Here is a 273,025-nt window from a genome sequence, read left to right as displayed (position 1 = left end):
CATACCTTGATCTCCAATATATTTCAGAAGTAGGAGTTTGGTATTAATCTTCTTTTAATATCATATTTATGATCTTGGTTGATAATTTTGATATAAATATTTTTTTATTACCAAAAGCTATAAAAATATTTAACTTTTTTACAGATGTCGCCTCTCGAAACAACGAGCTTTAACTGTCTGTGTAATAGCAGAAACAATTGAACGCCAAAGAAGATAGTTTTTAAAGCCAAACCCAACCAACATGCATGTTCCCATTTTACCCACTATTGGGTAAACCTTTTTTAGAGTGCAAATAGTTCACAGACTGATATCCATTGGGGCCGTGTGGAACATAAAATACAATTGACATAGTAAACATTTTAAAACCAGTGTTTAACGAAAAATATATATGAAAAGAATATGTTAACCTAAACAAAAGCATCAATGAATTATTACAAAGGAATCATTGAAAGGTGAAGAGGGGGGGGGGGGGGAGAAGAAATAAGGAAGAAGAAGAAGGGAAAAGTGAGAAGGAGAAGAAAAGACAACGGAGAAGATAACAGAAAAAGAAAAGAATAATAATGAGTAAACATAAATTGTCTGTTGATGTTTGATAAAAAACAATTAAACAGAATAATAGTCATTGTGATCCATATCACACAGATAAACTCCTAAGACCTGTTTTGAAATTGTGTTTCGTTTGTGCCGCTTGAATATTTGTGGGCAATGAGTTTCACATACTGGCGCCTCTGTACATCGTAGTAGTAGTAGTATTCATTTCCGTATTAAAAGCACAATTATATACAATACAATACAATGGATAGCCCACATTCAGCGTGGCTGGCACAGTCACGCTGGTCTTTCGTGGGGTCCAAAATACTTAACATTAACATATAAGTTAGACACAGTATAACCAGAACAGATGTACAGAAGATAAACAAAAATACAAATATCAACAAGAAACATATTAATATAAAACACCGCAAAAAAATGAATGGATGCAAACCTAACAGGGAATGGAGGAGGGGGTACCGAAGTCCATGTGCTACAGATCAGCAATTTTAGATTTGAAAATATTAATACTAGGGGATGATTTAATGTGAGGAGGAAGGGAATTATAAGCCATGGCGCTTTTATAGTTGTTGTTGGTTTTGGTAATTTAAATTTGGTTCCGAAACGGGGGGGATACGTGTGTGATACTAACTCAAATTCATTTCTTAAATATTTTGGAGATGAGAAAGGGAATGATCGCTTCTTCTTTTGTCCAACAATTGCCAATTAAGTGTATTATGCATTTCCAAAATAGATATATGAGATTCGGGTTTATTCTGGAGTATAATACGACCTGCTCTGTTTTGTAGTTTTTGAAGGCGGTCGTGTATCTCCTAAATGATGCATCGTAAACAACATCACCATAAACAAAGTAGGGGAGGATCAATGAACTATATATTAATTTTAGAATCGATTCACTTAGGGATCGCTGCAATCTTTCCAGAAAGCCGACTAATTGACCCAGTTTTTGCATTATATTATCTATAAGCAAATTAAAATTCAAATAATCATCAACTATGATGCCTAGGTATTTGACATGATGAACTTGTTCTAATAGGGTATTATTTAAGGAAACATGAAGGAAATTCTGTTTGGAAATCATATTCTTGCTTCCAATGAGCATACAGACCGTTTTTTGACAGTTAACACTTGTTCTGGCTCATCCATTGGTACATATTTTCTAAATCTGAGTTCAGGGCCTCGTTGATTTTATCAATGGAGGGGTGTGAAAAATACAAAGCGGTATCATCCGCATACAATTGGATATGACATGCATTAATACATTTCACTAAATCATTGACATATAATATAAAGAGCAGTGGCCCGAGGAGTGATCACTGGGGCACACCGCAGTTAATAACTGATTCATTGGAGAGTTCCAAATTAATAAGAGTCCTACACACCCGGTTTGACATGTAACTTCGAAACCATAAGGATGGTGTGCCAGAAATACCTAAGTTATTCATTTTTTTCATAAGAATATCACAATCCACGGTGTCGAATGCTTTTTTTAAATCGACGAAGACGAACCCAATGTAATGTTCCAGATCGACTGAGTGAAACCAGTCATCGGTTACCTTTAGGAGAGTGGTAATGGTTGAGTGCCGTGGCCAAAAACCGGATTGGGCAGGTGTCAAAATATAATTCTTTCGCAAAAAAATATAAAACTTGACGTTGGACAACCCTTTCCAGTATTTTGGATACGCAGGGCAAAATTGAGATGGGCCTATAATTCGAAGGAGAATTTTAATCGCCACCTTTGTGAATTGGGATATTCTTGGCTTTTTCCATTGTTGCGGAAATATACCACTTGACAAAGATAAATTAATCAACTTAGCAATACTCAATGATATATCCATAGTGCATGCCTTCAAAACAAAGACATATATCTTATCAACACCGACAGACTTAGTGTTTTTAAGATTTTTTATGATTTTCAAAACATCATGTTCGTTCACCTGAGTAAATGCAAAAGTCTCATTTGTATGATTATCATTTTCTGTATGGGGATTCATATCGGGTATTTCACTGCAGTCAGACGGCAGGTCCCAAGAAAGTGGCTTCTTTCATCCAAGCGATATTCATGACTTGAGATGTTTTGCATATTTAATGAGCTTGATGCGGACCAAAACACCTCTTTTCATTCGGTCATTGCTGCTCTAATTGTGCATCGAATTTCATGATGAATTTGGTATCATTGTAAAGAAGAAGAATCATTCTTTCAGGTCATGTGTCTGACTTTATTCAGAAATTTTGTAATATAGGTTAAAATTTTGATCTTAAATATGCTACAAAATAGTTATTTTCACCTGACAAAAGCTGCTATTTTCACACTTTATTTTTGTTTGAGCCCAAATGATTTTTAAATCATGATAAAGCTGAATATGTATGCTTTAAAATGATACAGGTTTCAAAAATAAGAATTGGTTTAATCGGGTCAAGATCACACTTTTTATTTGCCAAGTACATAAAGCAGCCTGAAAACAAGAATACTGCACTCTGATTGGTCAAAGAGACCACACACTGGCAAATTCCAACGGTTCTGTGCCTGGGTTCATGGGAAGGTCACACTTCCCATGTGGTAATCTCCTCAAATACCCCGCTTCTGTTGTTCTGTGAACCTTATCCAGCCGATCAGAACTCTGGATTTCATGCAAGAACACAATTTCAGAAATCTCGTCTTGTACCTTGGTGGGAAAAGTGTGATCTTGACCCGATTAAAATGTGCCGCATATCAAGAGTGGCATTGTGAGAAAGTACAGAAGTTCAGCTTTATGATGATATAGATATCATTGAGGCTCAAAATAAAAAGTTTTGCACAACTTGCAAAAGAAAACAGAGGAAAGAAAATCAGTTGTGAGGCACATTTTGAGGCCAAAAATTTACTTATTTAACAAAATATTGTATACAAAATGAATGACCAATATGAAAGAGTAACATTTACTCTATCAGATAGTGCAATAATATTTCATTTAACTTGAGGTTAAAACAGGTAAATCCTTAGAGAAAGAAAATCTCATGAATCACGAGATTTTTCAAGGAGGAGGATTCAGCCACCAGATGATTTGGATGAATCTGGCCTTTTTGCCCATTAGCATAGTGACCCGCAATCTGACTGACTGGCTATTTGTCTCCCTACATTTGCAAAGTAAGTGTTGAATAGGTTCGCAGTTTTCAGTATTGCAATCCGAGTTAGACGAAACTCCTGGTATTTCACGTTTTTTATTCGGAATAATGGACTTTAAGGTTTTCCAAGTCTGTTTTAGGTTTACCTTAAAATTTGTAAATTTATCAGAGTAATACAGTTTCTTTGATTTCCTTACTTCATTTGTTACCTTATTTCGTAATATTCTGTACTTGCACATCTTTCAATTTGCAAGCCTTTCTTTTAAGTTTGTCCCGTTTTTTCATGAGTTTACAAATATTTGCATTCATCCAAGGGGAACCCTTTGTACTTATTTTTTTTAAATGATTTGGCATGTGTTTGTCAACAACTTGTAAAACCACATTTTGCCATAATTCGACAGCATCATCAACTGAATTACATTGATCTATACTTTCCCAATTCTGATTTCGAATATCATTTCTAAAGTCATCACTATTGAGCTTGCTGCAAATTCTGAAAGTGATGAATTTGGGCTGAGCACAAATCTTAGAGTTCAAGGTCAGGAAGCTAATCGAAAGGTCACTCATTCCGTTATGAATTACACCATGATTCACTACGTGTTGGGTGTTGTTAATAGATGATCAATCAGTAACATTTGTGATTCTTGTTGCTTCTTTGGTATTGACTTGAACCAGATAATTATTTTCATCAACATATTTCTTGGTCATGCTTGATAAGGGTTTAACTAGGATATCACAGTTCACGTCACCTGTTATAACTATGTCACAATTCATTGTGTCAATTACGCTATGAAATCTTTCATACAAATTAAAGATTCCAATATCTGAAGATTGTGGTCTATACCAAGTTGATACGATGAGAGGTTTTGAAAAACTTGAGATAAACCTTAATAACAAGTGCTTCAAAATCATTAAGGATTTAATGAATTATTTTATCAAAATGTAATGATTTGTGGAGATAAATGGCTACTCCACTACCCTGTCGAACTTTGTCTTTACGAATCAAATTATAATCGTCAATCATAATTTCTCTATCATAGATAGATTCATCTATTTTTGTTTCATTAACTGCGAATACCTGAACCTTGTTAATCTTAAAAAAATGTTCTCACTTCTTCAATGTGTCTCAGTAGGCTGTTAACATTTAAATGGGCGATCTTAAGGCCATTACCACGTAATTCTTGGTAGTATAAACCATGTATACAAGAAATGCTTCGGTTGGTAGTATTTGTACTGACATTAATGACTCTAGGATAGTGATATTTTCCGATTCATGAGAAGGGCATGTCTTTAAAAATATAAATGTTGCATTGCCAACCGAAAAAGTTCTCTGACTTGTCAATGTAGATCTCTTCAGGAATACCAGCACAAATGATATGTAGCCATTGGTTGCATTTAGTACACTTCAGTGCCTTCTGATTGTTCTTAACCGGTTTCATACAACAGGCACATGGGTATTTGTAGATACTGAACTCCATTTAGGGGACGTACCCTATGATACAGTCACATATAAGACGAATAGATGACTATGGGGGGTATACAAAAACAGTTCGAAAATTCAAGAAAATTTAAAGTCAGTGAGGTAACGGGGAAAAAATACAGCCGACGGACGACCGTGTCTGTAATAATATAAGAATAAGAATATGCTTGACTGGTCAAATATTACATAATTTTCTTTGCTCCTGAACTCTCTCTCTCCCTCTCTTTCTCTCCCTCTCTCACATTTTTCTTCCCTCTCTCTCCACCTCTTTGCCTCTCTCTCTGTTTGCCTCTGCCCCCTTTCTCTCTCTATCTCTTTCTTCCTATCTTACCGTGTCCTTTTACTTTCTCATTCTGAATCTTATTTTGATGTGTATATATGTCTTCTTTACTTATGTTTTCTTTATGTTATGAATTATATGTTTTTTTGGATTAATGCAGAGCCCTGTGGAAGACCAGCGATTTTTAATGAACGTTTTAATTGTATATATTGTGTAATTTTACATATTTGTTTGTATAAAGCTGAACAGGCTACTCTGGATAAAGATTTGAAATAAATAAATTAATTAATTAATAATATCATTTTGCAATGCACGCTGGATGAATAAACCGTGTGAACAATAAAGGAGTCCTGGCTTTCAGTTCAAGTGCTAATCCTGCTTAAAAATAAATAGAGAGCCGCGACAAAAAGGTTGCAATCTCTTTTGTTGTTCACGTATAGACGGGTCAATATATGGTTTGACCCGGCACAAATTGCAACAAATGATTTTTCAACGGTATTTTGTACTATTTGACGTAAGGAATAACATACTAAAAATCTACCAAAATCCGCATCCGGGAAAGTGGTTATTTTCAAGATGGCGTCCAAGATGGCCGCCATTCAATAAAAATTGATATAATTCACGCATTATACACCCTAGAATCCTATTTTGGTTCATATTCCATGGTCCAATGGGTAAAATAATGTATTTATACAAGTTAGAGTAAATACTAGCACTCCAGAGTCCCAGGACAATCCAAGGTGGCGCCCAAAATGGTTGCCGTAGGCATGGTAAGCTACAAAATCCACAATTCATCTATTACTTAAGTGGCTTTAATTTGGTTTCCATTCGATTGTTTTAATGATAAAGTAGTACGTCGGGACAAGTTACAAGGACAGCCAGTGGTCTGGTATGTCAAAAAATCCAAGGTGGCTTCCAAAAATTGAGTTTAAAATGGCTGTTAATCCTTAAAATGGACATAGCTCATATCACATCCACCTGAGAGATATGATTTTGGTGTCTAGACTATGGTTTCAATAGTCAAATAATACATTGGGACAAGTTAAAAGGACAGTTAGTGGTCCGGTATGTTAAAAATCCAAGATGGCTTCCAAATATTGAGTTAAAAATGCTGTTGCTACTTTAAAAAAAAAAACATAGTTTGTTCATTATCCGGGAATAGGATTATTTTGTGCCAATACCATGGTTAAATGGGTCAAATAATAAATTGGGATAAGTTACAAGGACGATTGGTGGTCAAGTATGTCCAAAAGTCCACGGTGGCTTAAAGATAGTATGAATTAGCCGCGATGGTATTTAAACATGGACATAGTTCATGTTTTATTCGTCAAGGGGTTATGTTTTTGTTACCTATATCATGGTTTCAAAGGGCAGAAAATTAGTTACAAGGACAGTCAGTGGTCCAGTATGTCGAAAATCTAAGAAAGCTTCCAAAATCGGAGTCTAAAATGACTGCTGTTACTTTAAAAATGGACATAGTTCATTTAAAATCCACCTAGGAGATATGATTTCCGTGTCCACACTATGGTTTCATGGTTAAAATAATATGTTTGGACTGGTAACATTCATATGCAGTTGTCCAATTTGCCTAAAGCGCAAGAGGGTTTTTAAAAAATAATGTCCTACATCCACTTCTAAGTAACAATTGTCATTTAAGACCCCCATTTTTAAAGCCATCTTTGATTTTTGGACATACCTGACACCTGACTGTCCTTTCAACTTAATCCAATGTATTGCTTGACCCTGCAAACTCTAGTATAGACAGCAAAATCATACCTCCAAGGTTTATTTATAATAAACTATGCATACTTTTAAGTAGAAACAATCAATTTACACCCCATTTTTTAGTTAATCTTGGATTTTTTTAACATACAGACAACTGACTAGTCTTGTAACTTACCCTCGTGTATTACTTGACCTTATCAAACCATGCTTTTAACACCAAACTCATATTCCCCAGACAGATATTAAACAAACTATGTCTTTTTATAAGTAACATCAGACATTTTTTACTCAATTTTTGGAAGCCATCTTGTAATTTTGGACATACTAGATCATTGACTGCCATTTTCTTGTCCTAATATATAATTTGACCCTTGAAACCATAGTTTAGACACCGAAATCATATCTCACAGGCGGATTTAAAATGAGCTATGCCACTTTTAAGTATCAACAGCCATTTTAGAATCAATATTTGGAAGCCAACTTGGATTTTTTGACCGACCAGGCCACTGACTGTCCTTGTAACTTGCTCTAACGTATTAATTGATCATTGAAACTAGTGGTTTAGACACCAAAATCACATTTCCAGGCCGATATGAAATGAGCTTTGTCCGATTTTTGTAAGACAAATTTTTGGAAGCCATCTTCAATTTTTGGACATACCAGACCACTGACTTTCCTTGTAACTTGTCTCAATGCATTATTTGACCCATTTAACCATGATATAGACACAAAAATCATATTTCTGGACATTGAGCAAACTATGTCAGTTTTTTTAAGTAGCAACTGCAATTTTCGACTCCATTTTTGGTAGCCATTTTGGATTTTTTAACATACTGGACCACTGACTGTCCTTGTATCTTGTTCCAATGTCTTATTTGACCATTGAAATCATGGTTTAGACACCAAAATCATTATGCCCCAGGCGGATATGAAATGAACTTTGTCCATTAATTATCAATAGCCATTTTAAACTCCATTTTTGAAAGCCATCTTGGATTTTTGGACACACCAGAGCACTGGCTGTCCTTGTAACTTGTTTCAATGTACTATTTCACCCTTAAAACCATTGAATAAAAACAAATTTAGATGAACTGTGGATTTTCAGCCTACGGCAGCCATTTTGGGCGCCATCTTGGATTTGCCTGTTACACTGGAGGGCTTATAATTCATTCTAGCCTAAATAAATTTGTGTACCCCCAGTCCATGGAATATGAACAGAAATAGGATTCAAGGGTGGATAATGTGTCAGTTGTATCCATTTCCAGTGAATGGCGGCCATCTTGGACGCCATCTTGAAAATAACCACTTTCCCGGATGCGAATTTTGGTAGATTTTTAGTATGTTATTCCTGAGGTCAAATAGTACAAAATACCGTTGAAAAATAATTTGTTGCAATTTGTTCCGGGTAGGGCTACTTTTTGGTCGTATATTGACCCGTCTAGTAGTGCTAGCTTGCTTCATCAGCGAAAGGTCGAGTTTCCCTCTTCATCGATGCATGCACCAGTGGTTGAGCTGTCAGTGGAAGGATTACGTCTTGACAGGGAGTGGCTCCAATATTCATTGGCGTACTAATATAAGGGCCAAATGAAATGCTTTCCTCGAACACAAGAGGGGCGTGGTTCCAGATTAGAGCAGTTATGTAAGTATCAGCTTAGGTTAATACACGAAACTTGGTCTTTCTTATAAGATTAATTAAGAATGAGGAATTCAATGGACAAGATTGGGTCTTTCTTATAAGAAATATCAAATCAATGGTGAAGAATTCAAGGTTTTCTCAATTTCTGCAAGTCGCTTTCCTTTGTAATGGTGACTCGCTTTTTTGTGTGCTTGGATATGGCAAGTATGCGGCCATCTTGGGTCCATATCGCCTCCGTACAATCATTGTAATGGATTTTCACCTTCCAGAACAGATCAGTTCGTTTCCTTGTGAGACTCTCATGAATATAGATTGCCTCATCCTGCAGATTACGCAATTTTCTCCTATTGTTGTAGATTTTGTCTCGTAAATGATAGTTTGTGAACTTCACAATTATTCCTCTCTCTCTCTCTCTCTCTGTTTTCTTTACTCTGACCCAATATATGGCTTCTATCTATTTCACTTGATTCTAACAAAACATTAAGCTTATCTACACAGAGTTTGACGATGGTTTTATCAGTGTTTTTGTTCTCTTTCTCCTTTAATCCATTGAAAATCAGACAATTTCTGCGCGAGTACTGTTCAGACTCATCATGTTGGTCTAACAACGATTGTATCTTTGATTCCAAGGTATTGTGTCTCTTGCCTCCATTTCAAATTCAATGTACTCACGTAGACTATCTGTAACTTTATCAGTGATCAAGGGTGTAATCTCATTAATCAAAGTTGTTTTAAGGCTGCGTTTATGCGACCTCAAGCCAGAATCATGATTTGAATCATGATTCAAAACACAAACATGAATCACATTATCACAGAATCAGCGTTTAGACGACCTTCATTCCTATGGTGGCCCTGAAGGGACATCGCATATAGACCAAATCGCGAATATTCACGACGAAATTGGCGACAAAATTCAAGACGTCGCCAATTTCGTCGTGAATTTCGTCGTCAATTTATTCACGACGTCGCCAATTTCGTCGCGAATTATTCACGACGAAATTGGCGACGTCGTGGATTTCGTCGCCAATTTCGTCGTGAATTTGTTTTGCTTGCCTGGGCGGTATGCGGGTTGAAACCAATTCGTCTGCTGCTAATTCCTCCACTCACAACAGGGTTTACATTAATTTAGTCTAATGCAATTCTGTCCATTAACTTTTCGCTTAACAACCATATGGTCCAATAACCATTTGGTCCAGTCATCACTTCGTCTAATCACTAGTTCGTCTATGACCATTTTGTCTCATAACTAGTTGGTCTAATATCAATTTTATTTTCCTTAATTTCGCCCAATTAACACTTAGATCAATTAGATCAAATGGCATATGGAATAAATGGCAATGGACCAACTTGGTTATAAGACGAAATGGCAGTTAGACAGTGTGGATAGTGGACAAACTGATGGGAAACCAAAATGATAGTAGACGAGTTGGCATTAGACCAATTGAAAGTAAACCATTGAAACGACAGAACGATGTCCACTGCTATCCATATGCATAGGCGGATCCAGTGGGGAGGGTGGCCGAGGGCCCCCTCCTATTGGCGGAGCAAAAAAAAAGGAAAAAAGGGAAGAAAGGAATAAAAAAGGAGGGAAAAGAGAGGAGAAAATAACAGAATAATAGGAGGAAGACCACAAGGAAAAAAAATAAGTTGAGGGGAAGACATGGAAATAAAAATAATCTTTCATGTCACTATATAAATTTGTCGCTCGCGCTTCGCGCTCGCATTGCCTGTTAGGTATTTCAGGGGCGGATCCAGCCTTCGCCAATAGGGTGGGGGGGGGCCGGAATTATTTTTCACCAATATTTTCCCCGATCGGCCGCTCGACGATGATTTTTGGTTTCTGTGAAGGGGTAGTCTTCTCAGTTAGCTTTATTCTTATAAATCAACGTAAATATATAATATCATAATCCTTATTTATATAATGTGAGCGCGAAGCGCGAGCTAAATATTTTTTGAAAGCTTATGTATTTTTCCTAAAATTTGAACATTTTGGGCAATGTTTGTTTTCCTAAAAAAGATGTGTACGCAAATAAATAAAACTACGAACGCGAAGCGCGAGCAGAAATGAACTGGTAGAAAAGGTACCTGTTAAAGACTGCATGCAGTTAGTCATGAAGACGCTAAATATTTTTAAAATCAAATAATGCGAGCGCGATGCACGAGCTGAATTTTTTTGACATTTTTACCTAAATAATGAAAATTCTAAGGACTTTTTGTAATTTGAAAAGAATAGGTATATAATAAACAATTGATGCGAGCGCGAAGTGCGAGCTGATTTTTTTTTACATTTCTACATAAAGAATGGAAAATTTTAATCAATTTTTGTAATCGTGAACAGGATAGCTATATAACTAAACAATTGATGCGAGCGTGAAGCATGAGTGGAAAAAAAATCGAGATTTAGACCTAATAACATTCTATTCATGTTTTGTAAATATTGAAAAAAATTGAGTAATTCCTTCATTAATGATGCGAGTACAAAGCACGAGCAGAACATTGTTTATATTGTGATCCGAAACTTAATAATGATTTAAATAGAGAACAAGTTGAATATCTGAAAAAACATGCGCGCGCGTGTTTCATATTTAGACCTAGAATCTAGGCATTCTGAATACATCTTTTATCATGAAAATCAAAGCGAGCGCGAAGCGCGAACTTAAACTATTTGATATTCCGATCTGAAAAAAGAGTCTATTTCAGCTCTATATTTCAAGCACTTTGTAAAAAAATTGTAAGGTGGATATGGATCGCACAGAGCTGATTTTTTCATTATAATTACTTTGAGTCTTGACATAGGACTAGATCAGAGTAGTTGTTATTTGCATAATATAAAATAGTGTCATCTGCATACAAACTTATTTTGCAATTTCTAAGAACTAAAGGCAAAACATTAATATGTAAAATGAAAAGAAGTGACCCTAAAACGGACCTTTGAGGGATTCCAGATTTAATGGGTAATAAATCAGATGATATACCATGTACTGTCGTTTTCTGGCATCTTCCATATAAGTAACTTGTAAACCATTAAATTGAGTGATCCCCAATTCCATATTGTTTTAATTTATGGATAAGCAATTCAAAATCAACCGTGTTGAATTTTTTTAAGTCTAGCATGACAGAGCATACTATTTTGCCTTCATCAAAGCTTTTTAGCCATTCATCTGTTGTATTGGGTAATGCCGTTGCTGTAGAATGTAATGGCCGAAAGCCAGATTGGTAGTCATTAATCAAATTGTTCCTGTTCAAGTAATCATACAATTGATCAAACACTATACGTTCTAGTAGCTTAGATAAAATCGGTAATATCGAAATTGGTCTGAACTTAGAGGGTTCATTTGTACCGCCTCTATGTATTAAGGCACTAACTCTTGCTTTTTTTCCACTCCGTAGGTACACATGCAGTAGTAATATTTTATATGTGCCAAGTAATTTATTATATGTGCCAGGGGTTCAGTTATACATGATATCGCTATCTTTATAAGTTTCATTGGTATCATATCACATCCCATCGCCTTGCCACTAGACATTTTCAATAATTGTTTCTCTATTTCGCTCATAGTTACTGGGACAAGTTGAAATATATGGACTAACGAGTGCGGGTGAAATTGCATTGCATTATTATTTTCATTTGCAGAACCTGTGCTGTCGATTGTATCGGCAAGTCTAGGGCTTACCTTTACGAAAAAAATTATTCAATGTCTGTGATGTTTTTAGATTCATGAATTTCTTTCTCATGTACCATTAAGCATTGAATTTTTGTATTTTTATTCTTACGTGGTATCAATATGTTAAGATTTTTCCGTGAGTTCTTCACATTCCCTGTTGAATCGTTAATTTTCTTTTGGAATGTTTTACGTTTGTTTTGCTTTATGTTGTAAGTGACATAATTTTTACTCTTTCTATAAACTTTCCAATTTGCGCGCGTACGCTTTCGAGTCGCTTTATCTTTTAATTTGTCTCGTTTACGAATTAGATCAATAATTTCAGCATTTATCTAAGGTTTTCGGTGTTTTTTTATACGGCTTTTCCAAAGAGGGGCATGAAAATTACACAATGAAGAAAATATTGTTTGGAATTGATGAAGAGAATGATTAACATCACTACATGTATATACACTTTGCCAATCGATGGCTTGTAGATCAGAGGAGAAAATATTTTCATCGAGATTCTTATAAGTTCTATAGGTTTTATACACATGCCTTGGAGATGGTTTCTGGATTTAACCCAATTCAATATAAACAAGTGAGTGGTCGCTCATTCCTATATGAAGGACGCCACTTTCGACAACTTCCATACTGTAATAAATGAAATCAATGAGCGTGGACAGCAATAGGCAGGTCCCCAAAAAGTGACTTCTTTCATCCAAGTGATATTCATCAGTTCATGCCAAGAGAAGTTTTGCGTACTTAATTAGCTTGATGCGGATCAAAACACCTCTTTTCACTCGGTCATTGCTGCTCTAATTTTAGTGTAGTAGGTTTCACGGTACACCATGTATCTTTCTTAGGCAGATGTTGGTCCTGAAAAGGACCACCCAATCTCGACGTTTCGACAAGTGTGTTCTTGTCGTCCTCAGGAGAATGAGCAAAGTTTGTAAAAGCAGGCCTTAGATACTCGATTTTGATAGTGGACCTGAGGCATATGGCATACCAAAAAATGACGTCATCTCGTACCAGTCCACTATGTGGACGTACATTTCTTAAAGTGCTCAATGCTGAGTTGGAGGCCGCTGTCTTGAGGAACAGTGTTATGTTCCTCAATCTCCAACGCTTCTCTGACTCTCCGTTGATGCCAGTAGGGGACACGGGTGACCAGTCTACTCTCATCCCAAAGAATCCGGTGATTATGCGTATGGGCATGATCGATGATTGCAGATTTGTCCCTCTCGTCTCTCTAATTTTACATCAAATTTTATGATTTTGGTATCATTGTACAGGAGGAGAATCATTCTTCCAGGTCACGTGTTTGAATTTATTCAAGGATTTTGTAATGTTGGTGAAACTTTTGATCTAAACTGTGCTAAAAAAATCATTTAGAGTTGGGAATGCACCATCATTGGTTTGTGACGAATTACGCAGGAATCGAATGATATTTTCCGTGAATGTGATTTCTTTTTAATAATATTTTATTTTCTTCCTCTTTCAAATCAATACGTTTACAATCACACGTCATATAAATAAAGATTCTTTGCATGTATACAATAAATAAACAATCAAACAAATAATTATATCCATATCAATGAGATTACAAATATTTTTAGAATGATTACAAATGAAGTTAAACTGCCAAATATACCAAAAATATGGGTGGAGGAGCCCTCTTGCCCAAGTCAGGCGGCTTTCCATGCCTGCTCAGCAGGGCTGAAGGAAAGCGTATGCTCATACCTTGGTCATATTTGTTCTACGGCGCGCCGTAGAGCAAATATGACCGAGGTATTTCTCCTCAATACTCGCCATGAATAGAAAGATTTGTACTCACTGCCGTCACTCTTGAAAAAGACGGTTCCTATTCATTGGTTTGGGGCCTTTTATAGACAACTAGTCCTGTGTGGAATTTTGATTGCTTTGAATTCCATTGTGTGAATTTCACTGCTTAATACCTGGGAAATGCTATCTTCTGAAGACTTATATGAATAGAATGCATTTTTTTCGTGTATACAGTGTGTCCCAGAAAAAACGAAACCGAAATTAAGCGACGATTTATCAGAACTTAATCACAAATAAAATAGACGAATGGCCTACCAATGTAAAGCTTAAAATCTCATCTTTCATCTGATATTACCTAGATTATTCCTCGTTCACGCATGAGTGAGCAGACAATTTGAAGAAAGGATACCAAAACTAATTTGGCGGGTGTATCTGAATTTCAAAAAGAAAATCACATGTCTAAAAAGTTCAATATCTGCTCTTTTATTTGATACCTTCATCACAAAAAATGGTCAAGAAGTAAAAAAGTTATGTTCCCTCGAAACAATACTTGTACTTCCAAAATTTCATTAAATAAACGTGTTTTCACCGGTTTCCCGCAGAAGCTATCGCGCATGATTAACAAAAGACTTCATGCATGGCTGTTCGTCAACAAAACGGAGTGTCGAGTGAGTTTGAACGCTAGCTTGTAAAACCTCTTCATTTTATGAAATGATTTAAATCAAGCCTTATTTCAAATAACCAGAACATTGTTATTTCCTGACCATTTTCTGTAATTGAGGTATCAAATTAAAGAGCAGATATTGAACTTTCTAAAAATGTGGTTTTCTTTTTGAAACCCAGATACAGCCCTCCAAATGACTTTTTGGTATCCCCTCTTCAAATTGATTTTGCTCACTAATGCGTGAATGAGAAATAATCTAAGTAATTTCAGATGAAAGGGGAGATTCTAAGCTTTACAATGGTAGGTCATTTGTCTATTTTATTTGTAGTTAAGTTATGATACATCATCGATAAATCTCGGTTTCGTTTTTTCTGGGACGCACTGTATAATTTTGTTTATGTGTCCACTTTGAGTTAAAACATGTGTAATTAAAAATTGTGTTTTCCTTTACAGTGAGTCTATAAAAAATTATACACTTTTGAAATGGCTGCCAAATAAGATTCAAATCAAATCATCTATTTCCACAATAATATAAAAACATTACAAATATGTACAAAATAGGAAACAAACAAAATTGAAAAAGGAAAGTGAACCGAGTTGTTCAAAAATAATGCAAAGAAATGTACATTACTGTGAGGGAGCAAAAGAAGACAAAATAAGTCATAAAATCAGGCACCCAACATAAAATAAACAGATAAGTGCTTTCAAACAATATATAGCATGTGAATATGGCTCTCATTCATAACTTTCAAAATAATATGAAAAATCAACACATTCATAAATTCAATCAAATAGCGTTACGTATTGGAAAATAATTTAGAATGATAACCTAAAGATATATTACTTTGGGGAGAAAGACTTATGTGTATGAAAAGCTAATAAACTAAACTTTTAGGTTAAACACAACAAAGTGGAACATTTTTCGTGCTTGAGGGAGCACTTCCTAATTAAAGAAAGGGCATGAAAATTGGGCTGGGAAGGAATTAGCCTTCCAATTTCTTTCAGATTTTGACACGCAAGTCCTTTGAAACTTGCAGAGTCAAGGGTGATGTGATGAATTACTGATTAATCGTGATCATATTTTAGTTGTTTGAGTGAATTTGATGACTTAATACATTGAAATTAAATGAATAAGGAATAAGTGAACATTAATTGCAATTTTTAGAGTAGCATTTTAACTTTATCATATGGATCTCAGCAGTGTTTTCATGTGAGTCAGGAGAATAGGGGTGAGATAGGACTTAGGGTGAAGTACATGTAGGTTGCTGCAATAAGGGTCAACCGAACATTTACCCCCCCCCCCCTGTTGAGATCGAGACTGATTGCCATTACATGTACACATGACGTCCAGAGCAGACTGTCAATTTCATAATTCTGAAAATTAGGGTATCAAATTTGATCTAACAATCATTTAATCAACAAATTATCAGTAAATCAATGCATTCAGTTTTTTTCAAAAATTATTTCATAAATCATCATAATCAGTCAATTTCTGAACAATCATTCAATTAAAAAAAAGTGGCCCATCAACCAAAGGTCACTTGACAGTTAAGTTTTGAGTGACATCCAGAAAGTGAGACAGAGACAGGAGGGGGTGGATGGGGGAGAAGAACTTCCTTTCACCCAAGTCTTTCCCCCGGTCTTACCCTCTCTCACCCTCTTGCGTGCAAAATTTACCACCACATTTATTACTTTGACTCTCACAAACACACTGATGAGATCCACATGACAAAGTTAAAATGTTACACTAAACTTACAATTCCTGTTCACTCATTCATTTAATTTCGATTTAGTGACTCATGAAATGTCTTCAAGAAACCAAAACCGATCTCAACTGATCAATAACTGAGCATAACACCATTAACTTTGCAAGTTCCCAAGGACCTAAAAAACACCCTGGAATGCTATATCCTGCCCAGCCTATTCTCTTAGGAGGGAAAATGGGGGGGGGGTAGTAAAGAGCAGGGCCCTGGGAACGATATTTTGATTGGGGTTGCCATGCCAATTTGACAAGCCCCCTCCCCCCCCCCCCAAGAAAAAAAAAAAAAAAAAGGGTTTCTGTAAAAAGAAAAAAAACGTTGGTCATTTCTGGGGGGTTACATTGCTCCATTTCGTCATACCGTCCAGAATTCATCTTCTGCACCCCCGCTTCCCAGGGCCATGGTAAAGAAGGAGGGAGGGAGGGGGTGGCTGAATGTTCCGCTGACCTTTATCCCATTAGCTTACTTACCTTTTAAGTCCTACCTTACCCCCTCTTCCCCTGTGCTGAATCACATGAACACACTGTTAAGATCCACATGATTAAGTGAAAATGCTGCTCTAAAAATTGCAATTCATGTTCACTCATGCATTTAATTTCAATGTAATGATTCATCAAATACACTCAAACAACCAAAATTGATAACAATTAATCATTAATTTATCACATCACCCTCAACTCTGCAAGTTTTAAAGGACTTGAGTGTTAAAAACTGAAAGAAATTGGAAGGCTAATTCCTGCCCAGCCCAATTTTCATACCCTTTGTTTAAGTGGGTAGTGCTCACTCAAGCATGACTAGTTTTTCTATTTTTTAAGTTTCATTTGAAAGTTTAGTTAATTGGCTTTCCATATTTATATTTATTCCCCCAAAGTGGTAAATTTCTTTATTTGGCAACCATTTTAAAAGTGTACGGCTTTTTTTTTAGACGCACTGTATATACACCCAGCCGGTGTTAAATTAACACCGGTATTTTTTGCAGTGTAATTTGAGGGAAGGATGTATATTATCAACATTCTCAAAATATGTACCATAAAGTCAATAACATCTCACTTCTGTACATATTATGAATGCATTCAAACAAACACACGCTCGGCCTCACATTTACAGATGCATGTCGATGATAATATTAATAACAATTATATCAAAGAAAATAATAATGTTAACGAGTATAGTGGAAAATAAATAAATTAAATACAACAGCATTATTCAAGCTTACACCTAAAATGATAAGTAGGGAAATGGACGTGGTTAACATGGTTATGTTACAGGATATAAGAATTTGTCATCTTTCATTAAAAGCGCCATATCCTTGTTGTAAGGTGCGTAAAAGTCGTCCAAAAGTTTTTTGGTTTCTGGAAGAATCTGTTTCCTCCTTCTGTTCACGTTCCTCTTAGGAGCGTAGATGATTTCATTTTCTTCCTTTTCGCTCAGTTGTCCTGTCAAAAATAACAATTACATAAAACATAACAAAATCTGTAAGATGTATGAAACAGCATTCTATGCCAACGAAACCCCTGAAAAAATCTTTTTCTTGCATATTTCTGCACGATAATTGCTGGGATAATGTCATTTGGAGTTATTTCGTTATTTCAATCACTTGTGCAGAAGGGGATAAAGATAGAATAATTAAAGTGTTACTAAAATTGGCAAAGTAGGTTAGGGTGAAAAACACACATGTTGTAATGTCGATTTTGTTGATTTTCGATTCTACAGGGTACAAAAAATACATTTTTCGATGTATCCTTGCGGTAGGCCTACATTGATTTTTAACGGTATTTAAATAATTTAAATGCCCATTTCTAATGGCTTAGACTTACCTAAGTCGAGAAATTCAATTATTTTTCTATACGTAGAAAGAGGGTGTGCCTCCAGATCCTCCAATCGAATGACGAGTACTCCATCACGTGAAAAAGCTTCCATCCAATCACGAGCGAACACCGAGTAGAGTCCACCCTTTAGTCCAGGAAATAAGCTATAGGGCTAACAGGAGGACGGGGAAATATATATATTAAATAATAATCATATTAAATAATATTAAATGATAATCATAGTCAGTTTTTGTTTTTCCTTATGCCAATTTTATCGCCTGAAGATTCAAGATTTCATAGCTTCATTTCAACTCAACATCAGTTCAGGCCATTACACAATTGAACATGCGAAAACCTCAAATTAAAACAATTATTGTCAAAAAAATGTGATCAATGAAAACAATGGTGGCTATCATTAAATTACACTGAAGGTTTTATTATAATGATGATTTTGAAGCGTTTTGCATGGTTGGAATTTTGTAGATAAACGAATAAATCTTTATTTGGTTTCAATTCCGATAACAACATCAACAGTAAATCATTGCAATACAAGTAAATAGCAAAGAACAAAGGTAAATGCACTACATTATTATGGAACATAGCAAGATTCATGAGATAAGATGAAAAAGAAACGTGATGACCTACTAAGAAGCTTAGCTTCTAGGCCATTGGCCGCCAGATTGTTATAAACTTACATAATCAATCATTTAAAACATATGAGAACAAGCAAACAAAAATATTAAACAAATTGGAGTGAATGACCTAAGTATATAATCATATTTACAAAAGATACACACAAAAATGCCAACAAATTCTATTTGACCTAAAGTATAAGAATCTGAAATTCAAAAAGAAGAAAGAAAAGAGGTTAAAGAGAAAAAAATGTGAAGAGTAGTAGAGCTCTAATTTTGCATAATTATGGGAAAAATACAATTTATATAGTTAGACAAGATATACCAGCAGGCATTCGTTTATCGATCTAAGTATTTCTTCAGTATATCTGTCTTCAACTTGTTTCGAAAACACTAAGGCTTACTGATTGCTGCAACGAAGTAGGAAGGGAGTTCCATAATTTTGGCCCTGTATAAACACATTGATTTAGCAGAAGACTAGTTTTGACCAATGGCAAGTGAAGAAAAGAAACTTGTCTTGTATAGTAAGAATGGATTTGGTCATTTATAACACATAACGAAGCAAGGGCAAGTAGAAGTTCTCTTTTTATTTATCTATTTAATTGATACAAAATGCAACCGAGGATGAGATCAAATATGCCATGTAAATTAAGAAACTTGTTTTCATAAAACAAGATATTAGTATGAGATCGTGAACCCACTCCTCGTTAGATTACTCCTACATTAAGTAGAGCGTTGTCTCTGGTTTGCAACATTAACATTATGCTAGCATTTTTTCCGCATTGTATACATGGGATAATTGTGATAAGTCCTTGGAACTTCATTTATTAGTACGTTTTCCATGTCCGTCTGTTCTGATTATCATCGAAGTAGTGCATGTCGAAAAGCCTCAGTAAATGTATGTTCGTTTTAAAGGGAAGGTTCACCCTGAAGTAATGTCTGTTGTATAATTAGCAGAGAAAATGATAAAAGAATTGAGAAAGGTTTCAGGGAAATCCGTTAACGATTGAGAAAGTTATTAGAATTTAACATTTTGGTATTGTGACGTCATAATTGAGCAGCTGCCCCATTATGTTATGTAAATATAATGACTTATTTTTGTTGTCTTTTCATGATTGGATGTTAAAAGATTTGTCTATTGATATTCAAAAGGTACAGTAAAACACATTTTCAATCCGAGGAAATGACAATTCATTGATATTTAACAATTCGCTATGTAGGAATGCTGCTCGCATAAGACTTCATAGATCAATTAATCAAAATTATAATAACTTTTTAATTATTTGATGGATTTTTCCCAAACCTTCGACAGTATTTTTTTATTATTTTTTCCTCCCATTTTTACAATAAAATGTTTTCTGGGTGAACTCCCCTTTAATGCTTTTTTACGCCTTTTTCGGTAGGCCTACCAAACACTTAATTTATTTAGTCATTGGGTCAGATGCCTAAAAAGTAGCAAGTGCTGGCAAGCAATCGCTTCAAACTCAAGTAATAGCTAGCCAAGCAATAGATCATGATCCAGCGATTGGTTTATTCCATATGCACCCTTTGCTAGTGCTTGAACCCTTTTCTTGCCTTCAGAAAGCAATTGATAGCGGTTTAACACAAAGGTGTGGAAGTGCAAATTACCACTTCTTTCCTATAACATCTTTTCCTCAGACGTGGTGTCTCACTAATTCGTTTCTTTTGTATAAATGTATGTCTGTGGCATTTGGTTTGCACTTATTAGGAAGAAAACAAAAAAATACCTAAAAACAGGAAAAAGGTACCTGTTTAGGACTGTTTGTAGTAACTCAGGAGGATACATATCTCACTACACAAATAATGCGAGTGCCGAGAGCGAGCAGATATTTCCTTATATTCTGACCTGAAAGCTTGATATTCTAAGCATTTTGGTACCAAATGATTAAGATGGGTATCTAAAACAACAACATATGCGAGCGCGAAGCGTGCGAGCTGAAAATTTTGATATTTCGATGACAGTTTAATGGACGTTTTTAATAAAGAACAAAATATATGTCCAACAAAAGATTATTGCAAATCGAAGCAGGAGTTCTATTAAGGTTTAGAACTGAAAACGGGACATTCTATTCATCTATTTAATCATGAAAAGTATGTATTTTTGCTATTAAAAAGAATGATGCGAGCGCGAAGCGCGAGGTGAAATTTTTTGTATTCCAATCTGAAACGGGGACATTTTGAGCACGATTTTAAATAAAGAATGAGTTGTGTATTTCAATCTCGTTTGGAGATTTCTGTGAAACATTACAATCTTGTTTCACTTTTGCACATCCGGAATTATTGGGGGGCAAAGCGATATGTTTGCCCCCCCCCCCAATATTTTCATTGGTGGGGCGATCGCCCTCCCCTGACAACCCCCCCCCCCCCCCCCGGATCGACGCCTCTGACACCTTGGGGTTCTCTCTCAAGTGCATAAACATGATTTGAAAAAAGCTCAAGCTACTCTGACGGAGCTGGAAAAAACCTAAGGAAGTGCTTAAACGCACAAGCGAAATGCTTGCTTTATGCATTTGCTTTTTAGCAATAGCTTAACGGTCAAGGAAATGCTAGCAGTCAGTTAGCGATTGCTTGAACTTTCTAGCGAAAGCATTAGCTCGCTCATTTTTATGCATACGGAATCAAGCAAAAGCTATTTTTTATGCATCTGGCCCACTATTTGAATATCTTAATTCAATGTTAAATTAAAGGTCGTTAGGTTTAAATCCTGGAAATGCACAGCCCCAGGCTAAGGAAATTAAACCTGAATTATATCATGTATATTCGGCTATTTCCTGTTTACTTTTGGGAATTGAAAATTTAGCATGAAAAGGGGTCTTCGAGAACGAACGTCTGAAATGAGAGGCTTAGGAACGGAGAAGAACGAGTTGTTCAATGTTAAAGGGTGAAAATTATATCCTTTGGAACAGCTGGCAAGGCGTGAAATGGAATCGCACATCCCCGTACTGTCATACGTGAGTGTCCCTCCGACCCCCCCCCCCCCATGGATTTGGAAGCAAATCACTGACTTGACTGAGGTAGAGTTGAAGGGACAGCGCACCGACTAATCGTGAATGCAGTCCGGAACGTTGTCAAAGGCCTATCTATACGGTCAAAGATCGGGGAAAGGACAACATAAATAAAGTTTTTGAAATAGAGTAAATTTCTATTCAGTAAATTATTCATAAAAATATCAACGGTAATCGCAAAACATCTCTAAATATCAAATAAAAAATTACACACTTACACAACCTGACGCATATGCACAGTAGCGAATATTATGTTTCTGAAGACAGTCTCTTAAACATCCAATTTGTTTGACCGTGAGATCGTGGAAACCTTTCGAATTTCCACTTCTGTAGCTATACCAATAATATGAGATTGCCCTGAAATTTAATGGCAGAAAAAATAATGAGAACTAAACATTACGCGTCATAAATGTGACTCATTCCATTCAAATTAACTATTTAAACACGTGTTCACACATTATGTATCTTTAAAGAAAGAATGGGAAATGATCGCCTGCTGAATTATATAACAATTTTTTTTTAAAGCACATTTTACCGTTAATTTTTGTTTCAAATGCTTTCAGGTTCAGGATTTATTTCATCCGGTCTGCCCTAATTGGATGACATTTCAGACCATTTTTTTGCATTCAAAGTTTTCCCACAAATGTGATTTTCTTTTTACAGTGAAATTTGTGATTGATCAATGAGAATAATATTGTTACGCTTTGGGAAAAAAAAATTTTTCCTGGTTTTCCTGATTCTTTGGTATGTTATCCTTTTCATTAATATAAAGAATTGGGAAGATGACACCAAGTATTCCATTAAATTGTGGAATAAAATCCTTCTTTATTTTGAGTAAAACCATGGACCTATTAGGTCCATGGTAAAAACCAAATTAAGGCGAAGATCACAATATGGGCCACTAAACAAATATAAAAAAAACTTACCTTACTGTTGGATCTCTAACCATAAGGATGATTTTTGCATTAGGTTGTACTGCTCGGAGAAGTTGTGCAGTTGTATACACGGGCTCCGAAGCGTTTGGGAAAATCTTAGTCCAATCCATCCCAATGGTGTAGCTAGTAGATATCGAGGCATCACCTAAAAATATATAGGAAAGGAAGAAAATGAAAAACAAAAAATAACAAAGAAATTTTTTTTTACATGAAAAAAAAAATTTAATAGAAAAGATTACAATCAGAACACGTGATAGATATTCGACTTTCTAAATTGCATATATAGATTTAAAAAAGCTCCTGATCGATTGCGGTTAGGGCGCTATTGAATACTAAATTGTCTTTGAATCCTAATTATAACATTTTATCAATAAAGCTTGGATGATTTAAATCCATGCAATTTAGAATGTACACCAGAAGGTGAAACGGGTGATGATTACTTATCGCAACAAAATGTGACGTTCATATTTCTTTCTCTCTCTAGAAAGGAAGAAGTGCATTGCCATGGTTTTTTTAACACTCATCGGGAACACTTCCAAATTCTGACCAATGGTGGCGCCACAGGCTTCCTATGATTGGGCCTTTATATACGCCGTCTTGTCCCCCAACCGTAAGCAAATATACTGAATTTACACGGACATTACTTACCACTTACCAAAAACTTTATGATAGTAAGGAATTCCCTTTGCTGCTGTGACATTATTGCTTATTATTTTGGGAACTCCTAAAGATTTGTATAGATTAAGATACCATTCCAAAGAGCTGTCATCCTCCCCTCCTGTGAGCTTTCGTATGGCCAATACTGCAATAGAAATGAAATAACTGATATAATATTAGCTAGAATAGCGTTCATGATTGGGTATGTTGAGTGAAACCATTTTTGCTGCATACCATCGAATTTAAAGGTATACAGGCTACTATGTCCAGAAATGGGGGCTCTATTGTTCAAGTTGTATAATCGTGTTTTTTTTTTCATATCCAACTAAAAATGAAATTTCGAAACAAATCTGTTTTTTCAATTTCCTTTGCATGAATTGAGATGTGAAACATAGAAAAATGAATAGATTAATATCTTACCAAACTTGTTGAATCTGCTCTAGAGTGTGGAGCCCACCAAATAAAAAAAATACAATAATGTAAACATAAATTGTGTTTTGCAAATATTATTATTCACATCAATTAACGCTCTCAAGGGATAACCAATGACGTGTGCGTATGGAAGTCACGTGTTAATGTTTTAATTCTACGCAACTTGAAGTTCCGACCATGCGTTTTTGAAATGCTTTTGATCAAAGATAAATCTCGCAGCCATTTTGTTTTTACAAGGAGTACTGGCTACACTTGTAATGTTTATGTGATCCAAGGAATCTTTTCAGATATTGGAGCACACAGTTGGAGCGCATACATCAAGGTTTTTTACCTCTGATATTTTACACCAACTTCTCTCTGAATTTGAATTGTTTTTCTACAATGTTGTAACTTGTGTTGGAATACATCCCTCCAGGAGACATTTGATAATCAACATGGTATCATATGATATGGATTTATAGTGATATTTATATCTAAAGGATTTGAGTTCTTGTCATCATTTTCTCTGAGGTCCCATATACTACTTTCGATGTTAGCTTTACTTCAAGTTGATTTTAAACAGATATCACAGTTCAGTAAACTCTAGTAGTGCAACATTCAATGACCTGGGCCTTAACTCCATTGTGCTGTTTTCAATAGCAAGACTTTCCAATCTACTCAAGATAAGCTTCCGATTGTCCAGCATGTCAACCTCTCCTGTGACCACCAGATCACGTTCAAAGGAAAACTCAACTCTCACAGAAGAAGTCATTAAGGACCTCCTACAGAACAAAGGCTTTATAGCATTGGTTCATGACTCAATTAACAAGAAGATTAGAGTCCTAGAAGAAACTATTGAAAAGCAGGAATCAGAGATAATGGACTTTATACAGATCAGCAAAGCTACCAAAGAAAAGGAAATAGAAGGCCTAAAGAAAAGAGTAAATGAGCAGACAGACAAGATGAAAGGGATCAGCCAGAGCATCAACGCACAAGAACAATATTGCACGTCGGAACTGTCTTCGATTTTTTGGATGTCCTGAGAGAAAAGGTGAAAGTACAGACAATATAGTGATGAAGATTGTCAAGGATACCCTCAAGGTCGACCTCAAGCTTGAAGACATAGAAAGAAGCCACCGAGTTGGTCCACCAGAGCAAGCTCCAGAAGCCGGAACGGCACTTAAATCACCACGCGGAATCATAGTGAAATTCAAGTCCTATCGAAAACGCCAAGAAGTGATAGCAAACAGAAGAAAATTGAAAGGACAGAAAAGAGCGATAGTTGAAGATCTTACAACTACAAATCAAAAACTCCTGACCTCCACGAGAAGTCATCCCAATGTTGAAGCTGCCTGGAGCAACGATGGTAGAATAATCGTTCTACTGAAAGGAAATGAACATAGGAAAAAGGTCATAAGAAATGAAGATGATCTGAGAAAACTATGAGAACAATAATCATAATGGAAAGTGTAAGCAAAACAAACAACTAAATCTCCTGGGAGGAACTTTCTCTTTATTTATTAAGTCAAAGTGAACTTTTACCATTTTCATTTTGTATAACATTTTGTGATATATATTCCTCATTTGGAATTAATTGATTTAAACTGTTATCGTTATTGTTATTTGTATGTAACCTTTTTTAATCTTTGTAATTGATTGATCAAACATTTTAATACTTATTTATGCTGTTCAATCATATTTTTGTATTATATTGTTTTATATGTCAAACTCAAAGTTTACATTTCTGTGATTTTATTGTGATGAAAGGACTTATAAACCAACTTTCATCATCTCTTTTTTATTACTTATACATGAGTTGTTACAATATTGCATTATGCAAAGCTGCAATCCTCTTCTTTATATATTTCTTAAGTATTGTATTCAGAGTCTATGATAACAGCAAAGTAAACACACTTTTATATATATGAGTGATCCTCTTGTTGATCTTGATCCAGAACTTAATGTAAACTGTTTATCAAATGCATATACTTCTAGTTATTATGCACCGTCAGAGTTCAATGTACATTTTCAAAATAATAATGATTTCAGTCTGATACATTTCAATGCGCGTAGTCTTCATAAAAACTTTGATAGCATTTCAGATTTCTTGTCTTCTCTAGAAAATAGATTTTCGGTAATAGCTATATCAGAAACATGGATATCCGGCACACCTTTAATTCCATTTCACTAAGATGGTTATGATTTTGTAAACTTTGATAGAGTAACAGGCAGAGGTGGTGGCGTTTGTTTTTTCATTAAAACTGATATAACTTTCTCTGTTAGAAATGATATTTTTCTGTCTGCAGATACAGAAACATGTAAATACTTATTTATTGATTTATTTAGACATGAAAAGGATAATTTGACAATAAGTGTTTTTTATAGAAAGCCAAGTACATCAGATGTCACATCATTCATTGATTTTTACTCTCAAACTCTTAGCATACTTGGTAATGATAAGAGAGAGATCGTCGTCATGCTCCACAACACCAGTTGTATGAGCCGATCACCAGTCCTCCTCAATCACGCCGGTACGCGGATGTCACAGCATCGATGCCTAAGCTCGCTGATCGTCAATGTTTACAAAGTGAGACACGCCCACTTCAATCGACCAATGAGCGAGATGGACACGCAACACACCCCCGCCGAGCCCATCCTAGTGATAGTGACAATGCACTATTCAACGAACCATGGCATGCGCACTCGACGTACAAAGGCTGCTTCAACTGCGGCGAACTGAATCACAAACAACGCAATTGCCACTTCGAATCTAAAATCCGTTGTCACAATTGCAAACAACTTGGACATAAATCAAAATTCTGTAATTATGACAGGAATTACTAAGAATTTGGCAAGGAAGACTTAGCCGGGAATCCCGTGCAACTCTCTTCAAACTCTGTTAATTCTCACAGACTGCATGAAATAATACAAGGATGTAAACCTCGCACAGACGTTTCAGAGAAATGTAGAATTATAAACTTATGCGATGGCCAGATTCCTGCCCTACAAAAAGGACTTAAATTCATATTCTTGAATATCCGTAGCCTAGTCAGTAAAATAGACCCATTATCGCATTTGCTTGCCAATAATAAAATTGATATTCTTTGTTTGAATGAAACATTTTGTGACGAAAGCATAAGTGACAATGAGCTACATATGGAAGGTTTAATAATTGAAAGAAATGATAGAACACGTTCCAGAGGAGGTGTAGCTATTTACATATCACGTAATTTGCAATATGTTAGGCGTAAAGATTTTGAAAATCCAGACCTTGAACTGATATGTATTCAATTACGACTGCCTTTTCAAAAAGATTTTCTGTGTTTATCGACCTCCATCAGGTGATGCCTCATTTTTTGAGAAATTCACAGAGTTAATGGAATTTGTTCATTGTTCATGTAAGATGATTGATGAAATTTTTGATTAAAGATTGCTAAAATTGTACCAGTTTATAAAAAGAAGATCCACATATTTGCAAAAACTACAGACCTATTTCAATATTACCATGCTTCTCAAAATTATTTAAAAAATGTATATATAATCGTTTGTACTCATTCCTTATACTTAATAATATACTAACTGATAACCAATATGGATTTAGAAGGAATCATTCCACATGTCATGCTATAATAGACCTTCAGGATAAAGTGGTATCGGCATTGAACATTAATAAGTTTGGGGTAGGAATATTCATTGACCTTTCCAAGGCATTTGATATAGTAAATCACAATATTTTGTTAACCAAATTACAATATTATGGTGTACGTGGGCTTCCATTGTTCTGGTTTAAAAATTACTTACATAATCGTTATCAATTTACACACTTAAACAATAAATCATCTACTTATAGCTTAGTTAAACATGGAGTCCCCCAAGGTTCGATATTAGGTCCCTTGCTTTTTCTCATTTACGCTAATGATATTGTAATGTCATCTAGTAAATTTGATTTCATAATGTATGCAGACGATACTACACTTTTTATACTCAACCAGACTTTAAATATATAAATGAAAACATTAATTCTGAATTACTACATGTATCCCGATGGTTTAAAGCCAACAAACTGGTGGTAAACATTGATAAATCATCGTTTATATACTTTCATAACAAATTATCTAATGCAAGCAATATATGTAATGATCTTACTCTAAGTATTGATTCAATCCAATTATCTAAGTCTAAAGTTGTTTGTTTTTTAGGGGCTCATGTTGATGAAAATTTGAATTGGGATTCACATATAAACTATTTAACTACTAAAGTATCGAAATGTACTGGAATTATGTATAAATTAAGAAGTTTTCTTCCTAATCCTGCATTACTCTCTATTTACAATTCGTTAATATTATCACACATTCTTTATTGTATTGCTGTTTGGGGTAATTGCAGTAAATCCAAATTAGATAAACTATTTAAATTACAAAAGAGTGCAGTTCGTATATGCATCGACAGTCATTACCTTTCACCCTCAACTCCTTTATTCCGTAAACTTAATACTTTGAATGTTTTCCATCTTTATCAATATCAAGTTGCAATATTGGGATTTTTCTACTTTAAAAAACTATTACCAAATAAGATCAGTAAAATGCTTTGTATCAATAATGTTGTACATTGTCACACTACACGTATAAGTAATTTGTTTCATTTATGGAAAGTAGGAAAGTCCTATGTACAAAAAGCTATACGTTTCAGCTTCCCAACAATCTGGAATTCTATTCCGAAATTTGTTCGCACATGCAAGTCTCTTTCCCTCTTTAAAAGAAAATTAAAACAATACTTTTATTCAAAATATTTCTAATTTTGCAGCTATGTTACAATATTATAGACGATTTGCCATAATTTTTTTGCTTATGTTATACCGTATGTCCTTTTTTTTAATCCATTTACTTTTGTAACCTAAGTTCTCATATATGCTTTGATTATTGTATATACTAAGTAGCCTCCAAATTAGCATTTATTATTTTTAGGAGACTTTAATTCACAAGGCCACTATTGGCTTTATTTTAAGTCCTCCTTTTCGTTTCTCATATTATTACTGTACATAGGCCTAATTATACACGAATATTATTGTATTTATCTTAAGTATTTTTTTTTGCGTGTTTACATTTTTTTAAATACTGATGTATTTATTCGAAGTGTATTTTTCTATATATATATCTGTACTCATTGCCTTTTTTAGAAATGAATAAATGAACTGAACTGAACTGAACTGTTAAAGGAATCTCGGAGGGGCCCTAACAAACGCCCACAACCAGTTTATACTGCCAATTCGTTTTATAAAACAAATAATGCATGTTTGAATTCGTAATGCTAATGGCTTTAAATGCGTCTGGGTATAAAGCATAAGGGCATTTTCACGGTAACTGACATTACACGGCACAATGTTTTCACACCTTTCATTGTGTGTATCTCTTAAACAACAAATGATGGGAGTTTGCTTTTGATAGAGTTAATAAAGTGAACCTTGCTGTATACTCTGATACTAAGTTTTCCTATGTAACCACATTTTTTTACGCATCAGCAAGCAAAAATGTGTCGGTAACTGACATTACGCAAAAGGACATGCAATTTCAGGGTGTTCATTAAAATTGAAATATCTCATGTCCCTGAGTAGATAGAGTAATAATTTGAATATGTAATTATACCTCCGTTACTAGGCTAAGATGTGTCAAAATATTAAAAAATTTGTTTTTGTCTTTTGGGGACTATGATAATTTTTCCACAACCATGCTGGTAACTGACATTACGGTAACTGACATTACACTTAATTTGCCATAGAGATAACACATGGAAGTCAAATGTGTGGAATCATTGCATTGTATCTTCTGTGCAGGGATTCACATGAAAGTGAGCTTGATGTGGAAGTATACCCGAGTTTTTAGGAACATTTCAATGAAAAACTTTTTTTTTTCTTAATTCCTTTCTTTGATTTGAACATTTTTATTATACTTGTCGGTAACTGACAATACACATTAACATTTACCAGTGCTATATGATTTTCAAAGGCAAATTTTCTTGGTACTTATATGTAAGGCTTTTTTAAATCATAAAAGTTTCATAATACTTCACATTTTTAATTATCAAAAGATAAGAAATGTATGTTTTACTTACTCGGGGGGGGGGGTGGGGTCATAGCAGCTACATGTTTTCCTATAGTAATTTAATATTGCATTGACTGTACACATCGATTTTTCTGACTATACACCCATAATATATTCATCAGTTTTATATTGACTTTTTAAACCCTTTCCTTCTCCAACCTCCCCCTCCCCTCAAAAAAGGCAAAATGAATAAGGGTCTCCTCCCCTAGGCTACATGTACTCCTCCCCCGAATCTCATGCAGCCATGTAGTTTTATTGATTTCTATTCTGGTCAGTGCAAGCAATGCTTGTTCATATCTGTCGGATTTCAATTCTCTTCATAATTTGTTTAATCATTTTCTTTGCAAATATCTTTTATAAGCTGTCAACAAAAATAAACTCCAGCTTCTAAACTGAAACTGAACTATTTGTAAATTAGAAAAAAACACCACAGTTTCAGTAGATCCATGCAACATTGATCAGAACTGTCAAATTTCACTTTTCATCTATACTTGTAAACGAAAAACAAAATTGTATCACACATCCACACTACTAACAGGTATAAAAACCAGGAATTTACTTTTAGCGAGGCAATGCTCAAAAGAATCCTAGAAACTAAAAAAGGGACCCTGGAAATCCCCTTCATCACAATGTTAAGCTTTAAAAATGTTGCAGATTTAGGAAATAGGTTGGGAAAAGTACCCCCTACCCCCCCCCCCCCCGAAAACCAAACAAAAAATTGTCTGATACAAACAATTAGGTACTTGGTAAGTGCATGTACAAAACAATTTCATAGTAATTTTTTTTGCACGATGGGAATGCAACTGCCTTCATAATTTCATATAGTATTCCTTGTGAACTGGTATACCTTTTAAAAGTCAATAGCAAGCTCCTTCTGGTGTGACTTGACTTAAATAACAAGTATACAATATTTCTTTACCATAAAATTGACCACATATTTGCATTTCAATATTGGTAACCAACGTTTTATCATGGTAACTGACATTACATCTCGGTAACTGACCTTACATTTTCCACTTGGTAACTGACATTACATATATTTAATGGTACCCTATGGCTTCATTGTAAATTGATAATCTTTAATTTTGGTGTAGAAGGGAGGGGTGTTACCTAGAGAGGAAATCTACCAAGTTTCATATAATATATCCTCTTTTCCAGGAAATGAGAAAAAAAAGTTCATGTTTTCGGTAACTGACATTACATACCATATCACATACTTCATCAATGTTTTTTTATCAGATGAATGAATTACTGGTGTTTCTTTCTGTGGGATTTTAAAAAGTGTTATAATAGCAAGCTAAATCACAGGCGAAAACATCATGATCAAACCTGTTCTTTAAAAATCTGTCAAAACAAAATATTTATCAATATACTATTTTCAACACTAATTTGAATCCATACTTTTGCAGCCATTTTGAAATAAAAAATGGCTGCCAGAGTCGGAAAAAAAATATTGTCTCAGAAACTTCAGGTCTTGTTTTATTAAAAAACATAAAGCATTTTTTACATGAATATCAACTTGATTTTTATGCCTCTGTGTCCATCTGTGGTGAAAATGCCCATAAGCACTAGGCATAACTGACTCGTTTGAACTGAAATACATCGCCACGAGATCACTCATTTTATTTAACCGCGGATTTGAAATTCATTAAATAACTTAAACAAGCGATAAAAAAGTGCATGTACAGTTCACTGTACATTAGCAAACGTTATGATAATACTAATAGGAGTACGATCATTAAGATTTTATCATGCTATTAGAATTCAAAAGGAACATTCTACCCACCCTCTTTCCCATGAATTGGTGTTCCAGTGTAACCAAGGCGACGGGGTCCCCACCAATGTGGTTCTTTTGGGACATTAATAACATCAGGATGAGACAAGATCTTCGTCCAGATATCTGTCGTACCGCACTTACTTGTCCCTATCACGTAGAAGTAGGGAAGACAGTTGAGTTCCGTCTCGTTCCGTAACCAACATGGATTTTTGAAGTTTCCAAGGAAGTGCAGGGGAACTTTCTCAAATATCTGTTTTGATATCACATTGATAAGTGCATTAGAATTATAACTGTTTCATATTTTCCCCAATACAATAGCATATGTAAAATATTTATAGCACAAACAGTATTTTGGACAAAGGAGAGGATAAGATTAATATAAAAAAAAGAGTGTCACCCACCCGTATAAAAACCAAATGGACCATTCTTTCAAATCGGTGGTCTAGACTGTTTCAGACAGTATACAGCTAGTGTAAGAAGTGAAAGCGCGCTTTGGATTGGCTAGAAATCGAGTTATGTTTGATTTTTTGTTAATTGCATTTGATTGAGAAGTTTTCTGCAACGGGCCAAAGGCCTCCTAGGACAAGAACACAGTTCTGTATACGCAATGATCTCATTAACAATATCAAGACTAGATATATTGAATAACGTTTGAATTGTCTTGGGAGTTTTGTTACATGGGTTGAAGTCCAAAGATATGCATTTGGCTGACTTTACTTATATTTCACTAATCGTACTCAGACTGTCTTTATTATAATACAGCAAAAAGTCTGAGATAAGATTCACACACGCCGAAAATAATGTGCCCCAATGGTCTGTTAAAGGACCTTTAGTATTAACCACGTATATACGCCTCCTTAATGTAATTTATATTGTACTTTATGTCAAATTATTGTAAAAGTTTACACATCAGACAGGGACCTGGGAACGATTTTTTCAGTGGGTGTGCTGAAATCTCTCCTCAAAGGTGGGGGGGGCGATTGAGTTTTCAATTGTTCTTTTATACACACACACATCTAAAGGCACTACACACACACACCCTCACACACACACACACACACATATATATATATATATATATCTATATATATATATATACATATGTATATATATATATATATATATATAAGAATATAGATATATAATTAGATCATTCTAGCAAGAAGCGCGAGCAATTTCTTTAGAAAATGTCATGTATTTTGACCTGAAAATTTAACATTTTGAGCAATGTTTGTGGTCCTGAACAAGATGCGTATGTAACAAATAATAACTTATTTGTTATATACGCTCTGGCCTGATTGAAAGGGACGTATTATAAGGACTGTTTGCAGTTACCCATGAAGACAATACATATATCAACAATCAAATAATGCGAGCGCGAAGCGCGAGCTGAAAAATTTGACATTCCGACCTAAATACTGGACATTTTAAGCACTTTTTGTAATAATGAACAGGATATATATTAATATATCTATACAATTGATGCGAGCGGAAACAAAATTGAGATTTCAGACCAAAAAACGAGACATTCTAAGCACTTTTCTAATCATAAAGAGGATAGGTATATAACTATACAATTGATGCGAGCGCAAAGCGCGAGCGGAAATAAAAATGAGATTTCAGGCTTAAAAACGGGACATCTTAAGCTATTTTCTAATCATGAACAGGATAGGTATATACCTATACAATTGATGCGAGCACAAAGCGCAAGCGGAAACAAAATTGAGATTTCAGACCTAAAAACGAGACATTTTATTCATGTTCTGTAAATCAAGAAAATGATGGGTAATTGGATAAGTTCCTATATTGATATTGTGAGCGAAGCGCTAGCAGAATTTTTTTGATAATCTGATCTGAAACTTTATAATTAAAGGACATTTAAAGGGGTACTCCATACTAAATGTAATATGGTTTGACCAGATAAAGAAAAATCAGACGAACAAAATAATAAAGATGTAATCAAAATCAGACAAGGAATATCAAAGCTTTTGCATTTTAAAGACTAGCATTATTCCGGTGAAAGAGTTTTAGGCATGTCTTCATTAATATTCAATGAGCAAATTGATGATGTCATATCCCCACTTGTTCTTTTGTATTTTATTATATATAATCAGGATTATTCAATATTTTCCCTTCAAGAACCAAAACAGTTGAATTGACGACTGATTTAGTTAATTAGATATTCTTTGCTGCAACTTATTTCATTATAAGGGAGACATATCATTCACACTGGTATGATAAAAAAATTATAAGAGAAAGGTTAGTGGGGGTGTGACATCATCAACCCACCGATTAAATATTCATGACGACATGCATATCACCATTTTCACAAAATGTTGCTAAGCTCCAAAATTAAATAACTTATCTATTTGTTATCAGATTTTGATAAAATTTGTTTTGATAAAATGTATTTGATATAAATATTTTCAGCCCGGAGTACCCCCAAAAAACAAGCTGCGTATCTGAATAAAAAAGCGTGCGCGTGTTTAGATTTAGACCTAGTATCTGGGCATTCTAAATACATTTTTATTATTATAAAAATAAATATTGCGCTCGCCAAGCGCGAGCAGAAAATATTTGGTTCTCCGATCTGACAAACGGTGAATTTAAATACTATTTCAAGTACTGTGTCGGAAAATACTGAAGTAGAGGGGGTTCTACAAAACATTCATTTTCATGACATTTCTGTCGTTTATCATACCTACCAGATTTCCAGGTGCTGCCTATGGAAAATAACACACGCAGCACCCCAAAAATTTTGGGGGTGCTTCACCCCCAGCACCCCTGCTTCCCAGGGCCATGGGGCAGGGTGAAATAGACTGTGAATTTGATTTCTATTGTTTGACTTGTAATTGTTTATACAAAACACGGGCAGTCGGGCGCGCACACACTTGATTCGACATAAAATCTTCAAGTCCAACCACAACCATATATATGTCCCTCCCTGATATCGAGTAGTGTGTATGGTTATCACGTATCGCGCGCGACCACGTCTGTATCGGAGTGCCGGAGCTTGATTGAGTCGCGTTAGGAGGGAAGGGACAGTAGTAAATGATTTGTGATTGTCGGATGTGATCATTATGTACATTATAACATATTTAAAAAAATACAGGGGGAACCTGATTTCGTGGGGGTGCTGCCTATGGAAAATAATACTCGCAGCACCCCAAGGAAAATTTCAGCACCCCCAACACCCTCTGCTTCCCAGGTCCATGACATCAGACATGTCAGAAATCTTCAATTTAATAATAGTCTTTGTCAGAAATTCAATAAATTGTCAGTTTTCGTCACAAATGAAAGAAAAAGTGGATTGTTCAGTTAATAGATTTGGCATGCATAAAGTTTTAATTGCTATGAGACGTTGAAGAAAAGGGGCTATGAGGATCAGCTTACCTCAGGAGCCCACTTGAAAAGTTCTCTAGTGGCACCAGGCATTGTAGACCATTTACAGAAAAGTCCTTGACATTCTCCCTCATCCGAGAAGAGATAAAGAGATGAATGGTTTAAATGTTCAGCCTTTCTATATCGAATAGTGTAATTCACCTGCCGTCTTCGGGTCGTTGAATTGATGTAACTCGATTTAGGAAGCGGTATGATTGCTATCCTAGAAATCGTGTTAAAGAATGTAGCCGCCAAATATGCCCAAGTATCTAGTATAATCAATCCGCATATGATTGCAACTATAACGCATTTCAGTATCTGGAAATTAAAAGCACGTGATGGTGATAATGATAAAAGTATTAAATGATCTTAATAATAGAGTACGCACATATTAATATGATCACTGTACAGATATAATATGGCTCAGTATTATTTAAAAAAAATCGAAAACATGACATCAATAATAAATGCGATTTCATATGTATGTATATATATTACTATCATTATAATTATACATAATTTCTGACATTTGCATATATATATATATATATATATATTGTGTGAAAGAAATGGATGAAGAGAACAATGGTAGGCGTAGCTTAAATCAAGGTTCCCCAGAGCTATCTACCCTTTGGAAAAATTGGTGATGCCGAAAAAATGTCTCTGCCGGGAATCGAACCCGGGCCCCCAGCTTTGAACGCCGGTGCCTTAACCACTAGGCCACAGAGACGGGTTAGTGGCTAGGGCGACCCCGATCCGATTGACCGTCAGATAGACAGATTTTCGACACTATACAAATTATAGTTTCCTTTGTCGGGTGAAGGTGGGTTTTGAACAATGACAAGCCGCCATGCCTCAGCTGGATCAAAGCTATTGCTTTGATACAGTACACGTATGGGAGAAAGTATAGACAAGACTAATATGGGGAAAATTTGAGTTCAAGAAGCATTTTGGGGTAAAAGTTGGGAACCGGTCTATTTTTGAATGTGCTGAATCTGATAAGACCGGTTCCCAAGCCAATTTTTCATGTTTTTACCACCTAATTTGCATAAACAAAATGGCTGCCAAATTGACTATTTATAATCTTATTTCTACAATATTCTTTTATAATATTCACTTTCACCGATGTGGATACTGCAAAATCCTGCATACATAACATGTACCATTCAGAAAAAATTGTTATTTCTGTTGCGGCTAATTAATTATGCAAATTTATGCATATTTTGCAAAAATGTGCTATAATTTGATAATTACTCCTAAAAAAATATTATTCTGGGTACAAATATAATTTGTATCATTATGATAAATGTTTGGCCCTTAAATGTAATATTTAAGTCAATTTTTATATGTATTTCATTATTCTTTGATATTTTCTATGTTCTTGTATTTGTAACCATTGTATTTGTATATGTTTGATATGACCTTTAAAAAAAATAATATCAATGGCAGACAAATAGTAAGCTTCAATCATTAAATCATTTTATAAACTTCTTTTGCCACAACTGTTAATTGTACTCAGGAACAAATACACACACATGCTCCCACATCCACACATGTATATAGAAAGTAATATATTTGCAAGGTATATTATACATGCCCAATATAAAACACATTGATGCTGATCCTATAATCATGACAATTACCAAATTCAATTCACCCGTAAGAAAAGAAGGGTTTAGAAGTTAGAAAATCTGTAATCATGTTGGAATTAAATTTCTTGAAATATTTATGTTAAAATGTCTTATATATACTGTATGATTAGATAACAGACCCAATAATCAATTAAACATATGATTAATGCAATGTAGTTTATCAATCGGATATAAGTATCAGTACATTGTTAACATCCTTGTAGCAAAATTATATCTTTGATTCGGCTCCATCAGAACAGAAATCATGACAGTTAACAAAAGAACAATTTGTAATAAAGGCAAAGGGTCTGTACTACCGGATCACTTACTCATGTTTTTGGTCATTACTGATTTATTTTTTCTCCTGAGTCAACCATCAAAATAATAACTGAATACCACAGCTTCTATCCAATCCTTGCCATTGAAGATTCTTTGCCGAACGATACTGAATACAGAAGAGGAAATTATAAAAATGGGGGGCTAATAGATTAGCTCCATGGTAAAAAACATGGGCAAAACAAGAAGGTTTACTGCCCAATACAGAACAAATTTTCACACTGCGTCCTATGGTTGAAAAGTGCTAGGGATGCCTGAGGAAGGTATACCAGCATGGAGACAGTTTGCAGAAGTCCAGTCTAGAGGTTATCTGGTCATGGATGATATTTTCCGTACCACCTCATGTAAGACACTGTCTGATCTCAGCAATTATGTGAAGCTGGTAATATGCAGATTGGCAGACATGTGATGTGTGTTCTTCATGCTCATTGTTCTATCAAAAGACTACGCCAAGATATCTAGCCTTGCATACTGGAGATATATAGCTTCCTCACCTATTAAGACTGGAGTTGTAGTCATAATAATTACGCATATGGAGATGACAGAACAAGATACTTCGCTTTTAATCGTTAAGCTCCAGGAAGTTGACCATCATCCAACATCGAATACTCAATGGCAGCACCAACAACATCAGCTGTACGAACCTCTGTATCTTTAACTTTTGGATCAAAAGTGAGGTATACAGCTGGATGTCATCAGCATAGAAGTGTATACTAAGACCATGTTGCCACATTAAAGAGCCAAGAGGAGTGATGTACAGTTTGAAGAACACGGGACCAAGGACAGACTCCAAAGGAACTCCAAAGCAAAGGGTAGTCACAGGAGACTGCATGCCAGTGATGAATACAGCTTGTCCTCTGTTGGAAAGGTAAAGGGAAAGCCATTGGAGTGCAGAATCATCCATTCCAAAACAGACTGTCAGTCTCCCAAGAAGAATGACATGTTCAGTGGTATCAAAACCGGTTGACAAGTCGAACATAACTTAGGCAACTGCTTTCTTCATAGAAAGAGATCTCCTGGCTCTACAATCGAAGAAATTCTCGACCTAGACTTTGATGGTAATATCTCAGACTCGCATACAGCCTATCAGAGCTGGGTAAGCTTTTGGATGCTGTTGGGTTTAATACCGATCACAAGAAGTAGATTAATAATAACCGACATGAACACCAAACATGTCAGGAACCCATCATCCTCTGAAAGATATCTTCGCTATCAATTAGAAATAGTCTATCTTATGAAGATATGAAGATGTGTGAATATGAGAAGTTCGATAAATGGCCAAGGGGACATTACACAGTTCACTGCGGTATTGAAAGGTGCACTCCGAGCATTTTAACACCTGAAACAAGATCTGGTCAGACAGCAGATTCTCTCTCAAGACAAAAGTTTAGGCTTTCTCTATGGATCTGTGACATGAGAATCTGAATATCTCAAGAACACAAACACGATGGCTTCGATCCGAACTGCCTCCGCAGAATACTTGTACTAAATTGATTTGATTTCAACAATTAGAGATCACTTTTATAATATGAGGCTGCCCTATCAATCAAGCCATCCAATGGAACACCAGCTCGATGATATAACTGACATTGATCATTCAACACCCCGAAGGTAAAAGTGTATATCAAGCTGGGGGAAGCTGGATGCCTCTAAGTTGGATGAAGCAGCAATCCTTGATAGGACAGGTGCAGTACTGCATTGGAAAATATATATTATGGAGATGCACATGTAATCAGTTAATGAAGTCCAATTATCAAAATTTGTTATTAAAAGGACATGCAGTGACTTATTCGTTGTGGAACTTTAGAACACCACAGTCTGGCTTTTAAAACATGGAAAACGGTCTAATTGATAGGCAAAATGAAACATTAGATGGTTTATTGATATGTGGGTTCAGTTTGGCGAATTTTTTTTTCAAAATTGGGACAATTTGACAATCATAATGGAGAACACACAAGACATCTCATTTTCAGCAGACTGTTTTCTCTTCATTTTGCTAAAGAAAAACGCCCAAAATATATACATATTATATACATGTATGTGTGATCAGATTCTGTTGGTCGGGGAACATAACTACTTCAAAGGATATTAAATGCAGCTGACATTACATTATACATGTACAACAAAGACGGGTCAGTGGCTAGGGCGACCCCGGGGATCGGGGTCGCCCTATAGCCACTAACCCGTCTCTGTGGTCTAGTGGTTAAGGCACCGGCGTTCAAAGCTGGGGGCCCGGGTTCGATTCCCGGCAGAGACATTTTTTTCGGCATCACCAATTTTTCCAAAGGGTAGATAGCTCTGGGGAACCTTGATTTAAGCTACGCCTACCATTGTTCTCTTCATCCATTTCTTTCACACAATATTTAAATAAAAGAGTTGCCCAAGCTGTTGTACATGTATAACTTCACACATTTATATATATATATATATATATATATATATATATATATATATATATATATACATATATATATATATATACAGTGCGTCCAGAAAAAACGAAACCGAGATTAAGCGATGATTTATCATAACTTAATCACAAATACAATAGACAAATGACCAACCAATATCTGCTCTTTAATTTGATACCTCAATAACAGAAAATGGTCAAGAAATAACAAAGTTCTGGTTATTTGAAAAAAGGCTTGAATTTCAATAATTTCATAAAATTAAAAGGTTCTACAGGCTAGCGTTCAAACTCACTGGACACCCCGTTTTGTTGACGATCAGCCATGCATGTCTTTTGTTAACCATGTGATAGCGTCTGTGGGAAACCGGTGAAAACACGTTTATTTAAAGGAGAACTATATTGATTATGAATGTGGTCTTATTATATGTCAATGGAAAGGTAATGATGTGGGGATTATCAGTGGGTCATTCAAAAATAACGAAAATAATACATAAGGTGAAAATCGCCGATTAAAAAACGCTCAAAATGCCTCTCCGAAATATCCCTCGCATCGGTCTCTGAATTGACTTGCATTTGATGACGTCACTTTCTGTACGAGATGCGTGATTTGGCTCTCCCACGTGAAGCTCCACTTGCATGCAAAACCTGTTGCGAGGGTACGTTTTCTCCACACTGTCACTGAATACTTCGATCACGAAATGAAAGAAAACCCATAATTTTATCTAGATTTTGATTTTCAAATTGATGATTTTGAAGATGAAGAGAATGATGATGAAATGAACAACAAAGTGGCGTAGTTGGAGGTAAATTAGGGGAATTACGCCGATGATGATGAGTCGGACAATTCAACTTGCAACACGATCACATGCCGATTCGCTACCTAACTCATGCAGCTGCTAAGTGCTAGCTACACCGCGCGGGCCAAATTGAATTCATGAAAATGAATTACCACACTGTCCAGACAGAGTCTCTTACCTCTGTGACTATGAAGAAGAAAAATAATGATAAAACTGTACTTACAAACAAGTGAATGTAATTCGAACCTGAAGGCAACTCAACGAATAGCAGCAGACGATATGCACCGACAATAAACTTCATGTGGCTGGGATAGATTGTCACTCGTTCTGTTAGATGTAATTTTTATCTCATTAATTTGACAAAATTACGAAACTCGGGGAATTATTTATCTATATAAGAATATAGTAACATCTCGTATTATTTTTTAAATTACGATAAAACCTTTTAAAAGCTCGTATATGTGATCGTAATCAAAATCACAAACATGCCGTATTGCTCGCTCGCCTTGGCTGAGAGAGTAGATCTATGCACGTGTTGCACAGCTCTCAATCAAGCTACGCATGTTGGGGATCTTTTACATCTAATTTTAATTTACCTCAACGTTTTCCTTCAAAAAACGTTTTATCGTAATTTAAAAATTATACGAGATGTTACTATATTTTTATATAGATAAATAATTCCCTGAGTTTCGTAATTTTGTCAAATTAATGAGATAAAAATTACATCTAACAGAACGAGTGACAATCTATCCCAGCCACATGAAGTTTATCAACGGTGCATATCGTCTGCTGCTATTCGTTGAGTTGATTTGCCTTCAGGTTCGGATTACATTCACTTATTTGTAAGTACAGTTTTATCATTATTTTCCTTCTTCATAGTCACAGAAGTAAGAGACTCTGTCTGGACAGTGTGGTAAGTCATTTTCGTGAATTCAATTTGGCACGCGCGGTGTAGCTAGCACTTAGCAGCTGCATGAGTTGGTAGCGAATCGGCATGTGATCGTGTTGCAAGTTGAATTGTCCGACTCCTCATCATCGATTCCCCCAATTTACCCCCAACTACGTCACTTTGTTGTTCACTTCATCATCATTCTCTTCATCTTCAAAATCATCAATTTGAAAATCAAAATCTAGATAAAATTCTGGGTTTTCTTTCATTTCGTGATCGAAGTATTCAGTGACAATGTGGAGAAAACGTACCCTCGCAAGAGGTTTTGCATGCAAGTGGAGCTTCACGTGGGAGAGCCAATCACACCTCTCGTACAGAAAGTGACGTCATAAAAATCCCCAATTTCGCGGACGTAATTCTGCGTGTTTGAAGCATTCAGAGAGAGAACTTTAAACTATCAATTAACTGAGTTCCACCGGTCTCCATGATAAATGATGTACACCATCGTGTTCTCCTTATTTTCTCCTTTGATTTGATATATGATTCTCCATTTTTACGATTTTCAATATATTTCTCCTTTAATGAAAATATGGAAATACAAGCATTGTTTCAAGGGAACATAACTTTTTTCCTTCTTGACCATTTTTTGTGATTAAGGTATCAAATAAAAGAGCAGATATTGAACTTTTTAGGCATGTGATTTTCTTTTTGAAATTCAGATACCCCGCCAAATGAGTTTTTGGTATCCTTTCTTCAAATTGTTTTTGCTCACTCATGCGTGAATGGGGAATAATCAATAAAGTAATATGAGATGAAAGAGGAGATTCTAAGCTTTACAATGGTAGGTCATTTGTCTATTGTATTTGTGATTAAGTTATGATAAATCTCGGTTTCGTTCTTTTTTCGGACGCACTGTACAGTGCGTCTCAAAAAAAAACTATACACTTTTGAAATGGCTGCCAAACAAAAAATATGTCACTTTGGGGAAAAATACCTATATATATGGAAAGCCAATAAAGTAAAATTTCAAATGACACCAAAAAGTTGGAAAACTATTCATGCTTGAGTGAGCACTACCCACTTAAACAAAGGGTATGAAAATTAGGGTGGGCAGGAATTAGCCTTCCAATTTCTTTCAGTTTTTGAGAGGCGAGTCCCTTGGAACTTGCAAAGTTGAGGGTGTTGTGATAAATTAATGATCAATTTAAATTGTTAGAGCAAATTTCATGAATTACTTAATTGAAATTTCATGCATGAGTGAGTGTCAGTTGTAATCTTCAGTGCAGCATTTTAATATTTTATCATGTGGATCTCAGCATTGTGTTCATTGAAGTAAGGAGAATAGGGGAGAGATAGGACTTAAGTGGGTGAAGTAAGCTGATGGGAAAAATATTAACAGAATGTTAAACCTCCCTTAGATCGAGACTGAATGCTATTAAATGTACGCATAAAGTCCAGAGCGGACTGTCAATTTGATACAATATGAGAATTCGGTCATCAACTTTTACCATTCGATCAACAATTTGTTAGTTAATCAACTCAATCAATGGGATCAATTAAACATTCAGCTTTTTCAATGAATTATAAATCAATTATTCAGCTTTTTCAATGAATTCATAAATCATCATAATTAGTAAATTTCTTAGAATCATTCAATGGAAAATAAAAGACCCATCAACTATCAGTCACTTGGCATTTAAGTTTTGAATACCATGATCCAGGAGAAAGAAAGAGGGGGTGAAGGGGAGGGACTTTGTAAGAGAACACAAAGAAGAAGAATGCTCTTTTAACTGTTTAACCCAGTCTTACCCTATCTGACCCCTTGCATGCAACAGGTACCATCACATTACTCTTATTCTCATAAGCACATTGCTAAGATCCACATAATAAACTTAAAATGCTACACTAAAATTACAATTCCTGTTTACTCATGCACTGCATTTCAATTTAGTAACTCATGAAATTAGCCTAAGAAACCAAAACTGATCTCAATTCATCAATAATTTAGCATGCCACCTTTAACTTTGCAAGTTCCAAAGGACTCACCTCTAAACAAAACTGGAAGGCTAATTCCTGCTCACCCTAGCAAAGGCTAGTCTCTCAGGATGGGAGGAAGAGGTAGAGAGAGGGAGAGAGAGGGGGGTGGCTAAGTGTTCTGTTGGCCTTTGTCCCATCAACCTACTTCCCTCACCTAATTCCTATCTCATCCCTATTCTGACTTTCATAAACACATTGCTGAGATCCACGTGAAACAGGTCAAAATGATGCACTAAAAGATGTAATTCATGTTCACTCATGCTTTAAATTTAAATTTGATAATTCTTGAAATTAGCTCTAAGAACCTAAATTAATAATGATTTGATCATTAATTTATCACAACACCCTCAACTTTGCAAGTTCCAGGGGACTCGCCTCTCAACAACTGAAAGAAATTGAAAGGCTAATTCCTGCCCACCCCAATTTTCATACCCTTTGTTTAAGTGGGTAGTGCTCACTCAAGCATGAATAGTTGTCCAACTTTTTGGTGTCATTTGAAAGTTTACTTTATTTGCTTTCCCTATATATATATATTTTTCCCCAAAGTGACATATTTTTTGTTTGGCAGCCATTTCAAAAGTGTATAGTTTTTTTTGAGACGCACTGTATATATATATATATATATATATATATATACATGATATATATATATATATATATATATATATATATATATATATAAATATATATAAATATATATGTATATATATACATATAGTACCAAATTAAAGGGTTATTATCAGGCTTCAAACGGATTTTATTTTGAAGATGAAAAGTCGTTTCAGAAAGTACTCATGCAAAAGACCCCTCTCTCTCTCTCAACCTGTCAATTTAAGTCAAATGAAGATTTTTGTGTTTTTAGGGTTGTCTCTGTGCGTTTCATAATATTTTATTGGTTTTTAGTGATAAATCTTTCAATATAAATTGATCAGTAAACAGCAAATATCACTTCTGAAGCAAACTGAGGTATACTAGTGGTGAAATAATTGAGCATTTTCATATTTTCAAAACCTACCGGTCAAGGATTAATATCTCGTTTGTTTCATTTTTCTTCTTATGATCTTTAATAATTCAATCATACCATTCAAAATGTTTCTGAAGTTAAAAAGAATAATGATTATAATACAAAAGATTTAAACGGTATCTTTTCAATTTGATTTAATGCCTATAGCGCTAAGAAAAGAGCAAAATATAAAAGTAAAGAGAAGTTAAGCTTATCTTTTCGATGAATACAAAATAATAAAAGAAAAAAACAATTGTGATAATTGAAACCTAGATGAGACCAGACATAGAGTACAGGCATAGTACCTTGTAGACAGAAATGCTATTTCCGTATCTGCAATATCCATGACATCTGACTTTCTTGAAAAGTTCCAAGTATACACCTTCCTGAAATCTTTGATTCCTCAAAGAAGCAACATCTGGCTTTTATGATGGCATGGTAAACACGTGGCATTCGCTTTAGTAATATCTTGAGGAAGTCTGGCGAGATATTCTTCCAGTCCTCTTGGAAGATTTCCCGAAGATGCTCGGGTGAAGTTGGAAGATGCTCAGCTGAAGTTGGCTGCTTTGTCTTTACGATTCTGTCAAGTTCATCCCAAACCATCACGATAGGATTCAGATCGGGTGATTTCCAGACTTCCTCAAGAAACTTCTCAACAGAATGCCACGTCTTTGCCATGCCATCATAAAAGCCAGAGGTTGCTTCTTTGAGGAATCAAAGATTTAAGGAAGGTGTATCCTTGGAACTTGTCAAGAAAGTCAGATATTGCAGATACAGAAATATCCCTTTTTGTTTACAAGGTACTGTGCATGTACTTTATGTTTGGTCTCGTCGATTTCAATTATCACAATTGTTTTCTGTGTTTTCTGTTTTATTTTTATTATTCACCAAAAAGATATGCCTAACTTCAGGAATATTTTGAATGGTATGATTGAATAATAAAAGATAAAAATGTAAGAAGAAAAATGTAAAGATAGACATTAGACCTTTGACCGGTATGTTTTGAAAATATGAAAATGCTCAATTATTTCACCATTAGGGTATCTTAGTTTGCTTCAGAAGTGATGATTGTTGTTTACTTATCAATTTATATTGAAAGATTCTTCACTAAAAACCAATAAAATATCATGAAACGCCAGAGTCAACCCTAAAAACACTAAATAACAAAAATCCCCATTTGACTTAAATTGGCAGTTTAAGGGAGAGCGGTATTTTGACACGCCTGAGTGCTTTCTGAAACGATTTTACATCTTCAAAGTAAAACCAGTATGAAGCCTAATGATTACCCTTTATTTTTATACTAAATTTGTCACTGTGTTTGAAGAGCATAAGTGAATAAATTGTAAATGATTGTAAAAAATCAGTTCTGATTACAGATGTACCCAAACTTTTGACTGGTACTGTATATATACAGTGCGTATCAAAAAAGAGTTTACACTTTGGAAAAGTCCTGTAAAATTATACATTTGTAATATCCTGAAGGTTTTTCCACATTTTAACATTGGTACAGATCCATTTAAGCAAATGACGATATAACTGGCGAAAAATATTTCCGCTTGAGTAAGCACCACTTACTTTTGAAAAGTTATTGAAAAATGATTTGCGCAGAACTTTGAAATAGCTATGCGAATAAAAGTAGACCTTAATCATGAAGAACACATGTAATTTAGCTTGTAAAATTGATTTGAAGATATCTTTTACCTTTTTAACTTGTTTCCTTGCCCAAAACACTTCGAAGAATGCATTGCGCCCCACCCCACTCCCCCACACACCAAGGCCATTGTGACGATATTTGCTTTACACTGAGCTGTGATTTACATGAAATGGCTTAGGCTTGATTTTCATTTTGTTAATCATTGTCAAGCTTGGGAAAAGTGTGGAGAAACAATATTGAATGAAAAATGAAATGTAAACCCACTTTAAATGATAAAACCTTAGTGAAAAATGCTGGAGATGTCTGATATAAACTTTTTTTCAGATTCGATTATGTCCTCAGATCCAGCTGGCACAAAAAATGGTAAAGGTTGTGCTTTCTAAGTGTTGAAATTTCAATTTGGGTGGCAAAATTGTTACAAAATGTTTGAATGTATCCGTTTTATTCAATTGACTAAAAGTGCAAGGGAAATGTATGAGAAATGTATCGCAGGGTAAGTTTGATTTCGCCCTTTCCCCTTGACACAGCGTGAAAACGAGCATTTCTGCGCAAACAGATTTCTGCGAGCTTTACAAAAATGGACAGTGCTAACTCACGTGTAACATTCTGTCAAAAAAAATTATTTCATTGGTTAGATGAGACCCGAACCCAAAATAATATGTGAAAAAATTACCCACATGTTGTATATTTTTTAATTTCCAGGGCTTTTTCAAAGTGTAAACTTTTTTTTGATACGCACTGTATATACCGCCGTCATTTTTGTTTTCTTTTTCAAAAATATCACGATCTCCTAAAGTACTGTTACGCTCTGATACGAATTGGTTGCCGCTTTGAGGGATGAATTATTTCCAGACTTGTTACGGTTCCTCACGCTTTGATCAGGCTTTATTGTACGCATGAAATCATGCTTTGATAAGCTTTATATACGCTTTATTACGCTTTGATGCGATTATGACGCGTTAAATCAGGTTCTGCCTTTCTGCAAGCTTTCTTCACAGAATTGTGTTTGTATTTATAGAATTCAACAGGTCTAGGATATTTTAAAACAAATGGTGTATGCTTTTATTCTGGCGAAGATGAGGATCGAGCAAGAGAAGCCAACGATAAACACGTACTCTTCGTTAATTATTCATGCAATTTGGGCTAGCTATGAAATATCCATTTGGGATTGACGCTCCGTCGACTTTCTGTCATGCTCGCGTTTATTCAGACTACACTCATTATCCACCCTCGATAACCATTTCAAGGTCAATAATGCAACAATTAAATCAGACGAAATGGCATTAGACCATTTGGAAATAAACCAGCAGCGATGGAGCGAGTAAATTGAAAATATACGTCTGTACTATGGGCGCTGTGCTCCTTTGATAATATTTCAAGTCAATATGCACGATCGAGGGGAGATTGGGATAGAAAGGAAGAAAGAACATGAAGAATGCCATGAAATAATTAAATTGATAGACAAAGGAAGAAAAAACGAAATAATTAACTGAAGGAAAATGAATAACTTGCATCGGGTTGTCGAGTTTTTTTTAAGTCTGACAACGATGACTTCAAAACTTTATTATTTTGCTTTTTTTGTTTGTTTCTTACTTAACAAAAAGCCATGCACAATATGAATAACTTTTTCAACGTCCCTCATTATAAAAGGGAGATTATTATCGGGATATTGTCAATCTGTTTTTATGAGAGAAAAGCAAAAAGTCGTGTCGCGATATATTGTAGCACAATATATATTATTTTTCACTTCAGTGATAGTCGAAATTTCGAATTATGGCTCAAAACAAGACAGGAGATGGATGTGCAGCGATATAGAATAAAGCTTTATCGTATATACTTTTGCATATGGCACGGAACAAATTTAATGCCTACCCCTTTGAGCAGATACTTGCCTAAATTGCTCGATGAAAAGCATATATGGGGACTCGGGGAGTAGCGGTAGTGTTAACCCACTCCACCAGAAGATCGGAAATTTTGTGTCAATGCATTAAAAAAACATACATTTCACACTTTACACCAACGTATACTTTGAAATTTCTGGCCAAAAATGCACGATTTCCATAGCCAGGGAGGGGAAAAACGGCGTAGAAAAAAAAGGAAACAAAGAGAGAGGGGTATTTTGATACTTTAATCGCGCAAAGTGCGTAAGCTAAATTTTGTATAAAGAGAGAGAATGCCTCGTTTAGGTTCTTATTAGTTTGACCAAAAAAAATAAGAAGGAAAAACAAAAAAGCTAAACCTTTCTAATCTTTTATTCCTTCACTTTTTCCTTCTCTCCTCCCCTTTTTTTTTCTTTTTTGGGACTTTTGGGGGGACGACCGCCTCCACCGCTCCCTGGCTACGCGCCTGCAATTGCATTAACGGTGCAAATTTCAAGTTTTTTTTCTTACGCAAAGATAAAATGCACCAATGAATAACAATGTTTTCCCATAACTCAGCATAGTTTTTAAGACTCTCGTGATGAGAAAGAATAAATAGCAAGCAATCCTCTCTTCCACATAAACCTACATTAACAATCACCCTGTGTAATCGAGAAAAGCGACTATTACAAATGTATTTCTTGTAAAGTAGTATGCAAATTTAGTGTACCGACTATTAATGTTTCTTGTTCTGATTTCGTCTTCTTTATTGTACGTTTTATTTCCCTCTCAAGATGAGGAGGAACACTTATCGACTCCTGGACATTCTCTAATTGTCCATAATTGCGTCAATTTTTTTTTAAAGATCAAGTCCACCCGAGAAAATTTTGGATTTGAATAAATAGAGAAAAATCAAACTAGCACAATGATGAAAATTTCATCAAAATCGGATAAAATAGTCTGATAACTGCAAGGGAAAAAGCGTTGACAAAACCCTGCCTATTTACATAATTTAGGAGTGGAGAGAGATACATGTAAGGTTCCCACGCACCCCAATGATATATAATTCTAACCAATTTTTTTGTATTGCCCGAAGTGTCTAGTTAATGAATTTTGATGTCCCCTTTGCCAAATCGTGTCCCATGGGATTCAAAGTTGGCAATTTCGGCGGCCATCTTGGATTTTTCATGAAAATCAATTATATCATATGTTTTGCACAGACAATGGAAACAAATCTTAAAGGTGAAGTCCACCCCTGAAACCTGTTAATTGTAATTATTAGAGGAATAATCAAACTGGCATAACTCTGAAATTTTCATCAAAATCGGATATAAAATAAGAAAATTATGGCATTTTCAACTTTCGCTCATTTTTCACAAAGCAGTGATAAATGAGTCAGTCGATGATGTCCATCTCTATTTCTTTTATTTTTATTGTTTGAATAATAGAATATTTCATATTTTACAGATTTTACAATAAGGATCAATTTGACTGAACAATATAGTATTAAAGAACACAAATTCCACATGTTCAGGGAGGAATTAATCGTTGTTTCGCTTGACATGTGAAAATTACAATATTTCATATAAAATACAAAAAAGTGAGTGGATAACGTCATCAGTCTCCTCATTTGCATTACGACGAGGGTGTACATATTAGACGGGTCAATATACGACCAAAAATACCCTTACCCGGAACAAATTGCAAAAAATGATTTTTCAACTGTTTTTTGTACTATTTGACCTCAGGAACAACATATTGAAAATCTACCAGAATCCGCATCCGGGAAAGTGGTTATTTTCAAGATGGCGTCCAAGATGGCCGCCATTCACTGAAAATGAATAGAACTGGAACATTATCGACCCTAGATCATATTTCATGGTCTAAGGGGTACAAATATTGTTGATACAAGCTAGATTGAATTATAAGCCCTCCAGTGTACCTGGAAAATCCAATATGGCGCCCAAAATGGCTGCCGTAGACTGAAAATCCACAATTCATCTAAGTGGCTTTAATTTTGGTATTTATTCAATGGTTTTAAGGGTGAAGTAGTACAATGGAACAACTTACGAGGGCAGCCAGTTGTGTGTCCAAAAATCCAAGATGGTGTCAAAAAATCAAAGATGGCTTCCAAAAATCGAGTTTAGAATGGCTGTTGACAATTAAAATGGACATAGTTCATTTCATATCCACCCGGGACATAATGATTTTAGTGTCTAGACCATGATTTCAATGGTCAATAAGACATTGGGACAAGTTACAAGGACAGTCAGTGGTCCAGTATGTTCAAAAATCCAAGATGGCTTCAAAAAATGGAGTCTAAAATTGCTGTTCCTTCTTTTAAAAAAAACCGACATAGTTTGCTCAATATCCAGAAATATGATTTTTGTGTCAGTCTATGCAATGGTTAAATTGGTCAAATAATATATTGGGACAAGTTACAAGGAAAGCCAGTGGTCTGGTATGTGCAAAAATCCGCGATGGATTCCAAAAATTCATTCTGAAATGGCTGCTAATACTTACAGCAGACATAGCTCATTTTATATCGGCCCGGGAGATGTGATTTTGGTGTCTAAACCATTTGTTTAAAGGATTAATATAATGGGACCATTTAAAAAGGCAGTCAGTGGCCTGGTTTGTCAAAAAATCTAAGTTGGCCTCCAAAAATTGATTCTAAATTGACTGCTGTTACTTAAAGCGGACATAGCTTATTCATTTCGGCCTGGGGGATGCGATTTTGGTGTCTAAACCAATGGTTTAAGGGTCAGAATAATACATTAGGACAAGTTTTAAGGACAGTCAGTGGTCTGGTATGACCAAAAATCCAATATGGCTTCTAAAAATTGACTCTAAAATGGATGCAGATACTTAAAAGTGGCATAGCTCATTTTAAATCCGCTTGTGAGATATGATTTAGGTGTCTAGACTATGGTTTCAAGGGTCAAATTATAATCTAGGACAAGTTACAATGACGGTCAGTGGTCTAGTATGTTGAAAATTACAAGATGGCTTCCAAAAATGGGAAAAAAGGTATGATGTTACTTATAAAAGGACATAGTTTGTTCAATATCTGTCGAGGGAATATGAGTTGGTGTCGAAACCATGGTTTAAAGGGTCAGGTAATACACTAGGGCAAATAAAAAGAAACCAGTCAAATGTCTCTCTGTTAAAAAATCTAAGATGACTTTTAAAAAAATGGGGTGTAAAATTACTCTTGTTATCTAAAAGTATACATAGTTTAATAGAAATACACCTTTGAGGTATGATTTTGCTGTCAACACTAGAGTTTAAAGGGTTAAGTAATACATTTGGTTAAGTTGAAAGGACAGTCAGGTGTCACGTATTTCCAAAAATCGAAGATGGCTTTAAAAATTGGGGTCTTAAATGACTGTTATTACTTTAAAGTGGATATAGAACATTACAAATACACTATTTTGGTGTCTACACGAGGGTCTCAAGGGTTAAAAATACTTTGGGGCTGGTTACCACGAAATGCAGTTATCCATTTTGCCTTGAAATTCAAGTTGACTTCAAAAAATGGGTTCTAAAGTGACTGCTGTTACTTAAAAATGGACATAGTTCATACAATATCCACCTGTGAGAAATAATCTTGGTGCCTACACTTAAATACATGGGGATAATTAATCATATTGTTTCATGAGTTGGTAACAGCACCCATTTTGATGAAATTTTAGAATCCATCATGGATTTTTTGACAAAATGGAACACTTACCATGATTGTTACTTGTCCGAATGTATTATTTGACCTTTCCTACCACAATTTAGACACCAACGTTATTTTCTTACAGATACATGTAGATATTGTACAACTTTGACCACTATTGAGTGATATGAGTAGTTGTAGATGCCTTTTGTGAAAACCTTCTTGGATTTTCAAGGCAAACTGGACAACTGCATATCAATGTAACCAGTCTAAACGTATTATTTTAACCATGAAACCATCGTGTGGACACCGAAATCATATCTCATTGGTGGATTTTAAATGAACTATGTCAATTATTAAAGTAAAAGCAGTGATTTTAGACTCCGATTTGAAAGCCATCTTGGATTTTCAACATACTGGACCATTGGCTGTCATTGTACCTATTTTTCTGACTTTTAAAACCATGGTATAGTCATCAAAATATTATGTCCTTGACGGATATTACATGAACTATGTCCATTTGTAAATACCAGCGCGGCTAATTTATACTATTTTTTAAAGCCACCGTGGACTTTTGGATATACTTGACCACCCATCGTCCTTGCAACTTATTCCAATGTATTATTTGACCCATTTAACCATGGTATAGGCACAAAATCATATTCTCGGTTGTTGAACAAACTATGTTTTTTTTCAAAGTGGCAACAGCATTTTTTTTACTCCATTTTTGGAAGCCATCTTGCATTTTTTAACATACTGGACCACTGACTGTTCTTATAACTTGCCCCAGTGTATTATTTGACCATTGAAACCATGGTCTAGACACCAAAATCATATCTCTCAGGTGGATGTGATAAGAGCTTTACCATTAACAGCCATTTTAAACTCAATTTTTGGAAACCATCTTGGATTTTTGGACACATCAGACCACTGATTGTCCTTGTAACTTGCCCCGATGTACTACTTGACCCTTAAAACCATTGAATAGAAACAAAATGAAAGACACTAAAGTAAGTTACAGATCAATTGTGGATTTTTAGGCTTTAAAAGCCATTTCAGACGCGGTCTTGGATTTCCAGGTACCCTGAGTTCCGAAACACAAAGGTTAGCGATTGATCGTACGCTAGATTTTCACGATTGATTGTACAGTATAGTCAATGGAATCAATAGTAGAAAAATGTTCTACGATTAATACTAAGTTTTGTGTTACGGGCCCCAGGTCTGCTTATGTTCACTCTAGCCCGTATCCCTTTAGACCATTAAATATGCACCGATGTTGGATGTCTCGGGAGGACAATGAGTGAGTTATGTCCATTTTCTGTGAACGGCGGCCATTTTGAACGCCAGCTTAGATTACAGAAAACACTCAAGGAAGATTTATGAGGACTTTAAGTATGTTATTCCAGACATATTCCTGGACCTATCCTGAAAAAAAAATCAGCTTGTTACCTAAAATTTCTCTAAAAACCTAATGATCTTGGCCAATAGTTTTTCCACTGTATTTACGTAAGATTAGGAGAGGCTTCTGGGGCTTGAGAATTTTTTTGACATTGGCCATTTAATAGAAGGTAAATGGCCTGCCATGGACAGCATTTGAATGGCGACTGAATAGCCACCAGAGGAAACTGATTCATCCTCTCAGGGACGAAATTTAATACATTAATGCTAATACCTCATCACATTTTCTCTACTGCGATCGCACGGCGAATCGAAACAAAAAAATTCTACTAGCTACACCGAATTGGTTTGAATAACAATGAAAAACATGGCTGTTTTCGACTCACCGAATGGCTACCCGAAAGCCCAAATGTGACTGAGACATTAATTATATCATTTTTTTAGTCAACATAATACTTTATGTGTTGTAAATATTTGCAAACCCGGATACGGTATGTACTTGTGTTAGAAATATTCATAAAATCCCAATCAGATGGATTTCATATTTTATTTCAAATATCAGTCTTTAATGATATCAAATAATATGTGATAAGATCAAAATATAGGAGAATGAAATGGATTAATCAGGCTATAGGCCTACCTGTTTTCCCTTGCTCCGAAACATGTTTACGTCTCTCTAGATGAACCTGAAACCTACTTCTACTGTTCTGCTCTTTCCACAGCTGTGAACATTGCTGATTCAGCATCTACTGAATAGAAACAAACTACAGAGACCCATTTGTGTTCAGAGCTATTAATTATATAGTCTGATTGTTACTCCTGATTAGTTGTTCGTCCTTTCACTCCTTTTATTTACTCTCTCTGAAGACCAACACACCGATTGCCATTTGATCAAAATCCGTAATCAACCCCACTTTGAATTCATAATCAATAATTTTGGTAACCATGGTGATGGAGACAACGATCGCGAGAGAGAATTCAGGAATCGTAGTTTCGTTCATGCCGCCGCTGTCCTTCTTCATGAGCCAATTATAACATGTATAATGTACATTGACTAGCGTATTGATTGGGGACTTGATGATTTTCTTGCCGGTGTCGTATAGGGTTTATTTAGTCAAAAACTACAATTACTACAGTAAGTGGCTACGATTCTAGCAACTCGCCTGTGTATCGAAATCTGGCAATCCTTTCACGTATTAATATTTAATTGGTAAAATACTTAACCTCTTTATTAGTCACTGCAAACAATCCATAGCAATTCGTCTGTGTGGCGAAATATTGCAATCATTACTTGCATTATTTAATTGGTAATTAACATCTTTAAGTGTCACTGAGAAGATGATAGTCCGGGGGCTGGGCGAGTTTATTCAGCTGATTGGGTGCAAAAGGTTTGATGGTCCCAACATGTTGGCATGATATAAGTGGTCAAGAAAGTGTGTTGCTGCCGGGTCATATCCTGTACGGAAGGCCCAGAGGACCCCATTTTTGTCGGCCATCTTGGATTTTTCATGAAAATCAATTATTTTCATATTTTTGCACAAACAATGGAAAAATATTAAATGAATACGCATTTCGCAATGTTTTAGACAGTAGAAGTCGATTGCAATTGTTTTTTGGACAGTTCGGTTAATATTCTTTGAAAAAAATAAGAATTAATGCCAAAATTCCCATGTTTTTAGGCAAAAATTTGCATGTGCATTGATATCTTTCTGTTTTGTCATTAATATCAACAATTAATGAAAAATATCAGCATTCGACACAAAAGAGAAAATATTAACGAGAATATTGATATGCTTCATGACAGTATTAATGTCTTAACTTGGTTAGATGTAGGGAAAATACTTCCAAATGTATTCCCCGATATTGCGGTAAAATGACACCAAAAAAGCAACCTCCGTCACTAGTCACACAAGTGATACCGACTTCTATGTGCTCGCTAGCTTGCCTTTCAAAAGAGTACAATAGACTCAATCGGTCTTGTCTCGCCTTTGTTGGTGTGACTAGCACGCATAAATTCATGGCATGAGCGTCGCGATAGAAAAGTGTATATTACATATATGGGTATGAGGGCAAAAGGCGTTTTTTTTAAATACATATTTAAGCAACTTTTATGTTAATGAAACCTCTTGGAAAAGTTAGAGGAGGGATTGCTCTGCAAGTCGCAAGCAATTACATTCGGACACCTTAAAACATAGTCCCGCAAGAGCCTGTCGAAGGTACCCCACCCTTATCCGAAGCTTTTTTTTTTTTATTTAAATGATGTTTTATTGGTCACTTCAAGGTACATTCATTCAATACAGTTGAACAAATAGAAATGATACATTATAAGAAATTACATAACAGTTACATAACATAAGTGGATAACCACTGTATCATGTCATGCCACCTGCGTTCGTGGACACTCCTTTTGTTATTTCGAATAGCTACAATCAGAAACTGTTGGTTTACATGATTTACATCTACTAAAATAAATAGATTTCTTTGCAATAACTAAAACATGATTAAAAAGAAGACATTTTCTTGATAAAATACCGAGTATTACACTTTTTTCCGTTAATAATGAAAAATCAAACAAAGTGAGTTCTTTTCCTAGCTGATTCCAAAACAACTGTGTAAATGGACAATTCCAAAATAAATGTTCGATCGTTTCAATTTCTGCATTACAGAAAGAACATAAAGGTGAAGTAATGACTTTCATTTTATACAACTTATAGTTCAAGTTTAAAATATCGTTCAATACTTTGAACTGAAATTCTCTGTAATTTACATCAATAGTATTCAATAGAATAGATGTACGAGCCAATACCAATTCTTTATCTGAAACATCATACCTGTTTTGAAGTCTAAACGTACTTACTGGACGCTCATATCTTTCTGCTACTAATAGATTATAAAAATGTTTACTTTTTATTTTGTTTAGCTGTACCAATTCAACAGGAAGAATAATATTTGATATAGCTGCATTCTTAAATGAGTCCGTATATGATACTTTAGAAAGATTTGTCTTTACAAATGCAGAATACACTCCTTGTAATCTAAAGTAGTCGTTGGCATCTAAATCAAATAACCTTTTCATTTCATCCAATCGTCTTAAAATACATCCTTCAGTAAGGATGTCATTAAAAAACACAATTCTTTTTAAAAACAATTTTCGAAAGAAGATCATATCTCGAGTAACTTTCACTTGTTTATTGTTCCAGATGATCTGGAACTTCGTATTATCCTCTCTGTTTCTTACGTTAAGAGAATCCCAACATTGTAAAATATTTTTATAAAACTGTGGAATATCCATGTTCAACATTTTGAGACCATAGTTACAGTTGAATACAAACAATCCTACGTTCTTTTTAAGGTAATATTGAAGAATTTGAAACCATCCTTGTTTATCCGCATGTTTCATTCTTTCTATCCAAAATAGCTGCTGGGCTTTAACAGCCGAATACACATCTACCATCTTAATTCCTCCGTTTGATAGATCCTGGATCATTACGTTTCTTCTAATTTTGTCGGGTCCATTCCAAATAAAACTGAAAAACACCCTCTCTAACTTTTTAAGAAACCAATCAGGTAAAAGAGTGGATGAAAATAAATAAATGAATTTGGATATTCCAAATGATTTAATTATTTGAATTTTACCAAATAAAGTTAGGCTTCTCATTTTCCACATGTTTAAAGTAACTTGTATTGATGATACTATTTCTTCTGCTTTTTTAACTTACGCAGTATCTGATCCAGTACCCACAAAAGTACCAAGCACATTTATAGTATCTACAAAATTGAAATTATGTCGAAAAACTGCATTCGACACATTTCCAATCTTTAATATTTCTGTCTTATTTAAATTAATTGTTAGACTTGAACACTTCTCAAACTGTTGCATAATATCAAATAATGAGTTCAGAGAGTTTACATCTGAACAAAATGAGCAAAAATCGTCTGCGTATAAAGACAGTTTTAATTCACTGGTACCAACTTATATACCTCGTACATCGATTGAATTTCTAATACGTATAGCAAGTGTTTCTAGAGATATTATAAATAAATAGGGGGAGAGGGGATCCCCCTGTCTTACTCCTCTCGTAATTTGAAAGTATCCAGTAGATTTACCATTATTCAGAACACAACCTTCTAAATTTTTATACAGAGTTTTAACCCACTTGATAAACGATGCGCCGAAACCAAACGAATTTAAACATTCAAATAAATAGTCGTGGTCCAGCGAGTCAAACGCTTTCTTAAAATCTACTGAAGCAATGAATCCTGCTTTCTGTTCCGCCCTAAGGAAATGATATACGTCATGTACGTTTCGGATAGCTTCCCCTATTGCTCTTCCGCGTAGGAATGCAAATTGATCTTTGTCAATTATTTCATCTAAAACATTGATTATCCTATTGGCTAATGCTTTTGAACATATTTTTGCGTCTACATTTATCAACGATATAGGTCTGTAACTCTCTAGTAGACGTTTGTCTTTATTTGGTTTACAAATTAAAGATATGACACTTTGCTTTTGACTTGCTGACAATTCATTTTCTTGAAAAGAAAAATTCAAAGAAACAAGTAAGGGATCCTTGACAATGTCCCAAAAAGTAATATAAAATTCCTTGGAGAATCCATCATTCCCTGGGGACTTTCCACATTTCATTTCCGTCAATACTTTCTTACACTCATGTTCAGTGAGGGGTCCTTCACATGATTTGGAGGAAGATTCAGAGAGTTTGTGTCCTCTTATTTTAAAAAAAAAATTTGCATTATCATCTGTTATGTTAACGTTTTGTTTTGTATACAACTGCCTGTAAAAGTGTTTAATATTTTGTAAAATTTCTTTTTCGTCTTCAATAATATAATCTTCTTTTAAAAGTTTTCGGATAGTGGAATTAACTTTACGTTGTTTTTCTAGTGTAAGAAAATATTTATTACTTTTTTCCCTGTATTCGATCCAATTTGCCTTGGAGCGAATAATAATACCTTGTGTAATTTTATCATAATACTTTTCTAATTCCTGTTTAGCTTGTTGATAATTAATAACTTGTTCAGGAGTCAAATATAACTTCGATTCCAAAATTTGTACCTTTTTTCCAATTGTATTCTTTCTTCTTTTAACTCTATAACTTTATTTTTACTATACTTTTGTGTATATCTTCGAATTTGATATTTAATATAATCCCACCTAACTCTGGGATCCGAAAATTCCTTAGCTTCTTCCAACCATACTTGGAACTCCGTACGGATACTTGTACAGTATTCTTCATCTTGACATAAAGATGTATTGAATTTCCAATAACCTTTTCCTGGAATTAACTCAGTGAACTTTAGCTCTAATAAAAGAGCTGAATGATCAGTTGCTACCGATGGTACATAAGCTATCTTAGATACATTATCTTGAAGATCAAAAGGAACAAACCAATGATCTAATCTACTCTGAGAAGAGCAATCTAATTTTATCCAAGAGTAATGTTTTTCATCTGGGTTTATTAAACGCCATATATCACACAAGTTGAAATCATTTAGTAACGATACCAGACTATCTCTACTTACATGACTCACATGTGAGTAGGATATACTTTTTGACTGATTCATCCTATCTAGTTTGGGATTCATAACCACGTTAAAATCCCCTCCTGTTAATAATGTATATTGGGGTTCAGCATTATTTTCCCAAATGTTTTTAATTCTGACCAAAATCTTACTTGCTCCTGATAGTTGTTTGGAGCATAAATATTCGTTAATAAAAACATCTTACCATTTATTTCTACTATCGTCATGATATATCTACCATCTTTGTCGATTATTTGTTTCTTAATTGTATACTCGAATCCTTCCCTGAAATATATCAGTACTCCACGGCTATTATTCGTTCCGTGACTAAAAAAGAGATCGCCTTTTACTTGCTGTTTCCAAAAAACTTCTATATTAGCTGTGCTATGTGTCTCTTGTAAATATATTATATCAACATTCTTATCCTGCAAAAACTTGAAAACCTTTTTCCTTTTAGTATACTCTCTAATTCCACGTACATTTAAACTCAGTAGTCGAATGTTCTTAGTCATGGATGCGGGTTTAATTCATCAACTTCCAGTCCAGATATTCCTGAATCTTTACTTTTTCTTTTTCTGCTTGTTCTTTACTTTCTGTTTCCTTTTTCTGCTTTCTCTGCTTTCATTAGCGATAGAAGATGCTGCGATTTCCGGGGATTCCGGCATAACTTCTAATTCGCTCTCTTCTCCGGATGTTTCTTCTCCTTCAGAATTAACGGCTTTCTCGAAGAACCCTGTGATTTTAGATTGCGATTTCATGCTATCGTGCTCGACATTGGGAAGGTTGGTGCGACGATCCTCTGTTACGACTCGCTTTCCTGATACGCTTTTCGATTGCTCTGCGGCCTTCACTTTGCGTCGTACAGCTGGTTCATCCTGAATGCTTGGTTGCTTAGCTACCTCGTCTTCAGCTATGGTGGGGTTGGTGGTGGGGCATGTGTTTTGCATATGCCCTGATTGTCGACAAACTCGGCATACTTTTTCATTGGTACAATGCGATTTATGGTGGCCTTCCTGGAGGCAATTTGAGCAAACAGGACCCTGTGACGTATTCTCCTGCCCAAAGTGAAAAACTCTCGCTCTAAACGAATGGAATTTCATGAATCTTGGGAGATGTTGATTTGGGAGATCTACTTACACTGCTCTATCCCCTGTTAGGCACTGTGTTAGCTTTCCATCCACTCTCAACCTCTGATATTGAACAGGGCCATGTATTTTGCATTTTCTATTTTCGAACTCTCCAAGAATAACACTTTCGTGTACTGATAATGGGATATCCTTGATAAGTACCCGAGTTGCAGTCTCATTATCGTAAGCCAAGAATGGGTTTCTATCATGCACTACCGATTCTCGAACTTCAAGTCCTTGGGTTATAAGTTTGATCCTATTAGCTTGATTATCAACATAAAGTCTCCATAGCCCTCCGATTTTTTGGATACCTGCTATGTCCTTTCCTGGTATAGCTGCACACAAAGATTTGAACATGTCTTCAGTTTCAAGGCGCCCCGCCCATTTTATATCGTCATGCTTTATGAACACGGGCTTACCTCGATTGGTGTCTTGTGGCGCCGCGGCTCTGGCGTAATCATCGCGCTTTCCGTAATCCATCTTTCCCACAGGTTGATGACGATATGAAGTCCCTTTTTGTCGAGTTTCACATTCACTAATATCCAAAACAATAGTGTCGACGTCTTCAATAATCTTCAGCTGATAAGTCCACTGCACAGTTTATTCCTTATATGATTAAAAAAGGCAGAAGTTTGTCTATCTTTCTAGAGCTACTCATAAGCAAAATGTGACCATGAAGTGACCCGGAAGTCTCATCCGAAGCTTGACTATTAAAATATCTTGCCTTTTGGAGCCCTCAATGTGGCAAAATGATGCTTCGGTTAGGTAAAAAAAATTACTTTTATTTTCTTGAAATCACTTGCAGACGAAAGAGTAGACTTTTCTCTATCAGCTACATTTAAAGATGTGAGGGCACAACAAAGCCTACTCTCTCAGGGGGCTGCCCCAAGTCACCCACCCCCTTTTTCGTATTTTGCCCATTTCTAGGAAAATTCGTTATTTTGGAGCCACATTGATGAAAAAAGTGTTTCTACTATGTAGTGAAACCACTTTTATCGTTTTAAACCACTTGGAGAAAAAATGAGTAGACTTTCTTCTATCTGCTACATATAAAGAATTACTGAAAAATCGAAGCCACCCCTGTCAGTGGGATGCCGAAAACTGATTGATTGATTGATTGATTTTATTTGTCAGGTAACTATTAACAAGTACAAGAAAATATGAACAGAAGTGTATACCTTGACAGGATTGCCCATGAAAGCCGAGATGGCTTATTTCCAATGGGGTCCTTACATCAGTAATTGAAGACAATGTACATCTATGAAAAAAACACCTATAGAAATCTACAAACTACATCAATTAAGTCTAGACCACTAAAATAACACGATGAATTGTAAAACTTAATATATAAAAAGACAAAAACAAATAAGTTTGTCATGAAAAACATTTACGCAATCAACAAAATATGATTAAAATAATTGTAAAACAGGTTGAGTTAACGATCATTATTTCTAAGTTACATATGAAAATTATACTAATAATCAGTTTTTAAGTAGCGCTAAATGCATCGTAACTAATACAAGATTCATGAATCGTAAAAGCTAAGATTTGAAAAGGTACGAATAAGTTAGACATCAAACTTTCACGCAAACAACAAAAGATGATAAACAATGTAAAACAAGTTGATTAAATAAATCATAACTAAATAGATTATATATAAGACTACACGATACACATGAAATTAGAAAGAATTTTTAACATTACAGAGTGGGGACATTTTTTAAGTGTTGTTTCAATACTCTTTTAAATTGTGTAAAAGTCTTGACCGATTTAACATGATTAGGGAGGGAATTCCAAAAATGTATACCTTTATAATAAAATGTGTTGCCAATTTGACCTTTTATCATAGGTACCACAAAGTTAAACAGGCTATTTCTTGTTTCGTGCCCGTGAATATTAGATGACCGGGTAAAAATTTTTAATATGTAAAGATATTCGTTTGAATAGAAAATTTTATGAACATGGTGAAGTATAAGTTGTTGCGACCTCAAGTCTATGCGAAGAAGGCCAGCTTTTTCGATTTCATTCTTCCCAACATGTGTTTTTGGGTGTAAGCAAGTAATAAATCTAACAATCTTATTTTGAATAATTATAAACTTTTTTTGATCAACCTTTCCAAGACTGCAGTGCCATGCTGCATTAGCATAATCAAATAAACACTGTATTAATGAAAAGCTTAAAATGCGTCTGGATTTCGTATTCATGCAATTTTGGTACCGGTATAGAAATTTCAAGCGAGCATTAGCTTTTTTGACAATAGAGTCAACCATAGATGTACATGAGAGATCACTTTTTAATATCAGGCCTAAATACTTCACGGAATTCTGTCTCTTAATTAATTGATTGTTATAGTATATATTGAAATCATCTGTATGCTTAGACTTACCCCGCGAACAAAACAAAATACTTTCAGTCTTACCAACATGTAAGCTAAGCTTATTATCTGTCATCCATTTAACACAATTTGATAATTCTAAGCTAAGTTTTTCACCGATCAGCTTAGGACTTGTATCAGAATAGAGTAAAACACTGTCGTCTGCATATAAAAGTAATTTACTTCCATCAACACAAATATACATATCATTGATATAGCACATACAAAGAATGGGACCTAATATGCTCCCCTGTGGAACTCCACACTTTATAGGCATAGAATATGAAAGTACATTTTGCATGGATACCACTTGACGGCGATTGGTCAAGTAAGACCTAAACCCATTCAAGCATGCTGAATTCAAACCCATCACTTCTAATTTCTTTAAGAGTATTTCATGATTAACCGTATCGAATGCTTTTTGTAAGTCAAGAAGAACCATCCCAACATAACGGCCTTCGGAAATTTCATTCCTAACAAAATCCAACAAGTGAATTAAACATGTTTCAGTAGAATAACCATTCCTAAAACCAGACTGAAATTCATAAATGATTTTGTATTCTTTAAAGTATTTCTCAATTTGAGAATACACGCATTTCTCCAAATTTTCGACACTATGCTTAACACACTAATAGGTCTATAATTCCCAACATGAGTTTTGTCTTTCTTTTTGTGTAGTGGTGTGACTTTAGCGATTTTCATTTCATCGGGGAAGGTACAAGTTGAAATAGATAGGTTAATAATGTAAGTTAAAGGTATAAAGACGTTTTTTTGCACCATCCTTTAAAAATCTAGCAGGAACCAAGTCAAGTCCGGTACTTTTTGATATTTTCAACTTGGATAATTCATCATATACAAACTTTTCTGTGACAGGAGAAAAATTAAAACAGCCTCTTTGTATACCTTTATTGTCGTATAGTTTTTTTTAATTAGGACTGTCGGCCCCAAACTCACTTCTGTCCGTAATGGGGAGCTCACAAGCTAATTTATCGGCCACTTTTGTGAAATTATTGTTAAATTCGTTGGCTATCTTCAGATTATCATGACATAATTCCCCTTTAATATTAAGAACACTTTTCTGAATATTTTTTGTTTGTTTTTTAAACCTAACTCTATGAGATTCTTCCATAATTTCCTGAATCATGTTTATTGTCTTCAATTTGATTTTGGAAAAATTCGTCTTTAGCTTTCCTCACTTTCCTTTGTACCACATTTCGCAATAGTTTAAATTTCCTTTCGAGTTCTAAATTACCAATATCCTTTTCCATTTTCCTGAAAGCTATATTTCGTTGTCTTATCAAACCAATAATTTCACTGTTCATCCATCTTTCTGTTCTTTGCTTAATTCTTACTTGTTTTAAAGGTGCACACTTATCAACTACTGACATGAAAATACTTTTGAAGTGTGACCAAGCAATATTTACTTCATTACATTCAAATATAACAGACCAATTGATTTGAGATAAAACGAAATTAAAATCATTTTCATAATAGTTTTTCATACATCGAATGCTTATAGTTTTGTTTGTTTTTTAAACCTAACTCTTTGAGATTCTTCCATAATTTCCTGAATCATGTTTATTGTCTTCAATTTGTGGAGCGTTGTGGCCCAGTGGATTAGTCTTCGGACTTTGAAACAGAGGGTCGTGGGTTCAAATCCCAGCCATGGCGTAATTTCCTTCAGCAAGAAACTGATCCACAATGTGCTGCACTCAACCCAGGTGAGGTAAATGGGTACCGGTAGGAAGTAATTCCTTAAAAAGCTGTGTGCGCTATGAACGCCTAGCTTAGCCGGGTAATATAGGAGCGCCTTGAGCACCTAACAAGGTGGATATGTGCGCAATATAAATACCCTATATTATTAGTTCTCTGCTGCCCGAATACAGGCCTGATAAGTTTCCTTGAACAATACGTTAAAAAGTGATCACTTAAGCCAATTTTAAAAACACCACTTTGACAAATATTTTCTTCTTTACTACAAATTACATGGTCTATTAATGAAGAAGTGGTAGGTGTAGTTCGGGTGGGTTTTGTTATCAGTTGGCTCAAACCATATAAATTCAAAATATTCTTGTATCTTTTGGTCAGTGCTGATTGTTGTAATAGACAAATATTCATGTCCCCTAAAAGTATAACCTCATCATTTTTTGTTAATATGTCCAATATATCAGGGAGAGAATCTATATTAAAAGTGATTGTCTCTCGGGGGTCTGTAGACTACACCTAAAGTAATAGGCTTTGTATGTGGTAATAGAATGTCGATCCACAATGATTCAGTACCATCAGGTGTAAGATCTTCTCTTAGATTAAATGCAATATCATTTTTAATATAAAGGCAGACCCCACCACCATGGTCGCCTGCACGATCTCGTCTTAATATAGAATAACCATCGATATAAATTTCTTCATCATTTATGGACGAATTCAACCATGTTTCAGTAATTGCAATTACTGAAATTCTACTTTCATAGAGAAGGACGCGTAGTTCAGGAATTTTATATAAAATGGATCTGATATTTAAATGAACGAAATGCAACACTTTTGCTTTAAATATATCATTAAATGATTTGTATAAAACAGCCTTATCAATTCCAGTAGGTGTGTTAAATTCAGGGATAGGAGGTGCATTAATTGTTGAGGTGGGTTGAACATCAATCAAGGATTGTGTAAAAATGGAGTCACAAAATGGCGGCAATGAACAGGTTAAACATATCCAATTCTCATTTGGGTTTTGATACAGCCTAGTATATTCCTTTAAAGAGATCTCGAGACATTTAGTGTGATACCACTTTTGACAAGTGGCACACAACAGTCCATTTTGGTTATTTTTAACGGGTTTCTTGCAATGACCACAAGGGAATTTATAGTTCGGACCGGGATTTGTTTCAATGTCGCCAGACAATAAAAGACGAAAAAAGACTTGATTATGTGCCTGATATATTGTTGTTTGAAAGGTGGCCACGGAATTATGGTAATATAAAATCCGGGAGCGAAAGTATTTTACGCGCTTAAACGATTTGATAGTAACATATTCAAAACCAGATGAGACATGGACAGAACATAAACATGAAATTAACAAATAATAGAAAACAAAATTCATGACATATATGTGAACCACGCACACAAACACACACACACACCCTCACAACCATCCCACTCACAAACTCACACAAACGAGTTTTACATAGTCTAGGCCTACATCTTATTCATTGACTCGGCCAAAGTATATAATGTCCTGTCCATGAAGCACTTGTATACTACGCTTGCATCTACCATGTCCAAAAGTGAGAATGACTGTAGCTGGTATAAATATCCGTATTTTGCAAATTTATGGAAAAATCTGCAAATTTGGAGCCCCCACTGAGGCTAAAGGGTGTTTCTGCTAAAAAGCAATCCACTTTCATTGTCTTAAACCACTTGGAGACACAAGAATAGCATTTATTCTATCAGTTGCATATAAAGAAGTGCTGGTATAGCAAAGCCTACCCCCGTCAGGGGCTCCATAAATCACCCACCCCTTTTCCGTATTTTATCTTTTTATTAGAAAACCTGCGAATTTGGAGCCCTCATTGAGGCAAAAAGATGTTTCTTCTATGTTGAAAATAACTTCATTGTCTTAAAACCACTTGGATAGGAAAAAGTAGTATTTTTCTATCTGCTACATATAACGAAGTGCTGGCACATGGAAGCCTACCCCCTTAGGGGCCCCTGAAGTCACCCGCCCCCTTCCCGTATTCATGCCAATTTATGGGGAAAATCTGCCAATTTGGAGAAACTGAAGAGGGTAGGCCTCGATGTGCAAGCATCTTTTTATACGTAGCTGATATTAAAAAAAACCTTCTTTTTAATTTCCAGGTGGTTTAAAAAATAAAAGTGACTTTACTATTATATCAGAAACGCCCTTTGTCTCAACGGTGACACCAAAATGACGAATTTTCTAATAATTAGACAAAGTGGACAAACAGGATGGGGTGACTTAATATTCGGCCGCCCCTGAAGAGGGTAGGCGTCGATGTGCCAGCACTTCTTTATATAAAAAGCCTACTCTTCCATCCCCAAGCCAAGAGGAGTTAAAAGAAATAAAAATGGTTTTACTTCATAGCAGAAATACCTTTTGGCATCAATGGGGCTAAACACTGCGAATTTTCCAATAAAGAGGGAAAATAGGGATAAAGATAAAAATGGGGTGACTTCAGCAGCCCCTGAATTGAGTAGCTTCGACGCGCCAGCACGTTTTTTGCATGTAGCTGATAGAAGAAAGCCTATTCTTTCATCTTTAAGTTGCTTCAAAAAAATTAAGTGGCTTCATCATATAGCAGGAATGCTAATTTGCCTGAACGAGGGGGTCAAAAACTGCGAATTATTCAATAAAGTGGGAAAATAGGCAAAAGGGTGGGGGGATTCGGCAGCCTCTGTTAGGGAAATGCTTCTGTGTGTGAGCACGTCTTCAAATGAAGCTGATGGAGAAAATCTTACCTTTTTGTCTCCCACGAGTCACAAAACAGTAAAAGTGACTTTCTGCAAAGCAGAACCGTCGTTTCTCTCAATGGGGCTCCAAAATGGCAAATTTTTCTAGAAATGGGCAAAATATGAAATAGGGGTTGGGTGAATTCAGCTGCCCCCTGAAGGGATAGGCTTCGATCTGACAGCACTTCGTTATAATGTAGCAGATATAAAAAATATTCATTTTTTGCATCCAAGTGGTTTTAAGACAAGGAAAGTGTTTGGCTATTTAGGAGAAACATCTTTGTGCCCCAATATGGGATCCAAATTCGCAGATTTTCTAATGAAAAGGTAAAATACGGAAAGGGGTTTGGTAGTTTCGGGAGCCCTTGACGGGGGTAGGCTTTGCTTTGCCTAAATGATACTATCTTGTCTCCAAGTGGATTAAGGCAATGAAAATGGATTGCTTTTTAGCAGAAACACTTTTTAGCCTCAGTGGGGATCCAAACTGACAGATTTTCCTATAAATTGTTAAAATGCGAAATAGGGGTTGGGTGACTTCAGCCGCCCCCTGAGGGGGTAAGCTTCGATGTGGCAGCATTTCGTTATATGTAGCAGATATAATTTTTTTTTCTTATCCAAGTGGTTTTAAGGCAATGAAAGTGATTTGCTATATAGAAGAAACATCTTTTTGCCTCAGTGTGGGCTCCAAATTCGCAGATTTTCTAATAAAAATGTAAAATACAGAACAGGGGTGGGTAATTTCAGGAGCCATGACGGGGGTAGGCTTTGCTGTATCAGCACCTCTTTATATGCAACTGATAGAGGAAAGGCAATTCTTTCATCTCCATGTGGTTTTAAGACAATGAAAATTGATTGCTTTTTAGCAGAAACACCCTTTAGCCTCAGTGGGGGCTCCAAATTTGCAAATTTTTCCATAAATTTGCAAAATACGGAAAAAGGGGATGGTGTTTTCGTATTTTAAGACGATTGGATGAAATGAAAAGGTTATTTGATTTAGATGCCAACGACTACTTTAGATTATAAGGAGTGTATTCTGCATTTGTAAAGACAAATCTTTCTAAAGTATCTTATACGGACTCATTTAAGAATGCAGCTATATCAAATATTATTCTTCCTGTTGAATTGGTACAGCTAAACAAAATAAAAAGTAAACATTTTTATGATATATTAGTAGCAGAAAGATATTGAGCGTCCAGTAAGTACGTTTAGACTTCAAAACAGGTATGATGTTTCAGATAAAGAATTGGTATTGGCTCGTACATCTATTCTATTGAATACTATTGATGTAAATTACAGAGAATTTCAGTTCAAAGTATTGAACGATATTTTAAACTTGAACTATAAGTTGTATAAAATGAAAGTCATTACTTCACCTTTATGTTCTTTCTGTAATGCAGAAATTGAAACGATCGAACATTTATTTTGGAATTGTCCATTTACACAGTTGTTTTGGAATCAGCTAGGAAAATAACTCACTATGTTTGATTTTTCATTATTAACGGAAAAAAGTGTAATACTCGGTATTTTATCAAGAAAATTTCTTCTTTTTAATCATGTTTTAGTTATTGCAAAGAAATCAATTTATTTTAGTAGATGTAAATCATGTAAACCAACAGTTCCTGATTGTGTTGATTTGTTAACTAGATCGTATAAAATGGAAACAAATATAGCTATTCGAAATAACAAAAGGAGTGTCCACGAACGCAGGTGGCATGACATGATACAGTGGTTATCCACTTATGTTATGTAACTGTTATGTAATTTCTTATAATGTATCATTTGTATTTGTTCAACTGTATTGAATGAATGTACCTTGAAGTGACCAATAAAACATCATTTAAATACACAAAAAAAGTATCTGATCGTGATGTTCGTATCAGATCTGTACTTAACTGCGTACTCAAGCGGGACAATCTCATCGGCATGTAATCGATCATATTTTTACGATCGAGATACCAGATCGTGGCACCTGAACGTGACCAATTATGACCCTATCCCATCCAAGCGCACTAAATCTATCCATTAGTATTACCTCGTATCTCAACGTGAAATTTCAGATAGGTTTTTAAAAAAATCTGCAATCAGCTATGAAAGGACCATCGCGGCGTTCATAGCGCGAATCGTGACAGTGGGAACTATACGTATTAGCTAGCTTCTTCACAAGTATTTTAACATGAAGGCCCGTATTCTGATAGCAGATTTAACTTAAACTCAGGTTTCAAGTTGTGGTTTAAGTATGGATAGCCAATTGTTACATAAATCACTAACAGTAGAGATATCATACTTCAGCTCATTTTGCTCTCAAATCATTCATAATTGTCTAGGAAGTATATATAAATGATTGTCTTCACCATCGATTAATCAGGAAAGAGCACAGTAAACATAAGAAAAATACAACTTAATAAAAATGTTGATACTTTTGGCTTGCCATACTTAAACCACAACTTTTAACCTAAGTTTAGGTTAAACCTGCTAACAGAATACGGGCCCCATTGTCGAAGGCCTTTTTCAGGACGATGAATACTGACCCCGTATAAAGATCCTCGTCATTGCCTTGAGCCAGTCATCTGTGACTTTCAAAAGAGAAGTCAGTGTTGAGTGTTTCTTTCTAAATCCGGACTATTCCACAGAGTATTTCATTTTCTTTCATGTACAATTTAAGTTGGTTGGATTCAAGTCTTTCGACAATTTTATAAAAAGAAGATAAAACAATTTTTCACCTGATATTTACACAGGTATAACTTTAGCTATCTTGTATTTATGTGGGAACGTACTATCTAGTATTGAATTATCGATCAAATAAGTGATGGAAGTATGACTGGTGCAGACATTTTTAGTATTTGAGCAGTAATACCATTTTTAACAGAAGGTTTATTTTTTTAATAATTTGATATCTTTTGAAATGTCCTCTCCTGTTACTGCTGTAAAATAAAATAAATGAATCCAAGTTACATTGTTCCGGCACTATTCCAGAAGAAATGGGAATCTTGGATGCTGAATCAGCCCCGATATTTGCAAAATAGTCATTAAAATTCTCACTTTGCTCAAATATCTGTTCTTTGCCAGCCTTAAACACAGAATATTTTTTTTCAGAAGTTGATAATGATTTTCCAGCATTAACTTTAAGTTTTTGTTCTGTGGTCATTATATTTTTTTCTTTTTTTTTCCTAATTTGGTAAGTTATTTTATTCCTCATCTTTCTATATTCTATGTTTAACTCCATCTTTACTTTCTAGGCCTTTTTCTTCAATTTCTCTCTATCTCGAATCGATTTACATGATTTAAATATATCTGAGTTCATCAGGGCAATTTTTACTCCGAATTCTCCTACTTCTGATGGGCATACAATAGTCAACAACTCACATTAACAGTTCTTCCATTTGATACATGCCTTATTTATATTATCATAATAAAGTATCTCATGCCAAGGCTTGTTATTTAATCTTTCCATATACGCTTCCAGATCAATACCAGATAGTTTTCTGAAGTTTATCATTCGAGAAGCGTCTTCATCATGTTCATGTTTTGATCTCCATATCATGTAACTCATTGAGTGGTCACTGATACCAATGTGAATTACACCATATGTATTTATGTATATTTTCAATTGAATTAGTAATCATATGACACTGTATGATCTATGAGAGCCATTGAATTGCATGTGACCCTTGTGTAGTCGGTTCTATTAATTTGTTCGATAGAATATAAATTTTGAATTCCATGTAAACGTTTAGTGTCAGTCGATAATGGAGACTTAAGATGTCACAATTTGTATCACCCATTATGACAATACACTTGTTAAAACGGTCAAGATATTATAAATATATTTCATATTGCTGGAATATATCAAGATGACAGTTTGGGGGTCGATACCAGGTACTAAAAATAATTGGGTTTGAAAACCTTGGACGTATGATTAACGAAATTATTTTAATGAGTACTCTTCTTTATAGTTAATTTCTTCATGCACACAACTGAGGGCAAACACAATTATGATGAACACAAATAGATATTCCGGAACTCTTGAATGAATTTTACATTGTTTAGCTGGTTTAGTCTTATTCGATTTATCAAGATTTATATAATGTTGAGCCGCCACTCTATCTGTTAATATTAAGTTAATATATTTGGAAGTATGTGACATATTCATTCAAACAAAAATGTGAATACAGTCGCATTTCGAGCGAAAGGTATTAATTCGATTAAGGTGGATTTTCATCATGTCATCATATTTATAAATATCATAAGTTTGCAGACGTACTTGTTTTGAGCAAGTAAAAAATTGTGAACTTGAGAAACGGTTATATATGAAAAAGAAAAAAAAACAAGTAATTCTATTTTTTTTTGTCAGGATCCCGACTACAATTTATTGCTATGTTAAATCACAAAATACATGTACATCCACTGAAATGTTTCATATCAACTTCATTACATTAGGTTAGGAAGTAGACGTTCACGTAATGTACACGATGGAGTAATAAACTGGAATTATTATTGCCGACAATATTGGAAGGATTTTTCCGAAACTTAAAGTGGAAGTCCAAACCAACAATATTTTTGTTTCCGAACACATAGATAAATCAAACTAGCTTAATGATGAAACTTTCATCAATATTAGATGCAAAATAGGAGAGCTAAGATATTTCTAAGTTTTTTCTTCCTGGTGGGTGTTTCATTAAGCTGTTCGTAAGATACGAATGACTTTACGCACGACTGGTGATCCTTTCTTGTGCTATGTGATATCCCTATATGATAGATTTATGACCTAAGAACAAGTTCCAGTCGTGCGTAAAGTTGTGGGTAACTTTAGAAACAGCTTTATGAAACACCCCTGGTCAAAATGTGTATATGGAAACCGATGACGTCACCAACTTACTATTTCCTTTATATTTTGTATACAACATAATTATATTCTAAAAGGTTTTTTTTTTAATGTAAACAAACGAAGGTTGTTTCTTCCCTGAACATGAATGTGGATTGTCTGTGTTGTAACCAATCATGATTTGATATCCAAATATGCAATGTACATGTTGTACAATTCATGCAATGAAATTCAATAGAAAGTGAGTGACATGGTCTACCGTCTCATTTTTGTTTTTCAAAGCTTTTTATATCCGATTTTTTTAATGACATTTTCAGCATTACGCTTGTTAGATTTTTCTCTTTTTATTTCAAATAAATTTCTGTTAGGGTAGACTTCTATTGGGTAACTTCCATTTTAAGAGATGATTTGAATACTGTCGGCCGATTGTCTATTGAAATTATTGGTCCTGGCCCGTTGGTATATTTTCCCATGAATCAAATGTTTGTTAATTATTCTATGCGAATACATCTTCATTTGATCCCTTTCCATCTGATTGACAACGTAAGTATCTGCACGCTTTTAATCGTTTAAATTCCTCTTCTAAATTGACTGTAACATGTCTGCCTTTGGTTGCACTTTCGATAGTTAAATCACTCAGTCTAAACGATCTAGAATTGTCTTTATTAACTCGTCTAGAAGATCCTGACATTGGGTCAATTTTGACTAGGATTGGGTTGATATTCTGGTTTGTTAAGCTGCTTGATGGTGGTGATGTTGATAAGCTGAAGGGCTTCCGCCATTTAGGGATATTGGGAACACCTTTACCGTTGTTCGCACGATTTAGAAGGGGACTTCCGTACGGTGAGTTGGGGGCGCTATTGTTGCTCGGTTGGTAGATTTCTCGACTCTCCCGCTGAGGACTGGTATGAGCAGATTTGCTACGATTTATGGGCAGGCAAACTGGATTGTCTTTGTTCTGTTGGGTTCGTGACAAGGGCGATAAGCCACGAGATCCATTCTTCCACATTGATGGTTCAAGATCCAAGGATGTCTTTTGTCCTCTTTTGCTTTCATCTTTTCTTGATAACCTTTCTTTAATACCTCCTTCGTGCTTCATACTCTGTCTAGCTCTTCGTCGTACACTTGGTGAAGTATTACATATCATATAAGAATCAGAACGAACTGAAATATTATCATCACAGGCCTCGACCTCTAATTGTTCACTTTTTGCCTTAAAACGGTTCCGTTTCTTCGGTTCCAAAGTGACGAGTGTACCAGCATTGCTTAGTGATGTCCAGCTCTTTGTGTTATCATCATCAGATGTACCCGCCCCACTATCATCATCCCAGCAGTTTGATCGAGTTTTCCTATGACTATGGTCATTTTCTGAGCATTTCAGAAGCTGGATAACGGGCAGAGTGAGTTTATTTTCGGTGAAGTTACTGTCCTCTTCCATCCGATGTAAGTCGTTAAGACTTTTCTGAAACTCATTTGAGCATGGTGCTAGTGTGTTGATACCACTGAATGACACCCGAGCACGAGGGGGCAAGCTTGATGATCGTGATGAATCTCCAGTCATTAAATCATCATGAGAAAACATACGATGATGTCTGGTGACAGTGGTTATTGGCAATGGACTAGGGGGTCGCATTGTCGATTTGTTATTTCAAATGACAGCTAGCTAGGTGAAGATCTCTTCCACTGTCCGGTTGTTTTGATTCCCGATCAGATTATCGTTTTGGTTTCCTTATCCTAAACCATTAGAACTTGAGGTGATTGGTTTCCTGGAATTAGAAAAAAAAAATGGCAGATAGTAATAAAGGTGGCTTTCTCATTATTGAATGCATTTCAAAAACTTAAACCACTGTCATTTAAACAATATGGCAAATTGGAGACTTGTAAACATATCTGAAACATGGTGATGCTTGACATTACCATAGAAAAAGTATGATAACGGTAATGGTTTATTAAAAAAAAATAAGTAGCAGCCAAAGGCTGAATTACAGAATCTTTTACAAATAATAATATATACATGATACTGTTATAGGTTCAATAATTACACAATGCTTAACAAATCAAAATAGTTATACGATCCCTATAAACAAACTTGCCTAGATGAATGAGTGCGTACGTTTAATGCATTATTTGAAGAAGAAAGGTATAGACACATAAAAAAAGGACAATTCATTTAAAACACACACGCCATGTCCATCAACTTAAACTACGAAACGGGCATTAGAGCAGGAACGATTTGGTTTAGCAGAAGTGACAATGGAGGGGGAGTAGAGAAAAAAAAACAGGAAAATAAGGTATGGAAAAGAGAGAGAGCAAAGGAGTGGAGGAAAGTTGAGTTGAAAGTTGGGAAGATAGGAAGTAAACTCGAGGAGGTAGAAATGGGAAGTTTTAAGGCTGCAAAGTTTAGGTAAGAATTAAAGAAATGCAAATGTAGAATAATTGAGTAAACATCATAAAAGATTATCCATGTCCAAAAACATTATGTTTACACAGGTACATATTTGAATCTGGTTATTGCACATTAAAAAGCGTGAAAAGGTAGTGGTAGAATCTGCAACAATCGGGAAAGACAGATGAGGGAGCGGAGAGTGAGACAGGTCAGGCGGACAGAGAGGGGCTTGGTTGTGGTTCAAAATAAGGGGAAAGGATACAGAGATGAGGATAACAATTAAAACACAACCAGTTTGAAGAAGAAAAAAAAGTGACTTAAAAATTAAGAATTATCAAACGGATCAGTAAGATATTAAAGTTGGTGGAGTACAGCAAGACTGCATAATATGTCGACTTAACCCAAGACATCTTTTGTGTGCATAAGTAACGAAAACTGTTTACATTAATTTTTGAACAATGATAAATTATGAGTTTGAAATAACTTAGATCATGAAAACATGAACAAGTATTTTGTAATGAGATATTACAATGAAGTAAACTACACGTAGTTCATTTCGATAATTTACAAAATACGCTATACCTATTTTATACAAAATGGTAACTCTTTTTAACCAACCAATAAGTACCGTAATTGGGACTATAAACTGGGTTGATGTTTCAAGTAATGTTACATGCTAATAATACAAGTTATACAACAGCAGAAAATCATTGATATTAAATAGCTACCTACATGTACGATTTACTTCAACACTGTAGATGTGGAGTGGTAAGTCATTATTGGCAATATCGATTAAGTATGGGATGGGACTGTTGCAAAACCTTTGGTCATATACTGTTCTCTTGTGTTAGAGATTCGTAATGTTCTGGTGTTCTTAAGAGGGGTATAAGGGAAGATACCCTCTCATTTCAGATCAGTCTTTTAGCAAAAGTCAAACACAGTTCCTTTCTTCTGTCTGCCAAACATTTGGAAATTTGAAAGATTATTGTTTTAGTCTGAATTCTTTGGTAGAGTTAATTAGATACATACTAGAAGAGGAGAAATTTTGAACCCTTAATATGCAACCCCGTTAGCTTTTAGGGTGCAGAGTGTACCTTTCAGGAGAGGTACAAATTACTTCTGGTTGGACCCAAAACAATCATTCACCATAAAAGGTACAAAGTTGCACCATTCAGACGCAAACTGACATTCCTAGGTGCAGACAAGAAGGGTACATAACATTGTTTCCATCTTTTCACTTATAAAATGTGCTTTCTATTAACGTGTTTACGCGCTGCATCTGTTTGCGGTACAGAACCGAGAGCCGAGGTAGAATCGGCTCTCGTGTTATCTTGCATCGCGTTTACACGCTGTCACAACTCGCGGTGCAGAATCGGCTCGCGTGGCAAAAACACAAAACACATCAGTGGATTCTATCTGCGCATATTTTACGCCATGCGCATTGACGTCACAATAAGTGAACAGCTGAGCAATCAACTAATTGCCGGTGCAGAATCTGCTTCGTGTTTACACGTAGAAAAATTGAAGCTGATTATGCATCGGCTCTCGGTTCTGCACCGCGAGCCGATGCAGCATGTAAACACGGTGCATTAACGGTGTAAATTCCAAGTGTTTTCTTAGTTTAACGCAAAAATATGCCATAAATAATATAAGTCATCATCGTTTGTAAGACTCTCGTGATAAGAACAAAAGGAAAGTATTTATGATCCAAGTCCTTTGGAAGCGCATAGAGACATTATTCATAATCGTGATATGCGCTATACAAGAACTGTTTATTATTATTATTATTATTATTATTATGATGTCTTCCATATAAACCTAGACCAGCAAATGCCCATTGTAATCGAAAAAAATGGCTGGTGCTAATTGATGACCATTCCCTCTTTTCACCTAATAATTGGTATCCCTTTCAAAGTAAAGAAAGGTGAAATTATAATTGAACAACTTTCTTAAAAACTTTCCTTATGAAAGTGGTCAACAATTATAACTTGAAATGTTTATGTTTGCATTTTTTTCTTCCAAGCAGGTGCTTTCTATCGTTCGTCATATTATGTGGCTTAGGCAAATTTTTAGGAGTTTGAGATGCTAGAGACCCCTACCCTTAAAATCATTAAGATGTTTAGCTACTATTCAAAACTTTTCAACATATTGATTTTGATCTAATTCCCATGAATAAAAATGAAAATTAACATTTAGTTATCCTTTCATGTTATGATGATAGATGTTATCTTCTAAGAATTGGGGAAAATCTAACATTGCCTCGCAATTATATCTACTGCCAGTGGCGTAACTACGGGGGGGCATGGGGGGGCACGTGCCCCCCCAATCGGCTGGCCAAAAAAAAAAAAAAAAAAAAAAAAAAAACGGGGAAAAGGAGAAAAAGAGGGAGAAAGGGAAAGAAACGTAGTGGGAAATAAGAAATTATTGTTCATTATAATGTTATATTATGATTATGTTTTGTTATATTACTTTAAAAAATTCATAACTTTATGAAACATAATTTGCTCAGGGCCTATGTCTTCATTGTTTCTGGCGCTCGCATCGTCTGTTTAACGAGATATATAATCCCGTTGTACTAAAACCTCCCGTTTTCAAGTCAATATACACCAAATATATTTCCTCGCACTTCGAATTATTATTGTTTTATGTAGTTACATATGCTTCTTTTTCATGACTACTTAAAGTGGTTGCCCCATTTTAAGGGCTTAATATAAAACACTTCCTGTCCGTGCTTACGATCGCATTACTGGATAGCTGAGATATGTCTGCTCTTCATGAATTCCTAAAATCAGTCCTTACAATGTAACTTTTTTTAATCTGAAAATCAAACATTTTCAGCTTGCGCTTCGCGCTCGCATCATTTGGTTAGCGAAATACGCATGGTCTTCGTGAATTCCTACAAACAAGCCTTAGAAATCCCCTCTTCAGTTCTGAATTAAGTAAATTTCCAACTCGCGCTTCGCGCTCGCAATATTTGATTAGTGAGATGCGTATAATAATCATGATTACAATGACTACAAAAAGTGCTTCATGTGTTTAGATGTAATTCTAGTAACATCAGCATGCACTTGGCACTCGCATTAGATGACTATGGTGAGAGATGTGTACTCTTAATGGATTCCTTAAAAAAATAGCCCTTAAAATAGCCCTGTTCAGGGTCAAAATATACAAAAATTTCAGCTCGCGCTTCGCGCTCGCATCATTTGGTTAGTGAAATATGTATGGTCTTCGTGAATTCCAACAAACAAATCTTAGAATGCTTCTCTTAAGGTCTGAATTTCCTAAATTTTCAGCTCGCGCTCGCAATATTTGATTAGTGAGATGCGTATGATAATCATGATTACAACGACTACAAAAAGTGCCTCATGTGTTTAGATGTAATTCTAACAAAATCAGCATACGCAAGCTTGGCACTCGCATTAGATGATTATGGTGAGACATGTATATACTGTTTGTTTAGCAAGACAGGTATGTATCATGATTACAAAAATTTGCTTATAATGTCCCTTTTTATTTCTGAATATCAAAAAATTTCAGCTCGCGCTTCGCGCTCGCATTATATGATGAGTGAGATACATATCCGCTTTAATGGCACTGTCCTTAAAATGTCACTATTACTTATAGGTCAGTATACCTGGCAACTAAGCGCGCTTCGCGTGCTCATTAAGTGACTCAAATTTTTGTTGGTGCCCCCCAATGCCGTGACCCACGGTACGCCACTGTCTACTGCATAATTCATGAAAAAGATCTCAGCTTGAATCCGATGACTGGGGAAAGTAAAGATATAAGCTTGAATCCGATGACTGGCGTCCGATTATTAAGCCTGTACAAAAGCGTAAAATATTTATTTCTATCAACACAATAATCTACAACACCAATAGCAAAGGGGTATAGACAGATTACATAATCTTAGACAAGTGTCTCTTTCCATTCACTTTCTTTAAAATGTGAATCAATATACATAATCGATTAAAGTTTATCTTGTCATGCTTCTTGGAGGGACATTCAGTTGTGCCTTGCAGATGAAAACAAAGACAGGTACATTTCTCATACGTAAATTTAGAGTACAGAATAATAAATTATGATTTTCTGATTTCGTCTTCTTTATTTTACGATTTATTTCCCTTTCAAGATGAGGAGGAACACTTATCGACCCCTGGACTTTCCTGCTTTGTCCATAATTGCATCAAGTTGTTGATGTTTATTCTGACGCAAATATTGATTGAATTTTGGTTGTTTCCCATTCTAAAACTGTTTTATGAAAACTCATAACGAAAAGTTTTGCAACCAATTGCAAAATTGAAACAACAATCCTTGTTTATGAGGACCTACTTGCATGCAGGCCTCTTGAACAGAATGTGCTTGCAACTATCATTAATAATGGTCTTTGAACATGTTGAAATGAAAAATAGAAATATTAGTTTGAGAAACAATCTTTTGGTCATGAATATCGCATTATCATTGTATTCACAATAAACTAAAAATGACAATCGGTGGCTACTAAAGTAATGGCCATTTGTGGTATTCAGTGTTGTTTACATATACCATTTATAAGAACATGTAGAACGCAATATCAAAATAATTGTTCCATTATTGTAAAATGTGAAGACAGCTATATCAGCGCAGTGTATATCCAACTTGTTAAATTTGTACATCATTTCAATACTTTTCTAAATGAAAATTTCATCATATCTACCTTAAAACATGATAGAAAACGATTGTCAAATACGAGATATTGCAGATCCATTCTTTTGCTTTGGAATATAGGCCTATATTCTATAATAGCAATCATACAGCGCGATGCAAACACAATACAAATTTAAGTAACTTACGTCAAAACTTTGCATTTATGCTCCGGCTTATGTATCTTGCATGACAATTGTCACATACTAAATGCCACTATGAAAGCTAAGTCATTCCTTCCTGTCCAAGTGTGTAAAACGTACAAAGAAAACGAAAGTTTCTTGAAGGAATTATTTTCTTGGTTGTGACTGGTACAAATCGTAAGTGGCGGAGTGAACGCCAAAACGCGGCGCCTCCTATAAAGGTTTTATACCAATCGATATGAAACACACCAATGCACAGGGTCGAGGACATCATGTCGGTACACATTCATATGCGATTTAGTACCGACTCGAAGAAAGTGGTTTCTGCCTGTAGTCCATTGTCCTTCGATCTTTATTTGCCCTCGAATGACGTATAGCCAGAATGAACGTCAATATCAGACTATTGCATCATCAAGGCGTTTCCAAAAAAAAGATGATTGCAAATAGTTTGAATCAGTTTATTCTCTGTCTATATACAACCCTGTACCACATGCACGCATCAATTTGAGTTTAGCAAGTGGCCATGCCTTCTTGGTTCCACCCAAGCCTCCCTTCCTTAGTGAGAAAGACAACACTTTCCGACTAGGTTAAAACTGGGAAATTACCCTTTCTAAGAGAGGTTTCAATAAACGAATTCAATTATGATTATATTGTCATGAATTCTAGAGATAGTAGGCCTTTTTATTTCTCTTTAGCTATATGACTTAATTAGTCATGTATGTCTTATTTTGTTATTTGGTTTGTTTCTTGTTTTACTTGCTATGTGTTATGATGCGCAGTTGAGTATATCCATACACAGATTGTGCAATATCATTATTATCATTATCATTATTCATCATTGTTATTATTATTATCATTATTATTTATCATTATTGATATTATTATTATTAGTATGGTAGTAGTATCATTATTATTATCGTTAATAACTTATTATTATTATCATAATCATCATCATCATCCATCTCACTGGTTTAAGTGAATATACCGTATTGGTAAATGTTGGTGCCACTCTACCTTAATTAAAATGCATTAATAATAACTTGTCAGTAGACTTTCGCTCTGGACCCGATTGACCATTAATCATGTTAATCATTATTCGTTGTAAGTTTTGATGAACACCAAGTTGTCAAAAATAGTGTAGAACTGTTATTTTGACATTTGGTTTTCTTTAAAAGTTTAGTTATTTACAGTTCTAGTTTGGTATTTAGTTCAGCTTTGTTTACATTCTTGATACTTCTGTTGTCGTCCATTTCCATTTGATTTTCAACCTGCTTCTCTTGTCATTCTTTTCCTATTCAGATGTGTTCATTTATTACATTCCCACATTCTTTTTTTCATTATTTCTTTTTCATTTATTTTATTTCGAAACGGACACGTACATCAGCCAAAGGCTGTTCTTCAGAACGTCCGTGTACAATAAAAACATAATTTATTGTATGTATATACAATTAAGAAATGCAAAATAATACAATTCAATGTACAAGTAAAACATCTATATTACAAAAAAAGAGAAAGTATTCATAAAAGAACCAAAAACAAGACACACACACAAAAGGGGGTGACACCACTCATGTGTCCAATTTAAAGCTGTCAAAACTAGTTATTTTTCATAAGGAGGTAATTCTGGTTTCCCTATATATTGAAGACTTATCTTCCTATAGTTGGTTTTCACTTCTGGTAATTTGATTTTTAAGGATGCAGATTTTAATTATGTAGTTAATATCACTTAAACTGAATTGGCTACAAGTACTCTCTGGCAGCATACCATGTGTTATTTTATACATTGCTTGTAGTGTACGTATATATTCAACCTTTCTACCAATCTTTTGATTTCATTACGTATAATATCAGATGAATACATCCAGTGAGTCCACATCTAAAACACAACGAAGGGTTCTATTCTGAAGCTTTTGAATATTTTCCCTTTCCCTAAGTTCCCCCAAATTACATCACAGTAATCAAATTTTCTTTGTATCAAACTCTTATAAAATATATATGCTGTTTGTTTTGTTATGAATGGCCGGATTCTTTGAGTAGGTACAGATTTTTAGTAACGTCTTGTTTCCGTTTTTTTATTTCTTTAAACATTCCAATAATGCAATCATCCCAACATGTTATTCCTCTCCATCCATTATCTCTGGATATTTTTATGAATCAGACTCTACCATCATATTAGTTCGATTCTTCCATTCTCTTTAATTTTATTGGTTGATTTTACTTTATTTGAATATATGAAGAGTTTAGTTGCAAACGGGGTTAGGTCCACTTTGAACCATTCCGAGAAAAACCATGCTTTTATTTTCACTTATTGCAATATTCTTATGAGAAACTAAATTGTCATGATGTACTACCCTATCATGTGAACATAAATTGGGTATAAAATAAATCTACCTGTCTTCAATTTTTTTATATATATTTTTAAAAAAATTATCATTGTGGACCTAACCCCTTTTGCAAGTAAACTAAAATGAATCCAATCTCTTTTTATTAAAAAGTGATTTTTCTTTGCCACTTTCATTCACGTTTTCATTTAAATTTCAAATTGTCTTTGGTATCATCAGAGTGACTGAAAATTTAGAGGTTTAGAGACAGAAAACAATAAAATTCATGAAAAATTGACCTAACCCCTTTTGACCAATGAGTTCTTCAGAAGAGTTTAGTTGCAAAAGGGGTTAGGTCCACTCCAAGAAAATCATTTTTTTAATTCTCCAATAATGCAATATTCTTATGCGAAAACTGAATTTTCATGATACCCTACCATGAGAACATAAAATTGGGTATAAGATCAATCTACCTGTCTTCATATTTTTTAAGATATTCTTTTCCAAAAATAATCTGTGTGGACCTAACCCCTTTTGCAACTAAACTGAAATGGACCTAACCTCTTTTGAAAAAAAAGTGATTTTTCTTTGCCATTTTAGTTCACTTTGTAATAGAAATTTCAACTTTTCTTTGGTATCATCTTATAGATCTACTAAAAATCTATACATTAAGAGATAAAAATCAAATTTGATGAAAAATTGACCTAACGCCTTTGCAAGTGAGCTCTTCATATGTAAATCATTATGTGATCCCAAGTTAAACTAAGGCAAATCAACCCTTCCAATAAAAAACAGTGCACTACCAGACTTCATTGAGTTCAGTTGTGTTCTTGAGTTAAATGTAGTTCTTCTCTCCGTGTACTGATTGATGCATGATTGAGATTGTGTTGCCTCTCTTCTTCTCTTGAATATTAGTTCCCATAGACTTTATTTTTTTCAAACCCCACAGTAGTATGACCTTTTTTCGACGAATAATACAAACAAAATTAACGCCATTTATGTTTGGTAAGTATGCAGATTTTAATAGCTTAATTATTAGCAGCTAACAGATCAAAAATATTTCTTATATATATATATATATATATATATATATATATATATATATATATATATATATATTTGTGTATTTATGGAGATTTACGGCGCAGTTGGTGTCTACTTACTCTGAGCATGGACCTATGAAGAGATGGACATTCATCGCTTAGATAATGAATTCACTAACAGGTGACGGTAATTGTCATCTGAATAACATTCTCTTCATAGTACTAGTCTTCTTTGGTCCTATGATCGTCACCGTGAGAAGGGACTGAATTAGTTCGTGATTGGACATTTATATTTCACAAATTATATGCGCAGTTGATAGAAAATCAATGAAATAATGGATAATCGATGTGCAGTTTTTGTTTACCTTTGTTAATCTTAGTTCCATGTGTTTTATTTGGGGAAATGTCTGCATATTTTAATATAGAGGCAATATTGTGATTGATTGTTTACCATTTAAAATTCAATTTTCCCAAGTTTCTCCATAATATTCCAGATATACGTGGCACATAACATGTGTAGACCGTGTATCTTTCAATGTTATTGAGGTCCTTATGTGTGAGCGGTAGTAAGCGGATCGAATAATATCATATTTTATATCATAAAAATCGTCTGCTTCTCAAGTTTGCTGATCCATATATGAAGCATATTGACTGAAAGGCACATACTGAAACAGGGGATCAGCCAACAAAAATCAAGACCGGGAAACTGTTCCGTCTTTGAGTGATCAGATACCCTTGGTAGTCATGGTAATTGCTATTGTTACAACACCTGTATGATCTCATTAAGATGCGCATAACCAGGTGACGGTGACTATCATTGGGTCAAAGAAATGCTCGCGTTAATCGTCCATCTTTTCATAGGTCCATGCTCTGAGTGATCCTTAATTTGCTCTAGATAGTTAAAGCACCCAGCATATCGACGTCACAAAAACACAGTCATGATAGAAGTTAGATCGCCTTTGTCTGAGACATGAATGATAACGGTCAGGAATATATACCACAACTTTTTAAGAATGTTTGCAGCTACGCCTTTTTTTCAGTGACCAGTAAGCAAGAATGATCATTGTCTACAATCGCAATGTGTACATTCTAACTTAGCATATATTTGCTGAAAGAACGATTAAGTGTCACACCCTGACACAAATTGGCATGAACAGACTATAGGGTAGTCTTGTTTCAGACAAAGAGACCATGGATATAATTGCATCGCTACCGCGGCTCTTGATTATTCTATTTGGATATATATATATATGTTGATTGCAAAAACTAGTATAAGGATACTAATAATTTATTACATGATTTTCCAACACTCACTGGCGGATCCGGGGGGCACAAATGCCGTTGAAACAGAAGTGTGCCCCCGCCCCCCCCCCCCCCCCTCTTTCGAAAGTGAAGACCTTTTCTTTTTTGCTTGTCAAATTTTTTTTATGGGACAAAATATTCTTGATTTTGGGTTGAAAACCTTTTTTTTTTGCTTGTCAATTTTTTCCTCGATAAAACGTGCCCCCACCTTTTTGGAAAATCCTGGATCCGCCCCTGCCAACGCTCATATCAGATCGCGAAGCCTAGATGGCGTACAATTGTTGATTCATTCTTGGATGCGTCCGATTTGTAGTGTAGTGTAGATATTTATTAATCAACACTGTATTACATGCCTATCAGGCCTTACATAAGCCTATTTTTTCTGAGCAATCGTACAACTATCACAATTAAATAATGGTTAATTGCTTAACGACTGGACATCAAGCTACGCCAACGTTGCAGTAGGACATGCACACGATCATGTGGTTATTTGTACAGAGAGCCATGAAAGTATTCTATAACATGTTTAATGAGTAAACAAACAAGCAGTCTTTTCACAGAAAGGTCCAGACTATTGTATTTTAATCAACAATTCGCTGATGACGTATACACGGGCTAATTAACATGTATTATAAATGGCTTCTAAGAATTGGCGTATTGCAGGAGATAGGTGCCTTAACTTGTATGTTTCCGTCGTGATATTAAACACTGAAAATCAAGGTTATTCAAACAAATTGAGGTATACAAACGTTTTACAGTTATGAGGAAATCAGTCTGTACCTTTCTCAAAATACTACATGCAAGGTTAGTAAACTTTTCCCTGAACCAATAGCGATCACTTCCCAAAAAAAAACGAGGAAAGAGACAACTCGAAATCAAAGCTAACAAAATGTTGGTTTAAAACCAGCATATAAACCATTTAAAGTAAATTGTTTCGCAAAAAAATGAGAATAGTCCCTTTCCAATAGCCACATCTAGGCATACACATGGAGGAGGGAAAGAAAAAGGCACTAACTCTCATCAAAGAGTTCAGCGATTCTTTGTATCATAATAGAACAAATACCAATGATTCCGTTACCAATGTAAATTTGATTTACTTCATGGTGAAAAGTTCGAAATTGATTTTTGTGGGAAAGTTAGTCGACAATCTTTATTCAATCTTGCCGTGATATGCATTATAAATAAAACCTTCCCTGTTTTTGTGAGAGGTAAAGTTTTGTGATTATGTGAATGTTTGTCCATATTAATGGTTTCTTTTTAAAGGGATGGTCCGGGCTGAAAATATTTATATCTAAATAAATAGAGTAAAATTAACAAAGCAAAATGCTGAAAAATCTATCAAAATCGGATAACAAAATAACGTAGTTATTGAATTTTAAAGTTTATCAATATTTTGTGAATCGTCATGATAATTCATTAAGTGGCTGATGATGTCATATTCCCACTTTCCTTTTTCTTATGTAATTACATGAAATCATTATTGTTTCATTGTTCCATAAATGTATCTCCATTATGATGAAATAAGTTGAGGCAATCAACATCTAATGCACTTAATCTGTTGCCAATCCAATTGTTTTAGTTCTTGGTAGAAAATGTTTGAATAAACCTGATTTCATATAATAAAATGCAAAAGAAAAGTGAAGATATGACATCATCAGCCCACCTAATAAATATTTAAGAAGACGTGCCTAGAACTGTTTCACCAAAATAATGCAAATCTTTAAAATTTAATAACTTTTTTATTTGTTATCCGATTTTGATCAGATTTTCAGCATTTTGCCTTCTGAATATTACTCTAATAATTGATATATAAATATTTCCAGCCTGGAAAATCCCTTAAGGGTTTTTAATAGCCATCATACTCTAAATTATTACTATATCGAATGAAGCATTTAAAACATTACTTTCCTACAGGAACTTTTCTTATTTCACTTCCAAGTTCTTATCTTATCATTTCTACAGTCTTGCTACCGGTATTTCAAAAATAATAATAATAAACATATATAAAGCGCTTAAAACGCATCGTTTCTAAGCGCTAGATACATAGACAAAATAAGTACAAGTACATGTCAGTGAAATACAAAATAAAATATAACAAATATAACATTTAGGTGACTTCACACTCACTAGGCCAGGATTCAGTGTGACGACTGTCTGTATTATGACTTAAAGGGAAAAAAAGTAAAATTTAAAGCGGGGAAAATTAAGTAGAAAAGGGGAGATTGAAATAAAGAATAAATATTTTTAGAAGGACGTCATTTTCAGGTCATCAAAACGCCCTATATAGGTACCTCCCCTGTTTGCCCTTTAGTCGTATTAATACATTCCCCTTAACCCTGGTTACAAGTTTCGTCGTTTATTTTTTTATCTAAATTTGATGAATTTGATCATTTTTCTTTTCACAGATTACTACTGCTGCTATATTCTTTTAAAATAATATACATTAAACCTGACAAATGATTGAATATATTTAAGTTGCATGATTGCTTGAACATGTGATTTGATTTTTTATCACATCCGTCGCATCTGGTCATGATAATTTGTGAGTTCTTATATATCTTTTTCCTTGTCTGTCAGATATTGAAAATTCAAGCCCCCACCCGATCCCACTCTCTCTCTGATCTCTCGATCTCTCTCTTTCACACACACACACCCATACTCATCTCACACCCCACACACACACTTTCTCTCAATTAGCCTCTCTCTAAACATTTAATGTCATGTAATTGTGTTGTACATTGTGTTGATATTTTTTAATGCATTTTAGACTGTTCAAATTATTATAAAGCTTCATAAAATAAAAAAAAAATGATTTTAAGCCTTGTGATCAAACAAGATAAAGGTTTTTTTTTTTATTAAATTACTTTAGAGATGGTAGTAACACTAAACATGTACCAAAAACAAAGTAATTCACTACATAACGAGTTATTTCAGAATGTCAAAATACTTTTGCTTTGTTTCATCATTCATTTTTTTAAATCTCGTTTGCCTCCATTTCAGAACGAAATGAAGAGATCAATCATGGTACAAACCGTGATTCAATAATAAAAAAGGCATTTTCTTGGAACTACTTTTAAGCAAAGCAAAATATATTCGATGCTCATTAGAACCGTTGATTCAATTTCATAATTCACTTTCAGTGGCTATTTCATGACTTTCTAGAATACTAACCCTGCCATAATTGGATATAGCGAGCATGAAAACCTTGATTGTGATTGGTTGCTGAGCCATTTCCCATAGTAATGGCAACGTTACCAAAGTGGTTACTCTTTATAAACGGGCTCCAGTCTCTTAGTCGGGCTGTTCCATGGCCCTGAGAAATAGGGGTGCAATTGTTTTTTCATTGGGGGTGCTGTGTGTATATTTCTGCATAGGCAGCACCCCCTGGAAATTTGGAAAGTGTGACAAAATGGAGAAATGTAACAAAACTGACCTACATTTTGTATATTAATTTTTTTTTTATTATTATTTTTCTTTTTGCTCGTCTAATTTCTCTTAACCAAAATAACCTTCCTTTATGGAGTGACCCCCCCCCCCTTTTTTTTTGTGTGTTTGTGTTTTATTAAAAAAATCACTCCCAGTGTCCTGGTCTGTTACACTGTTACTTATAACTCTGCCGGGGTTGGGCATTGCAAGGGGCATGTGACCCGACCGTCACTTTCAGGGATACAATAAAGGCGATATATACAATCAACACAGAATATTACCTAATTATTAAAAAGTATTATTAATTGCTGCACCTTCAGACGTAATGCATTAAAGTTATTTTTAATCCTTAAAAATATATCACTACTTTTGGCATGTTTTGTCATTAGGCCTGTAGGACATAGTTTTGGGGGGAATAAATGTATAATGATTGGATCATTTCTGGATTGTATGCGTTGTGGATAGGTCAGAGTTATAGACCTTCTCGCTGAACATGCAAACATTTCATAAAACTGGTAAATCTTAGGAATATGCCTGCCTATATACGCTACTCATCTTTCCTTGCATTTACATGTCGATATTTCCTCCACACATTGCTTATTGATTTTATCGTTATTTTTAAAACGAAAATGAAAACGATAAATATTATAGAAAGGCACAAGGTGAGAAAACCAATAACGTCGACCAGATGGTATTGGTACCAGGGCAATTCTCCCGCTATAGATTTAAGATGAGTGCCGCCATGTTGGATCACGTGCTCAACCCAGAAAGCTGCTTTCTCAACGGGCCTCATCGTGCGATGTCTGTACATGGAAGATATCCTTGCTGCGTTCTCTTTGTAACTAAATTGAAGAAGATATTAATTTAGATAAGATTATAATTATCTATAGAGTTATAAGATCATGGCTCTTTTAATTCATGAGGTAGAAGATGATCACGTATACAGTTTATTGTGAGACGTTATTACTTACAGAAACCCAGTTATCATGGTTATAGGGACAAAAATTTATCAATTTCGAATAATAATCGTCATCTCTATCGTTATCTCACCCGCCCAATATCCCATTGAAAAAGAGAGGGGAAACGACAGGTATGTTTAGACGCTTTTTAATCAACAGACTGCTTTTGTAAATCTTTTATATCAATTTCCGTTTTACTTTTGATTGTATACATACAGCAACGGAAAATCATATCTATAAAAAGATCACTAGGCTAATAATCAGAATCATGTGAATTATTTCAAACGAATAAAAAGAAAGGTTGATGTACTGGTGGATCCAGGGGGCACAGCCGTCCCATGCCCCCCCCCCCCCCTTGAGAAGCCAAATTAAAATTTGTAATGTAAAAATTGCATGAAAACAAGTGTGCCCCCCCCCCCTTTGAAAATTTTTCGGGGACGAAATATTAATTTTTGCATTAAAAACTTTTTTTGGGTCAAATTGTCCCCCCCCCCCTTTTGGAAAATCATGGGTCCATTATTATTTTGTTTAACACATGACTAACCTGTTGCACTCCCTATTTGTTTTCATGAGTTACCTTGTATTATCTAACACTGTTCTGACTGCCTCTTCGATCTTGTCAGCGTTGAGAGTGTGGTAATCGAGATTCGTTCCCATTCCGTGGTGAATAATCCTTGAAGCGATGTCGTGCTGATCCTCGAGTAGGGGGATGACCACGCACGGTACACCATGATGAACGACTTCATAGAACCCGTTGTTTCCTCCTTGAAAGATGATTAGCTTTGTCTTGTTGTGACCTGGAATGTACAATTCAATATCAAAATCTTAAAAATCGCTTCATTCGCCACTGATAATGCTACATGACTGGAACCAGCTTTATAGGGCAGGGAATCACAGCTATAGCTATATAATCATAATAATGATAATAATGTCCGTTTATATAGCGCTGCTACTTTGTGCATATACTCATATTATTACCCCGGCCGTAGCTGATTCGCCATATTGACGCTAAATCGTCGCGGAATAAACCCTACGGGGTATCCATTCACCTCACCTGGGTCGAGTGCAGCACAATGTGGGTAAATTTCTTGCTGAAGGAAAACACGCCATGGCTGGGATTCGAACCACGTCCCTCTGATTGAAAGACGAGAGTCGTAACCACTAGACCACGACGCAAAGGCGGATACAGGGGAAAGGCCGAGGGACCCCCCCCCCTATTGAAGGAGGAAGAAAAGTAAAAGGGGGAAAGAGAGAAAAAAAGAGGGAAAAGAGAGAAGAAAAAGGAAGGGGAAAAATAAGAGGGAGACGAGTGAATAAAATAAGAGTAGGGAAAGAATTGGAAAATAATATTAAAAAACTGTCATGCCATTATACAAAATTTTCGCTCGCACTTCGCGCTCGCATTGCCTGTTAGGTATAGTATCTTGCTCAATATGGAGCTTAAGATCAAGTTTTGAAGTCAATATGCACCACATATGTCAGCTCGGCAATCAATCTTTCATCATTTTGTTTGATTTACAAATTGATTTTTAAAAGTGCTCTGTAAACTTTTATGGTCTTAATGTTTACATTTTTGCTCGCGCAGCGCGCTCGCAAAATTTGATTTGCCAGGTACCTATTATTTTTGTGTATTCCATAAAGTTCTCAAAATATCTCTATTCATGGCAGATTGTGAAAACATTTCAGCTAGCGCTGCACACTCTCATTTTGAATGGTGAGTCATGGATATCTCATAACATCAATTACCATCTCAATTTTAATTTATAACAAATTTCTTAAAATCCCCATTTCATGACAATTTATTAAAAAAAATCGGCTCGCGATTGCCCTCGCATTAATTGTTAAAAATAATAATCATGCACCCTATTCATAATTACAAAGTGCTTGAAATGTCCAGTTTTCAGGTCATAATATTAATAGCTTTCGCGCTCTCATTAGGCTCAGATTAATAAATAAGATATCAATTCAAGGACGATTTAAAAAACCGACAATTTTCATCTTGCGCTTAAAAGGAGAAATAGGAAGGTAGTCATCATTCATATGATGACAGAATATCCTCAAAATGTCCCGGTCCTATGTCAAAACTCAAAGTAATAATGATGAAAAATATCAACTCTTTATTAAGTGCGATCCATATCCAACTCACAATTTTCCTATAAAATGCTTGAAATACAGAGATTGAGCTTCGCATCAAATGTTTAGTTATAATTACATGTGCCTATCCTGTTCACAATTACAAAAAGTGCTTAGACTTTCCATTCTTCGTGCTCCCAGAAATTGTTTAGTTGCATGCATATCTTGTTCAGGATGGTTTATTTCCAGTTTGTTTAATGCCAATTTGCCCAATTGCCAACTCGTCTACTTTCATCTGGTCTACCATCAGTTCGTCTACTCACCACATGGTTTACTTTCATTTAGTCTAATACCATTTCCTTTAATGACCAGTCAGTCCAATAGCCATTTAGTCCATATACCATTTGGTCTAATTGGACTAAAGTATTAATTGTGCAAAATTAATGAAAATGAAATGGATATAAGACAAACTGCTTATTAGACTAAATGGTCATAGACGAAATGGTGATTAGAGTTTTAGACGAAGTGATCATTGGACCAAATGTTTATTGGACCAAATGGTTGTTAGACGGAATGGCATTAGACTAAATGAAAGTAGACGATGTGGTGAGTGGACGAGTTGGCAGTAGACGAATTGGTAATACACAAACATTGCCCAAAATGTTCAAATTTTAGGACAAAACACATAAAATTTAAAAAAAATTATCTCGCGCTTCGCGCTCGCACTATTTGAATAAGGCTTATAAGATTATTATATATGTATGTTGAATTATAAGAATAAAGCTAAGTGACTATTAGGACTACCCCTTCAATGAAACAAATAAAAATCAACTTCGAGAGGCCGATCGAGGGAAATATGGCTTAAAATAATTCCGCCCCCCCCCCCTATTGGCGAGGGCTAGATCCGCCCCTGACGACGCCCCCATATATTAGAAGTTTGTCAATGAGGCAGCTACTATAAGGTAACAGGGCGACCAGCAGCCATTCACAGCCAATGTCTCCACGGGCGTTACAATAATGGCAAAGTTTCCATAATTGTAAGTGGTTTATGTGTGAGGCAAGTGGATGGTCAGAAATGTTGACAGGGCCTCAATTCAGCAAAAAACTCATATAAATTTCGTACATAACTAAACCTTCTCTTTGCGACCACCCCAAACACACCCACACACATCCCCCCCCCCCCCCTCTCTCTCTCTTTCTCTCTCTCTCTTCTAGTTTCCAGATAAGAAAAAAAAACATTAGTCTGACATGCCTCTGTAATCATGGTAATGCAAAAGTTACCTTTCAAACGAGTAATGAAATTTCAATAGTCTTGTCATTTTTAAAAACTATTTGCATTTATCATTTTTCTTGAAACAATTTTTCACCACAGTCTTACCAAGTAGGTCATTCTGTGGCATCCACGTCATCGGTTTGAACTTGGATTGGTTGATATCTTCGGAGAAAGTACGACTAGTCTTCCATACCACCTTTTGAGGTAGTCGTGAGAATGCCGTTATAAACTCTTTAATGAGCTCCTCCTTCATGTAGGTTGCGTAAGAACCCATGGTAAAGATGATAATACCATCTTCACCAGAGCTTTGGACAAACTCCTCAAGGTTCTAGAAAATGTGGTAGGAAGTAATTATGTCTCATTGAACGAAAACGTACAATGATATTTACTATCTTGGTACCATATCTGACAGATTATATAATAGATTTGTGGATAAGTGTATATTAAGGCAAGATCGACAAACACTATGTGTCAGGTTTCAGAATTAGGATTGTATGCTCAAGTTTATGAAATTAAGCAAAATTAATCTTCTTTTTTTTTGATCGGTTAATCACACACGCAAAACACGAGATGCGTTCTAACGTTAGAATCACTTAATGGCATTTCCAAACTGAATCATTATTAAAGAAAATGTTGTGGAAACCTTAATACAATCATCATAGAGGACAATGAAAATTACAGTATTATCAACATCTTTAAAGAGAGTCGAAAGACTTGACAGTTGAAGAATAAAGCAAATTTTCATACTTGTTCAAGCGGCTTGGCAGTTTTGGTTGTGACGCCACCGACCGGAATGACATTCGGCGCGATGGGAAAGGGAAACTCGACGGCAAAATCCATGTTGACAAGAAGTAAGTCCGCCTTGTTGAAAATATCAATGGGAGATAAATGTGGAGATATGTTCCGCAAAGCCATGTAATCTTGAGTGCTCTTCATCCTCATGGTGAGAAAAGAAGGAAAGACTTTTACCCGTACAACATTGCGAAGACGCTGCCAGAACGTCATCCGTAGCGGGAAACTACTCGAGTAGGACGGTCGTATGGCAACGTTCACAGGAGAACCTAAAGCATCAGCGAGATGTTCTTCAAGATGAGTTGGAAAGAAGAAGATGAAGGGCTTCTTGAGTATTACTGGTAGAAGATTCGGGCATCCAAAGACGGGATCAATGATTAGAATGTCTAAGCTGGCTTCGGTTAGGCTTTTAATGAAATTATCATCTTGCAGCATATCGTCACAGTCATTTAACCAATATTCTTGTAGCGCCTCTTTATTCTTTCTGAACTCTCCGAGAAAATCACCAGAGACAGCGGCTCGGGCTACAAAGTCTATCTTTTCTTTGAGTTTCCCCTCTGAAGGGGTGCGCTTTGTTCTGATAAAGTTGAAGAGTTTTGAGTATCTGTCATCGTTTGGTACTGATGTTACTTCACCGCTTATGATGGCGGTGACGTTGTGGCCACGCCCTACCAACTCCTCGCCAATAGCAGCTATTGAACTGAAGTGACTGCCTACTCCTGGCCCGCCATAGAAAGCTATATTTGCCGAATTCACTTTGTCAAATATGAACAGCAATGAGATGAGAATGTACCACATATCCACCCCAAGATTCATTTTATTATCTGCTGTAATCACGAATGTTTGATTTCCTTGATTGTCCGGCTACCTATTATCACGGGGAAATTCACAAGAAAAAAAATGCGATTATGGCAATAAACACAGAGGAATATTTTTTCTTTAATAAATGATGTATCAACAAAATTACTAAAACTTTTCCTCCTCCTCACTGCCCCACCCCATTCCATATTAATACTAAAAAAAGGCACTTTGGTTACAAATCAAGTCCTTTTTGTTAAATGTTCAATTCCATAATACTTGAAACCAAATCGGGGTTGTCATATGGATGCTTATTATGATACAATAACATTTTTTCTTCCATCAGGAACATCAAATTGAACCTTTACCTTTGTAAACAGCAATTCGCAGTTTGAATATAGTCTGAATATAGTTATTACATGGTTAGCTTGCTTAAAATCCTTCTGAGCTTTTAATTATCTCGTTGCTTTACACATTCAAAACCAGATAATTCAAACAATTGTAATAATACACTGCATGGGTAATCCACTTGTAAAATAGAAACACCCTTTCATATGTTCACAAGAGTAGTTTCGGAGGAGAATTAACCCTCTGCTTAGGGCACATGACTGTATAACCTGAAAAGCCTCCAGGTTGTGGGTTCAAGCTCCGGCCGAATCATACCAAAAAGATATATAAAGACTCGGTCCCACTGGCCGACGGACACAAAACGTACTCATAACGGAGAGAACGGACAAGCAAAATTTCGAGGTAGCTCCATCCGCTCCAGACAATGGACTAATGGGCGAACAATGAAATGACAGTGGACAGATGCTTGGTACAAGTTATCCAACGGATTGCAAGATTATTTTCCGTTTTACATCGTCTCTTCATCCGTAAGTGCAGTGGGACCAAGCCTTAAACTAGGAACGTGCTGCATACGCGCTTTTTGACAGGTGCTCAGCTTTTGGAATTAATATAATTGCTGGGCCCGACCTCATTCAAACCCTTATAGAGCAGTTTCAAGACTGAATTAAGGGGCTATAGCCTGGACAATAGGTCAGATAATGAAACATGGAACATGAGTTTGGTTTCAACGGTTTCCTATACAAACCATCAAATTTGAAGCCAGTTCGTAGTTCCTTTCTGCGCATGATCAAAAGATTCTACGCATGATCAGAGGAAGGTCATTTGTACTAAAGTGACATGGTGGTTTAAAATCTAATGAGATAAGCACCAACTTTGATGTCTTGATTATTCATATATTCTTTTGAATGTGGTTTTCATTTACATCCACAAAAAGCAACAATGCGTCCACGAACTACTGGTATTTCACAGTTTGCCAAGTACATTGTGCAACATGCTATGATATGCATTCAAAGTAGGAATGCAACAAGTACCTTCATAAAGTGTTCATTGGTGTGCTATTCTAGTCACCTGATCTATTCAATTTCTTCATCCTGCTATGTAAGGCAAGCTTAGGTAATATCTTGCTTTGAAATCTGCCTTTCATAATGAAAGAAACGAAAGGTCATTTGACCAAAATTGTCCATGAAGAACTACGAACTGGTCTATACTGAGCGCTCAGTTACGTTTTGAAAATACACGAAGATAAAAAAAAAATCTATAAAAATCAAATCATGCGAGCGCGCAGCGCGAGCTGAAAATGTTAATATTCACATTGTGAAAAGGACATTTTTCAGAACACTTTTTTAAACATTAATTTTGTAAATCAAACAAAATAATAAAAGCTCGATGTCCGAGAATTGTTCTGTATATTGACTTCAAAACTTTAATTTATATTTTAAGCTCCATATCAGCCAATTGAGCAAGATAATATCTCATCGAACAGGCAATGTGAGCACGAAGCGTGAGCAAAAAAAAATTTAAAGTGCCATGATAATTTTTGTTTTTGTTTTTTCCAAGTCTTCCCATCTCCTAATTTTATTCACTCTTCCTCATATTTTTCTCCTCTCTTTTCCCGTCTTGTTCCCCCCCCCCCTTTATTTTTTGTTTTGCTCCGTCATTACAGACCACAAATAGTGAGAGGGATATTTGATATTGTGCCCCCCCCCCCCTTTCCAAAAGTGGGGAGACGCCCCCCCCCCCCCCCCGGGATTTCCGTCCATGGATAGGGGTAATGTAGCCCAGTACTATTATGGTAGATCGTCTTTTTTATGTTAATGCCAGAACATGTCAAGGAAACTCTCGCACAGTCCTATTTACACTTGAAACTAGTATATTATGAAGTATCAAGTTTGAAGCATAGCAATAAAATAGGCTGATACAACCATACTTCACACTATATTACTTACAGCTTATTAGGAAATCCTCCTATCAATTCAATTTTCGTCCATTCAACGTGAAGCAGCTAGCACACAATGAGCAACCATTGACAGGCAAATCGGAGGCGGAAACGGAGCTCTGCTATACGAAGAAATGCATGCATGTGTCTTACCTCTATTCACAGATGGGGGTGCGTTTGACGAATACTGGGGATGGGGATCGATTATTCAGATAATAAGAACAACTGGAGAGATCACTCAACTTCTTTCAACTCATTCATGTCATTACAATAGCTTTTCTTCGTCCCTAGCAAACAAAAACCGAACGTAGTCTTGTATTTCCAGTCCATTCCCGATGTAGCATAAGCTATTGGTTTATGAGCCTGGTTAAAATATTGGCAATTAGTACATGGATATCTGGATATGGTAAGTAGATAGTAAGGTGTAGGATAAAAGAGGGGTTTGGGTAAAAAAACACGTATAAACCTATAAGTGCTTGCGTACTACGGGGATAATGGGGGTATATTAACTAAAAGACGGTTTAGTAAAAAAAAATATATAATTATGATATATCAACTCCCCCACCCTCCCCCATCAGGTAAACTGTTGGCACATTGTGCAAATTCTACACGGTGTGTACTATTTTATCCTAGCAATCGTATGTTGTCTTTTTACCAAATATTGGATAAAAACATTTTTAGGTTTAACTTAATTCAATTCCTCTTTAGAATACCTCTTCATTTTTCCCCAAATTGATATCGTTACCGACTCCATAGATCATCTCGTTTGTACTCGATTCATTAGGGATTTATTTCCATATCTCGATTTTCCGATCTCCTTTTAGATGGGGAAAAGTCTGAAAGGCAAACATCCGCACCGAGCACTGAAGGTTTTTTTTACTGAGTTGGCATCGGAGATTTAAGAAATCATATCGAATGGAAAGGAAATACGTGAGGCAAACTATAGCCAATAAAATAGAATTGGTTGCTTGCATGTCAACCCACTTTTCGTATCAGGCATAGTTTAAGAAGTGAACTGTCCGTGAGCAGATTAATACACTCTCATACAATTTAACCAACCCCAAAGTTGATTAAATTATAAACATATACCAACTGTAGTATATAAAATCAAATTCATTTTTGCATTCAATATTTTTTATCTAACAGTTGACAGGTAGGGCCTACATATTTTACACAAATTTGTTAAAAAACGAAAGTGTAATATTTAATATGACCTCTTAGAAAACGATAGGTCTCATTTTAATAAGCTAACCATTATAACAGAATGTTTCTATTTCATTTCATTACGTTATGTTATAATTCCTTTTACTTTGTAACTCGGTATCTTAATTTTGAAATGAAATAAATTCGTTATCAATTAATCAATAAACAGGCCAACAAAATTATGTCCAGAATGATAAACTTCAATTGTCTGATTAACACGCTTCCATTGATTTTCATTGTGATATTCAGTGTTATTTTATTGCAGGCAGAAGAACATTATAATGCTGTAGATTTGTTTATTACGCTAACATTGTTCCAATATATTCAAATTATGATTTTGCTGTGTTATTGTTTATGTAATGCATAAAAATGTATAGGCCAAGTGTATGGTATTTTGCTTTCCGACTCGAAAATTGTTGTGATACAAGCCTAAAGATGATTTGAAAAATAAAAAAGAACAATCCATATGTATTCGTGGATTATAAACCAGAGTTCGTATTAATGATTATCCAACACTTCAAAAATTAGAAATGACATCAAAGGAGGAGAGATTAGAAAATAAAATAGGTCCATATTCACTATAGTCATTTTATTAGTTGAATAATTAGTTTGTGAGAATCATGAAATCTGTAAATTATTGACATAAATGATAAACTGTGCAATCAGGTAATTTCATCGGAATTAACAAAATCTTGTCAAATAACAGTTACAGGCTCGTATATTCTTGCATGTGTTTTAATATTTGATCAATTACACCACAAGCGAAAGTTTCCTTTATTAATTATTATAAATATTTCAATTAGCCAATATCTCTATTTTCAATTCAAACTAGAATCAAACTATTTTGTTTCAAAGAGACATTTTTAGTCCTGTTTTAAAGGAGGATATGTATGCAAAAGCTGCGTATTTAAGAGTGAAAACTTGCTTTTATTCTACAGTTTACACTCCAAGTAATGCTAAAGCCGATTAGCAATGAAATAAAAACACAGTTAAAACAAAATGAGTTCAAATGTTTAAATTTTTACAAACTTATTGGTCCTAATCAAGCTTATCATCCTTAGTCCCTCTGTTTCTCTGGAAAACATTACAAATTAGTCTAAGTCCTAATCTTAAAGTGAAGAAAACAATTACAAGAATTATAATTATAATTGAAAATAAAGAGAGTAAAACGTCGATTTGATGGTATTCATACCAAGATAACTCTCCAATAGCTGATTTAAGAGGGGTTCCACCATGTTGGATCACGTGTTCAACCCAGAAAGCAGCTTTCTCAACTGGCCTCATGGTGCGATGCCTGTATATCGAAGAAATCCTCTCTGCATTCTTCGTGTAAATATTTGAGTAAAATAAAACAACAAAACAGTATTTAAAAAGTGAGTTAAGAAGGGTTGTATCCCTAATCAGAGGACAAAATCCCAATCGCTCTAAATCCCCTTCTATGATATTCAAAATTGTGTACGGCTTTCCCAAAGTCCAGCAAAAAGGCCGACTTTTAATGTCTTGCCCCACGTCTTTGGCCCAAACTCCCTCTAAATCACAGAAATATTTGAAAACACACGAATGAAAGATTTTTTTTTTTGCTTTTCAAATTTTTTCGTGGACGAAATCCACTTCATTTTTTGTATGAAACTCTGTTTTTGCTTGTCAAGTTTTTCCTCGGGAAAATGTGCCCCCCCCCCCCTTCGAAAAGTCCTGGGTCCACCCCTGTGTAAACCAATAATACTGTAGATAAATGGCACATTTTATATTATGTCGTTAAATATATCATTGACAACCTACCTGTTGTTTCCTAATACCGTCCTTACAGCCTCCACAATTATGTTAGCATTGAGGGTGGGGTAGTCGAGTTCGATTCCCATTCCATGGTGGACGGTTCGTGAAGCAACATCGAATTGGTCCATGAGTAATGGGATGACCACGCTTGGCACACCGTGGTCAACGACTTCGTAAAAACCATTATGTCCTCCTTGGTAGATGATAAGTTTAGTCTTGTTGTGTGCTGATGAAATTTGAAGAGATAATTTCAAATGCAGTATATACCAAACGTATTATAGTTTTGTACCCCCCTCCCTTTCATCAGTCCTTACTTAACGTCGTACCGCTATCTGTTGGTCATTTACTCAATGGCACAGGCTCGTAACCATGGCAACTGGGCATAGTAGGAAGTGGATAATCAAGGGATCGATATACAGTATGCAATGAAACATGATGAAAGGGAAGATAAATGACCAAAATTGTTGTCCTGATTTCCGGCGATGATACCGTCACGAGCCCCCACCTCCTCCCCTTCCCTTGTTTGGATGGACAAAATTATGTTGCAGATGGTGATGTTAAACATTTCAATTATGACCCCATATTACATTCAATCTTTGTATGAAATTTGTGTTTTTAATATATATATCAATACATGCAATATAAAAATTGCATATTGCCTCATTCTGAGCATACCATATGTCATGGGAAAATATAACTTACCCCACATATGTCAAGGTCAGGAGGAGATGATGTGAAATATGTAAAATAATTTGTGCACAAAACAAATGGAGGGTCAATCAGCCATTTTGAAGCATTTTTGCCAATTAGAGAATCCCCATAGAAAGTCCACAAGACTTTTTATACGTCCATAACTTGCCTATTTCACAACCGATTTTGATGTAACTTGTTTTAAATTATTCCTCTCATTTTACTCTTTCCAATAAGATTGCTTCTATTCTTGGGTTTTGGTTTCCTATAACTCACCTAATAAATCATTCTGTGGCAGCCAGGGCATTGTTTTTATCTTTGACTGATCGGCCTCCTTTGGGAGATCACGTGTCATTTTCCATACCACCTTTTGAGGTAGTCGTGAGAATGCCGTTATAAACTCTTTAATGAGCTCCTCCTTCATGTAGGTTGCGTAGGAACCCATGGTAAAGATGATAATACCATCTTCACCAGAGCTTTGGACAAACTCCTCAAGGTTCTGGAAATAATAGCATGCATACAAGTTCATTCAGATCAGATTAACAAAGGAATCGTTATCGAGAATTTTATATAAATCAATATATATATTCCCACTATACATGCTATTTTTATATACATGTATATATTCCCACTGTGCTTACATTGCTGTGTTATTTTCTAGAGGATATTGTCCATTTGTTTTGGTTATGCCGCGGTCCCTTTTAATTAGGGTCTTCAAAATTCATGAAATATTCGGTTTTGATTGACAATGAAGTACTAGTCTAGCTCTCACTGTTACTCGGTATTCCCTTGAATAATAACGACTCATTTTCGATGCTAATAACAAATTTCTTGAACCGTTTTTCGGGTATCCCAGAAAAGGCAGAATGTCAGATTCGTGTAGGCAAACTTGACCTTGAAAGATTTTTTTTACTTACAAACCCCACACTGATTGGTATCAGGACAGGGGCGGTGGAGCGAAGTTGAAAGGGGTGCTCAGGGAATAGAGGCATCTTTTCTTTCAAAAGGGCACTATCTTAAAACAAAGAACAAAAAATTACTTATTACCCCCACTCACATGACTCCAATTTAAGGAACGTAATATCATTCTTACAAGTTTTTTCCTTCATAAGTAGTATCATAAAAAAGAGAATATTGTTTTTTTTATTCTTACCAGCAATGAAGCTTTATTTATTTATTTTCACTCGTGGGCTGGATCAGTGGCGTATCGTGGGTCGCGGCACTGGGGGGGGGGGCACCAGCAAAAAAAATTGAGTCACTTAGTGAGCTCAGTTGCCAAGTATACTGACCTAATAGAGACATTTTTAAGGACAGTGCCATTAAACGGATAAGTATCTCACTGATCAAATAATGCGAGCGCGAAGCGCGAGCTGAATTTTTTTATAATCGGAGCTTAAAAGGGACATTATAATCAATTTGTTGTAATCATAATACGTACCTGTCTCGCTAAACAATGCGAGCGCGAAGCGTGAGCTGAAACTTTTGTATACATTGACCCCAAACAGGGACATTTTAAGGACTATATTTTAGGAATCCATTTTGAGAATACATATCTCACCATAGTCAATTATTACGAGTGCCAAGCGCTTTGTGATTTTGTTAAAATTACATCTAAACACATTAAGCACTTGTAGTCATTGTAATCATGATTAGCATATGTATATCACTAATCAAATATTGCGAGCGCGAAGCCCGAGCTGAAAATTTAAGAAATTCAGACCTGAAGAGGAGCATTCTAAGGCTTCTTTGTAGGAATTCACTAATACCATATGTATTCCACTAACCAAATGATGCGAGCGCGAAGCGCGAGCTGAAAATTTTTTATACTCAGATTAGAAAAAGAGACATTTTAAGGACTGATTTTAGGAATTTAAGGAGAGCAGACTTATCTCACCAATCCACTAATGCGAACGTAAGCACGGATAGGATATGTTTTATACAAGACCTTAAATAGGGCAATCACTTTAAGAAGTTATGAAAAAGAAGCATATGTCATTAGACATAAAACATTAATAACTCGCAAAGTGCGAAGAAGTATTTGATGTACATTGACTTGAAAACGGGAGGGGAGGTTTTTACAACAGGATTATATATCTCGTTAAACAGACAGTGCGAGCACCAGGAACAATTGAGACATAAATTATGTTTCTTATGGGGCGTTGCAAGAAAGTTACGTTGCAATTGATTGCAAATCGACTGCAACTTTGCAGCCGATTCCGATCAACTGCAACTAGCAATCAATCGCAAATTTGCGTTGCAAGAAAGAGGCTTGCAATTGAACGCAAGTTGCAGCTGATCTGCAGACGATATGCATCTGTAAACAGGGTCTGCAGCACAAGACTAGCCGAAAAAGCAAAATATTGGCTTGCAACAATCCTGTTTGTGGAAGAGAGTAAGTAGAAAATATTCATTTTTCAGACAATTCTTTCTCCATAATGTATGTTTTTAGAGAATTTATATATTTTAGACCTATGCCAGGGAAAAAATTATTTTGGAAAAAGTGAAAATAAATCTTTATCGCCGGTCGAAATTTCACCTTCAACAAATTTTCTACCGTACAATTTCAATACCAGTCCCACACTTGACTTTTTGTGTCGGTTATGCACAGTTGTATCAACAACACGGCAGGTCATTGCCGGTGCAGTGCTGTTAAAAATCACCCAGAAGCAAGTAAATGTGTAGGCTCTAATTATGTATGAAACATCGAAAATGACCTTTAAAGATTATTTTTGTTCTTATTTGAAATGATTTTTTAAAGTTATATTGGTTTCAACGGCGAATAGCCATCCAGTAAATAGAAATCAAAGACTTTTTTTGGCATTACAGTCTAGGCATAGGGGCCTAGACATTTCCACAAAAAAAAAGATTCCTCTCCATTTGTCTCTCTTTTTTTAAGAGTCTGTCTAACGTTACCTCGAGCGAAGTTCGTGCAGGCCCTACTCCACTTCACTACCGCTACACTACGCTCCACCCACCCGAAATTCGAGACTGAACTCTCTGATATTCCGAGTGACAAAGGTGGGATTTTATGGGGGGAAAATATAAAATTCATGCAACATCACGATCTTTAAAAACAATTAGGCAGGCCTAACTAATATTCTTACTTACACCCAAGTTTCACTTTTCCATGCTTCTATCAGTCTCAAAATTTGTGATTTAGAGCCAACACACAGTTCCTCACAAAAATAAATAATTCGCTGCCGTATCGCGCGTGCATGCAATGTTTTGAAATCGGCAGCGAATTATTTATACGTGTGAGGAACTTCATGTTGGCTCTAAATCACCAATTTTGAGACTGATAGAAGCATGGAAAAGAAGTGAAACTTGGTGTAAAGTAAGAATATTAAATTCAATTATTTTTAAAGGTCGTGATGTTGCATGAATTTTATATTTTCCCCCATAAAATCCCACCTTTGTCACTCGGAATATCAGATAGAGTTTACGGTCTCGAAGTTCGGGTAGGTGGAGCGTAGTGTAGCGGTAGTGAAGTGGAGTGGAGCCTGCACGAACTTCGCTCGAGGTAGTCTACCGTTAACCTCCCTTTTTATGACTTTCCTTGGCCTGGCCTGGGATAAAGTGAAAATTTTGCCGTTTCGACTTTTGTCTTTGGAGGATAAAAAAAAAATTATTTATTATTATTATTTTTTTATTTGGGAGGGGGGGGGGGTTCTCCAGACTCTGTATATCTCGCCAGACAAGAAAAAGAAACAAAGGTATAGGGGGTCTACATGTATTGGGCTACTTTTCAGAATCTATTGTCCACATCTGCCACATTCTTGGGGAAGTTTTGACATTGAATAGGATGTTGCCTGCCCAGGGCTCTTTTTAAATTTCTTACGGGCAGATTGCACAAGAGGTTCTTTGCAAGGACAGTATTTGTGTCGTTGATTGTAATGATGTGCCGTATGAGTCACATTTTTAATATCTCATATAAATATAAAAAGATATACATGTAAATACATTTATTTTTCAATATGTAGATCTACTATGCCGGGGGAGAGGTACTTAGATTTGGTTTGGACAAAGGTGTGCGGCTGTAAGTTCGAAACCCGTACCCATATTTACAGGTCATTTTGGATAAAAAGGTACCCATTCTTAGGGATTCATTACAGGGGCGGATCCAGGATTTCCAAAAGGGGGGGGAGGGCACATTTTCGCCTGGAAAAACTTGACAAGCAAAAAAAAAAAAGGTTATCGCCCAAAATGTAAGGTCATTTTGTATTAGCACCTAAGACATTGGAGTAGAATATGGACCCATATTTAAGGACATTTTCTAAAAAATTGGGCCATGCTTAGGGATTTTCCAGCATAAAACCATACGCAATGTTTAGGGATTTCTTCAAAAAAGGCAACCCATTCTTGCGGCATATCCCCATATGCCTTATCTCGTGAGTACCCCCCCCCCCTGGGCTACTATGTAGCTGACTTTTGATTTTTATGCAAGCACATGAGGTGCTATATAGATGACAGATTTTTTTCACTTTAAATTGTTAAATGGATGATTACAATGCTTTTCCAGGTGCTTTCAGTTAAAGGGTGTCTCATATGGTGCATCATTATTAATATTGAATGCATAATCATGATTTTATTTTTACATCCTTTTACATCAAGCACAATACTCGGGGGGGGGGTGGGGGCATTTGGCATATGGTCCCCCTTGACATTTTTCAGAATAAATCTGCCACTCAAAATTTTATTCCCGCACCGCTGACTGACGTTTTACTTTCAAGTCTCACACAACTTTTGATACTAAATTTGCCATTCCCAGGTACAGGGTCAGGAAATTTTGCAACAGTATGTTTGTTTAAGTACATGTCAGACAAAAACATGATTACATGTAAAAAGTCAATATTCATAGCTGGGTAATTTTTTTTTATTGACAATAGTAATTTAATGTCACTGATGAACTTTGTCTTGAAAATAACAATTAAAAAAAATTAAAGAAGTTAAGAAAAAATATTTTTTTAAAAACATGAATTGAAAGGAATTTATTTTGATACCAGATTTTTAAAAGTAAAGTTGTTAGGATTGCTCTAGAAAGGAATATGTACACCACAGTTTGGCATTCTATTACAAGCTTTTTTAGTAAATTAAAGCAAAAGGTATGATTTCATAATTTTTTTAATTGCGCCACCCATGGCTGAGGAACCATAGTGCCCCTCCCCAGGCCAGAAGTGACTTTAATAAAAACACCCTTGGACTACTATAATGATTAACACACTGGCAACTGAGCTTGTATATTAATTTCATGAATATGTTTTATCTCTTTGCTTTTAATTGCTTACTACAGTTATGACAAAGAAGTCTGGAACCTCAGAACCACCATAACTGTGTCTGCTACAATGTGTGTTCTTGCAACCAGCTGATTGATTCATTTTATCAACTCTTGAATGGTAGGTTACATGTAAACTGTATTATTATTAATAATTCACCATGATCGTAATGCGGATGGGAGTGAAATCTGTACACATTGACCCAAGGATAATGCAAAATGAAAAAGGCTAACACAAATCTCTATCTTGACTTGACTTCTCAGGAATGAAGACATCCCATTGATGGGGGGAGGGGAGGGGGTGGTTGTGCTCATCCAAGGTGTACTGTATGAAAGTGTGTATTTTGCTTTCATTGATTTAATTGCATATTTTAATTTCCGTGATTCTTTTATTTGGGGAAAAACAATCAGTTCACACTTTTTTAGATTACATCATGGCAAATTGCCAATTACTATGGTCTCAGGAGTAAGCCACTATCCCTCTATCATATCATCGTTTGGGTGCAAACAAGGCCCTTACCAGCAGACATAGGGCATTTCTGCACTGATGGGTGCACAAAAATGTTTTGCTAAGGGCGTTCTTGCACTGAAAGGACAAAATTTGAACTAACCCAAGCTATGTATAGTTATGGGCTTGCATTATTTCCCATATTATTATTTTTTATGAACAGGTTGATTATCAGAACTGAATTCAGAGCTGCTCCTGTCTGTAGTAACATCATTATAAGAGTGGACTTCAGAATGAGGGCGTTGCTTGTTTAAAAACTTCACTCCATGGAGCTCTCCAAATTTATCTCAAATTAGACTGCTTCTGGAAACCAGATTTGTTCCTTCAAGCAGAGACGATTGTGGCTTTCCTGACTGGACTTCTATGGATTCTTCATGCCAACCTTAAGGACTGTGGTCTTCTGCATGAGACACATCAATTTCAAACAAGACATTCTGTGGTGAAACACTTGATGAAGATGATATGAAATTTTTATTTCATATAACTGAATCTCAGAAGTAATTCCTCGAGAGCAAGAAACATTGAAAAATGAAAATAAAAGGTCCATCAATAATGAATGTCTTGAGCAGTGTTCTTTTTTGTGCACAGATCAATGGATCTTTTCAAGTCCAAGCAGGGATGTAGTCAATGCTGACCTCGAGGCAACATTTTGCTGGCCTTGGTCCGAGTCACTGTACAGAATCTATGGGAAGTTCTCTCAAGCTGCCTCATGACTCGGAAGAATCAGCCTCGACCTCATCCTTGTATGCAAGTGTGATATATATCTACGATGCAATCTCATGATTAAAGAGAGAGAAACAAGAGAGCTTCAGATTTTGAAGTGTAGCAATCTCCTGAAATGTATGTTTTATTTGAAAATCAAACTAAAATAACTTAATTGGGCATGTTACTCATTATGATATGTATGAATGAAAGCATTTAAGCAATTTAGTGCTCTTGCAAAACATATTCTGAGTTGTATTTACTGCAAACGCTCAGAAATATTGATAAGCATTTGCCAGTGCATGAAGTGTTTTTAGTGAAGAGTGGCTTTTGTGCCTATGGAGAGTTATAATTTCTTCAACATTTTTAAACAAATTATTTCAGAAATCACAATTTGAATATTCCATGACCTCTGATAACAAGAGCAGAATATTTTTGGTTATTGACACACTTTAAAATGATATTAGGAGAGAATGTACTGAAATTGTGTGAAAATAATGGCATAATTGCTGAAGAGGCCTATAAAGATTGAAAATAACATTATTTCAAGTTTTTCTTGAAAAAAACCCATGGAAAATTGAAAATGGCATAATTTACACAAGTTTTCAAAACAAAACACACACAAAAAATTTTTTGCAGAATTTTTAGTACACAAGCCTATGGACAATCAATTGAACGTAAATCGAACGCAAATTTTGCGCATCCTCCAAAATCTTACATAAGTTACGTTCGATTTGCAATCAATTGCAAAGCTTGCGCTTGATCTACGTTCAATTGATCAAACGCAACTTCTTCTTGCAACAGGATTGAACGTAACTTGCGTTCAATTGCAGATTTGCGTTTAATCGGAGGACTTACGCTCAATTTTTGGAGTTGCGTTCGATTTGCGTTCAATCGCAAGTTTCTTGCAACACCCCAATAGAGTTATGAAAAACGTGTTTCTTATGTAAGAACATTAAAACATAATGAACAATAATTTCTTCTTTCCCTTTCTCTTCCTTTCTCCCTTTTTCTCTTTCCCCGTTTTTTTTTTTTTTTTTTTTTTTTTTTTTTTGGGGGGGGGGGGGTCAGCCGATTAGGGGGGGAACGTGCCCCCATGCCCCCCGTAGTTACGCCACTGGGCTGGATGGCCCTCTTCGGCCACATGCTGTTCTTCTGAGGGGTCCAGTGGACACGTTTAAAAAATAAAAACATACACTACACAAACATATATAAACATGATAAAAAAAACATACATCAATCCAGTCCTATACAAGGTAAGTTACGACTACAAATCACAAATTATACAAATGTTTTTTTAAGTGGGATGGTGGAGGGGGGTAGCACCCAGAAGGAAAAACCAGTTCCACTTCTTACTGGATTAATTTTATACATGCATTTGGGTCAGTGAAATGTGATGGAAAAGATGGTTAGTAAATTAATCTTTCTGCTGTTATTCTAAATGTGATAAATGAAATTACACATTTTCATTGTGAAGTAGTTCACACACTTATTTAAAAAGTTTTTAAACAACAATGAGTGCCATTGCAAGGATATTCTATTCTAAATCCTGATTTTTCTTTTAAAAATAGGAAATATGCAAATGAGGTAAACCACGTGATCAGCATCATCAGAATTACTGGTATTACTGGTCTTGATGAGTTCAATTTCAAACAATGAATTACTTTAGACCAGTTGACTATATCAGAGGAATATATCTTGCTTTGATCTTAATCTCAATTAAAGGAAATAATTATTTTAATGATATATGTTAATACTTGATAATTATGATAATAATAATAATTACAATATCAATAACAAAGATAACAGTAATAAGAATGATAACAACAATGATCATAATAATAATAGTAATAATAATAATAATGATAATTATAAGAAGAATGATCAACAATGATAACGATAATAACTTTTTCTGAATTGCAAGATTCATTTTCCATAATTCGTCAAATGATCTGACTTGAAATTAAGTCATTATTTATTGGACCAGTAACACCAGTTTGGTATTACTACTTTGCTTCAACTGGCATGCAATTGTTTGAACTGGTCTCCAGTTGATTTTTACTGGTCCAGTTAAAAATCAACTGGTCCAGTAAACATATACTGGAAACCAGTAAAAATCTACTGGAAACCATTTATTGGACCAGTAACACCAGCTTGATGAAAAACAATTTAACTGGTATTACTAATTTGTTTTAACTAGAATGCAATTGTTGGAACTGGTCTCCAGTTGATTTTTACTGGTCCAGTTAAAAATCAACTGGCCCAGTAAAAATATACTGGAAACCAGTAAAATTCTGCTGGAAACTGGTTTTCCTTCTGGGCATGCAGTAAGGGCAATGAAGGGGAATAGTAGTAGGTGTTGAGCTAATGTGGTCCGAAGCTTTATCTTAAAGGTAGTAAAAGAAGTTTTTAAGAGGGATGTACGATATCAACTTATTCCATAGCTTTCCGCCTTGAAACGAAAAACTTCTTATGCCATATTCAGTTTTGGGGCAGTTCAAAGCCAGTTGCACCGTGTTTTGTATATATATATTACGGGAAATAAATATATCGCTAAGATATGGTGGGCCAAGACAGTGTACGGTTTTAAGCATGACAACAAGCTGTTTCTTTATAGGAATTTGAGAAAGTATAGCAAACGATGGTTCCTGTCAACATTTTTGGGGCAAAGGCTGTGAGGTCAAGGGCATCAGAAATGCGTCAAGTAACCAGGGCCCCGTTTCTCAGCACCTGGACAAGTTAGTCATTATCTTTATCCAACAACCACGGAGTTAGCTTACATTATCTCTCTATAAACCCGTTTCACGAAAGACCTCCTAACTAATGTAGAGGCGGGAACACAAAGCCGAGTGGGAACGTGTTTCAGTTGAGTAAAAGCCCAGAGGTCTTTATTAATAATAATAAGGGCACAGTAAATAATCGTGAGGCGGCATTTTTCTTCCTTAAAAAACGCACACTTTTTCAGTGTTTTAAAAGTGGGGGATGTGCCCCCGGCCCCTGATTGGTATTGATTCTCTTTGTTAGATGTAATACACTGGTACCATATTGCCAACACTATAACCCTTTTGATAATCATCTTTTTTTCTTCTTTTACTTGAACATAAGAGAATCACACATTGGACTTACTACATCTAGCTTTTTCGATGGTCTTGTCGTGATGCCGCCAACTGGAATGACATTCGGCGCGATAGGGAACGGGAACTCCACTGCAAAATCCATGTTGACAAGAAACAGTTCCGCTCTACCAAACACTTCACTTTCTGAACAGGATGAAGGCGGTATATTTCGAGAAGAACAATACTGCTGAACGCCTCTAAATGTTAAACCAACAAATGAAGGTTGGATGAAATTACGAAATCGTTGCCAAAATGTCATGCGACGCGGGAAACCGCTTCCGAAATAAGGATGAAGGGCGGTGTCGATAGGGGATCCAAATGCTCTGGCTAAGAAATCCTCAAGGTGTGTAGGGATCATGAAGATCACAGGTTCATTCAATATTACCGGTAAAAGGTTGGTACAACCAAAGTATGGGTCAACGATCAAGAGGTCAAATTTAGCATCCACAAGACTTTGGATGAAGTCCTCGTCCAACAGTAAGGCATCGCAATCTTTGTACATTTCGTATTGCATAGTTGCAAGGTGCTTATTAAGCTCCCCGAGGAAATTGCCCGACACAGCAGCTCGCGCGACAACGTCCACTCTCTCCCTCAATTCTTCCTCCGAGAATCGCCTGTTTGTGATTGCAAAATGGAAGAGCTCGGAGTACCTGTCATCGTGGCTTGTAGCAATTGCGTCGCCGCCGAGGATGGCCGTTACATTGTGACCTCGACGAACCAATTCTTCACCCAATGAAGCCGCCACAAAGAAATGACTGCCCAGTCCCGGGCCACCGGATATTGCTATATTGGACCCTTCAGAAATAGCAGTAAGCACTCCACTAAGAATAGAAAACTTCAAAATCAGTGCCATTATCATAAATTGAGACATTAGATCATGTAAACAATCAAAATAATTATTCAGTGTTGCTCTGATCCCTGTCGGTTAAATCACAATTATCAGCATAACTTCAAACAACCGCGAGGAAGATATGACTATTTCAGTCTGCATAAAAACTATTGTCATTGCATGGCCCTTATCTTCACGTTTATCCTTTAAACTTGAAGGTATCCAGCAAGACTTATACTGGAAGATAATGACGAACGTACCTCAGGCTTCCGATTTTAATGAGAGTCTTCAACGTTTTATGTCTTGTTATGTATATCACACACGTCAAGTTGCCTTTTAACATCAAATTTATTCGAAAATAACCTTTTGAAATAAGTAGAACTACAGTTCAGGTCGGAGAACCCAGGTCGTGTTTGTTATCATTCATGATAAATATTGAAGGTTCAAAGTCCTTACACGTGGAACCTTATCCGTTTGATATTGAACTTGTCATGTGCATCAAGCATATAGGCTACGTAATTAATTTTCATTTCGTCTTTGTTATTTCCAATGGTCATCCGTACCCTTTTTTTGTCCTGGGTACCCTACTTAATAGCAAATGTGGGTGTGTGCAGAGTGACCTAGCTGCTTCAAGGGGAATGTGTCGACATTGCCATATATATCTTAGGGCAATAAATGAGAAAATCATCATTATTTTCATAAGGATTATTACTATTATTATCATCATCATCATTATCGTCATGATTATTAATATTATTATCAGTGGCGTAACTACGGGGGACATGGGGGGCACGTGCCCCCCCCCCCCCCCCAATCGGCTGACCAAAAAAAAAAAACGGGGAAAAGGAGGGAGAAAAAAAGAGAAACGTAGTGGGAAAGAATAAATTATTGTTCATTATAATGTTTACTATATTATAATTATGTTATGTTATATTACATAAGAAACATTTTTTTTTCATAACTTAATATAAAACATATCCTGTCCGTGCTTACGTTTGCATTAGTGCATTGGTCAGATATGTCTGCTCTCCGTGAATTCCTTAAATCAGTCCTTAAAATGTCCCTTTTTCTGATCTGAATATCAAAAATTTTCAGCTCGCGATTCGCACTCGCATCATATAGTTAGTGATATAGGTATGGTCTTAGTGAATTTCTACAAACAAGCATTAGAATGCCCCTCTTCAGGTCTAGATTTCCTAAATTTTCAGCTCGCGCTTCGCCCTTGCAATATTTAATTAGTAAAGATGCTTATGTTAATAATAATATGATAATGATGACTACAAGTGCTTCATGAGTTTAGATGTAATTCTTACAAAATCAGCAAGCGCTTGGCACTCGCATTAGATGACTATGGTGAGATATGTATACTCTTAATGGATATCCAAAATATAGTCCTTAAAATCTCCCTGTTTGGGTTCAATGTATACAAAAATTTCAGCTTGCGCTTCGAGCTCGCATTGTTTAGCGAGACAGGTACGTATCATGATTACAAAAGTTTGATTATAATGTCCCCTTATCAAAAATTTTCAGCTCGCGCTTCGCGCTCTCATTATTTGATCAGTGAGATATATATCCGTTTAATGGCACCATCCTTAAAATGCCTCTATTAGGTCAGTATACCTGGTGCCCCCTAATGCCGTGACCCACGGTACGCCACTGATTATTATTATCATCATCATCATTTTTATTATTGTTATCAAAACTTGCACTATTGCCACCATGTTATAATCATTATTTTCATTTGTAGTAGTATACCAGTAGTAGTAGTAGAAGTACTACTACTAGTAGTAGTAGCTAGTAGATAGTAGTAGTAGTAGTCGTAGTAGTAGTATAGTAGTAGTAGTAGTAGTAGTAGTAGTAGTAGTATAGTAGTAGTATAGTAGTAGTATAGTAGTAGTAGTAGTAGTAGTAGTAGTAGTAGTAGCTAGTAGATAGTAGTAGTAGAAGTCGTCGTCGTAGTAGTAGTATAGTAGTAGTAGTAGTAGTAGTAGTAGTAGTAGTAGTAGTAGTAGTAGTAGTAGTAGTATAGTAGTAGTATAGTAGTAGTAGTATAGTAGTAGTAGTAGTAGTAGTAGTAGTAGTAGTAGTAGTAGTATAGTAGTAGTATAGTAGTAGTATAGTAGTAGTAGTAGTAGTAGTAGTAGTAGTAGTAGTAGTAGTAGTAGTAGTAGTAGTAGTAGTAGTAGTAGTAGTAGTAGTAGTAGTAGTAGTAGAAGTAGTAGTAGTAGACTGTAAAAAAATATTTGAAATTACTCAATAAAATTGAGGGGGAAAATCGCCTTAATTCAGTATTTATAAATTTAGCATTTTAAGTAAAATTTACTTATTTTCTTTTCATCCATTTTACTCAAATAAATCAAGTTATAACTATTTAATTCAATTAAGTAAAACAATCAGTGACTGAAATTTTTTTAAATGGGGGACAGCGGACTTTCTTGATTTATAAGTCCGCTCCCCATCGTCCCACTTTCAGTGGTATCATTTTCATCTTAGACAACTTTTATCCAAATATTAGACTTTGTGCATTGTCACCGGGCATTGTCACTTACCTGTACATGATAGGTACTGACATTTAAATATATACGCGGCCGGTTCATCCTATAAAACAATTAAAATAATATTAACATTTTCCGAAAACCAAAAAAGAAGTCTGATATTTTCTGATCAGTGACTATTTAACGTTGCTCTTTCTTTGTTTCAACAAAAATATTTTGCGCACCCTAATTATAAACAATTTCAAACACACATAGATATGACAGTCATTTAAAAAAAATAACATTTACTTGCTCTCAGGGTCTCAGTCTCAATGCGGGGTATGCAGGTCTTATTTGAATAAGGCGTTAATTGAAAAATATAAGTACAGTCAACACGATTTTATTAGTAATAACTATTTTTGCCTAATTGGAGTTAGATCAAAGCAAGCTAGCAATACGTAAATTTCATGTATATTGAACTCAAATAAATCAAGTAAATCAAGAAAATTAAAAGACCGTCTACTGAAAAAAAATCGAGAAATAATTACAAATAATCATACTTATATACATTAAGTGTTAATTACTTATTCAGAGATTTTTTTACAGTGTAGTAGTAGTAGTAGTAGTAGTAGTAGTAGTAGTAGTAGTAGTAGTATAAGTAGTAGTAGTAGTAGTAGTAGCAATAGTAGTAGTAGCAGTAGTAGTAGTAGCAGTAGTAGTAGCAATAGTAGTAGTAGTAGTAGTAGTAGTAGTAGTAGTAGTAGTAGTAGTAGTAGTAGTAGTAGTAGTAGTAGTAGTAGTAGTAGTAGTATAGTATAGTGGCAGTAGTAGTAGTAATAGTAGTAGCAGCAGTAGTAGTAGTAGTCAGTAGTAGTAGTAGTAGTAGTAGTAGTAGTAGTAGTAGTGGTAGTAGTAGTAGTAGTAGTAGTAGTAGTAGTAGTAGTAGTAGTAGTAGTAGTAGTAGTAGTAGCAGTAGTAGCAGTAGCTATCATGCATTCTTATTGTTGCTCTGACTGTTGGGCCTAATTATCATCATCCATTGTTATATATACCGGTGTATATATATATATATATATATATATATATATATATATATATATATATATATATATATATATATATATATATATATATATATATATATGACATGTTAAAGGAGAATGAAACCCTTGAAACCAGCTGAATCCATATCAAAGAGAAAAATCAAAGAAACATATTGTTGAAAGTTTGAGGAAGATTGAATGAATAATAAGAAAGTTATGAGCATTCGAATATTGAGATCACTAGTGCCATGTAGATCCTCCCAACGGCAATGCGACCAAGATCTGTGATATCACACACGTACAACTCCCTCATTACTTTAGTACTTATTTCACTTATATTCTCACTTTTATAGAGTCTATCACAAGGTGAGGTGTTCTCTTTATGAGATGACAAGTACAGAGGTTTCACAACATTATATCATTGATGAATCGTTTGTCATATGATTAGAATGAGCAAAAAGAGATGTTTTGGGGTATATTTTCAGTGTCCAAATGGGAGAGTTGTACGTGTGTGACATCACAGATCTTGGTCGCATTGTCAATGGGAGGATCTCCATAGCATTAGTGATCTCGACATTCAAATGCTCATAACTATTTTATTGCTAGTCCTATTTTACTCAAAGTTTTGTTGATCTTATTCTTTGATTTTTCTGCTTTCACAAAAGCTAACTTGCTCCAAGAGTTTCATTCTCCTTTAACGATGATGTTTTGGCCTATACCACAAGCTATATACGGCTTTAAAGGGTAGCCTGACGAATGACGATTTTGTTTGATGCTTGAAGTATATTTTATGTTCTGTTTTATTGTTTTATAGTCGAAGTAAAATTGCAAATTTACATTACATTGTATCTTCATCATCATCAACATAGGCCTAATCATCATCATCATCATACTCATTATATATCATCTTCATCGCCATCATCATCAATTATAGCTATCATTTTACCTCTCTAGAATATAGGATCTCAGTTGTTGTTGTTGTTTTTTCACAGCTACATGTAGCTAGGGATCCAGGCTAAAAAAAATTATATACTCCTCAGCATGCATTCCATACAACTTTTCTTCAGTTATATGGAAAGCTATCAGTATTACTGACTGTGTCTATCTGTGAGGATATTTTCCGTAATTTTGTTTAATACACTCTACTTCAAGGCCGGTCATGTTTAGCATTTTGAAATGGACGGTAAATACTGCATTCTGTTTTATATTAATGATTATTACTTTGTTAGAATCGAATAGTATCAGGTAATGTGTAGTATTGCGCTTTCGCTACCGAATCCCCGCCGACATCGGCGCTTGCTCTCGTTCGACGCGAAACTCCCGGGATGCTCGGCGCGCGCGGATAGACGGATGGGTAATTGGGTGGAGCGTGGAAAGTAGAGAGGCCTGAGCTGAGACAGTGAGAGGCTAGCTGAGCTTTGGCTTTGTCTTAGGCACTGGCGGATCCAGGAGGGGGGGGGGCACAGCCGGCCCGTGCCCCCCCCCCCCCTCCCCTCCCCCTTTGAGAAGCAAAATTAAAATTTGTAATCATGTAAAAATATTGTTAAAACAGAAGTGTGCCCCATCATAACCTTGTTCATTGAATGAGTGGTGTGCCCCTCCTTTGAAAAATTAAAAGTGAAGTGAAACTGAAGAAGACTTTTTTGCTTGTCAATTTTTTCGCCTTTTCGGGGACGAAATATCCACAACTTAAAGAAAAGTACCATCATAACTTAACTTAAAGTTATGATGGCGGTCTACAAGTCTGGGCACCTAATACTTTGAGTTACAATACATGCATGTAGTGATGTAGGCCCTACTTTCAGAGAATTCTCAACTTTAAAAAAATGTTTGAATTTTGTTTTCTGTGTTTCATACGTAACGGCATATAATTTATTTCTAAAAGGTCAAGGTCATATGTCACAATTTTTTGCATGATTATTCTTCTCCTAGATATCTGCCGTCATGAGGGTATTCAATTTAATCAGTCATTTAACACTATTTTTCAGGTCATTAAAGCCTCTGAAATGTCCCATACGTAACGCGCGCGAATTTCTTGGACTTGCCCATACATGTATGCGAACCAACTTTCCAGGCCGAGGTAAGCGATTTTGCTCTTTTTTATATTTTAAGATATTTCAAAACAAAAAACGGATAGCCACTCACCGGAAAGAGCCTCGGTGAGAAGTGAAAAAAAGTTTCAGCAAATATTATTTCTGTTATGTAGCGATGTTTACCGACATTTCAAAAATCCATAGGCCTAATGAAATCACGTTCGTAGTGTGAGGTTAGTAGGCCTATAGCTAACCTAACACTATGTGTGAGTTGTCCGTTTCTGTCAACTTAGTAATTTAGTGCTAGGAATTTATCGTATTTCAAAATGCCTTTTTATAACTTTTTTTTTTTTTAGTTTCTCTACACATAAATATCTCATCCTGGATTGCATCTTTTGTTATAAAGCTAATATAAATGTTTATCTTCTTGTTTGCATTTTTCGTGTGTGTTCAATCAGAGCCGGAGCTAGAGAAAGTGAGCAGTCAGAAAAGGAAACGGGAGAGTGAAGAGGAACCAAAGCAGTATACAACCAGCAAGCAAGTAGTAGAAGAAGGAAAGTCATGGTGGACATGTATGATGCTAGGGATCTCACAAGATAACACAAAGCCACAGGGAAGGAGAGTCGACAGAACAACACTCAAAGTAAATGATCAGTGAATGATAGCCATACCAATTGAACATTGTACCAGTCCCATCGATCTGATTTTATCCTGATTCCTTGATTTGTGCATGAAGCCATTCATCATACAGGTAATGTTGTTACAGTAAGTTTTTTTACCTTTTATTTCAAAATGCCAAGCCTACCCCAATTAAAATGTTGATATGAATGTAAATAGAATAATTGGGCAGGAATTCATTTGTTGATACATCCTCAACTGCCTAATTGTCACCTACAGTGTAGTCTGTGTTGTGTATTAAGGTATTAACACACCCCTTTCATAAGTGTAGGCTATGACTCGGTGGAAAACTCTTCATCCCTCAGATAAGATGTTAAATAGAGACCCTGGCCCGTATTCTGAAGTTGGGTTTTACTTTAACTCAGGTTTAAAGTTGTGGTTTAAGTATGGATAGCCAACTGTTACATAAATCTATAACGGTATGGATATCATATTTCAGCTCATTTGGCTCTCAAATAATTCATAATTGTCTAGGCATTGTTAATAGATGATTGTCTTCACCATCGATGAATCAGGAGAGAGCACAGTAAACATAAGAAACATGCAACTTAATAAAAAAATTGACACTTTTGGCTTCCCATAATTATAGCACAAAGTTAGACCATGGTCTATTTCTAAGTTAAACTTGACTTCAGAATACGGACCCAGTCACCTCCTTTGCAACTTGTATTTTAGGAGACCCGGTTATACTCTATTCAGTTTATTGGGTTTTTTTTTTGCCTCCCAGTTACACTTGATGCCAAACAAATAATTTTGAAAAAAAGGATAAGTTTTCAATGATGAACATCTTTATGTATACCCAAGGTAGCAAATCTACCAGTTTATATCTGATCATCCCAAGAGTTAAAATGTAGTGGCCGGATCAGAAGAATTTAACCAAATTGATCACGACTGACAGAAGATGCTGGAGATGGAGAGTTGTCAGGGATAAGATCAATCCATGGTCTTACCAAAATTGTTGAAACTTCCCTGTGTCTTGCACATGGAAATGCTGATAAATAGTATCATTTTGATGAGAGGTGAACAATTATTATACCAAGTCAGTATAAGTTATTGATGAAAACCAATTTAAACGTTGAAGTATATCCCATTTTCCTCCTGTTTTGTGGATCAAATCCTTTTTTTATCAGTACCGGTACTCTTCCATGGTTTTGCTCCTAATTTTCACCTATTTCATTCATCCAAGCAGTGTTGATTCATGGCTAATGTACCTGATGTTTGTGAGGAATGTCAATCAGTCCGCCCAGCCACGCCCCCTCCTGATTCCTGCTGTGGTTCAGGATGTGCCGTCTGTGTTTATGATATTCATGATCAGGAGATAGATCTCTGGAAGAAGACTTGCAAACGTAAACATGGTGCTGATGAAAGTCAGGTCAGTCAGTTTGGGAATCCCCCTTCATTTCATTAATGCTTTAGTAACTTGGGATACCAAAGTCAACTCCTTTGTATGGGGAAAACAAACTCATCTATTTTTCTTTTCATCATTGACCAAGTGTATACATGCATTGTCAACACAGATATCCAAGTTTAGTTTTATGACATGCTGCTCTGGGTTTTTATATACCTCATACGGGGGTGTGAGAATTCAGTCTTTTAAGCTGATTTCAGCAGCTTTTTGTGTGTACTTGTACCAAAATATATGAGCTTTTGCAATTTCAGTTTGTTTTTTTTTGTGGGCATTCACACCCTGGTTATTATTTATCAATTTATAATTGTGTCTCTTATTTTCCAGTTAGAAAGCATTGAAAGTGTCATGGATCTGATGGACTATAAATATTACACTCTGCAATCTATTGTTCCAGTTTGTACAAATACAGCGGTCTACAGATTCACATTGCCACCTGGGAAAAAACTGGATCTGTCTATTGCAAAGCACATCATACTCAGGTAGTTGTCATCTTTAGTATTTCAAAGTACAAAGGATGGGGGTAAAGGCCTTCCATGATAATGAAATGGCATTTTAGTGTGGGATTTCAGCCTGGAAAAAAAATAAAATGGGGTCTGGGGGCGATTTCACCCCTGAAATGTTCAAAATAGCCCTGGAAAATCCCCATTCCCACTGCAATGTTAAAGCTTATCCAATGTTGCAAATTGAAGCTGTAGATCGTGAAAAGTAGCCCCTGAAATTAAGATAGTAATGTTTTCCCTAATTGCAAATTTTTGTTAATGCCTTTGTATTTCCTCTTCTGTTTTATCTGGGTTTTTTTTTACGTAATTCACATTTGCTTAATTGAAAAAAAATGAAAGATTTAAAAATGAAAGCATTTTAATGAATTGTTTGGGCATGGAAAGTTAATAGTGTACCGGAACTTTTATTTTAAAGTTAGTCAAATATTTTATTCAAGCTCTTATGTGATCTATATGATTTTTCTCTCTTCTCCCGCTCCCTCTCATCTTTCTCTTCTCCCCTTCCCCTTTTATCACCAACTCTCCGTCTCTCTCTCCCATATTTATTTATCCTGACAGGGGTAAACACAATGGCAAGATGATAACCAGGCAGTACACACCCATCTCACATGATACAGGATTCTTTGATGTTCTTATAAAGGTATGAAGATGAAACATGCAACAGTGGTTTGTAGTAATGTTGTAGAAATTGTTAATGTATTGTTTTCTGACATATTTGGTGTGTATGACATTGAATGCACAATTTATTTGCATATATGGAGGATACATGTAGGTGAGAGATTCGTCTTGTTACTACTCTTCTTTTACATGTACATGTTTTTTTTTTTGTGGGGATTTTTAAAGCACCTCTGTAGATCTCATAACCCACTTGAAATAAAAACTGCTGCTAGAATATAAATAATCAGTGTCATGTTTATTGCATCTAGGCTCTTGTGTCAGAACACTGCTTGATATTCAATTCTGAATATGCTAGAGTATTAGTTACAGGTCTGTGGGCTTATGTGTAGTATGAATATGTGTATGCCAAATGGCAATATTGGGACACTAAGTGTTAAGGCGCCTGCATACCAAATACAGTCTGGGAGATGACTTTGATAGTAGGCCTACTAATCATGAAGTGAAAAAGAATTGTTTGTATATACTCATCAAGAAAGACAGGCTGGGAGTTTCAAGTCGCAAGACTGATGGAGAAAGCATTCTCCCTTAGATAATACACATGACTCTAAAATCTAGGCCAGCAAACTATGTCCTTGATGTGGCCTTAAACCAATCTCTGCTACCTACATCTAGAAAAAAATACAGTCTTGCAATCATTTTATAAGTGATTTGATAGGACATGGGATATGGTTACCCAGACCATAATTGGTATTTAGGCCCCTTAAAATGGAATATGTATCAGACTAGTGATGTTTGTAGCACTATTGATTCTTGGAAGACCATCCAGCTGATATCTCACCAAGTGTTGTAACTTCAGGTAATAAAGGGAAACTTATTGATATTAATTAATTAATTAATTAATTAATTTGTAACGTTATGCATTTTATGTTTCTTGCAGTTGTATGTGGATGGGGATATGTCTCAGTGCATTAAGCAGTGGAAGATAGGTGATAACATAGAATGGAGAGGACCTTTTGGGTCTTTTACATACCAGCCAAACAAGGTAATCTATCAAGACTTAATGTACCTTTTGCATGAAAACTTTTATATCGTTTCTGTTGTTTTCTAAGAAAACATCTGCTGTTTATTTTGCCAGGTTTTTAAGGTTGACTGAGCCCAATTTCTTGTAAGGTACATTGTTCCTGCAGGAATTCCACAAGTGACCTTTCATTACCAATTCTCACACTTTCATCATAGACAAAAGAAAACAGGGTTCCCAGCCCATCAGGGAATATTATTTCACTTTTTTTTCCAGTCAAGGAAAATCAGGGAATTTGGTGAAAAATACCTAAAATCAGGGGAAAATGCCTCTCATAAGGGCATTTTCACCACAGATGGACACAGAGGCAAAAAATCAAGTTGACATTCATGTCAAATGCTTTATGTTTTTTAATAAAACAAGACCTGAAGTTTCTGAGACAAAATTTTTTTCCGACTCTGGCAGCCATTTTTTATTTCATTTTTTATTTCAAAATGGCTGCCAAAGTATGGATACAAATTAGTGTTGAAAATAGTATATTGATACATATTTTGTTTTGACAGATTTTTAAAGAACAGGTTTGATCATGATGTTTTCGCCTGTGATTTAGCTTGCTATTATAACACTTTTTAAAATCCCACAGAAAGAAACACCAGTTATTCATTCATCTGATAAAAAAAACATTGATAAAGTATGTGATATGGTATGTAATGTCAGTTACCGAAAACATGAACTTTTTTATTCTCATTTCCTGGAAAAGAGGATATATTATATGAAACTTGGTAGATGTCCTCTCTAGGTAACACCCCTCCCTTCTACACCAAAATTAAAGATTACCAATTAACAATGAAGCCATAGGGTACCATTAAATATATGTAATGTCAGTTACCAAGTGGAAAATGTAATGTCAGTTACCGAGATGTAATGTCAGTTACCATGATAAAACGTTGGTTACCAATATTGAAATGCAAATATGTGGTAAATTTTATGGTGAAGAAATATTGTATACTTGTTATTTAAGTCTTTCACTTTAAAAGTCACACCAGAAGGAGCTTGCTATTGACTTTTAAAAGGTATTGTTCACAAGGAATACTTTATGAAATTATGAAGGAAGTTGCATTCCCATCGTGCAAAAAAAATTACTATGAAATTGTTTTGTACATGCACTTACCAAGTACCTAATTGTTTGTATCAGACAATTTTTTGTTTGGTTTTCGGGGGGGGGGGGGAGGGGGTACTTTTCCCAACCTATTGCCTAAATCTGCAACATTTTTTAAGCTTAAAGTTGAATTAAGAAGACGATTCCAAATATTGAGATATTTACATTAATAGCAACGTTACAACCCCCCCAAACACTAATAGGTGATTCGACCCCCATTTTCTTTTTTCAAAATAGTGAATTTGAACGATTTATCCCTACCCATTTTCCCTGAGTTCGCTCCTGCAATGCCTACCGAGACGGGTGTTCTTTGAGTGTGACGTCACCGGGGGGTATTCGGTCCCGGTGTAGTAAACAAAGCAGTGCCGTTGTGTGTACTATGCACGTACTCCTTCATATGGAATAACTGCAGTTGAAGTTGTATCTGCGAGCCATAGAACTTGCAAAGAGGAAATGATTAAAATATTTGTGGCCGTACTATTATTCCAAATATGTGAATTCCCTCAGAATGATACTATAGACCCTAAAGGAATAATTTCAAGGTGAATAATATGAAATTTGATCGAGATCTTCTCACCAGTCGATAACGTAGCAGACGTGTTATTATGACATATTTATCCGCGTGTGACGCGGCTCTTGCAAAAAAACACAGTTGGTTGCGGAATTGCTTTGTGCCGACCGGCCGCCCGCTCCGGCGCAGCTAGCTGTCGAGCGACCGTACCGTTCTTGTTGTCTTCAACCATAGAGATGTATACTAATTACTATATATATCTTTTTGTCTTCAACTCACTTGCGAATTGCGTTTGTATGTGTGACGGTGACCCCTAGCGTAATTAAATATAGAAAACAACTCAGAAGGCCGAGAAAGAATACTATACGTTTGGTTCAAGATTGTTCTGTGGAATGAGCTATGAGTGGAAATGATCCAGAGGATATAAAAGTGGAGTCAAAGACAAAAGAAAAGAAGAAAAAACGCCAGGGGATCGCTGCACGGCCATGAACTAAGTCGACATACCAGACCATAACAGTACACTCAATGCCTAGCTGGGTGTTGTGTGTACTAGTATTATGCGTTCAGCGCGCGCTGAGCTCGCCGCCGGAATTACTTTCCAGCTACTCACTTGATTGAACATCGTGATAAAATAAATGAGAAATAATGAAAATATCATTCAATAACTCACTGTTTGCTATCTTACATCATGATTGAAGAGTTCATGGTGGTTATTCATACTGTTTTTTATACAGGGAAAGTAAAGATTTGTACATATCAGTCATATTTGTTTGATTTGAGTTGCTTTGAAAAAAAATTGTAAAATATCTTTCTCTCTCTGCATAGCATTTCTGTATGACATTCAGGGACCTCTTATACTAAATTCCCCCCGGTGACGTCACACTCCGAGTGACTTTTCTGTACACTCGTCTCTCGGGCTCTGACAGGTGGCTAATTTCATAGACTTTCAAAGCAAAATATCGAGAAGGCAGAGGATTTTTGTGACATGCTATCTGTTTGAACAACTTATATATACTATATATTGTATGTAGAACCTATATTTATGGAAACTCACCCCCTTCTTAATTCAACTTTAACATTGTGATGAAGGGGATTTCCAGGGTCCCTTTTTTAGTTTCTAGGATTCTTTTGAGCATTGCCTCGCTAAAAGTAAATTCCTGGTTTTTATACAGGTCTGTTAGTAGTGTGGATGTGTGATACAATTTTGTTTTTGATTTACAAGTATAGATGAAAAGTGAAATTTGACAGTTCTGATCAATGTTGCATGGATCTACTAAAACTGTTTTTTTTTTCAAATTTACAAATAGTTCAGTTTCAGTTTAGAAGCTGGAGTTTATTTTTTGTTGACAGCTTATAAAAGAATTTAGCAAAGAAAATGATTAAACAAATTATGAAGAGAATTGAAATCCGATAGATGAACAAGCATTGCTTGCACTGACCAGAATAGAAATCAATAAAACTACATGGCTGCATGAGATTCGGGGGAGGGGTACATGTAGCCTAGGGGAGGAGGCCCTTATTCATTTTGCCTTTTTTGAGGGGAGGGGGAGGTTGGAGAAGGAAAAGGTTTAAAAAGTCAATATAAAACTGATGAATATATCATGGGTGTATAATCAGAAAAATCCATGTGTACAGTCAATGCAATATTAAATTACTATAGGAAAACATGTAGCTGCTATGACACCACCCCCCCCCCCCCCCCGAGTAAGTTAAACATACATTTCTTATCTTTGGATAATTAAAAATGTGAAGTATTATGAAACTTTATGATTTTAAAAAGCCTTACATATAAGTACCAAGAAAATTATGCCTTTGAAAATCATATAGCACTGGTAAATGTTAATGTGTATTGTCAGTTACCGACAAGTAATGATAAAAATGTTCAAATCAAAGAAAAGAATTAAGAAAAAGAAAAAGTTTTTTCATTGAAATGTTCCTAAAAACTCGGGTATACTTCCACATCAAGCTCACTTTCATGTGAAGCCCTGCACAGAAGATACAATTCAATGATTCCACACATTTGACTTCCATGTGTTATCTCTATGGCAAATTAAGTGTAATTATGTCAGTTACCGTAATGTCAGTTACCAGCATGGTTGTGGACAAATTATCATAGTCCCCAAAAGACAAAAACGAATTGTTTAATATTTTGACACATCTTAACCTAGTAACGGAGGTATATTTACATATTCAAATTATATATCTACTCAGGGACATGAGATATTTCAATTTTAATGAACACCCTGAAATTGCATGTCCTTTTGCGTAATGTCAGTTACCGACACATTTTTGCTTGCTGATGCGTAAAAAAATGTGGTTACATAGGAAAACTTAGTATCAGAGTATACAGCAAGGTTCACTTTATTAACTCTTTCAAAAGCAAACTCCCATCATTTGTTGTTTTAGAGATACACACAATGAAAGGTGTGAAAACATTGTGCCGTGTAATGTCAGTTACTGTGAAAATGCCCATAAGGGAAAAATCAGGGAATTTTGATCAGCCCAAAAGTCAAACGCACGGTAGTCAGACTGTGTTATATTTTTTTGCATGTAAAAACAGCAGCCATTGAATGACTGGTTATGGTGGTACTAATTAGTTTTACACTATTGTTGTTATACTGAAAATACATGTAATTTGAACAACAACTTAGAAAACATTTGAAACTGGTAATGGGTTTAAATAATTATCAGGGAATTTTTAATCTTCATCAGGGAATTTTGTTTTCTTTAAAAGCTGGGAACCCAGGAGAAGGAAATGCAGGAAAGCTGCTGTAAAATGATGCACAATATCTTTGTAGCACAATTCTTGCTGAAAGATGCCGCACAAAATTTGACAAGGTGCTGCATGTGACCATCATTGATGCATTTTCACCAGTAAATTGAAAGAGAAATGATGATGTAATGTATTTGCTCCCTGAATTTTATTATTAGTATTTCGAATTTGGTACTAGTCAATTTCAATACCCTTAGTTTCATTTCATATCTATCATTTACAGGACCATTATATTTTTGCTATTGCCGCTAGTACCGGTATAATACTGATGATACCCTTAGTTTCATTTCAATCTACCATGTGCAGGGCCACTATATTCTTGCAATTGCCACTGGTACCGGTATAATGCCCATGATACCCTTAGTTTCATTTCAATCTACCATGTACAGGGCCATTATATTCTTGCTATAGCAGCTGGTACCGGTATAATACTGATGATACCCTTAGTTTCATTTCAATCTACCATGTACAGGGCCATTGTATTCTTGCTATAGCTGCTGGTACCGGTCTAACACTGATGATACCCTTAGTTTCATTTCAATCTATGATGTACAGGGCAATCATATTCTTGCTATTGCCACTGGTACCGGTATAATGCCCATGATACCCTTAGTTTCATTTCAATCTACCATGTACAGGGCCACTATATTCTTGCTATTGCCGCTGGTACCGGTATCACACCGATCATCCAGGTGATGAGACATCTTGTTGAGAATGAGGAGGATGAGACAGTCTTCAGATTACTCTACACCTGTCGTTCCTATCATGAAATTCTACTCAGGGAAACCCTTAATGAGCTAGCTCTGTACTGGAATATCACTATCATCTTTAATCTTACACAGGTATTGAATGCATAAGGTTTCATATCAAAATGGATGTCCATATTTAAAAAAAAATCCATATTTCATTGTTCGAAATAGAAATCTGAATTAGAAATACTCTGAAAATTTATTTTGCCCTATTGATTGTGGGCCCAGCAGCTGCTCTATCACTTAAATCATTAAATGCCAAACAGGGTAGTAGCAACTCCAGACTCCCAGTCAGTCGGCAGGTCCCAAGAAAGTGGCTTCTTTCATCCAAGTGATACTCATGACTTGAGAAGTTTTGAATATTTAATGAGCTTGATGCAGACCAAAACACCTCTTTTCATTCGGTCATTGCTGCTCTATTGTGCATCGAATTTCATGATTTTAGTATCATTGTAAAGAAGAAGAATCATTCTTTCAGGTCATGTGTTTGAATTTATTCAAAGATTTTGTAATATAGATTAAAATTTTGATATTAAATATACTACAAAATAATTATTTTTACCTGACAAAAGCTGCTATTTCACACTTTATTTTTTTTTTAGCCTAAATGATATTTAGATCATGATAAAGCTGAATATGTATGCTTTAAAATGGTATAGGTTTCAAAATAGGAATTGGTTTAATCGGGTCAAGATCACACTTTTCATTGGCCAAGTACATAAAGCAGCTTGAAAACAAGAATACTGCACTCTGATTGGTCAAAGAGACCACACACTGGCAAATTCCAACGGTTCCAGTGCCTGGGTTCATGGGAAGGTCACTCTTTCCATGTGGTAATCTCCTCAAATTACCCGCGCCTGTTGTTCTGTGAACCTTATCCAGCCAATCAGAACTCTGAATTTCATGCAAGTACAAAATTTCAGAAATCTCGTCTTGTACCTTGGTGGGAAAAGTGTGATCTTGACCTTATTAAAAGGTGCAGCATATCATGAGTGGCATTGTGAGAAAGTACAGAAGTTCAGCTTTATGGGGATATATATATCATTGAGGCTCAAAATAAAAAGTTTTGCACAATTTGCAAAAGAAAACAGAGGAAGAAAATTCAGTTTTGAGGCACATTTTCAGGCCAGAAATTTACTTATTTATCAAAATATTGTATACAAAATAAATTACCAATATGAAAGAATAACATTTACGCTATCTGATGGTGCAATAATATTTCATTTAACTTGAGGTTAAAACAAGTAAATTCTTAGAGAAAGAAAATCTCACGAATCACGAGATTTTGCAAGGAGGAGGATTCAGCCACGAGATGATTTGGATGAATCTGGCCTTTTTGCTCATTAGCATAGGGACCTGCGGTCTGACTGACTCCCGGCTGCAAGACGGATGTTCTAACATCTGAGCGAACACATTTTCAAGTCTCCGTTCTCCGTAGGTGGTTCAAGAGGCATTTTCTCATGTTGTCTGTCTATCCGGCTGTCTGTTTTTGTTCTCCCGATAAAGGATCAACTTCAAACTTTGCCCAAGTATAATTTGTTATTATACACTCGGCAAAAAAAGTTCTTGGACACTTATAAAAGTTCAAATATTCCATATAGATATTTGATAAAAGGCAAATTATTGTATGTCAACATGACCAGACAATATTCCTCTTCCAGTATGAGATGACATTTTCATGTGAACAGTCATGCATGGGTGGTTAAATGCTTTAAACAATAGCAATGTCAGCAAAAGAAAATTGCAAGAAATGGACCATTCAAATGCTAATGATCATGGCCATCCTGTAGGCATACATTCAACAATTTCAACAGGTAGTTATCATTTGAATAGAATGCTTAGGGATGCATCATGAGATGCATAATGAGATGGATCATTTGGACATTCACTTTCAAGATGAAGCTTTCCAACCAAGAGCGTACAAGAGCAATAGGAATGTTGCAGTCTGGGCAGTCATTTAGACAAGTGGCTCGATATTTCCAAGTTTCACCAACAACAATTTCAAATTTGAACCAGCGGTATTTGGCTACTGATGAAGTTAGAGACCGCCCTAGGAGTGGTCGACCTAGGGCCACCACCCCTGCAGATGATAGGAGGATAAGGATAATTTTCTTTTGCTTATGCCAAGATACTGAAATTTGACATTTTTTTTATCGACTAACTTTGACTTAAAATTCCAGTGGAATAGTGATGCATCCAAGGTGGATAACTTTCTCTTCACCTTTAGAGTGAAATTTGACTTAAAGTTTGCTTTTATCGTTTAATGGATATTTATGCCACACAAACTTTTACAACTGAAAGAATGACTTGCAATTTTCTTTTACTGACATTGCTATTGTTTAATGCCTGTAACCAGCCATGCACTGAATTATCATTTCTTGCAATTTTCTTTGACTGACATTGCTATTGTTTAAAGCATTTAACCACCCATGCATGACTGTTCACATGAAAATGTCATGTCATATTGGAAGAGGAAGATTGTCTGGTCATGTTGACATACAATAATTTGCCTTTAATCAAATATCTATATATCTATATGGAATATTTTAACTTTTGTAAGTGTCCAAGAACTTTTTTTGCCGAGTGTATATTATATTATATATTAATATTGTGTAGGCGCTTTGTGGTCTAGAGGTTCTGACTCTCACCTTTCAAACAGAGGGTTTGGGGTTCAAATCCTAGCCATGGTGTGTTTTTCTTCAGCAAGAAATTTATATACACTGCTGCACTCGACCCAGGTGAGGTGAATGGGCACCCGGCAGGATTAATTCCTTGAATGCATGAGCGCTGAAAGGTAGCTCGAGCTTAAGCAGGGGTAATAATAACAATGTGCCTCGGAATAGATGTTTCTAGATAGATGGTGCTATTCAAATGCCTATTAGTATTGTACAGTGGTGCTCAAAAATTAGTGAACCCCATCAAATTCTGCCATGTTTTAGGTATTTGTGAAATAAGGTGATGAAATATTACATTCAAAAAGTTTATTTCTATAGGCTTGCCGAACATTGTATCATTGTTGTCTACACTCGGCATGAAGGAGTGCATTTTGTAGTGGGATTCACTAACCTTTGAGCACAATGGTCTGGTGTTTTTTCTAGGGGGTAATAAGGTCAAAGGTCACAATGGTCATCGAAATACAGGAAATATCTTGGTCTCGCGATAAGTAAAGAACAGTATAGGACTTAAAATTTTGAATGTATGCAGTCCATAGTCCGTCTAATTTTGCCAACTTTGATGAATAATCATTCAAAAAGGCAATTCGCATTGTTGAATTGTTTTGATTATTAAAAAAGTGAGAAGCAAGAATTTAGTAAATTTTATAGTAGTAGGACATTTTTAATAATAATAATATATAGAATTTTCTTTGATGCTCAAGGCCCTTAATAACCTACATTGAATAGTAGGTAATTGAGATACTGTACATGAAAAATTCTATATTCAATGCAAGGCTTGGTAATAAGACATCAGGCCACTTAACATTAGAGTTTCCACTGTAGTTGCTTAATTGCCTGTGCATATTCATATGGGGTTTGCATGCATATTGAATAATCCTTGTTTTTTCTGTTTATTTTATGTTTCCTAGAGCTCTCCTGGCAGTCATCCTATTGGTTATGGTGAGACTATCCAATATGGCCGCTTTACACGGGAGAGACTATCCAAAGAAGTAGCAGCATCAATGGGACGTCGTGTAAGGGCATTGGTATGTGGAACTCGTTCTTTTGAAAATGACATGATCACATTCCTGAAAGAATCAGGAGTATCGAGAGATTCCATTGAGAAGTTTTGATATGCAGGGTATTTTTATGCTAGCTTTCTTTAAAGGTTATTTTAAGGTATGATAAATTTATAAAAAGAAATAAAAATAGGGGCACTGTTCCAATTCATTACTAAGTTATATAAATGTGTATGCCCCAGAACAGTTATGGTGTGAGGTTCTTGTATGAAACGTAAATGTGTTTTTATTGGCTACATTTGTGATTTTACATGAAAATATATTTTGAATGGATGCCGATTAAAAAAGAAAAACTATCATGTTCTCTTCTATTTGATATAGGAGTACTTCTCAGTCATGGAATGGGCTGACAATTCCATGATGTAATTTGATTATTGCTCAAAGGGAAATTTTTAAAGAGAAATTAAAACTTCACAGAAAGAGTGTGCAAGATACAAAAAAAAATCATCATTTGAATTTGTACACAGAATCAACGTTTACAAAAGTTTCAATGACCACTATACTTTTGTATTAATGATTAGAATCTGTTGGGTGATATTCAAGATAAATTCATAATATTGACCCATAACCAGAACTTAAGACAGGTTTTTATCTTCTATGGCTAGCAGTAATATTTTGAATAAGTTGGCATGAAGTGTGAATTTGGCTTGAATTTGTACGTCTTTGTGAAAGCAATGATCATATTACAATATCACAAACTATTAAAAGTGCATTCAACAAGGTCATTTATCACACTTTTTATTGCACTCCAAATCTGATGAATGAAAATAACAGATTTATTGATTTTTTATATATAAATTCTTTATCCCAAGTATTATGAAACTCAGGGCTATGGTATATATGGTAATGGTTTTGATTGGGGGAGGGGAGGTGTCAAGTGTTCTAGAAAACACACAAGTGTTAGAATAAAGCGACCCAACTTAATATAAAGAACATGGTTTTAGTTTAAATTGAATTGAAGGATCTGGTGCTTGGTTGTTATTGCAAATTGATTTTTTTTTAGGGAGTTGTAAGCTCTTGCCGTAGGTCTACTTTGTAATGCTAAGACCAAGGCTACTAGATTTGTATTTGTATAAAAGTGAGGCAGCCATATGATGGTGACCATCAGTGAAAGATTTCAAATAGAAATTGAAAACAATGATTAATATCGAGCATATGAAATGAAAATGTGTGTGTCTGGAATGCACAGCATAAGATTATACATGTAGGGTATAAATTGCATCTTGGTCTACACCATCCCACTTGCTCCAATCCTATTTTTTAACAACCAGTTTGTCGACTAACCATTTGATTTAATTGCCATTTACCTTAATACAATTTGTCCATTCATCCAATAGGGCTATACATTGGATATAAACTTGGGTCTAAATAATGATTAGATGAACTGAGCCGAATTTCATTTGGAAAAAAATGCACAATAACGTACAGGAGAAGTGGAATTAGACACGGTGAACTATACTAAATGATTGTTTGATCAAGTGAGTGTTAGACCAAGTTATGGTATAACTACTGTGCTCTATTTCTGACAGATATTTGAATTGTATCCCATTACCCCCCCCCCCCTCCCGGCTTCAGATCTAGACCTTGAATGCTTGGTCTAAACGATGCATACTTTCATAGAACTATAATATGTAATCAGTGTTGATTTTTATTGTAATTTGTATTATTCAATTATGCGAATCAGGTGCAAAATACTATTTTCTATATGAATAGTTTCCTTGAATTGCATTCAAGGAAATTACATTGCATTGTATTGATATTGCATATTGTGTAGATATGTGGTGAAAATGATTCAAATTGTTGTGGTACATCAACCGTTTTAATATTGATTTTATTTTGTTGGTTAAGTGAAGATTTGCTACTTTTTTATATCTGTTATTAGCACATATCGTTAACCTTACGGACACTGGATGATTTTGCTATATATATTATATAGACTCCAGCTTGCATCTGTGGGCTCAGTCTCCATCGGGGTTAATACAATGACAGCACATGTTGGAGTTCAACCTTTGATCCAGAAAATGTATAATTAAAGGTCAAAATTTGAACAAACTCCAACATGACTCTTCTCAGAGCTTTTTTCTGTCATTTTTCTTTTGTATTTTTTTATTCTTGTACATTTAAATTTTATTTATTTTTCATTCTTGATCATTTTTGTGTGCAATCCATTTATACTTGCACAATTTCAACTTTAATTACCTCTCCTACAAATACTGGAAGAATGCTGTAGAAGCAAAAATAGCTTCCAGGTCTATCTTGTCAATTATATTCACTGAATTAGTGTCTTTTTCAATGAGAATTTTAACCTGTATATTATTCCTTTGATGAAAAAAGTGAAAATCTACAAACAATATTTGCAATAAATATATCAAAATATTGACTTCTCACTTTATATTAATAAATAGTGTGTTCATTATACGGTACTTGAATGTGAATATCCAGTGTATAAGCTTCACAGCCCCCCCCCCCAAAAAAAAAAAAAAGAATGGCTAAATGTAAATAAATAAATACAATTTTTCATTCTATTATTATAACTTTTCTCAAGTTTTGAGGTTGTCAGCATTATTTTGTAGAGAATTTCATTTGCATTGAAACGTAAAGATATAAAGAAATTCACTTCTGCAGAAAATGGTGACACATGCAATGTATTACAAGTACATCTCACATTTCATGTTTTATTACTTCAATTCAATTCAAATGGAATTTTAAAAAATTATATACATGTACAGATATATACATTTAGCTAATGCAATCGCAGCCTCAAGTATAGACTAATTCGGCTTGGTTGCTGTTTTCTATAGTAATTTTCAACTGGGGGGCTAAAAGTATGGCTGACAAAAGATAATTTTTAATATTTCATGTTCTCCAGAAATTAAATTTATATTTCACTTTGTTTGGGGGGCGGGGGTGAAAAGAACAACATCTCTAGTCCTTGAGAAATATATATCATCATCCCAGTTATGGGATTTTGTGTTTACCACACATGCATGTAAGAATTACTAAACCCTTCAACATTCTTTGACACGTTCTTCTACTACTATAAAAGTGCAGAACACTAGATCTTGTTCACTCAAAATAAAGTGAACTAATGACTACATGTATATTGTACTTCAACAAACTATCACATCAAACCAGATATCAGAATATCATGAATGATAACAGAGTCTATGCATGTCACATGATACAGAAACAACCAATCAAGACAAACTATTAGTACACTATTTACAATACCAAATTACAAATATGACCACCTAGCTCAAACTTGGTTTGCTTTGCAGAGCCTTCCGCTCGAGGATAGTGGTCTGAATATGCAGCCCAAGGTCTCTGACTGGGACTTGTGTGCAATAGGTCCCTCTTGAAGCAAGTTGTATTTGTGCTAGTGTTGTTTCAAAAGATTCAAGACCCATTTGTTGATCAAAGTTTGAAATGAAGACTACTGAAATCCTACAAACCATTACCAGACGAGGTTCTCAGTAAATATTGCAAAAGGTTATTCGGGCTTCAAAATAAAATTTGGAAAATCAGGTTATATTACAGGGAAACTCTTCCTCTTGTTTATCTGTCAGAATATGGAGTTGGAAATTCAACCAACCACAAAATACAAGCATTTCTTTCAAGCCATTTTATTATTTGATATCTGGAACAGCATTCAGGTCTCATGTGAAAGTGACGAAGAAATTTCAAACATTTTCTCTGAAACATCTTCTTTGAATTTCTCTGCTAAATATTTCCATATTCAATCAAAGTTTCATGTGGTATGTTTTTTATTGATCTTAACTAGTTATATATCATTTTGAAGCTTCATTTCTCTCTCTTCAAGCTGAATAAATAAAAGTAATTTTTGTCGGACTTTTTAATGAGTTTTGAGCCTGTAAGTCACATATATAAAAAATGTATACCTGTACATGCTGTGCTTTAAACAGAAATAATAACAATAGATTTGTCAAACAGACACAGTAGCTCCAGTTAGGAATACAAAAAAAATCGCCATCATGAAATCAACAATGCAAATAAAAAAATTACCATTGTAATCATCAAAAAGAAACTAATTAGATAGTAGTAATTGTGTAGACTAACAATAAGTACAAACAGATTTTAAAATAGCAAAAATTAAAATATGAATTTTCGTTAAAATCGCGTGAGATAAACATGTAAAGAAATTATTATGCAAATACCTAGTTTTGCATTATTTTGTTGTGTGAAGTTCTATAATGAGTTTGACATCGTGCAGACTTATTCTTTGGCATTCTATTATACAATGATGAAACTACAATTATTCATTTTGTTATTTTTCAAGAATCTGACAAATAAACCAGTGCTGTGATTCATTTGTTTTTTCATTCAGAGCTATAAATAATAAAATGATTAAGATTCAATACAATTAAAAAGCAAGAAATGGCGGATGTGACATTATCAGCTCCTTCACATATTCAATGGTATGCAAAATTAACCACAATAATTCAAAAGTTTAGAATTCAATAAAAAAAACAATATTGCTGCTCATCTGATATAGATGCCAACATTTGTAGTGTTTTTCTTTTTATTTACTCTTTCTGTATCATATTTCAAGCTCAGAGTAGACCTTTTTACATCACATACAAGCTTTGGGTACATCCTTTAGAAAGGCAGCCAAGACACATCTGATTATGCACAATATTCATCGATATGATAAGCAGATTTCTGTCAGCCAAGCAGTTGATATCATCAGTGAAAGGCTTATAGAGTAGTTCATGTTTGGCAGCTTGGATGTCTTGCTTTACAACGTGCTCCTCCAATACAGCGTGTAGTACACAAAACTTGAAGAAAAAAGAAACAAAAACAAATGATGTATAATTCCGGAGGACTGACAGCAAATAAAACATTGAATCATAGTTTTGTAATAGGTGCAATCTTTGTAATTTCTTTTGAAGGTGTTCCCTCTTAGTTTGTAACAACTGACGTATTGGCAATATAATCCAATGCAGAAATACCCTCCATTTCTTGTTTTTGTTAAATTTGTAAGACATTAATAAAAAAGAAGACAGTAGCCTGATATTATTTAGATCCGTCAATCCTAAAGCAATCAAAATACATGTATCAGAGCTTAAACAATCTGATGTAGATTAGACTGGGAAGATAAAATAAAGGCTTCTCATATTTACCATGTTCACATCTGGAACCAGTGAATCCATAAGGACATTGACAGGTGTATGGTCCCACACACTTCCCTCCATGTAGACAAGGTAACACACAAACTGGCCTCTCAAGAGCTGCTATAGATCCAAAGGCTAGCAAGAACAAAGAGAAATGATCAGAGGAAGATGAATCATCAGGGACGAAAACTTATATTAACTTGATTTTACAAAGAATTCACAAGTCTCAGGAAGTTTGGAACTAACCACACACTATCGGGGGACGAGCACCCATTTTATTCATCAGTATTACAAACAATCACACCCTGTATTCTTGCAAATTCATAAAAATCAAGTGGCAAATACTTATCCAATACATGTATATGTATGTTGCAAATTTGGGCTCAAAAGAAAAAACTTTATGATTTAGAAACTATCCCACAATTGACATATAATAGTCGCTGAAACGTGAATAGATATAACAAACTGAGAGGTATATTGCACTAGAAATAGGTTGCCATTGACCCTAGATTAATATCAATTACATGAGACTTTGTATTTATATTGTTGCAGATTATAAATGATCCAAATACTTACAGACACATCTGGGTGTTGAATCACTCCATGTATGATCTGACATACATCTGATGGAACTACTCCCAACTCGGTAGAAACCACGGTTACATCTAAAGCTGACAACATTTCCAGGAGAATAGCTCTCTCCAAAACTTCTTCCATTAGCAACGGGGGGAGGTGGTCCGCAGCTGGCTGCTTCACATCTTGGCAAGGAATGACTCCAGGATCCTTCAGTGGTACAAAGAATCCTGCTCGCTCCAACCAACATCAAACCATCCCTGCAGGAAACAAAGACGGCCTCTCCAACTGCATTGGACGCACTGGAATACACCATGTGTTCGATGATGGGAAGCTGTGGGCAAGTCACAGGCTGACAAAGTGGTGACAGGTTACTCCATCTTTGATTCTCATTACATGATGCAATTGCCTGACCACTTAGGGTGTATCCAGTATCACATGAATATGTTACAATAGATCCGAGGGATAGTGCTCTGTATTCTGCATGACCATTCTCTGGTGCTTCTGGTCGAGGACACTCCAGAGGATCACATGAAAACTCCACCGTTGACCATGACTGATCTGGGAGGCACTCAACCATACCTTCCGCAGAGGGTTGGAAACCATTCTCACATTCTAGCTGCACAAAGTCTCCAACCACAAAGTTAGTCTTATCAGGAGGGTAGATGGCATGTGGTATGAGAGGTAAGGCTGAACAGGGCTTTGGTCTACAGTTGGGTTCCCTTCCACTCCATGTCCCGTTAGCCAAACATGTCCTACTCCTTGGCCCGTTAGTTGAGTAACCATCATGGCATACATAATGAACTTGGCTTTGGTACACTTTGCTTTCTAGTATCACCTTTCCATGTTGAGGGTTGGTTAACGGTCCACATTTGACAGGCCTGCAGTGTGGAGGGTTAGGCAACCAGCTACCATTACTCGTACATCTGACTACTCTTGCACCATGCAGGGTGTAGCCAGAGTGACAGTCATAAACTGCAGAATTGTTGAATGTAGTTGCCTTGTAGGAATGAACACCATTCATTACCATTGGAGGAGTATCACATGACACTGGACGACACTCTGGTAATGACCCACTCCAGTTCTGATCTGCCTGGCATATTCTCCTACTGACTCCTTGAATCTTGTAGCCTTCAGTGCAGTGATATTCTATTTCATCAAAAAGTTGCCAATTGCCGTGACTGATGATGATACCATGCTCTATATCCTCCGGATGAGCGCAAGTAATAGGTTGGCAATCTGGTGTGGATCCAGACCATTTTCCAAGTAAACTACAAGTGCGTGTCCTTGATCCATTGAGCACATATCCATGATCGCAAGAATACCTTGCAATGCCATCAAGTGTTATGTTAGTAGTTGTTACTTCTCCATGCAATGGCGGAGGCAGTGGTCCACAGGATACAGGTTCACATAATTGGCTTACGACACTCCATGAGCCATTAGCTAAGCACGTTCTTACACTTTCACCAGTAAAGGTATAACCGGTCCAACAACGATAAGTTGCTTCCGACCTGAATGACGTGACATTGAAGGAAACAATCCCTTTGTACAAAGAAGGTGGCATTCCACATGAAACAAGGTCACAACTTGGTAAGGTGTTTGTCCATGATCCTTGTTCATCACATGTTAGAATGTTGTCTCCTCTTACTGTATATCCCACATCACATGTATATGTTACCTTGGAATTGTAAACTGGAACCTGGATATTGATAGCAAGTGTCCCATGTTCAATTGGTTGAGGACTTGGGCACTCGATGACTCTACAATCATGGTTGGCAAATGACCATGATCCATTTGACAAGCATTGTCTTGAAGTAGGTCCATCCAGAGTATACCCCAAGGAACATGAGTAAGTAGCATTGCTTTCGTACTTGTCATTGGGTAAAGTTACATTGCCGTTTAACAGATCAGGAGGAGGGCCACATGTTACTCTGATGCATGTAGGTTGTTCACCAGCAAGTATTCCATCATTTCCACATATCCTTAAAGTCTGACCAGCTATCTTGTAACCAGGATTGCAAGAATACAGAACCTTTAATAGAATGAAAAATAAAAGATACAAGTTGGTTCATTTGCATTTGGTGTCTGCAAATATTGACACAGAAATATAGTTCCAATGAAATAATAATATTTACATTCAATATTGAAAGAAAATATTTCAAAAATAGAAAATGTAGATTCAAGAAGAATTGTGAATTAAGATATTCTGTTACAAGTATGATTCATTCATTCTTGCATGAAATCTCTAACTTGACACCGATCTGAGAGTAAAACTTAGATGATTAATATTGACATTTGGTAAAAGCAAAGCATTCATATTTTTAAGAAGTTTGGCTTGAAAGATTGCATAATGTACCTTTTTTTCTTTCTTCATATGAGAAAGCAAGAAAGTGGGGGAGGAGGCTGAGAGTATGAAGGTTTGGTCAAGGTGGGGGATGCACTGAATCATGAAAAATGGAATAAGAAAGGTGGTTGCTGCTAGTGTAAGGTAAATCAGGCCTACCTGTTCAATAGGACAAAACATGATATGTAAATATCTGGATATACTATTTCTACTACAACTTCTAGAAGGCTTACCTTATCCCCGCTGAACACAGTACGGTTCCTTATGACAATGCCGAGAGGGAATGCTTCATTTACTCTGCATTCAACCGGAATGCAAGTAGGCTGATTGCCACTCCAGGTTCCGTTCTCTTGACAGTGTTGTCTTGCTAACCCTACCAACCTGTATCCTGGTTCACACTGAATTGTCACTTTGTCCAGGTACCGATTGTTGATAAATATTGCAATACCATGAGCAGGGTTGATAGGTAGTGGACATTCCGTAAGGGTGCAGACAGGGGGTGGGTTTGACCATATACCTTGACCGGTACAGTCTGTAACCCTGTCTCCAACCAGTTCAAATCCATCATCACAAGCATATACCCCCTGACTTCCATAGGATACCCCATTGGACTGTACGGATCCATTCTGAGGTGTTAACAGATCATCACAGATGACTGGTAAACATCTGGGTATGTCTCCACTCCATTGCCCATCTCCTTCACAAAGCAATGTGTTGTTCCCTACCATGGAGAACCCCTCATTACAATCAAACACCATGGACTCTCCATATGAGCTAGACTTCACTGCAATGAAACCATTGTCCATTGGAAGCAATGGTGGACATGTTATTGGTATGCAAGTGATGTTCAGTGGATTCCATGTTCCATATTGAGAGCACCGCATCTCATGCACTTCGGGGAATTTGAAACCATGATGGCAGTCAGCTATGACAATGTCTCCATAAACAAACTTGCCTTTACCTGGGGAAGAGAACATGACACATTTATTTGCATAAAAATCAACGCTACATAAGATTTTTCATCAAAATGTATCACTTTTCTTACTTTCTCATTCAACCTATTTAGACCAGAAAGAGACTAAATTGTAATTTGTGCTATATAAAAACTGAGTATTTTCTTATTAACAATAATACAATTGAAAATGATGAAAATCATCAATCAATAAAACTTAACCATCAGTATCATTACTGTCTCTAAAACTTCTTTTAGACCATGTCTTGAATAAGTAATCTTTTTATAGGAACAACATAATTCTCACATTCAACACATTTTTTAAAGGCCTAAAATGCAATCCATTAAAATCATAATAGCAAAAACACCACAGATCATGATGTTACCTTCAATCGATCCATTATAAACAAGGGGAGTATGTAAACAGGCAACAGGCTGGCAACTATTATTGGTAACATCCCCACTCCATACACCGGCTTCATCACACCTAGTTCTCAGGGGTGAAGGAGAATGATAGCCTACATCACAATGATACTCGGTTGTTGATCCATACTTAGTAGTAGTGTTCAATTCATATGCAGCGTTATCTATATCTGGAGGTAACCCGCAGTCCAGTGGATCACATCTGATGTCCAGGTAACTCCAGGTACCATCTGAAGTACAGGTTGCTGAATCTGAGCCTGTGATAAATAGAAATCATTCAGTATCAGAGAGTAACTTTAGTAACCTTATTGATGACAATTCTTATGAAACTTATGGATGACAACTCTTAAGAAAACTTATGGATGACATCTCTTATGAAACTTATGAATGCGGCTATTATGAAACCTCACGGATGACAGCTCTCATGAAAACTTTTGGATGACAACCCTTACAAAACGTATCGATGTGGCTATTATCAAAAATCTGTGGATGACAACTCTTATGAGACTTATGGATGCAACTACTAAAAAACTAATAGATAATTAGTATTATGGCAACTTACAAAAATCCTGAACAAACAATAAGATTTGTGCTAAGTTAGGGTATTTTGAGACTGAGAGATAATTATCTACTTGTTAAGGATTTTAATTTCAAAATCCACCTAATAACAGTGCCCCCCCCCCTGCTTTAGATGGATAGAGTATCTTACTAAGATAATACATGTACATACCATTCAAGATATATCCCAGGTCACATTCAAACTGTACACTGTCTAAGTAGCTGAAATTTGATCCAACAATGATGCCATGTGGAGGAATAGGAGGCACTCCACAAATGACTGCCTCACACTCTATAACTTCACTCCATCTTCCATCAGACTGGCAAGTGGTTTCCATGGAAACAACATCATCTCCAAAGATGAATCCATCAGCACAGAAATATACAAGAGTACTGTTAAATGTAAAGTTAATTCCCACGAAGAAGGTATTTTCTACCAAAGGAGGGTTGCCACATTCAATCAATGTACAAGTTGGGGGTTCCTGAGGCCATTCACCTTCAGCAGAACAGTTCTGAGATGGTTGCCCTGCAAGAATGTATCCATCATGGCATTCATACATTGCAGTACTTCCATAGATGAGGTTGTCAAAATGAATACTGCCATGGTGTATTGTAGGAGGTTCTGGACACTCTATTGGAATGCATGCAGCAGAAGTGTTTGACCATTGACCTGAACTTTGGCATTGTACCAATGCCTTGCCCTGTAGATGGTAACCAACATCACATTGTATAACAACTTCATTCTGGAAGGACCGGTTGGTTCCAGTAATGAACCCATGATCAGGTGCTATCGGTACATCACAGGTGATGGGATTACACACTGGAAGATCACCCTGCCACTGTCCCTCAGAAGAGCATCTGAGATTGGAGGAACCTTGAGAAACATAGCCAGATTCGCATGTATACGTCACAGATTCACTATAAAGCCTTTCATGTGAAACAACAGCATGAAGAAGAGCAGGAGGATCTTCACATTTTATAATATCACATCGCACAGAACTTTCCATCCATTGTCCTGATGCCAAACATCTGACAACAGAGTCACCAGATAGGATGAAGCCAGTTTTGCAGTAATAGGTGACAGTGTGGTTGAATGAGTAGTCTTCCCCTTCAAAGTTGCTATTAGGTATTTCATTTGGAGGACCACAAGATATAGGGTCACAGTCGGACAGGGTACCCATCCATTCTCCATCTGCTCCACATGTTAGTTCAATACTGTCCGAAGCAAACAAATATCCTATTTGACATGTGTACTCGACTGTCATTCCATATGTGAATTCTGTCACTTGATCTACAAGAGGGTGATGGATGTCCATCTCTGGAGGTTTTCCACAAGAAACTGCTTGACAAAAAGGAGGGCTACTTGACCAATGTCCATTGCTCATACATGAAACCTCTCTGTCACCGTTGATTATGTATCCGTGGTCACAGTCATAAGTGACACTACTGTTAAATCTGTAATCTCCTCCTGTCATGGAACCATTTGCTATGGCAGGAGGCATGGAGCATTGTATACGTCTACACTCTGGAGGAGAGGGTTCCCATTGGCCATTTGCTCCACAATGGCAGACAGTCCAGTCTGCCTCGTATCCATCATGGCAGGCATACACAACACTGTTTCCATATGTTATTCCTTCATATGAGGAGGTGGCATGAGAAACATCTGGTGGTTGTCCACAAGACATGATTGTACAAGTTGGGATCGGACTGTCCCAGCTTCCAGTCTTTTGACACTGAAGGACATTGGTCCCTGTCATCCTGTATCCTGTGATGCAGCGGTACTCTGCGATGCTGGTGAACACACTCCCGTTAGTCGTAATGAGCATAGAGTTTAGTGAGGATGCCAGCGGTGGACAGGTGATGATCCTACAGGTTGGTGGTGCTGTCCATTCTCCGTCTATCTGACAGGTAACATTCGGTGAACCGATCAGACGGTAACCTTGTGCACACTGGTAGGTCGCATTGTGGTGAGGGAATGCCATGTGGACAGGCCTTTCATCCTCAGAGGAAAAGACAACAGCATTAGGAACTTGCTGTGGTTCTCTGCAATATATATCTATCAGGAAAATGATACAAAGTCAAAATAAAGATAAAATTGATATATAATTCAAGGTTCTACGATTATTCGCCATTCCTATTTCTTTTGCCATATTTAAACGAAAAAAGTATTGAAAACTTTTATATAATATACTTTGCCATGGTACCTGCATGTATTTGCAACATTGTCACTCTTTCACAAACTATGAGACAAGGACAATAACAGTCTTATGTTTAGAATAAAAACAATTCTCTTTCATTCAAGTTGATTAACCAAACTATCATAATTATTTCTTCTTTTTCATGGATGGTCAATTTGCACTCACATCTGCATTGTGGTGTGAAAGCTGACCAATAACCGTTCTCCATACATTGCCTCGTTAAAGGACCAACAAGAGTGAAGTTTTCCACACAGGTATAGAAAACTTGGTCCCCATACAGATACATCCTGCCAATCACATATCCATGCTTCAGATTTCCTGGGTAGCCACAGTTTATTCCTGCAATGATAATAGTAATACCAAATCAGAGGAAAGGTACCGATATAAGAGGTAATAGTTTCAGAGGAAACATTTATTTTGCATTTATTTTTTCAATTAGTGGAAACACTATTTCCCTGTTTAGTTGTGGAGCTACATTTAGTGCAAAAGATTCAAATTGAAAATATTTTATTCCAACACTGATTTAAATCTAATGTAAATTAATTCATTTATTGGGGAAAAAATCAAAAATTCTTGGAATGGGATTGAAGTGTCTAGTTTCATTCTTATTTGATTTTTTTTCTTATATGATCCTTACTAAGTAATGTGCTGTATGTAAAATACTTGAACCCATAATATGTAGCTATGTTACAAAGATCTCCATGGGTTTTCAGACTGTCTGATGTCATCAATTTGTAAATGTTCTCATTTGAAATGTCTAGATATTGTGACTTGAGCCACAAAGATGTAGGTATATTACAGAGATTTCTAATGTCTGATGTCAAGAAGTTGCAATCAATTTTTCCTTCCCTTAAGAAACGTATAGTAATAATTGGCTTTATATGGCGCCTTATCGATCTCCGATCTGCTCAAATCCGTGGATTCATAGTTTTTTTAGCAGCTTGTTAGGCACATACTTGCCAAAGACAACCACAATAATGGTTGTTTCCTACTGGTACCCAATGAGCATCTGGGTGAGAGTAGCAAAGTGTGGATTGATGCCTTGCCAAAGGACGCTAAGCCGTGGTGGGATTTGAACACAAGACTCTGTGATTACAAGGCAAGAGTCAGAAATGCTACACCACAGCGCTTCCATGGACATGAACAAAGATAAATCGACTCAATCTTTGTGAGGTCAAGTTAGACAGGCTTTAATGGGATTTTAAATGATACTTACTGTCACAATAAGCTCTATCACCAGGACTCCATTCTCCTGATATTTGACATTCAGCCTGACGGACTTCATGTCTTGGCATCTCAAAGCCTAGATTGCAATGGTATGTAACAGAGGTCAGAGGTCGTCCTGGTAGGAATCCTTTCACAAAACCCATCTCTGGCATAGTAGGACGAGGACAACCTAGAGTGAATATGTAAAAAGCATACAAATATATATATATATATAATAATAATAATATAGAGTATTTCTAATACATATATATAAAAGAGGCAAAGTGGTAATGCATTGTACTAGTTCCAACAGAGTTTATTTCCAAGTCAAAATTTTCGACGTATAACACACGTCTTCTTCAGGGATACAATAAAGCTCACAGTCATATATATATATATATATATATATATATATATATACATACATACATACATATATATATTTATATATATATATATGAGAAAAAAAAGTTATATGCATTGCTCTTAATTCACCCTGACGTATAAGAAAATCATTGTGTTTGAAAGAGGGAAAAGGTATTATGTAAAACCAAGAGGCAAAGAGTCCCATCAATGTTTAGAAAATACACAAATAAGCACAACAGAGGGGTTAGGTTTGTTATCTGACAATTTCAGCTATATTAGGCCAGTCTTTTGCTTCTATTTAAAGCATGATATGAAATTACACAAATCATCAGATTTTAAGAAAATAATGCAGTTAGTCTCTTACAACAAAAATTATTACCTAAAAACATTAGTAATTTTGTCTGAGAAAATTTGTAAATGCATTTTGTTGAATTTGAAATACACTTTCATTTGAAAATTATACTCTTTTCAGCAATAGCACCAGAACATTCAGGCCAAAAAAGGTTTTTGTAGATGAGCAGTTGTTCTTTAGGAATTGTTCAAACCCCAAAATCTTTGCTCAAGCTCTGGTGCTACTCCATGAAAATGAACAATATTAACTCCCCTTACCTTGGCAGAAGGTACTATTGACTTGTTTAATTTGGCCTTCCATTCCGGATAAAAAGTCTGGCCAAGCTATGATGACATCTGATGGCTTTTCACATGTTCTACCAAGCTCATAAATCTCATCTGCTCCAAGAACCCTATCCCAAACAGTCAGAAATGTGATCTCTCCAATGAAAGATTCAATATGGGCGAAGCCTCCACCAAGAGTGTCTTGGTCTTGACCGATAATCAGCTTTCCACCACCTGAAACAGAGGCGATGAAAATATCAGAGAAATGTTATTCTGATTGGGTATTCCAGTTTTCAATATAATGCTCTTCATAGAATAGCTGCATTTTTAAAGTGCTTTTTACCCGAGGAAACATAGCGCTCTACTATTACCCCGGCTATAGCTGTGCTACCTACAGGCACTCTGGCATTGAAGGACATTCTTCCTACCGGATAACCATTCACCTCACCTGGATTGAGTGCAGCAGAATGTGGGTAAATTTATTGCTGAAGGAAAACACGCCATGGCTGGGCATTGAACCCACGACCCTCAGATTGAAAGACGAGAGTCTTAACCATTAGAACACGACGCCCAGAATCAGATTCTACTATTACAAAATTTAATAACATATTTGTATGAATTTAGGTCTAAATTTAAACCCGAATGGAAAATTCAATACTATCACAGTTTGATAAAATGTTAACTGAAATGCACTTCCAATGTAATGAAACAGGTATCTCATCAGCAAAAGATAAATTCACTAGTCAGGGGTACTTATGAACAGCTTAATGTTTAGTATGTAGGAAATTTAGAAAAAATATGAAATCTTTGATATATCAAAACCTCAGATAAACAAATATTCCATTCTTTTACCTGGGATAGTTGTTCCACTCGCAAGTCCCGTACCATTTGCTTCAAGTATCCCATCTTTGTACATTGTATAGGTGCCTCCATTGGAATCCCATGTTGCTACAATGTGGTGCCATCTCCCATCATTACCTATGATGTCACTCACTATATTTTCTTCATTCACACTCAGTACAAATCTACATGAAACAGTCAGAAAATAAATGATAGAGTATTATGAAGTACATTTAACCAAGGAATGTTGCAGAAAGAGTTTTAATTAAACATAACACAAGAATAAAACACAGTCAGGCTTGCATCCGATAAGACTGCATTTATCCTTTTTGTTAGATAAACAACACAGCTCTATTTTGGTTGGCCTTTGATGAAAATGTTTGATATTCAGTCAATTGGATTTTTTCCGGTTATTTTTTTTTAATGCAATTCATTTTGTTCAGAGTGGACTTATAGAACTACACTTCATGTTGATTAGTTTGATTTAAATGCAATGGGTTGATACTAAATGACTTATAAATTTTGTTTTGTTATGTTTCGAGAATGCTATCCAAATAACCTTTTTAGATTAAATTCACTTAAGCTGAATTAGTGGGGGTGTTAGAGAATGAAAATTTATTAGTACATTCTGGTGGTGATCTAATGGAACTGAGATTTTTTTAAAAATTTAAAAATCACCAAGTGTCAAATTTATGTTTTTATTCAAACTTTAACAACAAAGGTGCATATTCATTATTTTTATAACAAATCTTTTAACTTAAAACAATTCTATGAATATGTACTCAACTCAAATGGAAGTCAGCTTACCCTGTATAGTCTTTGATGGTCAAAGCATTATCAATTGTATCACTGACAGCATATGAAAAAACAGTACCATAGTTTCCTGCATTATCAGTAAACATCCAGAATGAGATTGTAACAGCCGTGAGAGTTGGGAAATCATGCTCCAGTAAGACATAGTCATCTATACCTCCTCTATAAAACACCATGTTGTAATCCCATGACATTTCTGGAATAAAGAAAATAATCATGTAAGTAGTTATAATAAGCTAATCAATAAAAGTTGGCCATGCAATAAGCAGTTTAACCAACATGTTAGTTGTATTTATTCGACTACATTGTGTCCTTTATGCTGTTGTAAGGTCCATCTTTACACTCTTAAGAGTAATAGAATGCTTGATAATTGCAATTAGAGATATATTCAATTAAATGGTACTAATACATACCTTCTTCACAGAATACCCCTGCATAACCAGGCATACATACACAATGTATACCATCTATAAGATCATTGCAAGTCGCTCCATTCTGACAAGGTCTGGATGCACATTCGTCTACATTGATTTCACATAGTAAACCGGAGAATCCAGCTAGGCACTCGCATCTGTATGGAAATATGATTATGAATCATAAAAACATAAATAATCAGAAAACTAAATGATAAATAATAGCACAAAGACATATTCAGACAGAGCAAGATCAAATTTGGTAAACATTGTAATGATGAAATAATTATGTTTGAGAACTTTAAGTATCTGAACAGATGCTAGGGATTTGCAATATGTTCTATATAAAAACCAGAATATGTGTAAGAGTCAAAGAGAAAAGGTTGACTGTGAAGTTTTGCAGATTTGTAATCAAATACCTCGGTAGATAATTATAAATAAGTATTTATTCATTTAGCAACAGTCCATTGATAACCTTGGAACGGCATGTTGCATATTTAAGTAGAAATTGTTATTTACCTACCGGAATTCATTGACGAGGTCTTTACAGGTTGCATTGTTATCACATGGATAAGAAAGACACTCATCAATCTCCATCTCACATAGATCACCATGGTAACCAAGATGACAGGTGCAATTATAACCTCCAATGAAGTCAGTACAGGTCGCATGGTTGTAGCATGGGTCAAGGGCACAATCATCAATATCTTCTTCACAGTTTTTCCCTGAAAATATAAGTAAACATATGGGACTAGTAAAGAAAAGAATCTAAATCTCAGGTAATATAGTTGGAGTTACTCCAATCCAAACAGATAATCTTGTCCTTCAGCAATGGACAACTGTTTACTGTTTTTTAAGTATACATGATGATAACCGCTCATTTCACACTTAAACCTTGACCTGAATTCGTCAAATGATGAATATGTAAAAGATACTAGCCTGTATAACCATCAGGACAGATGCATTCGTAATACTGTGGTCCATCAACACATGTTGCTCCATTGAAACATGGGTTTGTATTGCATTCGTCTACATCTTCTGAACAATGTCTACCTATTTCAAATAGAGAAAGAAAGAAATGTTTTCATGTATTAGTATTAAAATCAATTTTACTGGATTATTCTTGCTTTAAAAAACCAAAAAAAAAGAGTGCTCAAACCTATTTCCCTGGGTTGAATAGTTATGGTTGAATCGAGTTAGCAGTGTCTCCTTTTAACAGATAGGGCTAGCATATTAGCAAGTAAAACCCCATTCAAGCTTGAAAATGTTCATACATTAACCTCAAAATTAATAGCCCATTTTCATTTTTTCTACCAAGCTATGATCGAATTCTTGTATAAAATGATTTTATGGCATTATGAAGTTACTACCACAGCCAACTTCTCAAAACTTATGCAATTGTGTTTTGAGGATTTTGATTTTTTTTTCCATAGTATTCGATTGAAATGAACTATTCATAAACCATTTGACTTTTTTACATCACAAACATATATTTTCTTTTCTGTAGCAATGTATAATTTGTGTCATTTCTTCTTGGTTTTTATTTTTTTTCTTCAGGATTTAATGAATATTTTGTTTTGCTTTGATATCAAGAGTGTAATAACAACTTACCAGTAAAACCTCTTCTGCAATGACACATATATCCATCTATAAGGTCACGACACGATCCGTTATTCATACATATTGCTGTTTCACATTCATTGATGTCGACTTCACATCGTAATCCTGTTGAAATGGACAAACATATGCATCTCAGTAATTTGTTACATAGCGTCATCATGTATTGTTCTTTTTAAATATTAGAATGATTGAAACATATTTATCATTTGACACTGGTCAATAGTTAGGGGAAACATATATACCCAAGATCTATTATCATCTAAACATACTAAAAATAATTGATCAATATCCAAAATAGAACTTTTTTTCTGTTTTTGCTACAATAAATAATTTTTTAAGGGAGTATCATCAAAGACCCAATTTTCCATTCATTTGATCCCATTTTGTTATTCTGATATATGTATGTAGATTACATATTTATTCTTTAAGCACATGGAGTGGAAAGAAGACCTAAGGGTAACAATTATTAACTTATTAAAGGAGATATATATTGATTATGAATATGGCCTTATTATATATCAGTGGACAGGTCATGATGTGGAGATTATCATTTGGTCATTCAAAAATAACGAAAGTAATACATAAGGTGGAAATCGCCAATTAAAAAGCGCTAAAATGCCTCTCCGAAATACGCCTCCCATCGGTCTCTGAATTGACTCGAATTTGATGACGTATACGAGTGTACGAGAGACGTGATTGGCTCTCCCACGTCAAGCTCCACTTGCATGCAAAACCTGTTGCGAGGGTACGTTTTCTCCGCCCCGGGGGGGGGGCACTCAGTATATAATGCATAGTGGGTATTTGCCGCGGAGGGGACCCCCATTTTTACACTCAAATTTCCGTTCCAAGGCATAGCATTTTTGTCTTATTGAGATAAAGAACAAAGAAAGCCGCTCCAAAGCATAGCATTTTCTTCTTATCGAGAAAAATGAAGAAAGAAATCCGCTCCAAAGCTTCGCATATTTTCCGTTACGACGTTCCAGCCGTATTGATCTGCTACAATGAGGCGCAATTTTGGTGAAAAGCGGCCGCACAGCGCTGTCCGACCATCGCATCTGCGCTAGCGCACCACGCGCCCGTGCCGCCGGGATCGCTGCATGACGTATGCCCGTTCCATGGGGATGAATACGCAATCACACGCAGGCGACCCGTTCCAAGGACCCCCGTTTTCACAAACATTTGTCGTTCCGAAGCCCGTTCCGAGGACCCTCCTTTTTACAATAAGCCCGCTCCAAGGCCCCCGTTTTTTGTCTCGCCCGCGGCACATACCCACTACTTTTTTGGTCGAGTGCCCCCCCCCCCCTCCCCCCCGGGTTCTCCACACTGTCACTGAATACTTCGATCACGAAATGAAAGAAAACCCAGAAGTTTATCTAGATTTTGGATTTTCAAATTGATAATTTTGAAGATGAAGAGAATGATGATGAAGTTTCTAGCTTCAGTGACGTGGATGGGGGTAAACTAGGGGAATTACGCCTATGATGACGAGTCGGACAATTCAACTTGCATGCCGATTCGCTACCAACTTATGCAGCTGCTAGTGATAGCTGCACAGTTGCCATTAAAAAATTAATCGAAATTGGTGTGCGCCCATCGATAGTTCAGAGTTTCAGATTTTCTGTCTGAGCGTAAACAATGTGTACGTTATCAAGGTGATCTTTCAGATTGGTGCCAAATCAAGGCAGGTGTGCCCCAGGGTACAAAAATTGGTCCCTTAATTTTTCTTATAATGATAAATGATTTCAAAACTAATGAATGTATGCATATGTTTAAATATGTTGACGATTTAACTCTGGTCGAATGTCGTAAATCAAACCAACCTTCAAACATGCAAGAAGCAGTAACATGTCTGCATAATTGGGCTGAATCCAATAAAATGCAATTAAATCCTAAAAAGTGTATCAAAATGGACATCTGTTTCTCTAGAAATCCAGTTAACCACTATCCACTTAACCTTGATAATTGTGTACTTGCTAGTGTGACCCAAGTAAAATTACTTGGCGTTACAATACAGAACGATTTAAAGTGGGAAGCACATATTATTGAAAAGAGAGCAAATGCAAAACTATATATGCTCCGCACTTTAGCAAAATACGGTCTTTCTCACGAGGATTTAGTTGCAATTTTCATTGGCTATATTCGACCAATACTGGAATATGCTGCTCCAGTTTGGAGCGGAGGTCTCACAATTGCCCAAAGACAACGCTTAGAAAGAATTCAAAAACGCGCCTTAAGAATTATTCTTAGACATGATTATGATTGTTACACTACTGCTCTTACTCTGTCAAAATTACAACAATTAGAAAAACGTCGAAATGATCTGAGTGTCGCCTTCTTCAAAAAGACTTTATTATTTACAGTTCAGTTTGAACAGTTCATTCCCCAACGATTTTAAACAAAAAACCTACGTAAAACAAGAAAGATATATACGAACCCAGATGTAAAACTAAGTGTATGTGGAACAGTCCAATCCCTGATCTGATCCGTTTGTACAATGAATACCCTTGAATGATTGTGCTTTTGGTATTGTATATAACTGTTAGGATTATTTGTCATATTCATTGCCGTAACTTGCCCTTTCTTTTTTTATGTATTTGTTACGTGTCCTTGTCAGGGTCAATCTTACCCTCCCTGATGGTTTTTCTTCTTCTTCTTTTCCTACCTAAATTATCTAACCCTGTACTCTTTCCTTGCCTTCTTCTTTCCAGAAATCTTTCTTGATCCTGACAACACACAGTTATATATGAATGTAATTTTAATAGTTTTAATTGTATCATAAGATCAATGGTATACAGTATACTGTATTTTATCTACTTACACACTTGAACATTGTATTGTAAAATGTATTCAATGAAATGTATACTTGTATTTTTAGCTTTATAATTCACATGCAATTCAGTTTGTTAACTGCAATATGTGGAGAATTTTAATAAATACCATTTATCCATCTATCTATCGTACCGCGGGCCAAAATAAATCCATGAAAATGAATCCAGACAGAGTCTCTTCCCTCGGTCAATAAAATTTACTCTCAAGGAAAATAATGTTATAACTGTATTTACAAACAAGTGAATATATCCGAATCTGAAGGCAAATCAACTCAACCAGTGGCGTAACAGGCGGGGGGGCAAGCTGCCCCCCTGGCGGATTTCACCGGGAAAATAAAAAAAACGGGAAAAAGAGAAAAGGGGGAAAGAGAGAAAGGGAAAGGGAAAGAAAGAAAAAGAAGATAGGGAAAGGGAAAATGAAAAGAAAGGGAAAGAAAGAACATAAATAGGGAAAATGGAAGAAAAGCGGGAAAACGGAAGAAGAACACGTGAGGAAGTACAAATATCCTGAAATACTAATACATTAGCATGATTAGCAAGAGAGGGATATAAAATAAAAATATATGACTTAATATGGCAAGGGCAAGAATGGCGGGAAAATGGGAGAAAGAGGCAGAAAGAAACGGGAAATGAAGGTAGAACCAAAAGCTTAATTGGAAAATCAGAATATAGAAAAAAGGGACGAGAAAAAAAACTTAATAACACGACCGGGTAGCCGAGGATTGAAAAATATAAAGAACGGGAAGAAAGGTGGATGGCGTCTATTTAGCCTGTTTACTTTGGCTAAATTGTCAAAGCTACTATCAAATAAGTAGAATTTAATCATTTTTAAAGGCCAATTTTTTCTGGCTTGCTTCGCTCACTGGCGACTTTTACAAATTTCTACACATTTGTTATGTTGTGCTGCCTCCAAATATTTAGTTTATTATCCTCAACTGCGTTGAAGTTAATATGTGTTGTGTATGTACCCACGATCTGATAAAACAGTGGCCATCTGCAATGTTTAAAAATGTCACGGGGTTCCGGGGGCTCCGCCCCAGACCAGTGGTAGCAACAAGGGGGAGCCACAGGGGGCATTTGCCCCCAGTGAGTTGGCCCCACCCCCGAAATTTTGAAGAAAAAAAATGTATAGTAAATGTTGTCATAAGCATAAAGCTGCAAAGTACTCATAATTTTCATAAATAAAAAAAAATCAGCTCGCGCTACGCGCATTAAAAGTTTGATTAGATAGCCATCCAGTTCATGATTGCAAAAAGTGCTTATAGAACGTCCAGTTATCGTCTAAGGATGTCAAAAATTTTCAGCTCGTGCTTCGCGCTCGCATTATTTATTTGGTGAGATATCATCTTCATGACGCAATGCAAACAGCTAGTCCTTAACAGGTCCCTTTTCAAATCAGTATAGGGTATACATTAAAAAATAATAGCTCGCGCTTCCTGCTCGATTTTGAGAAATAGGCAAAATGTTTGTGTGTTGACCCGCCCCCAAATGTTCTTTTGCCTCCCCTGAGGTTAAAAATCCTGGGGCCATCATTGCCCCGGACCCGATCCGCATAGCACTGGCCCCCAAAAGTTCTACAACTGAGAACAAAAAAGAAAAGATGAAAGAAAAGGAAAGGCAGATGTATAAGATATGTAATTTTTTTATTACCATTTAAAAATCAAGCTCAAAGTTAGATTCTAATGAAAAGCAGATTTTTTTCTCGCTCTCCTCGCTCGCTCGGGACTTACATTAAGCAACTTTTTTGCAGCGCGCGCCACGCTGTGCCCCCCCCCCCCTTCTTTTTTTCGGGGGGGTACTTAATGGCGCATTGAGCTTCGCCCTAATGATCGGGGTACAATCATAAAAAAATCCTGTTCATACCATGATATGACCGGGAAATTTTTGGCTCTTGCCCCCCCCCCCCCCCCCCCCCCCCGGCCACCGACCCCTGTTACGCCGCTGAACTCAACGGCGATTAGCAGCAGACGATATGCACCGACGATAAACTTCACGTGGCTGGGATAAATTGTCACTCGTTCTGTTAGTTATAATTTCTACCTCATTATTTGGACAAAATTACGAAACTCGGGGAATTATTTATCCATATAAAAATATAGTAACACCTCGTTCTATTTTTAAATTACGATAAAACCTTTTTTGAAGCAAATAGTTGAGGTAAATTAAAATTAGATGTAAAAGATCATCCCCAACATGCGTAGCTCGTATGTGATTGTAAACAAACCATCACACACACATACCGGTATTCCTTGCTCGCCTTGCTGATTGAGAGCTGTGCAACACGTGCATCTACTCTCTCAGCCAAGGCGAGCAAGCAATGTGCGTTTGTGATGGTTTGTTTTACAATCACATACGAGCTACGCATCATGTTGGGATGATCTTTTACATCTAATTTTAATTTACCTCAACTATTTGCTTCAAAAAAGGTTTTATCGTAATTTAAAAATAGAACGAGGTGTTACTATATTTTTATATGGATAAATAATTCCCCGAGTTTCGTAATTTTGTCCAAATAATGAGGTAGAAATTATAACTAACAGAACGAGTGACAATTTATCCCAGCCACGTGAAGTTTATCGTCGGTGCATATCGTCTGCTGCTATTCGTTGAGTTGATTTGCCTTTAGATTCGGATATATTCACTTGTTTGTAAGTACAGTTATATCATTATTTTCCTTCTTTAGAGCCTTGACAAAGGGAAGAGACTCTGTATGGATGGTCAGGCTGGAATTTTCATGGATTTATTTTGGCCCGCGGTAGGCCTACGTGCAGCTAGCACTAGCAGCTGCATGAGTTAGTAGCGAATCGGCATGCAAGTTGAATTGTCCGATTCATCATCATAGGCGTAATTCCCCTAATTTACCTCCATCCACGTTACTAGAGCTAGAAACTTCAACAATTTTCTCTTCACCTTCTAAATCATCAATTTAAAATCCAAAATCTAGATAAACTTCTGGGTTTTCTTTCTTTTCGTGATCGAAGTATTCAGTGACAGTGTGGAGAAAACGTACCCTTGCAAAAGGATTTGCATGCAAGTGGAGCTTGACGTGGGAGAGCCAATCACGTCTCTCGTACACTTATACACGTCATAAAAAAAAACCAATTTCGCGGACGTAATTGTGCGTGTTTGAAGCATTCAGAGAGAGAACTTTAAACTATCAATTAAGTGAGTTTCATCGGTCTCCATGATAGATGATGTACACCATCGTGTTCTTCTTATTTTCCCCTTTAATTTGATATATAATTCTTCATTTTTATGATTTTCGATATATTTCTACTTTTTCTTTTTTTTTCTTTCCCGAGCAATCATGTGGGGTTTTATGTTTTATTCTTATCACGTATGTTATTGTTTCCTTCTTTCTCTTTAACATGCATCTCATCTCTGGTGAATGAAATAATGAATATAAATAACTGTATTTGTATTTTAAGCATTATTATTCTTAATATCTATGGAAATTAGATGATAATAGATGATTGCATACCAGTGTATCCCGGACGGCAGGTGCATATGAAACCACCGGGTGATGACTCACAGGTCCCTCCATTGTGACAGGGTGAAGAGAAACATACACTGAATGGCAAGGATCTCAAAGACATCATACGACCAGCTGGACTTCTCTGTTTAGCAGAATCTACACATTGTATGATAACCTTATATTATTAATTCATTATATGGCACCATATATCTGTTTAAGAACATTCAAAGGCTCGAATTCTTGCAGCAAGGATATCATTCGAATGCCTCACAGAAAATGTGAGCCAAGTGAGCAGTTCTATATTATTTGAAAAACAGTATATTATAGTTATAAGGACTTGAAAATGTGAAAAAGAAAAGAGTATGGCACGTTAAATATAGATTGCCTTTGCATAACAAAACATCAAATAGCGAAGGTAAAAATGTACATTGTTAATAAAAGAGATGGTAGAAGAAGAAGGAACAACAGAGCAGAATACCTAGTCTCCATACATTTGAATTCAATAAAGTTCCTCAATGTATGTTTTAGGTTTATATGTTTATGTTTCATAAAAAATATATCAGGTTTTTGTTTGCATATGTAGCATTTGCTTTCATATTAATCTGAGGATAAACAGAATTCTGGCATGATATTTGAACTATGACTTAAAGGCTTTGAAAACTTACTTGAAAATGAACAAGGAAAAGTATTTCAAGAATTACCACAAAGGATTACTTAATATGCATTGATTATCACACAATCATGTACATAAAAATTTGATACCATAACAATATGAAATAAATGGTTCTTGTAGTTAACTATAAAATAATCTTAAATACTGCAACGTTCAAATAATAATAATGAAAATATACTGTGACTACATTGAAGCAGAGGTTTTCGACCATGTTTCTTTCTTCTCTTTCCTTTAAAAAAATTAGTCAAACTCACTTCTGCAGTATGTAATTGTGATAGAGCCTGGATTAGAGAGTGGGTAATCTTCTGGACACAGGAGACAATAGCTTGACCGTTGACTCATCTTGAAAGTACCAGCTGGACAGGGCAGGCATGGTGTCAAGCCATTGGCCGAAGTTTTACCACGAGGACAGTAAGCTGTAGGAAGGATATGATAGATTGCAAGTGTTCCTCACTTCAAGGGCATTCATTTGGAAATACTATTTACAAGCTAAAATACAAAATCTAAATAGTCTTTAGTTTCAAGATACTAGTAAAAAGTCTAATTAGGTACCATGTCAAAATTAAAAGCTGCGTCTATCGTGTGGGAATCCCACAAGTGGCCTTTCATAACTAATCCTCACACTTCATCATTGACAAAACAATAGGGAATGCAGGAAAGCTGCTATGGAAAAAATGCGAAGTACATTAGAGCAGGATTACATGATTCACATCACTGCCCCGTCTTACAAAGAGTTGCGACTGATCCAATCAGTCGTAATTCTATGGAAATCCATCAGTGCCATAATTCTACGGTTCTACAGGAAATTTGCACAATGTCCTTTGTAAACAAAGAGAAGCACAGTGAATTTTCAAGGAAACAATGAATGCTTGAATATACATCATAGTTAGAAAATATTTTGAACAAACATGCATAATAGATGTTGACGTTGCTGGCCGTCCATAGCTGTGATTGATTGAATCAATTGTAATTCTTTGTAAGATTGGGCCCTGTTTCTTAAACCCCTAGGTTTATTTCTTTTGGAGCACTTTATTACTTAGGTTGATGAAACACTGAAGGGCCTGAGGAAAAGTAACTGCAAAATTTCTAAAGGTATCTATTGCACCTAAAATACTAAGCTCCACTCCACTACATACAAACTTATCCAAAATATTGATTAGTTGTGTAATCTAGATCCGACAAAGAACTATTAATAACTTTGAATAATTAGCGCCCGAGGAGCATTGTCATGGTGTATCTAAAAATCTGTCGTACAGGAAGAGTTATGTGTAAATAATGATTATACCTCTGCAGTCTGATAGTTTCCTAGCACCATGTGATGCAGTATAACGTCTTCTAGGGCATTGAAGACACTGGGTACTACCCCTGTTGGGTTGGTAAGTGTTCGTTGGACACAGTTCACACAGCTCTAAGCCAGTTGATGATCTACTCCCAGGTTCACAGTACGCTGTTGATGGAATTGGTTAAACAAGGATTTCTCAAAATTGAAATTGAATATCTTGAACGTTAATGGTTATCACTTATTATGAGAACTACACAAGGTGAAATGTAGTCTTTGAAGAAATGTGTTTGTGCCTACTACTTGAAATTAATGGTTATATCTTATAATGAAATCTATAAAAGTATAAAAGATAAATGCACGTCATTGGAAGAGTAGTTAATTGTGTCATTGACTATGCCAAGTATGTCTTGTAAAATGGCTTTGATTCCGAGCCTCTGTAAACGTTTATTTCAAGGACTATGATCAATCCAAGTAACAAACAATTAAGCAGACAAATCTCTAGAATCTACAAAAGCTCAAAGTGAAAGGATTGCATCAATTGATATTCCTTTCACGCTCATAGTGAAATGGAGATTTAAAATGTAAGATTACGCAATATCAATTCCGAGCTCATTGATTTCATTTTTATTTATTTGCAATTCTATTTTGCTAGAAAAATAAGAGAGTGGTCAAGTTACCCAGTAGTCATTTTAATAACAGATTACTATTGCACTATTCAGAAGAAAAATAAAAATAAAACTCAGTATACCACAGCACAAATTGAAAAGATATTTTAATATCAATAAGCCACTTTGTAGGCTTCAGATCGCATTGAATTTCTTCTGGGTTATAGTTGGATAACCCAACTGGAAATAACACAATGCATAAAGTGTGATAAAAACATGTGAAAATGGAGGCACACTGTCGAAATGCTCAAGTTAACAGAGAGAAAATAACTTCACACTGTGGACACCATGACAGTGTAAGTGTTAAGAGTGTTTTACAAAGTTGAATATGTGAAAATGTGATGACTTCACACTGTGCCCACACTATGAACACATTGTGAACACACTGCATTCTTTCCAGGATGGATAAATCAGAGGAATATTATGAGTTACGGATCACTAAAATGCCAAATGCTTGAATATATCACACTCACCTTTGCAATCTGCTAGTGATGTGGACTTTGTACTGACTGTAGAAGTTCCATTAGGGCAATGTATGCAGGATAATTGACCGATCAGATTCTGGTACTGACCAATCTCACAGTACTCACACGATGATGTCATCATATCAAAGTATGTTCCAGGGATGCATTGCACTGCCAAAGAGAACGAAATATACAGGTAATTCATAGTCTCGCATTATCAGAGAAAGTCTGCAATCATTCTGTACCTAATAACACTTGTTTGTCAAAAATATGTTAGGAAATAGAAAATATACTTTCCATAAATCTGGATATCAGATTCATAAATTTAGTTTTGAACCAAACTCTGCTTGCAACTTTAGCAACATATAAATAGTCTGTACCTTTTTCAACAATCATAAAAATATATTGAACCCCTTTTCATGAACTAAGAGCCTTAAGGTGAAACAATGGCAAGATGATGAATCTTCATTCTTTTAGATGGTCAAACACACATTTCTCCTATGACAATTGCTCCTGTTCTGATATAGAGTAAGACATAGGTTTAGAATTCGAGTTGTGATATAGTTTTGGGCCCCAGGTAATGTGAGGGAGAGGATTGTGGTTTGGGCTACGTTCCACGTTAGGTTTCAGGTTTGGTAAAATATGTATAACTTTCATCAAAACAATCGTTGCTCAAGTCATCATGGAATCTGCAGAACAACCCATAATTTTGGATATCTTTGATACCTACCACATTTAGCATCTTCCCCTTCACCTCGTCTCACCGAACCAACCGAACACTCTGGCTGGATATCCTCCCGGTAGACAGTTATCCTATCAATCTGAAATGATCTATCTAGAGTACGGTTGGTACTGCTCACAATAGTCCCGTTGGCAAGATTAGATTGTATTTGACCTGGAACAGAAGCAGCAACCTGCACCACCATCTGATAGGTTTGCTCCGTTGGACCGGTTAACGCAGCTGTCTCGTTTGGACTTGCAGATGCTGTAATGGGATAATGTGAGAAAAATGTTACATTCATCCAAAACAATAAACAAACCTTATCGCATAGAATCTTAAATAAATAAAATAATATACTGTTCTTGTATAGCGCATATTACATTATGAATAGTGTCTATATGTGCTTCCAAAGGACTTGGATATTATTACCCCAACTGTAGCATGGCAGCCGTAAATACTCAGATTACAGCGCACACGCATTTCTTAAGAGCAATTTAAATTTGTTATTACTCTTCAAAACTATCAGCACTGGCTCACATTGTGCTGCACTCGACCCAGGTGAGGTATAAATGGGAAGCTGACAGGAATCAATTCCTTTAAATGGTTTATTGCATGGTGTAAAAGCCTTTGGTTAAATCCAGAGTAATACTACTGAAACCCCATCTCCAAGAGCATAGAGACATAAGATGAAAATGTGATATGTGTATGTGTATGTGCTATAAAAGAACTTAACATTATCATTATGCATCGTATAAGACATCTGAGATGGTCTTTTACAAAACCATATTGCCCAAGACTTTCTGAATATCGTGAAGGGATAAATATATTATTTGTATTGTCTTCGTTCTCTTTGCATGCAGAGACGACGCAAAATATACCTTTTTATTTTCCCTGGTCTCACATCTGAGGTCGCAGAGGTACAGATACGCGTCATAATGATCCGCGCATCACAATATACGTCCTAATATAATGTGTAATGTCGATCAAGATAGATACTGCGACATTGTAAATACGTCACAAAGGTTTAGCTTAGAGGCACAGTCTGCTCAACATGAAAAAATAGAATCACATTCTTAAAAGGGTAATTTAAATATCTTAATTTTCACGATTTTGCTTTAGATGTCTGATTTTGATAACATAAATATTGACTGGCTCTTTCGGGAAACATATATTGCCCTCATAAAGACTCGGGCCAATATGATTATATTGCTGGCAATATATTTGGTGTTCCCCTCAAGGCCAGTCAACATTATATAAATATATTTTAATCCTCTGATTCAATACTCACCATTTACAACAATGTTGACAAATAGATTCGGAGACTGTAATATTTGAAGCCTTTGAGCAGTCAAACTGACCTCACCACCACCCTGCAGCGCAAGACGGGAATCAGATCCAGAACCTGATTGCTGCAGGCTCGATGATGCACCATGAAGGAATCGAATAGGATCTAATACACATAAAGAATGTTGAAATTGGGATGGATGTTTAACGGGTAGATGATCATGTCAATGAATTTGTGTCCGTAACATTTCATTTTAACTATCATAAAAGGCCAGATACAGTTCAATAATAAGGCAATAGCATGACAAACAAACTAACTTTGAACAACAGAGTTTTCTGATTTAAAGATATTTTTAGAATGAGTAAACATGGTACTGGTATATTAGATAACACAATATCTTACCGTGTAAGGATCATGAATGCAATAAATGAATGTGGTACTGAGCAAAATTCTCTGCATAATTCAAAGAATAATAACATTCCAGTTTCAGAACAGCAGTATCATAACCTGATGAGTAAAGGTTTTAACCTACCCCTGTCTTCACAGTCGGCCCTGACACTGGCTAACTCACATCTCACATTGTCTCCACAGTAGTCCCGAATCTATTTCAAATGCAAAACAAAAAAATAACATATCTATTATTCCCATGTTTCATAGGTTATATGATACTAGTTGGACTATCAGAAACATATAATTTCTTTGAAATATGGGATATAAAACAGGGACTTTGAAATAAAGATTTTAAAACCATGTCTAACATAGTTTTAAATTTAATAACGTTTCAAAACACAGATGACATCAGCACAGGTCGTATCCCACCGCTGCCACCATAAGTCATACTCGAATGGCAAATTAGGGTGATTTATAAACAGCATTTAATGCAGTTTGTGAACAGGATCATGTCAAACTTTAACAATTATCACATCTGATAAACAATGAAAATATGGAAAGCCATTTGTATCAAAGATAATTATCCCATACTGACGTATGCAATATCTCACCGGTTCTTCCAGGTTGGTTGCCAGTATCTTCTCGATGTTCCGAGCAAAAACAGAATCGCATTTGGATGTCTCGTATAGAAAGGTCATAGGTTGTAGAACATTGTTAGCATGATGGGTTTCTGCAAGTCATAAATATAATCAAAGAAACCTATACTGAGGGAGTATATGTAGAAGTGCTAATTAAAGTATTAGATCATGCCATTCTGGTAAGTAATGATATTCCAATGCTTATGACATAAGTAGCGATTTTTCTCTCCCAAAAAGGTTGACTGTACATAATCAGGTGATTCTTATTCTACAAAAAGTCTGAGGTGTCATGATCCACTTCTAGTGAAGGTCATCTGGTCTTTTAAATATATATCCAATACTTGTCATGGGTGTTGTTGATCATTGGCGGCGGAAGCCAAACAATTTTAGGGGGACCGCCAACATTTTTTGACAAGCAAAAAAAAAGGTTATATATCAACCAAAATTTTAGGGGGGGACCGACAAAAAAATTTGACAAGCAAAAAAAAAAAAACGAAAAATTTAGGGGGATCGTACCCCCACCTCAAATTTAGGGGGGGCATGTCCCCCATCCTCCCCCCCCCCCCCTTCCGCCGCCTATGTTGTTCATTCAAATAATCATCGTTGATTGATAACTATATCTTTTTAGAGGTGTCTGGACACATGTACACAGCAACATTGCAGAATCATATACTGACCTTCTCAAATATTAAATGCTTTTAGAGTTTCAGGGGGGGGGCTGTGGTCATGAAATGTACTGATAAGCACAACATTTACGGTGTAATCAATATCAATACCAAATAGTCCATTACCTGAACAGTCATCCCAGGGTACTTTGCCATCAGGATACCATGTACCATTGAGGGCACAGAAGTATTGATTCCTGGGCTGTGTAGACATAGCATAACCTGGTCCACAGGTTACTGAGCAGTTCATTCCCTGAGTGGTATGGAAACATATTGCTGATCCTCCTACAGGGTCACGTGGCTTTTCACACAGGTTTTCTGATATTAAGAGATAGTGGGATAAGAAGATGATGGGTTTCATTTAGATACCCTATAAGGACAGATTACGTCCAAGGTTTTAAAGTTGTGAATAAGACAAAGTCATTTTAAAGACACAGGTTAATTACAGGGTAGCAGAATAGAAAATATTCATGAACTTTAGAAAAAAAATTACATGTGTACGATAATACTCTTCCACTTCTTCTCCATTATGATGTCCACGTCTCCTTCTCATCCTCCTCCTACCCCTTCTTCCTACTCTACTGCTTCTTCCTCTTCCTCCTATTTCTTTTTCTTCTTTCTTCTTTTTTTCTCCTGCTCCTCCTTCCCCTTCTCTTCCTCTTTTCCTCGTCTTTTGTGTGCATATTTTAATACAATGTTTAGATGAAGACCATATCAAAAACATATCTACAATGTAATGGATAGTGGTATGACTATTAATGATGTTGGTATGAACAAAGTTTGTGGGTAATTCAGATATCCATATATCCTTTTATTTAAAGGACAAGTCCACCCAAACAAAAAGTTGATTTGAATAAAAAGAGAAAAATCCAACAAGCATAACACTGGAAATTTCATCAAAATCGGATGTAATATAAGAAAGTTATGACGTTTTAAAGTTGCGCTTAATTTCACAAAACACATCCTGGCTGGTATGCAAATGAGGAAACTATGACGTCATCCACTCACTATTTCTTTTGTGTTTCATTATATGAAATATTCTAATTTTCTCCTCATTGTCAAGTGATACGATTAATTCCTCTCTGGACATATGGAATTAGCATTGTTTAATACTATATGGTTCTGTCAAGTTGGTCATTATTGTCAAATCTATAAAAAATGAAATATTTTATAATTCAAACTATAAAAAACAAAAGAAATAGTGAGTGATGGACATCATCGACTGACTCAACTAGGTGTGCATTTCACTGTTTTGTGAAAAATAAACGAAACTTTAAAATGTCCTAACTTTCCTATTTTACATCCGATTTTGATGAAATTTTCAGCACTATGCTCGTTGATTTTTCTCTATTTATTCAAGTCAGCATTTTCCTGGGGTGGACTTGACCTTTAAGTATAACATTACCCATGTATATATAATTAACATTAACAGGTGGGTGTTTCATAAAGCTGTTCGTAAGTTAAGAGCACTGGTGATCCTTTCTTGTGGTAAAGGGTATATTCATTGGCGATGGTTAAGCGCGTAAGAAATGTTCACCAGTCGTTCTTAAATTTGCTCTTAACGTACGAACAGCTTTATGAAACGGCCCCTGGTGTAGAGTTACATGTGCATTCTTATCATACAACTGTAATTTTTGGCAAATCTACTTACGCTGAACATCCACATAGATTACACATGAACGTGTGTTTCCAGCTGCATCAGTTGCTAGATACTCCACAAGTGTAGTGCCCAATGGGAATGGGCTTCCTGGGTCATGTGACCTTGTTACTGTGACATCACCTCCAGAGTTGTCTGAGAAGAGCGGTTCTTCCCAAGTTACTTCATGTTCTTGCTTTGATGTAATGAAAGTTGTAGGTGAACGACATCGCCTGATTGATGGTGGTTCACGATCTATTGCATTAAAAATCACAAAAAAGTTTAAATAACTGTATAATAATTAAAACATCAAACAATAGTTCTACCATTCATTTAGTTATATTCAGTGATTATATTTTCCTATTTAGAACTTACTTTAGTAGTAGAAGGATGAGTATAAAACGGGATAACCACATTCATTTTACCTTCATTTCTTGACCATTGCAAATTGAACGGGAGGATAATGGCCAATAGCGCTTGAACATTGTAATCAGACATAGGTTAGAAGCGTCAATCAGGCCAGCACTTGGCGGTACTAGTACTAAGCAACAAGAAATTATATCACAATATAGATCATTGCCATCTAATAATAATTATAATAGTTACATTTACATAGCGCTTAATACTTTGTTTCTAAGCGTTTTACATTGTATTTATTATTACCCCTGTCATTGGATCCTGACATGCCTGCACAAAATGTATGCACTTTCTCCACTCCCTGGGGAGCATTCAAACAAGTGTCCCTACCTTCAACAATTACACTGAAGACACACTGAGCGATGTTTCCAGACTGGTCAGTAGCGCTGTAGGTGATGTTCCAGTGACCAAGAGGAAACGTCCAGGGTGGGTACACATTAGGAAGAGCATGTAGGAGTGGCATCTCTCCTGAGTTATCTATTGGTCTGGGTACTTCCCACTCTAGGACTACTCGGTCCATGTGAGGGGAAGTCACTGTGGTGATATCTGATGGACATTCCAAGGAGGGCGCCATGTAATCTGTACAGGTTGTAAAACAGACAGACAAGGAAGGATTATATGATCTTAGTTAAAAGTTTTACTTGATATCCCACAGACTTAGATATTGGCACAACAAAGATATCTTCCACTTCCTTTGACACGAATATTTCAGTCAGTTGATAATGGGATAAACTTGAAATATCTCAATATTTTTTTCTGTTTCTCTAATGTAAATACATTTGGAGTATAAAGCAGAAATAAGTTGGTCAATATTAAGTATGATTTATTTAATTCAACTAAAAAAGGGTGTTGTTTCATGTTAAATTATAGGATGCATTTACTTACCAATACAGGCCCGACTAGGATCAAACTTGTTGTTCCATCTTCCATTAGCCATACATTCTTTCTTCATTGGTCCTCTTCTGTAGAAACCTTGACTACATTCAATCTTACAAACATTCCCGTAGTCTTGTCTTTGTGTGCTGCAGTGTGATGGGGTCATATACCCATGGGGTATGGTGGGTAGCATCGGGCACTGGATGGCTAAAATCAACATCAAATTATAGTGTAGGACTATTATTTTGACATTGCCTTTAAGTTCAGTTATTCACTTTAGTTATTCAGTTCCAGCTTCGGTTTCTAGTTCAGCTTGTCTACATTCTTGATGTGTATCCTTTTCTATTTAACCTTCAATCTGCTTCTTTTGTCATTCGTTTCCTATTCAGATGTGTTCATTCATTACATTCTCACATCTGATTCTTTTGTTCAACATTCTTTCATGTAATCATCCCAGGATGGTATTCATCTCCACTTATCTCTTCCTGAATCTTACTATGAAATGTTTGACAATAAATATCAAATACGGTTTTTTTAATCAATAATACATTTGTATAAAATATTATTTTAATATCAAATTTGTAAAAATATCAAAGTACACATACTTGAATTTCATTGAAAAAAAAGGAATTCAAACACGCTATGCAAGATTAAAATACTCAAGTTTTAACTGAGTACCTAATAAACATTTAAAAGTACGAGTATCCTACTTTTTAAAACCAATTAAGTCTGGGATCAAAAGTTATGCTTTCACAATAGGCCTTTTGAATATTTGCAACCAATGCAATTGTCTTCAAAATGTCTTGTATCCAACTGTGGGGTTTTCTCCACAGTGAGATATGCAATCATTCATGCCTGGTGCGCTCATATCAATCTATATTGTAATCAACTGGTCGCTAGTGTTTTTTTGAAAGCCCTCAACCATACCTCTACAGTGTACTGGTAGTCCATCCCAATGTGCGATAGGTAGACAACGTCTTGACTGTGATCCTATGAGCTTGAAACCAGTATCACATATAGCAGCACACACTGTACCAAAGGCATGATCATCAGAGGTACACTGAAGAGATCCATTCATAGGAGCAGTCAACACCTCACAAGTCTTTACTGTAATGTAAATGAAAGGGACATAATATAATGAGGTATCTTTATGGCATGGAGAGATATATAATGCAAAGCCCATTGGGGAATGAAGAGAACAGATTGGTGTACCTTGATTGTGGAAAAATCATATGTAGGCATGAAAAAGTATATAAAACAAAACATTGAGAAAAAGTTAAAGAATAGTCTTTCCAGAGTATGACAGAAACATGATACAGGAAGATCAGCATAAGCTCCAAAAGTTATAAGACTAAACATGATGTAAAATAACTACATAATATTTTAAATTTTGTTAATAATTTTATTTGACAATCCATGATAAGGTATGCCCATGATATATCACTATGTCAGATGACAGTTCTTGTGAATATGCAGCATTTACTTAGCAGGATATTCAAAACCTATGCAAACAGACATTTTAATGTGCGGATCTAAATCATTTTCATTATGCCATTATTAAAAGAAAAACATTCAACTGAATAATGAAAATCATCGCATAAAATCAATGGACAAATACATCATTGACAGGTATACCTCGACAATTAAAATCTTCTCCAGACCAGGACCCATTTGAGAAGCAGAGTCGGATACTGCTTCCAGTCACTTCATATCCACGGTTACACCGTATCGCACAGGCTCCATTCACTACGTTGCTACATTCAACAAACTCTCCATTCTCAGGCCTTTGCAGAAGAGGGCAATGGATAACTAGAAGAGAAAGTAAAAAGAGCAATGTAAACGAATTAAATTGAAGAAATTGCCATAGAATTAACAACTTAGTGCACAAACAGATCATGTTATTCCTTAAAAAGTAATTACACTGAACCTATGCCTGATAATCACCAAAATGTGTATTGTTGCATTTAACAATATTATTATTATTGATAATAATAATTGCTTCTTATTAAGCGCTTTTTAAAAAAGTCACAAAGCGCTATACAAATGACAAAACAAACACAATCGGTAAAAAATTGAAAACACATAATGAAACATGACTTGCAATATATCAATACAAATGAGATTTGAGCATCTTCTTTTAACATTTAATGTGGGTTCCATGTATTCACTCACCTAATTTAATTAGATATTTAGAAATAATTACTTTCAATTTTCTAATGTGTTAACAACTAGCCAAGAAAAAGTAATCCAAGTTATGCTGTATGGGCCTACATCCATAATTGCAATTTCTACACGATCTTAGGCCCTACCTGTGGTGTATCAAAATGAACCAAATTGAAAAGCTTCCCAAAAGAGCATCATGACACTTTCGAACATACAGATGGGCCCTCACTAAAATGCCAAATTAAATCTATGATGATCAACTGATCTGAATAACCATATGTTTCTTGAAACACAACTAAAAAATATATGAATTGCATTATCATCTTTATTTCATAGAAATGAACTTTGTATGAAGAGTGAGAGAGAAGAGAGAGTTGTCTTGAAAGAGGAAGCTAAGATATTACCTTTACATCTCTGTGTAGCAATATCCCATCTGTATCCATCTTTACATACACACATGTTAGGACTAGTATTGTTGAGAGGGCTCACATGGTTTTGATCAGGACATGGTAAACATGTGCTAATTCCTCCAGGTAATGCTTCACGTTTGTAGCTTCCGATCGGACAAGCTGCATTGAATGAAATGTTTTTTAATGAACAGGAACATACATTATTGTTTTTCACGAGAGATAATGTTCTTTTCACCACTCTCTGAAATTGGTTATAATCTCAGAATTAGGCCTATAAGTCATCTGTTCTTTCAAGACACAGTCGCTTACGTGTCGTTGAAATAGTTAAGGAACAGAAGTAATTGCAACAAATAAAACTCTTTAATCGAGAGAATAAGAACTGAAGTGACTACTTCCATATGTAATTCTGATTCGACTGACAGCTGAACTGCATTTGTGAAACCATCACAGAAAAGCTGAAGTTTTTTATCCAAATGCAAGAAATTAAGAAAAAATGTTTAATACAAATTTTTCGGCTGAATCCTTCAGTATTATTCAAGAGAAACGCCCTTTGTTCTAACCTCTACCAAAATTGGCATATTCGGATGTAGAAATTTTACATTAGTTGTCTCGTATTTGCATCATAAGGAAAGTATTTTGTGACGGTCACATGCATTGTGATGGCATGTATCCCACCGCTGCCACCAAAGTAAATAATGCCCACGGTAGTAAATGGAACAAAGCAGAATGTGCAAGGTAGTGTTTTTCCTGTCAGTCACACGCACACGCACAGACAGATACAGGCAATCACACTCACATCCACGCAGACACACAAACACCCCCCACACACACACACCCTCACACCCTTTTTGAACATGTTTTTATTAAGGATTTCATTCATATAAATTCAAGGTAAATACAAAAAATTATCAATCTTCATTTTACATCAATGAAACAATACAAAAATATTTATCCCAAAAATGAAGCAAATAATGATGGAATGAAATATCTTTAAAAATATTTTATACTTAAAAAAAACTGAGCTCACACTCACAAACACACGTGCGCGCGCGCGCAAACATATGCCAGCGATTCCTTCATCAATTTACAATTCATTTTGTCATTTTTCGAATACCAACAATTAAGATAGGAATATTAATTTGCTTCCATGCTTTGTACTTACGACTGCATTTTCCACGAAGCCCACTACCATAAAAACCAGCCGGGCAGACACAGTCATAGGATCCAGTATGGGTTCCACACCTACATGATGCCATCACATCACAGCAATGGCTCTCATCTAAACACCGTGATGAACATTTCTCTGGCGTCTCTTCGATAAACTCTCCCATGCGAAGATCTATGAAGGAAAAGCATAAGATGAACGGACATTGAAAGAACTATGATAGATTACTTCATAACAGTTAAGATGATGATGGTGTGATTAATGTCATTTGATTTTAATGAATTTGAATGTATTCAACATTAAAAATCAAAGGCACCCTCAAAATAATTTACTATCACAGAAGCCGGGACTTCTAAAGAAGCAGCTTATGCCTGCGAGTGATTTTGCATGATGATGCCGATCATGAAGATGATGGTGATGACGTTGATGATGATGATGATCAATGATGATGATGATGATGATGATGATGGTGATGAAGATGATGATGATGATGATGATAATGATGATGATGATGATGATGATGATAATGATGATGATGATGATGATAATAATGGTGATGAAGATGATGATGATGGTGATGAAGATGATAATAATGAAGCTTTCATATATGAAGATGTTGATGATGGCGATGATGATGATAATAATAGTAATAATAATGGTGATGATGATGATGATGATGGTGATGAAGATGATGATGATAATAATGAAGCTTTCATATATGAAGATGGTGATGATGGCGATGATGATGTTGATTTTGATAAAAATGATGATGATATAGGTGATATTGATGATGACAACGACGATGACGATGATAATGGGAAACATGTACGCATTAGAGGTGTCGTTGATTGTGGGGATGATAACAGAAATAAAGAAACATATTGAAAAAAAACATATATTTGTATAATATCCATGTCTTATAATCAGGATAAGTATTTTCCATTCCAAAACCAACACACATACATGACATAGTATAAAAGAAGAACAGTGATTTCCCCCATACACTGCCATATGTTTCTATCCAGTGAATTCACTTAGATGTCAGGTTCAAGGAAGAAGCACTCTCGGCACCAAGAAAATAATAACAGTAATAATAACGTTGATACTAATGATAATAATGATAATAATAATGACAATAATCATAATAATCATAATATGCAATATGTATATCGCTTATGTTTTATGGCGCTGCATACTATTACCCCGGCTTTAGCACGGCTTTCCTGATCGGACGCTCGAGCATTTATTCAAGAAATTCCTTCCTACCGGGTACCCATTTACTACACCTGGGTAGAGAGTGGCAAATGTTAATCTACTATTCTTCACCTCGCTTCACATTTCATTATCAAATCAAAACAATTCACGAGCTTTTTACACGAACTGTCTCGCACTAGCTCTTGGAAAGATTGTTACACCTGTATATATATCAGGGTTATAAAGCATATAGGTGTACTGTTATATCTGATAGCAATGACAGGTAACATTTATATTAATGGCTATGGCATTGATAAGTATCTCTGCGGCTGCACTCGGTGACATTGCCCTACTTCCTATATTTTCTTGATGCCTTCTCAGTCTATTTAAAGTATATATGTCTAATAATATTTGTATCCATATTCCTCTTACTAGCCATCGGAGATCAAATGAGGAAAGGTATATGAGGAAGAAAAATGAAGAAGAAGAAGAAGAAGAAGAAGAAGTAGAAGAAGAAAAGAAGAAGAAGAAGAGGAGGAGGGAAAGAAGAAGTACTATTGAAATAATTAATTCAAATATCAAAATGTTACCTTCATGAAGTGCCCGTCGTGCTAAAGCTTCAAACTCTGCAAAGCTGTCAAGAATAAAACAGTGCTCGTCTTTCTTTTCAGATGCCATTTCAAGCAGTTCTGGGATATAACCATCCCTGATTCCAAATGTGAACACCTCCACACCATCTTCCTTGAGACTAGCTGCTACGGGTACAGGATTTGGCCCATTAGAAAGACCGTCAGTGAGTAGGAACACGGCTTGAGTGGAGTTGCCACGAGCCCCCTGCAGCACTTTCTGACAAAAGGTGAAATAAAGAAATCTAAATTCAGAATTGAATATTGAAATATGTGTGGTTAACTTGATACTAGCTACCAGAAAATCGATGTTGTCCATGACTTTATCAGCTGAGACATGCCTCTAATGAATAAAGTAAGAATTCATGTCCTGACTCCTAACATTTTCACTTCAAACCACTGGCCTACAGATAGGGAAGCGAAGCTTGGGGCCATATCTCCCCCCCCCCCCCCCAAAAAAAAAAAAAAAAAAAAAAAAAAAAGAGAGAGAGAGAGAGAGAGAAAGTTCCGAGAAAAAGAATAAACAGGAAAAGCAGGAGAAAAAGACAGGAAGGGGAAAGGAAAAGCGGTAAGGTATCAGGTATGATGCATGCTATTACTGTACATCATGTCAAAATATAACAAAAATCAAATTTACATTTTCAAAAGGTCAAAATTTTTGTTCGCTCCCTGAATTTGCTCGGGACTTAGAAATTTTGTTCCACACGACATTGTGCCGCTCAACTAATTTTAGCTCACAACGCCAACTGTTTAGAGACACTGCACATTTTATATGAATCATGATTCCTGGAAAATTCCCTAAATGAATATTAAGGAGATTGTCAAAATATGTCTTCCGCTTCCAACATGTCCAATGTTTCATTGGCTTAATTAGTTTTAGTTTATCAGGATGTATCTTTCAGCAAAATGCTGTTTAACTTAGAGGTTCTGAAACAAAGGAAAACATTGTTCAATACACTATCGATCCATATTATTAACATTCCAATTGTTATACAATCCATTATTCTATGAATAGAAGTAAGATGATCGATTTTGATAATTTTCCTTCACACTTATCATTTTATTTCCAAAATGTTGCAATGGAAGCGCTTATCAGAATAATTCTACCTGCTCTTTTCTTCGTGGCGGAAATCGTTTTATCGGGAAGGAAGTCTAGCCAAATCAATACTCTCTGGTGAGATATTAATAGTCTAAGAACCACAAGAAATTAGTAGGATTTGACACAATACATTGGTTAAAGTGAATAACATGATGATTTCAGAAGTAGTACATCAAACTAAAAGATTTCAATAGAATGAAACCGTTTAGCAATCAATTAGCAACTCTTTTGTTTTATAACTAAAGCATATCAATAACCTCATCCCCCTGATCCCTTGTATATTATAATCATTCATTAATGACACCTCTTTCATCAAAGTCATTTATGCAAAACTAGAACAATCCAGTTCACTTTAGTTGACCCTTCATGCCCTTGATTAATAGTCATGATAATTGGTTTTTCCTCTTGTATTATGAATGTTTCCTCTTCCTTTGTCTCCACATTCCTATTTGAGGAAATTTATTTTGGTTTTGGTTTGGAAAACAGAGAAATAAAGTAATCAAAAGGTGAAGATCTGTGGGCGGCGCCACACCTGGTCGGAGTAGGGCAACCGCTCCTATGTGTGTGTGTGTATTTGAGTTTTGTCAGACGTGTATCAATCAGATATGATTATTTACGTCTGGGACCGACCTTTAACGTCACCATCCGAAAGACTTGACCAGTGCTCGAACCTCTGCATCAATTTGAAACTTCCCCACATAGCTTGGATTACAGGCGCACGCCACAACGCCAATCAATGATAAACGAAATGCTATATCACTTTATTCCAACAAAAAATAGTAACGGTTGTATATAGCTAACCCACTATTCAAATTTAATACATTATATGGACCAATATTTCTATAAAAAAATAGACACACAAAAAGTCACCCCATCTTTTAAAAAAGAGCTGTCTTTATTTAAAGATAATAAGGAATCTTGGATTCGCAATGACTCTGGCACAATCTTTACGAATTAATGAAATGTATGGATGAACGAGGAGTCATGATGTCTATCTTTCGCACTGATCTGTTGAATGTGCCTCGGGGGGGGAGCACTTACATTTACGTGTGGATACCATGCACGACCCAAAAAACACGTGAAAAGGATGTCTTTTTCAAGATAAGGCACGTTATGTACGTAACGTAATAAGGGTGTCAAAACACTAAAATAATGAAAAAGGGGTATCTATTTTCGCTAGGAAAGCTACGTGTTTAGGGTCAATTTGCGATCGAGGGTGTAAAAACTTAAGACTAAAATGTTTTATAAAGGATGTACTTTTTGCCCCAAGAGTCAACACTACGTGTTTAGAGTACGATTTTGCGCGAGATGTGGGAGGTGGGGCTGTACTCAACCCAATATCAGGTAAAGGTAAAACCGCCACAACAGTGACATAACAATAAAAATATCGTTGTACTTGTTTAGGGGGTCAATTCAGGAAATACAAGAGTATCGTTTTGTTTCCAATACTTGTTAAGGGTATGGTTTTACACGCGAATACTTGTTAAGCATGTTAAGGGGTGCGTTTTCAGGATATGGAAAATACGTGTTTAGGGTGCTTTTCGAGACCCCATGGTCGCGCATGGTATCCACTCGTCAATGGAAGTGCCCCCCCCCCCCCCCCGGATGTGCCTTCAACTTCATGTTCGAATCTGTACTGCTAATGTGTTAATTTCCCTTTGTCTGGATTTCCATCTAAACCACTGTTACAGATCTTGACCCAATAAGCATGATAAGGTAGACCTATCATGAATTGTTTTGTTCAATCGTTTAAAGTAAACACTTCCGGTGGCATTGACGTTCATGCACATCTGATGTCGGCCTTACCACTTAAACGAAATTGAACAACCGGTCCAATTAATTCTTCACCACTGTCTTGATAATTAAACTAATATTTTCGCATTTACTCAGTAATCTATAGATATCCATGATATGTCGGTCGTTACAAAATTGGATGCAATGGCGCCGTAAAGTTTTGGCAAGACAAAAGATAAGAGGGGCACAACGTACATGGGAGCGCACTATTGTAAGTATGGACAGAGATGAGAGATATTCAGTAACAAACTACCAGACGTCTGTTACACATAGGTACACGTAGTCCTACCAAGGAGTTACCAGCACTGGAAGTTCAGCCAATGTTTTTTTACGATCGCTTACGATCAGAAAACGATCTTTTACGATCAGGTAACTCCTTGGTCCTACTTATATTGCCCTTTGACATGTATGGGGTTATCCCTCCTTCGTGATGCATCGCCAAGAATATAACTAAGAAACTTTTAATATTCTAAGACGAAAGTTATTGCACTGAGACTAAAGTTCTGCAATGGTTACACTTTTTATACAGAACTTTGCAAAAATCTTTTTTTAGAGCCGGTTTATCAAAGACCCTTACTTGACGCTTCGCTTGCCCTCAGCATTGTCATGTGTCATGTCTGTATACTGTAACTTATAGAAATCTTGTAAACAGAATATTCCTTTCACACCTGTTTCAAGTGTTTTTACCACCAACACAAAGAGGAAGTAATATAAACAGAATCCCATGTGTTATGCAGGTGACTGTGGCTTGGTGTGGGAGCGCAGAACTTTGAAGGTTTACAGTATTTATTATTGTACTCTCCGAGATGTGTTATGATTTATTATACGTACAAGCTGATTCGATCCCTGGGCTGTTTCCCGATGAAATGCAGCTTAATAATATTGTTTGATATACAGTGCGTATCAAAAAAAAGTTTACACTTTGAAAAAGCCCTGGGAATTAAAAAATATACAACACGTGGGTAATTTTTTCACATATAATCTTAGGTTTGGGTCTCATCTATCCAATGAAAGTAAAAGTTTTGACAGAATGTTACACTTGAGTGAGCACTGTCCATTTTTGTAAAGCTCGCAGAATTCTGTTTGCGCAGATATGCTCGTTTTCACGCTGTGTCAAGTGGAAAGGGCGAAATCAAAGTTACCCTGCGAAACATTTCTCATACATTTCCCTTGCACTTTTAGTCAATTGAATAAAACAGATACATTCAAGCATTTTGTAACAATTTTCTCACCAAAATTGAAATTTCAACACTCAGTAAGCACAACATTTACCCTTTTTGTGCCAGCTGGATCTGAGGACATAACTAAATCTGAACAAAAGTTTATATCAGACATCTCCAGCATTTTTTCACTAAGTTTTTATCATTTAAAGTGGGCTTACATTTCATTTTTTATTTAATATTTGTTTCTCCACACCTTTTCCAAGTTTGACAATGATTAACATAATGAAAATCAAGCCTAAGCCATTTCATGTAAATCACAGCTCAGTGTAAAGCAAATATCGTCACGATGGCCTCGGTGTGTGGGAGAGTGGGGTGGGGCGCAATGCACTATTCGAAGTGTTTTGGGCAAGGAAACTAGTTAAAAAGGTAAAAGATATCTTTATTAGCTAAATTCAATGTGTTCTTCATGATTAAGGTCTACTTTTATTCGCATAACTATTTCAAAGTTCTGCACAAATCAATTTTCACTAATTTTTCTAAAGTAAGGGGTGCTCACTCAAGCGGAAATATTTTTCGACAGTTATATCGTCATTTGCTTAAATGGATCTGTACCAATGTTAAAATGTGGAAAAATCTTCAGGATATTACAAATGTATAATTTTACAGGATTTTTTCTAAGTGTAAACTTTTTTTTGATACGCACTGTATTAGGCGGAAAGTTGTTTTCCTTATTACTATCATAATCTGTCATTTTTTGCCCAACACACAAATAAAAATGGTGGTTCTAAAAATATAGATATACGCTGGACAGAAAAAAAGTATTGGCCTATATCATAATACTTCGGGTGAGCATGATGGTACCAAATGCCAATCACGAGTCTCGTATCTATGCTTCTGCGGTTCACTTGAAAATCATTGATACATATTATATGAGTCTATTAAACTCAATAATGGTATTTTGTTTCACAAATTTAATTCTCGCTACCCCAAATAGCGATTTCGCCGAGATCCGGGAAAATCCCTGTAACGTGCATTGCATTATGGGATAGCTTTTTCGGTATTACAACTTCCTGTTCGGAAGTCCAATGCACTGTTTTGCCATTCAGATCAACAGTGCCGTCATGCACAACAACACAACGTCGCTTTCGCTCGGAAAGTTCGTGATCACAACCCTCTCTTTCACGATACAGATTAACAGTTTTACAGCCTTTTCTGCTAAAGTCACTAATTCTGCCCGACGCTTTCCATTGCACGGTATTCATCTGTCAGTTAAGATTTTTTTAAGTTCCGAAACTGATTTTTATCCATTTTGTGGTCGACGAAAAATTGAACGAAATGAATGCTGTATATATTTAGCGTCTAGTTGGATACGATCGTGATGTCAGGCCGGTCGCTAAATGCAAAATTTTAAGATATTCATTATTTGTTTGATTTTTTTATAACCAAATAAAAACATGAATAAAAATTATTTTCACGTGAAATATATTTTTTATTTTTATTTATAATTCAAATGGAATAAAAACTGACCAAATGTAATAAAAAGTATTATACTCTGTACATATTATCACGCTGATTGGCATCGATTTCTGCGTGGTGGAAAACTCAGTATCGCGAACCTAGCACGAGCATGACTCTAAACCGGAAGTGGTGATGACGACCCGACGGAGTGAAAATTATCTCGTCTCGCACATTATGAGATTTTTGTTCCTATTTGGGGTAGCGAGAAATTCTCATACATTCTCATACATAGCAGCCAAATGACTGAAATTCTAGCATGCTTACAAGAATTATCCAACACATTCTGACATTACATTTAGAATTAGAAGGCAGCTAGTATATAATAGATAATCATAGTAGCATGATACCATTGTACACGTACAAACGTAATGAGGAGAATACATTTTATTATAAATTCTTTAAAAAATCGAAAAATTAATTCAGTAATCAAATATGCGTATATTATTTGTTAAAAAATACCAACCCTAAAAGATAACACATCATAAAAAAAAAACATCTTAGCGGTAAACGCATAAATTAGTAATAGTAGTAGTAGTAGTAGTAATAGTAGTAGTAGTAGTAGTAGTAGTAGTAGTAGTAGTAGTAGTAGTAGTAGTAGTAGTAGTAGTAGTAGTAGTAGTATTTATTCAAACCAAATCAAACACAAACAGTGGTAAAAATCATAACATCATACAACTCAGAATGATAGGTTTGGGACCCCAGTGAAGCACAGCTTGTTGACTGGGCCCCTTTACATAGTGTTATATCACAAAAAGTAACACATTTGAAATGAGTATAACTTTGTTTTTTAAGATGTAACCATCTAATAATAGGGGTAGGTTATAAAATGGTGATGTTTCTGTTTGCCCAGGGTACCAGCCTAAAGCAGGACGTTCCCCCGAGCATCCTACTAACTCATCCATTAAACATGTTAAAATCGGTCCAGAATTGTCAATTACATCAAAATAATAAGGTATAAGTAAGAGTGAAGGTGAAAGACTGGTAAAAAGTATTGCACGGACAAACACATTGAGAATGAAATTAAGAAATTATTGTGAATTTCAAAGATTTATCATAAAAGGTATTACACTTTTATATAATCATAATCATGTTCAGAAAATGATGGCTGCGAATCCCCCATCCATATAATGATGAATATCAAACCAATATAGTGAAGGGGAAATGAATTTCGAATAAACTTAAAAAAGATCGTATTCAGCAAAATGACAATATATGCTTTATTATTGGGAAATAATTTTTCAATCTAAAACAGTCTTCGCAATACTTCTCGATCACACTTCGTTCCATCTGATAGGCTCACTGCATAATTATTATTAATAAAATCAAAGTTCGACCTGTTGGGGTTTTAAGAGAGCGACCGAGAAATCCAGCCATGATTTCCCTCTCCAAACACCAGGATAACCTGCATTAGACCACAGTGTTTTTCTTTGCCGAATGATTGCTTGTTTAATGCCCTGTAATTACGAAAAGACCGTTTCCTATCCATATTTTCTCTGCTGTCAAGTGTATTGTCGAATTCACTGTATAGGTATAGCTCCTCTCCTAGCTAGCGCCCCGCAAAATCATGGTTTTGTTTTCCTTTTAAATGCAAAAAGTCGAAAAACCAAGCAAAGTACTCTTGAGATTGTTTGCATGGATCTACTCCCTTAGTGATACACATGGATCGAAGTAAGAAGTAGAGAATGCCCACCTCCTTGCCACCCCCCAAGAAAATAGAGGAGCATTCGGACTTATGTGCTCCTCATGACAAGGCTTTCCGGGTACACCGCTGTATTAATACATACAAATAAAATTTCTTTGGTGATTATGTCATGTGTAGCTCGGCAAAGAAACTTTCTATCATTGAATGTTGTTTTAATGATTTTTAACAATGTTAACGTTTTGTTATAAGTTGTCATATTTATCTCGGTACTCTCATTTATGAAAATGTCTAAATTTGAATTAAAGTTTCAATCATATATTACAATCAATTATCGATTCACTCTAACAATGAAAAGTAAAATCAACATTCAAAAGGTTGGAGGAGTGACAACATTTTCTAAATGTTTCATTTATCACTTTAAATGGCTCTACCCTGTAACCATGGTAACACTTAAAATGTTGGGTTCACCTCTTCATCATTTCTCTTTTCAAAGATTATGAGTTATAGACCGAAAGTTTCAGTCTCTGATTCGTCGGTTCTTTCACTGCTCCACGTCTTGTTTCACTTTATACACCTCCTCTCCAAAGGGGAAAATTTGTTAAATTAAAAAAATGTTTAAAACCTCATCTAAACAGACTGATTCCAGGGGCCCGTAACACAAAACTTAGCAATGATCGTAAAACATTTTTTCTACGATTGATTGCATTGACTACAATGTACAATCAATCGTGAAAATCAAGCGTACGATCAATCGCTAACCTTTGTGTTACAGGACCCAGCTGTCTTTTTGAGCTAGTGCAGCGGTCATTTTTTAGCGTAATATGGTTATGATCCTCAAGAACAAAAGATCAAGATCAAATTGGTCGTGCTATATCTGTCATCAAATGATTGTACGATTAAGGCACGTACTCGATAATGTTATCATAACAATAAATTAAAGCAACAAAATTAGTATATGATATCAGAAACAATCCATAAGGTATATCAAGAGCTTACGATGTCGTATATTATGTAAGTTGATAAGTTAACATATCATGCATATAGGCCCTATATAATGTGTTAATTGGTCGAGACGTTTCAGTCATCCTCTTTAAAAGTTACTTTCGGGTCATCAGGAAATCACTTTGATGTAATCTTCCTTCCTTGAAAGAAACATTGATCAGCTTATATAGGTCTACAATTTTTACATAAACCATGATGCCCGTGAACATATTTAACATTTTTATTTTACAATAAGTTTATGTTTGTGATTTCCACAAAGGTAAAACTTATTGTTTCAACATTAACAAGACAAAAATCATTTATTGAAGTAAGCTATTCCAGAAATATATGCATTGACCAAGTTAACAGTATCGGAAACGATTCCCATTTTTAATGGATAGTTTTTTCCCCCTATTTCCGTAATACATTATACATCAAACTAAGTTACATCAAACAGTAAGTCAGTGTTAATCTAGGATTTAAGTCATATTACTTTCACACTATAGTTGGCATTTTGTTTGAGGTTAATCTTAGTAAGGATATTATAATATCATTAACCGACAATACACTTGCACAGTGTTTGAGAAATGTCCGTGAATACAGCCCCAACAGCTCTATGACATATGATAAAGATAATGAAAAGTATAAAGTGATTACCTTGGCAAGCTCGAAGGCTCCTTTAGTGTATGTTCCTCCACCAACGTAGGTAATCATAGGAAGATCTTCATTCAATAGAGCACACTTATGATGATGTTTTCCAGGGATGCTGTTATCAAGCTGATTAACATTCAATTCAACTCGATGTTTGGAGGAGAAGGTGATGATAGCTACTCGGGTCGCATCAGGAGCCACTGTGAAGTCCGCCAAAAGTTTCTTCACAAATTTCAGCTCATTGAAGAAATTCTCTATCCCGACACTGGCAGAGCTATCGACAAGAAACACCAACTCAACCTGGCCATTGCTCACCCGCCGAAGTTTTTCCACTTGTTTCTTGAGGAGATATCCGAGGACATCTATTTTAGTAGCAGATGTGGTATCCATGGGAACGTCTGCATTCCTCCATAGCGCTTCGTAAAGCTCATGGTGGGATCGTTCTAGGTCGATATTAAGGTATGAGAGAGATTGAAGGAGAGGGAGAGGGAGCGGATCATCAGCGGGACGGGGCTGGCTGGCTAAGCCATCAGCTTGAGGGTAATCCGCAAAGTCCAACTGTCGGTGTTCATCTGGAAAAGAGACATTTATTCCTGAGTCGAGGAGGAGCTTTAAATCTGGAGCTCGAACTGGAAGTCGCCGTTCATACGACACTTCGAAACACATGAAAAGAAGCAGAATATTGATTAAATAATACATCCCCATTATTACACAGTAAACCGCGTTAAAATTATAAATAAAACAATGATGTCATCTCAAGAAAAATATATCATCCTCCAACTTTCCACCAGAAATAAATAGACGAGTTCATCAATTTACATTCCGTGATCATGCTTGTAGTGTATAGATACAGCTGTCTATTGAAGATAATGATCAAATCAACACATTACACAGCAGCAGCAGTAACATGATGTAGAACAACAAAGAGAGTTCATTGGAAGTGACTCTACAGCGAGCGACAAACTCACAGCCAGACTCCGGAAAGGTTACGTTTATTCTACCAGTACTATTAGCCTGTCATGCAAAGATCTCTTTCCTATACGAGGGTTCGGAGAAGGACACCTGTCGTGTGCTCTTATAACAGGAGTCAATGGGAATTGGAGTTCCAATGAAGAGTCGAGGACGAGGGGGATTTCCAGATGTCAAAAACCATAATTATCAAACCTGTCTTTCATCTAAGCAACGAAAAGAAACTATGAAAAACGCAATAACTCGATACTCTCAAATCAATATATTTTCTCTTTCTCTGTCAGCGTTCACCACAAATAATTATTATTTTCACTCTTTTTCTGATCGGGCTAGCTATCAATCGGTATGAAATAAGATAGTTTATTTGCTTCCTTTATTCCTTGCTTATGTTTAAGTGTTTTCTAATCAAAACCAATGTTCATACGATTCATAAAGTAAACATTACTTTGTCATTGGTTGTGACAACACGCAACTCATTTAGATATGCCATGGGACACCTAAAAATTAAAAGCGTATTCATTATGGGAGAAATAGAAATGTTCATGAACAATCAGAAATGAAATGAGCTCGGCGCTTTCGTGTGTCACCAACGCACATAACTAATTCATGTGCATAAACATTAGTTGGTCGTGTTTTTTTCCCCTCAATTCATCCTGCGTATAAAATATACCCCTGTGAGTTCTCTATATACTTGCCCATCATCAGCAGTAGGGGTGCTATTGGGTATCGCCATGGGGTAACTATGGTATCACTTAACACACGCGCCCAGAACTCTTTATGTCAATAAACTATCATCTCATTTTTTCTTGACTGTCAGTTTGAATGTCGTTTATTCCAGTGTCACGGTGATGGGAGGTCATGTAATTTATACCTGTGGTGAAGCTCTTTGATACCGACTTTCAGCTCTCCTTGTGAGGTATACGTGTCATCCAAACTTTCCTCCCCTTTCCTCGGAGCTTCCTCATAAAAATATCATATTATAATCATTCTACCTGATGGAGCAAGACGATCGAACTACACTTCTAGAATGTTCATGAATAGATTTATCAGTTTGCGTATCATTTATTCATATTGTTTAATCATAGGATTCTAACTTCATGTCTTATCATGTCTGATAAGATTAAAAAATAAGAATAATTTCACTAAAAGTAAAACCAAATAATCTGAATAGTTTATCGAATCCTCTTTGCGTCAGTAGGCCTAACATTTTTTTACACACTTAAAATGTTTTGGTATATATAAAAAAAAACATGATTATGGGCAATTGTAACCCACTTGGGTATTCGAGTTAATTACCCATTTCTACCAGCATCATATTAATGGTAATGAGGGTTGGGAACTTTTTTGGCCCCGTAGTCAAGTAGTTGGTTAACTTTGTTGGCATCTGAAGAATGGATACTTTTGCCTAAATCGTCTTTACTTTTTAGGCGTACTAATTACGGTTTGTGTTTTCTCTTGTAAATACCAAAGTTGGGGATTTTTGTTGGTCAATTCCGTTTATACATATTCATTAAAAAGCATTTTCATTTTTGTAAAATTGTACTCGACCCATTGTCAAATACACCAAGTTTAAAATAAATATTAATATTTCAAGAAAAGAAAAAAGGTAATACACTAATTTTTCACTGATAATTGTTCCAAATAGTTTTGAGAAATTTCTGAAACGAAATGCACCGGACGATATCGTTTTGTTCCTCGAAATTAAAGTCCTCATGACATGAAATACACAAAAATCATTATTTTCTTGATTAAGGCCTTGGGTCGTTCTTGAATAAATCCATGTACTCGAATTCCATAACATTATTATTTCATATCCAATTTTGATCAATCAGGGCTCCCTTGTAAAGCAGGCCATTTGGCTTGAATGGGACAACTCTGCCTTTTAAAGAAAACGTGAAGAAATGATAATAATCTTCATTGCTACACTCTTTTTTTTCTCATTTGTTCAAATCAATCACTTTAGATATAACGCTTCCAATTTGCAAGGCCTTCGCCAATATTATTATTTTCCTAAAATGGTCATTTCGTGTCGACCATTTTCTAAAGCAAAGTCAGCCTTATCTGGCATCCCGGTCGGGCATACAAATATAAAAGCCACAATTGCAGAAATGTGGCTCGCGCCTATGATTGGCGGCACCCAAGTGAGCGATAACCCGTGATATGGTATATAATTGATAACCTATACGCTACTCGCACCAATCATGAAGGCTCGCATCTGTACGACAGGTGTAGCTTCGACTCGCTTCATATAATTGAGTGACAGAAAGGGGTTGCACTACAGGAATGGTTGATTTCAAATATGTCTTTTAGTCTGCTATGTCGAATTCCAAAACATCAATTCCAACTAACGATTACATTGTGATTTATATGGTTATTTACAAATCGCCAAATAGTGGAGCGAGTGCGATCATATTTTTCGGAAAACAAATATTATATCAAACAAAAGCAAAATATTTTTTCTGAGACTATACTCATTGAAATTTGTAAATGCTCATACTACGACTCGTCAAATGTTATGTCAAATATTATGCAACTATCGGGGAAAGACTGAAAATCATCTAGAATAACCCCTTTCCTACATGAAAAAAAGGTGTTTTTCTATCGCCGAAAATATATGCTGAGAATATCTGAAAAGTGTCATCCTTGAATTACGGGATTTGCAATTTGATATTTCATCGCTCTATTTTCCTTAAACTGCACAGTATAAAACAAATCTCGTGATGCAAACGAAATATTGCAAGGAAAACAAAAAGCCGGTAATCTTCTATTTCAACTATAATGGGATTTTATTTTTTTAGTTATCAGAGCAATGAATGTTTTCTAGGACCAAGGAAGGGCAATTTAATACTGTATCCCCATTGAACACACAACAGATCTGTATTGTCTTTTAATTTGTTTATACTTAATATGCATACACTAGGCAAAATAAAAGACAAGGGGAAAGCATCTATGGTGCAACGTTTGTGATTTGCAACATATAACTCCGACCCCCCCCCCAAAAAAAAAAATAATAATAATAAATAAATAAATAAAATAAATAAATAAATAAATATAAAAAAAAATATTCTATCAAATACTTAACTTCATCTTTGTTGAAAAGAAATATGTACTAGCGTGAAAAAGACATTTAAACTCAAGTAGAATTATGCTGCTCCCAGTCAGGGCAATAATATGATTTTACATTGATGATCAGATAGAGAGGCTATTCCAGATGCCACTGCAGTACAAAGTACAATACACATTAATCGAACTGGAATAATAATAAGACACTGTATTTGTGATTATTCATTGAATACTTTTAATATTTCAACTTCTTGAAAGCTCCATGTAGCGCACAAAAATTTAGAAAATATCACATTAAAGAGCACATCAATATCAAACACAGATCTACAGTTGTGTTCAAAAGTTAGCGAACCCCACCACAAAATACACTCCTTCATGCACTGTAGACAACACTACAATCTTTGGCAAGCCCAGAGGAACAAACTTTATTGAATATAATATTTTATCACCTGACCTCACAATTAAATATCTAAAACATGGTACAACTTGAACACTTTAAATATTTTCAGTTTCTGGTGGTGTTGACTAACTTTTGAGCACCACTGTATATCAAAGCATAGACGATAAATTAATCCTATATATAATTGGCATATGCCTAATATATTCATATAACTTCAATGGTAATAATACGGATATACAGGGGAATCTGTCAAAGTCACATCTATTGGAACCTCATAAATATTCACATTGAAGTGGAAATTATCTCCAATATTTTTTTTTCTGAAAAATAGCTTAGACTGGTGATTATTTGAATTATGAAAGGTTAAATTATGTAGACTGTTGTCCTGTTATTAATCATACTACATGAATATAATACTATCATCTCACAACATATTTGTCTAACATAATGTATTGAGAAAATAGTCATGAAGCACTGGCGGATCGGGGGGGGGGGGGGCAGAGCCGGACTGTGCCCCCCTCCCCCCTTTTGAAAGTGAAGACCTTTTTTTTTTTTTTTATTATTTCTTTTGCTTGTCAAATATTTCCTCAGAAAAATGTGCTCCCCCCTTTTGGAAAATCCTGGGTCCACTCCTGTCATTGTACATTGTCATATTTGGAGAGGAGATAACAATATTTATTCATTGCCTAAGTTTCTTGTTCTTAGCAACATGGGATGCATGGTCAGGCAAGCAAGTAAGTGGAATAGGGCAAAATGGTTATGACCTGTGTAAGACCGGGGCCCCGTAACACAAAGTAACTTGGGAAATTACTAGTAACTGGTCTAGAATAAGGCAAAGCGTTTATGATCAGTGTCATCAATACACATAAGGAACAAGATTTTTGTATTAGATCTCTGCCAGTGCGACGCTCATTCAAATAATAAACACTTATTTTCTTCCATTATGCACACACACATAAAAAAATAATTTTTAGTGTTACGTTAATATCTTGAAAGATAGTCATCAGTTTGTATTAACTTGGTCTACTAGCAGATGATCCAATTATATCATTGAATACCATCATGGCTAAACCCACTTAGTCTGCTATCGATCCTGCTGCTACTTGGTCTAACATTCACGTGCGCTACCTCTTATACAGTCTTAATGCCCAAATGGGCTCACTACTTACTTATATTATTTTGAACTTTGTCAAAAAAAAATTTGGTTCTTGAATAGTTCATTTTATCACATAGAATGAGTGGTATTCGACCAAGTGGTTATAAGGTGGAATAGATAAACCTACATTGTAACTGGAAATTAGACAAAGAAGTAAATATGGAAATATGTGGGGGCATCGTGGTCTAGTGGTTGACTCTCGTCTTTCAATCTGAGGGACGTGGGTTCGATTCCCAGCCATGGCGTGTTTTCCTTCAGCAAGAAATGTACCCATGTTGTGCTGCACTCAACCCAGGTGAGGTAAATGGGTACCTGCAGGAATTCCTCAAATCCTGTGAGTGTGAGCACCAAAAACAGTGGACTAGCTTGGCCAGGGCAATATAGGAGTGCCTGGAGACCTAACAAGGTGGATATGTGTGCTATACAAATTGTATTTCATATTTCTTATGGACAAAAAATAATTAGAAAACTTTGTTAGTAAATGAAATCCATCTAGGATGATACAACGTGAGACCAGATGAAAAGTGGACAAAGTTGATGTGGACCAAGTGGCAATTTACCTATGAGTCATCACTTGTCAAGGCTGAGTCACAATATCAAGTGAAACTTCATTGCATTATCAGTAATATCAGAGAAATTTTACTCTTTACCATTATAAGAAAAATAATCTCAAATTGGATGAAAAATTAAATCAATAATTCGCAAATATTACACAAGCTGGCCAAGATAAGTAATTTTGTTTCACAATCAAGGGTGACTTTCCACTTAATCGTTCATTGGCTCTTTTGGAGTGATAAATACATTTTCAGCAATTAGCTGTCAAAAAATTTATTGAATTCAACACATTGAGTGTGAATTCCACACAACTTTATTTAATGATTTGGCTTACAATAGACCGAAATAATCAACAAGTAAATACATCTTCAATGAAGCATGAGAGGACTTACAATGGTAGCATTTTAAAACTAATTTTCTTCCTCATTTACTTAAATAATCATACATTAAGTGTGGATGGTGTAGCATGCAAACCTCTAAAGAGGGCGACATTTACTTTCTATGATTAACTCCATTGACAAGACAGCTAATACCAGTTGAATTGTATGAAACATGAAAATAACAGTAACAGATCGATGAAAGTTTGAGAAAAATTGAATATAATAAGTTATGACCATTTGAGTGTTGAGATCACTAATGGTATGTAGAGCACCCTATTGTCAATGCAACCATGACATGTTATGTCACACATTAACAACATTTGTACATATTTCACTTAACTTGGCTCTTAATTTGTACATATTTCACTTAATTTGGCTCTTTAACATGTTGGCAGATTAGATTTTCTCTTCATGGGAGGATATGTAATAAAGATTTCACACAAAACTCTTCATCATGGATGAAGAGTTTGTACTCTCACTAGGATGAGCAAAACAATATGTTTTGGGGTTAAATTAAAGTGACCATCAAAGGGAAAAGTGAACTTAGACGCCACTTTTGCATTGTGTTGGCTGCCGACTACTTCCCCAAATACAGATTGATTTAATCATGCACTTAAAACAACCAAAAATATTATGTAAGAAGAAAAATATATTTTCATATATATTTTCATATCAAAGATTTCTTTGGTACATTTTCTTTACTATGGAAATTGAATGAGGAAGATGAAACCTCCGTTGAAATGTGGACTGAATTTCTTGGTTAGTCTGAAAAAGACAAATTCCCTTTTTTTATCCTGTCTCCTGATACATAAGGAAAAATAACTCTTCTTGCTAAGTTACCTGAAGCAGGAGAATGTTTCACCAATATTTTTAGTAAGACAAGTTGTAAGACAACTTTCCTCTATTTCGATTGACTGAATAGCACTGTTATGGTAGGTATCGGATCCAACAAGTCCTTTCATAAACACTTCACAGGACCAAATGAAATAGCAGACTAAACCCAAGGAAGATGTTAGGTTGATATGCAGGCCTTGAGAGCAAAGAACTCCTCTTTTCCTGGTGATGTAAGGTTGATATGCGGGCCTTGAGAGCAAAGAACTCCTCTTTTCCTGGACATGTTAGGTTGATATGCAAGCCTTGAGAGCAAAGAACTCCTCTTTTCCTGGACATGTTAGGTTGATATGCGGGCCTTGTGAGCAAAGAACTCCTCTTTTCCTGGTGATGTAAGGTTGACATGCGGGCCTTGAGAGCAAAGAACTCCTCTTTTCCTGGTGATGTTAGGTTGACATGCGGGCCTTGAGAGCAAAGAACTCCTCTTTTCCTGGACATGTTAGGTTGATATGTGGGCCTTGAGAGCAAAGAACTCCTCTTTTCCTGGAGATGTTAGGTTGATATGTGGGCCTTGAGAGCAAAGAACTCCTCTTTTCCTGGACATGTTAGGTTGATATGTGGGCCTTGAGAGCAAAGAATTACTCTTTTCCTGGACATGTTAGGTTGATATGCGGGCCTTGAGAGCAAAGAATTCCTCTTTTCCTGGAGATGTTAGGTTGATATGTGGGCCTTGAGAGCAAAGAACTCCTCTTTTCCTGGACATGTTAGGTTGATATGCGGGCCTTGAGAGCAAAGAATTCCTCTTTTCCTGGAGATATTAGGTTGATATGTGGGCCTTGAGAGCAAAGAACTCCTCTTTTCCTGGTGACGTTACGTTGATATGTGGGCCTTGAGAGCAAAGAACTCCTCTTTTCCTGGTGATGTTAGGTTGATATGCGGGCCTTGAGAGCAAAGAACTCCTCTTTTCCTGGACATGTTAGGTTGATATGCGGGCCTTGAGAGCAAAGAATTCCTCTTTTCCTGGACATGTTAGGTTGATATGCGGGCCTTGAGAGCAAAGAATTCCTCTTTTCCTGGACATGTTAGGTTGATATGCGGGCCTTGAGAGCAAAGAATTCCTCTTTTCCTGGAGATGTTAGGTTGATATGTGGGCCTTGAGAGCAAAGAACTCCTCTTTTCCTGGTGACGTTACGTTGATATGTGGGCCTTGAGAGCAAAGAACTCCTCTTTTCCTGGTGATGTTAGGTTGATATGCGGGCCTTGAGAGCAAAGAACTCCTCTTTTCCTGGACATGTTAGGTTGATATGCGGGCCTTGAGAGCAAAGAATTCCTCTTTTCCTGGACATGTTAGGTTGATATGCGGGCCTTGAGAGCAAAGAATTCCTCTTTTCCTGGACATGTTAGGTTGATATGCGGGCCTTGTGAGCAAAGAACTCCTCTTTTCCTGGACATGTTAGGTTGATATGCGGGCCTTGAGAGCAAAGAATTCCTCTTTTCCTGGACATGTTAGGTTGATATGCAGGCCTTGAGAGCAAAGAATTACTCTTTTCCTGGACATGTTAGGTTGATATGTGGGCCTTGAGAGCAAAGAACTCCTCTTTTCCTGGTGATGTTAGGTTGATATGCGGGCCTTGAGAGCAAAGAACTCCTCTTTTCCTGGTGATGTTAGGTTGATATGTGGGCCTTGAGAGCAAAGAATTCCTCTCTTCCAAGGGAATCCTGGAAACAAGCAAGACATAAGTTTGTTTTATTGATTTTATTATATTCTGCATTTTAACAAAATATGCAAAATGATAACAAAACATGGTAGTTTACATAACATAAACAGTAACAACACTTAACCCTATCTAGCCGGGTGAGGGGGGGGGGGGGGGGTTCAGAGGCCCCCCCCACGATGCGCGCAATATTTTGGCTGCACAAAATTTTTTGATCGCATCACTCGTTGACAGCCCCCTCTCATCGCTTCATGCGATATTTCTGAAACACAAAATAGATTGCACCGCAAAATTTCCTGACTTTTTTCTTTGAAGTCTCGTGCAACTTTTGAGACCAAATTCGTGACATGCGGGTATAGCATCGCGACGCCATGTGACTTATTACGAGACAATGTTATGCTTAAAATGGCTCATTTTTATACGAGACAATGTTCTGCTTAAAATGGCTCATTTTTATACTTTCAGTTAAAAGTCTATGGGAGATGAAATTCATAAAAGGGTGAATATTTTTCGTTCTAATTGGTCTGCTAGATTAATTTAGGGATTTAGTTGTTAAGTGGTCTGTAATAATTTCCAATGAAAAAAACAATGAAAAACAAAGGATGAAAAAAACATAGAAATACATTAGAAATTCTAAAAACAAAAAATACATAAGGAAAAAAATTGGCTTTTGCAATATTTCTTTGTGGAAACCTTTGAATTAGATTACAAAGATGACACCTGAAAAAAATGTGAAGTAAAATTGGGTGTTAAATTGCAAATAATATTTTTCACGAATAAATTTGCACATTTTATTCATAATAAAAAAAAAAAATTATTTTTTAATACTGGCTTCTAGAGTTTATGTGGTAAAGAAATATGCGTGGCAAAATTCGGCACGATCACGCGCATGGCGACTGATATCAGAAGGGGGGCCAACAAAATAGATTGCACCGCAAAATTTCCTGACTTTTTTCTTTGAAGTCTTGTGCAACTTTTGAGACCAAATTCGTGACATGCGGGTATAGCATCGCGACGCCATGTGACTTATTACGAGACAATGTTATGCTTAAAATGGCTCATTTTTATACGAGACAATGTTCTGCTTAAAATGGCTCATTTTTATACTTTCAGTTAAAAGTCTATGGGAGATGAAATTCATAAAAGGGTGAATATTTTTCGTTCTAATTGGTCTGCTAGATTAATTTAGGGATTTAGTTGTTAAGTGGTCTGTAATAATTTCCAATGAAAAAAACAATGAAAAACAAAGGATGAAAAAAACATAGAAATACATTAGAAATTCTAAAAACAAAAAATACATAAGGAAAAAAATTGGCTTTTGCAATATTTCTTTGTGGAAACCTTTGAATTAGATTACAAAGATGACACCTGAAAAAAATGTGAAGTAAAATTGAGTGTTAAATTGCAAATAATATTTTTCACGAATAAATTTGCACATTTTATTCATAATAAAAAAAAAAAATTCTTTTTTAATACTGGCTTCTAGAGTTTATGTGGTAAAGAAATATGCGTGGCAAAATTCGGCACGATCACGCGCATGGCGACTGATATCAGAAGGGGGGCCAACATGCCCCCCCCCCCCAGGTTTCAAATTGCTATGCCCTCCACTGTGGCATCATCTAAAACTACTCTAATGCGTGAAATTGACAGAACAAGAATAACACAATAATAAATACAAGAGAGAAGAGCATTGTTAGAGTAGTAAGAGATGGAGACAAACAATGCCTACCTTGAGAGGTGTTTTCCAGTCATATTGGTTGATGCCTGGTGAGGGACCACTGCTTCCAGTTGATGTCCTGTGGATATATAATACAAAATGTCAACATGTGATCTCCATCATATATGAAAAAACTGTAAAAGAAAATTATTTCAATTATTCATTATCACATTCTTCTATTCAGAAGGAAAGTAAAGGTAAAAGAAAACAGTTGCAGAAAACAATGATCTCTTAAAAAGTATGTAAATTCAAGGTCAATTGTAATCACATAATAGTAGATCTAGATCTGGGCCCTGTAACACAAGGTTAGCCATTAATTGCTAAATAAAATGACCAATCAAGATCATCGTTTCATGCATATTTTGCTCAGAAGACTGACCAGAAAACAATCAGAATTATTTGTTCAAATTAGTAATTAACCACTAACCTTTGTTACTAAGCCCTGGTGTATTTACATAACCTATGTGAAATCATGAATATTGCTGAACTAGATCCATTAACTTTCAAAGTTATGATGGCAATTCAACAAATATTCCCAAAATGGCCAAACTTCATTGAACTTGGTCATGTGACCTGAAACTCACACAGGATGTTCACTGATGCGTGATTACTCTCATGTAAAAGTTTCCTTAACTAGATCCATATACTTTCAAAGTTATGATATTTCAAAAACTTAACCTTGGTTTAGAATTAGTTTTTAGTCCTCCAACATAATCTAAGTTCATTTACCCTAAATGACCTTTGACCTTGGCCATGTGACCTGAAACTCACAAAATATGTTCAGTGACACTTGATTACTCTTATGTCCAAGTTTTATGAACCAGATCCATAAACTTTCAAAATTATGATGAAAATAAAAAAATACCCCCAACATGGCCAAAGTTCATTGACCCTAAATGATCTTTGATCTCAATCATGTGACCTCTAACTCAGGCGGGATGTTTAGTAATACTTGATAACCCTTATGTCCAAATTTCATGAACTAGGTCCATATACTTCTGATGTTATGATGACATTATGATGACATTTCAAGAACTTAACCTTAGGTTAAGATTTAATGTTGACGCTGCCGCCGCAGTAGGAAATGCGGCGCCTATAGTCTCGCTCTGCTGTGCAGGCAAGGCAAAAATTGAAATATTTACTATGGACTCTATGGACATTTCCCATAATGAAATATAAATGGGGTTTTTGCCAGAAAATCTATTTTCCAACTGATAAATCAGGTTTTGCTGCAGCAAATCAGTACACACTACCTTTTTCAAGAAGAACATCGCCCAATCAAGAGGCATCAACAATCAACTGAGAATTTGCAATCAATTGCTATGCATTAGATTGATTCAGAGACCCCAAAAAGATTTGCAACTGATTGTTAAGTACCTTTCACCTCGTCCTCCCAATTGACCCTGAAGCCAATGAAGTCCTTACCTCTTGGAAGCGGGAGTACTTGTTGCAGATATTTCCAGCTCACTCAGCTTTGGCATGGATACATGGATTGTCCTCCCTGCTGATGCATTATGGGATGTCCCTGTAGGCAATCGTCTCTGCGACGGTGGCTCTCTTGATATTGGTGAAACAGGGGGTGAAGCTCCAATCAACACACCTATTGGATATAGTATGTAGTAGCTATGATTAAGGTCACTCAAGAAAGCAAAGGCCTCTACAGGTTTCCCTTATGCTGAATGAAAGCTGTCTACTAAATCCCAAAGTAAAGGTAGAACTTTTTATTATTCAATCATCCCCTACTGATGAAAGATTTCTGTACAAATAAGAGTAATTTAGAGATTTATGCGACCAGTTTCTGCCTATAAAAAGCAACTTGATTGCAATTTTGGAATATCCCTATAAACACAAAATCTTTGTCAATACATGTACATGTTTTGCCAGAATTTCAGTGTTGGTACAATTTGTTATCATTGGTACTTATTTGTTTCCACCAATGATAATACAAAATAGCAATGTAATCATTTTGTATAATGACCTGTGGGAATGAATATATACCAATTTGTAATTAATATCTACTGAGAATCCACTGACCTGTAGGTTTGGTAGGGATCTTATTATCTGTAGCTTCCCGTCCACTGGTGGTAGGTCTTTCCTCTCCACCGTACATATGCTTGAGATGTTCAAGTCTGACCTGAGCTTCAACCCTCTGTCTAGACAGTGATGCTATCTTCTCATTCATATCAACAGATGTATCCTCTCTTCCAGCCGGCTCTACTGAGCCATCAAGGGATGCTTCGTAGACAGTATCCACCGTGATTGGATGAACGTTCCTCAAGGGTTGGTGTTGCTGTTGATCTTGCCCGTTTGGTCCTGGCCTGTCCGGTTGCAGAAGAGATGGGTTGGTGTTGCCATGATGTAGAATGTTCTTGATCATATTGTTTTCACCAGGATTGCCAGGAAGAGAGAGGTATCGCGTAGATGAACTGCCCAAAGATAAGGTCGGAGACACACCTTCCCTGAGACCATCAGGATCAGAGGTATAGTTGTTGAGTGGAGGCTCCCTTGGAGGATATCCTGATGGGTTAACAAAATCATTTCGGTTCACATCACGGCTCGGGTCCCCTGAAAATTTTGATCTCGTGCCTAAGAACACTGCTTGAGGCTGGTAGGTGGATCCCTTTACACCACCACTTAGTGTAGATGTAGGATTGGATATGCCACAATGGGTGAGTCCATGAGAAGCACCTTTAGCAAGTTGAGACTGATAGCCAGGTGGTTTGATGAAATCTCTCCTATCCTTCTGCCTGGGTGGTGACAGGAGCATTGCAGGCTGCATAGGACGGAGATGAAAGTCTGAAGACTCTTGCTGTCTTGAGCTACCGAAGGGACCTAGTCTACTCCCCTGTGATGTCAAATTAGTATCTTTCTGCACACTAGAAGGCATTGATGATATACTAAACCCTGATTTGCTACTTGGTCCATGCATAGATCTCTCGCCATCACCAGATTGCAATAATCCACTACTCTGAATACCAATTGGAACATTGGTCTGAATGCCTCTGAGATTCCCTGAAAAATGAACATCATCTCTCCCTTGCCCAGGTCGAGTTGACATCAATTTCTCCACTGTGTGCTGGCTTAACTGAGGTACTTGATGACCACTAGTGTCCTGGAGTCCAATAGCTTCCTGCCTTGCATTACCTGCAGTAGTAATGGTATTATTCCTGGAGGTGATGAATGAGCTGGCTGCTGTAGACTGTACTTGGGAGGTACTAGATTGATTTCCAGGCTGTCCTGTCACTATTGTCTGTCCTGAACTTGTCCTTGTCGGCAGCGTAGATTCTACAAAGGACACGGCTGGAAAAGAGCCCGAGGCCGAAGCAGAAATTTGCGTAGGTACAGGATGAAGGTCAATTTGTTGATCTGGTTTGATGTCACTTGAACGTAGTGCTGCTGAATTATATGTAGCTGTGGTAGACACTGATTTTGATGGCTGGGTCAGATGAGAATCGAGGGCTTGCTCTTGAAGACCTGCATGGAACGAAAAAGCAAAGTGGTTCAAATTCACAAACAAAATGAAATAATTTCTTTCTGGTAACATCAACAAATAGCATGAAGCATATAAATATCCATTAGGAAAATTTATCAATAAGGTTATTTACTAACTGGTTGTAAAAAAAAGTTTATCTCTGTATTAAACCAAGAAGAATGACAGAGCTTAGAGACCTATGCATTAATCAGGGAGTGAGAATTAAGTTTAGAAGACCTGATCCTTAACCCTTTGCGTGCGACGGGCTTCCACAGAAGCCCAGCGAGTCGTTCACTTAGCTAAGACGGGCTTCTACAGAAGCCGAGATATGTTTGGTTTAATTCAATGTTTTTCAGCTTTTTCGTAATTGTTATGTTCTAAAACCTCTGCCACTATTTCCTTTATAAACCTATTTCGATAACAGATTGAAAAGAATATACAGCTACGTGGGGAAAAATCCCGAAAATAGGAAATCATTTCAACTTTACCCGATTTTTTCGTTAGAGTCTGACGGGGAGGATGAATTTTGTGACGAGCACGTACGCGCGCGCACAAGGCCTGATCACGTGATTTGATCCATATCGTTGTTCTGATAGATCGATTTTTTTCTGCAAGATCGTCACGTAATAAGCTACGCGTTTATTCACCATTTTCGTCTTATTTGTTTAATCAAGAAGATATCACTCTAGATAGAATGATATCTCCTTGGTTTCATCGATCGATTGTATTTTCAGAAAAACAAAAAGCTTGTAATGTCTTAGTACTTTGAGCTGATCTCGGTGCACTTTTGAACTTTTTCCCTCCCCATCATCCCCCTTCTTATTATTTTTGTCTACTATTCTGCAAAAAAAAGAGAAAAGAAAGCAGTTAAGCACACCATTCATCTTCTGCTCTTTTCAAAAGATAAAAAACGTCCATGTAGTTCATGATATCGGCACTACCCGAACAAAAGAATGTCTGGGCGGCCACTCAAACAAATTCCTTCCAAAAAGAGCAGGATACAGATGGTCAACGCCCCGAACAAAAGGAAGATTAGTGTTTATCGGCAGGATGACCCATTGAATGCTTTTTGTACTTAGCAATACAAAAAGCTTTTATGAATACTTTTTTTTCGACCAACATACCGTATCTAAAAAAAAAATTGTCTCATTTACCGACAACACAGGTGCTTATGACATCTGTCAGTGATTCATATTGCATAAAAGCGCTACCCCTGGGTGATGATGTATATAAGGATGAACGAAGATTCATGAAATTATAGAAAAATATGTTCAGATGTCACGGAGAACGAGAGAGAATGAGAGACAGAGATAAAAGGGGGAATAGACAAGTGCGCTTTTGCTGATTCATGATTTATTTATTACTTTGTTTTCGGCTGTGAAATCAAGAAGACAATATAACAAAACGAAGGAGATAATCGAACAAAATGAAAGAACAAATAAAAAAAAACACTTATGATTACGGATGCTATAATTTATTCAAGAAAAATTACTTTCTCTTACGTTCAGTAATTGCTATCATGACTATTTTTGAGGGAATAGTAAGATAAAGAAAGAAACGTAGAAAGTGACAAGAAGAGAGTTGGGAGGTATGATTTCAGACTTACAATTTTAGTCACTTTTATTCGTTTAACACTTTGAAATAATTTCAGGATATTACAAATCGAATACTGGTGCGCAAACTTCAGGAACAAAATTAATTTATTATTATAATAGCTGCATGGAAAATCGAATTAAATGAGACTGAGACATATAATTTATGAAAAAATCTAAAAAAGAAAATTACTTTTAGTGAAAGATTGAGGCCTCTGTCTTTCCATAACCCTAAGCCCCAAGTTCACAAAAAATAGTTTAGTTGTGCATTTTTATACGATGATGATGATCATCATCATCATATTGTCTTTCGCGAAAGATATCTACCCATGTTATCAATATAGAAAATGGAAGATGGTATAGAATTTATTGTGAAATGACAGTTACAATAGTAATTTTGAAAGGTTTTTCGAGACATTATTTGAGAAACTGGGGGAAAAACCCCCAAAATTTTTGACATGATGACCACGATGCAATAAAACGAGAGGCCCACAAATCCAACCATCTCCGATACAAGTTGGCAAAAACGAGGCATTCTCTTGGAACCGTTTCCGATGAAGAGAGAGGGGGGGAGACGTTAGATGTAATGTAAAACGACAGGTACTGAGAAGAAAAAATCAGAAAGGATTGAGGGGGATGGGGCGGGTATATACCTCGTACTCTAAATCGGGAAGAAGGAAGACGATACAGATATAATTTAAATGAGAAGAACTCAGAGAAAAAAAAGGTGTAGAAGGGAGGGGATATAGAAAGACGATAGATATAAGGGAATGAAAGCGGTAGATAATACATTCGGTTACAGGTTAGAAACCAGAGAAAGGGAAAACGAGGAAATCCCTAATTGGTACCGTTTTATAAATACATTATACATGTACATTTTATATTGACAAATGCGCAACAATTTAAACAAATTACCATCCGCCAGTCAAATAGGATTTCTGTAGCTTTCAAGTGTTATTGAAAATTTGTAAACAAATTTTATATAAAACGGGCCCCTGGTATATCTTTGCTCTTTGAAATTGCCACAGAAAAACAAATCGAAGACTGGTATGCAATCATCAGGAACAAAATTATTTTTTTATTACAAACTATAATTCATGAAAAGAAGAAACCAAAAGGCGATTTTTAGTGAAACATTGAGGCCACCGTCTTAAAGCCCAGAAGCCAAAAATCACAAAATAGTTTCGGACTTTCGTTGCGCAGCATCATCATCGTACTTGCAAGGGAATATTCACCCTTTTTTATTCATTCTGGAAAATAAAGGTATTTGGTATGCTGTGATTTCACCCTAAACGGATTATCGCCGTAATTATACACTTTGCAAATGATCTGTATACAAGAGGGTAAAGAGACCATTCATGAGTAGCGTGACAATAGGCAATGAAAAAAAGCACCAGAGCAGACAACAAAGCGGTATCGATCGAACCCGACTTGTCCGCGCGTGCTGATTGCCCTTACGCATTTTTGTACACAGTGCCTATTGACTTGGGAAAAAGCGAAGATTTAACAAAATAACACGACTTTTTCCTCGTAAATTTCTTAACTATTCTGTTGATTTGAGAAGCGAGACCTTTAGTTCTAGAAAGAAATATGTCTGATCTTTCATCTTTACATTCACTAAAAATCCTGAAAATACTTCAGTTTGGCGCAATTAGCAATAGATTAGGAAAAACACCGCCACAGATCCAAATACCAGCAATGTACAAAAATGGCTCCGCCGCAGGGAGAGGTATCCGGTTTCGCGGGCCCGCACGCAAAGGGTTAATACATACCTTCCTTCTGGTTTGCAGTCTCAGGAGGCTCAACCTTCTCTTCTAAAAACTCTCCGTTAGCAAGCAAATGCTGAAAAGAGAAATTAAAAAATGACAGAGGTAATATATTATACTCCATGATATCCCAGAAAAAAAGTGCACCTTTACCTGTTATAGATTTCCCTCTCTCTCACTGTCCCTTTTATTTCTGTGGTCCAAATTATAGAATGACCCTCAAGACCATGATGCCATTATGTATTAAGTATCGAAATGATGACATCACATGTTTTATACCATACAAATAATACATTAACTTCAAAGGGGAAAATTACGTATTCATGAGGTCATATCTTAAGGCCCCACGGACCAAATTCCCACAAATTTGGCTTGTGGAGGTATTTCACCATGTTCAACCGAAATATGGTATCAAAAACAGCAAAATTACAACAACAACAAAAATTGATGATATCACACTTTAGCACTCTATAAGACGAGTCGACGTGCCAATGGTTTGTTTAATTGTTAGAATTTCTGTCAACACAGATTATGGCCAGAGATAAGCATTTTTGACAAGCTCACTTTAAAACAATTTGCAAACTTTCAGGCTAATGGAGCTGCTGCAACAAAAAATTCAATATAGGTTCTAATATAAAATCTACATGAAAACGCAAGTTGGTAGTTGATTTGTGTTTTCACAAATCCCAATTAGGCTTGATTTGGGGACATATACTTGATTATCAATTGAGCGTAAGTTTCTTGCAACACCTCATTATCCTCTCAGATAAAAATCGAGTTAAATGTGTCATCAAAAGTGTAATCAAATATGTAATCAAATGTGCAATCAAATGTGTAATGAATTAAAATGCATAATGAAATGTGTAATCAAAGGTGTGATCAAATTAGCAATGAAATGTGTAATGAAATGTTTAACAAAATATGTAATCAAAGGAGTAATCAAATGTGTAATCATATGTGTAATCAAATTTGTAATCAAATGAGTAATCAAATGTGTAATTAATTGCATAATCAAATGTGTAATTAAATGTGTAATCAAATGTGTAATCAAATATATAATCAAATATGTAATCAAATGTGTAATCCACTATGAAATAAAATGTGTAATTGAATGCGCAATCAAATGTGATGTGTAATCCTGTCAGTGAGGTGTCTTCTACAGAAGAAATCCCCCTTGTATGACAGTTTACCTCTACAATCTGCAGTCTCTGTTCCATCTGATTGATTTGTTTTCTTGCTTCTGCTTGGATCTTCATATTTAGTTCTTGTGATTGCATCATGTCCTGTACAATGAAAGAATGAATGAACAAATCAAATTCAGGTAACTTTGCCCAAGTAAAATATTTTGGGACCACTTGATCACGCCGATATTCACGTATGAAAGAAAGTGCCTTCCATGGAAAGCTATTGATAACTAACAAGAAAAAATTCAAGCTGCCCAAGATGTTGTCTTCACCCCTGCTCTACAACTCTACTCACCAACTGAAGCCAGCCTTCTCTCATCTCCCCGACCACTCATGCCTCTCATCTTCTCTTCTTTACAACCCTTTTAACAAGTGCACTCATCTCTGACTGCACTCGATCATCTACCAAATATAATTTCACCTAAATAGAAAAAGTAAAAATGTGTAGTTGTTCAAATGAGAGTGAACTTACAACAGTCATGGCATCAATGAGTTTTCTCTGTTGAGCAGTCTCCTGTTCCAATCTTTGTTTTGCTGCCCTCTCTTGTTCAAGATTGGCTTGACTCTAGAAAGGATTAAAGATACATGATGGGTAATCTGGTAGGATCAATTTCTTGAATACAGCGAGCATTGAGAGCAGCAAATTGAGGTAAAACTAGGGTAATACTCTCAAGTGGTTATGCACTTTCAAGTGACTTTGAGCCAAAGTGAAATGTTCATCACTCAAAAAGGATTTGAGCCCCATGGCATGGAAAGTGTTAAAAGCATAACAGTTATGTACCAGGTATGTAATTTATGTTTAAGTATGTATAAAAAACAAAATATGTACCAAATTTGGGAATGAGAAATTTACAAAATAAACATAGCATTTCAACAAGTGGAAAATCTTTTTTGAAACAACAAAATGTTGTCCCACATGCACTTAAAGTGTGTTAAGACTTTCAATGTAGTTGTTTTTCAGCCAGGATTTCATGACAGAAATGTATAAATATTAACATGATATTGGTTTCAAAATTCTCATAAAATCATAATTTGCTGCAACTACTAGAAATAAGTTTTTGAAACATCATACCTGAGTAAGATGCTTCAAAATCTTTGTGAGAGTCTGGACTAAGAAAGCAGTATAGCCACTCAGCTGTGGAAAACCCGAGGTGAAGGTATGACTGATGTCAGATTCCCCTCTAACCTGGTCAAAGGCACTGCAAGCCGTCATTAGCTCATTTAGATACTGTATAGAAGACAATGTAAGAGATAAGATTTCTCCTACAAAATCAGTGGCTTGCCCAAGAAAATAATGAAACCTTTCATTCAAAGTATGAAATAAATACGCTTGCACATGAACTGTTTCAAAGTGGAGTTTGTATCCATAATATATGTTTTTATGGCATGTTTAACCCTAAGAAGACTGGGGGGGCTGAATCAGCCCCCCCCCCCCCTCAACACTTTTCGTGATAAATCCGCTGTGCGAGATTCTTTGACCGCGTCGCTCACTGACTTTTTACATTCAAGTCTTGCGCAAATTTTGAGACCAAAATTGCGACCTCCAGGTACGCGGTTCCGAAATTACGCAACATTTTGTAAAAGCATGCAGATCCTAAATTGCTCAAAAACGTGAATTTGTGTACAAATCCAATGCAAATAGTGTTTTAAGCCAAAATTCATTAATGTATCATTATTTTTCCTTTTACCAATCAAAATCAATTAATTCCATCTTATTTATGGTTTAAATAAAGTCCCCAACAATTTCCATTGAAAAAACAATAAAAAACCAGAAAGTCAAAAAACAAAGAAATACATAAAAAATTTAGAAAACAATAAAATACATAAGAAAACAAATATAATTTTTGAAATTTTTTTAAAGTACATTTGATCAGATTTAGATAATTAGAGCAAACTTTGGATTTTACGCATAAATTAGCATAATTAATTAGCAATGAGTTTTCCTCAGAATTTGATCTTGTAGTTTTGTAGATTATGCCATGGGGAACACGCGTGCAAATTTTTGTTGCGATCGCGCGTTCGACGGCCGAGATCACAAGGGGGGCTGAATCAGTGCCCCCCTCAGTCTTCTTAGACATCGAAATGGCCCAGTCCATTTAGGGTTAATTGCAACAAAAAACGCAGCTGTGAGGATTCTAAAAAAGAATCAAATTCGATAAACTAGTTGCCACAGATAAGCATCTGAAACAATATAGTATGTCAACTACTAATTTTCCAGTAAATACAATAACTACACACATGTATCTAGATATTTAAGGGGTGCAGGAAATCAGGAAATCATTGCAGCTATTGCTGAAACCAAAATCAATAAAATAATTTTCAAAATAAATCATACACAGTTAGTAGTAGTAGTGGTAGTAGTAGTAGTGGTAGTAGTGGTAGTGGTAGTGGTAGTGGTGGTGGTGGTGGTGGTGGTGGTGGTGGTGGTGGTAGTGGTAGTGGGGGTGGTGGTGGTGGTGGTGGTGGTAGTGGTAGTGGTAGTGGTAGTGGTAGTGGTAGTGGTAGTGGTAGTAGTAGTAGTAGTAGTAGTAGTAATAGTAGTAGTAGTAGTAGTAGTAGTAGTAGTAGTAGTAGTAGTAGTAGCAGTAGCAGTAGTATGGTATTTATTCTATCAAGAAAACTGGCAAAACAGTCCAAAGACTGACAAATCCAGTGTACAGTATAAACAAAGTACAATATTATAAAGATGAAATATAAGCAAAAAATACAACTAACCAATTATCATATTAAACAATCATAAAAAATATACCAAGAAAAAAAGGAATAAAAAGAAAAACTTTAAAAAGTAACATGATGATTGATGAAGCATGTACAAATGTCAAGAAGTGTAAAGGTGTAATTCGAACAGAACGCAACTAGGGCATTAATGCTATGTTACATATATAACCATGGAATACGGGGACAGAAAAAAAAGCAAATGAGAGAAGGAAGAGAAAAGAGAGAGAGGATGAGATAGGATGAATGAAGAAAAGAGAGGAAGAAAGAAAGAGAGTGGGAGGAAAGAGACAGAAAGGAAACTAAAAGATAAAGGAGGGGAAGATGACAGGAAAATAATGGAAAAGAAGACCAACAGAAATGGGAGAAAGAAAAATAGGAGGAAAATATGGATGCAAAGCTGGTTTTAACCTTGTAAAAATATAGCAGTGAAAACACATGATAAACTTATAAAAATCTACATAATATGAAAATATATCAGAAGTCATAACAAAATGATTTAAATAAATAGAAAATAAAGAGACTGTGATCACCATTCTTAGGTCTTCTGGTTTAGTTTTTTGAGTGATTTCTAGGAATGAACTTTGACATTTAGACTTTGACCTTGAACCCATTTTCTTGTTCGCCTTGGCAGTGTCATTGATGGCATTTTGCTGAGACTTGGCAAGCGGCAACCTCTCTGGAGTAACAACTGGGTCTGGAATATAAGAATAAGATTTGTGGTGCACAGATAAAATACAAATGCTCAGTGTTGGAGCAGAGGACCTGGTTAAATATCTGGAGAGCATTTCATAAAACATTTGTCAGTGAATTTCACTAATTTGATCTCATTCAATCAGATGCAAGGATTTCAGTGGCTTATAACATCTGTCAGTGGAAATTACTCTGTTTTATCAAACGCTCAACAGGTCGATGTGATCATCGCTTGGATAAAAACTTCTTAAGCATTAAATACATGTAGTCATTCCATTTAGTGTTCATTTACAAGCATGCAATTTCTGTGCAACATCAAATTCTGAAATGTGACTACAGAGGGGTCTCCAAATCCAGTTTTAATTCACTGAACAAGAGCGTTTTCTTTTAAACTCTTGCCATTCACTATTTTTTGTGAGGAGGGAGCAACAGACAAGTTGAGTTTAATAGTAACCATGGGTTCCAGAGGTTCAATACATAGACCAAATATTATTGATATTATTATCCCGGCTTTAGCCTCAACCCTAATAAGACATCAGCCCCCCCCCCCCCCCGACATTTTTCATAATAAATCAGCTGCACAATTTTTTTTTAAGACATTGCTCGCTGACTTTTTACTTTCAATTCTCACACAACTTTTGAGACCAAAATCGCAACCCCCGGGTACGCGGTTCCGAAATTACGAAACTTTCATAAGTGCATGCAGACCCACAATAGCTCAAAATAGTGATTTCATGTACAAATCCAATACAAATGTTGTTTTTAGCTAAACTTCATTAAGTATCATTATTTTTCCTTTTACTGATTAAAATCAAATAGTTTCATCTTGTTTATGGTCAATAAAAAAGTCCCAGACAATTTCCATTGAAAAAAACAATAAAAAACAAAAAGTCGAAAAACATGAAAATACATAAGAAATTTAGAAAACAATACAAAAGAAAATAAATGTGATGTTGACTTCTTTTCAGTACATTTGATCCTATAAGGAGTCTGTGAATCAAAAATTTGCATTTTAGAGGTACGTATTATTTAGTTAATTAGAGCAAACTTTTGATTTTACACATAAATTAGCATAATTAATTAGCCATGAGATTAGCCAAGATCATAAGGGGGCTGAATCAGCCCCCCCCCCCCAGTCTTCTTAGGTGCCAAAATAGCCTAATCTATTTAGCTAGCTGCCACTTCTAGCACTCAGTACATTCAACAAGGATCTTCTATTACTCCTGTCAGGTACTCATTCCCCTCACCTGGGTTGAGTGCAGCACAATTTGACTAATTTCTTGCTGAAAGAAGACCTGCTTTGGCGGATTTGAACCCACGACCCCCTATACATGAGAGTCAGAATCACAAAACAACAATCTCACCAACAAATTACCAATTTCAAGATCAACTGAAACAAGGAAGAGGATGAAACGTAGAATTGTTGAGAGATCATATATCGACCGAAACTGTAAGCTAATATCTGGGTAACCTTTCTCTTTAATAGTCTGCACATTATCAAAGTTAACATGAGCAAAACCAAGTATTAGCTCTCAGCAAATACTTGGTTTTGGATTTCAGTAGCTTACATGCCATGCTCTCCATTACTTCTCTTCCATCTCAGGTAACTTACCCATGTTTTCTTTGTTGTTGGCTCTCTCCCTCTCATCAACAGGTTTCTATGAATAACAAAAATTAAATTGCATTAACAAACATGTACATAGACAGTTAAGGAAAATGTAGGATTAGTCACCAGTAGTTTACATGCAAATGTGACTTAATATTAATTTCATGAAGATAGAGTAACTTCTAGAATACATATAATTGAAATGTTTGCACATGCAAAACCAAATCTCACACTGACGTCCAACTCTACACGAGTCAAAACGTGAGTTTGGGTGAAGATGTGCAACTCCTTATCTAATGCTCCATGAACCGCCCTTCCGCCAACAACCCTGGCATAGAGAGATGATGAAAAAAAGGTGGTAGAAGGAACAACAAATGAAGGAATTAATCTCTGATGACATAAAATCACAAATCAACCATTGCTTAGGTGATGTAAGGAACGGTCATCAGGGTCATGTCACATGAAGCTTGGTGATTCATCCTGGGATGATTTTTACAATTGATCATACACATTAATCAATGGAATCAATTGTAGAGCATTGCCCAAAAATCAATTGTTGTGCTTAATGTAACTGGGGCAAAGTGCAGGGATGCCAGTGGGTAGAGAAAACAAGGCAAACGCCAAGCGTTGTCTCGCCTGCATATTGCAGTCATGAAGAGAATGCATGTCAAATCTGAAGGGTAACATTTAAGAAACTTTGACAGCTTTTCTATTGTACCATTGGCAAATTTGTGTGAATATTATAAATGGTGCCAAGAACTATAGCTCATTAAATAAATAACAACAGTTTTTAAATAATAAACAAGTAAAATACAAAATCTGGTTCAGGTATAGAGAGTACTGAGTTCTGAAATAAAATGTTAGTGTTAACCCTATCTAGGCCGGGGTATTTTGGGAGTTCATATGGCCGGGGGGGGGGGCCTCCCAGGCCCCCCTTGAGATCTCGGCCGTCGACCGCGCGATTGCACCGAAAATTGGCACGCAGGTTGTCTGGTTTATAATCTACAAAATTGTATAATTTATTTCATGTGAATTTTTATTAAGTAATTATGCTAATTTATGCATAATTAGTATGCAAAAATCATACTTTTTCCGTTAACTCCATAAATAAAGCTCCAAATGTTATAATTTTTGGCATAGAAACTCTTTGTGGTGTTCTTAGCAAGTTTACATGAGAAAAATTGTGATATCAGATCAATTTCTTATGTATTATATTGTTTTTTGCAGTTTCTTATGTATTTCTCTGTTTTTTGGACCCTTTGTTTTTCATTGTTTTTTCAATGAAATTCGTTGGGGACTCTTCTAAGATCATAAACAGCATAAAATACATACATTTAGACCAGCAAAACTAAAAATAATCATACATTTATGATTTTTGGTTGAAAACACAAGTTACATTGACTTTGTACACGAATTCACGTTTTTGAGCAATTTTTGGTCTGACATGCACTTACATAACGTCACGTAATTTCGGTACCGCGTACCCGGGTGACGCAAAATTGGTCTCAAAAGTTGCGCAAGACTTGAAAGTAAAAAGTCAGTGAGCAGCGCGGTCAAAAAAATTTGCGCGGCGAAAATATCGCGCGACTCGTTGAGGGGGGGCCTCGGTTAGATATGGTTAATCCTAAAACCGCCGGGGGGGGGGTTGAATCAACCCACCCTCCTCAACATTTTCTGCGACCATTCCCCTGTGCAAGATCTTTCGACTGCGCCACTCGCTGCTCTCTTACTTTGAAGTCTGGCGCATCTTTTGAGACCAAATTTACGATGAAAATTACGCAACATTACATAAGTGCATGTCAGACCAAAAATTGCTCCAAAACATGATTTTGTGTAGAAAGTCAATGTAAATTGAGTTTTCTCATCTTATTCATAAAGATATGATTATTTGTACTTTCATCAGCTGAAATTGATTGCTTTAGCATAATTATGCTTTAAAAAGGTTCTGCTATAAATTTGGAGAGAAAAAAACTGTTGATAAACAAAGAAATACTTAAGAAATTCATAAAACAATAAAATACAGTAAAAAATCATTTTCAAACCAGGATTTTTTTCATTTCTAATTGCTAGCAATGGTATTAAGAATATTAACACTAAAAGTTAGCATTCTGTGAGCTTTTTCTAGTGAATTAAAGCAAAAAAGAGGGTTTACACATAAATTAGCATAATTAATTCCTGAAAAATTAACCATACAGCTAGAGGGGGTTGATTCACCCCCCCCCCCCCACCCCCAGGCAAGCTTACACCCAAAAAAGCCTGGTCTGGTTAGGAAACAAAAACCAGAGAAGCAGAGTTGTAGTAAAAGTAAGAGTTAAAAATTCTATCATTTGTTTTTAGTCTTTAATAACTACACCTACATCAACTTTAAACTGGCTGAGTTCCCCTTTATATTATTAAACCAGGGAGCATTTCATGAAAAATTGTCATTGATTTTAACTGAAATATTTGTTCTGAGCCAATCAGGTGCAAGGATTTCAGTAGCTTATAACAATAGTCAGTGAAAATTACCAACTGTATGTTTTATGAAAGGCTCACCTACAGGAAACTCAGGCCATATACTTCAGCTGTGAAGAAACCATTTACCTGGGTAGCTGATCGATGGATATAATTCTGAAATCGATCAACATCTAGCTTGCTGTCAAACACAGGTGTCTCTTCATCTTCCTCATCCTCCTCATAATCATCATCATCTGTCTCTTCTTCCTCTTGCTGAGAGTCTGTAAGAAAAAGAATATTCAACCAACATTACAGGGAGAGAGACATATCTTCACTTCTACCAAAAGGCAGCTAGGGCGTTCATTTGAAACAAAACTTCGTCTGTTACAATTTAATCAGCGGTCATCCGAACTATTGTATCGCAGATACGACAGTGCAAACCAATTTCAGAGAAAATCGGCTTCAAAGTTTACTGTACTTTCCACACTTTTGTAAAATATCCTCAAATACCGTTGGCATGAAAAAAATGTGTTTTATAATTGATCCAGAGACGTCAAATTCTACTCACATACTTGCTGATTCTTTCTAACCATAATATCCAAGTTTCATGAAAAGCCAATCATAATACTCAAATTATCTTGATATTTCACAATCTTCTAAAACTTTGTTAAAGTTTTTGCTATTGATATTTACATGTAGATACCACTTCATGGCCAAAAGTCATATGAGGTCAATGATTTTTGTTTAATGCGTGTTTCATTGTAGAGGTCAATGAACTTAATTTTGTGCCTTGCAAATTCATACCAAATGATCAGTGACACTTCCTTGCCCATACATGTATATCAACTTAAAATGTAATAAGACCTTATAAATTAAGTACCGTAATGATGGCATTTCACAAAAACTAAAGCTAGAGCTTAAGATCATGTTGACGCCACATCCTCCGTCACAACTGTTGGTAATATGATGCCCCTTCTGCCTAACAAGCGAAACCTAAACTAAATTTAATTCCAACTAAAATCCATTTAAAGTTCTCTAATCATAAAACCTCAAAAGACCCTAAACAAGGAAACATGTTGGATACGTGTACTGTATGTAAGAAGTTGAATGACTCACCATTATCTTGTTGATATTCATTGAGTGCAGATGGGTCCATGATAGAATCACTGAGGGTATCTAAATAGCTAGTGTGAGGGCCTTTCTCTTTGATAGGACCACCTCTTCTGGATAATTAATGGATGAAAACAGACAAAAATATATTTTTTTTTTTTCAGGGGCTACTCTTCACAGCCTACTGTCTCAATCTAAAACATAAAGGTTGAACATTGTGATGGATGGGAAATTCCAGGGCCCTGTCTTTCAAAAAGTTATGATTGATCCAATCAATCTCAAGCATATGGATATCCAACAATGTCATTTTTTTTTTTTCAGAAATTTGTTTGATGTCCTTTGAAAATGAAAAGAAGCATACTTAATTATCAAGCAAACAGATAATGTATGGCTTTACATCATTTCTAGTAATTATTTTAAACAAACATTTTTATGTTGACGTTGCTGGCTTTCCATAGTTGCGATTGATCAGATCAATCGCAACTCTTTGTAAGATGGGCCCTAGGGCTCCCTTTTTTAGTTTCCAATGCTCTTTTGAGCATTTCGGGTGCTAATACCTTGGTCACATTTACTCTATGGCGGCCGTACGGCAATTCAAAAATAGTCGTTTCAACATTTTTGTACCAGCTACATATAGGTGGCTTGGATTAAAATTAATAAAACAGCATTTTTTTTACTCGCCGTACGGCCAACAGAGCAAATGTGATTGAGGTATAAATCGCCCCGCCCCCTTGCAATTTTTCCCCTGGATGAAAGTGATACTCAAAGGACAATTCCTGCAAACAACTTTGATGACTGTAGACAGTTAAATGGAGAGTTGCCGAAGGACTGCATCAAAATCAGCTAAGTCTAAGTCTAGAGGATAATTTACGACGAATTAAATATTGCTGAAAGCGGGTGGGTGTTTCATAAAGCTGTTCGTAAGATACGAATGACTTTACGCACGATTGGTAACCCATTCTCATGCCAAGTGATACATCCCTATGTAATTGAGTTAGGACCCAAGATCATGTTCCAGTCATGTGTAAATTTGTGCATAAATTTACGAACAGCTTTATGAAACACCCACCAGTAATCATGGCACTCAAAATATCTGCCTTTTCTCCATTCACTGTATAGAGCGGAATGATGCCTATCCAACATCATAAGACTGCAACTAAGAATACAGAAACAATTCATAAATATTTATCCAACAATTTCTGTTATATAAATTGATATGTCTGTGCTATATCTATTGAAATTTCAAGCATCTCATTGGATGAGAGCAAACCCTGTCAGACAAAAATTGTGAGAAGATAACTCGTGAAATACTCCCCTAGTAATACAAATTTACCTAATTGAGTCAGTGATAATATATTTGGCTCTTTTTAATACAGTCAATTACTGCAAACATAGCAGATGACATGTATACATATGCTTAAGAAATTAGAAAAGTATAACTGTATAAAGTAACAATGGAATAGCTTTGAGTATATATGCCAATGATAAGCTAGTCTGCAGGCACAGACCTTGATTGAAAACTTTGATTGATAGCACCGATACAACTTGCCAAAACACAAGGAACCTTCTGTGTATGAAGTCAGGGCCAAGGGTTTTCAAATAATAATATGCAACATTTTATAGTACTTAATACAATGTTTCTAAGTGCTACATACTATAACCACGGCCTTAGCATGGCCACTCTGATTGGGTGCATCGAGCATTCAACAAATTCTTTCCTACCAAGTACCCGTTTATTACACCTGGGTGGAGAGCGGCAAATGTAGATAGATGCATTGCCGAAGGATGCAAGTGCTGCAGTGAGATTTTAACCCCAGATTTTGTGGTTCAAAGTCTGAAGACTTATCCACTGAGCCACAACATCTCTACAAATCAAAAGTCAAGTCAATTCGAGAAACCACTTCCAGACCTCTCAATCCAACATGGCTGTTCTTAGTTCATTAATGCTATCAAGGCATGAGTCTTTCTTCAGAACATTGATATAATTGGCCTGACTTCTCTCTCTTGCTGTGCCTTGTCTAGGCTCCAAGAGGATGAGAGGATTTGCAGATAGTTCAACATGTCGGACACAATGACCTGCCAACCTCATCCTTCTCACTTGTACTTTAATAGATACTTTTAGCAAACCACCATATAGATTAACAGTTCGTAAAAATTCATCCAAGAACACATTTAGGGCTATCCTAAGCATGCGTGTGTACATTCCATCCACTGCTTTCTCTCGTTGGACCATATTAAGTGTGCATGTCTCTGATCCATACAGCAGCACAGACTCAACCGTTGAAACAAACAGGATTGATTTAGGCTGCATACTTTAGGCTTATCAGACCACTTTCCTTCAGAGAAGGGTTAGATAACCCAGGGAAGGGGTCTAAGGAAATTACATGTATCATACCGAGTTAAGAAGATAACCCAGTGCCTATGGGAGCCAAGAGATTCCTGTACAAAGCCTATCCAAGTCAGAGAATACAATAGAGAAGAGTTGATCCAATATCAAGAGAAGGTGTGTTTCCACTGTACAAAATATATTAATACTAATATCACATTATGTCGTAACGTCCCTATGCGCTTCCAAAGGACTTGGATATTATTACCCTGGCTTTAGCCCCGCAGCCTTTTACAGCGCGGTGGCATTTCAAGGAATAAATTCCTGCCAGGTACCCATTTACCTCACCTGGGTTGAGTGCAGCACAATGTGGATGAATTTTTTGCTGAAAGAAATTACGCCATGGCTGGGATATGTGGCTATCAGAGTATTCAATCATCAAAGGGTTAATAATCAATCCCTACCTTCTATCAGCATCTCCCCCGGGTGCTCGTGTAATACGAGGTATAGCTTTCAAACGCTTTGGGTCATCATAGAAGAGATCCTTAACAACAGACATGACCCGATCAGAATGAGCAAGGGCAGCATTCAGTTGTTTCTCATCATACAGGATCTCCCGTAGCAAGCCAGCCTGTGATCCCTCACTTTGAGATCTCTCTTTCTTAGCTGTCAATGAAACATGAAATTTTTTCTCACGGTTATATTGATCCTTTATACATTTAAGGATACATACAAGTTGTGGTAACAATCTCAAAATGAGTTAGAACAGAATCTCATGAAATTACCACAGAGTGTTTGTATGTATAAATAAAAAATATATGCCAATTGATTCTGGAAGAAAATCTGTGACTGCTGAGAAATAAGCAAAATATGAATGGAATTCCATCAAATGTCAGGTATTTTTCAAAGCAATATTAAACTGTCCCACATATGCTTTTCTGTTCTAGTGATCATCAGAATTATTGATTTTGAGCTAAGATTTCATGATTTTACAGACAGAGATAAGTTTACATTAATGTATCAGATCAAGCTGTATGATAATATTTTGACAATTTTTAACTTTGATTTAAAAGACTGTCTTATGAAATAATTCTTTGCTGCATCTTCTGTCTATTTATGTGTAAAGTTATATTGATCCTTTCTACATTAATGTAACTATCAAATTTCCACATATTCAGGGGCATGAGTGATAAATAAATCAAAAATATATGAAGATCTGAGAAAAAGCTGAATTGAAAGAGCTCCCATACTTTTGTAAACAGGAAAGCTGAAATTAAGCTGAAAATCAACCCCCCCAAAAAAAAAAAAAAAAAAAACTACACTGTCAGATCTATGCATATTATTGTAAGGATTTGTTGTAACAGGATTTGTTCAATGAGGCACCTTTTTTTTTTATCGCATGCATTCAGAATTATGAAGATGTACACATAATGATAATAGAATATTGCCCATACATGAATACTGTACCTTTAAGAATAGCTTTTTTTCTTTTCTCCTCTTTGATAATCTCTAAATTACCCGATTGATGAACGGCATGACGTCGATCCTGAATAAAGAATAAGAAAATTATAAGATGGCGGATAATTACAAATTCAGCAGGGAGATTACAAACAAGAGCCTGCAAAAATGAGACAATTACTCTGGTCCTACGAAACCTACATTGGCTACCTGACCATTCCTGTATTATCTAAGCATGTTTACACATGAACGCTTTTCAATTTTTTTGTTAGCATGACTAAGGCTTTGAGGTTAACTGGCTTACTCATAAAGCATGCTTATTATTCTTAACTCAACCATGCATAATGATCAAATCTTGAAGCTAGGGAATTCCACAGTTTCCATGTAAAGTTGAATCCAATAAAACATATTCTCATAAAAACCTCCAAGTCATAACTGTTTCAGGGAATACATGTACGTACTCATACAGTATAATCGAATAGTGATAAATTTGAATGGTATATGTTTAAGATATTAACCAAAACTTAGAATATATTATAGGTGTTTAAAAGTTTCATACAAATACTACTTGTAATGACGGGCCTACATTCAAAGGCAACTTGCCATAAATCTGTGACGTGTCTTTTACCAGGAACTAAGCTATAATAATGATATGGTAATAACATTCTGCATTTATATCGCGCTAAATATATAGCACTTAGTATCGGAACGACATCTCTAGAGAGCTTTACAGATATATTATTACCCCAGTCATCGGATCCTTGCATGCCCACATACAATGTACATGTATTCACCTTCTCCACTCCCTGGGGAGCATTCCAACAAGAGTTCCAAGACTCAATAGCTAGGCATACTACATATAGGCTTTTGCATCCTACCAGGTACCCATTTAACACCTAGGTGGAGAGTGGCAAAGTGTGGATCAACACCTTGCCAAGCCATGGTGAGATTCGAACACATAACCCTCTGATTACAAGGCAAGAGTCAGAATCGCTAGTCCACTACACCACGACGCTTCCGCAAAGGGATGCTAAATGTCTTTTCATTGCAGCTTTACTCCAGTCCCCATTTATCAGACTACATATGGTGACTGTGTGTGATGACGTGTGATGAAAAGCTGCTTTTAGGATACTTAGATAACTCACTATTATCATTATAACTCACTATTATCATTATTATTGTTAGTGTGATTATTATTATTATTTGTTGCTGCTGTTGCTAATTTTTACGTTTGTCTCTTTTTCCCCTAAATATTTTTTTTCTCGTCTCATTTTTTTTTCTCATGTTCTTTTTTATAGACTATTTGTATTTGATATACACAAATACATATAATATTGAAATTCGTTCTTCACTTATCGAATTGTTTGTATATTGTATTTTTGTTTATTATGGCTAACATGACATATACTTGTAAATACCCATGTGCTTCTTGCAAAAAACCTGTTAAGAAAAATCAGAAAGGACTAAAATGTACCATGTGTAACCAATGGCTGCATATAATTTGCGCAGGAGTGTCACGTAATAAATATGATAACATGTCAGAATGTTTTGTAAATTGGCAATGCAACATTTGCATTTTCAAGCAAATGCCGTTTCATAACATTTTGGTTGAAGATGAAGGAGAGCCACGACTTAAAGATCAGTCAAGTCATGTACAATCCAATTTTCAAAATAATCTTATGTACAATGAATTGAAGGGAAATCAGGGCCTTAAAATTGCCCAGCTGAATGTTAATAGTATCCTTAAGCACATTGATGAGGTGAGGTCATTCGTTAAATGTAATAATATTCATTTGCTCGCTTTAAATGAGACCAAAGTTGACAATTCAATTTTTTATGACGAAATTAAGATTGATAATTTCTCCCTTGTACGGAGGGACAGAAATCGACACGGGGGTGGAGTGGCGATCTACATTCACGCATCACTTCACTATGAAGAACTAAGTCATGACTCTATGAATGAATTAGAAATTGTCTCTGTCAAACTTTATTTAAAACATTCAAAACCAACTGTTTTCTCAACCTGGTATAGACCACCATCGTCAAACATTGATGTACTAAATCTCTATGAGCATTTTACAAAATACATAGACGGGCTAAGTTTTGACGTAATTTTAGTCGGTGACATAAATTGTGATTTACTGTCACGAACGTTATCAAGTATGAGTAAACAATATAAAGAAATCAATGATAGGTATGGCTTATTTCAAGTAAACAAAACAATACCAACCAGAGTAACTCATGTTTCTGCTACTTTAGTTGATCACATGATTACTAACTGCCCTGATAAGATAAACAAGTGGAATGCCTCTGGCCGTCTCACCTGCATCACGCGATTCAATATAGCAGCAGTGCTGATTTTGAAAACTACTATAACTCGCACAAGATGTTCAGTGATACTTGGTTACTCTTATTTCCACGTTTTATGAACTAGACCAATACACTTATAGAGATATGATGGCAATTCAACAAATACCCCCAACGTGGCCAAAGTTCTTTGACCTTACATGGCCTTTGACCTTGATCATGTGACCTGAAACTCACACAGGATGTTCAGTGATACTTGATTACTATTATGTCCAAGTTTTATGAACTAGACCAACACACTTTCAAATTTATGGCTGTAATTCAACAAATACTCCAATTTGGCCAAAGTTCATTGACCCTAAATGACCTTTGACCTTGATCATGTGACCTGAAACTTGCACAGGATGTTCAGTAATACTTGATTACTATTATGTCCAAGTTTCATGAATCAGATCCATAAACTTTCAAAGTTATGATGGTAATTCAACAGATACCCCCAATTCGGCCAAAGTTCATTGACCCTAAATGACCTTTGACCTTGGTCATGTGACGTGAAACTCATGCAGGATGTTCATTGATACTTGATTAACCTTATGGCCAAGTTTCATGAACTAGGTCCATATACTTTCTAAGTTATGCTGTCATTTCAAAAACTTAACCTTAGGTTAAGATTTTGATGTTGATTCCCCAACATGGTCTAAGTTCATTGACCCTAAATGACCTTTGACCTTGGTCATGTGACATGAAACTCAGGCAGGATGTTCAGTAATACTTGATTAACCTTATGGCCAAGTTTCATGAACTAGGTCCATATACTTTCTAAGTTATGCTGTCATTTCAAAAACTTAACCTCAGGTTAAGATTTGGTGTTGACGCCGCCGCCGCCGTCGCCGTCGCCGCCGCCGCCGCCGTCGCCGCCGCCGCCGCCGTCGGAAAAGCGGCGCCTATAGTCTCACTCTGCTATGCAGGTGAGACAAAAATTACGGTGTTCTACACAACGGAATGAGCGATCATTCTATTAGTTTCTTAGTATGGAATTCTGGAGGAAAAACATCCCCCAGATTAATATCATATAGAAATTGTAAAGATCTTAATCCAGAATTGTTCAAGGACGACATCCGTGCCCAAGAATGGTCAAAACTCAGTGAATGTAAGACAATAGACGAAGCTGTCAACTTATGGCAGAACCTAATATTAAATGTAATAGACAAGCACATGCCCATACGTTGTAGGAGAATTAGAGATAGAGAGTCACCCTGGATGAAATCATATATCTACAAACTCATGAAACAACGTGACAAAATAAAAAAGAAAGCTTGTAAACTTAGTGATGATAATCTTATGCGCGAATATAGAAAATTGCGTAATAAAGTAACTTTCGAAATTGCAAAAGCAAAAAAGAAATACTACTCGAATAAACTGTCGGAATGTAACAATTCCAAAAATACCTGGAAAACTTTGAAATCAATTATACCGAATAAGAAATGTGATTCAAGGGTCACTATCGGTTCTGATAATGCTTCAAAAGCTGCAAACAATTTTAATAATTTTTTTTCTAGCGTTGGAAGCGATCTTGCTAATAAATTACCAAACATTCCCCGAAACCTGCAAGATAACACAAATACTGTAAAGGGCTCATTTGGCTTTTCCCCTGTACAAGAAACTGATGTACTAGATATCATACGAAATTTAAGAAACACGAAATCAGTGGGACTGGATGGCATTTCTGTATTCGTTTTGAAATTATGTGCTTACGAAATAACACCCAGCATCACCTATTTGATAAACTTCTCGTTGAAAACGGGCAAATTCCCCAAGCAATGGAAGATTGCAAAAATTATCCCAATTCATAAAAGTGGAGATAAAACCATTCCATCAAATTTTAGACCCATCTCCCTCCTTCCTTGTGTGTCAAAAATTTTAGAACGTATAGTTCAGAGGCAGGTCCTCTCGTACCTACATATTCACAATATTCTCTCGCCGGCACAATCCGGTTTCCGGGCAAGACATTCAACGATCACAACATTGATCAAAGTAACTGATGACTGGTACCATGCAATTGATAAGAAAGAGTATACCGGTGCGGTGTTCGTCGATCTCAAAAAGGCTTTCGACACCGTAGACTGGGGGATTCTTCTAACGAAGCTTACTAATATCGGGATAAAGGGTACTCCATTGCTATGGATGGAAAGTTACTTGACCGACAGAATTTGTAGGACGCTTGTCAACTCTGAGCTTTCTGCAGAATCTAACATTACCTGCGGAGTCCCGCAAGGTTCACTGCTAGGACCACTATTTTTCATCATGTACATAAATGATTTAATGGACTGTGTGAAATCATGTCAGGTTCAATTGTACGCCGATGACACGGTTCTTTACTTTTCTCACCCATCTATCCAAAACGTAGAGTCAGCTCTTAACTCCGACCTGGAGAATGTTCATAAGTGGATGAATAATAATAAACTGAGTGTCAATTGTAATAAAACAGAATGCATCCTAATCGGAAGTAAACATATGCTTGCTAAATGCAATGTCTTGAATGTAACATTAAACAATTCCCGTATAAACCAAGTGCGTGAATTTAAGTACTTAGGACTGATATGTGATGAAACTTTGACCTGGAATAAACATATCGAAAAACTAGTCCAGAAAGTAAGTAAGATGGTTGGTTTTCTAGGACGATTAAGACGCTCGTTGAATGAATCAGTTGTAAGCTCGATTTATAAGTCTCTTATACTCCCATATTTTGATTATGGCGATGTAATATACAGCTCAGCATGTAATAAATATATCGAACAACTCCAGAAGGTACAGAACAGAGCAGCTCATATCATATTGAGAGTAAAACCAGAGTCACACATATCTGTTGCTGAGTTACATAATTCTCTGGGCTGGCAATTTCTTAACAAAAGGAGAAATCAGCATTGTATTGTTTTTATGTACAAGGTAATGCACGAACTAACTCCACAGTATTTACGTAATGAATTCACGGTCGCACCTCAATATTACTCTTCTCGTTATGGCGAAAAACTACTTTTACCTAAACCACGGACAGAATTCCTTAAGAAATCCTTTAAATATAGAGGTGCCAAGGTATATAATGCCCTACCTTTGGACTTAAAATTGTCTCCTACCATAAACAATTTCAAAACCAAATTATCATCTCACTTCGGTGACCTGCTTACCTTGTCATAAAGTCAATACTGTATTTTTTTTTTTTTTTTTTTTTTTTTTTTTTTCCCTATTCCTTTTTTTCTTCCCATTTCCCCATTGTTCTTTGAACAAACTTTAAATTACTAACTGACTGACACAAAGCGCATTCTCCTTTTCGGTCTTTTATTTCTTACTGGTCATATGAATCAAATTAGTGCATATACATGTTTTTATATATTTATTCCGATGTTGTCTCAATGCAATCTGTACTTTTATCCTGAATTCCATTCAATATTTTTACGCTCTTACTGTTGCCCTCTTAAAATTGTATGCGTTAACCAGAATCAGTTCACAATGATTACATATTCATTTTTATACAATCTATATTCATATTATTCATTTTATTATTCCTTGCTCCTTGTGAAACCTTTTTCAATAACGTGATAGCAGCCTAATTCATTCAATTCTTTCATTTTAAAAATATTTAGTGTAAATTCTTGTCAAACTATTTAATTTTATGATCTTTTCTTATTAGTAACAACATATATCATGTCATTTTTGTTATTTTGTTTGATTTACCGTATATGTTATGCTTCTTTCATATGTGTTTACTTTTTACTTTGTATTGTATATGGACCCCATGGAAGAACAGTATAGTCATGTCGACTAAACTGATAATGGGCTATCCATCCGTTTTGCTTTTTTGTGTTTTTATACGGAAAATAAATACTATACTATACTATACTATAGGATCTATAGGATTTTTAGGCTCTGACTTTTGTCAACGCACCGAATAGTGAACACTATAACACGACTATTCAACATCAAACTTGCCAACACCCATTTTATATATCAATGCAGACTAACATAATAAACAAACTTCCCAAACTCAAACCCATATACAAAGTACACAGCAATGACAAAATTCAGGAATCAACAGGCTTACCAACTCATCTTTGCTCAGCTTATGAACTGTCAAGTCACTTGTTGTGCTCTGTGTAAGAAACAAAGGTAATTGCTTTGACCAGTAAATTGCCACTTGATTCATCTCAACTTTTTCTACTTTTTCTAGTGGCCTACAACCAGCTGAATCAGCTTGTCCACGAAACATTAGGTCCCATTATGGCATCTATAGTCATATTTCCACTACGGCGAGTCGAAAACAGCCTTTTCAATAGTGTAATTTTTTGTAATTTAGCTACATATAGGCACTGTACGGGAAATATGAATGCATCATTAATTATCTTCTCTGATTTCCAATTAGGCTACACCCATTTTGTTTAACATACATATCGTTGGCATTCATCCGGGCAAAAAATATTGGTCAAAATTGGTCAAAAAATTGATTTGGAGATTTTAGCAGAAAATGAAAGTACAAGTCTTATTCTATTCATAACTAAATTTCTAGGCAGCAATTTAACAGAAACAAGGTAATACTTACATCCCAAGTAGCTTTCTTTTTCTTTGGTTTCCTGCTCCTACCAGAAAGAGACTGGGACCGTCTAGGCACCCTCACAAAGGACATCTTGTTTCTGTATTTCAAGTATTGACAAACAAACATTTTTCACTCACTTTTAGTTTTAGTCCACTTAGAGAACCTTTTCTCAGCCAATAATTCATTGTGGAATTTTCATATATCTAGGCTAGCAGAGTCTTAAGGGTCGTCTCCATCAGCCCAAGTTTTTATATTAGCACGCTATTTCTGATCCGGCAAATTATCCCGATCTGAACAATCTCCAGATTATTTGTAATGGAGACGTAATTATCGCGCTAGTTCGCAGGATTAATCTCGCGATTGCTATCCCAAGTCGACTTGGGATTATTTGCAGAATAGCGCGCTATTTTACGAACTATCCCACACTCAAGATTATTTATTCACCGCGCGCGGCGTCACACCATAATGCATCGATGCCGGAATGCAGGAATCGCTCTTCTTGCGATGGTGGAGACGGGGTTTCTTGAATCTTGAGATTAATCGCGAGGAGGGCCGATCAGGCTAAAATCTGGAGATTGAGAAAACTCGGGCTAGTGGAGCACCGCCTTTAGTCTAGTTCTAGACGATTTCAATTGAATTCTATTCTCTCACGTTTCCTACTATCATATGTTTACGCCGACTGAGCGTGCAAATTTGAGAACCTGTCCTCAGATTTGCGCGCTTAGTCGGCTTGGGCGTACGCATGCACTATCGCAATACTTTGGCATCAAGAAAGATCTCTACATGACGCACTTGAATGGAAGCAGAAAGTCTTACCAGGCATTTCGATAAATATGCATTCATGTATTCTCTTTATCCCATGCCGGCGTAAAGCTTGACCTTCGCTCTTCAGGTAGTCCATTTTGATATCAATATATTTTTACAAAACTTTAAAAATTCCCTTGTAGTCTCTGTATTAGCATCAAGTTTATCATGTGGCAGCGTTTGTTTGATTAAAATACTTGTACCCAAAATTCACATTGATAAGTCTCCCCTTGACCTTCTACCTGGGAAGTTGGATGTTTTATTTTTTTTAATTTTGGGCATATATCATAAATATACCAACTAAATGGCATGTTCTACCACTGACCCTTGCGACTCCAGAAAGTTTCTTACAAACCTCTGAGAGCAACAGTGGATTAGCATTTATTGATCCTTCCTTTCACCGAGGACTTTACTTACCTCGAGCGAAGTTCGTGCAGGCTCCACTCCACTTCACTACCGCTACACTACACTCCACCTACCTGAACTTCGAGACTGTGAACTCGATCTGATATTCCGAGCAACAAAGGTGGGAAAATATAAAATTCATGCAACATCACGATCTTTAAAATCAATTAAAACTAATATTCATATTTTACACAAAGTTTTACTTCTTTTCCATGCTTCTATCAGTCTCAAATTGGTGATTTAGAGCCAACATGAAGTTCCTCACACATATAAATAATTCGCTGTCGTATCACATGCGATATGCGCAAGGTACCGGGTCCAATCCGAGCTCGGACCCTTGCGCGCGCATGCGATATTTTGAAATCGGCAGCGAATTATTTATACGTGTGAGGAACTTCATGTTGGCTCTAAATTGACCAATTTTGAGACTGATAGAAGCATGGAAAAGAAGTGAAACTTGGTGTAAAGTAAGGATATTGAATAGTTTTAATTGTTTTTAAAGATCGTGATGTTGCATGAATTTTATATTTTCCCCCCATAAAATCCCACCTTTGCCCATGGAATATCAGATAGAGTAGCAGAAGAATAGCAGAAGAAAATATGATTCCTGTGACAATATTTGCAGATCTTCCCAGTTTTAGAGTGGGTGGGGGAACGATTCCCCCTAACATTATGCTGACAACTGAAAAGCCGGACTTGGTACTATTCTTCAGTGATATACCCAAAGTAGTGATGGCTGAGCTCACAGTACCATTTGAGCCCAATATTCCAAGAGCTAGAGTGAGGAAACTAGAACGATATGCTGCTGGGTGAGGACATTAGGGCAGCCAATTGTGAAACTCAGTTGATTTGATATTATTCACGGCCGATTTCAAAACATCGCATGCGATCGCGATCGGTCGCAGGTCAAACCGATCGCGATTGCATGCGATGTTTTGAAATCGGCCATGAATAATACGTGTGAGGAAAAAGATACTGGCCCAAAATCACCAATTTTGAGGATAACTGGAGGATGGAAACGGAGTGAAATACGGGTGTAGAGTAAGATATTAAGTCAATCATCTTTTTCATTATATTTTTTTTGTTTAATTTTTACGATTATTATGATTGCCATCCCACCTTTGTGACTCGGTATATCCGAAATGGTTCACGGTCCCGATGTTCGGGTAGGTGGAGCGGAGTGTAGCGGTAGTGAAGTGGAGTGGAGCCAGCACAAACATCGCCCGAGGTATCCCTCGTGTATGCCCTACACCCACATGCGACTGTGAACATGACGATTTTGTCCTTCATCACTGCCCACTCCACAAGTCGCATAGAGAGGAGATGATGCAATCCATTGACGTTGGATATCAAAGGACAAGCACCCCTTCCTATCTTGAAGATATATCCCTCTTTTCCCTCCTTGGGACTAACCCCAAATTGTCACCCCAAATGCAATCTATAATAGCATCTTCTTTGGCTTGCTTCATCAAAAGCACCAATGCCAACTTCTAGCACCAGTATCTAAGCAAATAGTATCTAGCAGCTCATCAACCTTGTGACAATCACACTGAGAGTATACCGAGGAGATCATTTGGGTGTGGAAACGACCCACAACGAACAACAACAACAGCTGCAAAGAAAACGGTTTGTTGGTAGGTTTAAGTACCGGTACAGTACGTGTTATAGCCATATTAAGGAGCTTTCGATTGTCTGCGACTGCAACGTAGTCCTAGTTTACCGGAAGTGGTGACACCGCTCGTTCAGTATCACGTTCGTACTTTGATGAAACAGTTTCGATTTAAGTCGACGTACCCGTACCAGGCCACAGCATATACCAGCGTGATAGCGAGCGGGCCGTGGGCCGATGCTCGGCCGGAGAATCAGGCGTAGCATCACGCTACGAACCAGTGGGGCGACTGTGGGTGCAACATTTGCACTCTTGCGCAAAAAGCCGAAAAAAACTGTTGTTTGGAAATAGTACATCAATTACCTATCGGATATGTAGTGTCTGAAAACAGGACACACTAAATGTAATGGAAAAGCTGGTAACAAGCAGTAATTTGCAGCTTACCAGCCCTGCTGAATCAAAACCCCCAAATACGACGAGTCACAGACAGTAGAGGCGCACGGCCAATATTGGAGACTGTCTCCAATGTGGGAGATTATCTCCAATATCAGAGACTTTTGTAAAGAATTTGGGTATCCAATTTCAGAGACAGTCTCCAGTTTTGGAGTCCAATTTCCTTTGTTTACATTTGCTGCAAAAGGATTACCTTGGCAGCAAATAAAAATGTGATAAGCAGATTCCTCATGAAAAATTACCCCTTTTCACCGTCTCCTTTAAATATTCACCGTCTACTTTTGTTTTGATAAGGATTTTTGTTGTCAATCACACACAAAACAAATGGGCTTCTGACCTCGGTGAGACAAAATTTTGGGTGGAAAAAATCATGCTTTTGTTGGTGTTGTTTCTTTTGAGTTTTGTCCTTTTGCAAAGCAAGTCTCCAATGTGGGAGATTGTCTTCCCTATTGGAGAGTCTCCCATATTTATTGGCCGTGCGCCTCTACTGACAGATTTGGGCAGTGAACGAGAAGGCTCGTCACAACTTCGCGCATGCGCAGCGCTCCCAAAATTCCTTCAGACCTTAATCTCATACGTGCACATGGCTCGTCACAGAAAACGAAAGGTCTCCAGTACCTCAGTTCCTGATCCTGCCTGGCGCCATATACTAACCTCGTATATAGTGTGAGTAGGGTGTCTGACGCCACACTGAAAAGTGTCAGCATAAAACAGGCTAATTTAGGGGAAAATATGGCACATTTTTTCGGGGAAGTTCAGGCTACTAGAAAAATGTGATCTGAATTGATTATTAACTTGTGTTTGGCATGTCTGGAAAGAGAAAATTCAGGGGCTTCTTTTGACAGTAAGGACAAGTTTATATGATCATTTTAAATAAGGATTTAGAGATAAATTGCAAACCCTTATTTTTGTGTGTGTTGAGATTGCCATTTCTCCATGCATTTTCTATGGGAAAATGACATTTCTGTTTTGCGCAATTTTTTTCACTTTGAGTCTGACTTTGTCGCAATTTTTCATTGTGATCTGGTTTCCAAATCTTTATAAATATCATAGTTCATACCATCAGATAGAGCATAAAAAATCATATTAGACTCTTTATGGACAAGTTTTTGGCATTAATAATAAATTTATAACAGCTCTCGGAAGCTAAAAATTTGGATTTGTGGGTGTCCATTTCTCAACTACACAGTTATAACGTTGTCGTTAGACACAGTCTGGCACTGGCAGAGAAATGCTGAAAATAGGCCTAATTTCATTCTTCTTTTTTGCAGCCAATAATTGGATTTTTTTCAATAATTACATTTATGTCAGTCTGAAGGTCATTTCTCTTCAAATTTCTTGAAATAAGAAAAATGTTTTTTTTTCTCCAGACACCCTAAGTTAGTGTGAGTGGCCTGGCGCCGGATCCGCCGCTACACTGTCCGCGGCCCGCATAGGTTTGGCCGTGGTCCTGGCCGAGGTCCTGTGACTAGTCACTAGTCTAGTGTGATGCTGGGCAGCTGTGTCTGTGAAACGGTCGATCGAATGATTTCCTAGCATGTTTGGATAAGTAATTTTTCTATAATGATAAGCATTTTATATTCAAACAACCATTCAATAAGAAAACATGAGCAAAAGTAGTTTTTACCTTAAAGTCTATAATTTATAATTCTGAAGTTGAATTTTGGAAACCTCGGCGTCCAGTTAACCAAAACTGAATTTGCCGCTTGAACTACCTTGGTATGGTACCGGTACCGGTAACTCGAGAAACTTCACAAAATGAAGGGGGAAATATTATCATCATCATCCGTTAAAGTACAGTCCACCTGGTGGGTGTTTCCTAAAGCTGCTCCTAAAGTTACGAACGACTTTACGCACAACCTGAACATGTTCTTAGATCATAACTCAATTATGTAGGGATATCACATGACATAGCATAAGATAGAAAGGATCACCAGTCGTGCGTAAAGTGATTCGCATCTTAGGGTAGCAGCAACTCCCATCTTTTTACGTCTTTTGGTCTGACGCAGCCGGGGTTTGAACCCCCGACCTCCCGGTTGTGAGACGGACGCTCTACCAACTGAGCCAACACACCGGTTAAATGGCGTGAAGAGAGAAAGAAAAGGCTACCCTTATCGGCGATTTACGAGCGAAATGGTGCTGAAATGCAACCTAGCTTTTTGCCAAAGACGTCGACGCCGCCCGAGTGCCTGAAACGGGACCCTTTTTGACGCTTTCTCTGGACGCGCGCGGGAACGGGTGCGCGTAGCAGGCCATGTGGAGAGTGACCCCCCCCCCCCCCCCGGTTGTGATCCGGAGAGAGGGAACTTAAGGACGTTCCACAGTTATGTTTGTGCGCATTATGATCTGCGCATAGTTTACACTCTGCGCGCTGACGTCACAATGGATGAACAGGTGATTAATTAGCTGCGGGTATGTGCTGATTTTTCTCATCTTCTGCACTTTAACTGCAGATCAGATGCGTTATTTCATGAAGCTAAAAATTTGAATTATTCCATGAACCATTTAAAAAAAGATTCTCTACAATTTCAAAATACTTTACTCTGCAGTGCTGCCAAGAATCACGAATATTACCCCGAGTTTGAATAAATGGTAGAGTGGTTTTGATTTTTTCTTCACATAGATACAAAGCATTCGGCGCATTTTTGGTGTTTTAAAAAGCACATTTGCTCTAATAAAAATACTGATAGTTTAAAAACAAGCACATGAACCCCTATTTTTTAATGTTTGTTCCTCTTAGGTATACCTTCCTCTACAACTCTACAAATGTTGGTGAAAATGACATGGATTATGAATAAAGTGCAGCATTTATTGTACTTTTGTACTTTTGTTACTGAAATTTCACATTTTTTAGATTGGGATTTTGTTATCTTTTACGCCATTTTTAAGAACTGACAGTGCTGTTAAACTTAAAATTGCAAACAAATAGCACTATAAATATATTCTCTATTCTAACGATACAATTATTAACTCTCTTGCGAAATTTGATGACTTTTTCATGTATTTTGACTGAGTAATACAGGTTTAAACTCATTGTAGTAATCTTGGGCGGTCTAAAAATGCCAAATTCTTTTGAATGCGCAATTCTTAAGAATATCAATTTGGGTGAACTTTGAAGTTCTATAGCAAAAAATCAAGCACATGGACCTATGTTAATTTTTGCATATTTCGAATATTAAGGTTCTAAAGTATCTATGTGCAAAGTTTGGTGAAAATGACATGGATTTCACTTTAACTGTGGAACGTCCTTAAGATAGAGAGCATGAAGAAGAGTAATAATACATTTAATATGCAGGAAATTACATTCGGAGTCCGGTGTTAAATCGTGCGTGTCTATATGACCAGCTTGTTGATGTTTTCCCACATAGCAAATCAACGTACCTCGATCCGCCTGTAAGCCATAATCATAATTTGTCGACTGTTAGTATAAGCAGGGGTCACGGAACCTACTTTATCAGTAAAGGTGTAGGCTTACACAATCGTAAAAATTAATTTTTTATATGTTTTTCATATTCAGCCCCCACCCCCCCCCCCCCTATTCATCACTGTAAAGTAATATTCAGCAGCCCCTTTTCAGAGAGATATATACGTACATTGTATTATTATCGTGAGGAGCGATGCGGGGACTGCATATGTTTAAACGAATTCAGAATCTATATTTTGGAAGTTTGCATCTGTCCCTCACTCTGTAAATATCTGTGATTCGTCACTCAGACTGGCTATTTACCATGTTTACTCTAAAAGAAGGCAAAGAATGGCTGCTTCCAGTTACTACTCCCCCTACTTTAATCCAAATCATCCCAAGCAGTTTTTCATATGTAACTATTTTTTATTCTTATAATGCAGGAAGAATATTTGTTCGTCTACGAGCTGATTAAAGAATACCTTCGTCATATTGACAATTATATTCAAGCGCTACCGTGACCGAGTGAATTCTCTCAGACGTCGACTCGAGGTGCTATCAGTGAGAGCGATCATGTCTTCACACAACTCTAAAACGGCGCCACCGATATTAAACTAGCATGTACCCAGTACACATTACAAACAGGAAAGGACTTCCAAATCAGGGGCGTAACAGGGGTCGGCGGCAGGGGGGGGGGGGGGCAAGTGCCAAAAAATTCCCGGTCATAATCATGGTATGAACAGGCAATGGTGAGGGGGCCAGATATGCCGTATCGGGCAGAATTTATTCCAAAAAAATGTTGCGAGCGAAGCGAAAGAGCACAAATTTTGACATTTTTAATACAGAAATCAAATTTTGAGACAGATTTTGACATAGTGTTCAGAAAATAATATCATTTTCACCCTTCTCTCTTTCATTTTCTTTCCTTGTTTTTTTTTTGTCTGTACGCCACTGTGAACGGGATTATTTCTTTAATGATTGTGCGCGAAGATCTATGCGGCGGTAGCGTGAAGAGTAAAAAAAAAAAAAAAAGAGGTGCACAGTATGGCGCATGTGCCAAAAAGCTGCGTAATAAAAGCCACTAGCGAGCGAAGCGAGCCCAAAAAATGGTCTTTTGAAATGAAATTCTTGTTATTTGATGGATCTTTACATTATATTCAACAAATAACATGTTTCATTGTTATCCATTTATTTCATTACGTTGCGTCCTATTTTCTTTATTTCCTCTTCGGTGTGGAACCAAGAACCCCCCCTGTACGTTAGTGATTGAACGTAGAGCTCAATGTATAGGAAGGGTCCATACAGGGGGCGTTATAGAGCCCTTTGAAGGTTACAGATGAAGAGCCCCTACCGCGCGGGGTATGGGGCAGAGCCCCCAGTAGCTTTGGACATGTTGGAATAATAGCCAAAATAAACATTAAGAAACATTTTTTACGGTAACTTTTGCCAGCGTAAAGCTTTACCTAGGTAGGGCATATAACGAATATCAGGAGGATATTTCAAGCCTTTGGCTAAGGACATTTTTGTCTTGATTGCGACCATTATTGCATAAAATTTAACAAGCTTAATGTTATATGCAGTCCATCTTTCTTCCCGTTCCTTATTTCCAATCCTCGGCAGCCCGGTCGTAGAATTTAGTTGTTTTTTTTTTCCTTCTTTCTTTTCTTCGTTATCCAAATTAGCTCCTGGCTCATTCCATTCTACACTAACTTCCCGCTTTTGTTTGCTATTTTGTCATCTTTTAATCTATTTCCTTTTCTTACTAATTAAATTATGCTCATGCATGTATTAGTAGGCCTATTTCGGAATGATTTGTTCGTTCTCACATGTTCTTCTTTTGTTCCTTATTTCTTAATAACTCTTTTCACTTTTCCCCTTTTCCTTTTCCTTTCTTTCTCCCTCCCTTCCCTCCTTTTCCCATTTTTTGTATTTTCCCGGTGAAATCCGCCAGGGGGCAGCCCCCCGCCGGTTACGCCACTGATCCAAATTATATAGGAAGACGATTAGAAAATGGATGCATGTACTTCTGTAAATTAAAAAACTGGTATGCTTTACAAAATGCTTGACAAATTTTTTTTTCAAACGGAGGAATTAACCTCCAGGGGCAATTCCATGTACGTCCCACCCCATTTTGTGGGACCTTCATAAAATATTCTGATTCTTTTTGACAGACTGTAATGCTCTCAAATGACCATGACTTGGTCAGTTTATGAAGTTAAGTAAAATTTGAGAAAAATGGGGGTCGAATGTACAAAAAGGTTGATTATTTTACGGAATTGCCCCTGCGTTTTGTAATTTGTAGCGTATTAATAAGCCGGAGTTATATTATAGCCTTATAGCATTGACCATTAATCACTTTAATCTTATGTATATTTACTTTCATTGCCTAAGCAATCTTGCCTTATTGACTACCTACATTATTTCTTATCTCAGTATTTATAGATGTTACTGTTTTTTATTGTTTGAACTATGTAATGAGTATATTAACTGTTTGTACTTTGTATACATGACTAATATTTAGCCATTCGGCTGCGGCTCACCTTGAATTAAACCTTTGTCTCGCCTGCATAGTCGCCGCTTTTCCGACGGCGGAGGCGGCGTCAACATCAAATCTTAACCTTATGTTAAGTTTTAGTAATTTCATCATAACTTAAAAAATATATGGATCTAGTTCATGAAACTTTAATATAAGAATTATCAAGTATTGCTAAACGTCCTGCCTGAGCTTCAGGTCACATGACCAAGGTCAAAGGTCATTTAACGTCAATGAACTTAGACCATGTTGGGAGAATCAAAATCTTAACCGAAGGTTAAGTTTTTGAAATGTAATAATAACTTAGAAAGTAAATGGACCTAGATCATGAAAATTGGGGTAATGAAGTATTACTGAACATCTTGTGCAAGTTTCAGGTCACATGACCAAGGTCAAAAGTCATTTAGGGTCAATAAACTTTGGCCATGTTGGGTGTATTTGTTGAATTGCCATCGTATCTTTAAAAGTTTATTAATCTAGCTCATCAAACTTGGACATCAGAGTAATCAAGTATCACTGAACATCCCATGCGAGTTTCAAGTCACATGACCAAGGTCACAGGTTATTTAAGGTCAATGAACTTTGGCCATGTTGGGGGTATTGTCTCACCTGCGAAGCAGAGTGAGACTATAGGCGCCGCTTTTCCGACGGCGACGGCGGCGGCGGCGTCAACACCAAATCTTAACCGAAGGTTAAGTTTTTTTTAATGACAGCATAACTTAGAAAGTATATGGACCTAATCATGAAACTTAGCCATAAGGTTAATCAAGTATTTCTGAACATCCTGCTTGAGTTTCACGTCACATGACCAAGGTCAAAGGTCATTTATGGTAAATGAACTTTGGCCAAGTTGGGGGTCATTGTTGAATTACCATCATAACTTCGAAATTTTATGGATCTGATTCATGAAACTGGGACATACGAGTAATCAAGTATCTTTGAACATCCCGTCCGAGTTTCAGGTCACATGATCAAGGTCAAAGGTCATTTAAGGTCAATGAACTTTGGCCATGTTGGGGGTATTTTCTGAAGTACCATCATAACTCTGTAAGTATTTTGGTCTAGTTCATAAAACTTGGACATAAGAGTCATCAAGTATCACTGAACATCTCATGAGGGTTTCAGGTCATATGGAGAAAGTCAAAGGTCATTTAAGGTCATTGAACTTTGGCCATTTTAGAGATAATTATTAGATTGCTGTCATAATTTTCAAAGTCTATAGATATAGTGTATAAATGTGGATATATGGGTAATCAAGTATCACTGACAAGTTTTAGGTCACATGATCAAGGTCAAATATCAATGAACGTAGTATTGTATCATTATATGAATGGTGTTTTTTGTGAATAATTATTTTATAGTACTTTTCAAAGTCAGCACTGATGCTAAATTGAATCGCGTGATGCAGGTGAGACCGCCAGAGGCATTCCACTTGTTTATTGAATTACCATCATATTTGAAAGCTTATGGACCTATAGCTCATCAAACTTGGACATCAGAGTAGTCAAGTATCACTTCATAAGTTACTGAGAAGACAAATGACTGCATAGTTTCTTACTTTTACTCGTTATAAGTCAGTGTTCCAGAAATAAACTGTATACGATATAAAACACTCAGTCGACTTTTAATGAAAATTAATTTCATTCACAGTCATGTTCACCTGTTTTTTATTTGAATTTATTCTCATATTTCACAAAATAGATAACAAAATATACAGACAATATAAAACAATACATTTCATTACGATGTAGAATACAGTTTGGCAAAGTAATTCAGTATAAGAAAAAAAATAGATAATAAGAATATCAATAAATAATTGTGGAATATGAAGGAACCTGTAAAAATCTCTGGAAGCAAATTTTAACTCGTGAAATGGGAGCAATTGTTGACGGAATTATTGTGGTATCTAGGATGGGAGGCGGGGATTTACAGGTACGTGGCAAGGAGGTGAGCACCCCCCCCCAAAAAAAAAAAAAAATATATATATATATATATGTATAATATATATATCTATATATATATATATATATATATATATAAATATATATATATATATTTATATATTTATAATAAATAAATAGATATATATATACATATAAATAAATAAAATGAACTCAAAGTGCATAGAACCTGCTTAAACCGTACGTGATGTTTGCGTTAATTTTCCCTTGAAACTCCTTGTTATAGGCTCGGTAATTATCATCAAGTGACAAATAACATCTGTAATAGTACGTTCGCACTTTTTCTTATTTTGTTATGTATCATACAGTAATAATAATGATCAACATTATTTGTATAGCACTTACCACAAAACAGCACCTAATGTATTACCATGATTATTGTGTCGCACTATGCAGAGGATCATTCGATCATCATTAAAAAATAGATCAAAATGTTCATCTAAATTAATTTGTCCTTTGATTCAGCTTCAAACCCTCCCGATTTAGTTTTGGTGGCGCCTGACTATTGAACTCAGATTGCCAATATCATTCCACAAAAAGAGAAGAAAAAACTACAAAGGAGAAAAGTAGGGAAAGGAATAAAACATGTAAAATGGAGAGATCTGCGCCGCGTAGTATTTCTATGATCAAGATAATGACTAAACAGATATGACGTGATCGTTGTTTTGCCCCCCCCCCCCCCCCCCCACTTTATTAAAACATCATAAAGCCGCTCCTAAAAATAAATAGGTTAACTAATAATGTAGGAATTGTTTTAAAGTGTGCCTATATTACAAGTTTTAATGCTTGTAGTGTTTGCATTTTCTGAAGTATACACTGTTGTTGTTTTTATTATTAGGTGGTCTGTCCATGATGCCGAGAATAAGGACAGACCATCTAATTCGTCCGCATGACGAATTAAATTCTAGTTTTTTTTGTTTTTTTTTGTACTATCTTGCGCACGATCAATAAGAATTCTAATAAATAATAGCTAAGATATTGCAAAATAAAACAGATTATAATTACTTTTTTGATATTATATCTATCTTATCATATCCGCTGTCTATGTTATAAATCTATCTATCTATCTTTCTATCTATCTGTCTGTCTATCTATCTACCTACATGACATATCTATATATCTCTCTGTCTAATATATATATCTATCTGTTTGAATATGTCTCTCTCTCTCTCTCTCTCTCTCTCTCTCTCTCTCACTCTATCTATCTATCCATATGTCTGTCTGTCTATCTACCTACATTGTAGGCCTACAATATATCTATCTATCTGTCTATCTATCTATCGATCTCTGTCTAATATATATATATATATATCTGTTTAAATATGTCTATCTATCTATCCATCCATCTATATATCTATCTATCTATATGTATGTTTGTCTGGCTATCTATCCATCTATTTCTCTAATATATATCTATCTGTTTGAAAATGTCTATACTTTCTATCTCAATCTATTTGTCTGTATCTCGCTCTTTCTCTCTCTCTCTCTCTCTCTATATATATATATATATATCTGTCTGTCTATCTATCTTCCTATCTGTCTATATATATCTATCTATCTACCTACATGATATATTTATCTATCTATCTTTCTTTCTATCTATCTCTCTATTTGTATGTCTGTCTGTCTGTCTCTCTATCTATCTATTTTCTCTAGCTATGTTCTATCTATCTATCGTTCGTATATCTATCTGTTTGAATTTGTCTATCTGTCTATCGATCAATTTATCTTTCAATTTAATATGTATTTATGTGTTTCAATTATTATGTATGTTTATAAATCTTTCTTATGTGTATCTGTTTAAATATGTATATCTATCTGACTGTCTATTTATCTTTCAATCTTATATCTACTCATTTGTTTAAATAATTGTACATGTTTATCTACTAGTATTTATCTTTCTAAGACAGACCACCTAATTCGTCCGCATGACGAATTAAAATCTAGTTGTTTTTATTATTATTACTAATAGCATCATCACCATCATTATCATAATAATCACTGATTACTGATATAAATGCAGCGCCTCCCAGTAAAATAGAAAGCGTGAATCATTGATGATTTATCAAAACTTATTCACAAATACAATAGATAATGACCAATCATTGTAAAGCTTAGAATCTCCTCTTTCACCTGGTATTACTACGATGATTCCCAGTCATGTGTGAGTGAGTAAAAATAATATGAAAATGGTTACCAAAAAGCCACTTTTTAATGTCCAATATCTGAATTTCAAAAGAGAAATCACGTTTAGTAAAATTCAACATCTGGGGGCCGTTTCATAAAGCTGTTCGTAAGTTAAGAGCGACTTTAAGATTAACGACTGGTGAACCCTCCTTACGCGCCCACCTGCTCTTTAATTTGATCCATCATTCACATTAAATGGTCAACTAATAGTAGTGCCTAAAATAATGCTTACATCGAGGTATAGGCAATTTACGTGTTTCGGAATTACGAACTTCGGAATAACGAATCCTCGGAAGTGTAATCACACGGCTAACAAAACGCTATATGCTTCGATCACTGATCGTCCACAAATGAGAGTGTCCAGTAAGTCCGACATTCGGTCTGTAAAAAAATTCTTCAATTACGAACCTTCGGAATAACGAACCTTCGGCATATTCGAACCTTCGGAATAACGAAGCGTCGGAATTACGAATGTATGCGGAAAACTACGTAAGTGAATCTGTGAATACAAGCACTATTTCAAAGTGACAGACAAAAATGGATCGACGCCTCTGAATTGCCCTTAATTAATATAATCAGAGCTTTCTTTCATGCCCATTTACTGTGAATGAGGTATCCAATTATTAAGTGCACTTTTATCGAACTTTTTAGACATGTGCATGATATTCTTTCAGAAGTTTTGATACCGCCTGCCAAGTGACTCTTCTTTGCTTCTTTTTGTTTTTACTCACTCAAGAGTAAATGCACTTTTACAAAAATTAGCTTTACAATGGTAAGTCATTTGTCAATACTGTATTTGTGATTAAGCTATAACATATTGTATGTGTGCGTGTGTATACATACGTTGATTTTTGTTAACTTATTTTTTTTGGTGTAATATTGAGCGTCTTTTAAATATTTTTGTTGATTCGTGATTTCGACACCTACTCCCCCCCCCCCCCCCCTGAAAAAATGGATCGACGATCCTGTTATATATTATATATACATGTTACCATGGAAGATGGCCAATACTTATTTGTCATTTTCATCATTACAACGACATAATCATTTTAATTATTTCAATGCTGCACAAGGAACAATTGTATGGAGGTCGATAGGCTGTATTTTCAAGCGAGGGCAAACGAAAGAGTACGAGTCACGATGTCCGGGGAGGGGGGGGGGACATTGCAAGTCTCAAACCAACCTTCCCCTTCACCTACACACGCATGTCTACACACAAAACTTTCTATCATGCGTCATAAATGATTATTTCTTTGCATCATTTAAGCAATCGTAAGCTGTGAATGTGAAAATTACCAATATAGGCCGAATATGTTTTTTATTATGCAATACACGCAACATACAATTGCATCACTGCGTATGTTTTGCTTTTGAACTACTTTTATCATGATAATAAAATATGATCAATAAATTATTTGTAACCAAAGCCAATCAGACCTGCCTATTTTGTATTATTATTTTGGGATGTTTTGTTTAATTTGTATTAATAGTGTGTGTGTGAATGTTAAAATGGATCGCAAGTTTCTATTTCCCGTGTGCATAAACACCGCTTAACACCACATCTACATAGAAAGTGTCGCGAGAGAGAGGGGGAGGGGGGGTAGCGAGGTAGAAAGTCGACATTCAACCTGTTCAGGAAGAAAAAAAAATAATTAGAGGTCGGGATGCATGATGGAAAATAGGATGTATTAACCGTCATGACCGGTTACGTAATGCATAAGTAAACCAATCGCGTATGACCAACGCCCTTTTAGAAAATCGTCTTTCGGGTTTGTCTTTTATTTTCCGTTTTCTATCAGCGGTATAAACCTACTGAGCAATGATTCAAAATTTTCATTACCAATTCCCATATGTCAGTTCACCATTCTCCAGTGTCAAGGGTTCGAGGTAGAACATCTTTAAGAGATTCAAAAGATGGTGTTGGGCTGAATGTTCCCTTAGTGCATTAACAATTCCCATCTTTTCGGCTCTCGGCATTTCTGTTCTCTCGGCGCCTTTCATCGAAATTCGAAATTTTAAACCTATTCTCTATTGAATAACGTGTTTTAAGTTAGTAAGAGGGTAAACAATCTTCATTATTATGGATCGAACCGTGTTCAACTCTGTTCTCTTCAGCATCAATGGTCTCGGTATCGCGTTGAATGCTGTCACAGTGATCGCGATCATAGCTGTTATAAAATTGAGAACGACACAGAACATCTTTACCTTTAACATCGCCTTGTCTGACATGGCAGCCGCTCTCATCAGCTTGATAATAACATTCCTCAATATGTCCTTTATTGCACAGGTAAGGAATTTAATCTTTGTATTTAAATTTGTCAGATACTCTTAATGAAAAAATGCAAACAAAACACTGGTTTTAATTTAACACCAGCCTGGTATCTATATCGGAAGACACCAGAGAAGTGTTGAAAAAATACCAGTTTAGAACCAAACAGATTGCTGTTTCAATACTCATTGGTGTTGCTTTAATGCCGATCAGGAGCCCATAACACAAAGCTTAGCAATGATCGTAGAACATTTTTCTACGATTGATTGCATCGACTACAATGTACAATCATCGTAAAAATCAAGCGTACGATTAATCGCTAACCTTTGTGTTATGGGACACTGGTGTTAGCTTATAAACGCCAAATCGATGTTGCTTCAACACTTCCTGGGTGTTTTCCGTTATGAATTAACACCGGTGTTTTGCGGTGTATGCTTTCGTTTGATGGACTTAATGCATATTTTGAATTCTACTCATACACAGAAACTAGAATGTTTTTGAGAGGTATATATACTTGATTTATTACTTGGTACCCCAGGACCAAAATCCAGTTAAAACCAATTAGGGCAAAACCAATTGAAACCAGTTGGCCAACTGGTTTCAATAGGGAAATTGGAACAACTGGTTCCAATTGAAAACCAGTTGCCAATTGGTTCCAGTTAAAAACCAATTGAAAACCAGTTGCCAATTGGTTCCAGTTAAAACCAATTGGGCAACTGGAACCAGTTGGCAATTGTTGTCAATTGGTTCCAGTTGTTCCAATTTCCCTATTAAAACCAATTGAATCCAATTGGAGGCAACTGGTTTCAATTGGTTCCAGTTGAAACCAATTGGAGGCAACTGGTTTCAACTGGAACCAGTTGAAACCAATTGGTTTCCAACTGGATCCAATTGGAACTTCCAGTTGGAACGAACTTAATTAGTTACAAATTAATTAGCATTTGCAGTAACTATTTCTCATGCCAACACAGAAGCAGTGTTATATGTCTATTAATACCAATGTAAAGGGCATTGATAAAATACAGACTTTCATGTATATATATTTATATGGAAGATCTTCAAATATATGTACTTTTATTTGATGTAATTTGGTAACAGTTAGTGGTGTACTAATTATCCTTTAATCTGTTTTAATTATAATCTATAACATTTATGAACATGGTTTTCACTGCTAAGTATTCTAAATACTAATCTTCAAAAAGTGTGGTACTTGAAATTGTAAAGAATTAAATAGATACATTGTTAATGATGATTAATCTCATAAAACATTAATCTGTGCACACTGGCAAATAATATGCAAATTAACTGGTTTCAATTGGATCCAGTTGGGTAACTGGAAAATTTCCAATTGGAAACCAATTGGAAATAATTTCCAGTTACCCAACTGGTTCCAATTAGAATTCATTTCCAGTTACCCATCTTTCAAGTTAGAAGTCATCTCAGTTACCCAATTGGTACCAGTTAGGATTTCCAGTTACACAACTGAATGGTTCAAGTTAGGATTTCCAGTTACCCAACTGGTTCCAGTTAGAAATCATTTCCAGTTGGAAGTCATTTCCAGTTACCCAACTGGTTCCAGTTAGGATTTCCAGTTGCCCAACTGGTTCCAGTTAGAAATCATTTCCAATTGGAAGTCATTTCCAGTTACCCAACTGGTTCCAGTTAGGATTTCCAGTTGCCCAACTGGTTCCAGTTGGGATTTCCAGTTACTCAACTGGTTCCAGTAAGAAATCATTTCCAATTGGAAGTCATTTCCAGTTACCCAACTGGTTCCAGTTAGGATTTCCAGTTGGGATTTCCAGTTACTCAACTGGTTCCAGTTAGAAATCATTTCCAGTTGGAAGTCATTTCCAGTTACCCAACTGGTTCCAGTTAGGATTTCCAGTTGCCCAACTGGTTCCAGTTAGAAATCATTTCCAATTGGAAGTCATTTCCAGTTACCCAACTGGTTCCAGTTAGGATTTCCAGTTGCCCAACTGGTTCCAGTTGGGATTTCCAGTTACTCAACTGGTTCCAGTAAGAAATCATTTCCAATTGGAAGTCATTTCCAGTTACCCAACTGGTTCCAGTTAGGATTTCCAGTTGCCCAACTGGTTCCAGTTGGGATTTCCAGTTACTCAACTGGTTCCAGTTAGAAATCATTCCCAATTGGAAGTCATTTCCAGTTACCCAACTGGTTCCAGTTAGGATTTCCAGTTGCCCAACTGGTTTCAATTGGTTTCAACTGGAAATTGTTAAATTCCAGTTAAAACCAATTGAAACCAGTTGAAACCAATTGAAACCAATTGAAACCAGTTGGAAATCCAACTGGTTTCAATTGGATTTTGGTCCTGGGACATAATTAGTGTGGTATAAATACATAGGGAATTAGTGTGCTATCATTTCAGTGGACCTACATTATATCACGTGATTTAAAGTTTGAACAGTACTTTAAAAAAAACAAGATCTGTGATATTTGATGATTTTTTCAAACAAATTGAATAGTTGATTTATATTCTTATTTGACAACATTACTCAAATTCTACTTATTACTCTTTACTCAACTCCTACTCAACTAATTAATTCTTAATCAATTGAGCTATAATGTGTTACCCACTAGTCATCCTTCCCTTTCACATTAAATCATATTTAGCGGTTTCCAATGGCGTAACATTTTTTTCATTTTGTCTTTACTTTGCAGTAACCTTTTCTTGCAATTCAATTTTGAGTTTTTATTTTTATTGTAGTTTAATGTTTATTATATTGATCTGTTTTTTCAAATAATACGCTAATACCTGTATATGCCATTTTGATTGATGTATTCTTTGTTAATATTGTAAATATTGATTTTTGTATCAGGGCCACCAAGGACAGCAGTTTGTGTAGGTAATGATGCCACCCTGATTGAAGAAAGTGAAAATAAATAATAATGAATGAATTTCCACCAAAATGTGCTCGAATTCGGTCTCTGAACAAACACATAGATTGTCGATTTACGGTCTGATAAGTGGAAGGAAGAATATAATATATCTTCTTAACTAATTGTTCTTCCTCCCATCCACAGGCGGATCCAGGGGGCGAGGGGCCTGGGCACCCTCTATTGGCGGAGCAAAAATAATGAAAAAAAGGGGGAAAGAAAGGGGAAAAAAGGGGGGAAAAAGTAGGCGCAAGAAAGGATGAAAAAAGGAAAAAATAAGAGTAGGGAGACGAGTGAATAAAATAAGTTCAGGGGAAGACTTGGAAAATGATTAAAAAATATGTTTCATGTCATTATATTAAATTTTCGCTCGTGCTTCGCGCTCGCATAGCCTGTTCGAGGAAATACATATCTTGCTCAATAAGCTGATATGTAGCTTAAAATATCAAGTTTTTAAGTCAATATACAAAGCATAGGACCCTATTTCAGCTCGGACATCGAGCTTTCATTATTTTGTTTGATTTACCAATTCTTTTTGTTTAAGTGCTCCGTAAAATTTCCGTTTTATTGTGTGAATATCATTTGCAGCTTTTTGCGCTGTGCACTCGCATTATTTGACTTGCCAAGTAGGCCTACATATTGTTTTTGTTCAATCCATAAGATTCTTTATATTAATTCTATAACATTTTCCTTAAAATCCCCCTTTCATGACAGTTTATCAAAAAAATCGTTTCGCGATTTGCGCTAGCATTATCGTTGAAAATATATCAACTCATAAATCCTATTCATGATTACAAAATTGCTTAAAATATCCAGTTTTCAGGGCCTCAATGTTACAAATTTCACTCACTCATTAGGCTAATTACATTAATAAATATGATAAAATTTTCGTGAATTCGTAATGACTAAATTTATTGTCCCTTTTTCAGAAAGGAATATCAACAAGTTTCATATTGCGCTTAGGAATAGGAATAGGAAGATAGACATATTCATATGATGACAAAATGTCGTTAGGCCTAGAATGTCCAGGTCCTATAGGTCAAAATAATAATAAAAACATCAGCTCGCGCTTCGCACTCGCATCATTTATTAAGTGCTATCCACATCCGCCTCACAATTTCCCTACACCGTATTTTAGATAGTGATTAAATTCACCCTTTTCATACCGGAATATCAAGTATTTTCCGCTCGCGCTTCGCGCTCGCATTATTGATTTTCATTTTCATAATAAAAAAATGAAATGTATTCAGAATGCCCAGATTCTATAACTCGCGCACACATGTTTATTGAGATACGCAGCTTTATCTTTATTCGAATCGTGCTAAAATTATCCAGTTTCAGATCAGAATATCAAAAATTTTCTGCTCGCGCGCTGCGCTCGCATTATTAATGTAGGAAGATACCAAATTACCATAGAGCTATTACAGATTACCCATCATTTTTCATGATTTACAAAACATGAATAGAGTGTCCCATTTTTAGGTCTGAAATCTAAATTTTTTTCGCTCGCGTTTCGCGCTCGCATCACTGATTTTATACTTATGCCGTGAATGATTACAAAAAGTGCTTAGAATGTCAATTTTTTAGGTCGGAATGTCAATAAAAATTCAGCTCGCGCTTCGCGCTCACATTATTTAATAGTTGAAATATGTATTGTCTTCATGGCTAACTGCAAAACGTCCTCAACACGTCCATTTCCGATCAAGCCAGAACCCATATCCAAAATTTATGCTCGCGCTCGCATTAATTATCTATTTACATACGCATTTTGTTCAGGTTCACAAACATCGCCCAGAATATTATATTTTCAGGACAAAATACTTGAAATTTCCAAAAATTTCAGCTCGCGCTCACACTATTTAAATAGGGCTTATGAGATTATTACACTTTTTATGTTGTTTTATTAGAATGAAGCTAAGAAATGACTGTTAGGACATGGGCGTTTTGCCCCACCCCAATTTTTCACGACCAAGAAAAAAAAAGAGAAAAGGGAAGGGATGAGGGTAAAATATCGGCCTATTATTTTCCAAATGTTATGTCAAAGTCTATCAAAAACTTTGATTTTTGTTACAAAAATGTCAAAATTTTTGCTCGCTCGCTCGCAACTTATTAATTTTACGCGATACGCCGTATCGAGCCCCTCAAAATTTGTGGCTCATTAAGCCACTGGGTCAATTACCCATCCAAACAAACGACAAAAATCAACTTTGAGCGGCCGATCGGGGAGAATATAGGTGAAACAAGGTTCGGCAACCCCCCCCCCCCCCCCCCCCCTATTGGCGGGAGCTGGATCCGCCCCTGCTTCCATCATTAATGAAGCAACAATTACTATCATAATGACTTATCGAGTATTTTTAGCTATATTTTTAGCATCGGCTCTTTGTTACGTAATCATTTATTATGCCGTTGCGGCTAGTGCGCGTAGAGCTGGTATTTCGGCCCAACGTGCTAAACTATGGAACGCGGAAAGGCTAAAATTTGATCACTGTCACTTTTGATTTGATGGACCTCCGTACCAGCCATCATCAAATCAAGTGCAGCCATCAGTAAATCAAAAGTGGCCATCATCATATCAATTTTCAGCATCATATCCCTCTGTACCAGCCATCATCAAATCAGTTTCTAACATCAAATCAATGTTGTCCTTTCGGCGTTCCTGATGTGCGCGCCAAAAGGACACCTGTAAGTTGATGGCAGCCACTTTTTATTTGATGACGGTTACTTTTGACTTGATGACGGCCACTTTTTATTTGATGACGGTTACTTTTGACTTGATGACGGCCACTTTTTACTTGCTTTTTATTTGATGACGGTTACTTTTGACTTCATGACGGCCACTTTTGACTTGATGGCGGCTGCTTTTGATTCGATGATGGCTGCTTTTGATTTGATGATGGCTGCTTTTGATTCGATAGTGGCCACTTTTGATTTGATGATGGCTGCTTCTGATTTGATGATGGTTGCTTTTGATTCGATAGTGGCCACTTTTGAACTGATGATGGCCACTTTAGATTTGATGATGGTCACTTTCAATTTTTTTATCGCTTTTCATTTGATGGTCACTTTTTGTTTGATGGTCACTTTTTATTTGATCACTTAATTTGATGGTCACTTTTTATTTGATGGTCACTTTTTATTTGATGGTCACTTTTCATTTGATGGTCACTTTTCATTTGATGGTCGCTTTTAATTTGATGGGCACCTTTTATTTGATGATCACTTATTTGATGGTCACTTTTAATTTGATGGTCACTTTTAATTTGATGGTCACTTTTAATTTGATCATCAATTCTTATTTGATGGTCACTTTTAATTTGATGGTCGCTTTTTATTTAATGGTCACTTTTTATTTGATGGTCACTTTAAATTTGATGGTCACTTTTTATTTGATGGTCATTTTTAATTTGATGGTCACTTTTAATTTGATGGTCACTTTTCTTTTGATCGTCGCTTTTCATTTGATCATCACAATTTAAGTTGATGGTTTCGGCATTCCATACATGGTCGCTTTATATTTGATGGTCGCTTTTCATTTGATCGTCGCTTTTATTTGATCGGCACTTTTCATTTGGTCGTCGCTTTTCATTTGATCATCACTTTTTACAGTACGTGCGCATAAACGTGTCGCAGTGAGCATGCACTGAGCAAATCCTCATGTACGTATAGCTAGCGCGCTCTTTTTGCTTCCGAGAATTGAAGTGCAGGTGCATATATATGAATCTATTGATCGTGAAAAAATAAATCTGGAAAATGGAGGGTATACTTAATAGTTTAGGGATGCCTCAATCAGTTATTAACAACTTTCAACGGGAAGGGGTAAGTTGAAGTTAGAATTTACTTAGATCTAGACCTACGCTTTAGATCTAACTTTGTTTGTCTATTTTGTTGGTGTGAAACGGTACTATAGGCCTTGGCCTAGGCCCTACTCCCTCACAACATTGTCACTGGGGCGTTGCACTGGGGCCTATGCTCTAGTATAGACCGGCTAGGCTAGGGCCCTATCTATAAGTGTCACTAGGCCTAGTCACTAATAAGCCTAGACCAACCTGACTCCATTGTTGAGAACTGTGCTAGTAACTTAATTAGTGTTAGAGCCAGAGGCTACACACGAAACCCATGCAAATGCAGAAAAAATACAGTTAGTGTTCAGTTCTTAAATATTTTCAGATCTCTAGACCCTAATAATATTAATTTTAGCTGATGATTGGCATTGCCCATTTTGCAAATGCAGCGCGGCGGGGGCAGAGGGAGGGGGTAACACTAACGAGTAACGTTGAGTCTTATCCATTGTAGTTATACACTCAAGCCTAGCGCCTATAACATACAGTTCAATTGTTACTGTTAACCCCCTACCCTCTACTCCTGCCCCCGTTGTGTTGAAGAAAACCTTTTTTTTTTTTTTTTTTTTTTTTTGCTATAGGCTATTCATATTTATATATATATATATAAACAAGGCCATAGATATGAATAACAACAAACCGAGTCGCCCTTTTCCAAAACTCCCAACCCCCCTCCCCCCAGAAAATTTGTTGCGTCTATTATTGGGCTTATTTTCTTTTTACCCAAAATTAAGGGGGGGGGCTGCGTGCGCAACCTCCCAACCCCCTTGGCGACGGTCATGCAGTTGACCCACAGAAATTTAGAAAATTTATATTTTTCTTGCAAAAATGCATAAAATTTACAAAAAATTGTGCAACAAATCCTTCAAGTTCTGCTCGATTGCTTCGCTCCCTCACTTTCGAATAGGGTCTATTTTTGAAAATTGCAAGAGTTTTTAACAATGATGGGATGAGGATGTTTTAAACACTCTATCAAAAGTAGGTTCAATTTTGCACCTTTACCAATGTCACACCTGGAACACATTTAATGATGCAAATTTGCACCTTTCAGAAAAATAGGTGCAATTAAGCTGTACCTTTTAAGGTGATTTCTTTTCTGAAAGGTGCAAATTAGGTGCAAAATTGACACTTTGAAGGTGTTCTCAGTGTGACATTTTCTTCACAAATTATGTGCATTTGACAAACTCCATAAATTTTTCCATCAGTGGTCATTTGTAATTGTGAATTTCAGTCAAAGTTATGATATGCTGAGATCGTTAAGCATGATCTCTTTGACGGCAAAGGCGAGGAATGGCTGGCTTTAACGCCACACATTGTCATAAAGTCACGTGACCGCACATGCCTCCTTTATTTCGAGGGGTGGAGCTTAGCAAGCGTTAGAGCTGCGAATAATGACTTTTTTCTCTCAATATAGAGAATTTCAGAAAATTTGGGTGGAATCTAATGTGAGGTATTTTGATGTTTTAAGATCCTATGTTATTTGGGTTGCAGGAACCCTTTGCCTCGGGAAAGATCGACACCGGGGAGGTGGGGGTGGGGGGGGGGGTGCACTCACAGATAATAGGTGTACACATGCGCGTCCACGGAAAAAGGGGTCTTTTGTCAATGAGGAATGCGTAACGCGCGTTACGCGTTTATAGTTCCAAAGACGCTGAATTTCAACAAAAAGGGGTGCATTGATGGTTAGCTGAACGCATTTAGGGGGTAAATTCTCCATCTTGGCGCTCCTAAGTGTATGGCTGTCTTGAATTTTGGCCAATGACTCAATGAAGGATAGTTACAGAAAATGTTCAGGGGATAAAGTTTGTATTGAAGCTGTTTCGGAGCTTGATATCATGAAAAGCCGCGCCAGAAATCTTTGTTTAGGTGTGTTATTTCATCGAAGCGTAAAACCTGTTTAGGGGTATTTTCAAAACCCATGGAAGCGCTTGTGTACGCATGCTATCTGTGAGTGCACCCCCCCCCCCACCCCCACCTCCCCGGTGTCGATCTTTCCCGAGGCAAAGGGTTCCTGCAACCCAAATAACATAGGATCTTAAAACATCAAAATACCTCACATTAGATTCCACCCAAATTTTCTGAAATTCTCTATATTGAGAGAAAAAAGTCATTATTCGCAGCTCTAACGCTTGCTAAGCTCCACCCCTCGAAATAAAGGAGGCATGTGCGGTCACGTGACTTTATGACAATGTGTGGCGTTAAAGCCAGCCATTCCTCGCCTTTGCCGTCAAAGAGATCATGCTTAACGATCTCAGCATATCATAACTTTGACTGAAATTCACAATTACAAATGACCACTGATGGAAAAATTTATGGAGTTTGTCAAATGCACATAATTTGTGAAGAAAATGTCACACTGAGAACACCTTCAAAGTGTCAATTTTGCACCTAATTTGCACCTTTCAGAAAAGAAATCACCTTAAAAGGTACAGCTTAATTGCACCTATTTTTCTGAAAGGTGCAAATTTGCATCATTAAATGTGTTCCAGGTGTGACATTGGTAAAGGTGCAAAATTGAACCTACTTTTGATAGAGTGTTTAAAACATCCTCATCCCATCATTGTTAAAAACTCTTGCAATTTTCAAAAATAGACCCTATTCGAAAGTGAGGGAGCGAAGCAATCGAGCAGAACTTGAAGGATTTGTTGCACAATTTTTTGTAAATTTTATGCATTTTTGCAAGAAAAATATAAATTTTCTAAATTTCTGTGGGTCAACTGCATGACCGTCGCCAAGGGGGTTGGGAGGTTGCGCACGCAGCCCCCCCCCCTTAATTTTGGGTAAAAAGAAAATAAGCCCAATAATAGACGCAACAAATTTTCTGGGGGGAGGGGGGTTGGGAGTTTTGGAAAAGGGCGACTCGGTTTGTTGTTATTCATATCTAAGGCCTTGTTTATATATATATATATAAATATGAATAGCCTATAGCAAAAAAAAAAAAAAAAAAAAAAAAGGTTTTCTTCAACACAACGGGGGCAGGAGTAGAGGGTAGGGGGTTAACAGTAACAATTGAACTGTATGTTATAGGCGCTAGGCTTGAGTGTATAACTACAATGGATAAGACTCAACGTTACTCGTTAGTGTTACCCCCTCCCTCTGCCCCCGCCGCGCTGCATTTGCAAAATGGGCAATGCCAATCATCAGCTAAAATTAATATTATTAGGGTCTAGAGATCTGAAAATATTTAAGAACTGAACACTAACTGTATTTTTTCTGCATTTGCATGGGTTTCGTGTGTAGCCTCTGGCTCTAAGTCTAACACTAAGTTACTAGCACAGTTCTCAACAATGGAGTCAGGTTGGTCTAGGCTTATTAGTGACTAGGCCTAGTGACACTTATAGATAGGGCCCTAGCCTAGCCGGTTTATACTAGAGCATAGGCCCCAGTGCAACGCCCCAGTGACAATGTTGTGAGGGAGTAGGGCCTAGGCCAAGGCCTATAGTACCGTTTCACACCAACAAAATAGACAAACAAAGTTAGATCTAAAGCGTAGGTCTAGATCTAAGTAAATTCTAACTTCAACTTACCCCTTCCCGTTGAAAGTTGTTAATAACTGATTGAGGCATCCCTAAACTATTAAGTATACCCTCCATTTTCCAGATTTATTTTTTCACGATCAATAGATTCATATATATGCACCTGCACTTCAATTCTCGGAAGCAAAAAGAGCGCGCTAGCTATACGTAGTACATGAGGATTTGCTCAGTGCATGCTCACTGCGACACGTTTATGCGCACGTACTGTAAAAAGTGATGATCAAATGGAAAAGCGACGACCAAATGAAAAGTGCCGATCAAATAAAAGCGACGATCAAATGAAAAGCGACCATCAAATGTAAAGCGACCATGTATGGAATGCCGAAACCATCAACTTAAATTGTGATGATCAAATGAAAAGCGACGATCAAAAGAAAAGTGACCATCAAAGAAGAAGTGACGATCAAATAAAAAGTAACCATCAAATAAAAAGTGATCATCAAATTTAAAGTAGCCATCAAATAAAAAATAACCATCAAATAAAAAGCGACCATCAAATTAAAAGTGAGCATCAAATAAAAAGTTAGCATCAAATAAAAAGTGACCATCAAATAAAAAGTGACCGTCAAAGAAGTGATGATCAAATAAAAAGTGATCATCTAATAAAAAGTGATCATCAAATAAAAAGTGACCATCAAATAAAAAGTGACCGTCAAAGAAGTGATGATCAGATAAAAAGTGATGATCAAATAAAAAGTGACCATCAAATTAAAAGTGACCATCAAATTAAAAGTGACCATCAAATAAAAAGTGAGCAACAAAAAAGCGACCATCAAATTAAAAGTGACCATCAAATAAAAAGTGACTGTCAAAGAAGTGATGATCAGATAAAAAGTGATGATCAAATAAAAAGTGACCATCAAATAAAAAGTGACCATCAAATTTAAAGTGACCATCAAATAAAAAGTGACCATTAAATAAAAAGCGACCATCAAATTAAAAGTGACCATCAAATAAGACTTGATCAAATTAAAAGTGACCATCAAATTAAAAGTGACCATCAAATTAAAAGTGACCATCAAATAAGTGATCATCAAATAAAAGGTGCCCATCAAATTAAAAGCGACCATCAAATGAAAAGTGACCATCAAATGAAAAGTGACCATCAAATAAAAAGTGACCATCAAATAAAAAGTGACCATCAAATTAAGTGATCAAATAAAAAGTGACCATCAAACAAAAAGTGACCATCAAATGAAAAGCGATAAAAAAATTGAAAGTGACCATCATCAAATCTAAAGTGGCCATCATCAGTTCAAAAGTGGCCACTATCGAATCAAAAGCAACCATCATCAAATCAGAAGCAGCCATCATCAAATCAAAAGTGGCCACTATCGAATCAAAAGCAGCCATCATCAAATCAAAAGCAGCCATCATCGAATCAAAAGCAGCCGCCATCAAGTCAAAAGTGGCCGTCATGAAGTCAAAAGTAACCGTCATCAAATAAAAAGCAAGTAAAAAGTGGCCGTCATCAAGTCAAAAGTAACCGTCATCAAATAAAAAGTGGCCGTCATCAAGTCAAAAGTAACCGTCATCAAATAAAAAGTGGCTGCCATCAACTTACAGGTGTCCTTTTGGCGCGCACATCAGGAACGCCGAAAGGACAACATTGATTTGATGTTAGAAACTGATTTGATGATGGCTGGTACAGAGGGATATGATGCTGAAAATTGATATGATGATGGCCACTTTTGATTTACTGATGGCTGCACTTGATTTGATGATGGCTGGTACGGAGGTCCATCAAATCAAAAGTGACAGTGATCAAATTTTAGCCTTTCCGCGTTCCATACTAAACAGAATGCGCGCATCCTCATCACTTTCGCACTGGTGGTAGGTACGATTATCCTTTGTTGGGCTCCTGGGTGTATCTATATTATACTATTGTATACACAGCCGAGGTCATCTTGGGGGAAGTTGGGTGCTATTCTCATCCAAGTGTTACGCTGGTGGCTCATCAGTGCGAATTCGGTGTTTAATCCCATCATATACTGGTCTCGTTTATCGGATTTTCGTAAAATTCTGCACAAAATGTGCTGCTCTAAGCCACAAAGTGGCGAGGGGCAAGATCCAGGTTCCAATGGGGAGGGCAATGAAACTAAAAACACAGAGGCTAACGTTTCAAACGCTAGAATTTAGACTAGCACCTAATATCATATTGTGTTTGTCAATATACACTGGCGCGGCCATGCAGAATGTGTGTTTATATATTTACTCTTGTCAAAAGTGAAAACCATCGTGTATCACAGTACTTATTAACCCTAAAATGGCCGGGGGGGGGTTGAATCAACCCCCCCCCCTCAACATTTTCTGCGATCATTCTGCCGCGCGAAATTTTTTGACCGCGCCACTCGCAGAGTTTATACTTTTAAGTCTCGCGCATCTTTTGAGACCAAATTTATGACGCCCGGGTACGCATTTCCGAAATTACGCAACATTTTGTAAGTGCATGTCAGACCAAAAATTGTCCGAAAACGTGATTTTGTGTACAAAGTCAATGCAAATTGAGTTTTCTCATCTTATTCATAAAGATATGATTATTTTTACTTTAAACAGCTGAAAGCAATTGATTGTAGCATAATTATGCTTCAAAAAGGTTGTGCAATAAATCTGGTGAAAAAAACAAAGAAAAACAAAAGGTTGAAAAACAAAGAAATACATAAGAAATTCATAAAACAATAAAATACATAAGAAATTGATTTCCAAACCGAAGTTTTTTTCAATTGCCATTATTAAGAATGCTACAAAGAATATTTTTACCAAAAATTAGCATTCTAGGAGCTTTATTTTAGTGAATTAGAGCAAAAAGTATGATTTATGCATAAATTAGCATAATTAATTCATATAAAATAAAATCTCATTATTTTGGAAAATTTTACCATACAGCCTTGTAGATTACATCGCACACTACCAGCGTGCAAATTTTTGCGGCGCTTGCGCGATCGGCGGCCGAGATCTCAGGGGGGGGTTGAATCAACCCCCCCCCCCCCCGGCCACAGAACAGCCAAAAAAGCCCGGCCTAGTTAGGGTTAAGATTTCAACAAGGTCATTAATGTTTGATTTGTGTGCAAAATATCTATGAGGAAAGATATCATATTTTGTCTTTTGTGTCATTTATTTCAGTCATTAATGCTGACGTATAATATCAAGTCCTATATCTTCATAAAGTCCGCTTATGGAGACTCAGTTTACCTTTCACACTCTAAAAACTTCGAGCCGGTAAAAAATAACCCAATATTGGGTAGAAAGGGCGCATACATTCGTAATTCCGAAGCTTTGTTATTCCGAAGCTTCGTTATTCCGAAGGTTCGGATATTCCGAAGGTTCGTAAGTCGGAAAACGAAATGAGGTTCGTAATTCCGAAGGTTCGTTAGTCCGAAAACAAAGTGAGGTTCGTAATTCTGAAGGTTCGTTTATCCGAAAACGAAATGAGGTTCGTAATTCCGAAGGTTCGTTAGTCCGAAAACGTATTGATTAACGAACCTTATTTCGTTTTCGGACTAACGAACCTTCGGAACAACGAACCTTATTTCGTTTTCGGATTAACGAACCTTCGGAACAGCGAACCTTATTTCGTTTTCGGACTAACGAACCTTCGGAACATCGAACCTTATTTCGTTTTCGGATTATCGAACCTTCGGAATGACGAACCTTCGGAATAACGCCACAAATGTTCGGATTAGCGAACCCTTTTACGTTTTCGGATTAACGAACATCGAGGTATAGGCAATTTACGTGTTTCGAAATTACGAACCTTCGGAATAAAGAACCTTCGAAATTACGAACCTTCGGAATTACGATTTTTGCTGGGCATTCACCCCCCCCCCCCCATACTGGGTAAAAGTTTTTAAGGGTAAATTTCAACGCAACATTGGGTAAAATTTACAATATATTAGGTATCTTTTTACCCAATAAACATGCATTTCCCATTTTACCCAATAATTTGGTAATTCCCTTTTTAGAGTGCAGATATATAATTATAAGCCCATCACTATAATAAACTGTGATAATGCATTTTATTATCACTCTTATTACTGCTGTTATTCTTTTCTTCTTACCATCATTATGTTAATATCTTTATTATTTATCACAATAATATTTTATCTTTATTAAGTGTTTACTTTTACTTGTATTTAATGAGTTGAATTACTTGTGTGTGTGCCTGGCCGCATTGCTTGTATATAAGATACATTTATGACTTATACACGTAGATTAATTAATGTTACACTATAAAAAAAAAGTATGTCCGGACACCTGTACAAATAAGTTAAGAATATTTATGATATTGTATATTCAAGGGGACTTGTAAGATAATACAAAGTAAAATATTTTTTTTTTCAAATGTAGCTTACTATAGGAGACTGTTAACATATGGGTTGATTTTAGGTTTACTAGCTCAAAAGTATGAAAGCATCGAGGGAAATTCAAATCAAATAATAAGGAAGTAAAGAAACACAAAATCATATAAGATAAAAGGTTACAAGTAAATAGATCCTTGTTATAAATGAAAATGCTTAGAAATAAACCAATGCCTAAGTATTTTGTTCAAACGTTATATAAAGTTAACACCGCATGTTATATTATGTAGCTTAATACATTTATGACTTATACATGTAGCTTAATTAATGTTACACTATGAAAAGTATGTCTGGACACCTGTATACAAATAAGTTAAGAATATTTATGATATTGTATACTTAAGGGGACTTGTAAGATAATGCAAAGTAAAATAATTATAAAAATGTAAGCTCACTAGGAGAGTTTTATAGGTTAATTCCAGGCTTACTAAAAGCATCGAAGGGAATTCAATTCAAATAATAAAGGAATAAAGAAACGGAAATTCATATATTAAGATAAAGGTTACATATAGATCCTTGTTGTAAAAGAAAATGCTTGAAAATAAACCAAACTCTAAGTATTTTTTCAATTATTGTATAAAGTTAACACCACATTGTACATGTTTTATCAATTAACATTTTATAATTCAGTTTAAAATGTTTTTGTTATAAACTTCGACTTTTTGTGGAGATATTTTGATATCGTCTGCATGAAGCGAAAAAAACCCACACGTAACAATTTGATTATACTTTTTAAAGTAGTTCCTTAACAATCGTACATTGTGTACATTCTTTAGCTAACATAATTATGATATTGAATTGAATTGTACTTTTTTTGTTTTTGTTTTAGTCAGACATTAGTTTTGTACACGTAAATTTCATGCATTTTTTTCTCAATATGCTTATTAAGAGTTTTTCATGGCCGTAAAAATTACGGCGGCTATTATGAGTATGTGTTTTGAAAAAGAACCGAATATCAAATTAGTGACCCGAGTCAACATTGTGTGCCAAACTAAAGAATGTTATAAAACATTAGATTATTGTATAGTCTTTGACACATTTTCTTTTCTGACATCTTTCTTTATTGAAAAGGGGACTTATTATTGCTATCTTTGAGAATCCTACTTTTCATCATAGACAGGCGTGTTTGTTTGTTTGTTAGCTTTTGTATATACAGTATTCTTAAATGATCAATAAATGTATGAGGAAAGTCGAGGGAGTCATCGAGAGAAAGAAAGAGAGAGAGTTTCGGAGGAAGGGGGAAAAGCAAATGGGGAAAGGGGGAGGCTGAAAGATGGGAGAGAAAGAGTCAGAGAGACAGGGAGGGGGAGAGGGATTGGGATGAGAGAGGTGGTAAGAGAAGGGGAGTGAGAGAGGATAGTGCAGGGGCCGCGGAACCGAGGAAGATGGGGACTTCAACCCCCCCCCCCCCCCCAAAAAAAAAAAAAAGGGAAAAAACACTTTCCAAAACTGAGTACAAAAACCTAAAATGACCATCTGTGATTTTTTTTTCCAGGCTAGGCCAGAGAAGGTGAGAGGGGAAATTATGATCGGCTGGCGGGGAGAGATGGTGGCAGGGTAGAGGGGGTAGAGGATGGTAAAGGGAGGTGGTGGGGTCAGCTAATACTGACAACAAAGAAGGTGAGAGAAGTAGTAGAGAACTACTTGATTCCCTAATCCCAGACATGGCCCCGGAAATGGGGAAAGATGAAATGCATTAAGAAAGGATTCGATATAAGGGGGCTTTATGTTTTTGTCCTCATATGAATAGGCTATTTCTGTGGAGTCCTTTTACTGATGAAGTATAATACTATAGACAATTTACCTTGTTTCAATGTATTTTGACATTTGGTAATAAATTAAATTTAGTTCAGTTCAGGCTTTTTTTTTGGAAGGGTTTGCCATCGGCCATAATCTTGCATGGTGTCATATATATAGTGAGGCGGTGTCCCGGGGGGGGGGGCAGCCAAATGTATTAATGTACACATGCGTGGCCAAATTATTTTTCTCTGTGTGCAAAATAACCCCCTATAACAAGTTTTTTGCGAGCTTCATTTACACATTTTGGCCCCTAAACAAGTTGTCGCCAGAGTATGACCCCGTAACAAGTTTTGTCTACTTGCTAACATTATATTTAAATATAGACAAAACTATATTCATGGGTATTGCATCCCCCAGTGAAGTTAGGGTTAAATACCACAATCGGGAAGAACCTGAACACTTCAGAAACGAGGAGGAAAAAGCCCCGGGGAAAAGCCCGGTGGGGCCACTTATACATTGACGAGTGGATACCATGCGCGACCAAAAAAAAACACGTAAAAAGGAGTTTTCAAGATCGGGCACGTTACGTACACCTAACGTAATAAAGGGGTCAAAAACACTAACAATGAAAAAAATGGTATCTATTTTGCTAAGAAAGCTACGTGTTTAGAGTGAAATTTGCGAGGGTAAAAATACTAAAATGTTACATAAATAATGTACTTTTTGCCCCAACAGTCAACACTGCGTCAATGGAAGTGCCCCCCTCCCGGGGGGGGGGGGGAGGTTGGGGGAAGCTTGGGGAGAAACATACCCTAAACACGTTTGGCTATAGTCTTATAGGGAAAAAAAACTTCGGAAAAAAACATACCCTAAGTACGTTTGACCGTTTGATTTACCATTGCTAAAAAAGAAGAGGAAAAATAAGAGGAAGACGAGTGAAAAAAATAAGATGAGGGGAAGACTTGAAAAAAAACTCATGTCACTATCAGCGGCGTAACAGGGGTCGGTGGCCAGGGGGGCAAGAGCTAAACATTTCCCGGTCATATCATGGTGTAATGAGGCGACGATTAAAAAAAGTTGCGAGCGAGCAAAAATTTTGACATTTTTATTACAAAAATCCAATTTTGCGATAGATTTTGACATGATATCCAGAGAATAATATATTTCACTCTTCTCTCTTTCCATTCCTTTTTTGTGGTCTGTATGCCACTGTGAACATGATTCTTTGCGGCAGTAGCGTGAAGAGTAAAAAAAAACGAGAGGCGCAGTATGGCGCATGTGCTAAAAACGGCTTAATATAAGTCCCGAGAGGGCGAAGCGAGCGAGAAAAAAAATCACCTTTTCATGAGAATCTAACTTTGAGATATTTTTTGACATTATATTCAGTAAATAAAATCATATCCTACACGTTTCCTTTGCTTTTCTTTCCTCCTTTTTTTTTTCTTGGTTGTAGAACTTTTGGGGACCATGGCCCAACCCTTCCCTACTCATATACGGCAGTGCTATGCGATTGGGGTCCGGCTGGAGCCCCCGGAACTTCTTGATATCAAGTCCATTTGAACCTCGTAGACTGCCGCTATTTTTAATCAAATCGCGGGTATATACAGAATATAGCATTTACACAATACATTTATTCAACCCAGTTGAACCACATATTTTGAGGGGCCAAAACATAGCAATGTGGGAAAAATTGTAAAAAGTCGCCAGCGAGCTGGAAAAAATGCCTATTGAAATTAAATTCTAATTATGTGATAGATTTTTCCATTATATTCCGCAAATAACACATTTCATTGTTTCCATTCTTTTCATTATACGTTGCCTCCTAAAATTTCTTTTATTTCCTCTTGAGTGTGGAACCAAGACCCCCCCCCCCCCCCCCCCCCGCCTGTACGCCACTGGTCACTATATAAATTTTCGCTCGCGCTCGCATTGCCTGTCAGGTGATTCACATATCTTGCTCAATATTGGAGCTTAACCCTAAAAGGACTGGGCTATTTGAGATGTATTGAGGACTGGGGGCCATGATGCCCCCTCCCCCCCCCCCCCTTCTGATCTCGACCGCCGTTCGCGCGATCGCCGGCGCCGAAATTTGGCACAGACATTCCACATGAACTACAAGCCGGTACAAAAAAATCTGAAAATGATTATTTTTTTATTTATTATGAATAAAATATGCAAATTTGTTTGCATATTTAACACCCAATTTCACTTCAAATTTTCTATTTTTTTCCAAATGTCATCTGTTTAATCTAATCGAATGGTTTCCACAAATAAAAATTGTGAAAGTGAATTTTTTTTTCATTGTTTTTTTCGATGGAAATTATTACAGACCAGTTAACAACTAAATTAAGCCCTAAATTAATTAAGCAGACCAATTAGAATGAAAAAAATAATCAGCCTTTTATAAATTTCATCTGTCATAGTTTTTGTACACAAATTATAAAAATGAGTCATTTTCGGCATGACATTGTCTCGTAAAAAGTCACGTGGCGTCGCGATGCTATACCTGGGGAGTGCTTCATCAATATTTTCATCCGACAAGTTGTCAGATCTGACATCTTTCCATGATTTTGATTGGCTGAGAGGCACTGTTCCTATGGTAACTGTCGGATGAAATGGGACTTGTCGGATAAAACGTCCGACAAGTCCTTTCATGAAACGTCCCCCAGGGGGGCGTTTCATCCACTGGCGTAAATCCCGGGGGGGATGGGGGGATATATCCCCCCACTTTTCGAGGAGGGGGGGGTGGCCAGTACAGACATCCCCCCCTCCACTTTTTACGAAAGAAATGAAAAAAAAATCACAAGAGATAAGTGTTTTATTGGTGAAAATTCTTCCTGAAATACCGCTTAACAAATAAAACAATATTATTGAATCATAAAATGCAAATAAAGAGCCAGTTCACCATTTCCAAACGAAATACTTATTTCCTCATTATAACATTAAAGAGAAACTCCCGTTTCTTCCAATTCATCAATGTTGGGGTCTTTGGGAAGGGATTAAGATGGAATGTCAATTCTTTTTTAATGTAATCTCTAATAAAACCATTAAACCATCATGGGGTAAACAAGATAATAATATTGGAGGGATATTTGCCATATGGACATACAGTGGCGTAACTACGGGGGGGGCATGGGGGCACGTGCCCCCCCCCCCCCCCCCACCGGCTGACCAAAAAAAACGGGGAAAAGGGGGAAAGGAGAAAAGAGGGAGAAAGGAAGAGAAGCGTATAGTGGGAAAGAAGAAAATATTATTCATTATAATGTTATATTATAATTATGTTATGTTACATTACATAAGAAACATTTTTATCATAACTTCATGAAACATAATTTGCCCAGAGCCTACGTCTTCATTGTTCCTGGTGCTTGCATTGTCTGTTAACGAGATATATAATCCTGTTGTACTGAAACATCCCGTTTTCAAGTCAATATAAACCAAATATATTTCCTAGCACTTGAGTTATCATTGTTTTATGTAGTGACATATGTTTCTTTTACATGACTCAAAAAGTGATTGCCCCATGTTAAGGTCTTCGTATATATGAAACATTTCCTGTCCGTGATTACGTTCGCATTAGTGGATTGGTGAGATATGTCTGCTCTTCATGTATTCCTAAAATCAGTCCTTAAAATGTCCCTTCTTCTGATCTCAATATCAAAAATTTTCAGCTCGCGCTTCGCGCTCGCATCATTTGGATATTAAATTACGTATGGTCCTAGTTAATTCCTACAAAGAGACCTTAGAATGCCCCACTTCAGGTCTGAATTATCTAAATTTTCAGCTCGCGCTTCGCGCTCGCAATTTTTGATTAGTGAGATGCGTATGATAATCATGATTGCAATGACTACAGAAAGTGTTTCATGTGTTCAGATGTAATTCTTATAAACCAGCAAGCGCTTGGCACTCGCATTAGATGACTATGGTGAGATATGCATACTCTTAATGGATTCCTAAAATATATTCCTCAAAATATCGCTGTTTGGGGTCAAAATATACGAAAACTTCAGCTCGCGCTTCGCGCTCGTATTGTTTAGCAAGACAGGTACCTATCATGATTACACAAATTTGACAATAATGTCTCTTTTTAGGTGTGAATATAAAAAAAATTCAGCTCGCGCTTCGAGCTCGCATTATTTGATCAGGGAGATGCATAGCCGTTTAATGACATTGTCCAGAAAATGTCTCTATTAGGTCAGTATAACTGGCAACTGAGCGCGCTCACTCAGTGACTCAAACATTTTGCTGGTGCCCCCTCCCCAATGCCGTGACACACCGTACGCCATTGTGGACATATCAATGACAATTCCTTGCATATCTAAAAACATAATTGCAAAAAAAAAAGCCAAAATATTTCAGTCATCCCCCCCACCCATCAACACGGATTTACGCCAGTGGTTTCATCAATATTTGTGTCCGACAAGTTATCAGATCTGACATCTTTCCTTGATTTTGATTGGCTGAGAAGCACTGTAACTATGGTAACTGTCTGATGAAATGGGACTTGTCGGATAAAACGTCTGACATGTCCTTTCATGAAATGCTCCCCCGTATGTCGCGAATTTGGTCTAGAAGTTGCGTTAGACTTCAAAGAAAAAAGTCCTAAAATTTTGCGGCGTTATCTTTTTTCGTTTCGGAAATATCGCGCGAAGCATTGAGGGGGCACCGGGGTCATCATCATGGCCCCCAGTCCTTTTAGGGTTAAAACATCAAGTTTTTAAGTCAATATACAATAAATATTTCAGCTCAGAAATCGAACATTCATTATTTTGTTTGATTTACAAATTGATTTTCAAAGAGTGCTCTGTAAAAAATGTCAGTTTTATGGTCTAAATATTAACATTTTCTTTGTTTCATTTGATTTATTTTCGTGTATTCCATAAAGTTCTTAAAATATCCCTATCAGGTCTGATTGTCAAAAAGTATCAGCTATAGCGCTGCATACACGCTCGCATATTGATTGGCGAGTTACGTATATCTCAATATTAATTCTTTAACACAGTACTTGAAATCCCCATTTCATGACAGTTTATCAAAAAATTTCGGCTCGCGATTTGCGCTCGCATTAATTGTTAAAAATATATATATAAACTCATGCCTTTCAGGCCATATTAACAGATTTCGCTCTCTCATTCGGCTATTAGATTAATGAATAAGATATCAATTTAATAATTACATTGTTCATTTTTTTCAGAATGGAATATCGACAAGTTTCATCTCGCGCATAGGAAGAGGAATAGGAAGATAGTAATCATTTCCATATGATGACAAAATATCCTCAGAATGCCCCGGTCGGTCCTGTGTCAAAACTCAAAGTTACAATTATGAAAAATATGTTTAAGTGCGATCCATATCTGCCTCACAATTTTCCTACAAATTGCTTGAAATATAGAGCTTAAATTAACCCATTATCAGATTGGAATATCAAATATTTTAAGCTCGCGCTTCGCGCTCGACCGCTTTATTGATTTTCATGATTAAAAAATGTATTTAGAATGCCCAGATTCTAGGTCTAAATCTGAAATATATACGCGCGCGCATGTTTATTCAGACACGCAGCTTGTTTTAAATCATTATTCAGTTTTAGATCAGAATTATCAAAAATTTTCTGCTCGCGTTTTGCGCTCGCATTATTAATGTAGGAAGATCCCCAACTACCCATCCTTTTCATGATTTACAAAACATGAATAGATCGAGTGTTCCGTTGTGGGGTCTAAATCTCGATTTTTTTTTTCTGCTCGCGCGCTTGCATCAATTGTTTAGTTATACATACAGTACCTATCTTGTTCACGATTATAAAAAGTGCTTGGAATTTCAATTATTTAGGTTTCAAAATTTTTCAGCTCGCTCTTCGCGCTCACATTACTTGATTTGATTGTTGAAATATGTAACGTCTTCATGACTAACTGCAAGCAGTCCATAACAGGTCCCTTTTCGATCAGATCAAAACGTATATTAAAAATTTCTGCTCGCGCTTCGCGCTCGCAGTAATTATTAAGTTGCATACACATCTTGGTCAGGATAACAAACATTGCCCAGATTGTTCAAATTTAAGGACAAAAAACATAAAATTTAAAAAAAAATAGCTCGCGCTCGCACTATCTAATATGAGATTATAGTATATTTATTTTCATTTATAAGAAAAAGCTAAAAGTGACTATTAGGACTGCCTTGAAAGGAAAATATGGCTTTAAAAAAATTCAGCCCCCCCCCCCCTTGGCGAAGTCTGGATCCGCCCCTAAAGTTGCTCGCGAGCAAAGCGAGCGAGAAAAAAAATGACCTTCTGTTTCATGTCTGTTTATAGAAAAATAGAATCCAGAGATCATCACCCTTTTTCCTATCGTTTTCTTTATTTTTTTCTCCTTTGTTTTTCTAGGTCGAGAAAGTTTTTGGAGGCCCCAAGCCCCCCCCCCCCCCCCTTCTCCCTCTCTTTAACATGCACAGTGTTGAACATGGGATTATTGAAAGCCATGTAACTTTTCTCTAGCAGGGGAGGTATACAGGTATACAGGTGGAAGGGGAGATGATAAATTGGGGGAATCCCCGTTTATACGCTTAGCCTAGCCTTGGGATATCGATATGGGGCGTGGTCGCGCGCGTCGATCATTTGTAATTGTCGTCGCGTCGTATTGTCATCAAAAGTCATCTGACTGGCGCTGGCACTGAGTAGAAATACGAAGACTGTGATGTTTGTGTTGTGAAATATTCAATTAAGTTTGAAAATGAGCCAGCCTGAAACAGGAACTATTGTTGAAGGTATAGGAGATGAGCTGTTTCATATCTTTGGGTTAATAATCGTAGTCGCCGTGCCGTTTTTTGTCGCTTATCGAAACCGGTAAGTAGAATCTCCATCGCTCGGATGAACACCATCGGCATCGCCGCGCCGAAGCTTCGGGCGGAGATAGTAATGCGTGTCTGGACTGTACTGTAGTCGATCTAGTGACTAGTAGTGTAGTTTAACCGCATCATGCGCAATCGCAAATACGAAATTACGATGGGTGATTTCAAATTCAAGTAGATCTAACGTTAGGCATACGGTCACTCATTCAATGAACAAGGTTATGATATAACCTTGTTCTCAGTTATATCTCCATGTGTGGCAAAATAAGGATGGCAATGTTTGGCTTATTTTCTCTTTTTCTTTGGGACAAATGCTTGATTTTTTTACACTGACAGTTTCCATTACACCTATTCGTCATATAACTTGGCCCTTAAGTAAATTTGATTCTTTAAATTATTTTTCTTAATTAAAAATAGAGATAAAAAAATGGAAATTTTCTTGCCATATTATTTTCCACCAATAGAGGGCGTACACCAAAATATGCCAAAAATTTAAGTTTTTGAGTGCTCTAGTGAATACAAAAATTATTCCCAAGTTACTAATGAAAAATAAATTGCAACTGTATGGAAATTAGTAATTTTGGTCACAAAAGTGATATTTTCATCATTTTTTAAAGTGTGTGCTCTGTACAGCATTGGCATGCCATAGTCTAGACCAAAAGCTTCAGTCTCTGTTATGTTGGTTGTTCAGCTGAACTCCGTTGGCTTCACTCACCAAATACAGAGACCGAAGTTCTAGCGCGATCTGTACAGGGGACTCAATGGCCATATGTTTATGTGTATTAAGTTCGGATAAAACAGGGCAGTAAAGTTGCGCAACAGCCGAGGTAAGTCACTGTTTTTGTTCCTTTTAACTTGATTTTCCCCGTTTTTTTTGCAATTAATGCCAAGAGGGAATATTAATTTGCATTTCGGTCGCGTTAATTTTCAAAAGTTTGATTCATTAAAGACAAAAATTGAAGAGCCCCGACAGGGGGATTTTGCATTGTAAGTCCCCTAATGGTGGCAGCACGATAGCGAGCCGTCTGTGTATGAGGAGAAATTAAAAAAATAAAAAAATGTTAAAAAACTCCTCAAAACAGACGGCTGCCAGCTGTCTAGCCATAGTCCTACCTGTAGATTCCCCACAGGCAAGGTGGTTGCAGTGAACAAGTGCATACGGTGTTGAAATCTGGTGTTGGTGTTGTGACAACGCCAATACTAGACAGCTGGCAGCCGTCTGTTTCGAGGAGTTTTTAAACATTTTTTTATTTTTTAAATTTCTCCTCATACACAGACGGCTCGCTATCACCATTAGGGGACTTACAATGCAAAATCCCCCCGTCGGGGCTCTTCAATTTTTGTCTTTAATGAATCAAACTTTTGAAAATGAACGCGACTGAAATGCAAATTAATATTCCCTCTTGGAATTAATTGCCAAAAAACGGGGAAAATCAAGTTAAAAGGAACAAAAACAGTGACTTACCTCGGCTGTCGCGCAACTTCACTGCCCTGTTTTATCCGAACTTAATACACATAAACATATGGCCATTGTCATTGAGTCCCCTGTAGGCTGTACAGATCGCGCTAGAACTTCGGTCTCTGTATTTGGTGAGTGAAGCCAACGGAGTTCAGCTGAACAACCAACATAACAGAGACCGAAGCTTTTGGTCTACACCAATACCAGCCACAACGCCGTACATGAAATCACGCTGGTGTTTGCCTTGGAAAATAAGACCAAAACTTGGGCAAAAGCTTCGGTCTCTGTGTGGTTGTTACGCTGAACTCCGTGGCGTTGGCTCCACTCACCGAAGAGACCTAAGTTTTAACTAACGTAAGATCTGTACAGCCTGGGACTCAATGGCATATGTTTATGTATAAAGTTAGGATAAACCAGGGTGGTAGTTGCGCAACAGATTTTTTTTTCCCGTTTGGGTGCATTTCAGGCCAAAACGGAATAATAATCTAGTTTATTTTGGTCCAGTTCTTTTTACATATTTTTATGAAATAAAGACAAAAATCGATGAGCCTCGTTGGGGGGATTTTTCATTGTTAACCCCCTAATGGCGGCTGCACGATCGCGAGCCATCTGTGTATAAGGAGAAATTTAAAAAATCAAAATGTTAAAAAACTTCACGAAACAGACGACTGCCAGCTGTCTACGGAAAAGTTCGTGTTGAGCACTGGCGTTGAATGTCGTCTGCTGAACCGATCATTACAACAGCTGGTGTTGACGATCTACGTTTTATTTCCCCATTCACCAACACCAACCCCAAGGGATCAGGAAATCGTGATTTCAAGTTCGGTGTTGGTGTTGGTGTTGGTATTGATGAACGAACAGGCGGCGAACGCGATGAAACATCCCTGTAAAATTATCTTTTACAGAATAAGTGCAAATCATTAGATCTAGTGTTTTATACATTTTAATGAAAAATAATATTGACTCTTTCTGATTCTTGAAGTGATTTTACCCTTTGCATTCTGTACGATGAGATTTTACTCCCCGATTTTTTAGATAAATTTGAGATAATGCAGCAGCGCAGAGGCTTGATGTCCTCGGTCCTCGGAACCCAGCTTGTGTTTGGAACTTGGTTCAGCAGCCTTTTCACGCTCTCAACACCAACATCAAACACCGAACTTGAAATCACCCAATGCCGATAGTGATACAATTGTAATTGGGACAGTGCAAAGTACTACTGCAAGACCCAAGTTTCATGGTTGGACGAGAGTTCCATATGCACCCCCCACTAAAATTGAAAATAAAAACATGGAGAAGGTTCAAAATGATAGGCCTATATCTAGCCCAAATATGGAACTGTTCTATATTTGGGCTAGATATATTATTTTTAACCTTCATTAAATTAAGTTTTGATACAATTCTGTTGCGTGCCCTCGCAAGTCACGATATTTCTGGTTATTTTCATAAGTGGGCGAGACACAAATCGCTTGTGCCTTTTTTTTACCTTTAAGTTAAGTTAGAGCATTCCATTCCATTGGCCCAAGCCCTTGCAACTGCATATATTCTGCAGTTGGTTCTTCATTCTTTTGAATGGAATTTTAAGAGACAAGGTGAAGTTCAACCTGACTTGAAGTTTGTTAAAATAAAATCAGAAAAAAAGGAGGCATGCCCACAAAAGAAACATATTGGTGAAGATTTGACAAGAACCCATCGCTTTTTTAGAGCTAGTGATTTATAGAATAGATTATCTAGCCATATGAAAATATGGACTGGCAAAATTTGACAGATTTATTGGAGCATTTTATAGGACTGGGGTCCTATATGTCTGGAACCTTGAGCAGAAAAAAAATTAACATTTGATCTGGGTTTTCTCAAGATACATGCATCAAATAGCAGAAATAAAATGAAAGTTAGTTGTTTGTTGTATTATTGCTTTTAAACAATTAAAAAAAATAATCACAAAGTTCCTAAAATTCCAGTCTTGCTTAGACAAACAACCTGTCCAGACAAATAACAACTGGGTGTATGCCACATAGATAGGATTAAGGGATTAAATTTATGTAACCACTGCGGAACACCCTGCACATGGTGCAGGAGTCTTCAATTGTACAAACACAATAAACCATCGATAAGTTTTAACATTTATATTTTTTAAGTTCTGAAAAATGAATACCATTTCGTAGTCTTATTTCTATTTGCCATGCAGAGTTAGATTTATGGATTTTTAAATGTCAATTAAATGTGGCATCACTAAACATACACAAATGCGTCGTGTATGAAGCAATAGCATAATTCTTGCCAATGCCTGATTTAAAGCTGCTAAGAGAAGGAATTCCAAAATCATGCTTACAATTCATATAAATTAATGAAAACGAAGTTCTTTTTTTTATTCTGTCCTTCAAAACTTTCCAGGTTAAGATTAATAGCAACTAGAGCCATACACCCAGAGAGTGAAGCCCAGGTCCAGCATACACGCACCCAGCTCGGCTACGGTAGATCAAATACCAGTGACCCCGATGGAATCGCAGCAACGAATGGGCAAGCAACGGGGGAGTCAAACAGACAAGACAGTGGTAACGGGCAGAGCAGTAATGGACGACGTGGTATGAGCACCCAGCAGTATAATGGAGACGCACCTTGCCCTATCTGCCTTGAAGAGAAAGAATGCGCAGCTGAGACCAATTGCGGTCATGTGTTTTGTGGTAGGTTTCGCGTTTGATGCCTTTATATTTGGATTGGAATTTCCAGAAATAGCTGTTTTGTTTAATTTCCAGGGGGGATGTAATGAAATTGTCAGTGTCTATATGTATTCCCAAAGAATGCAAAATTTCCAATTATTATGCAGACTAGCTGAGGTTTAATTTTAGTACTAGTTTAAAAAAAGAAAAAGAAGTGTCGTTAGGTTTGATATTGAAATTGGGGTCATATTATTATACTCGTTTTATACCTCAGAATAAATTTCAAATCACATTTTTGGACACTCATTTTATCAGTTCTCAACACAACAGCATTATGAACACCACCTGGGCGCCATAACAAAAAGGTTAGCGATTAATCGCTAAATGAAATGACCAATCAAGATCCTCGTACCATGCGGATTTTGCCAAGTAGACTGACCATGAACCAATCAGAATTGTTCTTTGAAACTAGCGATCAATTGGTAACCTTTGTGTTACAGGTCCCTGGTCATGTTTCTGTGTCTTTGAAGACAGCTTAGAAACTAGGACTGACCCATGCTTGCTTTACTCTTCATTTCAATGTTTGGTATATTTGGTAAGCTGAATATTTCGTATTTGATCTTAGTACTCCTCATTGGGTGGATAGGCATTGATTAAAGGTAGACCAAATCTGCAAACGGCAATTTAACCAAATTGATAGTAGACCAAATAGGTTTAGCCCTTGTGGCATTAGACGTTGTCTGCTTAAAGACCATATGAATATTTAGACTGCTTTTTTATTTTTATTTTTTATTATATTCTTCCTTTCAGGTAACTGTTTAATTGCCTACTGGAGACATGGTACATGGCTTGGTGCTATAAGCTGTCCTGTGTGTAGACAAATGGTAAATAAACAAAACAAATCCTACATTAAGAAATCATTCAAAAGTATAATTTTGAAAATTGCAATCTACGTATTGAACATCATTGTTTTGTTTTTGTTTTTTGTAGATAGGCCTATTCTATGATTGTGAAATGTGGCTATTCTATCAATACTGTGAGTGTTTCTTGTATGTTTGAATATAGTAGTGGAAGTGGAGATTATGGAAGTAGTATATTTACTAGTAGTAGAAGGAGTAGTAGTAGTAGTAATAGTAGTAGTAGTAGTAGTAGTAGTAGTAGTAGTAGTAGTAGTAGTAGTAGTAGAAGGAGTAGTAGTAGTAGTAATAGTAATAGTAGTAGTAGTAGTAGTAGTAGTAGTAGTAGTAGTAGTAGTAGTAGTAGTAGTAGTAGTAGTAGTAGTAGTAGTAGAGTAGAGTAGTGTAGTAGTAGTAGTAGTAGTAGTAGTAGTAGTAGTAGTAGTAGTAGTAGTAGTAGTAGTAGTAGTAGTAGTAGGAAGTAGTAGTAGTAGTAGTAGTAGTAGTAGTAGTAGTAGTAGTAGTAGTAGTTGTAGTTGTTGTTTATCAGTTCCATGTTTATGAGTGCAGAAAGATGAATTGAATGATCCTTTCAACAAGGCATCATTTCATCTTTCACCGTGGTCTGTTGATTGTCACATACATACAACATGAGCACTGCAAGCACAAGTGGTTTTACAGGTAGCGCCTGAGGTCTCGGCATGTGCGTACAATGGACAAAATCATATCTAAAATTGCAGATCTAATCAGATCTAAAATTGCAAAATGAATGGATCCAAAATTGCACGGATAATGACGTCACTATAAAATGGACTGAATGATCGACATCAAATAACCTATCAAATGACCGGGATCTATCTAGGTGTCTTATAATATTGAATGTCATTTTCTTATCTTCATTCTGTTTTCCTATATGTTTTTCAGGTAACAATCATCCTACCAGTATTCCAACAAGATGAACAGAATAGTGGTGAGGGGAGAAGAATTCTTGCAGAAATCAGGGATTATAATAGAAGATTTTCAGGAGAGCCCAGACCTGTAAGTAGAAAAAAATAGAATTTCTGATTAACAATTCTACATTTTTCATGAGGATTTGGTGAATCAAAGAATAACAGTCTTGGAAAAAAAAGTTTTATTATTTATTTCTTGCCATTGTTTCTTGTATTGTTATTATGGCTTTCTGCAAAATGCAGGCTTTTGGTGATATTAATGATAGTAATAATCTGTGTTAAAATAGGGCTTATTACAAATTGAATTTCTAGATGAAATTCACTTAAAAAGACGGAAAATGAAAAAAACAATCTACAACTAGATATAAATGAATTGATGAATCAATCAGTCAATCAAATGAATGATAAAGGAAAAGAGGAAATAGGAAACTTGTTGAATAAATTGATAGATTAATGAATAAATGGGTAAATGAGTGAATGAGCATTAATTAAAGCTAAGGGTAAACAGAAAGTTTGAGTCTCAATGTAATCCTTAGTTGGTAGATGTAACTGTGTGTAAAAGGGATCAGGGTTCTACTTATTCATCCTGGTGAAATTAACTGAAACTGTTGATATGTAACAAAGAGTCTTTTTTTTTCTTTGTTTTGATTTTATCCAAACTCTTTTAAATAGATCCAGGTGCTTTCTCACTAAAATATATTTTGGGACTACATTCATGATAGTTGGCTGTCAATTCTATTTATTTATTTTTATTGTATCCAATTCCATAACTCTTTCATGTGATTTTACTTTCTTTCACTATTTATAGTTTATGGACTACATCTATGATCTTCCAACCTTGCTACGTCACGCTGCCCATGACTTCTTTTCTTACCATGGAGTTGTTTGGATGTTCCGTCTGAGGATCATTTTCTGCTTCGCAGCGGCCCTTCTCTACCTTATATCCCCTCTAGACATCATTCCAGAGGCAATCTTTGGGGTTCTAGGACTCTTTGATGACATATTTGTGGTCCTGATATTGGCTATCTATGTCACAGTCATCTACAGGGGCATTGTGGCGCAAAGGATGGAATAGCGCCAGTGTCAAGGTCATGATAAATGAACAGTAATTGCTGATTGGTCTACAACCACTGGCGTAAATCCTTGCGTCACACCTACTGTTCAGGGGGAGATGATTTATTGTTCAATCCCCCCCCCCCCCACTTGAGAATAGCATGACGTCACGGATTTACGCCCGTGTCTACAACCGCTACGTCTACTTTCCATTTGGTCTCATCCCACACGATCTAATCCTACCTCATATACAACCATTTAATCTACAAATCACTTGGACTGATTGCTATTGGCCCATTTACGATCCCAGTAAGGCTCTACCTATATTTTCTAATACCTACTTACACCATGTTATCTTTATGGTTAGATGAGCTGTTCATGAAACAAATCTTAATTTTACAAAGTAACAAAAACAAATAGATAAAGTGATATTGGACCAACTGGGCATTGGACTGAATGAGAATTAGACAAAGTGGGCATTAAACCAAGTGTAGTGTTGACCAAATGGCTTGTAGATCAAGTGAATATAAACTTAATGAACTATGTGATGATTGGTAGGAAGAGGATTCAATAGCACCAAGGTCAAAGGTCATGGTTTCTGTATAATGAACTGCACCCGTTAGGAGGATCACTTCACACCAATGTCAAACATCATTGTCCCTACAAAGTGAACTACTGCAAAGTGTCTTTGAAGAGGAAAGTATTTCACCAGGGTTAAAGGTCATGGATTCTGTATTATGAATTGCATCTGTTGTCACTTCATGCTGATGTCAACGGTCATAGACTCCACAGAGTGTAGGTGTCTTTGAATAGTTGAAATCATACCAATTTTAAAGGTCATGAATTGTATGATGTATTTATATTCCCGTTATGGCCTTACACATGTATCTGTTTATGGAGTGCCTTAATTATTATTAAATTCAAGGACTTTATAGTTATGATATCATGCTGTTATCCTTCTGCTATGCTATTTAGTTAAATCAATTTTATAGATTTATTAGCAAGCGAACTATGTGATTTCATGGAAATATATATCTAACTGCAATCATTTGTTTTTTCTAGGTGTATTGCTGGTCATGCAAAAAGTGCTGTTCTTAGCTTTGTAGGATAGTTGTTGATAGGCATATGCCATTATTTGCCCACCATATATTTGATATGCATTTCACAACTTATTTTCCTGCAAATATTTGTTTTAACCCTTGTAATTTTATACAATTCTTCTTTCATCCGCTCATGTTGCATTACTAAGTACTGCCTTTTATTGGAAGGGAATGGAAAAGATGACTTTTCCAGTATGTTATATGTTTCTTTGATACAGAATGGCATCGATTCAATAATGTGATACCTTGACCAACTTTATAAAGCAATTTGTACCTCCACCCTCCATTTGCTTTTATTCTCTTTTTTTTCTCACTTCACAAACTGCTTGAACTATGCATGATAAAAATGAGAGCATTATGTATTTTCGAATTGAAAAAGAGATAATTCATTTCAGAAAGGTCACTTATAAATAAATAATATAGGATTTGTATAGTGCACGTATCCACCTCGCTAGGTGCTCAAGGCGCTCCTTATAAAGAAATCGTACATACATTCTTTATGTAGTTGCTCATATGTACACCAGGGCCCTGTCTTACAAAGAGTTGCGATTAATCTGATCAACTACAACTATGGAAGGCCAGCAGCATTAACATGTAAAATGGATGTTTGCTCAAAATATGTTCTAGATATGCTATAAATTCATACATTCATTCCTTTTTTAAATATCAGTGTGCTTCTCTTTGTGTATAAAGGACTTTGTGCAAATTTTTAGTAGAAAAAATTATGACATTGCTGGATTTCCATACTGTTGAGATGGATCGGATCAATGGTAACTATGGAAATCCATCAGTGTCATATTTTTTTCTACAGGAAATTTGCAAAATGTCCTTTGTAAACAAAGGGGAAAACTCCAAATTGTCAAGAAAACAATGAATTTATGAATGTACATTATATCTAGAAAATATTTTGAACAAACATGTATTTATAAGATGCAGACGTTGCTGGCTTTCCATAGGTATGATTGATGGGATCAATCGTAACTCTTTGTAAGACAGGGCCCTGCTGAAATGTAAATTGCTACTTGGTTTGATTCAAATTGTATTTTGTCATGAATACAAGTAGTACATTTAGCCAGAGTACAGACAATATTATTTATTTTGTATTTCTTGAGATGACAAATAATAGCCCAGAAGAATAGAATAATAAGATGCAATTAAGAAAATACCAACATCTCAAGAAAGTTCAAGTGCAAGATTATATTTCTTATTTATATATACGTATGTTTATGAAGATTTTGATTACACATTGAGGATCTCTATAAATTTATTCTACAGATTTGTTTTAAGGTGTATTTTGTTTAGTACCAGAGTCCATATTGTTTTAAAGGGATGCTCCAGGCTGAAAATCATTCACAGAGCAAAATGCTGAAGATTTCATCAAAATCTGATAATGGTTATTGAACTATAAATTCAAGCAATATTTTATAAAAACTGTTATATGCACGTCGTCATGAATATACAATAGGTGGGCAGTGGGCTGTTGATGTTTCCCCACTTTCCTTGTTCTTATGAAATCAGAATTATGTTATATTTACATATATGTACATGTATGTAGTCTTCCATTGTAATGAAATTATTTGCAGCAATGAATATCTCACAAAATTAAATCATTTGTCAATCTTTTTTTTTATTCTTGGAGGATAATTGTGAATAAATAGAACTTCATATATTAAAATATAGTTGAAAAATTTGGGATAAGACATCATCTTGCTCATTGCATATTCATGAAGAAATGCAAAGAACTGTTTCACTGAAATAATGCAAAACTTTCAAATGTTATAACTTTGTTATTCCTTGTCTGATTTTGATGAAATGTTCAGTGTTTTGTTTTTCTGAATTTACTGTATCTGTTCAAACCATATTAATTTTGTAGCTTGGAATAGTACGCCTTTAAATGCATAGCTCATGTGATGAATATTATGGAGGTTAGGTAAACCCTTAGCTTAAGTTGGTTCTTGTACAGTGGAAATAAAAAGTTACATTTTAGGAAAAGCTGACTGAGTTATGTTTCTAAATATGAAGATTTTTTTTATAATTGATACAAGATGTTCTCAAGTCTCTTCCTTCAGATTGCACACAAAAATACAAGATTGATGTTCATGTCTGAATAAACATTGACCTTTTTATCCTTGGTGTAAAATAATGAATTGCATTTTTTTTTTAATGGCACAATGAAACAGCTGTCTAAATTTGGTACCTGATATCCCTGATAGTATGAATTGCTCTTTGCACATAAACCTACTTTCCCGGGGGGGGGGGGGGGGGCACTCACATATATTGGTGGTACGGGGACGTGCCGCTTTGATGACCCCCTTTTTCTAATTTTCAGTTCTCTTGATACTCTGAATGGCAAAAGTTCCATTCAGAAGCTGCCCCGCCCGGTATATATTTAGTTCCCAAGACCCCGTATTTTACCCTTGTGGTCAGTTCCTTAGATCCCCATTTCATGGTTTCGTGAGGCACACCCACATCAAAATATAATTTGAGTGCACCCCCCCCCCGGGCCTACTTTTATGTTATGTGTTAATTTCATACAATTCAAATATTTAATTTGTATTATACATGATAGTGTAATAACTAATATTTACATGATAAATGAACTTGATCACTCAAGTAACCCCCCCAAAAAACAAAAACAAAAAATCTAGACACATCCATCAACATGACAGTTATTCAGTCAAGAAGAATTTTTTTCTAAATGAATTATTATCTTTCAGAATTCTACACTAAGCATTTATTTTCCAACAAAACATGTTTTATTGTTCTATCACACTTCTCTGCTTTTTTTTCAGGTTCATAATACATGAAAACAGAAAGGTTGATAATTTAGTCCAGAAGTGTACAGATAGGGGGTACTTGCCCCCACCCCACCTCCTCCCCGATAATTTTCACAACCAGAAAAAAAAGAGAGAAGAGTAAAATATAATGATATTTCCTGAATTTTATGTCAAAATTTTTGGTCGCTCGCTAGCAACTGTTTAATAAATCTTGCCCAATACGCCATATATCTAGCCCCTCACATTTTTTACTGATTACGCCGCTCTTATAATTAAATATCTATTCATTGTCTGTATCTCAGGCCCGAATCTCCGTAATTTTAAACATCCTGAATTCCCAGTCAATCACGGAGCAAACCACTGATAATCTGTATACTATAGTATAGTAGTCAGATCAGTGTACTATCAATCGAAGTAGAGGGCGTTAACACTTTTTAGTTATATACTATAATAATGAACTAAATTCCGATATTACAAAAATCATTTGAATGGGATCTACTTTATTCACACTTCTGCTTTCATTTTGATGCGAAGCTATATACATGTAATTGTAATACTCTGGACAAAAATTGTCAGTTTGTTCAAGCACAAATAGATATTAAGATGTGTGTGTAATTTGATTGATTTACACCATCTAATCAACATTAAAATATTTTTTATATATTTTGAAATGTATATGAATTTGATAGATTTATTTTCTAAAAGTGTGCAATGTTTATAATGCACTGTTAGGAACAATATTGACATTTCAATGAAAATCCTTTTTTTATGAATATTATTTTCAGATCCTATTTTGTGATAAAAACATGTATGTGGATTACATGAATTCTACAAATTTTCAGAAATATTTGTTAAACTTAATTAATAAAAAAAATTATCTCATATCATTGAGGGTTGTATGAAAGAAAATAAATCTATTCTTAATAAACCTTAAGAAACCTGTGGAATTTATGATTACAGGACATGTATTCTGACCTTTCGATGCAAAATACAACTGAAAGTACATGTAAAATGTGACAGGTCACTGTCGTTTCTTCAGCACTAGGAATTAATCGCTTTATGGGTCCAAGAAATTACACACCTTCGGACCTTAATTCCCTTTCCTCAAAACTCAATACATTTCTTAGAATTGGCGTATAGAAATATTGGATCGCGCTGCAAGATGGATGAAATTAGTTTAATTTTCGCGAGCTGAAGGGTTTTTTTTAGAGAGAGATTTGATTTAATCCAAAAGCCTGATCATCATAAGCATGTAAGCACTTTGTTATCATGAACAGGATATGCGTGCCTTCATGCCAGCGAGCTGAAGGTTTTGATTATATTACCTGAAAAGGTAGTATTTTAAGGACTGTTTATAATGATTTCCAAAAGAGACCATTATGTATCTCATTAATGAAAGGGGTATCCCACCCGCGGGCTGAAAATAATTTTATCTAAATAACTATAGTAAATTTCATAAAGCAAAATACTGAAAAATTCTTCAAAATCTGATAACAATCAGAAAGTTATTGATTTTTTTAATTTTAAAATTAAACTCTAGGCCTACATTTTGTGAAAAACAGTTATGCACGTCGATGATAATGTCATGTCCCCACTTTCCTTTTTCTTATTTTCAAAGCCACATGCAGAAATTTCGAGGGGGGCAGGATGTACGTACGCGTAAAAAAAATAAGAAACTCAAAAGTGAGGGAGCGAAGCGACCAAGCTTGTCATTGAGGTGCATTTGCATTTTTAAAAGTGAAATTGAAGGATTTTATGCACACTTTTGGGGAATTTTGTGAAAAATTTTAGTGAAAAAAATGCAAGTTTTCAAAATTTCGAGGGTGGGGGGGTGGGGGGGTGGGCGCAATACCAATTCGGGGTCATTATTTTTTTAACAAAGTGGCGCGCCCTCCCCCCCCCCCACCAGTTGTGTACGGCTGTGATCATGTTTACATGCAATCACAATAATTATTTCAGATTTTCATGCATTGTGTGTATGTCTCCCAGAATGTAAAATAAGTTGTAGCGATGAATATAATGCATAGTCATAGTTACCGTATCCCTCTAAATATCTCGAAGCGCAAGCAAAAACATGTCTTACATGTATTACAACAAAATGATATCATAGGCATCATTTATTTTTCTTGGAAATAGAAGGTAATGCGAACACAAAGCGCAAGCTTATAGTGAAATCAAAATTTGTTTATTAAACCAATTCATTTTAGTTCCCCAATCACTTTATTAGATTTTCTTCTTATTTTTTTTTATTTTTCTTTCTCCTTTCTTTCTTGGTCTTCTCTTAAATTCCTACTTTTTGCGCACTGCCATGTAGGGGGCGGGTCACCTCCATGGTCATCCCCTGGAAAGTTTTCGAAGCAATTTAGAGATCATGATCAGGATGCGTATCGCGCTAATACAAAATACTGCAAACTCGAATCGCGAACAGAATAATCTGTGCATATCGACTTGAAAATGGTAACTCTTAAACCTCATGTTATCCGGGGGTATAGATGTACGGGGGTATAGATGTCCGGGGGTAGATGTCCGGGGGTAGATGCCCGGGGGTAGATGCATGTCCGGGGGTAGATGTCCGGGGGGTAAATGTCCGAGGGGTAGATATCCGGGGGCAGATGTCCGGGGGTAGATGTCCCATGCAGGGGTACTTGTTCTATATAGGGGTGGATGTCATATATAGAGGGTGGATATCCGAGGGGTGGATGTCCAGGGGGTAGATGTTCTAGAATCCATTATCATAAAAAAACTTATATCCAATCACAGGAAATGGGCAAATCACGTGCCGTGGCGGACTTGCCCCTGGGACGGATCGCCCCGCTCTCCCCTAATGTAATTGCTGTAAAAGTGCTTCAGGGTGTAAGTCTAAGAAAATTAGCTTGTGCTTCGCGTCATTATCATTTTAGTGAGATCGTGATCATGAATACTTACACAGCCTTGAGTCGATCTTTTAGGCCCTATACCTACATATTATATACAGGCATACTGACTACTGTACCCCAACAAATTCCAGGCCCGCGCTTCGCTCCGCGTTGTAGATCAGCGAGTGAGATAAGCGGACTCATGCAGTGGCGTACCGTAGGTCACGGCATAGGGGGGGGGGCACCTACAAACATTTTGAGTCACTTAATTAGTGAGGGCGCGAAGCGCGCTCAATTGCCAGCCTTCCAGGCCTTCAGTACAGAATTAAGGCTGCACATTCAGACCCTAACTCGAGTGAAGGGTTTGCCCAGCAGACTAGGGGGCACGTGCCCCCCCCCCCGTAGTTACACCACTGCGCGGACCTTCACTAGAACAGTACAGTCATGCTTGTAATAAAAGCTTATTGGCTATATAAGCCTATAGGTCTATGAAAAATATTATAGCTCGATTGCATCAAAATAATATTTAGGCCTAATACAACAGGAATATACCCCCAAAAATCTGATAAGGCAATCTGCAGTCTTCCGGGCTATATTTATTGGTAAATCACTGAATTCTCTATCCTTAGAACATATTTTCCAAATTAAAGGTCAAGTCCACCTCAGAAAAATGTTGATTTAAATCAATAGAGAAGATCAGACAAGCATAATGCTGAAAATTTCATCAAAATCGAATGTAAACTAATTAAGAAAGTAATGATATTTTAAAGATTCGCTTATTTTTCACAAAACAGTGATTTGCACAATTCAGTGGCATCCGAAGGAGACAGTTGATGATGTCCTTCACTCACTATTTCTTTTGTTTTTCGTTGTTTGAATTATACAATATTTCATTTTTACATATTTGACAATAAGGACCCATTACTTGACTGAACCATATAGTATTAATAGGTAATGCTAAATTCGACAGGATCAGGGAGGAATTAATTGTTGTTCACTTGCATGACAATGAGGAGAAAATTAGAATATTTCATATTTCATCATAAATACAAAAGAAATAGTGAGTGGATGAAGTTATCAGTCTCATCATTTGCATACCGACCACGGTGTGCATATAATTGTTTTGTGAAATTAAGCAAGAGGTCATAACTTTCTTAATTTACAACCGAATTCGATGAAATTATGCTTGAATTTTTCTCTTTTAATTCGAATCATCTTTTGTTGGGTGGACTTTTCCTTTAAGTATTTTGGTTTCAAAATGATTAAAAATACGCTTCCGTCATCCGCAAGTAAAGTTTAAATAGGGTTTTTGAAAACTCACTTTAAAGTAAGGGTATCTACCCGAGGGTATACTTCATTTTATTCGGATTGTATTACTCGAGTTACAAGAAATCTTCCCCAATTATTATGACAAAATTGCCCCATTTCACCGCGGTCTCCCTATAAATAAATCGCTCTCATTTCTTTAAAACAACCCAACGGATTGTCAACGAATGGGCATTGTTGTTCATGCTTGACTGTGTTCGTTTGTATTTTTATAACTTGGGATTTTTTCATAATTTTACATTTTGTTTCTCCTGTGAAATTCAGTGTGTGGCGCCTAAATGTGACGTCATATCGCAAGTTCCTGCCGCGATTTCCCATAAATCACCGCGCTGATATGTGAAAGAAATATCCGCGATGTCTGGATACTGCCTTTCGAGCAGGAATACGGCACTAGGGCTCCGTTTGGCTGCTTAGAAATGGTCTAATGCCGCCAACCCCGAGTCAGATAAAGGAGCTGCTGCTCAGTGCAATCGACAAAGATGAAAATGTAAGCATTCACTTTTCTTATTTTTATGAGGATTCCTCACATTTTGACTTAATTCGACAGTCTTTCATCCACTGATGATTGCAATGATATTCCGCCATAGCCAGCCGCGTGCTAAAGACGATCATTTTTTTGGAATAAATGTCGCAGATTTCGGCGAGAATTCGTCGCAAGTATTGCCTGTCAAAAGACGTCGCCATATTCAGATTGAAGCTTGACTTCTGTAGACAAAACTGGTATATATTCCAAGTCGACTTACGGCAGATTTTAGGTCGAATTTAGCGTCAATTTGAATGTTGTCACGATTTTTTAGAACGGCGAAGGTCCATGTACACGGTAAGCTCGCCTGCCGCAGAATGAATTGTTGACCCATTCGGGGCCTATGAGAGGTCTCGCCGAGCGCATGCGCAAGGCTAATGGGATCCCACGTCGGTGAATCCACTCAATAGAATTTTTCATAATGCAGCAGGAGAGTCAAACAACGCTGCTCGGGCGCCCAGCCACAGCGGCTTGATCAGTCGGAAATGAACCGCAGGTTTGGCAGTGTGGCACTCCGCTCCTTCGCTCTTTCAGCTGGTGTGTATTTGAACACATGAACATGTATATATGTATGGTCATGCCCATTGCATGACTGGAAGTGGTATCACATTCATGCCTGCAGTCTGGCTTTGCCTTTCCTTTGCCATTGGCTTGGCTTTTGCCATCAATTAGTCAAGACTAACTTTATGACTATGTTCTATCAATATTTTATTAAAAAGATAACTTTTTTACAAGTAAATTTACCTTTGCTTTGAAAGTTTTTGGGAAGAAAGGAGAGAGTGTGAAGAGATTCCAAGACCAAGTTAAATACAAGTCAATGATTATTTATAATAGGGTCTATAAGACTCTAGAACTCTACTGAGTTGTTTCAGATCTAGACAAATAAAAATGTCAATCTAAATATAGTCTAGAGATCAGCTTGCTAGAGATCGTGTACATTTATTTTGATGTTAGTGGATGGTGGAAGTGGAACACTGTTCTACTTCTAAACTAAAGTCTTCAAAGGGTTCCTCCTTTGTGGGTCTAAAGAGATAAATCGTAACGTCTGCTGCCTTCTACATGTACCTAGAAAGGATTCGTGCCAATTTGATGAATACTAGATCTGATTATATACATGTATGTTGGCCATTTCATGAAATATTCCAGAATCCAGTTACTGCAAGAAAGTGTGGAAGATATATTCCTGGCCATAAGTTAAAAAAAAGAGAGAATCAAAGAAAGAGCTCATGCAATTGTTTTTTAATGCCTAGAAACTGCCCTAGTAAACTGGTCAAATAGATGCTCAGATAGGATTCATAGGAATTTGACACTTTTTTTAAATTCTAGGATTTTTCTTAGATTTAGTTCAAACAACATTATCTGGAGGTGATTCATTTATTTCAGCCTCGGGGGTTTTATTAGAAATATGGAATGAAAACAGAGAGGGATAGAAGGACAATGCAAGTAGTAATGCACAACGAGTATAACATTAACAAAATCACGATAAAATATACAAGTAAAGCATGAGATGGATAAAGAAGGCAAATTTTGTAAGATCAAAGGTAAAGCATATGTCGGATAAAACAACTATATTTTGTGATCAAAATGAAATCATTCACACCCCAAATATGAGATTGATAAAACTTAATTGCATATTGCAGTTTGGATTTGTCCCAAAATTGTTGCATTTCCAGATTTACCACTCATCCTAAATCAACCAGTTTTATAGTGTGGATTCAGACACCCTTATTTCTACTTTTATATCAGTTTCATCAAAACATAGATTTTGATGAGAGATGCAAAACTAGACTTACAAAGTTTAAAGGGGAAGTCTACCCCAACAAAGTGCTGATACAGGGGGGGGGGGGGATAAACAAAATTGATTACCGGTAACACTGCTGAACATTTCTTCAAAACCAGATGTGAATTTTCATTACTATTTATTTAGAATTTCTATAGAAAAAATATTGCTTTGATAATGAATCAAGAAGCAGGGCTTGACATTGACTTTAAATTTTGGTAGCCAACTGGCGGATCAAAAAATGATTTGGTGGACTCAAACACACAATTTAAGTGTGGTCCACAAAATGAAATGAAATTTAGCTTACAGATGGTATTTTTATTGCTTTTCCTCATGCATCAGCCCAATACCTACACATGTATGTTGATGAAAGGGAAGATCGTTTTACACACAAGAAAAAAGTCTCCTAGATGCATCACTGGTGTGTTTGGAAGTTGTGTCATACTGTCATTTATATTTTCAAGAGTAAGCTCTAGATATTTCTTGAAGGTACCTGTATATCAAATCAATTGTATGTTGCTAGAACTTACATGTAAGGTGGTTGTTCATACATGTAATTTGATTTTTGTTCATTTTCATTGTCTCGCCTGCATAGCATAGTGAGATTGTAGGCGCCGCTTCTCTGTCGACGGCTGCGTTATCAACATTGAATTTTTAAACAAGGTTAATTTTTTGAAATCTCATGAAATTTATTGTTTTATAAAACTTGGACATGAGGGTAATCAAGTATCACTGATCATTTTGCGTGTGTTTCAGGTCGCATTTATAACCAAGGTCATTTAGGATCAATGAACTTTGACTATGTTTGGGCCTTTGTAGTATCAACATTGAAATCTTAACCAAGGTTGAGATTTTGAAATGCCATTATACATGTAACTTCAAAAGTATATTATTAGATTGAGAGATTTGTGGTAACATCATGTAGGTTAGTCTTGAAAAGGATTGTTGGTTTGTCTTTCTAATAATATAGCTCTGAAATTTTTTTTATTTTCAATGTTTCAAGCACATAGGCTTTGCTCTTCATCAGAGCAAGCTTAGTCACATAAACACAGAAAATGTTGGTGGGTTGAATTGATTCAACAAACATCCACCCGCCCCCCCCCCGACATTTTTAGGGTTAAAAGTATATTATGGACTTGTGTCATGGGGACATAAGGGTAGTTAAGTATTACTGATTGTTTTGAATGCAATGACACAAATTTCATGGCAATATAGGGGCAAGTTGCCCATATGGATTGTGATTGTAGGTTTTGCAATAGAGTACCGTAGTGTGACGTCATCAATCTTCACTTTTTGTATTTCATTTTTTCTTATACCATATTTTGGTAGAGCATGATGAAAAACCCCCACAACCCAAATTTGGTGAGAATCGGTCATTTGGGCCCCAAGATATGACCTCATGAATTGAATACTTAACTAACCCCATAGAAGTCAATGTACACTTATTGGCCTGGTTCTAAATGTTAGGAACCAAGCCAATGATACATTAACTTCAATGGGGTGAATTACATTGTATTCATGAGATCATATCTCAGGCCCCCATGTACCGATTCTCGCCAAATTTTGGAAGTGGGTGTTTTTCATCATGCTCTACCAGAATATGGTACCTAAAACGCTCAAATGCAAAAAAAAAAGATTCTTGTGACGTCATCACTTCGGTACTCTGTACATGAACAGTTGTGTTCACAGTGCAGCTCTACTACATGTACAGACCTGCCAACCAGTACGTTTTAGCCATATTTAGTACGTTTTTGCAACCAACATACGGCAGTACGTTTTTTTTCATAAAACGTACACAAATATGGTTATTACTATTAGATCAATGTAATTTCAGGTAACTTGGTTTTTTTTCAATCATTTTGTAAAATCCAGGGTGAGATATACACAAGTTTCAATGGTTTTTTTTTTCATCTGCAAGAGCAGTGCGCATTTTAGCTTGCATGCAGCTTGAGCCCCGTGATGGGCGAGTGCGCCAAGCATTTTATTATGAAATACACTTTTTTGGGGGAAAATACAAAATATTTATCCTACACGGTAAATATACTGATTTTTTTGTCAAAAAATACTGATTTTGGGGGATAAGAATACTGAAAATGCAAAATACAACTTGGCAGCTCTGCATGTATTTAGTAAGGGTCCACAGAGCAATATCTCAGCTCATGATGATTATGAGTAGGCCAACTAATTTTTGTCTCGCCGCTTTTCCGACGGCGACGGCGGCGTCAACATCAAATCTTAACCTAAGGTTAAGTTTTTTAAATGACATCATAACTTAGAAAGTATATGGACCTAGTTCATGAAACTTGGACATAAGTCAAGTACTACTGAACATCCTGCCTGAGTTTCAGGTCACATGACCAAGGTCAAAGGTCATTTAGGGTCAATGAACTTAGACCATGTTGGGAAAATTATTTTAAAAATCTTAACCGAAGGTTAAGTTTTTGAAATGACATCATAACTTAGGAAGTATATGGACCTAGTTCATGAAACTTGGGCATAAGGTTAATCAAGTATTAGTGAACATCCTGCTCGAGTTTCAGGTCACGTGACCAAGGTCAAAGGTCATTTAGGGTCAATGAACTTTGGTCAAGTTGGGGGTATTTGTTGAATTATTATCATAACTTTGAAAATCTATGAATCTAGTCCATGAAACTTGGACATAAGATTAATC

The 273,025-nt window shown here is 36.1% G+C and overlaps 8 protein-coding genes, 1 long non-coding RNA gene and 1 pseudogene across 17 annotated transcripts in view; 4 read left to right on the top strand and 6 right to left on the bottom strand.

Moving 5' to 3' along the window:
• Positions 1 to 17,451: 17,451 nt before the first annotated feature.
• Positions 17,452 to 35,668, bottom strand: LOC129272163 (carbohydrate sulfotransferase 15-like). Its single transcript, XM_054909393.2, has 7 exons — positions 35,366 to 35,668; positions 31,982 to 32,222; positions 23,685 to 23,831; positions 23,021 to 23,174; positions 22,313 to 22,451; positions 18,446 to 18,608; positions 17,452 to 18,064 (listed from the first exon to the last, which is right to left on the bottom strand). Exons 1-7 carry the CDS (start codon positions 35,405 to 35,407, stop codon positions 17,886 to 17,888), a joined length of 1,065 nt encoding a protein of 354 aa, XP_054765368.2. The 5' UTR covers positions 35,408 to 35,668; the 3' UTR covers positions 17,452 to 17,885.
• Positions 35,669 to 70,869: 35,201 nt separating this feature from the next.
• LOC129271697 (uncharacterized) lies at positions 70,870 to 83,050 on the bottom strand. 2 transcript variants are annotated; one of them, XM_064106399.1, is made up of 2 exons: positions 82,805 to 83,050; positions 70,870 to 73,125 (listed from the first exon to the last, which is right to left on the bottom strand). In XM_064106399.1, the coding sequence occupies exon 2, from the start codon at positions 72,990 to 72,992 to the stop codon at positions 71,856 to 71,858; it is 1,137 nt and encodes a 378-aa protein (XP_063962469.1). In that variant the 5' UTR covers positions 72,993 to 73,125; positions 82,805 to 83,050; the 3' UTR covers positions 70,870 to 71,855. The 2 variants fall into 2 exon arrangements, with proteins under 2 accessions (XP_063962469.1, XP_054764950.2); XM_054908975.2 differs by lacking the exon at positions 82,805 to 83,050 and adding an exon at positions 78,578 to 79,121.
• A 753-nt stretch (positions 83,051 to 83,803) lies between these two features.
• Positions 83,804 to 95,222, bottom strand: LOC129271239 (UDP-glucuronosyltransferase 2B33-like). The gene is made up of 5 exons (XM_054908622.2): positions 94,853 to 95,222; positions 91,716 to 92,628; positions 91,074 to 91,296; positions 88,200 to 88,419; positions 83,804 to 87,505 (listed from the first exon to the last, which is right to left on the bottom strand). The coding sequence occupies exons 2-5, from the start codon at positions 92,574 to 92,576 to the stop codon at positions 87,211 to 87,213; spliced, it is 1,599 nt and encodes a 532-aa protein (XP_054764597.2). The 5' UTR covers positions 92,577 to 92,628; positions 94,853 to 95,222; the 3' UTR covers positions 83,804 to 87,210.
• A 1,391-nt stretch (positions 95,223 to 96,613) lies between these two features.
• LOC129271694 (UDP-glucuronosyltransferase 2C1-like) lies at positions 96,614 to 109,350 on the bottom strand. 2 transcript variants are annotated; one of them, XM_064106398.1, is made up of 4 exons: positions 108,117 to 109,350; positions 98,785 to 99,007; positions 97,825 to 98,044; positions 96,614 to 97,368 (listed from the first exon to the last, which is right to left on the bottom strand). In XM_064106398.1, exons 1-4 carry the CDS (start codon positions 108,975 to 108,977, stop codon positions 97,326 to 97,328), a joined length of 1,347 nt encoding a protein of 448 aa, XP_063962468.1. In that variant the 5' UTR covers positions 108,978 to 109,350; the 3' UTR covers positions 96,614 to 97,325. The 2 variants fall into 2 exon arrangements, with proteins under 2 accessions (XP_063962468.1, XP_054764948.2); XM_054908973.2 differs by having other exon boundaries at positions 97,007 to 97,378; positions 108,117 to 109,049.
• LOC135155915 (uncharacterized) lies at positions 100,813 to 104,841 on the top strand. Its single transcript, XR_010295057.1, has 3 exons — positions 100,813 to 100,900; positions 103,799 to 103,901; positions 104,452 to 104,841. It is a non-coding gene; the product is annotated as an uncharacterized LOC135155915 (long non-coding RNA).
• A 4,162-nt stretch (positions 109,351 to 113,512) lies between the features above and the next one.
• Positions 113,513 to 130,019, top strand: LOC129271237 (NADH-cytochrome b5 reductase-like). Of its 4 annotated transcripts, XR_010295058.1 has the most exons (10): positions 113,513 to 113,635; positions 114,944 to 115,236; positions 116,353 to 116,535; positions 116,896 to 117,050; positions 117,630 to 117,711; positions 118,627 to 118,731; positions 123,789 to 123,992; positions 127,483 to 127,599; positions 127,954 to 129,054; positions 129,162 to 130,019. XR_010295058.1 is itself a non-coding variant. In XM_064106400.1 (8 exons), exons 3-8 carry the CDS (start codon positions 116,362 to 116,364, stop codon positions 127,684 to 127,686), a joined length of 924 nt encoding a protein of 307 aa, XP_063962470.1. In that variant the 5' UTR covers positions 113,513 to 113,635; positions 114,944 to 115,236; positions 116,353 to 116,361; the 3' UTR covers positions 127,687 to 127,771. The 4 variants fall into 4 exon arrangements, 2 of the variants coding, with proteins under 2 accessions (XP_063962470.1, XP_063962471.1); XR_010295059.1 differs by lacking the exon at positions 118,627 to 118,731 and having other exon boundaries at positions 113,518 to 113,635; XM_064106400.1 differs by lacking the exons at positions 127,954 to 129,054; positions 129,162 to 130,019 and having other exon boundaries at positions 127,483 to 127,771.
• A 268-nt stretch (positions 130,020 to 130,287) lies between these two features.
• LOC129271236 (sushi, von Willebrand factor type A, EGF and pentraxin domain-containing protein 1-like) lies at positions 130,288 to 176,900 on the bottom strand. The gene is made up of 33 exons (XM_054908619.2): positions 176,113 to 176,900; positions 167,223 to 167,478; positions 165,436 to 165,612; positions 164,268 to 164,432; positions 163,336 to 163,509; positions 162,628 to 162,807; positions 161,710 to 161,907; positions 161,155 to 161,403; positions 160,423 to 160,662; positions 158,898 to 159,089; positions 158,080 to 158,198; positions 157,611 to 157,680; positions 157,082 to 157,243; positions 155,803 to 156,057; positions 155,082 to 155,243; positions 153,947 to 154,108; positions 152,916 to 153,077; positions 151,995 to 152,144; positions 145,677 to 145,790; positions 145,005 to 145,118; positions 144,589 to 144,790; positions 144,066 to 144,223; positions 143,647 to 143,848; positions 142,852 to 143,024; positions 141,994 to 142,233; positions 141,029 to 141,208; positions 139,978 to 140,151; positions 137,787 to 139,670; positions 137,020 to 137,313; positions 135,915 to 136,642; positions 133,341 to 135,369; positions 132,774 to 132,899; positions 130,288 to 132,428 (listed from the first exon to the last, which is right to left on the bottom strand). Exons 1-33 carry the CDS (start codon positions 176,809 to 176,811, stop codon positions 132,361 to 132,363), a joined length of 10,458 nt encoding a protein of 3,485 aa, XP_054764594.2. The 5' UTR covers positions 176,812 to 176,900; the 3' UTR covers positions 130,288 to 132,360.
• A 4,212-nt stretch (positions 176,901 to 181,112) lies between these two features.
• Positions 181,113 to 219,154, bottom strand: LOC129271235 (uncharacterized; annotated as a pseudogene).
• Positions 219,155 to 252,639: 33,485 nt separating this feature from the next.
• LOC129271231 (E3 ubiquitin-protein ligase RNF170-like) lies at positions 252,640 to 263,085 on the top strand. Of its 3 annotated transcripts, none has more exons than XR_010295056.1 (6): positions 252,743 to 252,973; positions 256,829 to 257,118; positions 257,905 to 257,978; positions 258,915 to 259,028; positions 259,749 to 261,600; positions 262,090 to 263,085. XR_010295056.1 is itself a non-coding variant. In XM_054908613.2 (5 exons), the coding sequence occupies exons 1-5, from the start codon at positions 252,861 to 252,863 to the stop codon at positions 260,013 to 260,015; spliced, it is 858 nt and encodes a 285-aa protein (XP_054764588.2). In that variant the 5' UTR covers positions 252,640 to 252,860; the 3' UTR covers positions 260,016 to 263,085. The 3 variants fall into 3 exon arrangements, 1 of the variants encoding a protein (XP_054764588.2); XR_010295055.1 differs by having other exon boundaries at positions 252,752 to 252,973; positions 259,749 to 261,608; positions 261,885 to 263,085; XM_054908613.2 differs by having other exon boundaries at positions 252,640 to 252,973; positions 259,749 to 263,085.
• Positions 263,086 to 268,280: 5,195 nt separating this feature from the next.
• Positions 268,281 to 273,025, top strand: part of LOC129271230 (mediator of RNA polymerase II transcription subunit 26-like) — a 13,089-nt gene continuing 8,344 nt past the window's right edge. Inside the window, exon 1 of one of the 2 annotated variants that reach the window (XM_054908610.2) lies at positions 268,281 to 268,538. In XM_054908610.2, coding sequence (XP_054764585.2) covers positions 268,476 to 268,538 — 63 coding nt within the window. In that variant the 5' untranslated portion in view covers positions 268,281 to 268,475. Of the gene's footprint in view, positions 268,539 to 268,846; positions 269,112 to 273,025 lie in introns of those variants that run through there. The other variant, XM_054908612.2, reaches the window with a different exon arrangement.

This window comes from Lytechinus pictus, chromosome 11 (assembly GCF_037042905.1).
Source record: "Lytechinus pictus isolate F3 Inbred chromosome 11, Lp3.0, whole genome shotgun sequence".
Taxonomy (NCBI): domain Eukaryota; kingdom Metazoa; phylum Echinodermata; class Echinoidea; order Temnopleuroida; family Toxopneustidae; genus Lytechinus; species Lytechinus pictus.
This window is presented reverse-complemented; position numbering and strand designations above follow the sequence as displayed.

Coding starts and splice junctions, on each gene's coding strand:
- LOC129271236 (XM_054908619.2), bottom strand. CDS start 176,811: ATGGGGATGTATTATTTAATCAATATTCTGCTTCTTTTCATGTGTTTC. Junction 152,145..152,915: donor CACAATTACATACTGCAGAA/GTGAGTTTGACT, acceptor TACAATGTGTAG/ATTCTGCTAAACAGAGAAGT. Junction 145,119..145,676: donor TTGCAGAAGAGGTTTTACTG/GTAAGTTGTTAT, acceptor TATTTGAAATAG/GTAGACATTGTTCAGAAGAT.
- LOC129271237 (XM_064106400.1), top strand. CDS start 116,362: ATGGCTAATGTACCTGATGTTTGTGAGGAATGTCAATCAGTCCGCCCA. Junction 116,536..116,895: donor ATGGTGCTGATGAAAGTCAG/GTCAGTCAGTTT, acceptor CTTATTTTCCAG/TTAGAAAGCATTGAAAGTGT. Junction 117,712..118,626: donor TCTTTGATGTTCTTATAAAG/GTATGAAGATGA, acceptor TGTTTCTTGCAG/TTGTATGTGGATGGGGATAT.
- LOC129271239 (XM_054908622.2), bottom strand. CDS start 92,576: ATGAATCTTGGGGTGGATATGTGGTACATTCTCATCTCATTGCTGTTC. Junction 91,297..91,715: donor CTGCCAAGCCGCTTGAACAA/GTATGAAAATTT, acceptor CACATTTTCTAG/AACCTTGAGGAGTTTGTCCA. Junction 88,420..91,073: donor GCCACAGAATGACCTACTTG/GTAAGACTGTGG, acceptor TGTACATTCCAG/GTCACAACAAGACAAAGCTA.
- LOC129271694 (XM_054908973.2), bottom strand. CDS start 108,977: ATGTCTCAATTTATGATAATGGCACTGATTTTGAAGTTTTCTATTCTT. Junction 99,008..108,116: donor CATCGAAAAAGCTAGATGTA/GTAAGTCCAATG, acceptor TATTATTTCCAG/AACCTTGAGGAGTTTGTCCA. Junction 98,045..98,784: donor GCCACAGAATGATTTATTAG/GTGAGTTATAGG, acceptor AAATTTCATCAG/CACACAACAAGACTAAACTT.
- LOC129272163 (XM_054909393.2), bottom strand. CDS start 35,407: ATGCCTGGTGCCACTAGAGAACTTTTCAAGTGGGCTCCTGAG. Junction 23,175..23,684: donor TTACTATCATAAAGTTTTTG/GTAAGTGGTAAG, acceptor ATATATTTTTAG/GTGATGCCTCGATATCTACT. Junction 22,452..23,020: donor GTTAGAGATCCAACAGTAAG/GTAAGTTTTTTT, acceptor ATTAAATTTCAG/GGCAATCTCATATTATTGGT.
- LOC129271231 (XM_054908613.2), top strand. CDS start 252,861: ATGAGCCAGCCTGAAACAGGAACTATTGTTGAAGGTATAGGAGATGAG. Junction 257,119..257,904: donor TTGCGGTCATGTGTTTTGTG/GTAGGTTTCGCG, acceptor TCTTCCTTTCAG/GTAACTGTTTAATTGCCTAC. Junction 259,029..259,748: donor TTTCAGGAGAGCCCAGACCT/GTAAGTAGAAAA, acceptor CACTATTTATAG/TTTATGGACTACATCTATGA.
- LOC129271697 (XM_064106399.1), bottom strand. CDS start 72,992: ATGCGACCCCCTAGTCCATTGCCAATAACCACTGTCACCAGACATCAT.